The 288,358-nt window shown below is 41.2% G+C and overlaps 1 long non-coding RNA gene across 1 annotated transcript; it reads right to left on the bottom strand.

The window, feature by feature from the left end:
- Positions 1–242,471: 242,471 nt before the first annotated feature.
- LOC309367599 lies at positions 242,472–249,678 on the bottom strand. The gene is made up of 4 exons (XR_014167249.1): positions 249,594–249,678; positions 249,116–249,204; positions 245,523–245,639; positions 242,472–242,605 (listed from the first exon to the last, which is right to left on the bottom strand). It is a non-coding gene; the product is annotated as an uncharacterized lncRNA (long non-coding RNA).
- Between the last annotated feature and the right edge of the window lie 38,680 nt (positions 249,679–288,358).

Genomic DNA, 288,358 nt, shown 5'->3' on the forward strand with positions numbered 1-288,358 from the left:
AGCACTGAAACATGGCTTCCTCTCTCTCTAGCATCAGACAGCAAAGAGGAAAAAAACAAAGGACAATAGTCCCACTTCAAGAACACAGTAACACAAACATCCTGTCTCCGTCACATCCCACTCTGTGGAGTCAAATCATACACCGTCGTGATAGACAAGAATCCCATGACTGCAATCATAGATCAGGAATTCTAACAGGTAGCAGCGGGGACAGCTCTCTTGTTGTGCGGAGCATGAGTAAATGAGGGTAGAAAAAGGATCTTCCTTAGCATGCCCCTGCAAAGGTTGTTTGGGCCTACACCTGTAAAGAAGACTCAGGAGATGAAACATGGGGAGTGGGGAGGTTATATTCATGAAAATGCAACCATTTGGAGGAACTGCAAATAAATGAAACAAATTAATCTAAGTACGGGGCCAGTGAAAAGTTCATCTAACTCTGAATTTCTATTACAGGTGACTTAATACCACTACTCCCTCTAATAAGTTGGATGTTGACCACTCAGGGGTCAGATAGCACACTGGTTAATTTCATTGTGTTGTTTGCGTGTTTCTGCCCTGGGATCATCGGATGAAGGGCAGACTGCTTTTAAGAAGTAAATAAACCAAGCTTCTTAAAGAAATGTATGCAAAGCGGCAGATGTAGAGATATTAATGTTTAAATGCAAAGAGCTTTTGGCGAGGCTATACCTGGTTTCTACACAATGCAGTCTTTGTATAATTGAAGTTCTATCATTGTCCTTGAGAAATAACATTACCTGTCACTCTGTTCCAAAACTTCTCCCTCTCTCAAAACCGTCCTATCTTTTAAGGATGCTTAAGGATCATGTTCATGTACATTCTTCTGCATTCTAATACTTTATTATGGGCTGAGAAATGCTTACTTCACTCATCTCTATTCAACCTAGTTTCTTGCTCACATTTCAGTTAAAATCTTCATTGCACAAGATTTATTTTTTTTAAGTGTCTTATTTGATAACAGTTTCACTTCGAAGGGGGGAAAAACATAACAACAACCAAAAGTCCTAGTAGCTGTTTGATGTTTTTGAAGGTTCCCTCCCACTTCATCTTTTTGTACCTTAAAATTTATTCAAGTTACATTGTAATTTCAAATGTGTACCTGGAGTTACGATGCTCCTTGACATTGCTGAGCTAGCTTTTCTGCTGCAGAAAATATAGAGATTGTACAACATTTGGGGGACAGGAGGGGAGTGTTACAAACTTATTTTTATTTATATTTTACATTACTTACTTGAAATTGAAACACATCACTTGCTGTAGCATTTTACCAAAATGTTTTATACTGATTTCTCTGCCTTGTATGTTTTGGCTGCAAAATAGCTGATGCATTTAATTTCCTAATCTGTAGAATTTAGGGGAAAGTATATACAAATTTCTAAGCAATGAGAATGGTTTTTGCAACTGTATCTGGGAATAGAAAGAACCAAAACACAACTACAGGTAGTTGATTTCACCCTATGGCACTGAGTTCTAGTATTATGGGAGATAAAGAGAAGGGTATAGACATCTACCACAGCCCCCTGTCATTGATTTACAGCCCTGATAGTAAACATTTAACTGTACTATCATTAAGATGCCAGATTCAAACAAGCCTTTGATAATTTGTAATGTTTGGCTTGTGTTTTTGGCTGATCTGCATCATCTGATGGTTTTTCTCAATTTTATTTATTGTAAATGTACTCTGCTTTCATGTGTTTGTATTGGGACCTGCTCAGAGATCTCAGGATGCAGGACAGCCTATGAATAATTTTTAACAAATAAGCTAACATGAAATGCTAACTGCAGACACTTCTCTTTATTATTCAAAAATGTCACCGCAAATGTTTGCCTCCTTTTCCAAAGTTTTGATGATGCGGCACTGAAATCGGTATGAAATTATATGTGAAACTGCCCAATTTTGAGTTCTTTCTGGGGTGAAGACTAAGTAACCATTTACCTAGTGCTGGAAATTGTATGTATCATTTACATAGCATAATGTCCAGATCAAGGGAAAGAACAGTACTACTCTATTCTGCCTTGGTCAGAGCTATCTGGAGTACAGTCGCCAGTTCTGAGCACCGCAACTTAAGAAGGATGTTGACAAGATGGAACGTGTGCAGAGGAGGGCAACCAAGATGATCACGGGTCTGGAAACCAAGCCTTATGAGGAGCAGTTGTGGGAGTTGGGTATGTCTAGCCTGGATAAGAGGAGACTGAGAGGAGATATGATAGCCATGCTCAAATATCCTAAGTGCTCTCACATGGAGGAAGGAGCAAGCTTGTTTTCTGCTGCTCCGGAGGGTAGGATCCAAACCAGTGGATTTTATTTGCAAGAATCAAATGTCCTGACCAAACATTAGGAAGAACTTTCTGATGGTAAGAGCTGTTTGACAGTGGAATGGACTTTCCCAGAAGGTGGTGGACTCTCTTTCATTGGAGGTTTTTAAGCAGAAGTTGGATTCTTTAGCTGCGATTCCTGCATTGCAGGCAGTTGGACTAGATTACTTTTTGGGTCCCTTGCAACTCTATAATTCTATGGTTTTATTTTCTATTGAATTATATCTGCATCACTTGGAAATAGCTGCTGACAAGACCTATGGATGTGTTGCATGGTGCATCCAGAATCTGAAGCTTCAGCTTTAGAAAGAGAAGATCTTGCCTTCCAAAGAAGAGACTAATTATCTACGTTTCTTGTTCCTTTTCAAACTGGCTGCATAGCAACATTATTCTGTTAGCAGCATTCTCCTTTATCCCATTTGAAATAGCAGCAGCTCTCAAATCATGGGTTTACTTCATTCTTCAAGTAAATTAGTTTGTGTGAGGTTGAAAGTATTATAGATTTAAATTGTCGTCCACACATTTCCAGCGGAAGATAGCAGATATTGTTTGTTTTGATTAATATATATGTCCAGGTATATTCTATATTCCCTTCATTCTTGATAGGACCTCTGAGCCTAGCCATCATCAGAGTGTTTCAATATCATGGTCTACAATATCATTTTCAACAAATACAGTGGTACCTCGGGTTACCGTAAGTACTTAATTCGTTCTGGAGGTCCGTTCTTAACCTGAAACTGTTCTTAACCTGAAGCACCACTTTAGCTAATGGGGCCTCCTGCTGCCGCCACACCGCTGGAGCACAATTTCTGTTCTCATCCTGAAGCAAAGTTCTTAACCCGAGGTACTATTTCTGGGTTAGCGGAGTCTGTAACCTGAAGCGTATGTAACCCGAGGTACCACAGTAGTTTTCCCCACAACTTTTTTTCCAATTCAGTTGCCCCATGTCTCATACATTTCACTTTATCAACACCCCCCACACACCCAGTAACCTTGTTCTAACATATATGTAGTTAGGGTCAAGCTCTAAAGGCAGTCTTACAAACCTTTGGCTCCTTTGCCTTACACATGACTGCCATAACAGAAATTTCAGAGAAAAAGACAGTAATAATTGACAGCCCATATATGCTATGGGATGGAAGGTTATATTTTTGTGTGAGAGAATATTTTCCCCTTCAGAACTAAGAGCTGCTGGATCCATGGTTATTTTCTTGATATATATCACTTATATGCAGTAAAGTGCATCTAGGAACTCAGCTATACAGCTGCAAATAAAATGTTTTAAGCGTGCTGTAAGTGCAATATACAAATGTGACACTAGATGGTGACAGTGAGCTATAGCAAATTCAATAAATTTTTCAAAATGTTTTTTAACAAAAACATTTCCACAGCATTTTTTAATATGTGTGTAGATTCTACTTAGGATGGTTGTGTACACAATGTGGCAAATGCATGTCTTTTTCAGCATATGAACACACAACTAGAAGGCACATTTAGTAGCTGATTCCTATCACATGTGCACAAAGTGAATAATAATAATAATTTATTATTTATACCCCGCCCATCTGGCTGAGTTTCCCCAGCCACTCTGGGCGGCTCCCAATCAGTGTTAAAAACAGTACAGCATTACATATTAAAAACTTCCCTGAACAGGGCTGCCTTAAGATGACTTCTGAATGTCAGGTAATTCTTTATCTCTTTGACATCTGATGGGAGGGCCTTTCACAGGGCGGGCGCCACTACCGAGAAGGCCCTCTGTCTGGTTCCCTGTAGCCTCACTTCTCGCAATGAGGGAACCGCCAGAAGGCCCTCGGCGCTGGATCTCAGTGTCCGGGCTGAACGATGGGGGTGGAGACGCTCCTTCAGGTATACAGGACCGAGGACGTTTAGGGCTTTAAAGGTCAGCACCAACACTTTGAATCGTGCTCGGAAATGTACTGGGAGCCAGTGCAGATCTCTCAGAACCGGTGTTATGTGGTCCTGGCGGCCACTCCCAGTCACCAGTCTAGCTGCCGCATTCTGGATTAATTGCAGTTTCCGGGTCACCTCCAAAGGTAGCCCCACGTAGAGCGCGTTGCAGTAGTCCAAGCGTGAGATAACTAGAGCATGCACCACTCTGGCGAGACAGTCCGCGGGGAGGTAGGGTCTTAGCCTGCGTACCAGGTGGAGCTGGTAGACAGCTGCCCTGGACACAGAGTTAACCTGCGCCTCCATGGACAGCTGTGAGTCCAAAATGACTCCCAGGCTGCGCACCTGGTCCTTCAGGGGCACAGTTACCCCATTCAGGACCAGGGAGTCCTCCACACCTGCCCGCCTCCTGTCCCCCCAAAACAGTACTTCTGTCTTGTCAGGATTCAACCTCAATCTGTTAGCCGCCATCCAACCTCCAACCGCCTCCAGGCACTCACACAGGACCTTCACCGCCTTCACTGGTTCTGATTTAAAGGAGAGGTAGAGCTGGGTGTCATCTGCATACTGATGAACACCCAGTCCAAAGCCCCTGATGATCTCTCCCAGCGGCTTCATATAGATATTAAAAAGCATGGGGGAGAGGACAGAACCCTGAGGCACCCCACAAGTGAGAGCCCAGGGGTCTGAACACTCACCCCACCACCACCACTTTCTGGACACGGCCCAGGAGGAAGGAGCGGAACCACTGTATGACAGTGCCCCCAGCTCCCAGCCCCTCTAGACGGTTCAGAAGGATGTTATGGTCGACGGTGTCAAAGGCCACTGAGAGATCCAGCAGAACTAGGAAACAGCTCTCACCTTTGTCCCTAGCCCGCCAGAGATCATCAACCAGCGCGACCAAGGCAGTTTCAGTCCCATGGTGAGGCCTGAATCCTGATTGGAAGGGATCCAAATGGTCCGTTTCCTCCAGGCGTGCTTGGAGTTGTTCAGCAACCACCCGCTCAATCACCTTGCCCAAGAATGGCAGATTTGAGACTGGGCGATAGTTGGCCAAATTGGCCAGGTCTAAAGATGTTTTTTTAAGAAGCGGTTTAATGACCGCCTCTTTCAGCGGGTCTGGGAAGGCTCCCTCACAGAGGGAAGCATTCACCACCCCGCAAAGCCCATCGCCCAGCCCTTCCCGGCTCGCTTTTATCAACCAGGATGGGCAAGGATCAAGGAGACAGGTGGTCGGTTTCACTCGTCCAAGCAGCCTGTCCACATCCTCGGAGGTAACAGATTGGCATTGATCCCATATAACAGGACCAGACAGAACTCTAGCACTCTCCTGCCCTGGCCCTGCTCCCATGGTGGAGTCTACCTCCTTCTGAATCTGAGCGATTTTATCTGCAAAAAACTTTGCAAAAGCATTGCAGGAGATCTTGGGGTCCCTACCAGGCCCCGGTGGTACAGGTGGTTCCGATAAACTGCGAACCACCTGAAAAAGTCTCCTGATGCTGTTTTCTGCAGATGCAATGGAGGCGGTGAGGAAGGCCCTCTTCACCCTCGCCATTGCCACTTGGTAGGCTCAACGTTGAGCTCTAACCCGTGTCCGGTCTGATTCAGAATGAGTTTTCCGCCACCGGCGCTCTAGCCGTCTCAACGATTGTTTCATCACCCTCAGCTCCGGGGAAAACCACGGGGCTGTCCGGGCTCCATGCAATCGGAGAGGGCGCTTCGGAGCCAGACAGTCAATAGCCCTGGTTAACTCCGCATTCCAGCGTGCCACCAGGGTGAAATTGGATGAGTCCATGGATTTGTCACATATGATGGCTATGTCAGAAGCTTATCGTGGATAAAGTGAATCTAAGTGGTCTGAGTTTTTCTTATCCCTTCCTTCCAAAGAATATACCTCATATCAGAATATAATGAAAAAGTACAGCCCCCACAAAAACCTCAAACCACTCTGCTTTGGCTAGTTTGACTTATTATAGCATTAATAATACCTGTCACCACCACACTGCTTCCTTGGGTTTGAATTTATTCCAGCATGTAATAAATGATTGCCAACTTTGTAATAATATTGCAGCCAGATTTACAACTCACATTTATTTGAATGCTATTTTATTCAGGGTGCTTCCAGGCAGTTGTTCACTGTGGGATCGGTGCACCTCATGCATGCAAGGTGATGGTGCGGTTAGGAGGGGATGGGTTGGCAACACACATATCAAAATGCAGCCTGTTTCCTCCATCCCTGCCTTTAATCTGTTCCTGATCAGGCTAAACAAAAAACAAAACAAAAAACCACCCTGTAGCCAAGAACTAATATGTGAAATTTCAATGCCCCATTTGCAATATGGAGTCCTCTTCTGGAAATACTGTCATTAATATTATAGGCCTGACTTTCCTAAATCCATCCTCCACTTTTACTCCTCCCGCCATATTAAGCATACATCATCTTAGCTATAGTCAATGGATTTGCCACTCGTTTATATGTTTCTTTCTAATGTGGCCTCTGATATCATTAAACAAATGTACAGCACGAATGGAGGTTGGAATCCTATTATCTCTTTAATTATAGCAAGCTTCTTTTTCCAATACTTTAAATTACTTAACAATGCCTCTTTTGCTTGACACTTCCAGCTCTTCCCTAATGCACTTCTAAACCGTTTTAAATCTTAGCTGGCATATCAGACCATTCAAATAAAATATTCAAGAAATGTTCTTTAATAGCTACATCAGATGGGTATATTAGAACTATTTTTTTCTTTTAAAAATGTTAATTTCACTGTTTTTCCAGAGATGCCTTCATTTCCTCCTATTTTATTTTTATTTTTCTTCGAAGGAAAAGGTTTCCATGAGGATGCTGTAAATTTCGGAAAGAGGCCTTTTGCACAAGACCTTAGCTGAAATTAATTGCTTGAAGTCATTCAAGTTTTTCTAGAGCTAGTTTGTACTAGAAAATGAAGAATTACCGGAATTCCACTTTTCATTTCAGTGTAACTTGGAACTGTACCCTGACCACCTCACTTTCATAGGTCCCAGGACATGGACTCTAAGAGGAAGTTACACAAATTTGGGCCTGTGGCCAGGCCCTGGTTGGAAGACCCCTAGGAAACTTGCGTATACAGTGGTACCTCGGGTTAAGAACTTAATTTGTTCTGGAGGTGCATTCTTAACCTGAAACTGTTCTTAAGCTGAGGTACCACTTTAGCTAATGGGGCCTCCTGCTGCTGCAGTGCCGCCGCCCCACAATTTCTGTTCTCATCCTGAAGCAAAGTTCTTAACCTGACGTACTATTTCTGGGTTAGCAGAGTCTGTAACCTGAAGCGTCTGTAACCTGAGGTACCACTTTATATGCCACCTTGGGTTCCATTGTGGAATAAAAGCAGGTTATACATATAGTAAAACTAGGTTAGTGTATGTGTTTTTGCCTTTTACACCTCTAGATTTCTCCCTCCCCTTCTATATTTCTCAGGGAATAACATTTAACATTTATCTTTGTGTCCTGCACTCTGTTTCTATATTTTCCCTATCCCTAGCCTTCTTCATCCCATTGTCTTCAAGGGTCCAGCTGAAAAATGAAAAACCCTACATGCAATATTCATACTATCTCCAGTAGTTTAATCCAGTGACCTGTCTGGGCAGTACAAATCTTTATATTAGGCAAAATTGCAAATAATTTTGGGCACTAAATGCTGACAGGTTTTCATTAGGACAAACTGGTGCAGAAGTGTGGTAAATGAATTTAAGATTGGAAATATGAGATCCTAAGAGAAACAAATTTTTCACCCCAATCTGTATCTCAGTTGATATTTCCCATTAAATATGTAAATCATATTCTCTCACAGATCCTGTTTGTGTGGAGCTCTGAGTCATCCATGTCCAACTTCCTTGTCTCAGGTAGTTTGTTCAAGTTTTTGGCCTATGAAGGTTGATACCTTCATTTTTAAGGCTGCATAGAAGGAAGAGGTTGTATGGCTTATCCTGGATTCGTGACCTGTAGAACGACAATGTGGTGGGAAGCAAGTAGGATGCTCTCTAGTTCTTTGATGCCTGCATATGAAATCTGATCCAATGATGTCATTTGCTGGGGTTTTTTAATGAAAAAGAAAGAATGCCAGAAGTAATACATATAAACGTGAGTCAATCTGGAAAGTTATAATGTGAATGAGGTTATCAAAAGGCAACAGGGCTGGATTAATCATTAGGCCAAACATTACAACTGGTTTGAAACCAAAGCTGGGACCCTGCCAAAAGTCTCACCTTAAGTGAGACCCCCAGATTCTTAGTGTGAGATTCTTCGACTGTCCCTACTCGCACCTGCTTTTCCCACCAACAAAAAGGTGGCCTAGGTTTATTTGGACAAGCAAGTTAACAGAATTCGCCTTTGCTTTTTATTGGTGTGTGTTTCCCACACTAGTAACAATCCTGAGGCTGAAAGACAGGGTGGGCTGAAAATAAAGGATTGTTTCCATATTTCATTTCATTTCTTTTTTTTTTAAGAGAGAGAGAGAACGGGAGAGAAAGAGAGACTACTGCTGATGTCTGCCCTGGTACCTTGACTAAGTACTTGCTGTTTACATTTTCCACAAAGCCCTAGACTAGAAAGGCTACGCAAAGCCCTAGAGAGAGGCTACGTTAGGGGCATTGTGAGGAAACTAAAATGGTTATCTGGCACCAGTCAGACAAACACTGGCATCACAGTGCCACCATAAGGAGTGGCAGAAGTGTGTTTGATGGGTCAGAGGTAGAAGCCCACAGGTAAGGGAAAAGAGGGGGAGAAAAGAAATCGGGGAAGTGGGGAAGCACCAATATAGCAAAGGACTCCCCTCAGCAATCAAGAGTCAATCAAGAATCCATGCCTAGGGCCAGTTCAAATCTGGAGAGGGTGGCCAGTTTGCACAATCCATCTCAATAAGCCTCCTGAGCATGTGAGCTGACCATTTTGTTTCCTGGGAAGAAATAGCTGGAAGACTTTACCAATAGCCATGATAGGTGAATCTGTCAGTTTCGGTTTCTCCCACTTTCTCATATTTCCACTGTTATGCTCAGTCATCCACATTTCCGCACTAACTTGTGGTTTAGGGAAAAAAAGAATAAGTGCTGGTGAGGATTCATCAGCATTTTAGTGCAAATTTCTGCTACTATGCACATGTTAATATGCAATTTTGCCTAATATATATATTTTTGCTAAACAATGCTCCCTAGTATTTTGCCACCAATATATGCATTTATATATGCACAATTCATCCTAGTAAATGCATTTGCTACACATTACGTGGCTGTAAAACTGCTTTCCCAAATTCGGAGAAGTGCGAATTTTGAAACCTAGCTGTGTTTCAGAAAGTGTGGATTAGGTAGGTTCAACTTTAATTGAGAACTGAATTGAATTCCCCTGCCATCCCTAATCGAAGCTGATACTCTTCTGAAAATGACAAGGAATGCTGATATGAAATATATAATTGAGGTGATGATTGCCTCATTTGGCAGAACCACAAACAGCAGTTTTAATCCTGCTGAACGTTTTATGCAGTTTTTCTTCTGTTCTGGCTCAAAGGTTATATCGGCCGTGTATGTTCATTCCTCTTCCTAGTTTCTTTACTTTGTTTCAATCTCCCAGTACAGGATGTTGGGGGGTGGGGTGAGCTCAGTTGCTTATATACCTGCTTTTAAAAGTTTTCTGGTTTGGTCCTGTAGATCAATGTGCTTTGCAAAGGGATAGAAAAATCAGGCTTGAACGTGCTCCCAGGCATATTGACTATGTGTATATCGTGTAACAGTTTGAAAAATCCTACACTGTGTAGCCAGGGCCCAAGAGACTCTTACATCACAGAGCTCCGTGTCTCAAATACTTTGTGCCTCCTTAAGAATTAGATTTATAATGCCGTCTGCCTCCCAGAGGTGACTGTAACAACCTCTCTCACCTTGCCAAAAGGGCAGCCTTGTCAACCTCACAGTAGTCAATATCCTATAGTGCATCATTTAGCACAGGAACGTGGCCCTAACAGGGACTCTGCAGTTCTGGGACTCAGTTGCACGGGTGTGACAGAGATAAATAGCTTCGGGCTGCAGGAACTAAGCAAGGACAAAGGGACACTTTGCCAATGCCATGCGAGACTTGGAAGCCCACATAGGTTTACCCTACATATGTTTAAGTGATGTGAGTAGAGATTTTAATTCTTTGAAGTCTTAGAATTCAGGAGTTGAAGGAGGGGGGAAACCGAAGAAAACAGTTTTCTTGATCCTAATTTTTGTTTTTCAAAGACGAACAAAGATAATAAAAAAAAGAACACCACTTTGTGGTGGTTGTTGTTGTCTTTAAATAGGTGGGTCAATGTATTTCATGGTTTATATTAATTTATATGGCAGATCCCTGCCAGAATAGTATTGCTTGGTTTTATTACAGGATGTATTGGCCAGCCTCTGATTTACATAGTTTTAAATATTCCTTTAGTGCAGAATCACTTGCTGTCTGATTTGAGATATTCTACTTTTCATTTTAGAACGATGTAAAAACTTTATGGGAGTTTGACTTCCTGTCATGCAGATGTATGGCTAATTATTTTGACGCACGTAGCTGCAATGTCTGTATTGCAAATGCCTCAGGGGCAATTCTAAAAAGTCAGATTTTTCAGATTAGCAGGAAGAGTCTTTTGGCACTTTAAAGACTAACAACTTTATTTATGGCATAAACTTTCATGGACTGCAATCCACTTCGTCAAGATGCATCAAATGATATCTTGAATTAGAGGGGTATAGGTGGGGTTCTTTTTTATAGGGGCCAGGGGCCAGGCCAGAGGGAAATGAAGCACAAAAAGCTACAGACCTTGACACTTCTGTAATTAACAGTGGTCAGTCACTAAACAGTTGTTGATAGCAGAGGCATCATGACATTGGTAAGTGAATTAACTTATATAATGTGCTAAAAACCTGTTGTCTTGGTTCAGTCTACTATGTGATAGTATTGAACCTGTTGACGTACTGCATTTCAGTTTCACATTGCAATCTCCCTTTGAAGGTTATTTGCTTGACCACTCCACTATCACTTACGAAGCATCCTGAAACTGTTAAAGGTTCCCAGTTGACTTTTGATCTATTGCCATTTCTGATGTCAAATTTGTGTCCATTTATTCTTTTGCATAGAGACTGGTCTGCTTCTCCAATGTAGAATGCAGAAGCGCATTTGTCAGGGTTTCTGGGAGAGAGGAGGAGATGACAGAGGAGACGGAGAGCGAGTGGGAGGAGGGGCAGAAGGATGAGGAAGAAGATGACGGAATTTTGAGGGAATCCACGAGTCTGAGCAGCGAGTCAGAGGATTCTCAAAAGGGGGTTACCTTAATCAAGCAAAAGGGAGGAGAAGGGAGAAGCGGAGAGGAGCCCAGTGGAAGACAGACGCAGCAAGAGGCGTCTCAGCCGGAACGGAGTAAAGGGGGTGGAGTCGTCAGCCTCTCGGAGGGAGCAGGATTAGGAGAGAACAGAGAAAGGGGGTTGGAGCAAGGTGTTCAGCCGGAAAGGGTGGAGAGCAGAACAAGGGGTGGTGTAGCGGTCGAAAGAAAGGTCAGCAGCAACGTACGCGCGCCAAGTTCAAACGTAGAGGCGCGCGGAAGGGGAGAGAGCTCAGGGGAGGAGCCCGGCCCTAAAGCCAGAAGGAGGGGGGAAGAGGCGGCAGAGGATTCAGCCTCAGGCGAGTCACGGAGAGAGGGAACCCAGGGGGGCAGGAAGACCCTGCGGAAAAGAAAGGAGAGGAAGAGGTGGTCTAGAGCCAGGCTATTAAGTTGGTGTGGAAGAGGGGAGGAGTCAGAGGGGACTTCAGCGGTCTAACGTGACAGACGTACGGCCACGATGCTGAACTGTACGAGAAGCAGAAATCTTCAATAAACTTTTCCTGTAAATAAACTGCAACGGAGTGAGGTCTCTTGTGAGCTGGGACCCGTCCTGGGTGGCCGTGACAGTAAGTCCCCTCTCAGAAAGCAAAAAATTTTTTTTGCGAAGCTCACGAACGGGAGCAGCCATGAGCGCTGAGGAGCAGCTGGTTGCACTGCGGGATCAGGTTACCGCTCTCACATCGGCAGTCATTGCTTCGCAGAAGAAGAATGACGACTTGGAGAAGACGTGCCAGGATTTGCAGGCAAGGTGGGAACACGCGGACAGGGCGGGGGCCCCAGGTTCCAGAGCGGAGGGCATTGCGCTTGGACGGAGGGGGGGTGCCCTGGTTCCGCATTTTAATGGCAACTTGCAAGACTATCCCAATTTCAGAGCGGACGTCGTATATGCACTGCATTTACTCCGTCACGATTTTAAAGATGAGGAGGAGAAAGTGGGGTTCATTGTTTCGCACCTGCATGGGGAGGCCAGGGCTTGGCTACGCAATCTGTGGCGCGAAGATGGACCGGCCCGTCGCAATTCAACTGCGTTCATCAAAGCGATGGATTCTTGTTTTCAATCCTCTGTGGATGTGGACATTGCGCGCCGTCAAATGCACGGGCTGAGGCAGGGGAAAGCGACTGTGCGCCAATACCACTCTAAATTTTTTGCATTGCTCACCGCCTTAGATTGGCCAAAGGACAGTAAGCCGGTCAGAGATCTTTTTTGGGAGGGATTGAGCCCCCCCATCAAGGATGAGATCGCTAGGGGGGACAGACCCCAGACCCTAGAAGACGTGGTGCAACGGGCTTTAGCTATTGGAATTCGACATGAGGGACGTCCGTGGCACGAGGAGGACGGGCCCCAAGCGCGTGCGCAAGCGAGGACTCTCCCTTTTGTGCACAGGGATTTCAGCCGTGCGCACCCCTCGCCAATGGGGAAGGACAGCGAGGAGCCGATGGAGATTGGTGGTGCTAGGGCTCAGAAGCCATCCCAGAGCCCTGTCCCTGGTGCAGCCAAAGCGAAGCCTCCTAGAGGAACCAGGAAGTGTTACATCTGTGACAGTGCGCACCATATGGCGAAAGAGTGCCCCCAGAGGCTCCAGAAGCACACTGCAGCACTGGCAACTGTAACAGCAGAGGTGCAACCAGGGGAGCAGCTTCAGGGAAACGACAGTGCCTGGCTGGAAGCAGAGCTACTGGGGCTCAGCCAGGCGGATCTGTAGACAAGCCCCCAGCATCACTGCAGAGCGTGGACCCTTTGCCTCCCAGACCGGCAGTTCTGCTCACAGCAACACTCCAGTTGCCTGATGGGAGACTCCTCGAGGTTCCAATAACGATCGATTCGGGAAGCAACGCCGACTTCGTGGGACTGCAGTTCGTTAAGCAGCACAACATGGCGCTCCTGCCTGCAACGACGCCTCTAAACGTGGTCACGGTAGACGGCAGGAAGTTGCTGGGGGGGCAAGTGGTGCAGCAAACCCCTCCCATGATGATGCAGATTGGCAACCATCGAGAACTTATTAGTTTCAATGTCACCCACTTATCGGACACACCCATCGTGTTAGGCATGAGTTGGCTGGAGAGGCACAGTCCCGCGGTTGCGTGGTACCAGCGGCAGATCACCTTTTGTTCATCGTATTGCGCTCAGCATTGCTTTCAGACCGATCAGGGAGGAGAAGCCGAGCAGCAGTTGCATCTGGGTATGGTGCAAACAGTGCCTCACAAGTACCAGGACTTCTTGGAGGTTTTCTGTGAGAAGGAAGCTGACAAGTTGCCGCCTCACAGACCTTACGACTGCGCGATTGATTTAGTGCCAGGGGCGCAACTGCCTGCTGCCAAGCTGTACTCCATGTCGGAAGACGAGATGCAAGAGCTTCGGGAGTTCATAGACCATAACCTCAAGCGAGGTTTCATCCAGGAATCTAAAGCAGCGGGTGGCAGCCCTGTGTTCTTTGTGAAGAAGAAAAACACGCCCCAAAAAAGGCTTATAGTGGATTACAGGTTCATAAACAGCTTGACTAAGCCCAAAGCTTTCCCCATGCCCAAGATTGACGACCTTTTAGCGACCGTCAGGAGGGGCAAGATTTTCACCAAGCTGGACCTACGTGGAGCTTACAATCTCATCCGCATCCGGAAAGGAGATGAGTGGAAGACCGCCATGTTCACCCCTCTGGGCACATACGAATACAGAGTCATGCCTTTCGGTCTCCAAAATAGCAGCCCACGCGATGCCGGCCAGGTCATTGGCCAAGAAGAAGTTAGGACACAGGCAGCTAGGGCCATATCAAGTTGAGGCTAAGATCAATCCGGTGGCTTTTCGTCTAGCCCTTCCGGAGGGTTCCAGGGTGCACCCGGTCTTTCATAGGTCGGTGCTCACTCCCTACAAAACCCCACACAGGTTTCAAGAGTCAGGAGCACTCCCAGAGCCACGTAGGAGGGCGCCTGAGGGGGGGGAATCGCCAAGACCAGAACCTCTTAACGAGGTCACAGAGATACTGGACTCGAGATGGGGGGAGGAGGGAGTTGAATATTTTCTAGCCAGGGAAGGCACTCCGGCCTCTGCCAATAGCTGGGTGCCGGGTTACGCGTTGGACGAACCCCTGTTGAAGGAGGAGTTCCATGCACTTTTTCCGCACAAGCCCATGCCCGAGGAGTATTTTGATGATTGGCTTTTCACGCCCACTTTGTCAGACAGCACGTTCGAGGGTTTCTCCTCACCCGAGGGCCATACGCCCGAAACAAGCCCGATCAGGGATCCGAGACTGGGGGGGGAGGAGACAGGCCCTTGTTGGTGGGTGGATCAGCCAAGGGAGGCATGGAGTCAGAGATGGATGGTAGGTCCTTGGCAGGCAGCGCCAGGAGAAGCAGTGATGGAGGAAGAGACTGTGAGGTCTGTGGGTGGGGAACCCGAGTTCGAACACACATATACGGAGATGACAGAGGAGAACGTTGAAGTGGACAACTTGTATCCTGAACCGACCCCGGAAGAACCACGTTTTCCTCAACCTGCACCCGGCGAGCGGGAGGGGGGAAGGGGGGGCTTCGAGGGGGGGATGGATGTCAGGGTTTCTGGGAGAGAGGAGGAGATGACAGAGGAGACGGAGAGCGAGTGGGAGGAGGGGCAGAAGGATGAGGAAGAAGATGACGGAATTTTGAGGGAATCCACGAGTCTGAGCAGCGAGTCAGAGGATTCTCAAAAGGGGGTTACCTTAATCAAGCAAAAGGGAGGAGAAGGGAGAAGCGGAGAGGAGCCCAGTGGAAGACAGACGCAGCAAGAGGCGTCTCAGCCGGAACGGAGTAAAGGGGGTGGAGTCGTCAGCCTCTCGGAGGGAGCAGGATTAGGAGAGAACAGAGAAAGGGGGTTGGAGCAAGGTGTTCAGCCGGAAAGGGTGGAGAGCAGAACAAGGGGTGGTGTAGCGGTCGAAAGAAAGGTCAGCAGCAACGTACGCGCGCCAAGTTCAAACGTAGAGGCGCGCGGAAGGGGAGAGAGCTCAGGGGAGGAGCCCGGCCCTAAAGCCAGAAGGAGGGGGGAAGAGGCGGCAGAGGATTCAGCCTCAGGCGAGTCACGGAGAGAGGGAACCCAGGGGGGCAGGAAGACCCTGCGGAAAAGAAAGGAGAGGAAGAGGTGGTCTAGAGCCAGGCTATTAAGTTGGTGTGGAAGAGGGGAGGAGTCAGAGGGGACTTCAGCGGTCTAACGTGACAGACGTACGGCCACGATGCTGAACTGTACGAGAAGCAGAAATCTTCAATAAACTTTTCCTGTAAATAAACTGCAACGGAGTGAGGTCTCTTGTGAGCTGGGACCCGTCCTGGGTGGCCGTGACAGCATTGCTGACAGATGGTGGCTTATTGCATTGGTAGATGAGCAGGATATTTACATGTGTCCAGCTTTTAATCAGAACATGCCGCGGTATCCGGTATCTATGGCCAAGCCCTATGATACCATCTGTCAGGAATGAGCCAGCTCCTTGTGGAACTTTACAGCCTGCTGCAGAACAGAGAGGCTTAGATTTGACGCAGGCTGAGCGAAGAACACAGCATCTAGTGGTGACTCCTCCAGACATTGGAATGCTGGTTGCAAAGGGAACAACTGAAGGTGGGCTGGGATACAACCAAAGCTCTCAGGAAGCTCAAACAGGTGCGAACAGCCTGCTAGATAGGAAGCAAAACAAGAGACATAAGGGGGATGGTTCAATATATTTTGTAGGAACCGGAAGGGGTCTTCAGAAGGGTCATCTTGAACGATAATGCCAGCAGCTGCCTCAGAGCCGTCTGGAGCTATCTGTTTATTTTTGCAATAAATCCTCCTTTTCAATTACCTATGCTTACTGTGTTATCAAGCTGGGAACGTGGACTCCTGACACAATCACACTTGTTCATACTCATCAAAATAGACTCAGAACTTGAGGTTTTAAATCAGGCATTCCTCAAACTTCACCCAATGAAGTATGTGTGCACATGCAGGGCCGGGGGTGGGGGACAGATCAGCAAGACCACAGTGGTACCTAGGAGTGATCATCCACAGAACAGAGCTAGAAGAGAAAATGTCAGAATGGCACTTGTTGCTACTTACAGTTCCCAGCTGGAACCACCCCAACCGAAGCAACTTCTCACCAGCAACACAGGCCATAAAACAGATATATAGACACAGACCCAGTCTCCACAATAGATTCAGATGCCAACCCAGTCCCCACATGTACTGTGTGTACAGGGTTATAGGAACTAAATTGTTACATCAGGGATTCATTCACCAATTCAATGCATATTTCCATTCCGGATTTAGCATTTCATTGTGGTTGTGGAGCGACACTGATGCGCTTTCTTTCACCATTCATTCTTCAAGGATAGATTTACAGAATCTGTAAAAGATACCACACGTCGTGCTTTGCTGTACCTTTCTTCCAATGGCCACGGGACTGCTAATTTATATGCATGAGCAAGTGCACACTTCACCATCCTATTTATTTCATTTCATTTGCCTTTGAGCATGTGATCGTGTGCCCAGTTGCAGCAATTATTTTCTTTGGCGAATCCCATTTTACCTGGCTCCTCTAATTCCTGACGCCACTAAAAAGCACTAGCAAGGCTTAAGACATCACGCTCCCTCTATGCCCCCCCCACCAACCAGCAGTGTTTTTGAGAATGGGAGCACATGATTGCATCAATATTCATTGGCAACTTCTGCCTAACAGTTTGCTAGCCAAATGAGTTGCTGGCATTTTGAAACAAAATGAGAGTCCAGGAAATTATGCAGTTGTCTTTCTATGCCTTGATTCTCTCCTCCTGAATAACCTATAGCTGATTTAAATGGTGTTGCTTTGTTCCTTCTGTTCTTATCCTTTACTCATTCCTTAATGCAAATCACAAGACTAATAGTGATAGATTGGGAACATGGGGAGCTGCATTAAACTGAGTCAGACCATTGATCCATCCAGTTCAGTACAGTCTACACGGACTGGCAGCAGCTCTCCAGAGTTTCAGAGAGGGAGAATTCCTGTTCCTACATGAAGATGCCAAGGATTGAACCTCCATATGCTAAACAGACACTCTACCATAGAGCTACGCCCCCCCTGTCAATATTCCAGTACAAAATTTAAATGAAACCTATGGGTTGCTCTAAGTTTCACTCCTGCTAACTGCTAAGTCCTGCTCAGCTTGCCATTTTCTTTCCTTCAAAATGTTCCCATTACAAGTGGGATAGGAATGGTGAGGAGGAATGAGAGATGTGAATGCATAGTCAAATCAAACACAAAGATCTATGAAACTCTCTCAAACTAATGTAATTTAGTCTGCAATCCTATACATGCTAACCTAGAGGTAAATCTTATGGAATTCAACGGGGCTTGCTTCTGAGTAGACATGAAAAATATTGTGTTTTGGATCTTGTTATTGTTTACAAGATTGAGTATCTCAGATAATTACAAATAACAAGTTGAACCACTGTTTTTTGGTGGAACTGTTCCCTCTTTTTCTGAACAGCTTAGGTGTTGCAATTTAAATTTCTGTAATTGCCTATCTTGGCTGCTAAAATGAAGCAATGGTAATTTGCTCATCCTCACGTTCAAAAATGTTATTTAAAAAAGAAGAATACAAAATACCTAAAACAGACATGCTTGCAACATCCATTTCTTTTTTGCTAACTCTACACTTTTTCTCTGCGTTGCTCTCCTTTGAAAATGAGCTCTTAAATGAAATGCAGCCACTCGCATCTGAAAATATATATTTGGTACAATTTGAAAACATGACGGAATCGGTCAAGGAGGAATACCAGGAGAGCTGAATTCATAACCTCACCCTTTAAAATAACAAGAGAACTCCGTGAATATTGATGGGTGGCTCATTTTTTAATTAAGGCTAATAACAGTTACTGTAAAGGCAAGAACCACAGAATGACATATTCTAGGCATTACTTTTTCTTTTTTCCTGGATAATAAACATGCTATGGATCAAAGCCAATGCTTGAATATTGCTGGGATGCTTAACTGTGGTGAGACCCTAGGAACCCTTGCCATTTTACAAAAAGGAGGGAAACCAGAATTTTATTGTTTATACCATCAAACCTCCATCATAGGAACATAAGGAGGTGCCTTGTACTTAGGCCAGTGATACATGTATTGTCTGCATTGGCTAGCAGTGGCTTTCCATGATTTCAGGTAGGAATTTTTCCCAGGTCTGCTTGGAGACACCAGGGATTGAACCGCCAGCTTCTCAATGCAAGGCACATCCTCTGGGACTGAGTTATGGACCACCCCAAGTAAGAGCATTTTTGGTCATTCTCTGTCAAAACAGGACAAGGAAGAAGGGAGTGGGGGTTTTCTTACTCTCTGTGGTCCTAAAGCAACTCCAAGCCCTATTGCCCAGGACCCCACTAATTCCCAGGGGCTAAAGGTAAAGGGACCCCTGACCATTAGGTCCAGTCGTGGCCAACTCTGGGGTTGCGGAGCTCATCTTGTTTTATTGGTTGAGGGAGCCGGAGTACAGCTTTCGGGTCATGTGGCCAGCATGACTAATCTGCTTCTGGAGAACCAGAGCAGCGCATGCAAACACTGTTTAGCTTCCCGCCGGAGCGGTACCTTTTTATCTACTTGCACTTTGATGTGCTTTCAAACTGCTAGGTTGGCAAGAGCATTGTGAACATCTGACTGCAGGTGAACATCTCTTCACCTTCAAGCAGCATAAACTTTCAGCAAATGGGGGCTACAGTGGAGGGAAAGGATTAAAGCCCCCCCCCCCATCCTCCACACCAACATCTAAATTAGGCCCTCTACACATGTAGTTTGTTTTGTGGTGAATTAGAAAGGGTTCTTCCAATGCAAATTGCAAGTGTGTAAGGGTGGATGGGTGGTGTGGTGTGGTGTGTGTCTTTTTGTGTGTATTTGAAACATGGTGTTGTGTTCGAATTTACTTTGGGCTCTGGTCTCATCCATATTGGCATGTGGCCAAAGGGTAAAATGTTCCCCATGCCTGGCTTATGAGATAATATGAGCAGTCTATGCACCAATGTGAGTATCACTTTAGGAAACTGCATATGTTGCATATGTTGAGACTTGAAAATAATGAAACTTTTTTCCTTTAGGAAATATGGAAAGTGAGCATACCACTGGAGGTGATTATTTCCATTTGTTTTCGTGGAGCATTATCTTGGCTATACCCCCATGTTGCGCAGGGTGAAGCAAGCATATTAAAGATAGATTTAATAATCAGATCTGGTGTACTTGACTAATTAGCAAAATGGATAGTCTAAATGTGTATTTCATTAGGGCAAGATGCATCAATTTCCTCCTGTGCTGTTTCAGGGTTGATGTATTACACTGCTGTGGTTTATTTCTAGCACATTAGCCCATGTTGATTCACATGGTTATCTCTGGCAACCTGACAAAATGTGACTTCATTTTAATATTTTAAAATTTTTTTAGAAAAAGAGAGAGAAAAGTTTGTGCCACCAAAGACGTATTGGAACCTTAATCCTAAGTAATTTTTTTTAAAGTTCCACTGGCATTTCACAGTGTAAGGTGCTGAAAGTGTCTGAAAAAATGGTTGTTTAAATCAAAACAATAAATATAGAAGACATGTATCATAGCCTAGTTTAGCTTAATTTAGTATCTTGGCCCTAAACAGCATTTGGATGTCTTGAAATAACTCACTATAATTAGCCATTCTTGAAATAATTCACTATAATTAGCCATGTCCGGTTTGCAGTTGGCCAAGGTCCTGGTCATTGTTCACCTTTGTTAGGAACGAATAGCACAAGATGTCTCCTTTTTCATTGGTTGGCTCTGCGCTATATACCACTGAATCTGCCATTAAGAGCAGATGCAGGCACAGTTTGCCACAATCCACATGTTCGCCTCCTTGCTGATTACCATTGTGCCAAGAGTGCATAAGTGCATTGACTTAAAACACTGTACCAAAAGGAATCTTGGTAAATTGATTTAGGCCCCAAATTTTAGGGGGTTAGATTATTTTATATATTCTATGTATCATTTTTATCTTGTTTGATTTTGCTGTAAACCACCCTGTGGCTTGTACAAAAGGTGGTATATACCATATTTTTTGCTCTATAAGACTCACTTTTTCCCTCCTAAAAAGTAAGGGGAAATGTGTGTGCGTCTTATAGAGCAAATGCAGGCTGTGCAGCTATCCCAGAAGCCAGAACAGCTGCTTTCACTTGCTGTTCTGGCTTCTGAGATTCAGAATATTTTTTTCTTGTTTTCCTCCTCCAAAAATTAGGTGCGTCTTGTGGTCTGGTGCATCTTATAGAGCGAAAAATACGGTAGATCATTTAAATGAATAAGTAAATAAAAACACATGAGGGGAGAGTGGGGATGAACTAACTAGCTGATTACAGATAGGTAGCCGTGTTGGTCTGCCATAGTCAAAACAAAAAAATACAGATACACTGTGTATCTGAAGAAGTGTGCATGAACACGAAAGCTCATACCAAGAACTAACTTAGTTGGTCTTTAAGGTGCTACTGGAAGGATTTTTTTTTGTTTTAACTAGCTGATTGTAAGAGGTTCTGACTCCAGATGCAGCAGGTGGGAGACAGAAATGGAATCGTGAGCGGAATTTGTGGATGTGTCCTTTTGTGTCCCATGTGTGGTATGGAAATCAATCCAAAGGACTGGTATTTGCTATTGTTGTTGCTTTCAAATGCACAAACAATACATAATTTTAGCACCAAAAGAAATGTAAAATTTACTTCTCTCAGTTTCACATTCTTCCAATTTTAAATTCAGTTGTCCATATTTTGCAGCTATTTGCATTATTTTAGGGGGAGACTCATGAAAATTCATCAGCATTATAGTGTGAGTTTTTCCTAAGAAACACATTCATATACAGTTTTGACTAATGTACACATTTCTGCAAGTAATTTCACATAATATAATGCATTTTGTACATTATTTTAAATAATATTTAATCTTAATACACACTTCCCCTGAAAATATGCATTTTTATAGACATTATTTGTTTGGAGAACTCGTTGCAAAATTCGAATAAGTGCGAATTTCAAAGGTTAGCTGTGTTTTCATTCACAAGTTGCTTAGGAAAGTGCAAATTTGACAATTTATGTTTAAATGCACACTGAATTAAATTTCTCTCACATTCCCAGCTAATTGGTTATATTTCCCCTCATTTGCATTGCATTTGCTTCCCCTTTATTTTCCATTGAAATGAATGGAATGGAAGAACATAATGATGACATAATTTATGTAATTAATTATGTAAGTTATGCAATTTTTCCACAACAGATAGTAAAACAAATAACATCGTTTGGGGCAGAATAACAGAAACACTGCTGCATGAATACAGGACAGAACGGAAAGCTCCAGATGTTCACCCTCTAATACAGGCATCCCCAACCTTCGGCCCTCCAGATGTTTTGGCCTACAACTCCCATGATCCCCAGCTAACAGGACCAGTGGCCAGGGATGATGGGAATTGTAGTCCAAAACATCTGGAGGGCTGAAGTTTGGGGATGCCTGCTCCAATACACGGAAGGCAGCTTGGCTGGTAATGGTCTCAACATGGTGAAGAGAGCAGAGCTAGCAAGTATGTCCCCATTCGCTCCTTTCATTTTGATAAGAACACTTGAATAGGGCTCTGTCCAACTGGCTTTTAGCTTTTTCTCTGTCTTCACCATAGTAGGATACAAATTATATTTTCTAAACCACAATTGGTTAAATTAGGAAAATGAATTTACTTGTCCTCCAGTACAATGAAGCAATGTGTGCTTTCTTGCTTGTACAGATGAAGCGACAGTCAGTGGCTTATTAAATATAACCACAGATGAAAAATTAGCTCAAATTTCTTACATCAGCACTGAAAAGGGCATAAAGCATTCAAACCTTTTCAGTGGGGAAAAATGTTTTCCCTAACGTGAGCCGTAATAGCAACCAGTGCACCGACCTAATTATGAAATGTGAAGCAAATAAGCCTTCATATTTCGGGAATGAAGATGGCTGAATGAACCTTCATTGCCCAGATGCAGCCGTAAACCAATATGAACTGATGTACCCATTTATCTACAGTTCTTCAGAGACCGCTTTATATTGGCAGTAGGCAACATTAATAGAGCCTGCCTGTTTGGTGTAATGTGATATCATTCAATGACCTGGGATGGCTGAATATTATCAACGTTATAACCGTAATCATTCATAAATTATTCATGACACCCCCCCCAAAAAAAGGATTTTAATTTGTAAAAAGTTTGCGGAGTCCCTCTTTGGAGGGACATACCAAAGAGGACTATGCATTCAGTGATTCATTAGTGCATACATACCTCAATCCTGAGATTTTTAGGTGGAATAAATTGAAACGGAAGGCTTTGATTCTTGGATTAGAGTGCAGAACAGGGGCGGGGTACCTGTGGTTTTCTGGATATTGCTAGACTCCAACTCCCATCAGCCCCCAGCTAGCTTGGTCAGTGAGCAGGAATGATGGGAGCTGTGGTCCAGCAATATCTGGAGCTCCACCCATTTCCCATCCCTAGGTAAAGGTAAAGGGACCCCTGACCATTAGGTCCAGTCATGAGCGATGCTCATCTCGCTTTATTGGCCGAGGGAGCTGGCGTACAGATTCCAGGGCATGTGGCCAGCATGACTAAGCTGCTTCTGGCGAACCAGAGCAGCGCACGGAAATGCTGTTTACCTTTCCGCCGGAGTGGTACCTATTTATCTACTTGTACTTTGACGTGTTTTGAACTGCTAGGTGGGCAGGAGCAGGGACCGAGTAATGGGAGCTCACCCCTTCATGGGGATTTGAACTGCCGACCTTCTGATCGGCAAGTCCTAGGCTCTGTGGTTTAACCCACAGCACCACCCGCGTCCCTCCTCCCATCCCTAGTGTAGAGTTATTACCAAGCATTTACCAAAGGCGTTTTAGCATCTCAGCTCAGCTGAGATGGGTTACCAGAAAAGATTAAAGAGTTCTGGGCTGTGGTCTCAGGCAAGAATAGTGCTTACTAAAAAATTCACCAGCTAGTCAAAGTGTAGGAATCCTGATGACACAAGTTGCATCCCTTCCAGGCAGATATCATGCGATCACAATTGATTTAGACAAGATAAAACAAACCCCGTTGCAGGAACGTTTCCAACAGCTGTCTTAAATGAGCTTGGCAAGCATTTGCACCCCCATCTAGCCCGTAGATCACTCACAGATCATTTGTTAATGATCCCGTAGGGCTCATTATGCAGTAGTTGTGTATAACTCATTAGGTGGCCTTAGGCAAAGTTCTCTCTGGCAACCTCAGACCCACCCACACCATTTGCAATATGGGGATAAAATTGATCTATGGCTTCGATTGAACAGTGAAATCAGGTGAGGGTAGCTGATGGGTCTCAAACCTTTTATGATTTAGGGACTTTCTCTGCACGCAAGACAGGCTGCAGTGCATTGAGCAGACAAGACCAATAGTGGGTCCAACAGTCTAGAAGGCAGCTACTGCACGTGCTGTAAAGGAAAATGAGGGACAGATGGGACATGTCAACCTGGGAAGGTAGAAGGAGAAGGAAGGGAAACTCTGATCCTAAACTTCCACTGACTTGCGGCTATGCTCATTTGTGAGAAAGACTTCGGTAGTAAACCTTTGGGAAAATCCATGCCTGTTGCCTTGCAGAACATCTTTGGATGAAGAAGCTAAGGAGTAAACCCTACACAAACCCTACACAAATCCAGAGTGGAATCCCTGAAACAACCATGGTGCCTTGTACACCTCCATCCACCAACTCCTGCCGCAAAGCTGGTGCCAAATGTTTTGCTCTGCTTTCCTTTGGACCACATCAGCAGTCCAGTCCCAGGTAGTTTCCCATGCAGATACAGACCAGTGCCAGACCTGCTTAGCTTCATTAAAGTAGGTTGCCTTCAGCCCATGATAGAGGTTGGAAAGTGAGGCAAAGGCAACATACATCCAAGCTGGCTATGAATTTCCATTTACTTGGGGCAGGATCTGGGAGTTTTGTCTTCATGGGGCCCTATAATTATGCTGGAATGACTATCACTCATGCACATTGCACATGCCTCTATTAAAAAAATACCAACATGTGACAGTAGCCATGCACATAAAATGTACTTTCATAATGTAGCTCAATGCTTATTAGAGCCCAGCTGAACTGGTTGGATACATCTTTGGAAACTGATGGCGTTGCAAATCATATGTGATGAATCACCCACAACTGGAATTGGATCAAACCAGATTCTTAGGAGCCCGAGCTCTGATTAAGCTCTGAATGGGTTGTTTTGCATTTCATACTGTTCTAGGAATAAACAAACCTGGGGAAGCTATAATTTACCTGTATTGGAGAAAACATTACATGTCATATGTAATCTCCTAGGCAAAGAGGATTAGTAAACTCAGTGTGTGTATAATTTAGAGATACAATTCCAGAGGGAATAACTTTCAGTTATCCGTTTAATTTATAGAGACAGTGCTTTGCCCTGTGCAGCCAACATCCAATGATAAAATCATAAAATATGTGTTTCTTACACACAACCTATTTATCAGTGCCCTTGTCAGATCCCCATTACAGTGGTTTAAGAATGGTAAAGTGCAAGACCACCAAACAGAAGGTCAAAATGCCAGCATCAGCAACATGAGATTGCAAAATCCATGCACAATCTTTTGCTTATGCTGGGCCTTAACCTTTCTGGGCCTCAATTTACTCACCAATAAACACAAAGTCCAGCAGGTCTAGGGCAGTTCGGGCAAAACTATATTGCTCTGCTATCGAGGACTGTCTGGAAAATGCAGGGAAGTGAGGGGTGAAATAGTGCTTTGTACAAGTGCAAGGTATGCCACAATATAGAAGGACATGAACATAAGAACGTAAGAATAGCCTACTGGATCAGGCCAGGAGTCTATCTAGTCCAGAATCCTGCTCTCATAATGCTTAATATGTCATTTCATAATACAGTAGTTTGATCTCCTTTCTTGAAAGTGTCACCTCCATTCCAGTTCCCAGGTGAGGTTTCCATGTTTAACACTGGTCCTCTGAGCTGATATTCCAAGCAGGTTGCAGTATCTTTAATAAAGGTGTTGATGTATACAAAAATATTCTGGCACATCTCATAAATATCTTACTCCTTGAACTCACTGACCACTGACTGATATCGCCAGCATAGCTTCTTGAGGCACAAATTTGCCAAAGGTACCCTAAGGAGACAAACCCTACAGATATTATGAAATCGAGAGGAAAATTTAGGGAAGGGATAATATTCAATGCTAGTGGGCATCACTATCTTAGGTTCATGAATTCCCATTGGTTTACTCCGAGTAGGATTTCATTGATACAACCCATAGTCTGAACTTTTCCAGCCCTGTTCCAAAGAAGGTTCTTGGGGCATTCATGCATCCCAGTCATTAGGACACCATGCAAAATATGGAAAAAATGGAGTGCAAAATATATTGCTAGCATGCTAGCATATTGAGCTAACATGCTTGCCCAACCACACTGGACATGCAAAAGCCAGCTTTTGACCTGGCTGAACACAAAGGAAGTTTACCAACACAAAGGAAGAACATTGCCAACTTCCTTTCTCTCGTGGGAAATGATATAATAGGAACTTGTGCCAGAAAACAGGGATATACTTTATACATTGTCAGCTCTCTTGCATGAAGGGCAATCTGCAATCTGGCCTAAAGCAAGCAAGATGAATGACTTCTGTCACACTCCCCAGTGACAGTGATCGACTGTGGGGAGGAGCAATTATGAGCAAAAGTAGATTCACCATTACCATCACTTACAGTACTCAACCAAGACATCTTAAAATATGCTTTCAACCAATAAAGTTTTGAAGGCTTGACATATTAATGAGTAGTAGAAATTCTCTCACTGAGTTCAGAATGCAGTGAATGCTTTATAGTTTGGGAACCTAATAGAGAAATTCTGTGTTTGTTTATTTGCCCCACTGTTGCTTTCAGCTTACATTGCTAAGAACACTTACTAAGAGATCAGACCCATTGGGATTTACATCCAAGTAAGCTTGCCGCGGTTGGGCTGCTTGGATATACAGACCCATAATCCAAGTTTATGTGCTTAGAGGCATTTCACTGAACTACATGACAAAGATTGTGACAGTAGAAGCCCTCATTAGATATAAAGGCTTAATGTCATAAAGAAGGTCAGAATATTTGAAGAGGCCTCCTGGAATAATTTTATGCATCTATTCTTGCTTAAAACCATTCCTAAATAATGTTCCTTAATGTGACACGTGTGTGTGTGTGTGAGAGAGAGAGAGAGAGAGAGAGAAGCAATATATATTTTTAGAACATTGGCATGGTAAAAATAAAACCTGCACTTTCACTATAATGAGGAGTCACCTCTTTTAGCTGGAAGGAACAAGTCACTGCTATACAGTGGTACCTCGGGTTACATACGCTTCAGGTTACATACACTTCAGGTTACACACTCCGCTAACCCAGAAATAGTGCTTCAGGCTAAGAACTTTGCGTCAGGATAAGAACAGAAATCGGGCTCTGGTGGCGCAGCGGCAGCGGGAGGCCCCATTAGCTAAAGTGATGCTTCAGGTTAAGAATAGTTTCAGGTTAAGAACAGACCTCCGGAACGAATTAAGTACTTAACCCGAGGTACCACTCTAGTTGCTACCTTTCCCTCTTAGGACTCCTGTGCCTTGCTGTATGTTGCTGGTGGAGAAGCTGTGGCCATCCAGATGTTGTTAGACTACAATTCCCATCAGCCCAAGCCAGCATGTCCAGTGCTCAAGAATGATGGGAGCTGTGGTCCAACAAAGGGCCAGGACTTTCCACCCCTCCTGTACAGCAAACAGAAATGATGACGCCCAGCTTTTTCTTGGCAAACTTCTGCCTTCCATTCAGCTGCTAAAGGTGCAGGAGATCATGGATGAAGAAAAAGGGATAATTGTATAGCCAGTTACCCAAGCTCATTGTCTCTTTTACCCCTCAACTAATGATGCCATCTTTTCCCTAACAGCCCTGTCAAGAAAAATAACACATTTTTCTTGTTTATCACTTGTGTGAAGTGATTTTGAGAATTGGCATTTACTGATTCCTGAGGTGGTGGGATTGCTGAGGTAACTGACACACATCCCAGTTACCTACTGACAATGACAGCTTTCTTGTGATGGCGAGGGTGTAGCAGGGATACCATCAGGATAGGGTTGCCTTACCTTTTGGTAGAGTAAGGGAGCTGCCTCAGGCAGCAGCTGGTGGGTGGTTGCGAGTGGTAGCAAAGTGAAGGACAGAACTGTATGTGCCATGATGCATGGCCTTTCCTGCACCCCCTAAGGTAGCCTGCTGCCTTCAGATTAAGTGGAGGGTGTTGACTTGCTGCCACTGTCAAAGTAAGGTTCAGCTGCCAGTATAATGGGTTTCTATATATGGAATTGGGAGGAGACATCATCTTGTCATTTTGCCTCAGGCAACAAAGCACCTTGGACCAGCCCTGGTTGCCATCAGTTTACTAGCCTTGCTGTGTCCTTCGAATAACTTCTTGGCGTACAGAACTTAAAAAAGTGAAGTTCCATCCTGCAGGGCATGGAATTAAAATGATGCTTGATTTCGTGTGCCAGGGTTGCGTTCAAGACCTAGGAATAGAGCCAGTAAAGACTGGCAACCTTACGATAAATATTTATCCCAAATGATTCAGCGTACTGAATATCGGCATCCTTCAAAATCTAACAATAGATTTGCAAAACTAAATATGAAAAGCCACTGTAATATATTTAAACTCTAAGATCACCAAACAGTTTAAAAGATCCAACACACCAACCACACATCATATTTTTGAAACAGTAAGGAATAGCTTTGGGGCAAGGCACAGGGAAAAAATGCAGCTCTCCAATATGGCAATCAAAGTAAGCAGAATTAATTGGAACTTGGCTAGCATAGCAGGGCTGGTAGCAAGTACTCGGAGACTTTTAAAGCACAATTTTATGCCTCATTTAAATGACTTGTTGACTAACCTTTCCCCTCCCTCTGCATCACACGACTACAGATGGTGAAAAATTCTTAGGCACAGAAAGTTTTGAGAAAGAGGCTAATTAACTTTCCCAGTGGAAATTTTCCTTGTGGATATGCTTGCCAGCTTTGAAACAACAACAAAACCCACCATGTTTTGGAAATCCTAAACACCGAACATTACCCAATCATTCGTTAATTATCAGGAAGATTGAATGGAAATCAATACTTCTCTGCATCTCTCCTACTCCCCCCTTACCTTTATTATCAATCAAGATGCTGCACTTGGTGCTGGTGGAATCCCAATAAAGGGGTCCTGGCACAGCTGCCACCCTCGCAAGTTGCATGAGGGGTCCACAAAAGGAGCTCACACCACAAAGGGGTGGTTGTTTTGGTATTGTTTTTAACTATTTATTTTGTGCTTTTACCCTGCGTTTTTATCTTGTGAACCACCATGAGATATTTGGATGAAGGGCGGCATGTAAATTTAATAAGCGAAATAATAACAAGTAAGATGAAGTGCTCAAAAGTTGGTAACTTGTTGCTTTCTTATTTGTCAGATGTCCCGGGTACAATGAAATCAGAATTGTAGTATATGCAGCCTTAATAATAATAATTGTAGTAGTGGATTTCTGTAATATGGGGGGTCATCAGACCATAGGAAGCTGCCTTATACCGAGTCAGATCGTTGATCCATCTGTCTCAGTATTGTCTACACAGACCGGCAGCAGTTCTCCATGATTTCAGATGGGGCTCTCCCAGCCTTGCCTGGAGATGCCAGGAATTGCACACTTCTGTATGCACAGCAGATGCTTAAGCACTGCACTATGGCCTTTACCCATGCCTATACCTGTCCCTCTGCCCTCCCTCTCTATTTCTCTATGTAACCATGAATGTGACACAAGGGTGTCGAAGGGCATGTGTGTTTTGTCACGTTTATATGGCAACGTCAAAAGAGATTGCCTTTTTCAAATATGTAGATGGAGGGAGGGCGGGTGAAGCCTGTCAGTCTTTATGATATGTCATGAAAACAGCATAACCTTTTAAGAATACAGTTACGTGGAGCCTATTTTGTGAAGTGGAACAATAAACCTGTTGTTCTTGCTTTTATGCTTTCCCTTGTGAATCTTCTGATAGCATTTTCACCTCTAGACAAGACTGCTCTGGATTAAAGCCCACACCTGGCTCTGGGATTCATCAACAGTGGCCCGAGGCACTGACCCACATAGCGCCGATGACTTCAGCAGGCCCACACCCAGCTGCTTCCTATTTGGGACCTAGGTTATGTAGTACATTATTAAGTATTACGGGGTAATCTATCCTGCAATGGATTATACATATCCTTCATTTTCTGCACCACAGGGAATCTTATTGAAATCAATGAAACTAAGTATTTGCAGTCCCAGTCGTTAAGCACATGAACAAATCTTTGTAGAAGAGAGGCGCTGGAAATAAAGTCAGTTTCCTTTGGATACCACATTAATATTGTTGCTAGATGTGGCTGCATGCAGGCAGTTTGCCTGACTGATACAGAGTTCTACAGCCATGAGCAGAGGATTGGCAGGTGGAGAAGAAGGTGCTTAACCTTTCCCCCTACCGGTCATTTCCCTGTAAAAATTGCCACTTCCCAAGCTGATTTTTTTTCCCTCACAAGGGAAAACATACAGGTATTTAAATTTCCACAGTGGTTTAACAAGCAATCCTTCATCACAGAGAACCCTGGGAATTGTAGCTCTAGGAGATATAGGGGTTTCCTAACAACTCTCAGTATGCCTAGCAAACTACAACTCCCAGGATGCTTTGGGGAAGAGGTGTGACTGCTTAATGGGGTATCATAGTGCTTTAAAGGTGTGAATGTGGTCATTGTTCCTAAGGTGTATTGGTATTTGTATTTATAAAGTGTTATGTTTGTTAAGTTGGTTGTTGTTGTTTGTTTTTTTTTGGTGCTGCAGTTACATGTATGATAAAAATAATGGCTTTGCCAGTCTCATATAAAAATGGACACCCCCCCGTTAGTCCTGATGCTAAATATTGTACTATTTTTTTGAAAACTTTAACTGAAATAAGAATATGGATGTTAGTCCACCATAATTCAGAACAGTGTCTTGGTTTTAATTCAACCCATTTCCACTTCAGACAGTTTCACTGTGGGTTTAGCCAATCAGGCTAAAAAAAAACTCCATTCAGATTCATGCTAATTGGCTGGCAGTTGAGATGCTTTTAAGAGCCACTTCAGTGCAATGTGGCAGATAATCATCGGTAAATAATCTTACCTGCTTATTTTCACTGGCAAAGAAGAGATTCTTACACTAACCCTGCTATGTTTTGCCAAGAGCAGAGCAGCACAACAGCAGGGCTGCTTCAACGTCTCTATGTCTTCAACATCATCTTAATATGAGAACCAGAATTTCAGGTTTGGGTATGGGTACCTTGCATGTTTCTCTCCCATTAGTTTTTCTCACGATTCCTTGTTGACCAAAAGTGTCCCATAAAATCCAGATTTCCTCATTTTATCAAAAGAGTTATATTCAAGCCATGAAAACTGATCCTGTCAGCCCAAGATGAAGCTATGTCAGCACCAATTTAATGTAGTGAATATTCTAGAACCACAGAATACATCCTAAAGCTGGGATCTTATTTGCTCCATATTCAAACATCTTTGATACTGGTCTCAGCCAGATTTATGAGCCCCATGTGCTCAATAGCAGAATGCATGCTTTGCTTGCATAAGGTCCTAGGTTGGGTTTCTTGACTTTCCATTTAAAATCCATGCATTTATTTATAGAATTTATTAGCCATTTTTCTGCTTCCAGAGTACCCAAAGCAGTGTAGTCAATATCTCAGGTGACTTGGCTGTTGCAACAGAGCAATTGCAGAGTCAGCCCTATCATTAGGCAAAGTGATGTGACTGCCTTGGGATACTTGTGAGGCAGAAACGACACCTCCCTGAGCCATCCCTTCCAAGCCTGCATACCCCCTAGACTAGCCTGCTGCCATCTTGTTGACAGTGTGGAGTACAATTCAGCTACCAGTCCACTTGGCTTCTGCGTGTGAAACAGGGGATGACATATTGTCATCCTTTACCTCAGGCAGGGAAATGTCTTGGTCCCGCCTTGAGAACTGGGCTTGGTGGACCTCGGAACATAGGAAGCTGTCTTATACTAAACCAGACCATTTGGCATTATCTACACTAGCTTGTGTAGTGTAGTGCAGAGCCTGTGGCTCTCTAGATGCTGTTCAACTCGAACTCTCACCAGAGCCAACCAACAGAGGCAATAGTTAGTCATGATCCAACAAGATTTGGCGGGCCATCCCCTTATCTACATTGAGTGGCAGTGGCTCACCAGAGTCTCATATAAGAGTCTTTGTAATCCCTACCTGGAGATGCCAGACACTGAACCTGGTTGAACATATGCTCTACAACTGAATGATATGACCAGGTATATAAAGTACTTCATATGTTCATGAGGTCAGTGTTTTGATACTAAAATTTATCAGTGTTTAGGTTCAAAAGTGGTCTAAATTTATGAACAGGGTAGCTCTGATGACTTCAACAGGAGTTGTGTATGAATGAGTGAGTGAGTGAGTGAGTGAATGAATGAATGAATAACTAGACTGAAGAATCAAAATCCAATTAAGGCAATGGCTTTATTGGTAGTGAGCAAGTTTTCAAGTTCAAGATTGCAACCTTTGTCGCGACCTGAATGACCTTGAGCTCACCTATGGAAAACAGACTCTGCACACAGGAAAAGAGGAGGCCCACTGCTGCAATGCTGCTGTTATTCAAAGCATATGCAGCCCTTGTTTAAACATTTTCTTTAAACAGTGCCTCTTTTAGACGTCACGCTCAATAAAACACTTGCTCTCCAAAACTCAAAATGAATTAAAGAAAAGAAGGCAAAATAAAAGCCACACTTTTAATAGTACCATTTTTTATTGGAATTTAAACACCCAAGTGAAAGGGATTTACATAAAAGACTCTGACCTGGATGATATAGTCTACACAACTGAAAATTGCTTTTTGGCTCTTCATAAAGTTTTGGCTTGACTGGCAGGTACTGTGTAAAAACAATATGCGAGCCCTGCTTTCATTTAAATGTGCACTCTCACATGTCACATTGCATTATGTATTTTCATTTAATATTTTACAACGGCAATAATCACCTCAAGTGTATTAATATTAGACTCTTATATGGAATAAACCAATATGTGTCAAAACAGACTGGCATTTCCTTAACCCTTACCTTGCTCTTGCTTATAGAAGTCTATGAAGAACTTTTCAGTAGGACCCAAGTCATCCTTCAAGAATAGTATTACAGGATGAGGGAAGGAGAGTAAAGGAAGGCCTCTGTGTTCAGAAGCACAGTTAAGTCCAAAGGTCAGGGCAATTTACATGCCAAAATGCAAAAATGCAAATCCTTCAAGCAAGGTAGCCTTGACTGTACTCCAATATGATGTAGGAACAAAAAATGCCTACAGCCAATCTCAGAAATGGATTTCATGACATTTAAAGATTCAACCATTCTCCAAAAGAAGTCATGCCTAAAACACACACACCGTTTCTTTCCTTTTCCTTCCACCACAACACACACAAAATTAATTGCTTGAACTTTCATTGAAGTTTGTACACCTACCTTATTTTCACTTTGCTCCAATTTGTTTAACAGTTACCCGTGGATTTTAGTGCACATCTCTCCTAATATACACATTGTGTGTGCAGTTTTGTATAATAACACACATTTTTGCAAAGCAATTCCTCCTAATACAATGCATCTTTGCATGTTATTTTCAGTAATATGTGTGCCTATACACACAATTGACCCTTGTATATGCATTTTCAGGCTTGAAAACTACATTGCAAAAATCAGAGTTGTCAGGGAACTGCCATCGGTTCAGGAGGGAGAGAGGAAAAGCCGAATGGATTATAGAGAGCCTCCAGGAATCGTGGGAAGCAGCTCCTCTTCAACGGAGGAGAGTAAACACACCTCCAGTGGAGAAGAGCTGCAGGAGTCGGAAGAGGCGAGGCGGTGCCAGGACAGCTTGCCTGGGCAAAGCAGGGAGTAGAGGGGTCCTCCATTATCCACACCTTCCTTGTGCAGAAAGCATCCATGCAGAGAGGGGAGGTGCAGACTAGGCGTCAAGAAGCTGCTTTGCTGGGGAAAGTTTAGGAATCACCCACTCACGGATTCTGCCAGCGATTGAGTTAGCCACGGGAGAGTGGCGCTCTGGACAGATAAGGTTTATTTTGGCAACAAAAGAAAGGTTTCACAGCAAAGCCGGGACATATTTGCCTGCTTGCTCTCAAGCAACCACTTGGAAACATTACAAGAGTAATGCACATTTTGAAGGACAGTTGTGTTTTAGTTTGTGCATTGTTTCACAAAGTGTGAATTAGGTAGGTTTGCTTTTAAATGAGAACTGAATCCAATGTCTTTCCATCCCTAATGGGATGGAATATTTTGCCTAAATATATCCCAAGTTCATTCCTTGGTGGGGCTGGAAGAGAGTCCTGCCTGAAACCCTTGAGAGCTGTCTCCAGTCAGTGTCAACAATACTGAGCTAGATGGACCAATGGTCCGACATGCTATTTGGTAATTTCCTGTGTCCCTATTGTTCATGTTTGAAACCTGCCAAGGAACTAGCCCTTTCAGCCAGAATTTTTTGTTGTTTGTAAACCTTATATGCCTGTTGTTTTTGTCCATGGAGTTTTCTTGGCAGGGATACTGGAATGGCTTGCTGGAGTGCCTGGCGTGCTCTGGCCCATGCAGTTACAAAGAGTCGGACACAACTAAACAACAACGACAAACCTAATATGAGAGCTCTATAGCTCTTGTGGATCTTATCCATCTAAGGTGTTTGGAGTAGTGCTTTTGCGAAGTGCAGTCAGTTTTATTCAGCAAGAAAATGAGGATGGAATTAAATAATCTGCTCAAATAGGGCACCGAATGCATTGCTATTGTAACACAAGAGAATAGGGAGCTGATTATATACCATTAGTGTATGTACCAGGCATAGTGAACTTGCTCTGAGCTTTGATAGTACTTACTTCGTATTTATCTGTCATAAGAATAGGTAGAGAAAACCCAGGCAGTTTTGAAACTCTTTTGTCCCTGAATCCAGGAAGTTTGACTCTAGCCTTACTGAAGCCATCTCTGTCACTCAGTAAAAGAGAAGAAAAGAAGCAAAGAGTACTTTGCAAAATGGCTGTTTAAAGCAGAAGAATTCAAGTTTCCCTTGCATTTCTTGAAAGATGTGGTGCCTGTGGTTAGTTGGAAAGTACAGGTGGCCTTGGATACAAGGAAGAAAAAAGAAACAGGGAGAGAGGGAATCAGGATGGGACATTAATCACAATACCACAGAGGAAAAGGCGATCAAAAAGAGTTTAAAATGAAATGTGGAATTAATGCTTTTAAAATTATTTCCACTGAAATTATTTCAAAAAAAACCCTACATGCTTATTATAGATCAGGCCTGCATAGCTTGTGACCCACCAAGAAAAAAAGATCATTTGTTATTATTGTTAGCTTATTACATTTGCACGCCCTATTTTCTCCAAGGAGCTCAATATCTTTCTTTTTTAATGTGGAAATTTAACAAGAAAAAAACTCAAAATAAAAAGATCAAATAAAATAGAATGAGACATAATAAGGATGATGATAGACAATAATATACAAACAATCCCAGTAATAACAGTGGACTACATCAACACCACAACCCTACAGACACGTCTACTAAGAAGAGAGTCCCATTAACTTCAAGGTATGCATAGGATTTTAGCCTTATAGTGTGAGCCTATGCTGTCTATATGGAAGTAGGTCTCCATAAGTTCTGTGGAGCTTGTTCCTAGGTGTGGGCATAGGATTGAAGCTTTAAAGGCTGTGTGGAATCATAATGCTTACATTACATTCCTGTTCATAGAAACAGACCAGAAATCCCATTCACAGAAATGAATGAATGGTCTTTCCCATTCTTCCCCATTCATATGAGAAGTGGGAGCAGTTTTGTGAGCTCTATGTATGCACTGGTGCATACAGGGGAATTCGCACTGGGCACTCCCACCTCAAACCTCAAAAACAGATCCATTTGCTTTCAGACAAATACAACACACCATCATTCCAAAAGTTTATTGTTTTAGCTTTTGCAAAACACTGTGCACTATATTGCAACACTGCTAACATTTAATAATAAAAAAAAACAACCCCAAACATCTAGGCTACAATTCACTAAAACAAAACACCTTTTTTATATTAAAAAATATATATTCAGGAAATGGATGTATTATACATTTACATTAGAATTCCCCACGTGTTTGGAATACATGGTAGGTATCAGCCTGACATTGATGTAAAGCCTCGGAGAATGTTTTTCGCACACTAAGCACAAATTTACATGACGGCAAGCGCTTTCTCCATTACGGCTGGTATTAAGAGACCATATCCATCTACTTGACAATTTTGTTGCTTCCCCCCTGTTCTTCTGTCTCACAGTTCCCTGGAACTTTGGGGAGTGATGATCCTTCATTTCCCTGTCATCTAGAACCGATGATTTAGTTTGACACCAAAACTCAGTTTAGGGGGCAGGAGATTATTGTGATGTAAAATAATTCAAAGTGCCATAATTAAATTTTGTTGAAGGCTGGGCCATTTCTAGGGGCTGCTGCAGTGTCCACCGTTTCCCCTCCTCTGGTGGATCAAAGCTAACTTTTAAACACATGTTTTAAATTGCATAAACACATATTTTTTTATGATGTGGCACCAAAATTTGGATAGTCTGGGGTACGGAGTTTTCTCAGCAATAAGAAGGATGCCTTGTCTGCGTTATGTTTCTCTATTATGTATATTTGTTGGTGGAGGGCAAGAGAGACAAAGGCCAATACTTTTGTCAAAATGATGAATCATACACCTTTTCGGAGAATTCTGTACTAAAATGAATCATTACTTTTAACCTTTAGGAAGCTGAAAGGATGTGTATGGGTGTGTTGATACATAAAGCAGCAGCTTACTAACGTACAATAGATTCTCGCACCGCTCAGAGATTGGGGTGGCATGCAGCACTACTATAGGCTAGGTACCCATGGTGTAGTGGCCACATGGAGGCTGTTTTGAAGCACTTACCTTGCATTCACATGGCAAGCTGTTCCTGTGTTCGCCGTGCATACTGGCAGCATCCTCCCTCCCAAATAGCACAAGACCAGGACCTAAACAAACAAATATCTCCATGTGCACAGCCGAACATAGTGCAGCAATTTGGTGGGAGAAACCAGTGCCTAAAAGCAGGAAGTGCTTCCTTTTATTTTCCAGAGTACACCTGCTCTCTTCTTGAGTCTGCTGTATTCTAGCTCATATGGGTGGATCTCTTGGGACACAGGCAGGGTGAACAATGTAGGTTTGGCCTTCTTTTTATGGCCAGATTGGCAGAAGGAAAACTGGGGCAGCTTGTGGCACTTCAAGTCGATTTCTATTGCTGGCATGAAGCAAGCCTCTTGTAGTCCTGGCCAGCAACTGGTTCTACCAGAGGCTTACTTTCAAAGGGTGCGTGACCAGCCAGCCCCCTTCCAATTTCCCTAAGTCAGAGATGGGTAAGCTGTGGTCCTCTGGATGTTGTCAGCCCAACTGGCATGGCCAATAGTCAGGTATGATGCGATGGCAACATCTGAAGGCCAAGCAGTTTCGCCATACCTGCTGTAAGCGAATAGTCAGCAAGTTCTGTGGTTACTGTCACCCCTTCTTCTCCGCACGCACAATTCTCTTGCCTATGGATTGTAGCAGCTGGAGGCCTGAATTTGTTGCTGCGGTTTCTAGTTGCTGATCTGTTAGAGGGACTGATTTGACCCTGCAGTTTTTAATTTTTCTCATCCCTATATTAGAGGTGCAAAGCATCAGTACATAAAAGGTGGCCTTGGCAAGCTCATGTGAGATGTTCCTTCCCTTGGGCAGTTGTTTCTTTCAGATTGCCTTTTCGCTCTTTCTGAGAATCAGGAATTCTCAGCCACATTAGATTATTCTATGTGTGGCATACACAGGACAGCTGGATTCCACCCCCACCCCAGCCCCGTCACTCACACCGTAGGCATTTCTTAATTCTTTTCACATACATCTACCCTCACTTTGCAAAATCATATTCAAAAACCTGATAGTGATTAAAGTGGTTGCATTCTGCACATCGCCTTGCGTCTGTTATTCGCTCCACTAGTTCCCAAGCGTAGGTCTGTTTGACATTTTTAGCAGCTTGTTTGGCTATCGAGCGTAATTTTCATTTGCCCTTCATCACACATTGAGCACAAGACTGGCAGTGATGTTCACAACTTAAAATTCGTGCTCTTCAAGGGCATGGTTCAATGGAATTCAAATCTTTTGTCAAACAAGCTCCATTCCCGCTAGGTAAAATCCTTGCACTATAGGAAGGCCAGAAGATGCTGTTAAATGATCAACAGCCTGGCATACTCCCTGTGTTTGCGCTTTTAGGTTCATGGCACATACAGAATGCTGACCTAGTTTAATGTACTGAAAAATAAGAATGCAGCATCAGGTTGCCTTATGATGAGCTACACCATCATGGGCCTATTCTTGCCTATTATCATCTCTCAGACTGACATGGTCCCAGATAGAGGTTTTTTTTCCAAACATTGATACTTGAGCTTCTTTTCATCACTAGAGGTTGAACTACAGCGAAACAGGCAATCTGCTAACCTCCAGATGGTGTTGGATTCCAGCTCCCATCAGCCCCAGCTAGCATGGTCAATGGACAAGGATGATGGGAATTATCATCCAACAAAAACCTGGAGGGCCACAGGTTGCCCATCCCTGAAATAGAAAATTCATATATGCAAAACATGTGCTCTACCCCTGAAGCATGGCACCTTCCCAAAAATATTAGCCGTAACAACAGGTGCTAATGCAGGGGAGATTGAAGTCAGATCATCTGCCACAAGAGGCTATGATCTTGGGTGTTTCTCAGATTGTCACACAGCACTCTTACCTATAAGGCAAAGTTCTGGGGCTGGATTAGACTGCTTTCCACTAATACCACTCATCTTCTACCCAATAACCACTCTTCTGAGGCATTTATTTGTATATTATCATGTTCCCAGGAAAACACATGTTCATATTACAGAACAGGGTACTTAGAGAGAGCATAAAGCAAGTGTGTGAGGCAATTTTTACATGTACCTTAAAATTCACATAGGAGGCAAGCTTTCTCTCCATAGGTCAGGTCGTGAATCAGGTGACTTGAAACCTTCAGATGAAGAGTTAATGAATACATGAGTTAAGGGCTGCCAACTGCAATCATATGTCAGTTATCAAATATTGTTGAAGACTGACTGCTAAATGTCAGATGTTATCAAATATTGGCAGGTCCTGTAAAATTGTGAGCTGTGAAATGCAGGTGAGATGCTGATGTTGAAGATTCACCAAGTGTCCACATAACCAGTGATGGAGCCTATTTTGCACAGGAGAACTCTTAGAGGAGAACTTCTTTTTGGCCCTGGTGTGACTTGGAAGTCCTTAGCAGACAGTTGAAAGGAAAGGAAAAGCAGGAAACAGGTAGAAAAGCAGAAAGGCGTATAGGTAGGAAAAACACCCAAATATTTTTTATAGGAACAGCAGAGTTTCCATGATGCTTAAGGGATTTGATATTAGCAAATTCCAATATAAACTGACCTCAGTTGCATTTCTCATACTAATGTGCAGGTAAGAACTTTGTTATCATTGACTTTTGCATCCAGAATGTTGCTTATTTAATAATTATTGCATTTATATCCCAGCTTTTCTCACATGCTCTTCCTGTCTCCATCTTATCTTCGCAACAAGGATGTGAGATAGGTTAGGCTGAGAGACAGTGACCAGTCCATGGTCATCCAGTGAGCCTCACAGCTGAGTGGGAATTTGAATCTTAGTCTTAGTCCAATACTCTAACCCCTATGTCACGCTGGCTCGCACGTTACATGGACCACATGGGAACATTACACAGACCACAACCAGAAAAAGATTGATTGATTTATCCCTGTAGCACAATAGATTATGTTTGTTTTGCAAGTAGTGTACAGAGAAATGGGAGCAGATGTGGAAGTACAGAAAGACAACAGCAGAGAACAGAGGCAAAGCTGAAGGAATCATTCCTGCTACAATCAAAGATTACATGAGTGACTTACTCCATGATGCTGCATGGTTGGGTTCAATCTGGATGATAGAGGCAGCAAAAACATCTTACTTCTTTCACATTTTGTTTAAACTTTCTGAATTCAAGGGCAGGCAGTTGAAATTCTTGAGAGATTTGCAAGTGGGAGGGGTGGTGGGAGAGGGTTGTCGCGAAAATTGGTGGTTTATAGTGAGATCAGGCACTTGGAAGAGGAGAAGATGGCAGTCACCAGCCCTATGGGGTTGCAAGGAAAGTCAAGTAAGTTTACTACCCCCCCATCAAATGTACAGCATCCCCCCAAATTGGCAAAATATCCCCCATCCCACTTTTCAGCCTATAAATGTAGCTGCAAAAAATGGATGGGAAACCAACTTTCGCTGAGCTTTACCTCTGCCACAACTACACCTTGAAAACCCTTTGAAATGATTTCAGACATATGTTGAAATTAAAATTCACACCTGGGAATTTGAATCTGTGTGGGAAATTGAATCTGGAAGTCTCATCACAGCTGTAAATTCTGAATCTGAGATTTCCAGAGGCCATTGTCAGTTTATTATTTGCTGCCTATTTGCAAATTCAGAGCGCACATGGCTTGTGAAAACAAAGTGTCTGCTGAGATTAGTCTAAACTTGCCAAACAAATTCAATGAAGTCTTAAGTTGTTGAACCGAATTAAATGGAGACTTGTCAAAGTATATTATTCATAGTTGACAATGTTCTCAAATTATGCACATAATGTGCATATGCAGCCATGGAAACAAAAGATTCTAATCTGGGAAATTTGAAAAGCTTGTCTGATGAAGCCTGACGTGGACCTCTGCTTGACTATAAAGAAAACACACAAACAAGAAAAGAAAAGAAAAGGACACTCCAAAGTGTAATAATCTGGAAGTTTTTGATATTCTCCATGATATTCTCACGAGGAAGCTAGTAAAATGTAGGTTGAACGAGGTAACTGTTGGGTGGATTTGTAGCTGGTTGACTGACCAAACCAAACGAGTACTCATTAATGGTTCCTCGTCATCCTGGAAAAAAGTGACAAGTGGAGTTCTTCAGGGTTCTGTCCTGGGCCCATTGTTGTTCAACATCTTTATAAATGACTTGGATGAAGCAATTGAGGGGATACTTATCAAATTTGCACATGACACCAAACTGGGAAGGATAGCTAATGCTGCATAAGACAGAATCAGAATTCAAAAGGAACTAAACAGATTGTAGAACTAGGCACAAGCTAACAAAATGAAGTTCAATAGGGGCAAATGTAATGCTTTGCACTTAGGCAGGAAGAACCAGATGCACAACTATAGAATGGGGGACACCTGGCTTACTAGCAGTACATGTGAAAAGGATCTAGGGGTCTCGGTGAACCACAAGCTTAAGATGAGTCGACATTGTGATGCAGCAGCAAAAAAAAAGCTAATGCTATTCTAGGCTGCATCAACAGAAGTATAGTGTCCAGATCAAGGGAAGTCATTTTGTTGTTGTTTAGTCGTTTAGTCATGTCTGACTCTTCGTGACCTCATGACTCTATTCTGCCCTAGTCAGACCACACTTGGAATACAGTGGTACCTCAGGTAACAGACACTTCAGGTTACAGACACTTCAGGTTACAGACTCCGCTAACCCAGAAATAGTACCTTGGGTTAAGAACTTTCCTTCAGGGTGAGAACAGAAATCGTGCGGTGGCAGCAGCAGCGGGAGGCCCCATTAGCTAAAGTGGTACCTCAGGTTAAGAACAGTTTCAGGTTAAGAACGGACCTCCAGAACGAATTAAGTTCTTAACCCGAGGTACCACTGTACTGTGTCCAATTCTGGGCACCACAATTTAAGAAAGATGTTGACAAGCTGGAACATGTGTAGAAGAGAGCAACTGAGATGATCAAGGGTCTGGAAACTAAGTCTTATGAGAAGCACTTGAAGGAGCTGGGTATGTTTAGCCTGGAAAAGAGACTGAGAGGAGATATGATAGTCATCTTCAAATATCTTAAGGGCTGTCACATGGCGGGAACATGCTTGTTTTCTCCTGCTCTGGAGGGTAGAACTTGAACCAATGGCTTTAAGTTGCAAGAAAGGAGATTCTGACTGAACATTTGGAAAAACTTTCTGACAGTAAAAGCTGTTCAGCAGTGGAACAGACTCCCATGAGAGGTGGTGGATTCTCCTTCACTGGAGGTTTTCAAACAGAGGTTGGATGTCTGTCTGTCATGGATGCTTTAGCTGAGATTCCTGCATTGCAGGGGGTTGGACTAGATGACCCTTGGGGGTCCATTCCAACTCTAAGATTCTATGAAACTGGCTGCTCATAGACAGAAGAGTGACTTGAACCTGAGGGTAGGCATACACTGGGATTGAAACCTGTGGAAGCAAAGTTGTGAGGGGAGTAATTTGGAGCGAAGAATGATGAGCAGGAAAAGGGTTAAATGCCTTATTTCTTCTGTTTCTCTGTTCCAAATCTCTCTGTTTCCTTAAGCTATTTGTTTAAAAAACGGAAAAAAAACACTTCCCTGTATTGAGAGGCTGTTACACATATTAGTGGCTTGCTACTGAGACCCCCAGGGCACCTCCAGGCTGTTGCTATTTTCAGGTAAGATTCGGTCACATACTGACTAATTCAGACTGTGCAATTAAAGATGATTTGGTACTCCTGCGCAACAAACCACCCAGCCAACATTTTTCATCACAATAGCAGTCATGTACCTGGCATGGTTCAAGAATTCCAAGAAACCAATTTGAGATAAGTGGTGAAAATCAGTGCAATTCTGAAACATTCAGTCTGCCATCTTGATTTGAAATGTTGTCCATTTCTATCCAGAGGCGTAGGAAGGTCAGGTGGTACCAGGTCCAGAAAATTTCTTCTCACCCCATCCCCACATTGATTTCTTTTTTGTCTACAAAAATGGTTTTATGTTATTTCATATTTTCATACAAAATAATGTGGATTCTGGGCCTCTGATAACAAGTAGGCGACTATGGACAGATACTTAAATCTACAGGATGGATTGTGTTTTGGCTTGTGTTGTTTTATTTATATTTATTGTTTATTTATTTAATGCAATTTATTTTTAAAAACCTGCAAAGTGGTTTACCAAAACAAAAAACAAAAAAACACCACAGCAGTAAAATCAAGAAAAATTGGCTGCATGCAGGGGGCGGGGCAAAGGCAAGGCGAGGCCTAATCTACTCAGCCTAGTCTCATTTTTTTCCACTTAGGCTGACTTTCCAGGACCCAGGAAGCCCAGCCAAGGGTAGGGCAGTAGGGTAGTTCATAAAAAACTTTTTTTTGTTTGAAAATGCCTGCTCCAAAGGTCTTATCTTACTAAACTAGGGATTATATAGCTATATCTGAAATTTCATGCATATCAGTTAATATCTTGACCCTGCTCCACTGAATTGAAATTTCAGCCTTCACGACATAGGAAAACGGCCAAGTAAACAGCTATTTTCATGGAGGAGGGTCAAGATATTAACTGATACGCATGAAATTTCATATATAATCCCTAGTGTAGTAAGGTAAGACCTTCGGAGCAGGCATTTTTTTAAAAAGAGTTTTTTATGAACCACCCTAGTAGGGCAACAATTGTTCCTTGATAATTTGGCACCCCCTTCATTTTGGCACCTGGGGCAGACCGTCCCTGCCCCCCCCTTCCTATGCCCCTGCTTCTATCAAAACACAGACAAAAATCTGTTCCTTGATCTCAAGAAGTATCATGCAAAATGTGGTTACAATAACTTAGCAGATGTTCAAATGCATAGAGAACAGACAAACTTTCCAAAATACATAGTAGAAAATACAATTTTGCTGGATGAAGCAGAGGAAAATAGGGCTGCTCCACTGGTTTCTCATGAGAGAACTCCATTGGGCTTCTCTTTGCCTCATTTCTCAAGCTGCATCGCGTTCTACCTGGTGGCAGCAGAGGGAAAGATAGTAAGGATAGACCATCTCCCTTTGATTCTGCTTCTCTCTGGTCTGTTTCTATTCCAACTTTGTACACCAGGGCCTGAGTTTACTTGCATTCCTCTTCTTTCTTCCCTTCTCACCCCTGGTCCTCTTCCCTCCTCATCATTTTGTCCTTTTCGCTCATGTTGAAGCCCTGGTAGACCTCTGGAAGAGCCAAATGGCTCTCCCTGAGCTCCCTCTTCCACTGTGTGGAGCCCACTTGGCTCCTTAATATACTCCAGAGCTTAGGATGAGGAGCAAGCTGTGAAATAGCTCAAACTCACTGTGGCAAGATAGTTTGAGCATTTTACACCAATCCTGGCCCAACTGCACTGGCTGCCAATTAGTTTCTGAGCCCAAGTATTGTTTCTGACCTATAAAGCCTTAAATGGCCCACAGGACCACAATCCCTCAAGGACCACCTCTCCCTATATGAACCAACCCAGACCCTACAATCATCATTTAAAGCTTTTCCTCATGTGCCTTTTCCATAAGAGTTCTGGAAGGCAGCAATATGACAACAAGCCTTTTCTGCAGTGGCTCTCCATTTGTGGAATGCTGTCCCTAGGGAGGTTTGCATGGCACTTTCATTACATATCTTTTGGTGCCAGATGAAAACATTTCTCTTTAACCAATGCTCTGGCTAATTAACATTCTATGTCCTTTTAATTGTGTCTGTGGGAAGAGGTTTGTAATTTTATGCTGTGATAAAAACCGTGCCGGACATTTGTGTTCCAAAGAACATTTACAAACCGGAACACTCACTTCTGGGTTTGCGGTGTTCGGGAACCAAAACATACTAGTGCCAAGCCACTCAGCTTCCAAGGTACGACTATAATAAATTAATAAATAGTGTTATGTCTTCTGAATTGTAAGCCTGTGGCAGGAAGGTCTTGTTTTGATTACCAATGGTGCTCTGGGACCCTTTTTTTACCTAAAGAAGAAGATAGAAATGCTTCAAATGAATGAATAAAAGAACGAACGAACGAACAAATGAATAAAACAATGTTCTTAGCTGCATAGAGATTTGATCACAGGTCTTTTTGCTCCAAGTTCAGCACTTTGTGGATGAGTAATATGGGTTCTTTTCATGCTTTGTCTTTAACCCAATTACAGAACCCTGGAAGCACTGTGGAAGGCTTTAGACCTGCTTCTGCAACCTCTTTATTCTTCCCTATGGTATGGGTTGCTCATATACTTGGTGGGGCACAGGCTGAACTCTCAGGTCTCTAGGTGGAAGCAAGAAATATAAAACTTTTAAAACACATTCCAACACTCACATTTTTTGACACTTTTTATTAATATCAGTCAATCACTAATGTTGTTGCATGTTTGTGGTGTTTAGATATGGCTAAGCTACAGAAGCTAAAATATGGAAAATTAAAGATTGCCTTGAGCTTTGCCTGACTTTGAAGAAAAAAGGGAAAAAATAATAACACGCTGGAATAGATTTTCCTTCCAACATATTTTTGAATCTATTAACTTTCCACTGAAATCTATTAACTATTCATTAAAGTATTTTCTTGAATCCAAACCATTTCTATTCCTATGAGGCCTTTTTTTTTTTTTGGCTCAGCCATTATTTTTCACAATGAAATACACTTGTCTAAGCTCAATACACATTTACAGTAACTGCCAAGTTGTCACTCAAAACCACTGAATATTAATGGTTGCCTTTCTTTGAACTAATGCATATTAATTGAGAGTGGCATTTTACAACTACAGAAGGCACTGAAACCCAAAGCAATTATTGTTCATTTTAGAACCGGTGTTTGCTGTCATATTTTTGCACTGAAAAAAGGAGATCTGTAATGCAGTGATAAGAGAACACCTCTCAGGTACTATGCTAATGCTCTCTTATGTGTGGGTCATTATTATGTGTGCAAGGCTAAAAAACAAGTTCTGAAACTCACTACGTCAATCATTTATTAAACAGCAATTCTTTCATCTACTATATATTTTAGAAAGTGGTTTGTTTGTCTGTCTGTTCTCTCTAGGTTTGGCTGCCTCCCAAGATATCACCAAGTTCAGCATAAGGGTTCCTGAGGTTTGGACAGTGTATTTAATTGATATTGGGAAATTGACCACCATTTTGAATCAAGATGGTGAACCAAAATGCCACATTGGCATGACTTTTCTCAATTTGTGGTGTAGGTTTGGCCACCTCTCAAGATACTGTCTCCAAACTCAGCCTAAGGGTTTGAGGGATGGGAGTGGCATACTGTGTCACTGTTTGGCAGCCAGAAATACCAGAAATGCTGTTGTCGCATTTTGAGGAAATTATTGTCTTAAGTTCATGTTCAGGGTGAAAGTCTGTTGTTTTACATATTCTTCCCTTGTTTACAGTTTTGTTATTCTAAAGCAGGCATGTCCAAAGTCCAGCCCGGGGACCCTAGGATGGTTTCAAACGGCCTCCCAGGCAATTTTGAAAAAGCAATCTCTTGCAGCCCCCAAGCACCTGCCCACCAAAGCCATTTCCTTTTTGCAGGCTCATCACAAGCTCTCCCCTCTGCATGAGGGGCGTGGCTAGCTCCCACACCATTAGGGAGTCCTGGCTGCATCACTCCTTGGGTCAACCAATCTGGTCGGCCAGGGTGGCATGGCTAAAAAATAAATACTACAGTACATGTTTGGGACATTGCTGCTAAAGCAATGGCAGTGGCAGAGGGGTGGCTGCCACCTTGACCCAGTGCCATATTTATGTATAGGCTAAGTAGGCTGAAGCCTAGGGCCTCTAAATTAAGTGGGCTTCGCCAGTCTGCCCGCTCCCCGGTGCTGCAGTCTCCCTTCTCCCAAAATTGTAAACCCAAGCCTCCATGCAAGGGCAGGGCAACTCAGGCCCAGCAACTATGTGAATTACCTAAGAGCCACCAATAGAGAGCTCTAGAATCTGACAGCTAACCAATTGGGTACTACCAAACAGCTACCCCTATTGCTAAAAGCAGGTAACCAGCAGGTAACGCTTCAGCTCAGCCTTTGCACTGTTGACTGAGCACCCCCTGCTGTGCAGATAATGGAGAAAGCTCGTGAATTGTATCCCTTCTGGCATCCTGGTTAACTCTATTACGCTGGTGTAAACCCTGTTGCACCAGAAGCCCAGAATAGCAGCAAATAAAATCTGCTCATACGGCAGCAACTGGTAAGACTTGTCAACCAGTTCTTCCAAACTCTTCCTAAATTATAAAGCTCCAAAATACAGGCCAAAAGAGAACAGGTCTGGGAAGAGTGACGCATACAATGGGCACCATCAGTCAAAAGTCCCTGCTCCATGTAGCTCCTGCCCTGTCATTTGATAGGGTGCCCACTTGCCCTCCTTCTTGACATGGAATGCTCTCTATTGGAGTCTCTAGGTCCAGTACAAAGACCATAAGAAGGGAGAGCAGGGACATTGAAGTTCCCAACAGCTGTTAATCAAGCAAGCAAGCACACAGGTCACCTTTGTCACATTCTGGACGTCTATAACATATACACTGTGGCCTAATTTGAATAGTAGAATGCCTGGTATCTGGTGGGCAGACCAAAGCACTCATCAGGAGAGCTATGAGATTCAGGTGAGGGTCAGATGCCTCGTCAATCCCAGCAGGTACATAACAGGAAGACTTGGCCTGCCCATTATTATTTCAATATATTTCATGACCTGTCCTATGTTAGGATAATCATGACTTCATTTGGAATATCTTACAGTAGCTGACCACAGTCAAATAATTTGGTTAACTGACCTGTCAGCTATACTATTTGACTGATCAATTAAGGAACATCCCAACTCAACATTAAAATAACTCAGGGCTTTTTTGTGTGATGGTAGTTAAGGGTATGGAGTACTGTAATCTCTTTTTTGCTGTCATTGGCAGATATTTTGTGCTGGCACCTCCTGCACTTTGAACAAGATATGAGTACAGACACCTCAGTTCTGTTTTGTTTGTTTTTACCAAGGAACAGCTTCAACATAACCCAATAGCCAAATCTAAGCAGCTTAAGTTCTACTGATCACTCACAGTTGCATCCAGCAGAAGGAGCACTGAGGTGAAAAATAGCTAATATAGATACCCCCCCCCCCAGGAATTCTACTCAGGTCCCTTAGACTCAGACCCTTAGACTTAGACTTCCCTTAGACTCAGGGATGGCCACTGTGAGAACAGTATGCTGGACTTGAGAGGTCTTTGGTCTGAAACAGCAGGGCTGTTTTTATGTTTGTGCATTTTTTATGGAAGTCTTGATTGCCTGTGGGTTAGCATGCTTTTTACTTTCTCTGGGCTGTTCTTTCTTTTATGCTGGCCTTTCTTCTTGTATTCAAAAGGAATTTACTAGGCTCTGCTCAAAATACTCCTTCACTCAACTAGGTTGGAGGTGAGTTGCATTACCTTCCTGTTCCAAACGAAGTCTTGTTAAACCTGATCTACGTAAGTGCACGAATCATGTTCAGGTAATTCATCAGGCTCACGTCTATTCAGGCTCCAGCACTTTTTCTCCTCCTCACATACATCTGATACATAGGAATGAAGGTGGCAGTGGTGGTGTCACGGGTATTCAGTCTCACATGTCAGAAATCTCTCTCGTTCTTCCACATATGAGGTTTGCATCAAAGCTCCCCCATGTGGTGAATACTGGCCTACCTCCAGATTTCCACTATTGAAGGTTTCACCATTTGGGAAGCTAATTTGTGCAGACATTAGGCACACAGAAAATATAGGTCTTAACATTTCTACCTAGAAAAATATTTATTTAAAAAATTGCACATGCAAACACAAACTAATTTTTATTTCTTTAACTTACTAACATTCTTATTTTGAAGCTATGAACATTTCCCCTCTCTGTGGCCTGAATAAAATGGTGTTAAAATTTATGGGTAGGCAATGCACAAATCTACAGTTTACTCCCACAAACAGGCATAGTTCTACTCTGGGAACACTCAAGCTGGAGGATGAGGGAAAACAACTTTTGCTAACCCCCCCCCCAGTCTTCTGTGCCTACATCTCATGCCGTTTCAGAGGACATTGCCAAAGGGGGGGTCAGAGAGAGGGGCAAATCAGGAAAGGTTTTCTCCCACCTCAGTGGAGGCCAGCAATATCCCTCCACCAGATCAACAGTGTTCAAGGGACAGAAGAACCCTTTCTATCCACTTAAGACAAAGTCTGGATCCAACCTTTAGACTAGATTTATGTTTTAAGCATTAAAATGGTCACCAATGCAGTTACCTTTTACAGCTGTATTCAAGTGTTCCATGGAGCACCAGCAGGGCTGTGCATGCAACCCTCTCCCCCATGAACCCCACCATTCTTGTGTTCTGTGGGATGTTTGTAGGTGTACTTGATAGAACATGGTTAAAGTTGCCCCTGTGATCAGGAACCCTGTTCGCGTAGGATTTCCAGTTGTCAGAACCTTTGGACTTTACCCAAAGCCTGAAAGGTGTCTTTACACTGTTAACCTTTCTGGATGGCTGCCGAGTACTTGGAGCATGGTTTAGAGCTCTAAGGTCAACTCTAAGAGAGGACTTCTGGTTTACCACGGATCGCTTTCAGACACACATTCGGCTTCTCTCGGAACATGCACTCACCAAAAGGAGGAAAGGGGAGCTGCTGGGCTTTGCAACCCCCCAAAAAGGTTCAGGAGGGTATCCTGAGCCTGGAGATATTGACTGCAGCTTCGGGAAGGACCCCTACACTGGACCGGGAGGTGCAGAGGAGACCCCTCAGGTGCTAAGTTCCAGCGATCCCTCCCCAGGTGAGAAAGCCCGACCTCGGAGCAACCAGGCGGTGGAACCTACACTAAAATTATGACCTGTTAAGACACCCAGTTACCTTACCAAGAATTTTAGGCAGTGGTATCCCAAAAAATATAAGAGAAATCTTTTTATATGCAACAGCCGCTGCCTGGTTATTAAGGGGGGGAAGTACCAACAGTAAGGGAATGGCAGAATAAGTTATTAGACTATGCAGAATTGACAGATAGATTAAGGGGAAATACAAAACAATCATTCATGCAAAAATGGGATATGTTCAAGAAATACTTACAAAAATATAACAACAACATAACATCTATGGCAGCATTTGAATGACCCTTGTGTAAATTAAATACTACTAAGCAAGGTAAAACAGTGCAATATGTTATAAGAAAGCACTAGAAACTATAGTAACAGTAAGGTAAGAAGTATAAATACATTCAGCGTCGTAAATGTAACTTACATCGGAAAATGACAGGAAGTCTGTTTTCATATAATTTAGTTTAATGGATTTTTGTTTAGTTGGTTTATTTTTGTTTAGTTAGAAATTATAAGAAAAGAGCATGTACAAATAACAGTTTAAATCAATATTCAGTGGTATAATTGTTTAATGCTGTACATGTACCTAAGATTGTGTATGGATGTAAATTATTTTTTTTAAAAAAGGATTTCCAGTTGTCGGGAGGACTGTGGTTGCATTTAGCTGACCATGCTTACAGCTCCCAGAGGGTGGGCAGGTATGCAATGCGCATCCCTCATGCTTCTCCACAAATACCCCTTATGAATCATTTTAGTCCTGCAGCACTTGTTAGAGCTCTGGCATTGTATTAAATACAATAATTGCAGCTGGGTATTCACGAGGTATATAAACATACATAGGATCTATATTCCAAAGGGAAAGTAACAGAGAGGGAAGCCATTGCAAACTATTGTTTAAAATATTGCTATGAGTTTGTGGGGTGCCTGGGCTCCCTTTCTAATTCCTGGACCCTACCCTCTTTTCTAATTCCAGGATTTAGCATATTGAAATACAGGCCAGCCTGGTATTGGACTGCTAAATATGAATCATTAGGGGGACAAAGGGAGCGGCTCTGTGCCAGTGGGCAAATGAGAGGGAGCCCTCCCACAACTCAGAATTAGTTAGAAAGGCAAAGGCATTTGAAGTAGTTTTAGAGTTGGAAGGATAACAGTTGGTTTTTTAGGACTGTGTGCTCTAGGGGAAAAGTTTCAGTCTGTTAAAGTCAGCACGCTGAGCAGAGGGACAGAGGGCCATGAATGATTTCTGCTGGCATCTAAAACAGTGGACATGGGAGAAGCAAGAACCTCTCGGAGTGTAATGTTGTGAACCTCTCCATCACAATCTCTGGCTGTATATATCTGTAAATAGACCATATATCCTAAAGACACCACAAGACTCTGCTGTGCCTCATTTCCAGGGAAATCGTAAGCCCTGGCTAAGCGCCTGGACCCTTGAAATCTCACCACACCACTCAGGGGCTAGGGTGGCATGTAACAATATGTACAATCCAGATGCTTGCTTGTAGCGACTGTAGCTGTGACTGCCTGTGTTTTAAGCACTACTAGTCATCGGATTTTAGTGGAACTGAGTTTCAAGTAAGAATGGCTAGGACTGCAGTCTAGTGGTGCTTCCTACTTTCCTATCTGTAATTGTTCAATAATGAATGTAATAACTTTAAGAACTCCGGCACAAAATCTATCTACAGGAAACAGCATATTCTATCAAATTGATGATTCCTTCTCTTCTAATTTAAGACTTTGTAATGTCTGTAATATCTGTAGACCAATCACTAAAATTAAAGTCATTTTGTGCTGATGAGCCTTTGTTGTTATTAAATCTTGATTAGTATTTTTCTCCTGTGGTACATACACAGGAGGTTGCCTCAGTTTTATCCAGTCAGGTATCTTTTAGGAACAATTGGTTCAATTGCTTGGACAGAATCAATTTAGTTCCCTTTTAACACATGAGTTCATTCAATACACAAAGTATTAAATCAACTTTGAATACCTAAAATAGTTACAAACCTAGGACTGCTGATAATGGCCTCTCTCTTACCTCACAAGCCTTTTGTGAGGAATACATGGGGGGGAGACTTAAATATGCCACCCTGGGCTCTTCTAAAGAAAGGTGGGGTGCAGGGCCAGATTTAGATGAAGAGAGGCCCTAGGCTACTCCACTTGTGAGGGCCCTCTGCATCCCCCACCCTCACAACTAGAAGAAAATGGAAGAGTTATAAACAAAATTGAGTGAAGCCAAGGATGATGACAGGTATTTAAAATTCTGCAATTCACAATTTCTCCTCTAAAGGACATAAGATATTCTTGTTAAATACAATGGTGATTTTTAAAAAGGCATAAAATTACTTTTACAACTTTTCTGCTTGTATATGTTAATAATATAATTTTGGTTACTGAGAACAAACAAGAGTGTACAAAAACAAGATTGGATGCAGGTCTGGCCAGGACCTAGGCATCCTGAATGTGACAAAGATGGCCTGTGTGTTTGCTTGCTTGCTTAACAGCTGTTGGGAACTTCAGTGTCCCTGCTCTCCCTTCTTATGGTCTTTGTACTGGACCTGGAGACTCCAATAGAGAGCATTCCATGTCAAGAAGGAGGGCAAGTGGGCACCCTATCAAATGACAGGGCAGGAGCAGGGCCTTTTCACTGGTGGTGCCCATTGTATGCCTCACTCTTCCCAGACCTGTTCTCTTTTGGCCCATATTTTTGAGCTTTATAATTTAGGAAGACTTTGGAAGAACTGGTTGACAAGTCTTATCAGTCGCTGATGTATGAGTGGATTTTATTTGCTGCTGTTCTGGGCTTCTGGTGCACCAGGGTTTACACCAGTATAATAGAGTTGGTCACAATGTCATAAAGAATACTATTTACAAGCTTTCTCCATTATCTGCACAGCAGGGGGTCTTCAGTCAACAGTGCAAAGGCTGAGCTGAAGCATTCCCTCCTGGTTACCTGCTTTCAGCAATAGTGGTCGCTGTTTGGTAGTACCCAATTGGTTATCTGTCAGATTCTAGAGCTCCCTATTGGTGGCTCTTAGGTAATTCACAAAATACAGAGTCCATTCATAAAAACACAGTGTTCATTCATAAAGTAGTAACATAAATCTCCATTGATACATATTGGGTGTATATTTCAGCAGTTGAACCTACAGGTTTATGGCCATGCTTTAGTGTAGTGCTTATGAGATTGTGAATAAAAGGTGGCTGGGCTCATTGTCTTGGAGTTTTGGGGGGTGAAAAAACCGATTTCCTATAAATGCCTCCCCTCTTTATCTCCATAACAAGTCCTTGAGTCTGCACTCTGAATAGTGACATCAGGGACCTAGAAGGTGCAGGGATTGTCACTCCAACCCCTGCACATTCTTATCGAGGCTGACCTTAACGTAATTGGAGCAATTTGGCCAAATTGTGCCCTGCGGCTCTCCTAAGGAGGCCCCCGCACCAGGGCAATCTAGATGGATTTTATTTATATTTATAAGATTTTTGCAGACTTTGGCTGTGAACTGGGGCCCTACAAAAAAAAAATAAAGTTGTGCCACACTGCTTCAAATTGGGCCCCACTGGCTACCCCTGAGTCTCATAGTTGCTGGGCCTGAGTTGTCCTGTGCTTGCATGAAGTCTTTGGTTTGCAATTTTGGGAGAGGAGAGACTGTGCGCTGGGGAGTGGACGGGCTGGTGAGGCCCCCTAGCTTTAGAGGCCCGAGTTGCCCTCCCCTCACATGAAGTCTTGGGTTTGCATTTTTGGGAGAGGGGAGACTGTGGCACTGGGGAGCAGACGGGCTGGCGAGGCTCCCTAGATTTAGAGTCCCTAGGCTTCAGCCTACTTAGCCTATACATAAATCCGGGACTGGTGGGGTGTAAGTCTATTAAATTAATAAATAACAATGTCAATGTCTCAGAAATGTGTGAGGCTACCGGTAGTATCTGGGGGAAGGCCATGCTTATGTGGAGGAACCTTTGTGACCTTCCAATCTGGATACAGACTGCAATAAAATCTCTATTTAAAAGGCTTGCTGGAAAACAAAGGTCTTCAATAGGTACCAAATAGATAAAAGAGATGGCTCCAGCCTGATATGTACCAGGAGGGAGTTCCAAAGGACAGGTGTCATGACACTAAAGGCTTGAATCCTACATTTGTACACAGCAGACCTCCTGATGAGATGGTACCTTCAGGAATGCCTCCCCCCCCCAAGAGTGCAGTGCTTGGTTAGGTATATAAGGGACAAGGCAATCTTTTAGGTATCAAAGCATCACATCATTTAGACATGTTCTGCCAATAAATCTTTTAGGTAGTAGTAACGTTTCCATCCTGCAAAAAGTTATGAATATTATTCAGTGAAAGCCTCTAGCCCAAAATGCAACAAGGTGATTTCATAATCTGGACAAAATGGTTTTATAAGGAAACCCCTTTTCTCTGTACACTTCTTTGTCCCTCACCCAGGCAAACAAGTAGCATTATCAGAGGTGAAGGACACTCCAAAAATGGTGTGAAGCAATTATATGCATAGAGAGGGTGTGGCTAGGGGGAATTCCAAGGGCCTGAGGTTTTGTATTCCTGCTTTATATGTGGAGCGGTATTACTTGACTGACTTCAAAATGTGGTACGCTGGCCCTGCTGGGCTTGGCGGCATCCTGCTCATCTTGCTGAGAGGGAAATCTACACAATTGAGTATGAGATCCATTAAAAGGTAATGGTAAAGGTCCTCCTGACTGTTAGGTCCAGTTGCGGACGACTCTGGGGTTGCGGTGCTCATCTCGCTTTACCTGCTGAGGGAGCTGGCGTTTGTCAGCAGACAGCTTCCAGGTCATGTGCCCAGCATCACTAAGCCGCTTCTGGTGAACGAGAGCAGTACACAGAAACGCCGTTTACCTTCCCGCCGGAGCGGTACCTATTTATCTACTTGCACTTTGACATGTTTTCGAACTACTAAGTTGGCAGGAGAAGGACCGAACAACAGGAGCTCACCCAGTCGCGGGGATTCAAACCGCCAACCTTCTGATCAGCAAGCTCTAGGCTCAGTGATTTGGACCACAGTGCCACCCACGTCCCATGAGATCCATTCGGACATGCCTAATTTAGAACCATTAATTTCAGTGGGTCTGCTCTGATTAAACTTAGGCTGCATTCACTTCCCAGAGTGATTTAACAATCACTCTCTCTTCCCATGAAACAACTCTCAGCATCCTTAACAAACTACAGTTCCCAGAATATTTGCAGGAAGCCATGACTGTTTAAAGTGGTCTCATAGTGCTTTAAATGTATGGTGTGAATGTAGCCTTAGTTGGATACAGCTCCCGCAAAACAATAACAATAACAATAATAATTTGTATCCTGCCCATCTGACTGTGTACCCCAGCCACTCAGGTGGCTTCCAACAGGGTATACAAAAATACAACAACAACAACACCAGCAAAAATAATTAGGAAGAATATGAAGATTTTTGTGTGAGGTGTTAGTGATGGTATGGTGCTAATTCTGTGACTATATAATATTCTAAACAATGACAAGGCTCTAGTTTTTAAAACTTGTTTCATTTAAAAACTAAAACACCCGAATTCCCATACTGTGTTTAGAGTCTTTACTGAATCAATTTAGAGGAAACATTTATGGCCTTTAAATTGTTCCTGGCAATTCTGAGCTCTGTTACATTTTAAACAAATGTAATTTATACAAAACTCCATCACATCTAGTCCCAAGAAATCTAAAAATATCCAATCAAACCGTATTTGGAGATGGCTTTTTATTCTTCAATGTTTCAGTTGTTTTCCCATGCACTGTAAGAGGTGGCTTCAAAATTGACATCTGTGAAATACACATTTCCAGCAACACTAGGCCGCCAATGGAATGACTAAACAATTATACAATCAAATCCAATAAATCTCTCCAAACACCATGTAGATTTCTGTCTCAGCCACTGTACAGGAGAGTACAGCTCTGATATATCTGGCAGAATTGAATATATCCCCCAGAATTGCTCCTATTATTGCTTATGTGTGGGGAAAACGGGAATAAAGAAATGTCAGTGCTTTGTACTTATAGACAATATAGTAGAATCTTATTTGGATTTATTTCTTCAACCCTTTTATTTTTATAGGGTTTTTTATCTGCCCATGTAATATGCTCATTTTTGCTCATTCTCTTGTTAGCTACTATTATCATTATCGTAACAGTGTGATTCAAGAGATATAGCTACGATGAGTTCTCCATTTCACTCTGAATTTTATTTTCTCTGTGGAAGGAATTAGGGAAGTCAGGGGAAGCTGTCATTGCTAGCTTTTTGATAGGATGCCAGTCTTCAGAATTCATTTACATGAAAAATCTTCAAAGGCATTTGAAGGTTATATGAATATTGCAATGTGTAAACCCTCCCTTAGAAATTTTACAGAAGAATCTACTGCACTAAATTTGGTTAAATTCAAGAGGTTATCTGCTTGATTTTGGTTCAAGGCCAAACTAGATGTGAAATCATTAGGCCTGTGGCTTAAACTTGGGTCTGGATCATTCATATATAAAGTTGGGTGAATGAGGTACCAATATTTGGATAAGGGAAGCCAAATGCTCCCTACACTTGCTGCTCATTTCCAGTGCCCAAGATCACCTGAAACTGAACAAAAATAGCCAGGGAGACAAGCAGAGGTAAGCAATGGGCAGTGGAAGATATATTGGGAATCTGAAGTCAGACTTCCATGCATTGGAAGTTGCTCCCAGTTCCACTCACAACACAGAGGCACAGAGTTCACGGCTGCAAAAGGTAAGACACCAATAGTACAGTTCCGGACATTGATATACAGTGATACCTCGGGTTACATACGCTTCAGGTTACATATGCTTCAGGTTACAGACTCCGCTAACCCAGAAATATTACCTCAGGTTAAGAACTTTGCTTCAGGATGAGAACAGAAATCGTGCTCCGGCGACGCAGCGGCAGCAGGAGGCCCCATTAGCTAAAGTGGTGCTTCAGGTTAAGAACAGTTTCAGGTTAAGTACAGACCTCCGTAACGAATTAAGTACTTAACACGAGGTACCACTGTATAGGTCTGCCGATAGAGATACAGATATATAGAAGTGCAAAGTAGCTCAGTTGCTCCAGTAATGTAACACAGCAGACTCATTCACTTCATAAGACTGAGCTGACATTCAATGCTGAAAAAGATGCACCTCCCAAAATCCAACTCAGTCCAAGTGTGACTAGGGTGGGTGGATGGAATGATGGGAAAGGAGGAGAGCTCAGGGAAGGGGTCACCTCTTATAGGCAACCCATTCCCCTTAACCTGTAGGCCATTCTAGGCCACATAGATAGAGTCCCTTCCTCCTGAAAAGACATAACACAAGGCTTTCTCCATCATTGTGGTGCAGCAAAGATGTCCCCAGTTTATGGCTGGGAATGATATTCCTCTGAATTCAGTTTGAACTGTATGTGACATTTTCATCCGGAAAGGAGCAAGACCCTCCTTATATTTTTTACCTTCTTAGTTCACTCTTTGACTAGTTGTAACTTTTGGACTGGTTCTCCCCCCTCCCAAATGCCCACTTGATACATTTCCCACTGTCTAAAAACTATTCCTTGATTTCTAGCCACACAGTTCAGCTGATTGGCAACACCCCCAATTACTGTTACATCCACAAGGTAGGGAAAGAGTTCCAATTTTTCAAACAACAAAAAAGAACTTTTAAAAACTGATTAAAGTGAAACCTGTACATCATTCAACTTTCTAGAAAATTTAAAAGATTTACTCTCACTGTTTGGAGCAAGAACATTTCCCTTGCAGCTGTCAAAACAAGCTGTCAGTTCAATTATCTGGAATGACTATTAGTTATTTTTTTAAAATAAAGTTTTAGCTACTTTTCATTGCCTTTGAATGAATGAACTGTTCCCACACACCTTTTAAATATGCATTTCACAGTGCCCATGAAATTATGGAATTGTATGGAAGTTGCTGTTTCATTTTCTTATAAAATGCATTATATATATATTTTTAATAGGTTGCCTATAGCTGGCATCATTTTCTGCTCAAAGGCTGTGGTGTGTGTTTTAAAGATATATCCCTACAATTAAGAAAAAGAGGGGGAACACATCCCTGCCTGGGGTACATAAAGATTGTTACCGGTATATGTAGTTGGATTACCTTGATAGTTTTTCTTCTTAACAATGGGAAAGTTGCATCTGCATGTTCATCAGTTAGCTTTGTCTAGTAGCACAGATCTTACAGCATTTGAAGGAGTCAGCAATGCTCCTTTCAAATCCCACTTACAGGAGGAAGATAATCTCATCTCCTTATACATTTATTGCAATGAAGGCATCACGGAATGACAAAGGCTGAGGTTGAGGAATTAATTAAGGAATAGATGAACCCCAGGAAAACATAATTAGCATTCTTTCGTGTTTCCTGTACGCAAACACTGGAAACTATTAATGATAACATAATGATGGGTGGATGACTCAATCCTACAAGAAAGCACAACTGTAGTGCATTTGAGGCTTCACATAATGCATGTGCAGTGGTGGACTTGGGTACAATGGTGTCCTGTGTGAAGCCAACATTTGGCACCTCCCCAGCCCTCCCACTGTCTTCTCAAAGGCAGGTAAGGAGGCGGCCAGCTTTGGGAAGGAAATGCAAGGGCTCTGGCAGGGTCCTAGAGCCCTCCCACCCCCTTCCCAAAGTTGGGAAAGTGCAAACTAGGCATTGGGAAGGGGGCGGAAGGACTCTAGGATCCTGTCAGAGCCTCACGCCTCCTACCCAAAGCCCAATGCCTCACTCATTGGGCTTTGAGACAGTGCCCTCTCAGCTCAGTGCCCACTGGATGCGCACCACTTGGGCAGCCCTAAATCTGCCCCTGTGTTTTTGGTTTTTATGGAAGCCGCCCAGAGTGGCTGGGGAGGCCCAGCCAGATGGGTGGGGTATAAATAATAAATTATTATTATTATTATTATTATTATTATTATTATTATTATTAACAACAACAATTTATTATTTATACCTGCCCATCTGGCTTGGATGGGTATGAGCCAGTGCTGGGGAACCTGCGGCCTTCCAGATGTTGTTGGACTTTATTCCTGAATGATAAGTTATTGAAAGATTTTGCTCCTTGCACATAGTGCTCTTAATGTACCTTTATTTATCTTAGGTGATGCTTTAATTAGGAAAATAAATGGGTAGTACCTACCCTGTAGTTACTCAGCTGCTGGATCATTCTTTTTAATTCACATCTGAATTTCCATATCCACAAGATGTCATAAATTCATCCCAAGTTTTAACTAGGGGGAAGACACTAATTTATTTTGGGGTTTGTTTGTTTGTTTACAGATAATTCTTGTCTTCTTTTAAGTGCTATTGGAGGAGGGGAATCATTTTGCTTTTCCTAGCTTGCTTTTCCAAGTGACATCATATTAGATACCATTTCCAAAAGCAAGGCCTCATATCTCTGTGTCACTTGGATACAAGATTAGCATGTATTAAACCCAGAGAACAACATTACCAGATGTGATGCAAATGTTTAAACCCCTGTAACACCTCATGTATCCTCATATGCAGCCTCCCCCACTCCCCTTAGTGCCTCAAAATATTAATTGATTTTTCTTTTCTTTTTGTCTCCCTGAGAGATTTAAGTAGGAGGTATTATTATCACATTTGCAGATGAGGACCAGACATAGGGAGATTAAGTGACTCCTCCAAGGTCACAAAGGAAAGCCGTAACTCTGCAGGAAATTGCACCCCGTTCTGATCCCAGTGCTTAACCACAAACCCATCCTTCCTGACTTGTGAAATATATGAGGTCATATAATTAAAATGAGAATTGTAATGCATATGCACTAAGGGACAGATGTATAGCTCTGTAAGCCACCTGAATTCAGACACCCTCTGGCTTACAAATACTTCTACAATACTGGTAAATTCCAAAGAAAGTACTGTTAAGCTTAACAATATGAGTTGTGTCTGAGACCCATAAAAAAAAGATCTATAGGATTAATTTACACTTCTAATGACCCATCAAGCCAGTCATAGGTCCCTCCAGATCTTCCTGGACTATAGCTCCCTTCGTCTCTGACCATTGTCCCTGCTGTTTGGGGCTGATGAGAGTTGGAGTCCAACAACATCTGAGGTTTTCTCATCTCAGCATTGAAGGAAATCATTTGTCTAGTGGTGGCTGTTAAGATATAACATCTGCTCCTGTTGAAAAGAGCTATCCTTTCAAAAATGCAATACATGCTAGGAGTTTGAAATGATCAGTCTGGGACACAAATATTTTAGTCATCACGGGGGTAGACAGTTGTGCATTGTCAGAAAAGGTATTTGCATCATCATCAAAAAAGAGGGCAATAGAGGGCACTAATTTGCCTAACATTTGCATGTGGCAATTTATATGCATAGGCATCAGTTTAGAAGCAATTGCTTTGCTTGAAGTGGAAATGCTGTGCATCTTGCCATAGTGAGGTGACTTGCATGTCTTCAAATCTGCTGATCAAGTGCTGCTAAGGCAGTGGTGGCACCCTGTGTGATGCCAAAATTTGGCACCCCTGCCTCTTGCTAAGGGCAACTTCAAAGTGCCTGCTCTCTCTCTCTCTCTCTCTCTCTCTCTCTCTCTCTGGAACTTTATCTTTCAACCAAACTTTGGCAGTCCTGTCCTCAAATAAAAGGCACCTTCAAGTAGAGGATAATCCTTTGTAAAGCAAGACACATGGTCACCCTAGCCACTGCATGAGAAAGAGGACCATAGATATTTCCCCCATTGAAAGACTTAGGAATCCACATCACATTTTAGTTTTGCAACTTTTTCTAACTTCCCACTAGGTCCTTTGTGGTGAACTGAATACATGCATGGTAAAATGGCAAACACTAAAAACATTCCAAGAAAATCAGGCTTGCCAAGGTGATAAACTTGAATGGGAAAGTTCCCTAAATGAAAGCACTTCTTTCTGAGTAGCTGGGTTTCTCCAAACTGCAGCTTCTTAAGCAGACATGACTGGCAGGGAAGGGCAGTGGCATTTACTGGGCTTCCTGGAATTGCTTGCCAACCATGTGGCTTACTAGAAACAAGAGGGGAAGGGGCAACGGTTGACATGGCACAGATGCATCAGTAGGTGCACCAATTTGCTAATTTCCCCACCACTTCCCCCCTTCCTGCTGGTAAGCTGCAGCACCAATGATAATAGGAAGTCAGGTAAACATTGCTGCCCCTTCCTGCTGGTGGGATGCTCCCATTCTTAGGACCAGAGATGATGTTAATGGTAAAAGAAACTGGAGGGAGGCAACAACAATCACATCTGCAGCACCCATTTAAAGAATAATTATTAAAGAATAATTACTGTTCAATGGCTTCCACAAAAGAATCATGGGGAGCTAGAGCCACAAGTCCCAGCCCCCTTAGCAAACTACAGTTCCTATGATCTTTTTCGGAAAGCATTCTGCTTTAAATTTAAGATGTGGATGTGAACAGTGTGGATGTTTCTGGGTTGTTTTGTGCTCAGGCTCTTCATTTATTTAGGGCAACATTTATGCTGCACTAAGGCAATTTATAGCTGCATATTTTGGCACATTTTGCAATGTTTATTCAGAAACAATGCTGGAGACACAGGATTTACTGCTCTAGCTTGAAGGAAGTGTGTGTGTGTGTGTGCGCGCGCGTGTGCCCGCGCGCACGCAAAATGCTTCTTTGCAGAGACCCGTGGCTGATTAACGGGAGCAACCTATTTCACCTTCCACCAAGTGTTGCACCAAAGGGTGTTCCAGTCTTCAGGAGTGTCTTTTCAAGGGTAAAAAGGGGCAGGTAGTGGAAGAGAGGAGAGATTCCAGCAAATAATCATTGCAACTGGAGACATTTGAAATTTCACATGAGAAGCTCCCTCCTCACTCACTTCTAACTTTAGGCGAACCACTGCTGGTGAATAAATCACAGCTGAAGTAGTGGAACAATCTTGTTTGTTTAAGCTACACAGTAGCATGGCATTGGCCCTGTGCTATTTAAAACCCAAACGCTTGCAAATGTCATGCTGGCTTTCTGTCTTTTTTCAGCCAGTGGTCCTCTGTGAAGAGCAGATCTTTGCAATTGAGATGGAAAGTAATATCACTGTACTTTCCTCTCCCCCCTCCCTCCCCAAATTTGCATCACAAAGTAATACAAGTGTTCTTTAGGGAGAAGAGGTGGAGCTGTTAGGTAACAGATTACAGACAGCCGAAACAAAAGATGGCACCTGCTGTTCTGCAAGCTGAGGAAATTAGTTGTATATTGCAAATTTACTGGAATAAACAGATGGCTGGGAACCTCTTTTTTCCTTGACTGTAGTTTATCTCCTTATGCCTGAGAAGGTCTGACAATACAAGTCCCTGGATAGCACTTTGTTTAATAGAAGACTGCCATAAGTGTATAGGAAGTGTCAATATAAAGGGTATCATCTCTGTATATATGTATCTATTTTTGTGTGTGTGATTGTGTGAAACAGGTGTTTGATTGTATAAAGATGCACGAAGTTCAGCAAGTTCAGCATAGGCCCAAGCATGTCCAACTCTGCATTGGATTTTGACCATTGTCTGCTGCTGGACATTGACTGCCTGTCAGGCTGCAGGAAATGGAACAGGCAGAAAATGGCCAGATGGAAAGATGCAGTCAAATGTATTCAGGTAGATGCCTGGTAGATGCTCTTTGTCAAAAGAGATCCAGATGTTAGATACCTGCTGGGTCAAGGGAATCCAAGCTGTTACTCTGTTCAATGAGATGCTCAGTCTGAGGAACCCAGCTTGTAGAACCCTTTAGAAGAGGTGGAGGACCTCCTTCAGCCTGGGGGTCACATTTCCTCATGGGCAACATTCCAAGGGCCACATGGCAGTGGTGAGTTGGGCAAAATGGGTGGCTAAACCCATATAGCACTCCATTCTCCATCCAGGCAAACAAGAGTTCAAGGACACATTCCAGCCAATTAAAGTCACTAGAGGAGGGCAGAAAGCAGAGCTAGTGACGTTTATGGCTTGAGGTGTGTGTGTTTTTGTGTGTGTGTGTGTGTGTGTGTGTGTGTGTGTGTGTCCTGGGCAAAGTCCCAAAGTCCTGAAGATAGAGAGGCCTGGAGGTATTTCGACTCAACATCCAAGGTTCCCCATCTCTTGCTTCAAATCACGTGGTATTGGCTGGACTAAACAGCTGCAGTTCCAGCTCTAGCCATCTGTGCATAAATTATAATAACAGTGCATAACAGTGCATAACAGTGCATAACAGTGGTTGAGCTGGTAACCCCTAGTCTAAGAGCTCTCCTAGCGGTCAAGGAATAAGGAATCTATGCTCTGTTGCCTAGGTCTGTGGCTCCCCAGTGCCTCCATCTAGATTTTGCTTCCCCATGACTGGACTGCATTAAGGAAAATAAAATGATCTGATCACAGTTTCCCATGTAAAATTTAAAATATAAAAATTATAATTTATGTTATGACATAAGCGCATAGCAAGTATTGCCTGCTGCAGCATGAAAATATTATGAAAACATTACATTAATAATGAGCACTACAAGGGGGAGAGAGAAGAACAACAGAGTTCGCTGTGCTGCATAACATTTCCTACACCCTCCTACATCCAGCCTCACTGGCGGAGGAAGAGGAGTGCAGAGGGAGTGCACCGCCCCGACAGCGCGATCCCGGGGCAGTGCCATCGCGGCAGCTGGGTGCCATGCCCCCGCAGGTGGTGTGCCACGCCCTCAGGATGCACAGCAGCCCCACCTCACCTGCTCTCCGCCTCCCCGGTGCTGGATCATGAAGCTCCGCCACTGCCCAGCCTTCCACCCTTGGGTGTGGTAGAAGATGCTGACACATTGTGAGTGCTAAAGTAAGAGTCAATGACCAACACAGTGGGCATTGGGTAGAGGGAATGTGAAGGACATAAGGCTCATCACCACACACAGCAAAAATTATTGTGCAACTGTATGACATATAATGTGTACTTTCAGCTATAGTGTGGGAGATTTGTAGTCAAACCTGACAATGCTGATTAGCATGTGAACTGATAAAGGATGGGTAGGCAAACTCAGGCCTGGGGGCCAGATCTGGCCCAATCGCCTTCTAAATCCAGCCCACAGACGGTCCGGGAATCAGCATGCTTTTACATGAGTGGAATGTGTCCTTTTATTTAAAATGCATCTCTGGGTTATTTGTGGGGCCTGCCTGGTGTTTTTACATGAGTAGAATGTGTGCTTTTATTTAAAATGCATCTTTGGGTTATTTGTGGGGCATAGGAATTCCTTCATTTTTCCCCTTCAAAATATAGTCTGGCCTCTTGGGGCAGTGGACCGGCCCCCTGCTGAAAAAGTTTGCTGACCCCTGGACCACAGAGTTCTAAATTGCTAGAGTAGGCTCAGTGATGTCACATCCCCGGAAGTAAGGCTTGTTTCCTATTCCTGTTTCTTTCTCTTGCTCACTTTTCACACTTCAAGCAATGGAGGCAGACATGCCACAACATATCTTTCTGCCTCAGGCATATGCCTGAGACTACTTTTGCTATAATGTTCAACAAAGATAATTTACCTGTATTTTATTGTTGCTGATAACAATGATGTATGACTGTAAGTAAAGTATATTTTAAACTTACTTCAGTGTGTAGTCTGTTTTTCTGTAAAAGGGGTAAAGGAAGCCAGATGCCTCAGGTATCTGGGACATTTTAAAAAAAAGGTTTAAAGGCCTATTTCTGTGCTTCACTAAATCTGCCTAACAATGGGATTTAAACTCTGTTACGAGGGCTATACATGTGCAAGCCCTGAGTTTTTAAAAACAGACACTAGCCATTTTTCTTTTCTGTGCTGACCTACACATGTGGGTCTGTAGAGGATTAAATATAATTAATATATCCTCTTACCAATACCAATCAGATAGTGCTGAATTAGATCCCGCTAGATAAAACACATAGACAAATTTTGCTGGATTATTTCTGTCTATGTATTGGATGTCAATTTCCTCAGGTCACATATAAAGGATATGTTCCTTCTTGAGGGGGAGAATATAACAGCAAAGTGTATGTGTAACTCATAGGTGATGAGAGAGGGAGGGAGGGAGGGAGGGAGAGAGATGTGGAGATATGTTCTGTAATATGTAAAATAAGGTTTTCAGGGAAGCCTTACTGAAAGAAATGTGCCTTATTCTATATGCAAACAGTAACACAAGATTAATTTCTTAAAAGCCAGGGAACAGGTCATAAGTTGCAGAATACCCCTGCAAATCTCAACACAAATTGGCCTTATTTCATATCTAAAGGTCAAACTTTTATATGGATTGGAATTGATGTCTGTCTATGTTTAACCAACACCTAGGCTCTAAACCAAGAATGAAACAATGCATAAATCCCAGTGGCAATTCCTGGGATAATACATCGCCCACCACCTGATTCAACCCGAAGAGAAAAAAATCAAATCACCGACTGGTCTGGACAGCAGTTCTAACAACATTGCAAAAAAAGTATTTGTGCATCCAAAAACCACATTTATCTTGGGGGATGAGCAATACCCATATGTTCACCAGATGAGAATGGGGATGGGTTTATGGAGTCAAAGTTTAAGTTTGTAAAAAGAAAGGGGAACAAAGTTGATTTCTTTATGGCTGTGGTTGATTTGCATGTTGCTTATGAAAAAATTCCTTTAAAACTTAATGTCTCCAAGGTAACTAGAGAGGAACTGAATTCAAGTATTTAATGATTGGCTATAATTCACCAGTTGTTCCAAATGGATACATTAGGTATTTCAGTCAGAAAGTCAGAAATGTACTGAGAGAAGACAAACAAAAATAATTAAGAATGGAAAATGCACAATACCTTTTACTGTAATTTTAGGGGGGGCGGGGCACTTCATTTTTTTTCTTTTATGGGATGTAGATGTGTAAAATTATGAGCAAATAACTTGTTATCTGATAAATCAGATAACAATATCCAAGACAGATATGCAAACTGTTAAACAGAGCCTTACAGTTCACAGATGGGCTTCATATTACCCATTCCATATATTTACAAACATAGAAGGTATTAATTAGAAATGTAATGTGAAAGGTCTAGGTCACCTGACTTAGTCAGCTATATGAAGCTTGAGGCCAACAGTCCACAGTTTTATGTAATTGGAGTAGGTCAGCTTTATAAGAAAGCTCTCAGTTTCCGGGGGTGAACACGCAGGGGAAGTCAACATGGGATTTCTGAGCAGTAGTTTAGTGTGGGGAATGTTGAGGAAGTGTCCAGGGAGATGGTTTTATTTAGAGAAGAGATCTGAGCACTATGGACACTGAGGGGGGCATTCTGTTGACCTGCAAGGTGTGTGCCAGGTTTGTCTTCCTGCCTGAGGATTGCATGCACTACACTGGTAGCAAGTGCAAGTGAGCATCCCTGCCAGAATAGGACTTGAGGCACATATCGTTATGATTCAGCTGATCAGATAGAATGAGAGTTTATAGGTGAGAAGCAAGAAGCATTCCTGCACAGACACCAGACGCAGGAGGTTTCCAAGGAGAAGGAGGACAAACAGGAAGAGGTAAAGTCACAAGGAAGAACATGACACACAGGATGAGAAGAACCAGGAGGCATTCCGAGCTGTTGGGACTACACAGAAGAAGCAGGGCTCTCCCCACAGAGGGGGACCCTGGGTCAGAGGAAGAACTATTGCCACCATCTCAACTCACATAGGATTACGGGGGACACTCAGTCTCAAGGAGGAGGTTAGGTGGTGGTTGGAGACAGGTCTGAAGCAGCTGTGCCAAACATGTCATCTTGGGAAATGTGTTGCCTTCCCAAAACTCATTTTCAAGATGTGATGGAGAGCTTGCCATGCTACCTCTAGATTGCTATTCACTCCTACTGACAATTGTTCCCTGTCACTGAAGGACAGACCTTCAGCTGAGAAATCTGGGTACTGAAAGTGAACAGCTGGCTGTGGAGATAGTTTGGTTTCTTGAACCTTGACTAACACTGCCTACATGAAGGATTCCTGACACAAGATGGGGCTCTGAGAAGATTGTGATTGGCTGAATCCTTGTGAGACTCATCAAGAAGGCTTTAGAATAATTCTGAGGCAGCAAAAGCCCAGAGCTATGTGCCATGCTAAATATTAGGAACAAGAACAGGAATGGCAGTGGAGATAAAGTCTCATAATCTGTCATAAATGCAGCTAAACCGATACTAGTCCTAACCATAACTTACTTAGAATCTCCCTTCAGACATTTATGTTCAATGCATGGAGGGAAGAAGTGGAACTGATAGAGATGGAGCTGTTGGGGTGCAGGCAGCATACAGGGGCCCACTATTCATAAATGTGTCTTTTGAATACAGGTATACCTAACACCGGAAGAGAGCTACTGTTTGCCACATTTATTACTATTCCACACCTAATTAAAATAAAAGGGACCAATCAGGTATTGAAGGGGTGAGACAAACTTTTCAGTATCCCAGTCCAAAGATGTATAGGGTTTTATACACTAACCAACACCTCAGGCTTAGTCTGGTAGTTAATTAGCAGTGACCAATGCATGTGATGTCTGCATGCATACATAAAGATAACCAGTGAAGGGAAGTGACATACCAAATTTGATTAAAACTGATGCTAGGAATTTTTAAGAATTACATTATTTTCTATTTCAAAAATTCAAATGCCCATCATAGATAGGGTACCTGTGTTCCCATCTCCTACAAGTCTCTCTCTCTCTCTCTCTCTCTCTCTCTCTCTCTCTCTCTCTCTCTCTCTCTCTCTCTCTCTCCCTCTCCCCCCCCCCAACCTGTTGCTCCAAACAAATTTGGAGCCCTTCCATGGCTGCTTTAAAATAAACACAAATATAAAAAACATCAGGAGATTTAATTGGGGGTCTCTTGTACAACAGTTAGTTTGGCTTTGAGGTTTAGATTTGTTCTGGCCTAGCTCTTTCAAGGAAGCCGTGGGGATGTTGCTAGACTAAATTCATTGTCCGATAAAATGGTGTAACCATATATTATAATCAACTCTAGGTGGGAATGAAATCAGAATAAATAATGTTGTATATAGTATGAACACATTTTGTATGATGAGCTAACTTAATCAATTCAATTCAATTACTGGTTTTCTTTTGTGTAAAAATGATTTAATTTAGTTGCAGTAATGATTACTGGACAAATTAAAAATGAAATTACAACTAGTTATCTACAGCACAGAAGTCTGCCTCAGACCACTGGCTTACAGAGATCTCTGCAAATGAGATGAGAACATTTCAAAGGCTGGACCATAAAAATCCTTCCTGAGATGCTGACACTCATAGAATGCATAAATTCGTTTTCTAGGCCATGGTGAGTTATGAGATAAGAACCTTTTATCTACTCAGAATGGGAAATCAATCTTGTTCTCATTTTCATTGCCGTGGATATACTGGGGTTGGGAACCCCCCTATATATTTCCATTCCTTATCATAAAAAATGTTATCAAGCGATGGTACCCAAAGCTTGAAAACTGCCCTCATGTGTAGCAACAGATGTAGTGAGGAGGATAATGTGTTTGTCCACTTGCCCACCTCACACATAGGTTCTATGGGAGAAACAATCAACAAAGCCAGGTATTTTCTCACTGTACTATGTCTTTTGCCTCCTGCCTTGTTGTATAATTAGAATTAATATGGATGGCATGTTTCACTTTTCATAAACTGAAGTGTTAATAAGATGAATGTTCAATGTTTATGGTAAACTCTCCACATTTACTTATGCTGCTCATAAATGAAACAGAGTTTTGATGTCTTTATTATTATTCAAGCTATCGCTACAGGTGTGCATTAATTATGATTTACCGAATGGAATGCTTAGGATAATTCCATCAATCGGATTGGATAAGAAATGGGACACTTAATTCTTCCAGAGTATTTGGTGCATACCAATTAGAACTGAAAGAAAATTATACCTGTGTGTGTGTTTGTGTGTGTGTATTCTACTCTTCAGGGTAATAAATGACCTGCTGGAACAAGTTTATTCCCTGGAGTGTTTAGCCACAGGTTATGAGCTGTTTGCAAGCCTACCATTAGTTTGCAAAAATATTCTGTAGCACAAAAACAAGGGCTTAATTTGTATAATGTACTTCAACTAAACCCTTTTAAAAATGTGGTATGCTAGATTTTTATTAAAACAAGCTTTGATTCCATTGTATATCAAGTGGAAAGCAACCTATTTATATGTGCCTCCACTGAACCATTTCCTTTATGGGATTTTTAATATTATTATTTTTTTGGTCTTGCCTTTTGAGTGAATCTGCCCTTCAGCAATCATCCTCAACATCTGTCTGAGGTCTATGAGCAAAAAGATATTTGCATTTCTATGGAAATTTTAAATAGAAACATTAGCATATCCTACTGAACTACAGATGAGGCAACTAAGTTTAACAGGACATGCACATACTTTCTCACCACCTAAGATATTGGCATCTTCAGGGAAAAGATTGACAAGTCAAGTAACAATGTGTATTACAAACACACACATACACAAGCACACTTGTTCTTTTGCTCTAAGTTGCTCACTGTCCTGTTTTTCTATTCTCAATTGCTTCATTCCTCAACTAGAGCCAGGGCTTTTTTGGCTGTGCCTCCGATCTGGTGGAACACTCTGTCACGAGAGACTAGGGCCCTGCGGGACCTGACATCTTTCCGCAGGGCCTGCAAGACAGAGCTGTTCCACCAGGCCTTTGGCCAGGGCACAGCCTGACTCCCTCCTTCGGCAATCTTCGTGGAGCTCTGGCCCAATGGTTACCATTGGTTTAATTTAAATTACTGTAATGTTATAATGAATGATTTTAGAGTGTTGTGTTGTGTCATACTGTTGTACTGTTTTATTGTTGTTAGCCGCCCTGAGCCCGGCTTCGGCTGGGGAGGGCGGGATATACCGTATTTTTCATCCCATAGGACGCTCCATCCCATAGGACGCACCTAGTTTTTTTTTTGGGGGGGGAATAAAGGGAATTTTTTTCCCCTTTATTTCCCCCCCCCCAAACCAGGTCGGGGAAACCGAACCAGGTCAAGGAACAGCGGGATGATGGCGCTGTGCCTCCCTGCTGTCCCCCAAGCTTGTGGGGCTGGCCAATGTCTGCCCGGCGCGAGGGGCGCTCTGCTTCAGGGCGCCCCTCGCGCCGGGCCGCAGGCTACTATCTGCAGTGTCGGGAGCCCTGCAGGGAAACTCCTGCAGGGCTCCTCACGCTATGGATGTTTGTCCGGCGTGCGGGGCGCTCTGCTTCAGGGTGCTCCTCGCGCCGGGCGGCAGGCTGCTATCCGCAGCGAGGGGAGCCCTGTGGGGAACTCCAAGCTTCAGCAAAAGCCTGCATTCGCTCCATAGCACACACCCAGATTTCCCCTTCATTTTTGGAGGGGAAAAAGTGTGTCCTATAGGGCGAAAAATACGGTAAATAAATTATTATTATTATTATTAATCCTTCTCCTTCCACTGCTGCATCCATTCCTGCTGATTTCATTTTTATCTTGCTTTAATAAAAGGTGAACAAGGTGATCTGAAGAGAAATCAGAGTATTTTCATATCCCTCACCTTTCTTCATACTTAATTTTTGTCTTTACATCTTTTCACTCTTGACCTGTCTCAAGCACCCCCTCCTTTCCCTGCAGTCATCTGCATCTCCAAAAAAAAACATTACCAGGCGCACTGGGGGACTTCCTGAACAATGTGGAATGTATCATGGGGAGGTTTTTAGGAGCACAAAAAAAAAATCACCCCAAAAATGGAGTCTTCTAATTTGGAATTGATTCTTCCCATACATTTCAGCCTCCCATAGAAGACCCACCCCCTCCCCGACCCTCTACAGAGGCCTTTGGCTGGACCCAGATGGGTGCAAGGAGGAGGGGATGCCAACTTCTTTAAATTTAGTTGGCTCAGGATCCAAGTCGCTGACTGGAAAGGAAGTCCTGCTGAAAGTGCTAACACTTCCTTTACAGAATGGAATGCTTAAAAACCAAATCAAGAGAAGACAGTATGAACAAGCACAGTAAGCCAAAAGCGTTAATAATATATGGCATTTAAGTACTTCATTATTATCTTGAGCTTCCTTTGTTGACTTTAATTAAACTCTTGCTGAACTTGCAGTCCTGATGAGATTATATGCCTATATATGTGTGTGCACATGTGTGTGTATTTATGAACACAAATATTCCTTGTGTTGCAAATATTCCTTGTGTTGTTAATGTTCTAATCAATGTTTTACAGAGACTGAAATATTATTTGGCCAATGAACTGTGTTATGTTTGAAAATGTGATTGCTAATGTTGTTTACTGCGTGTGCCAGAAGCTCCTACATGCCACCTAGCGGAGGAAGGGGTAGAGGAGGAGCTGTCAAGTTGCTTTGTAGATGCATCTTCCTATGCTTTACTGTTAATCTTGAGGAAAGGTTCAAAGGGGGAGGGGAAGAGGCAACAAGGAAGCTAACTCTGAATGCTCTGGGTGCTACAGTACTCTGGCTGCCTTATACATGCCTCAAGACATGCTGTCCTTAGCTGAGTTCTCTGAGGCTGGGAACCATCACACAATGAGAATAAAAAAGGCCAGCCATGAAAATGGCCTAGCCTACCTTCTCTCAACTTGGTGTACCAAGACATCATTGAACTACAGCTCCCATCATTACTAGACAGCAGAGCCAGTGGTCAGGGATGGTGGGAATTGCAGTCCAACGACATATGGGGGCCCAAAGTTGGGAAACGCTGCTCTACTCCAACCCTCCTGTTCAATGCAAGGTGCCACTCTAGTTATCCTTGACAAAGCATCCAGCTTCTCTTTAAATATCTGTTGTGGTGGAGAGCCCACCCCACCCAGGGCAGTTAGTTATTCTGCTGAACCCATTTCCTGTTAGGATGCTTTTCCTAACATACTTAGATTTAGTATATGGTAGCTTCTCATGTTACATAAATGTCTTTGAAGTTACCAGCTTCCTGGATGTAAGATTAATGAGAATCTGAATTACGAACCAAAAGGTTTTGAGTTCCTCTTTCAAATATATTTGTAATAGTTATATCCTACCTTTCTCACAAGGGATATCATTTTAGGTTCACCTCAAGCATCTGAGCCAGCTTAGGCTGAGACACTTGCCTAAAGCCATGCTCTACCACTCATAGATGAGTGAGTTTTAAGATTACAGCATATATGGTTTAAATATGTAAATTACACATATTTACAAAATATTGCAATTGCAAATAGGCAATAATATTGTAAGAAATAATCTCAAGGTTTTATTATTTTTATTTTTATACATTCAAGGAATTACCGATGTATATCATAATTCACTCTGACATCTAGAAAGTACAGCGAACAATAGAAATCTTTTTTCCTTGCAGGCTTAAAGATAATATAAAACCTTAACCTTTTTTGCAGTTAATTAGTGGAAATACAATTTTAAGCCACTCTTCCCTCCCATCGTGTGATACCTGTCATTCCCTGTCAAAAACTTCTGTAGTCAAGTTATGAGAATGGACGAAACAGCAGATGTCAGAGAGAGAGAGAGTCATATACCTGAGTATATTAACTGTTTAAATGTTCTCAGCTGTGTGTATTTCAGGGAAATAGGCAATTTGGTGCAGAACAATTTTATTTTGCTTTTGTGCCACTTATTATTATTAGTGGTAGTGCTAGAAGTGATGATAGGCTGAATGTCATAGAATCAAATGGAACCCATCCAGTATGTCATGAGTTAGAGAAATTCAGTAATTTAGCTACTTGCATGATGTCCTCTTGAGCCTTGTATGAAGACATTCTTTTCTTTGATCAGTAAGTTATAAATGGGGGGAAATACCACAATGGGACCAAAGAATGTTCAGGGGGAGGAGAAATAATATGTTCCAGTATGTCTTTCAAGCCCTGTTAGCCGGCATTCTTCACCATGTGGTGTGGCTGGGGGCCAAGGGAATAATTTCTGCAATGTTCTAATTTGTAGATGAGTGTAACCTGATGGCCTGTGGTAGCCTTCCCCAACCTGGTGCCTTCTAAATATTTTGGACTACAATTCCCATCAGCCCTAGATTATAGGCCCTGTGCTGGGTGGGTCTGATGGGAGCTGTAGTCCAAAGCATCAAGATGGCATGAGGTTGGGAAAGGGCCTGTGGGATATTGGTGTTCACCTGAAAATAATGATTCACTGAAAGCAATCTCTTTTTCTCTACCAGTACAGCAGTGGTGACAATGTGGTCCTCCCGCTGGTATGCCCAAGCAGCCTTGACATTTCCTCATACCACACCATCCCAGGGTTGGAAGAGTGGATCTGCAGGGATGTCCCAACACAGTGGTCACTCCCAGTGGCTCAGATGATGAATGGAGTATGCAAAGAGAAACATGGAGGAAAGTAATTGTTAGGTCCCAAACTGTTTATGGCTTTAAAGGTTCAAACTAGCACCAGCAATTTCCACTGATATCCTTTGAAAGGGACGGAACATTTCATGTTTGTAAAGACAGTTAAAATGCTAAACTTATTTTGGAATTATTATTATTACTGCTACTGCTACTACTACTACCCCGCCCATCTGACTGGGTTGCCACAGCTATTCTGGGCAGCTGCCAAGAGATATGCAAACAAGTTCCAGGCCTCCACACTTCTTCCTTAAAAGACCATCTATACATGTTCATGTATAGAATTAAAACACTCAAGCTGGGCTGAATAACGGTCCCCTCCCCCTTTTGAGAGATGATTAATCCCTAAAAAAAGCAAAGGGGATATCTGTAACATTCAGGCTGCTAGCAAAACCAAGGAACTTTCAGGTGAGATTCCCTCCTTCATGAGAAGAAAGCTACTGCTTGGCTACCCTCTGCAGCCCAACAGTATTGCCTCTGGAATTTGGGAAAGAATACCTCATGGAGATGATACTACATCATGGCATAGCATCATTCCCATTCTTGCAGGTGGGGGAGGAAGATGGCTGCCCTCATGGGCTGCTTGGAAGATGGCTGCATGCACACTGCCGGATAATTGTCTTGAGGGACTGATATCTTGAAGAAAGTAGCTGAGAAAGAGGAGCACACAAAGAGTGCTTGACAAAGCAATTTAAGAAAACAACCCTTTCAGCAAAATGGCAGAGGAAAAGCTGACTACATAAATTGAAGCTAATGAAGAGAAGCACGAAGCACAGGCAATTTCTAAATGTGAGATGCTGAAGGGATAAAAGAAGAAGAGACCGACCAAGGTAAGGAAGTTCAAAGAGTTCTAAGCCACCGCTCAAACTTTACAGAAACGAGAAACATTTTTGCTGCTCATTTCTCTATGGAAGACAAGCCTTTTTTTATCATCCCTCCTAAAATATGCTTGAACCTGAAGCAGAAGCTGATAGTTTGATCTTTTGAGTGGAAATAAGGAGAAAATTGTATAGTGTTCAATATGTTTTCAAATATAACGGCTGTCCAAATACAACCCACGGCAAATTGGATGGAATTGTTATTATATAATACAAAACCCACATTGGCTGCAATTCAGAGAATGTTGTGATTCACTCCACAAGCCTGGCAGGATGTTGGCCTTGTGTTTGCCATATAGAAGCCCTTCTCTTTTCTGCACCTGAACAGCGTATCACTTTTGAAACCCAACACAGTTTCCAAAGCTGCTTGTAATACCTCTGTCACAAGAAATATAGTTAAAAACGCCAGACTCTGGATCGTGCCTAAGTAGCTCTTGTAGAAAACTGAAAGCAGGAGAATAAAAAAAATATGAATTTCCAGGTGTTCTTCTAAAACTGAAAATAAGTTTTTCTGTGCCATGCTGAACACAAAGGACTGAGGAGAAGCAAGGGGGCTGTAATCTCCCAAGGAGCTTGTGCATTTACACTAAACTATGGTTATAATTTAATAATAATAATTTTATTATTTATACCTTGCCCATCTGGCTGGGTTATCCCAGTCACTCTGGTTTAACTTAGAATTAATTGTGAATCTGGCCAAAGTATCTGAGTAACATTGGGCGGGGATTATGATAAACATACAAATAAAGCTACAGTATCAAGAAATTGCACCACAGTTTTTGTATGCTCTCTTCTGATAACTTGTACCTTGAAACATAGAATTGGAAGCACACCATGAAAGCCCTGCTCACCTCAACATCAGTGTGTTCAGCATAATTATAGTCTACTTTGTATCAGCAAAAGCAAATTCCAAAATCTCTGTTAGTCTGAATAAAGGTATGAATAAAGGTCATTTATAGGGAGATTCAGTGGGCAAAGTCAGTACCTCCTCTCTCTTGAACCTGCTTATTTCCCACTGAAAATTCCCCTTCAGTCTGGATTGCTTTCATTTCTCCCTTAGTTTGGCTCTCTTATTTTCTTGCTGCATCCATTTAGAAATTATTTTAAATGGTTATGGGAGTCTTCCTAAAAATAACTCAGTTGGTTAGAGCATGGTGCTGATAACGCCAAGGTCGTAGGTTCGATCCCCATATGGGACAGCTGCATATTCCTGAATTGAACTACGATCCACAGGGTCCCTTCCCTTGGGAAGCACTTTATTAAAAAAAAGTATTTTCCCCAATTTGATAGGGTTTCCTCTCTATGTACACTGTATAAAGTGTAATGAATCAATCCAACTCTGTTTTAGTGTTAAATCACCACCTGCAAACAGGGGCCATGTAATGGAAACCACTTTTATACTAAATGCAGCACTTTGTGAGGGACTGTACATTTCCACCTGATTCAAGTCCAAGAGATGGGACAGCTGGCAGCAGTTACTATGAGCAGTTTGAAGACATAGCCTAGGCCTAAACATTCATTAAAAGGAATCCTTTTGCTAGATTGAGTATTTTTATTCCCTTTTGTTGCTTTCTCCTTCTGTCATGGTTCTGCTCAAATTTGGTTGAGTGTAGTTGAATTATAAAGGAGGATATGTTGATTGGATTTGGGGATGAGTAATGCTCTATTGTAGAGTACAATGGATTTTGTGGCTTTAAAAGACCAACTACCCTATAGATACTAAATTGACAGACAGCATCAGAACATATTGATTTGGTTATTGATAGTTTTAAAAATAGCTATTGCTTTTAAGTTTAATTTGCCAAACTTATTGTTTACCAAGTTCTCCCAGTTTTGATGATGTTGCATTCTCCCCTGGCTGGCTGCTACCCATAACTAATGAGGTAGGTTACACCAGTGGTGGTGTCACCACTTAAAAAATTGTAGCTTACAGCATCGATGCCCAAATATCCCCCCAGTGTCGGAAAAGATGCCAAAGAATGTCATTCACATTGTGTAAATTGGCTTTCATCTTGGCTGAGATGCAGGAGGAAATAAAAAAAGGAAAATGACGTGTGTGCACAAGACAGAGCTATATGCATATATTAAAGTTGTACCATTTTAATCCCTGACTTCGTTTTGTAGTTTATTTTCCTTACCAAAAGTGTCCACCAGGTCAAACATTATTTATCAATAGACCACCATTATCTTTCACACCCCCTTATAATAAATGTGAGGAGCATCACAAGGGGCCTATTGTAGGAATAAATATTGCACATGAGGTTTTGCAAGGGTAGCTAACATGAAACCCTCCAGATGTTATTGTTCTGCAACCCCTATAATCTGTGAATAACCACTGGACATTCTGGTTGGGGCTCATGGGCTCCAATGCCTGAAGGGAAGGGCATTATGCTGGCTACCACTGGGCTATTTTTAAAAAGCAGCACATTGTTTAGCATTTGTGTGAAGATCTGCTACTGTATCCACAATGTCTTAACAAAAATGTTGTGTCAATATATCAGCATAACTTTAACATTTTTTTGTATTTTTGAAGCCAACTGGTGAAAATGGGCTGTAATATGGTGATTATTGATATTTTGAAAAACTATGAATGCTAGTAATTAATTATGAAAAATTAAATGAAAGTGCACAGTGCCTATAGATTTATTCTTTTTTTCCAACGCTACAAATGACACTGATGGATGGCATATCATTTATAAAACTCCAGCTTAATAATGGCAATTACTCGTATATTATTTTGTTTACAAGTACCTCTTTGCTGCAGCTTCTTGTAATTTTGCCTTATGATTAGTAACAAATCCTGCACAGCAGCGCCTTCTAATAGAACTCAGCATGGACAATTTTCCATGCAGATTGAATCTCTGCCCAAATTCTACTAATCCTTTGATTGTTCTCGGGGAGAAACGCTCTGTTATCGGCAGTGCTCCCACTATACTGACTGTTTGCAAAGATAATAACAATCCTCAGAGCAACCAGGAATACAGGCCTTACACCTGCTCTTTGGCCTAGTTTTAAAAGGGCTACACACTGGATCCAGCTTATCAATCACAAAGCCATACGCAGTGACTGACTCCTTTGCTCCCTGCTGTTGCTTTCACTGACAATCAGATTGAGGAACTGCTCAAGCACAATTCAAAGAACTAAAAGTCATTTTACGAAGAATCCTCGACAAAGGCCTAATTGGGCATTATGGAAGCTACGTAAATCGCCACTAAAAACCATGTTGCTGCTTCCTCTGCTGTTCCTCTGGTTACACCTTTTAAAACATAATTTCAGACATGGGCCGTAAAGCAGTGGCAGAACACATCTACAGTCATGCCTTGGAAGTCGAACGGAATCCATTCCGGAAGTCCATTCGACTTCCAAAACGTTCGAAAACCAAAGCACGGCTTCTGATTGGCTGCAGGAAGCTACTGCAGCCAATCAGAAGCTGTGGAAGCCCTGTCAGACTTCCAAAAGAATGTCCACAAACTGGAATAATCACTTCAGGGTTTACAGCGTTCAGGAGCCAAAATGTCCAAGTTCCAGGGCGTTTGACAACCAAGGTACGACTGTATCCCTAGAGGAATGTTGGGTTCAATCCCTGACATATGTGTACACACACAACTGCCTTAGATAGACCATTGGTCCATCTAACCCATCACTGAGTTGCAGCAGCTCTCCAGTATTTCCAGGGCAGGGGATGTCTTTTCCATCTTCTCCCTGACCATTTAACTTGAGATGCCACCAGTTTGAACTTGGAACCTTTTCCATATTCCACCACTGAGCTATGACCCTTCCAGCCCTACCTGGGGAGGGATTGCTCTACCTGTGTCAGCAGTGGCACATGAGGGGTGGTGGAGGTGGAGCAGCAGCCAGGATGCAGAGCCTCCAAATGTATCAATTTCTCAGAGACAGTCCCAGAATTATAGAAGCTGTTTCCGTTCCTGATTTGATCCTGGAGGATCCCCTTTTGGGTGTCCCTCTTTTCACCAGAGAAATGTTAGAGGGTATATGAGAATGTCTCTCACTGGAACAGGCAAGCAGCAGCCCCACTGCAGCCAGAATGGCGCTGCTCCACTGCCTCACATACTGATGCTGGCCACTGTCCGTCAGTATAGAGAGCATGAGCTCGATGGGACTCTGTTCACACAAAATGGCATCATTTCACTATGAGCTCTCTTCTCCAATTCACAGAGAAATGAAGAATGTGATAATAACTTATAGGCATGTACACAATTGCAAGGAGAGGGATTGTGCCTGTTGTCCACAACACCTTGCCTATGCTTGTTTGACATAGCTTGAGAAATAGCCAAGACATGCAGAAAACATACATGTGTAGACTGGTATCTGTGGAAGAGCTGGGGTGTCCTGCTTTTTGAATGGTTCCAGATCACATGGCCAGAACCTACACACATCATCTCTCAATAGGGAGAGATGTTCCACATATCAGTTTCAGCACTCCTCTGTGTAAAAGGAAGCCCTCTTAGACCTGCTCTCCTTTCCTTCACTGCTGTGTGTGTGTGTGTGTGTGTGTGTGTGTGTGTGTGTGTGTATATATATACACACACACACACACACACACACACACATATATATAGGCCTGGCAGAATAACAGTAGACTAACCTGAGAAGACTAGGTTGTACCAATCTTGATGCCCTTTTTAAACGTTCCCCTATGTAAAAACCTGTGTAAATTAAACAAGAATAATCCAGCACATCTCACTCATTGTGATGCTTGTTCTTTACTTGCAATGAGTTGAGTTATGTGGGTTTTTTAAATTAAAAAATAATCCAAACCCCAGTCTGGAATCATCCAAACCCCAGTCAGAAATGGTGCAATCTATACTACTATCCCAGGACGCCATTATGTAAGCATCTCTTGATCGTTCTGCTACTGCAGAATAAGCTTAAGTAAAAATAGGCTGAAGATATCTGTATATAACTTTGTTTCCCGGACTGCCACTCATTTCCATTTCCATTTCTTTTCTCACTCAGATCATATATGTACCCGAGAACTGTAGACTTTTATCTCTGTTGTTTTTAACATCCCTTTGCCTCTTCAAGCAAGTTCTTTCTCAGTCATATGATGCAAAGCCATAAATAATAATAGGCATATATCCTATATGGCTATGTGTCTGTGATGATTATGGTTTCATTGTTTTGTGAAGTTTCCTGACAGGAGCAATAGCTGCTATTTTCTGTATGCCTGCTGTGTTATCCCATGGTCACAATTGTCGTTTTTTTCTTCTTGTTTTTGTTCTCCTGTTCGTTTTTGTTCTCTTTCTTTCTTTTGTTAGTGTAAAATAAAAGTTAATATCCCTTGCATACCGAATGCATACAGTTACTCAGATTGTTAGCAAAACAGACTGGAAACTGCATACACTCCAAAGGCCTGGTAATTCTCATGCTGTGAAAGTAATATTCACCTTTCTATGCCATGAAATCCACCAATTATGTTTCAGGAACATATTACTATCCTGGTGCGTGACTGTTTCCCCTTGCTCAATTTCTATATTTGTAAAGAAGCAGATATTACATAAACATAAGGCGGTAATCCTATGCACACTTGCTTGGGGAAAGTGACCCCTCAGCGAATTCAGTGTCACTTTACATCTTAATAAAAATACATAGGACTGGGCTCCGTGCCTCTGTTCTTACATGGGAACTAACTAGCCCTGAATCCTCCTTTTACTGTTTGGAGAAACGAAGAAGAAATTATTCTGCCTATTCATGTGTGATACATGACTAAGAGCCTCTGGAAAGAGGCTGAGGTCAAACCCAATGGCTCCACCTCCAGTCGCACACTCATAAGGGAACATATTGCATTTAAGCTCTGTCTGCCAGGAGACTACATCTCTTAGTTGCAGAGGTAACAATTAAAACTACTGTATTCTCTTTGCTCAGGCATTTTCCTTTGGATTTCCCTTGGAGGAATAGTGCTCTTTTATTTCTTCATGGCTATTTCTTATCATCATGTTTACATTTATTCTATGTCCTGGGATGTTTTAATGGATTTTAAAATATTTTTTAAACTTCTTTCCTGTTCCTATATGAAATGTTACATTTCTCTGCATCCTATTCCTTCCTACTCCAAACGACTGCTTTAAAAAAGAGAAAGAGATAGTAGTAAGCTGTCCTAGCTAGCACAAACCTCAAACTACACTGAATTGGTCTATTTTAAAGGGGACATGGCAAGATAAAAAGTAAATCAAAATAGTCTATTAGGTCAACATGAGCAAGTTCACATATTGGGTGGGTGAAACAAGAAGTGTTATCTCTTTGAACTATCTGCTTTAATGTTTCCTAACATTATTGTACTTACTGCCTTGAGTGTGCTTGGAAAGAAAAGTGATTTATAGATATAGATATGATAATGGTCGTGTGTGTGTGTGTGTGTGTGAATGATATAGCGGCCTTACTCACATTTTCCACATAGTAACATGTTTCACATGGAATTCTTCAAAACTAATCTGCACTGAACTTCTATCACTTCATTTGAGTGCCAAACATGGCATTTCCACAGGTCGGCGGTTTGAATCCTCGCAACCGAGTGAGCTCCCGTTGCTCTGTCCCAGCTTCTGCCAACTTAGCAGTTTGAAAGCATGTCAGTGCAAGTAGATGAATAGGTACTGCTGTGGCAGAAATGACCCAGAAAACTGTCTGTGAACAAACACCAGCTCCCTCAGCCTGAAGCAAGATGAGTGCCACAACCCCAAAGTCGCCTTTGACTGGACTTAACAGTCCAGGGTTCCTTTACCTTTTACCTTTACCTATTTATCATCCATTAATAACACTTTAAAAACTATCCTTTGAGGCAAAATTGTTTGGGCCATCTCAAATATAAGCAAAACATATTTTGAAATAAAACCATCCAAAGATGGTCATTTTTAGAATAGGATCTAGCCTGTTTGTAAATATAACCAAAAATCTTTTGTTTTAAAGCATGAATGATCACATGGTCCTGTGATACACAAATGTATTAGGGGGAAACCCCACTAGAAACAGTAAAATGGGTATGTTATTATTCTAGTCATATAAAAATAATTGGAGAAAATATTTTATAATAATTTTGATACCCAGTGATAAACATGTCGATCCTAAAGCATAAAGTATATTAATAAATAATAAAAGCATTTAATTAGCATAGGCTGATTTTAAGATTTAGTAACAGAGCTCCTGGGAAATATGGAAAAATTGGGTTATCATTTTTTTATTTTTGTTATACACAGACAATTATATCAGGAGACATTCACTAGCAAACTATTCTATTACCTTTCTGTAATGGAGCACTTGTAAGTGAGGGAATATTTAGCAAATTATAATATGATTTTAAACACATGAAAGGGGAATCAAAAAGTGGAAGATTATCTAATAACGCTTATAAGTCGGATCTACAAAAGTACCTTTCCTCACAAAAAATATCTCAATGACATGCTGGTGTTTAAAAACACATGCACATTATGGATAAATACATTTGCAAATTGCATCATTTGCATTGCATATTGTTGCTGCTGTCCTGGCAGGGGCCTCGCTGTTTTTCTTTTTTTCTGAAGTGTTGTTTGTTGATTATATGTGTCTATAAGATGTTTGTTCCAAGCTATGGGCACTAAGGCTACAATCCTAATCAGATCTACTCAGACGTAAATCCCATTATGTTTAATGGAGCTTACTCCCAGGTAAGTGGGGTTATCTGTTTCTTACTGTGAATTTTAAAAAACCAGTGGAATGAAGATGGAAAGAAGTACTCTCTTTTGTTACCTTGTGGACTGATGATTTCGAGTTTACTACACATTCAAAGTGCTGGTATTCAAAGCCCAATTCAAAGTGCTGGTTTTGACCTATAAAGCCATTAATGGCTCAGGACCGCAATGCCTCAAGGACCACTTCTTTCCATATGAACCTACCAGGAGCCTGAGATCATCCTCTTGAAGTCCTTGTTTGTGTGTCTCCTCCACAAGAGGTCTGGAGGGTGGCAACACAAGAGCGGGTCTTTTCTGCAATGGCTCCCCATTCATGGAATGCTCTCCCCATGGAGGCTCGGCTAGTGCCTCCATTATAAACCTTTAGGTGCCAGGCACAAACTTTCCTCTTCAAACAGGCCTTTGACTGATTGACATCCAATGCCCTTTAGAATGTGTTGTGGGAGGGGTGAGATTATTGGTTTGTTGTTGCTCTTATTTTTGCTGTGCCTTTTGTGATTCTTATAGTGTAATTTTATGTTGTGAACTGCCCTGAGATATGTGGATGTATAAATGACCACTCTTCCTTCTGCCTGATTCCAGTTTCAATTTCTTCACTGGATGGATCCCTTGCGTGTCGAGGTCCCCAATACACCCCAAAGGAAAACACAATTGGCACTTAATTTTTGTTTAATTTTTTTGGCATAATTTTGGCCACAACTTTATTCAAATACAGCAATGTGAGTGGTTGCTTAGGCATTGGTAGCACTAACTGCCTCCGCACGGGGACAGCTCTGACATTCACACCCCCCCCCCCGCGAAGTTAGGAAGGGTAAGTCACCTGGGGAGAGAGACGGGACTGGGAACCATGCCTCACCTCTCCCCAGCATGCTCCCAGGGGCTTGCATGGCCCTAGCCCCATGCCAGGGGGTTTCGGACAAAAGCATGGGGGAGCCCCTGGGTTCCTTTAATGGTAAAACCCTCCACCACCAGCAGCATTTGGGGGGGCAGCCACAGCCGAATCCATACCCCTCAGCAACCAATTCCAGACCAATGCCTAACCGCAAACCTTACGAGTTGTGACGATTTGCTACGCGGTAGGCGAAAACCAAGTGGCACACACTAATCAGCCAAATGGCAAAATTCCAACCGGGCCCCTGCTCCAAAGCAGACAACCCCATGACAGGCAATAGCAAGATCAAGCAAACAGCCTATCATTAGGGTGATCCGAAGCACGCAGCGAAAGAGGACGTCCGTTGCTGCGTGCCTTGTATTTAACAAATAGGGCTGTCAATCACTAAATGGCAACATCTAAATTTCCCCAGTAACAGCCCACCCCTGCTTACGAGTTGGCCAAACCATCTGCCCAGAAACAGCAAGGTGTCTTGGAATCCCCAACCGGAACACGTGCTCTCCGTGATGGAGAACACGCTTTGTTGCTTAGCATCCTTGCTCTGCCACGCTGGACAGCTGCGTCCCCAGGATTCCCAGCTCAGCCTTTGCGTGAATGGGACAGGATAGAGAACAGTTTCTGCCATCACAAGAAGACCACCAAGTGCAGCAGCACGTTTTCTTTGGAATAAAGAGCAAACATTCAGTTGTTTTGAAAAATACAAATGGCTGAAGCAATGGTAAGACTGGGGTGAAACCTCCTTGCTGGTGATCTCAGTATTTAAAAGTCAAGCATGCTTGTATCTGCACTGACCTACTCTTTCATTTATTGAGTCCTCTGATTCTGGGTTTTTTCTGAAGTTTGCCGGAATGCTGGATATTAGCTTTTTTTCTGGTGTGAGGGAAGAGTTCTCTTTTATAACACCATTACCGTTCACACACAGAGCTATTATTGCTACAGGTAGTTATGTTCCCTCTCGTTGGGAACCAGTTGCTGCATTTTTGCTAGAAAGATCTATTTTAGGCATGGGATCATTCTAATTCCATGTACATGCTGCTTAAATTAAGGTTTCAAAGCCCAATAGAGCCAGGAGCAGAATCCTTGAACTTTGCTCTCAACTCTCAGTTCAGTTCTATGAGTAACTAATCACACAGGAAGTCACCTACCACCCACTCAAGTTAATAGGAGAGTCTCCTTTTTTCAATAGGGCTGAATTTAGTCTATGAACTTTCAGATTGCAAATGCTGTCATATTGTTATAAAGCTGCATCCCAGCTGGCTCCAAAGGCTCAACGAAGTTATGGGGGGAAACAACTACTCTGTATCCTATCATTAATTTCATATTCCAACTCATTCTTCAGAGCTAAAATGTAAAACTGACTGATTCAGGGTAATTTTGTTCAAAAATGCAGATCTTGCGCTATGAAAATCATGGTAAATATAATTACATACAACATGAAAGGATTATATGATTAGATGTTTCATTTTGTGCATTTCAACAAATGCAACTCCCATCCAATTTCTGTTGATATGATTGCAGATGCATTTCCCTTAGTGCCTTTTGAATAATTTGGTTAATCCAAAACGCGACATGGGAATGTATGGTTCCAAGCACCAACCCTGCAGTGGCCCTGATTGCTTCTGTCCTTCTATTGCACTCCATGGAGTTATGTCTTTACAGGTGTATTGCAGTGCAATTCTATATGTGTATAAAGGTAAAGGTAAAGGTACCCCTGCCCGTACGGGCCAATCTTGCCAGACTCTGGGGTTGTGCGCCCATCTCACTCAAGAGGCCAGGGGCCAGCGCTGTCCGAAGACACTTCCGGGTCATGTGGCCAGCGTGACAAAGCTGCATCTGGTGAGCCAGCGCAGCACACGGAACACCGTTTACCTTCCCGCTGGTAAGCGGTCCCTATTTATCTACTTGCACCCGGGGGTGCTTTCGAACTGCTAGGTTGGCAGGTGCTGGGACCGAACGACGGGAGCGCACCCCGCCGCGGGGATTTGAACCGCCGACCTTTCGATCGGCAAGCCCTAGGCGCTGAGGCTTTTACCCACAGTGCCACCCGCGTCCCTCTATATGTGTATACTCAGAAGTAAACTTTATCCTGATGGATATAAAGGAGACAGTGACGGTCACCAACTTGGATGTCTTTAAAATGTAATTCGTTGAGGATGAGGTTATCAGTGACTACTAGCCATGATGGTTCTAGTTATTCCTTGTGACATGGCATTAGATTAGCATGATGCTATGCAAATGGGTTGCATACTTTAGTACTGTTGCTTCTGAGACCACATGAAAATGCAGTCGGGGATGCTCTGCCACTCTGCAGCACCTTCACAGCTTAAGGACATGTTTTGCATTGTAAAGGCACTTCAAAGGAAAACTCCAGTGCCTTTTCATCTTAACTGGTGCTAGTAAAAAGGAACACAATTCATAATATTAGGAAGTGGCATTAAGCAATGCCTGTAGAGTTGCCGACCAGTTTCTGACTGAGGCACATTTTGTAGTGGCTGCTTTGCACTTTCTTCGCTGTTTTCAACACACAATTCACTATTATCAATAAGCACTGCTGCATACTCAGTGATCAGTACAAGTTTGCTTCTCTTCCACCAGATGAGAACAGTCGATGGGTCTCAAACCCTCGGTGTGTTTGGGATATCCTCCTGCATGCGAAGACAAGTTCTGGTGGATTGAGCAGACAAGACCCAATAGTGGGTCCAATTGTAAAGAAAATGGTTTCTGGAATTAATGCATGGATTGGGACCACTATGTAGATATTTCGAAAGGTAACTGCTCAGCCAAAAGCTCACATTGCATTTTCAAAAACTGCTGTTACATTCCAAAATACCCTTGTAATTTATTTTGGTTCCAGCTCTTCAGTGTCTACATTTCCCCTTCTATCAACTTAATTGAAGATTTCTTTCTTTCTTCTTTTTTTACATTATACTGAAAAGACAGCAAAGGTATGAAATAGGCTTGATTTCCCCTACGCTTACTTTATTTCACTTTGATTGATCATAATTTCTTTCCTTCTCTTTTAATTATTCTTATGTTCCAGAATAAATTGTTTCAACGGCATGAAAATAATGGATGTCATGGAAATTTCAGGGAGAGCAGAGGGATGTAGAGCAGTATGCTAAATAAGGATATTGAAAATATTTGATTAAGTCCCGATATTTATTTCCCAGGCTCTGTAGCCTAATATTCACCAAAATTATTTCTATGTGTACCTTTAAAATCCAAATAATTTGTTTTTGGAGAATGAGCCACAAGCACTCCAGTTCCTGATATGTTTGCACTTATGATTTTGACTTAATATCTATGTGGCATGGTTTACATAGCACACCAAGTCAAGCCAAGGCTTAGCAAGACCCCACAAATGTGTGAACTCCTGGACAGGAGCTAGTAGCCACTTTATTTCCCCCACCCCCAGTTCTTTATTTTCTGTTGTGCTGAGTTAAGCTAAGCCACTTTTTGAATTAGCATGCCATTCAAACCGAGAATAGTGTTTAATATAACTCCAAACTCACCATGAGATATAAGCAAGTTTTGCAGATCTCATTGAAATTTATTGCTTATTTAAACCCCAAACTCTGGCTTTCCATGTCTTCATTACGGGCTTTGGGTGCAATGATTCTGAGAAGGTGGAGAAAGGGGTGGAATTAAACATTGCACAAAGATGATCATTCCACCACTGCAAGCATTTCTGCTTGCTAGATGGAACAATGTCTCTTTCCTCTCCCCCTGTGTACTATTCTGGAGGGGTCTCCTGACCCTCCACAGCAGATTTGGGGAAGGTGCTGTCACGAATTCCCCGCAGTGCTTTAGTAGAAATGCTCAGAGTCCCAGGTTCTTCAGTGCAGTATATTTATGGTAAGCTATATATACAAGTCCCATGGACTGCAAGAAAATCAAACCTATCCATTCTTAAGGAAATCAGCCCTGAGTGCTCACTGGAAGGACAGATTTTGAAGCTGAGGCTCCAATACTTTGGCCACCTCATGAGAAGAGAAGACTCCCTGGAAAAGACCCTGATGTTGGGAAAGATGGAGGGCACAAGGAGAAGAGGACGACAGAGGACGAGATGGTTGGACAGTGTCCTCGAAGCTACCAGCATGAGTTTGACCAAACTGCGGGAGGCAGCGGAAGACAGGAGTGCCTGGCGTGCTCTGGTCCATGGGGTCACGAAGAGTCGGACACGACTAAATGACTAAACAACAACAACAATATATACAAATATCTACAGGCTATAATACATGAGCAGTTCATACAGTCACAGTACCTGGCTGCACCTTAAGGCAAATAGGAAGACATGTAACTCTCTCTCTCTGACCACACTCCTCTACACCACACCTTACTGCTGGACAGGTTTCCCTTTTAAACCAATGACAGCCAATCAACTGACAGCACATTACTGCTGAGTCATTCTGACCCAGCACTTCCACAGAAAGTATTGCAGACTGATTGCATCCACCTGTTGCATCAGCTAGCAAACTCAAGCCTGCAGACTTACTATCTCACACAGCATTCTGTGAATCCCGACAGGTGCACGACAGGGGTGCCATCTCGCCCTCAGGATTGTCGGTGCCCGCCGATATAACGTCAACATGCGATGTCACACACCTACCCACCTGCACTTATTGTGCACATCCGCACTGTGTCAGCCAGTGGTAGCTCCTCTTCCTCCTTCTCTCCACAGCCAGCAATGCACCCTTTTCCGCAGGGTGCCTCTTTCATACAAGCCCCCACCCCTGGAAAGCCCCCACCTGGAAAGGGGTGTCTTGCTGACTGGCTGCGGAGGGCAGAGCTGAACTGCTTCTCTCTTGGAGGCACAACTGCTGCCACCTGCCAGCTGTGCTCATTGACTTTGTGGGTGTCCAGCCCCCACAATTATATTATTGTGGATGCCCAAGCACCCATGGCCCCCTAGAGTTGGCTCCTATGGTGCATGATTCACAAAGGGTTGGGGAGAGGGAAATCTGCCATTGTACTGGCTTCTGCTAATGCACTGGGTTAGTTGGAACCGGCCCTTTGTTTTCAGCTGCATTTCCACACACAAAGCATGAATTGTGACCGAGATATACAATAAATATAGGGGGAGCATCTGAACATGCCTTCATGGATAATACAATCAAGTGAGGTTAGCTACACCACGTTAATTAAAAAGAGTCTTCTGCAGACTGATTTAATGCTCTCAGAAAGCATTTGATCTTTAATGAACCTGAAAAGGCTACTTGAATAGATGGTTGAGACACATTTTATCAGAGCAGCTGCTTATGGGTAGGTAAGTAGCCATTTCTTGTTTAGCAAGCAGTACAAGGTTGAAGATCTCACACAATTGCCACAAAGCAGATGCATTTTAAGCAAGGAACGCCTAGCACCGTCTAATTGTGTGATAAACAAAAGCAGCGTTAAATTTTAACAGCCTTTAAATTATGGCCACTTCACACAATGACAACAACATCCCTTCCTCAGCTGCAAGCACAGTGAAAACTCTGTACACAGAGAGCTGCAGTGATTCCAGCTATTGTAGGAGGTGGGGACAAAGTGCTTCTGTGATCGCATAGAATTCTGCCACCTATATTTTTGCATCGTGTAACTCACAGTATGGGATCCATGTAATCATGACACTGCAATGGCTTGTGTAGTACTTTGAAATCTCACAATTAATGAAGTCGCTTCAAAACAAATATATGCCACATGACAATGAATGAAGTTCATTATAGCAATGAATAAAACATCAAAACAATCACAAAACAAATTATCAATGTTATACTCCTTTCCTAATCTGATTACACTAGATTAATAACTGATTACACTACTAGAACTAGAGGCACCATAATAGGTTATTTGAGAAACATACTGAGCAGGTCCCTGCGTTTGGCAGGAGAATCTCTCCTTGAAGTTTCTAAAATATTAGAAGCCTGATATTTCCACCTTGGGCCAAAACAGCATCCCTATTCAGATATAACACAACAGGTCCCAACTATGCATACTTTCAAAAAAACAATCAAAGCCATTTTCTTGTGACAAGCTTTTACAGTTGAATAAAGATTTATTTTTTCTGTCTGCCTTGTGTGTTTAAATGCATTTATCTTAAATTGTTTTTAAAGCTATTTGATTTTTTTAATTGCACCTTGCAACGTGCATGAAACGTGATTAATAAAGTACTACTACTAATGATAATAATAATAATAATGACAACATTTAATAGAAAGTCAGAATTCATCCATCCAAACTAGGAAAAAACCTAAGCAAAATAACAATAAACACACACTGCAAAATAATCTTCTGCATAAATAATTTCCACCCCACAGGTGAACAGCATAAAGGCTTCACATAATTTGCTACATGGAAGTCCATTCTGCACTCAAGTTGTGTGAAGTGGCAGTACTGAGTGGGGGAAAATACTGATTCTCTAAATCCTTCTAGACTGAAATATGGGAGATGAATGACCAAGGTGGTGAGGGAGGCAGGGATTGCATCACACTCCTGAAATGTGTAATAATCCAGCAGTAATGCATGCAGTTCTTTTTAGATGGCATGGTAGAGCCAGCTCACTTTAAAATGTATGTCTCGTAGGTGTCAACTTCAAAAAGGTGGCCTTAGACAAATACCAGTCCTAGTACAATCTGAAGCATTAGCTACAAGGGATGTAATGTACATAGAGGCAAAACTTGTAAAAACAGTATAAAATTTTACCATTTCACCGAGGTGAGGTTGCAAAAATAGTTTTATATGATGGATTTACAATCCACCCATGGAGCTAATGGTTTGAGCGAAATATGACAGATTTCTACAAGTGTAAGAGACACATAGCACATGATAGGCTCAGATAAACTGAGAACTGAGAGAATTATGTATGTTATTGCCTCAAGGGTGGATTTATTTCCAGTATCTCACTCAAATCTGTTATGCATTCCACATGCGCAAATATATGAAGTAGATCAATTGGCTATTTCTGAAAGCTTTTTTATTTCTTCTCAAGGAGATATATCTGCCAGATCCACAGGTATAAAATTTTGGCTCACATATCATAATGAGAATGAATGAATGAGAATGAAATCATCAAAATACAATATTTCAGATGTACATTTCATAAAATACAAGGCAAGTCTTGGGGGAGACACAGGCTCCCTTCTGTCCCCATTTTCAGTCCCTACTTTCTGAGTCGCTATGAATATTTCCTAAATACCTCACTGGGCCATCACCAGCTGCTGCCTGCTTCCCAGAAAAGCTGTTGCTATTTAAGAAAATGCCTTTGTCCCCTTGGAGAAGAGCGAAAAAGATGCCAGACTCTACAGGAGAAGAGACCTAGCAGCACTTGTGCAGGAAAGGATTAAAGGATGAGGTGCAGGAAAAACCAAGAAGGAGAGATAGGTGTCTTGAGGAAAGGAAAGTGGGAGCAAGAGAAACCACCTGGGCTCGGCTGAAGGTTTCGTGTGTAAATGATAGGTGCATGAGAAATGCTATGTGAAGAAATGGCTGAAGGGTTGCTTATGTGGCACAATTACCACATATAGGCTGCTTTAGAACATTCCTTTTGGTGGTTGTTTTTTTTTTTATAAAAGTTTTTTATTGATTTTTCCAACACATAATAAAAGACAAACACATTACAAAACAAAAACATACACCACATTAAACATATACTGACTTCCCCGTACCTCCCTTTCGCTGCATCCTTATTCCAAAGTTCTTTAGCAACCCTTTAATGAGTTTATCTATTGGTTCCCTTTCATTAAATTTCTTTAAACTTAATATTTACAGCTGTATTTCTCTACTTCTTACCACTTGACATCTCATCAATCCTCAATTTTACAACAGTTTTTAAGATATAATTTAAACTTCTTCCAGTCCTCTTCCACTGTCTCTTTCCCCTGATCTCGGATTCTGCCAGTCATCTCTGCTAGTCCCATGAAGTCTGTCACCTTCGTCTGCCATTCTTCCAGAGTAGGTGGTTCTTGCATCTTCCAATACTTTGCCAGAAGAATTCTTGCTGCTGTGGTAGCATACATAAAAAAGGTTCTGTCCTTCTTTAGCACCAATTGGCCAACCATGCCCAGGAGAAAAGCCTCTGGTTTCTTAGGAAAAGTCCATTTAAGGACCTTCTTAATTTCATTATAGATCATTTCCCAGAAGGCTTTAATCTTTGGGCAGGTCCACCAAAGGTGGTAAAAGGTACCTTCAGTCTCATTACATTTCCAACATTTGTTATTGGGCAAATGGTATATTTTTGCTAGTTTGACTGGGGTCATGTACCACCTGTAAATCATTTTCATTATGTTCTCTTTTAAGGCATTGCATGCCGTGAATTTAACACCTTTTGGTGGTTGTTAACACATGGCAGGCATTGGCTCACATGCTATGTGAAGAAATGGCTGAAGGGTTGCTTATGTGGCACAATTACCACATATAGGGTGCTTTAGAACATTCCTTTTGGTGGTTGTTAACACATGGCAGGCATTGGCTCACATGCTATGTGAAGAAATGGCTGAAGGGTTGCTTATGTGGCACAATTACCACATATAGGCTGCTTTAGAACATTCCTTTTGGTGGTTGTTAACACATGGCAGGCATTGGCTCACATGCTGATTCATGTCATATCCATACCATTCAGCTTATGTGTTGCTATGACGTTCAAACCCAAAAGGGGGGGGGGGAGAACTATGGGAAAGCAGCAAGGGAAATTATTTGATAGCAAGTCACCAACCATTCACCACCATCAATAGAGCCAACAAGAAGAAGCTATAATACTACATGAACTCTATAAAATCTTCAAGGTCAAGTTGGCTTATTGGTCAACAAGAGGACTTTCCATTGGCTGTTACCTATGATAGCATCTTTACCTCAGGCAAAATCCTGCTTTCAACTTGCCTTCCCACACCGAACTTTGCAGAAGCCAGCTCTGATGTTAAAGCACACATCACTGTTTCTTAAAAGGTTGAGCGCACTACATCTTCATGCCATGAGTTCTCACTTCTGTCAAAAACCGAAAATGAAACTTCTCTTAATATGTATTCTTTATACTTAACAGAATCTTTTTGAGAATATGAAGTTTTATAGTTCTGTTGCTACTGGGGAAATTTGATGAATGCTCTATTCTTAATGGGGCTTTTTCTGATGGAGCTGGAGAAGCCCTGCTTTAGAACACATACACGGAGAGAAGCTGAAAAATTTCACAGTTTTTATTTCATTGCTGCCATACTTGCAATGTTTTTAACCTCTGACTCAGAAAAATGGCTGATAATGGCAAGTTCAATAAGTGGTTGGCCAGCTTTCACAAAATAGAGCTTCTCAGTTATCTCTGACTGTATCTGACATTTCATCATGGCAGTGATTGCCGTAGATTCAAAATGGCTAAGGAATGACCCTGTGGTGGTTAATGGCTGCTTTCTGATTGGTTCTGTATTAATGGAATGTTCTGCTTCCTAAGAAAATATTTATAAAGACACAGTGATTTGCATGCCTTGATACATCGTATTTTTTGAGAGGCATGCCTAATGTGTGTAATTTCTGTATTTAAAGGCAGAAAATTTTGAAAAGGACTAATTATATCCTACATTATCATTTGATGACACAGTATCAACAATCTATTTTAAGTGACAAGCAATTTGCAGGAGAAGCATTGCCACTTCTAAATGTCAGTTCTAAATGTAATCACTTCTTCCAGAGCATGGGTTTCAGGGAAGCACAAACGATGGGTACTAAAATCTACTGACAGAATAACTGCACAACCCCAGGCATGCATTTGAAAAAGTTCAGCCGCAGTTATGTTTGTGTCACAGGGAGAGATAGACATCTTATATGTGGGGGAGAAGTGTTTCTAAACCGAAAGGCAGGAGAAGGCAGCCAACTGTTCAAACTTCTGGCTTATGGTATTAAGAGTGGCAAATATAAATATATAGTGAACACTATATTTTTAGAGAAGTTGCAAGATGGAAAAATCTTCCTTTTTTCATTTTGCACAGTTTTTAAAAGTAAGATAGGGTAGTAATCATCGAGAAAGGATCTCCCATTTTGATCTGATGAGATTTCACCGGCATTTTGTAGCTTTATAATAAAATATGGTCAGTGCAAAAAGGTGATTATTAGCAGAATATTGCTTCCCACCATCCCACTCTGAAAAGAGCCTGGGTTGGCAGCATGTTTGCGGGTGGAAGTGGAAGAGCAAGAAACCACTTCCATTTCTGCTGGCTGACATTAACCAGTGCTGGATAGGATGCAGCAGGAGGATAAAATGGATGGCACACCCTCTCTGCCTCCTTCCTTTGGATCTTCGAGGCTTGGTAGATGTGATTATGTGCCCTAGCAAGTGCTTGGTTGGCTTCAGAGCAAATTCTACAGCCAATTTCTGGGCAGGGAGATTGTGGGGACCCTTTTACCAAAGGGGAGAAGCAAGTATCCATTAGTTATTCAGGGGGAAGCTTGCAGCAGCACAGTGTGTTTCTTTCCCCCTGAGCCTTGCTGTGTTTTTTTGCAATCAGTACAAGCAGCTGTGTTGACAGATGGGCCAGCACTCTGCATCCTCCACACAGTGTCCTATACCTAGTTTCCACCCCAGTTCAGGGTGGGAATAGTTGCTTCGACACAAAAAAGGGGGGAACAGTATTCCAAGAAAAGTGTGAGAAAATGTCTTTTTTTTTATTAGGGGATCTAAGAAAAAGAAACTTTTTTAAAAAAAACAACAACCGAGAAATGTCTTCTGATAAATTTTTGCTCTAATAAAAAGCTAAGTGATGTTCGTAAATGCTTGAAGTAATCCTCAGATATTTCAGAGGTGGTGAAAGCAGCTTTTAAAGGAGAGGGGGGAATCAATCAACGTGCGTCTTTTAAAAAAGCTTTAAAAGATGTATTATTGAAATAACATTTTATAAAAATTGCACAGCTCATTTCCAAGTAATGTATCAACACTGTTTTTTCTTCAACAATAAGTTTTAGCCTATTCTTGACATTCCATGACACTGTAGCAGTAGTAGTAGTAGTAGTTATTAAAATATTATTTCTTACTAATATTAAGATATAAAAGTCAAAATATGTGTTCTGGAAACTCACCTGCTAAAATATCTTTCAGGCCATATGCATAGTGTTAATATTTCTAAAACAGATGCCCAACTACACCTTGGGGAAGAATTATGCATTATAGACTGTCAATGTAACCTTCATGGTCTGATCGGTTTCCTGGTCCCTCTTGCGATATCTACACTGCTCTTTTGGAGTGCCAATAACACCTGGTTGAAAACTTGAAGTTCTGTTCTACTTTGTAAACATGTGCCACACACTTCAAAACCATTTCTTCCCCCCCGGAAATAATGAAATGTGCCTTAAAGAACTGAAATGCTGAGAAATTGTTTAGAGGCTTGTGATTACAATACAGAGTAGTAATGCTAAAGTAGAATTATTTTCTCAATCTAATGCTAAAAAGAAATGTTTGAGCACACATTATTTCCACAGAACCCATTCTGAACGTAGCAGTGTTAAAATAAGTGAGATGTATTCACAGCAGGATGTTTCAATCCCTTGAACATTGTATTAGAACCACTTTCATTTAACCACTAGCTTTACACTGAACACATATATGAAATAATTAGATATAAACAAAAATGATAATAAAATCTTCAGTGAGCAATTAAGGCAAAGCACAAAGTCATATTTTTATGACTTTGGAACATGTGATTTTAGTTATTCACATCAGTTACAAACAGGAGCCACATTCTCTGTAGTGTTTTATTTTTTGTGAGTTACTCCCTTTTGTGATGGCTGTCATAGCAATTGTCTCACATAAACGGTTTGCTTTCAGGATTGCTTCTTGCTTCGTTTTTAAAACTACAAATGTACTATCATATCTGAAGACAAGTGAAAAAAGTAATGTTGAATTTAATAGAAGCATTTATCATCAAGAGAGCACATGAATTCTGGTGCCACTTCAAGTGTCTTGCAGACACACAAGTCATTAGTAGAACCGAGTGGCAAAGCTTTCCACATTAGACTCCAAGTGGAATATCATGGCTGGCATTTTGAAAACCAAAGCAAAACAAATATTTTTAAAATAGCATGTTTTAATTTTTATTTTTTAAAAATCTATATTAAAACTAGCATGTCATGGTCAAGGATTCAGTTTAGCATTCTTCCAGTAAGCTTCTTTTTTCATCCCAGATCCATCCCCTGCGATTATTCAGAGTCAGGTGCAGGTGACAATAATAAACCAAAATTTTAAATGCTCTTATATACTTGCTTTATTGCCAGATATAAACATATATAGGATTTGTTTGGTGTAATGACTTTTATTATTTGTTCATGACATGCAGTATGCAAACTATGTAGGCACTTAGATGATGCATATATAGCATCTCATGGTCAACTAAACTCAACTAAACTCCAGAAACCCTTGGACTCAGAAACAACTGCTGATGGCATAGCTCCATTGCTTACATGTTATGTACGTTTATTACATAACTATTCTGTAAAAGGTAAAGGGACCCCTGACCATTAGGTCCAGTCGTGGCCGACTCTGGGGTTGAGGCACTCATCTTGCTTTATTGGCTGAGGGAGCCAGCGTACAGCTTCTGGGTCATGTAGCCAGCATGACTAAGCTACTTCTGGTGAAACCAGAGCAGCGCATGGAAACGCCATTTACCTTCCCGCCAGAACAGTACCTATTTATCTACTTGCACTTTGATGTGCATTCAAACTGCTAGGTTGGCAGGAGCAGGGACCGAGCAACGGGAGCTCACCCCGTCGCAGGGATTCGAACCCACAGTGCCACCCGCGTCCCAACTATTCTGTAGTTCAGTCTAAAATAAAACAGTACTGTGCCTGGTTAAGAAAACAATCCTTCTGGAAAAAGGTTTTTCAAACCTCCTTGGCATGATTTGTTCTTCTCTCTCTCTCTCTCTCTCTCTCTCTCTCTCTCTCTCAGCAAGGAATCTCCCAACTCCACCTCATTTGGCTTTGTCAGTAATCCACCCATTGATTTCAATAAAGCTTACTTCCAAGGGAAGGTATAATGGTACAACTATGCATTTTACATGCAGCAAAAGGCATGCAGACCGTCTAAATTAATTGAGTTACAATGCTGGGCAAACATGGGTGATTAAGTTAGTTCAGCACTTTTTTGTAATCACTATTCCCTGTTACAATCTCTTGGATACTTGTTTCAAGGATTTACTTACAAACGGTTTTTTTATTTTATTTTATCAAATCATGCTGTTAACTTTAGAGACCGGACTTCTCCCCTGCCCGGCTCTCCTTAGAGTATTAATCAAAGGCACTTCTGAAGTAATGGACTCTGAAATTAAGACAGACTTTCCTTGCATGATGATGAAGGAACAGACTTTCATCTCTGAGCTCAGCGAGATAAGACATGTGAAGTACTTATTAAGTCAATGAGTAGTTTTCTCCTTGCCAAGGTTATTTATTTATTTATATATTTACTTGTTGGGTTGATTCTCTGTTATCTCTCATGTGGAAAAGAACTTTTCCCCCCTCCGTGGAAAGCATGGAGGAACAGCTTTAAAACAGGATTAGACAAATTCATGGGTGACATGGCTGCTTACTGCTACTAGCCCCAATGTCAGAGGCAGTATGCTCTGGGAATCACAAGCTGGGAGAGTGCTATTGCTTTGGGGCTTGCCTTAGGTATCTGATTGACCGCTGTAAAAACAGGCTACAGTACTAGACTGGATGGACCATTGGTCTGATCCAGCAGACTCTTCTTGTGTTCCTACATTCAAATAAGTGTCGGCAAAGGAGAATGGCAAAGATACAGAACTCCAGAATTGGAGAGGGAGATCCAGTGCTGGATAACCTCCCAGCTGTAGCTTCTGTACTAATGTTCATAGGGCCAAAGATGGAATGTGCTGGGGACGTTTGGGAAGGATTAGAAAATAGCTTGGATCTAAAGGTTCCAAAGTCACCCCAGTGACCTAACAAATCCCCCCAAAGGGAAGAGATTAAGATCAGCTCAAAGGAGGGAGGTCTAGATTTTTCCCTTTCAGTTGCACCCCACTTATTTCAATGGGAGGAGTGCCGTTTCTTTTTTTACAGAGCCAACCCTGCAGAATGGGTGGGTGGGCACAATGTCATTTCAACCCAGATGTTACAAGCCTGGCAGGGTGTTGGATGCATGGTTAAACCACCTCTGAGTTCCTCTTGGGTTGCACCTTAGATATTTCTATCCAGTACTCTACTTGTTTCTTACAGATTTCTCTTAAGGCCTCCCTTTCTCTTAATCTGTGGCTGAAACATACCAGAATAACTTTATGCAGCATGTAATTATGCTTTTCCATTAGATTTGTGGATTAGCCGTCTGGAAACCTACTGGAAAACGAGTGAATTACTATGTACCTTGATTGTCTCATTTCTAAAGCAGTTTATAATTATTCACATAAATCATAAGGCTGATTTGAGAATGAATTCCTCTTAATCTGTTATTTTTGCTCTGCTGTGTTTCCTGTTGATTGGAAATAAAATAATCTTTAATCTGAACCGAGTTAAGTTGTTGTTGCTGTTGCTGTGTTTCTTTTAGGTTAAAGTTGTTGGGAACATCTCCCCCCCCCCCCCCGCCCTTGCCATATGCCCAGGTTCTCCCTGGCATTTTGCCTATTTAGTGAAAATCTGACCGGACGTTATTCTGCTGTCCGATTCCTAGATGTGTACTGGGAAATTCAGACGAGTGGCAGCCCTACTTTAAGGCAAGAAACAATCAGATACTTTTTTTCAATTTTCAGTATTCTCTATGTGCAATCAAATCTAATAAACTAACCACCTTATAGTTTACCATGTTTGTTAAAGGCTTTGCATGTTCAATGAAGTTCCAAAATGGTGGGAATTCACACCTGTTAAGGGGCACATCCTTAACCGAGGTGTTATTTAGACAAGGCATGGTATCCTACATTGTGGATGTTTCCAGCTTCACTACTAGCTTAGAGCTGGATGGTATCTAATGACAGAGTGCAGGACCTAGGCCCCAGATTTGTCTGTTCACTGGAATAGATTGGTGGATCTTTTCTAACTGAAGCTGCCATTCCATCTTGCAGGAACCCACCTGGCAACCAAGACCATCCACATAGAAGAATATGTAAGGGACCTAGAAGGCAATCTAGTCAAACATCTACCACAATAAAGCATCTTTTCTTCATGTTCTGTGAGTATGACTTAATCACATATCACTCATAAAGTTTAAACCTTACTGTTGAAACTTCTGTATATTAAACAGTCAATATGTATTCCTTTCTCTCATGGCTCCTAAAACAAGTAAATCCTATCACTGTCACATCACTACTTTTAAAAAAGCAAATGGCCATACAATTTCGACTTACAATGTTTGTACCTTCCGTATGTCAAAAACCCTATACCATTAAAAGAAGTAATAGAAATGCCATTTTTATACCTTCCCCAATAGCCCCAAATGTCACACAATGAGACCTTAATTGGGCTGAAGTGACTATTTGACATGCAGAACTGAGCTGTGTCATCTAGACTCCCACAGGTAGTGAACACTTAGCAAGTGACGGGTGGAAGATAATGCAGATTTTAATAAAAGGCCAGGGGTTTTCAGGAGTTCTACTGTGTAATTACCTGAAGCAGCCGGTGAGATGGTGCATGTCAAATAGGAAAATTACAGTCTCCAAGTGAGAAAGAAGGCCTTTTAGAGGAAGAAAACATGGAGGAGATAGCTCCAAAAATACCAGATGCATTTCATATCAGCATGGATAGTCCTTTGACCTATATGTAAGCATGGAAGTAAGTCAGTGTGTGACACGACAGAAATGTTTGTCTGCTGATGCCCTACAATATCTGTCTGCAATGCTCTGCAGAGGATATAGTGTTGTATAACAAACAATACATGCAAAGATGCATCTTGGTGTAAAATAAAAAAGAATTAGAGGATAGCTGATATTTTATAGGCCTCACATTCAAAATATTTCAAGTTATTTTAGGATAGATGAAGTTTACTGTTGTCCAAGTCCTTAAAGTTACCCTGATCCAGTGGTTCCTTGCAGAATGGGCTGCTATCCAACACTGTGTTAATTTAAAGTGACATACATACATAATTTTGGAAATATAATGAACAGGATGGAAAGAAACACTATCAGCTCATGTGTAGTTCATATGTCAAAATTGATATCCAAACCAGATTGTTGATTATAAGATATACGTTCAAATATAGAAAGGGCAGTGAGAGCTTCAGTTCATTGAGTGATGGATGGATGGCATTTATCCTACCAGCCTTGAAATCTAAGTCTCATTGCAACCATAAGCACTTCCTGAATCCACTTTGTTGTACATCTGTCACTCCCCACACCATGAACATATAATTTAAAAATGTGTGAACATTTGCAAATATAAATGAATGAGCTAAAAAGAACAAGAATTCCTTACCAGAAAGACTATGCCACAAGACATACCCACATCATATGCCAATTTAAAGTTTAATATCCAAGTGTAATTTATATTCTACCCTTTCGTGGCAGAATGTACCCAATATGGACCGCAATAGATATGAAATATTAAAATGTGATATCATAAACCTATTCATTAGAAAACTTAACCGATGCAAATACGCAAAGTGACATTATCAGTGTTACAATGAAATGGGTCAAAATTAACAGTAGAACATATAGAACTGGTCCCCAGCCAAGTTATCCAACACATACCAGGTTCATCAGAAGCATAAAGACCCTCAACACGCAACCAGGACTCACAGGCACAGCAGCAAACAAAATGGCCAAATTTCATAAAGGCACAAAATCCAGCTGGCACTATAAAAGAGTCACATCCAGAAATTCTTATGTCAGCTCCATTATTCTTCAAGAGCCATGATGCCTCCTGTGACATAGTCCAGATTTCAATGTTCCATTCCCTCTTCTCAAAGGGAAATGCATTGGCCCACTCTCATTTTATCCCCCAAAGTGACTTTAGCTGCATCAGGCCTTTACCCAACACTTCAAATATTTCCACAAGCAGTGGCTTTTGAGCTGCTGGAACAAGCCAGTAATATCATGCTGATGTTTACTTGAGTGTGACTCTTTTCTCCTCTGTGAATAATTGCTTCCTTTCCTGCCCAAGAAGCAACTCTTCCTTTTATCCGAGGAGCCCTTTGAATGCAAATTAGACATTGCAATCCTGACTTCAAATGTTAAACCTGTAGCAGCAATATGTCTGTTTCTCACATCTGTGGTTATTTCTGTCTTAATAAGTCCAGTTTATCAATACTTGCAATCAATATTAAATCATGTTTCCTTGAAAGACAATCTGAGATCCTAGAACAACTCATTTAGGTCATACTAAGCATGTTGATTGCTAACAGTCCAGGGATGCAGAGCAGAGAGTTCATTCCTTTGGGCATTCACTTCTTAGTTCAGATTATTTTTATGTCCCCTTTCAGTGTGTCACTGTGAAGAAAAGAGCCAGTCTGTTACATCACATGGCAAGTGTTAAAACCACTGCCTCCGTTGCATCAAACATCATTGAAATTAAAGAGGCTGAGCAATTCCTCAGAGTATTCCTCAGCCTTTAGTCAATCTCCAAGTAAAATGTGCTGCACTGTTGTGGAGCAACCATTAGCAGCACTTCCCTGTGTGGGTCCTATGTCCTACACTAACACATAGAAGTGACTGAGAATAAGTTGTCTTAGTTTCACTTCACAAGAGCAATGCCATTTCAGTCTGACTTTTTGCAAACCTACAACATTCATTTCTTTGGCGTACATTGGGCACAACCCAGCCAAACTTAGTCACAACTAAGTCTCATTGAAAGCAATGGACTGGCTTAATGGTTTAATCATGACGATGCTGAAAGTAATTGTTTTCATGCAATCCTAAGCGTGTGTAAGAGAGCGGCGGGGAGGTGAAGTGGCAGGTCATTAACCAGGGCAATAGGTTTCCCATCATTACTTCCAATGGTAGGCTTAGGACGGGCCTGATGCTGGTGCTTGTCTGACAAATGAAAGAACCTTAGAGCTAGCAGACTCATTTTTAGAGCCTAACTCCAGCAACTGCTGGTGAGAGAACCATAAACAATAGTTCTATTTCTGGCATTATTCAAGAAGGGGTTGGGAGCCTCTGCAGTGGACATACTCTTCCATTGGCAAAGCTCTTCTCCACCAACATAAAGTCATCTCCACTCCATCTTAAATCCCTGCAGCCAGTGATCTGCGAATTAGAACAGATCGTGAAGCTGAGGTTCCAATAATTTGGCCACCTCATGAGAAGAGAAGACTCCCTGGAAAAGACCCTGAGAAGGGGATGACAGAGGACGAGATGGTTGGACAGTGTTCTCGAAGCTACCAACATGAGTTTGACCAAACTGCGGGCGGCAGTGGAAGACAGGAGGGCCTGGCGTGCTCTGGTCCATGGGGTCACGAAGAGTCGGACACGACTAAACGACTAAACAACAACAACACAGAGTCGGATTTAGAGGAGTGTGACTGCTTCGGTCGGACTGGATGCCGAGCCTTTGGGGCACCACAGGGGACACCACAACTATGATTCAGAATGGAGTGTGAGAAGCAGGTGTGTATGTGTGTGTGTGAATGTTGGCGCCGCACAGGGCACTGCTGAAATTTGAGACCTCAAAGTCTGCAACTGTAGTCTGTTAGTCATGACTAAATTTGCTAAAGGGTTTCTTGGAAAACCCTTATCTCACCGAGTAGATATTATTGTACAGAACACCGAAGTGATCTTTGTTATAATGTGAGTGGCCCAAAGTGGAATTACAGAGAGCTTTATAGTTCTGAACTGCATATCTGTAGGTGTGCCTTCAGGATTGGAGCCTTACTTCCAGCAACTTCTGTAGCATGGCATGGGTGTCCATTTTGTAGCAAAGTTTGTGGACCTTGTGAAATTAAATAGGATCAAAACTTTCTGCTTTAGTTGTGGATTGTGTTGTCTCAGTCTCAGAAGAGAAAAGAGAAGCGTGATTAATGAACATTAATTAATAAAGCAATTAAGAAGTGCATAGAAGCTCCACTCAAAGACAAGGGATTCCATTATACTGTGCACTCTACTGTGAAACAAGAAAACAGGGTGGACGCAACAGATGGCGACAGGATGTGGACAGGATAGGGGAGGTCTCTATGAAAGAATATTTATCTTTGCACCATGGCCTACATTTACCATTCACACCAAGAGCAGAATTGTCTGAGACAAGATGTGTAGATGTTTGGCAGATTTCTTTTGGGAGGAGAGGCAGACTTTCTCTAGCATGCGATAAAATGGGGGAAACGGTATTTTAGCAGTTTTAACCACTTGACAATCAGTATTAAAACAGGGGAGAGGGGATGGCTCCGATAGCAATCACAAGTCATTTGCTGCTGATGAATGAAGAAGAGAAACCAACACAAGATGATAATCACAACTACACTTCCCTTTAATTTCATAAGGTATCATAACATTGATATTATCAGTGCAAACATAGAAAAACTCTAAAGGAATAGATATTCAAATTAGTTCAACAATATTTTTATGTTTGCCCTCTTTTGAACAACATGTTCCAGTGATTTGCTTCATCAGAGTCTTTGGCTTAGTGTGTTCCTGAATTAGGTTAGGGTAGATGCAGGTAATTGTTTTGCCCATTGACAATAACACACAATAATGCAAAGTATGTGCAAGTTTGTTGTTTAGAATTTCTTTACTGTCTTTCAGATAATCATGTTCTTTTATACTTTAAGAATCTTCATTTTGCAATGGAAATCACCATTTGCTAGACTTTAATTTCCTTGTTGAAAAAACCAATATGTGTTCCTATATTCTATAAAGCTATATCTATTATGGGTTTTAATATATCCTTTTAATTGCTCACACTGATAAAGAAGCAACCCATGCTCCTTTAGTGTCATTTAATGAAATTAAACAAATCAATCAGAAGATTTGTTCTTCAGTTTTAAATTAGCTTTGCGAAACGTAAGAGTCTTGTTCTAAACAGCAATGAGGGAAAATGGGGTGTTTATATTTCCTTCAGGGTATAAAGTTGTAGAGTGTGAGGCGTATATCTACAAAGTACAGAGATATAATACAATATTTTATTCACTGTCTTCTTGGACTGAAGATGGAACTGAAATGTTTCCTCTGTGATTATGAGATGAATTACTGAGAATTTCTAAAACAGGGATACCCCGTGTGGCATTTTCCAGATTTTGTTGGACAACTAATCCCTGACCATTAGCCATGCAGGCAGGGCTGATGGAAATTGTAGTCCAACAGCTTCTGGAGGAGACCACATTGGCTACCTTCCTATAGAATATTAACGGTATCACAGCTCATAAGTTAATGTTATATGGTCCATTGCTGGAGCTGTTGCAAAGAGTTGTTTAGTTGCTGCGATAACATAAAACTAATGAGAGAGAACAAGTGATTGGAAAATGGTAACATCTTATTTAAAAGGTGGAAAGGTACAAATATGCTGACCTCCATTCCATTAAATATTGAGTTGCATTCTTTTCGATTAGCAAGTCCTGCTTTCCAGTGTAGATTCTTCTGGTGTCGTACTTTAGAACTAAACTCCTGGAGACTTCACGTGAGATTTAGCAGGCTTTAGATAACATAATCTCTGTCTAATGGGATTTTTTGTAAGCCAGTTGCTAAGTGTATGAATTATAAGAAGAGAAGACAATCAAATTTAATATCAAAGATTGAACTGTAGAAGTTCAAGCAGCGGACAATATACATTTTCCATCAACAGAATTGTTTAATAAGGCTCTATCATCAATGCAGGAAACTCTAGGAACACCAGTAATAAGTGAATCATGATGACTTATTTCTTTTTAATTCTATATTCCCAGCTGGAACAAGGTGTGATTGGAGAATAGTTTAATTGTTCATGGACATCTGTCTTTGGATTCAATTGAAAAATAATATCCTGGGCATAAAATAGCCTACAGAATTTTTGACATTTTTATATCTTGCACAATCAAGGCATTGTCAGAAAGTCAGGTAGTGTGGCTCTTTAAAAAACACATACACATAACCTTATAGACACATTTAAAATGTAAGAGAATAGAGCTCTAGCAATATATCAATAGGCGCAGCTGGAAAGCAGATGTTCAATTGAGTGCTCTCAGTGCTTAGGGAAAACTATTAAAACTGTTACTTACTCAAATGAGAAATTTTGATAATTTATTGTTCTTGGTTCTGTTTTGTTTTTTAAAATTCTCCCCACCCTTTCTCTCCTTTGAAAGTTGACTACAGAAATCTTTTTCTTTCTTTCTTTTTTATTGCTCCAGTCGATTATACCGGAAGTCTTACTGCTGCAGAGTAAATGTTTCGCAGAGGAATGCCCAAGGCTACTGTCAATCAAGTTACCCAATGACTTATGAGTTGTTTACTATACTGTGAAATGAAGTGATAAATGTGTGTCAACCAGTAAAATGTGACATTTAGTATTGGCTATGCCCACTTTACATAGGTTTTGTGTTGGCTTTATTCATTTCTTGCAGAACATTTTTAAAAGGCGCTCTGGTGATTAAAGGAGGCATATAATATTAAGCTTTATAAGGTATTTGCAATCGTGCAATTCAAGTCTCTTAGAGGCTGTGTGGTCACTTTCCCATTCTGTCTTTTAGATGCATGCAAAAGTAGTACTGGCATACCACCTCCTGTGCGTGTTTTTCATCTGCCTTATGAATAGTGACAAAAAATAATTGGTTTCCTTGAGCATTCTCCTGGCTTTGGTTCCAAAACAATAACAGTCATTTGGATGGAACACTACTGGCTCAAATGGTTAGTGAAATGTAAAACCCAGAATTAACAAATGTTGTATGCCTTAAAACAACATTCTGTAAATGGGTTGGTCTGAAAGTGAAACTAGATCACCATATCATGGGGGGTGTATGTGTGTGTGGATGCACACATGTTATTGTAACACATTAATCTGAGCTCTGCTGCTGAGTAGTTGGACCCTACACTGAAATGGGAGGTCCAGCCAGGTTATGCAGATTTAAATTGCACACATTTCAATCTGAGACAAGTAAACAGTCTATTTCATCACATCCCACTGAAGCCATTAGGGTCTTAAATGCTTAATTGTACTGGATCATGCCCACCATTCATTCATTTAGAGCACAATTCAGCCAAAGCAAAAGACTTTGGGAAAGATTTAAAAGCAAGTCCCTGACTCTGCCACTGAATTCAATGGGGCTTAAAAGTGCTTAATTTTCATTGAATTATTTATTTGTTTTTAAAATTCCGAAACCACGCCACTTCTCAGCTATATGCTGTAAAAGGTGACTTATAACTAATTAAGATGCAATACATCCCATAAAGTTATTCATATAAAAATAAATCAAATTAAGAGAGGAACACTTTTTTCAAGACTCGCTGTCATCCAGTTCATTTATGACAGGCAATGTCCCAAACCATCGTTTTAAAGCCTGGACTGTCCTAGATAGCAAACACATCTATTATGAGATCCTTCTTCACAGGGAGAGGTTTCAGTTCAGTGTTTAAGGAAGACTAGCCCTGTTGTGAAGGATATGAATACTGATGGAAGCTGCTTGACCCCAGCTGCTCCTGAATTATGAAATCTAGCAGAGGGGGTTTGAATGGTTGGGCCCACAGTGTGGTTATTGCTTCACTGTGTGAGGGGATGGTGCCCGGTATCTTGGAAGAGACAGTGGGGCTCACCTAAAGAAACAGGCTCTAGCCCCTTTGTGCTGGAAAAAACCGTTGACCAGTTGCAGTTGTTCCCCTTCTGGGAAAGGTGGTGCAGAGAGTTGTGGTGGGGCAGCTGCAAGCCTTTTTGGATGACACAGATTATGTAACCATTCCAATCCAGGTCCAGGCCTGGCCATGGGACTGAGTTGAAAGGTTGTTTGCTCTGATTAAGTGCTAAAGAGCAGCTTCCTCCAGGGGTAAGCAGCAGGACAAGAGCAAGTTTGGATAAACCCTAAGGTAAGCAACCACCCCCAAATAGTGAAATTTAAACCCCACCTTTAGGCACTTTATACTGTTGTTTCTCTAGTTATGAGCAGCTAAACAAAAAACCCAAGCAAACCCCAGACAGCTTTTTTAAATAGTGCTTTTTTCTGGGGGGTATTTCAATATGAGTAGGAAAATATGAGTACCCCCCCCCCAAAAAAAACCCACATTTTTTAAAAGGGGAAGAAACTACTGGTCACCTCAAACAACCCTGGGCATCATGCACTGTGGTGATGGAAGCCTCAGATCCTTCGGGGTGAAAGACCACCTGCAAGACCCACATGGTCAGAGAACACAGCCTCACTGCTGCTCTGTGAATTAGAGGAAATGTCTCCCCAGTCCCACAGGAGTCAAAGACTGCAAAATAAAACGAGGATCCTTTAACTGCTAGTCAGCTTCTCTGGGGAGGTAGAGGTCCTGGTATGTGTTATGTCTTAGGACCCAGGGAGCTATCCAAGGTCTTGTGTATGCCTGACTTGAATTCCTGACTCAGATTACTGATTTATCCTTCTGTGGATTTAAACATGTTTTTCGACACTATTTGATGCTGAGTCACTCAAGGTTCCAAAGCACTTTCATCATGAACTCACAGAACTGCAAAGCACCAAGAAACCTAAGGTGAAGTACAAGGTTGGAACAGCATGGAACTGCTGGAATTCTACAGACTGTACATAGTTGCTGCAAATTTTTCAAACCTGGGGACGCATGCACATCTCTTTTGAACTTCATACTGCTATGAGCAGGTCTTTTCAAAGTTTAAACTTGCAAAGGATTTCCACTGTGAAAGAATAAGAAACGTGAATTTGGAGAACTAGTTGCAAGTAGCAATGTTGTCCATTCCACCAGTTATAATGAAGCTCATTAAGGAAAAGCTTGCATAGGCATGATATTAAAAGAGTTGAATATTGTATATTCCATATGAAACCATAAATCTATTACAAAGTTATACTTGGAACTGTTCTGTTTTTCATGTCAAAAGAGAGGATTTATTCTGGCTCTGTTCTAGCTGCTTTTGGAACTGCCCTAACCCTTATTGACTTGTTCTTATCTGGTGATGCCGTGGCCCCTTCCAAGTTACCCTACACAAAATGTGGCCCTCAGTCCAAACAAAGGGATCCACTAATGGCCCTGTCAATGAACTGAATAAAACTTGCTTCTGAATACATATGTATAAGATTGCTTTGTGAGGATACTCTTCTATGCACACTTACTTGGGAGTAAATCCCGTTGAAATTAATTTGGCTTAATTCTGAGCGAAGATGGATAGGATTGGGCTGCATTCCATCTACCTCGTTAGTCATTTTCATTCCAAGGTGCTAGTCTTTTGTTTATTAGCAATGCTTGGAGTACCAAAGTGTCACTGCTGTTTCGAATGCCATAACACACAGCTTCATTAATCATTATATACCACTGAGCCACTTCACTTTCACTACAGGACTTGATGTTTTATCATGTAACTGCAAGGCTTCCGTTCCTTTAGTGTGAAACTAACCTTACCATCTCGGCAAAGCGGTTGAGTTATTTTAGCAGAGACTCGCACAAAGAGGAAAGTAGAGATTCATGACTCCGGGGAGCATTCATTGTGATGTCATCAAGCCACTCCAACCTGCACACTCAGCAAATCCAGCAATGATTATCATTTTTCAAGAGCACATGAAAAAGATTCTCTTTTCTTTTGAGTTTATGTAGGAAGTTGTTTGCTACTTGTCTTTTATTCCATTCACAAGTTTGGCTTTATTCACCCACATTTGATTCCCTATCCCTGCTACTGTGACAGCCTCATAAAACACACACTCACCTTGCAGACAGCTTCCTAGTAAAGTCAAATGGAAACATCTTAGTATTCCTTTCTTGTTCTGTATAGAAGCTACAGTCCTACTACCCATGGGGTGTCATTGCGTGCTGTGGAATGTCACTTGGCTGTTTTGTGTGGCTATTGCAAAACTGACTGCCATTTACCATCCCTCCTCTCAGTTTTAGACCATGAAATCGGATGGTTTTTTTTGGTTCTGATGCTATCTCCTCTATGTTGCCATAATAACAATTTGTAATTGACAGCATAATTATGCATGTATATTACAGACATTATGTATCTGAAACGTTGATTATGCAAGATTGTGGAGGTTCTCGTGACCTCTAAGTAGTTTCCAACACCACTGGCCAGAATATCTTTCTAGAGCAGCTCAGGGGGATTGGGAGCACTTTCCTTCACTGGTTCCACTTCTACCCACAGGGTCATTTCCACTGTTTTGCACCATGGAACTTTTTCTGCAATGTCCCACAGGGCTCCATCTTGTCCATCATGTTATCCGAAGCTTCTGGAAGCTGTCATCAGGAGATGTGGGGTGGGGTGTCACCAACATGTGGACGACACACAGCTCTGTCTCTACTCCATTTGAACTGGGAAAGGCAGTTGAGGTGCTAGTCCAGTGGTGGAATTGGCAATGGTCTGGCTGTGGGCCAATAAATTGAAGCTGAATACTGAAAAGACAGGGGCGTTATGTGTTTCAAATTCTTGAGTCTGGGAAGATCTTGAGACAAGAGTGCACTTTCATGGAAGGAACAGTTATATAGCCTGGCGCTACTCCTGGACTCTGCGGGTGGCGCTGTGGGTTAAACCACAGAGCCTAGGACTTGCCAATCAGAAGGTCGGCGGTTTGAATCCCCACGACGGGGTGAGCTCCCGTTGCTCGGTCCCTGCTCCTGCGAGCCTAGCAGTTCAAAAGCACGTCAAAGTGCAAGTAGATAAATAGGTACCGCTCCGGCGGGAAGGTAACTAGCATTTTCGTGCACTGCCCTGGTTTGCCAGAAGCAGCTTAGTCATGCTGGCCACATGACCCAGAAGCTGTATGCCAGCTCCCTCAGCCAATAAAGTGAGATGAGCGCCGCAACCCCAGAGTCGGCCATGACTGGACCTAATGGTCAGGGGCCCCTTTACCTTTACCTTACTCCTGGATTCAGCATTGTCACAGGAGGCTCAAGTGGCCTTGATGCCTATTTCCAGCTGTGGCCAGCCACAGCCCACTTTGAACAGAGATGTTCATCAAACTCCATGCTTTGTTAACTTCCAAATGGATTACTGCAATCCACTCTATGTGGTGCTACTCTACTGGCCAGGGTTCTATTTAGAACTCTCATAACCCCTGTGTCATGTAACAAAGGTATTTGAGAGCAGAAGCAGTAAAGGAAGCAGTAAAGGAATCTAGAAATGTTGTGAAATGCTGAAAAGCTGCAGAATCATTTAGCATGCTGAATCACTGTGACTCATCTTGAGGATGACTCATTCTCTGTACAGTGGTACCTCGGGTTACATACGCTTCAGGTTACATACGCTTCAGGTTACTGACTCCGCTAACCCAGAAATAGTACCTCGGGTTAAGAACTTTGCTTCAGGATGAGAACAAAAAATTGTGCTCCGGCGGCACGGCAGCAGCAGGAGGCCCCATTAGCTAAAGTGGTGCTTCAGGTTAAGAACAGTTTCAGGTTAAGAACGGACCTCCGGAACGAATTAAGTACTTAACCCGAGGTACCACTGTATAAGTATTGTATCCGCTTGCAGGCAGACTCAGTCAGTCAGTGTGTGTGGCTGTGTGTGTAAAGGTGGAGCCTGTGCTTAGTGGAGACTGTGTGACTCAGTAACTCTTTGTATGCTCTGAAGCTAGTTTAATCTTCTGTTTACTATGCTGTTATTTGCAAACAAGTTTATTTACGCTGCGGGTCACCCTGTTCTAAATGAGCTGCATTGTTGTCGGTTCCTTTCTTGCCCCAATTGCCAACACATCCAAGAAGACTCGAGACAAAAAGAGAGGTAACAGGTTATATTTATTAAAATATAACAACTATAGACCCTGCAATCAGAATAAGTCAACCGAATTAACCACAACCAATGAGGTCTGGGCAGTGTTCCAAAATGCATAATTAAAGATGTAACATACTTGTGTGTATGTGTTTTATAATAAATGTTTTATAATAAAAAAACACCCACTACTGAAAGATGAGGTGGAATGGTGATGAATGGGCAAATGTGTAATCAACACAGATTGGAAATATTATTATTATCATCACCAATTTATTAACTGCTTTCTATACAATTGTCTCAAAGCAAAAATATCTTAAAAACACAAAGTAGCAGTAGATGCATTAAAAAAATTACTAGAACGATACAAAATAGATATCCATGGCAAAGACCCATTTATCCAGCTGGTAAAGCCAGTCAGAGCAAATATATTCAACCACCCACCCCTAGGATATAATTCCAACCTTCTCAGTGTCCCAAGCCTATGTCTGGTCTGAGAACAGATGTAGCTGGGATCTTTTGCACGGGACTTTCATTTCTATGTAGTTTAAAAATAAATTTGCAATGCAATTACTAAAACTATGTTTCATTGCAGGGTAGCTCACTAAGTTGAAATCAATGGGACCTATGTTTAACTAACTTAGTCTGGCTCTAACCCATTGTAATTATTTTAGATTCCATAGGGTTCATTGGTAGGACAAACAAGGATAGGATGAAGCAGTCCAGCCTAAACATGTTTCAAACGGAACAAAACATAAATTGTAGACTAATATTATAGGGAATTTTCCACTGACCCCTTCTGCTTTCCCTTCAAAGACCATTACCCAGTACAGAAGGCTTTCATCTAAAACCATTAGTAGTTATTTGTTTGCTAAATGAGTTTAGAGATCTACTTAGACATAATTTAAATACCATTTAAAACCCCATTAGCTATGTTTATTACCAAAATTTAAATAGTAACTTTTCTGTTGCTTAAAAAAAAATGTGGGAGAAAAAGGCAGAAATGGCTGGCAGAGTTAATTAACCCACTGGTCTTCAACCTCTTGAGGCAAAGGCTCAATACCAACATGGCTCAATGACCTGCAGCAAAACACATTAGAAAGCCTTCACTGAAGTCACTGCAAGAAGGAATGGAAAGTACAGACGGAATATCAACTTCCTATTTATTTTCACAGTCTGACTCAGTAGTGGGAAACTCAGAAGCAGGCATTTTGAAGACCAGCCATCAAAACAAGAAAATTACTGAATTTTAATCATGTGGAATAAATACATTTCCCTCTGTATTTGAAGATGTATCCGTGAACATGCTGCTGTGTGTTGTATAGAACAATGGGTTATACTGCTGCTATCTTGTGGGTCTATATTTTCACTTATTAAAAAAGCTGCTTCAATGTATGTCCAGTGTTATAGCCATTTCCCAGATGTTTCATTCTTTCTTTCCTCATACATAAATGATAAAATGCAGCAGAGATATTTTAAAACATGGGAGAAATTAGACACCGGATAACCAAATGGAGCCAGAGAACAAATGTCTGTGAACAGTAGGCTGATTCTGATCTGGCTTGTTCCTAATCCTAAAAAATCACTCCCTTCTGCCCCTTTTAAAGCTTTGATACTCAAGTAGCTAACCATTAAAGTTGGGAGGTGCAATTCTTCTTCCAAATAGTTCCTTAACATTTCAAAATGTTGCAACTGCAAGGTTCAATTTGAAGTGCAGGTACTATATTATAGGGCAATTACATTTGTCCAGTGATGGACTTGGGTACTATTTTGTATGATGGCACCCTGTGCAAGGTCAAAATTTGCCATCCCCAAATGGATCTTCTCAATTATGGATCATCTCAATTTTGCACCCCCTTGTCTCAGTGTCCGGGGGGTGGGGGGGAATCAGTGCAGAAGAAGCTATCATAGTAGTAATTCATGCAACAGGCAGAGATGAGATTTCAAAAAGGAAGGTGCTCAAACAAGAGTGAAGGAATAGGGTTTTGCATATAATGTAAATATCCCTGTTTCAGGACATACACCTCCATGTGAGGTGGGAATTTCTACAGATGCCATATTTGGGGGAAAGATAGATGGTGCAGTAGGTGAAGTTTCCATTTGATTCAGTACTGATCCTCCTAAAGTCAGCGTGATTTCCTTCAGATGATGTTGGACTACAGCTTTTATCAGGCTCATGACACGAATAGTGGGAGCTGTAGCTACCCCTGTCTTACATTATATAGGTCTTCACACGACAGATTCTGTGAAGGAAGAATGGATCGTGACCACTGGCCATGCAGCCATTGGAACATGACTTCCTCCTTCACACATCCACGAAATGCAAACGATTGTATGCTGCGTACTAAAGTGACTTTATCTTCTTTCTTCTGATGGTAGCCAAGTCTTTCCTGGGCACAGAGTACATACATACATCCTTTTATTTGTACCCCACATTTCCAGATTTCAAACTAGGCTCAAGCAGGCTCACAACATGAAAATATTACATAATTACAAACATAACAAAAGTAGTTCTAAACAATAAATAAAACAGCAAAAAGTACACAACCAAATTGAACAGTTTCCGCATTCATCATAATAAAGTCTAAAATAAAGATACAAAAATTAATTTCAGTAACAAGTCCCTCATCCTAACAAAACCCACTAAACACTCCTGCCCAAGAATCTGTTCAGCAGTCTCAGGTATTGTAGCTGGAGTCAGTCAGGGCCCCGCCCACCCAGGTCAGGTGGAAAAAGGCCTGCAAGGCAGGAAGCAGGTCTTCCAGCACTCACATCTAAGGTAATAGAAACTGTGTGTTTCCTTGTTTCTTTTGCACACAAAAGTCTAAGCTTATTTAATAGCAGAAAAATATTACATCAACTTAAGAATTCCAGCAAGAAAATAAAATAAATGGGAGAAAATTCTACACCTTTCATTCGGTTTGCAAAAAATAATAATACGATGAATCTGCTTGCCATTCTGTAAATTATAAGATAATGTTTTTATTAAACCTTTTGATGATATTTTCTTCTTTACTTTTTATCAGGATTTTGGTATCAATTACACTATATTTTTACCTATACTTTGTATCTTAAGTTTGCATTATTTAGTTACTTAGGGAGTACATTTTTCTTGTTTATTTTACTAGTTCTTTTATAAGATTGTTTAGTGGTTCTTAGGGTTCCGGTATTTTTTGCCTGCTTTTATATTGCTGTATAAAATTCTCAGTGTGTGTGTGTTTGTGTGTGTCATTTATCAGCAGAATGTGTGAAGGTATGCAAATGTGTGAACCAGTGCTTTTGCATTTTAGATAACACTAGCTGAAATGACACAGATGCTCTGACCCATGATAGCAACACATTTTCAACAAACAGAAAAGAAATATTGTGCTTTGAATACACTGGGAACATATTTATCAAATGTTTCCATTTTATGTACATGAAAAATTACCGGGTCTTGATGTTTTTTCCTGCCAAATATAATGACTTTTTCTGCTTCCTTTAAATTTTGCATTATTGTGCTGCATTTACATTCCACAGACAAACAATACTCAAAAGCATGAAATTCCAAAGTCACCTCAGGATAAAAGAGGTGATTTATAAACACATAATAGTCATTTTTGATACTTTTCATCATTAGTCAAGCTGAGAGAACAAATTGGAATCTGAGCTTCTGGTGGGTTTTGTGAAGGATCTGCAGATAAATGTAACCAACAATGAAGGATAATTCATATTAAAAGATAATGGATATTATATGCAATTATGACTGTAGCTAGACCAAGTGCGCTTAAAATGAATGCCACCATGTGAAAACACATAGGTGGGTGAATTAATCACTAGGATTGTTTTCTCCATTTTCTTCTTCTACATAGACACGTCTACACCCCTAATTTCACAATAAACTTCACAGGCTTTCTAGATCAAAGTCAAATGATTCCAACTCCCAAATGTATCATAAAATACGTAGCATCCTAAATAGCCCTTTAGGACTTTAGGGGATAATCCAGTCCATCACTGCTTCCTTTCCATATATGATGTTCTATTTTCAAGATCCCCTTACTAACCTCAACCCCCCAGTTCCTATCATTCTTTCTGCTCATGGAGAGTTATGCTCACCTGAGTATCATGTGCAAACATTGCCTGCTGTAGAGCATCAACTGGATTGTGACCTTAAAATGCAACCATGTGCATGTATACTCAAAAGTAAATCCCAGTGAGTTCAGGGGAACCTTTACCACACAAGTATTATTATGACTGCAATCTCAGTCTCCCTTACATTTCTCTGAACTGCACCATATATGATTTAGAAGAGATGAAAACATATTGATCTGCAAGTTTGGGTTTTTTTTCTTTGCCTAATAAAATATACAGCAGCACAAAAGTATATACAGTTTAAAACAAACAATTCTGTATTTCAGCGCACACACTTTAAGGTTAAGCCTATACATATTTACATGGCAGTGCACCCTCTTAAACAAAGTGGGACTGAATAAACATTGCTTGTTTGTTTTTATTTAAATATTTATAAGCCACCTTTCTGGACCAAGTTCACCCAGAGTGGTGAACAAAATACAAGCATAAAGCTATCATACTACAGTAGCATGATAAATCTTTGACTTTTACACAAACACGATTATAATTCAGTCAGTATAGAAATACATTTCCAAGGCCACAGCAATGAAGCTGTATATCCATTTACAGTACTTTGTATCAAGTAAACTGTATCAAGCAAAGAACTGAATGCAGAAACCCAGACTCATTTTACTAAACAAAATATTTGGTTCATTTTGAGTAATTTGCTTAATTCTCTTCAAACTGTGTATTCAAAAGCCATAAGGTATTATACACATTGGGCTGCATCAGTTGGTGTATTGCACTACGAGAGAATCCTCCCACATGTGAAAGACAGGGCACACTTGGTCTCCAGGATGAACAAGTGGCACACATGCCATAAATAAATCCTTGGCTATGTGATTATGGGTGGCACCTCCAAGCAGGTCCTGACCATTGTGACTCCAACCTGCCTGCATCCTAGCCCTGCTCCTCAGGACCAAGGGGCCCCTGCTTGCCAAGTTCAGTGTCCATGGGCAGCCATTGCTGCCGCACTACATTATGCAGCATGGCACGGGCTAGCATCACCAATGCCACCTTTGCTGAGGCATGCACAGGTACCCCCCCCCCCCCGTGTGCTGCAGGCAGCAGAAGCATGTTTTGAGGGCTCCAAAAGCATGTTAGAGCACCATCTGTGTTGAAAGATGCATCCAGGCATTTCTGCTGGAAATGGTGTCATCAAGAAGGGACAAAATAACAGGCCATGGTCAGTGGCGGGCAGAAGGAGAGAGCTATTAGGGTCCCCCACTTTGCTCAAAGTCACCTGTTGCCTACTCAGGAGCCAGCTGCAGTCAGGGGGGCCATGTCTCCAGTGTGTTCAGAAGCAGGGAGGCCTAGGCATCATGCACACTCTCCACATGGGTTCACATGGGTAAAGATGACCTGGGCATCACAGATAGCCAAAATGTTGATCAAATGGTACTGTCTGCTTCGATAAAGACCAGGTGTGGAAAGTAAAAACCAAGAGCATTTAAGGCTGAGAACAATGATGCTTATTTGTGAGTGAACAACATAGTACAAAACTAGCCTTGTTTTAGAGTAACAGTGTATGGTATCAAGTTTTCAAGGCTGTACTCTTATCCACATCTGCCATTGATCTAAATGGCCTCGGTCCTGTATATCTGAAGGAGCGTCTCCACCCCCATCGTTCAGCCCGGACACTGAGATCCAGCTCCGAGGGCCTTCTGGCAGTTCCCTCATTGCAAGGGCCTTCTTGGTACTGGTGCCTGCCCTGTGGAATGCCCTTCCATCAGATGTCAAGGAAATAAGCAGCTGTCCTATTTTTAAAAGACATCTGAAGGCAGCCCTGTTTAGGGAAGTTTTTAATATTTAATGCTCTATTGTTTTTAACACTTGATTGGGAGCCTCCCAGAGTGGCCGGGGAAACTGAGCCAGATGGGCGGGGTATAAATTATTATTATTATTATTATTATTATTATTATTATTATTATTATTATTATTATTATTATTTTGGTAGGGCTTACTTTTGAGTAAATATGCACAGGATCTGCTGCATGATGTGGTTCGGAGAGAAAAAAGAGATGAGATTGCAATTATGCTTGCAAAGGAAAGGGCTAAAGAGGAAAAGGGGAGATACGAACAGGTTTTAAGGGGTTTTTTTATAGATAACTGAGATCACGACTTTGAGTACGAGTCTTTTTGGCATTTCCCCACCCCTTAAACAAGCGATTTTTGTAATCAATCCCACCTTCACACACAAATCCTCCCATTTCTGTTCCATGTGCACATCCATTGCCTTGATTATCCATGTTGCTTTTTCATTGTATTTTATTGCTTCTCTGATATATTGTATTTCAATTTGAATTACTAAGAATTTAAATTGCATAATGCAATATAAATACAAGAAGCACTAAAATACAACTGAAAAGTATGCAGCATCTAGCACAGTGCGCAGTGCAATTACTACAACATTCAGAAAAATCATTAAGAGGTCCTCCAAGACCCTCTGCAATTTTCCAGTGGTCCGTTTTTTAAAAAAAAGCTGAGGAACCACTGTTCTACATATTCATGAATTTAAGTCTCAAAAATCAAACAGGCACTTGGCTTTATTGCTGTGCCTAATGCGAAAGAATTAAAATCCAGCAGGGACATGACCCAGAACCTTTCTCTTCCTCTTATGTGTCAGCCAGACTCTCTATAGTTCTGTGATCAACTGCATTCTAAGTGGAAGTTGACACTGGCTCAACTTTCTGCAAATGCAGGTAAAATGGAATGCGAGCGGCCTGAAACTCAATGCTGATGTAACCTGGTTCTGCACCATTACCCATAATTGGTGTCTTCAGCTTTGTATAGCTCCAATTTCATTTCTTTAATAGCATGGACTTTGATGAGAATCGTGTTGGGATTTTTTTTTTTACCCCCTCCTCCTTCCTTCCCTCCTGGTGTCACTGTTGAATTCTCGCATGGCATAAGTTCATTTCTGAAAAAAATCCCCGCCATTGGTCTTTAATAGCAGCTTAATGGGCTGTAAAATCTCAGATTTTCCCCAACTGATTTTATTACCAGAAGGAGTGTTCTTCATCGCTTTGAGTTTGGACAATAAAGACCTCTTTCTTCAGTAATAACAGCAAAAACAAAAACACACACACACACAAAAACCCATAATGCTCCACAAACTAGAGAAATTGTAGCCTAAATCAGATCGAGAAATGGGATTCTTTTTTATTCCCTTATGGTAGCTACAATATTTTGGAAGAAGTGCAGCCTCAGGTATTATTTGTTATTCCTATGTGAATCAATAAGGCTCACTGCAAAATGCTCTTGGCTGTGCCTGCTGTGAGCTTACAAATATTAGATGAAAGGATTCAGGGAGAACACATCATCTGTAGGTTCTCTAACCCATTTTGTCAACTACTTTGTGGCTTCTTCTACTGCGTGCCAGGGGTCTTTTCTTCTTCTTCCCCCTCCGCGCAACCTCCTGCCCACCCTGGTTGATTCCTAAGTACCAACTTTTATTATTATTTAGAATAGACTAGTAAGGGAGAAGAGTCAGAAGGATTGACATCACTGGTTTTATCATTATTCCAAACTCTGAATTCATAGAGAGGTTAACAATAAACAATGATTACAAATGTATTATTTATTTTATCTACAGCATACTCCAGTCAACATTAAACACAGCTTGGAATGGATCTAAATCATCTGTGTTATCAAAGAAAGGTTGCAGCTGCCCTACAACAACCCTTTCCACCACCTTCGCTGTAAAGAAATATATTAGTTTCATTTAGTTATTCATTAAATTGGTATACCATCCTTCATCTGAAAATCACAAGGCGCTTCACAATATAAAAATACAAAACAAGAACAAAAAATATGTAATAAAAGCAGGAATAAGAACAAAAGCAAACCAAAAAAAAACCCCTCCCATAAATACATTTAAAAGGAACATAGAATGTTAATCAGTCAAAGGCTGATTTTCGCCTGGTGCCTAAATATATGTTATGAAGGCGGCAAGCGAGCTTTCCTGGGAAGCACATTCCTCAAAAGGGGAGCCACTGAAGGAAAAGGCCATTCTCGTGTGGCCACCCTGTAGACCTCTTGTGGAGGAGGCACACAAAGAAGGGCCTCAGATGATGATTGCAGAGTCCCAGTTGGTTCATATGGAGAGAGGCAATCTTTGAAGTACTGGTGTCCTGAGCCATTTAAGGCTCTAAGGGTCAAAACCAGCACTTTGAACTGTGGCCCGGTCAGTGTAATATGCACAAACCATTTTGCCCTGGTGAGCAACCTGACTGCCAAATTCTGCACCAGCTGAAGTTTCTGAACTGTCTTCAGAGGCAGCCCTACATATAATCTAACCTAGAGGTACCCAGAGCATAAACAACAGAAGTTAGGCTATGCCTGTTCTAGGCCACCAGCCAAAGCTGATGGAAAACACTCCGTGCCACTGAGACCCCTGAGGTTCAAGTGACAGCAAAAGATTCCAAAGTACCCACAAGCTACCTATCCCCTCCTTCAGAGGGACAGTAACCCCAAGAGCTGCCAACCTCCCATCCATCTGGTCTAGGGAACCACCCACTCACACTGACTCCATCTTAACTGGATTAAGCTTCAGTTGCTATCAGCAGCATTGTGCTTAAGCTGTTGCAGTGGTGCAAGTCACTACTTAGTTCACTGCCATCTAAGCTGTATCATAGGATTACTACAAATGTACAAGCTTGTGTCTCTCTTCTCTCTGAGCATTTGTGCATGCTGAGCTTTTGCTGAGCTTGTTGGAGTTATTTATAAAAGAGATTAAAAGGGTCATACACAAAATGGCATGGGGCTATCTAGTGTACAATGGATGCAGATATAGGTATGCTTGCTTTTAAATTAGTTCATTATACAGTGATAATATTATAGCATAGCAAACTGTTTACTAATTCAGAACTGGATGCTTATTTATTGTTGGTATCCATCTTCAGCTCCCTTATTACCAGTACCATTAAAACATCATAAAACTGGGAAGAATTGCTATTCTTTAATATACCCCCTTCATTAGTGAACATTATCCATCTGACACATTTTGTAAGCACTAGAGCTCCATTGAACTGTTCATACAAGATGAGTCAGCCCCACTAGGTGAAGAAGAAGAAGAAGAAGAGGAAGAAGAAAAAGAAATGAATTCACTGCACCATTCACCTTGTGGAGCTGAGAAGCAGAGGGAGGGGGGTTGGAAGAGAAAGGCAAAAAACCTGCCAATATTTATATCATGTAATTCTGACATTTTTATGTGAGAGCTAGATCGATTGGAGAGTTGAGCGTGCGCGAGAGAAATGTAAGTGTTGACATTTTTCTCTTGGAAAGTTCTTGCCTGAATTTTAATTAAGATCCCTTAAACTCATGAACTTATTAAAATAACAAATATTTGTTTTGATTAGTGTGCATAAAATACTTTGTGGTCTTTGCATGAATCTGCTTATTTTCAATGAGAAAATATAGGGAATTCATATGTTACTTATATATTTTCAGCTACAAGATCCAGAATGTCACATAGTTAACAAACAAGTCTTGAACAAAATAGGGATAGTCCAGGGGGAAACTTACCTATGAGGTTGAGATGTGCATACAAGGAGGCATAAAACACACAGTCACTCAGCTATTACAGACACCAAAGATTTGGGGGCAGGAGGATGTCATAGTAAGGAAAGGAAAAATGATATTTTATACAGGAACCATTTCTCTCATAATGAATGGGTATCTTTGCCCCTGAAGATAACAGGTTGTTGCTATGGATAATTCAGTCATGAGATTATGACTTATTCAGGAAAATGCCTCACAGCTTTTGTCAACACATGAAGGGGGAGTGGTGCCATGCTGAGTAGTACCACCCCATCATATCCACACATACAGCTGTATGGGGCCTTCATGCAAAGGCCTTCTGAATGAGGCCATAGAAAAACTGGTATCCTCTTCTGGAAAGATACAGATTTTGGGTTGCACCTTGGGCCAGTTTCTGACTCTCAGCCTAACCTACCTCATAGGGTTATTGAGGGGGTTAAATGTTGAGGAGGAGAACCATGTATGCCACATGGAGCACCTTGGAGACAAAGGTGGGATATAAACACCATAAATACAAATAAATACATTAAAAACATTGGGTCTGAATTTCTTCCTGGCCAACATCTAAATTACCTTCCTAAGCTTTTGGCAATGAGGCAAGTAACAAAATAGTATGTGCAGCTCTTGGAGATAGGCTACTATAGGATGTGAACATCTTGAAACATTCTAAATCAGAAATACCAATGGCTATGTTTGCCTTTCTCCACCATTTACGAAAATATATGCAGTGGAAGAAGTTGCCCCAAAATATTTGTTGAAATGCTCCGTATGTGTCTTTCCATATAGACTGAGGAGAAAGCAGAGCCTCTGACTCAGAAGCACATGAGTTCCCACATTGTGGTTCAGCACATAGCCCTGGTCTCATTGCATCTGTCCCCATCCTCCATTTTTTCTTCCTCTCACAAAGCTGAAGTCTTGGGACATTCCAGGATTTTTTATTTATTAGCATAGGTTTCTTTTCACCTGCTTCCAATTTGACACTCACCACTCCTCTGCTGCCCTGATCCTCCTCTGCTTTTCCCAGACATCATATAAATATGTGGAGATCTCACATTTCTTTTCCCTTTGGTGTCAGCTTCTTTGTTGTGGTTCCCCTGTATCAAGCTGTCAGATCGAGGACTGCAGAGACACTCGGAGCATTGCTTGATAACACTGGGTGTCTGAACCACTCATCACTAAAGCAGACAGCCGAGCGGAGACACCTTTAGGGAACAATATGTGGAACAGGGGAGAGACCGAGGAAGGAAGGGAGAGAGAATTTATTCTTTGCAACTACATGGCTGAAGTGGGATGGAAAACCTGGACACTTCTAATGCATCAGGAAGTATTGAAACAGTGTTCATTTTTGCACACAACTCATTTTTTTATTTTTTAGCTGTCAATTAAAACATTTATAGACTGCCTTTTGCATAAAATAACAAGGTGGTTTACAAGATAAAATCAATACAACAAGATACTTAAATACTTAAAATAACTTGCACACAAATTCCACAGAGAATGAGAAATCTAATACAGCTGGTATGAAACATCAGTTTTCAGGAATGCCCTGCTTATGATTACAGCAAACGGTGGAACACCTTTGCCAAAGGGAAAGGCTATTCAAGAGTTTTGGGGTCACTGCACAGAAGGGAAGCCCTAGAGTAGGGCTGCCATACGTCCAGATTTCCCTGGATATTACAGGGATTTCTAAGATGGAATTGATGTGGCGGGGAGGGGCTTTGTCCTGGATCTTAGGCATATCACTTTCGGGGTGTCCTGGTTTTAGCAACCCTACCCTTCAGTCACTGCCAGACAGGCCTCTGCTGGGTACAGCAAGTCTAGGAGGGACTTCTCCAGTGATTTCAATGAATGGACTGAATTGTACAGAAGGAAGCATGTAGCCTGGCTCTCAGCTGTTTGGGGTCTTAGGAAATAGGCAGCATACCTGTAATTCCTTTAGAATAGGTGTCATATGTTGCATGGTAGGCTACACCACTGAGCATCCCAGCCACTGCATTTTGTCCTAGCAGCAGCTTCCAAACCAACTTTAAGCACATTCCCACACGGAGTACATTGCAACAAATCTGCTCTTTCTAGGGGAGTGGAATCCTATTAAGGACGAAGTAGACTCACAAACTCCTGCCAACCTAGCAGTTTGACTCCTGCCAACCTAGCAGTTCGAAAGCACGACAAAGTGCAAGTAGATAAACAGGTACCGCTCCGGCAGGAAGGTAAACAGCATTTCCATGCGCTGCTCTGGTTCACCAGAAGCAGCTTAGTCACGCTGGCCACATGACCCGGAAGCTGTACGCCGGCTCCCTCGGCCAATAAAGCAAGATGAGCGCCGCAACCCCAGAGTCGGTCACGACTGGACCTAATGGTCAGGGGTCCCTTTACCTTTACCTTAAACTCACAAAACCTAATGCCACAATACATCTAATAAGCTTTAAGGTGCCACTAACAAACATCATTGTTTTGGCTACAGTAGGCAACATTGCTACCCCTCCATCCCCGGACCAAGTTATTTTGGAATCGTAAATTCAGTCCTTGTCAGAGGACCTTTCTACATGTCTCATTTATAGTGGTATAGCTGCTGATTTTTTTAAAAAGGCATTTAAGTCTGCACAGCTTTCTGTGCTTTTATGCACTGCGGATCATAGGGGAAGAGATAAGAATTTAGATGTCCATTCCTGCTGGGAGAAGCAAAGTGAGCTCGCAGGTATGGTTCTCTTTCTCTCCATATCTACAGCTGTTCAGGAAAAGAATACGAAGAACATTCACATACACAATGGACACAAATGCCGAATATTGTTTAGGCAATTATTGAACATATAAGCAGAGAAATTTTTTTCTTGCGTCAAACCTAAGAAATACTGATACTTCAAGGAAATATCCTGAAAGATTGTAAGTTTTGAATATTTTGTTTCTTGCACTGCAGTGATGATGTTTTGATCTATTCCTATAGATTGTTCAGTAATGAGCTTCTGTGGCAGAAAACCCTTTTGGGACTATTTCCTTCCCTCTCTCTTTTTTAATTCGCCTACATATTCTTTGAATTTCCCTGCTAAATTCTGATACATCATTCCTTTCGTTAATAGCACACCCCCCCCCCATGTCCCTTGCCAGTGGAATAGTAATGCCTATTATTAAAACATGTAATACTGCTTTCTTAACAAGAATAATGGTCAGCCTATTAAAGACATTTTTTCCTGAATGTAATTACAGGTTATTCTAGCAACAAGACCATTCATATCATTATCTAGAAAATTCTGGTAAATACGTCCTATGAAGGACTAGAACACATAGACAATTGCTATTTAATACAACATACTTATCATCATTTTTACTACTGATTAATATCCTACTTTAATGGGTAAAACTCTGATTATCTGCTGATCTGACACATCTCTGCAATAGCCAGCGTGTCCATTTTACAGATGGGGAAAACTGAAGCTTGAAGGGAAAGTGACTTGCTCAGAAGCAGACAGGATGAGGCTCAGCAAGTATTACTATTCCAAGCACTTAATGTTTGCTTCCAAATTCAGTGAGATTCATGAAAAGCAGTTGATACATTACAGCAACTTGAAGGTCATTTTTTCCAGAGAGTGGCTGCCATCTCACCATAAGATAAGCTGTTCACATGCAACAACAACGAAGTTATATGGTGTTGTGCAGAAAATGTCCTGATTTGCATGATGAACCACTGCATACTCTATCATCTATCTATCTATCTATCTATCTATCTATCTATCTATCTATCTATCATCTATCTATCTATCTATCTATCTATCTATCTATCATCTATCTATCATCTATCATCATCTATCTATCTATCATCTATCATCTATCATCTATCTATCATCTATCTATCATCTATCTATCTATCATCTATCTATCTATATATCATCTATCTATCTATCTATCTATCTATCTATCTATGTATATATATATATATATATATATATGCAGGTTTTGGTGTCCTCGGGTGTCTTCCCGTGTAAAAGTTGGGGTGTCTAGGCGACGTTTCGACGAGGTCCCCCCCCCCCAACTTTTACACGGGAAGACACCCGAGGACACCAAAACCTGCATTCCTGTACCCGTGAAAATCTACGAAAGCATATATATATATATATATATATATATATATATATATATATATATATACAATTTTGGTAGTTTTAAAACTAAGGGTGGCACATAAATATTGAAAACTGATAAATAAAGCTATCCTTGCTTTTTCCAAAGATAAAAGTCAAAAGCTCCAACTATTGAAAGCACAAGTTCCTATATTTTTACATGGCAGTTTTAAAATACTTGGAGCCTGACTTGATGTGCTTTTGGTATATAAGAGCTTCCATTCAGTTTGCATTGATTCTTTGCATGGCTAGATTTTTGAACGAAATTTTTAATGTAAAATCTCAAAACTGCAGTTGCCAAATATTTCAGTCTACCACTATGCCTGATATTTATGAAACAAAACACCAGCCAATGTGTAATTAAAAAAAAAAGTGGTAAAAAATTATAATCATGAGCCAAATAAAGATAAGTTATTGTCTTTTTTCATAACAAAATCTCTGATTCTGTTAAAAATGCTTCTTAAAAAATGTATAAACTAAAAGATGATGTAGCTTTTCAGTTAGTGATCTAGTTAGCCTGGTCATCTTGTAGGTAAAAGTATTTGCTAAATCACTCAAGTCATTGTGAAATGCCCCTGCCTTAAGAATAAATTGCTGACTCTGACTCGGAATAGATTTTTCCCTACCAAAGGGCAAACTGAACTCCAAACCACATGTGTGGAAAACTAACACCATCTACCTGGCTAGGCTTTCTGAAAACAGGGAGCTAAACCTAGCAGTTTTCTAGCTCCATAATATTCAGAGGGGTTCCGTATTCCTTCATATTAAAGACTGTGAATCTTCTGAACACATAACATTCTTCATCTTTGCTAACATTGTATAAGTTATTTATAGATGAAAGGTAGAAGATGGGATATTGGCACCAGACCACAGTAGAATTCTTTGGGATTAGAAAAAAATCTTTGGCTCCTCAGATGTTGCTGTTATTCTTCATCTGCACCGTTACAAAGAAGATAGCAGGATTTTTGGAACGAATTTTTCTTTTATTCTAGACTTGCCTCCAAGGTTATCTTCGAGCATCACAGTTTCAAGACAATTTGAATGCTCTTGCTTTGGGGAGGGCAAATAATGTTTGCTAATGTCGTTAACTGCAATCAATCCATTTATTTTATTTGGGGCTTCATGTATTTATGTGACTAGTAATAAGCCTCAAGTCACTAGTTACTTAAGAGAAATCCCACCGGCTTTAATAAAAAGAAGAAGTTGGGAATGAGGGTCTTTGAAGCATGCAGCCACTGAAGAATGGACACGAATGTGCAAGTCAATCTGTTTAAAATGCATGAAAATGGTGAAAGCTGTTGCACTTTAATGTACCTGCAACACATATTCAACGGAGTATTTCAGAGGCTCAGCTCAAATTACTTGGACGAGATTGAAGCTCAATTGCCCTTGTAACATAAGACAAACACAGGGCCCTTTCTTCTTATCACCCTAAAAAGACCGCATGTGAATAGCAAATCAGCTACACAAAGGCAATGAGAGAAAAGGGAAAATAAATAAGCTGCAACAGAAATTTTGGGCGGTGAAAAACTTATTCTTAGATGGGCAGTAGAGATGCCAAAGCATCATTGTTGCTCCTATGGGAGGGAAAATGGGAAAGGATGGCATATTGATTCAGGAAATTGATTGCTTTATGACAGTGCTGAAGATGTCTGTTCTCATCTGGAAAACTGCAGTGGGGTAAGCAAGGGCATTCCTGCTAATAATTAGCTGTTCTTTTGTTGAACTTACAAATAGACTACAGTGCTGAAATATATTTTTAAAAACCACCTTTTAAAACACAGCATTATGATATTGGCAGTTTCATTTTAAATTGCTTTCCTAATGATCCCTAACATGAGATTTGCCTTTTTCACAGCTGCCGCACACTGGGTCAACATCTTCATTGAGCTATCTATTGCGACCTTAACATTTCATTCCTGATCAGTCACAACCAGTTCAGAGCCCATTAGCGAATGTGTGAAATTAGGAATCTTTGCCCCAGTGTGCATCACTTACGTTGACTCACATTTGCTATTTTACTGCCCATTCGCCAAGTTTGATGATCTCTTTCAGTTTTAACCACTCCGAATAAGTTGGTATCATGAGGAAACTTGGCTGAACAACTTTTCATATGCATTCTTCCTAAAATTTTCATATTGTGAGTATTATGCTACAGGTGCCTTTGTTTTTACTTCTACTTAGCAAATAGCAGACTTGGGAGTATTTTAGATTGGGAAGTCGACATAGGGCTTCCTCAATTAAATTGGCAGGTCTTTACAACAGCACTGAGGGTTCTGTTTGTTTTTTTAAGGTTGGGAGATCACCCATGAATTTCCCAGCACAATGTGTAATTTGGCTCTATAATTTTGTAACCCTGACAATTAAGAAATAAGTCCTACTGAATTCAATGGGATGTATTTCAAGTGAGTGGGGCTAGGGCTGCAGTCTAAACCTCTTAGTTAATGCACTGTACCTGCATTTGCTCATAGGATATATCACCATCTTTACAAAGAATGAGAAGGCAGTTCCTTGGCCTGAAGGGTTTACAATCTAGAAAATACTTCAGTTCCACTTTTTTTAGTGGCTGTCAACTTATTGCCTATATCTCTTTTTCATTCGAAGCACGTGTTCCCCTTAGGCCCCTGCTGCTCAAGAAGCAAAAGAGTTGCAGGAACACACACATTTCTTGTATCCAAAAAGAAGAAGCCCAAACCACAGAAGAAATTATGTCCTGCCCAGTGCTTAATTTGTGCTTTGATGGTCATCAGGGATGGAGGACTCAAGATCTGCTTTAAAAAAAAAATCAACACAAAGTGGTGGGATATGTGAGGAAAAGGTGATTTCTTTTAGACTGTGCATTATGAGTTTTAGCTACTGAACAGCTAAGGCTTATTGAAACTATTAGAAATATATGCTTACAGAGTCTATGCTACAATTGTTACAGCAGCTGTACCACCAACTATATTTGTATTTGTGTGTAGAAAAAAGAAATGTCCCTCTTCTATTGCCAGTATAATATTTAAGAATAAAACACAGGTTGTTGTGAAAATAAATTGGGGGAGTGTGGGCTGTATACTATTTTGAACTTGAAAGAAAGGTTTTTTCTAATCTCTCCTTCCCTCATTAATTTCTGCGTTCTTTGCATGAAACACAGGGGTGTATTCTGATATAGACCAGCCTAGGCTGCTCTTTCCAGTACCAGAAGTAGAAGGAAATTCTTTCATTCCGATCACAAAGATGTCCACATCCAAGTTTTCCCCTCCCATCACTAACTTCCAGCCACAGCTGAGAATTTCCCCCCAAAATAATGCCAATCTGCTGGGAAAAGGTTCTGCCTGATAGGAGGCTTGGTTGTCTGAATAATGAACAAATGAACAAACTAAATAACCAACAAGAGTCATATATCTGTACAGTTCATTGCAAGGCTTCATCACCACAATCACAATACAAGATAATGAAAGACCATGAATATTCCTAAAAGGGTGGGAAATGGGACATATTTACAGATGAAAGCAATTCACATCTAACCCACTTGTTAAAGGTGGTCCATATTTATTTATAAGTTCATTGCAGATGCATTTGAGATAATCAAGGTTCTAATTTGGTGGATTGTTCAACTTCCTGATTGGTTGCCCCAAATATAGAAACAAGAATCAGAACTGTTGTTGAAACCTATAATAAATGGTTTGTTACCCCAAGGGCCTATAGTGGGGACAGGAATAATGTTTTTTTTTTTAACAAACTTTAACTAGTTTGGAGATTATTTTGTTTGTAGTGGAGTTGTCCATAGTGTAGTGCTTTGGAGCTAGTGGTGATATGAGAAACTGAGAATATTATTGGCATTGTTGTCCCTTAAGATCCAGAATTGATTTTCTTCAATAAGTTCACTAATTTTCTTTTGCTTTCATTGCATAAAGAATTGATCAGGATGTTACTCATTGCTACAAGAATTAGTTTAGATTTAATATGGAAATTTCCCCTGTACTCAAACCAAATAGTATCGGTAGCACTATATTTCCATAGGGACGTGGGTAGCACTGTGGTGTAAACCAGAGCCTAGGGCTTGCCGATTGGAAGGTTGGCAGTTTGAATCCCCGCGATGGGGTGAGCTCCTGTTATTCAGTCCCAGCTCCTGCCCACCTAGCAGTTCGAAAGCACGTCAAAGTGTAAGTAGATAAACAGATACCACTCTGGTAGGAAGGTAAACGGCGTTTCCATGCGCTGCTCTAGTTCGCTAGAAGCGGCTTAGTCATGCTGGCCACATGACCCGGAAGCTGTTTGTGGACAAACACCAGCTGCCTTGGCCAATAAAGCGAGGTGAGCACTGCAACCCCAGAGTCATCCACGACTGGACCTAACGGTCAGGGGTACATTTACCTTTACCTTTTACTATTTCCAGAGCTGGTTGAATTACATAACCAACTTTATCCAACCAGCTGTATTTGTTTGTGCATTTATTTATTTATTTATTTCAATATGTGTCCCATTTATAGAATTTGCATATTGCTTATTACCCCTGCTCGATATGTATACTTTTGCTTGCACTCAATATTGATTATGTGCATCTGAACTAATTTTGCATGAGAATACTAACCTTTGGTTTTTAACGGTAACTGTAATTCAGTCAGTGTTAAAGTGAGTTTAAAAATGAATATTACAGCACAGGAATTTATTATTAGCAACTGATAGGTGACTTAGTGACACACTGAGTTTTATATGCAGAGCAAGATAAATTAACAGTACAGATAAAATTCTTATCTAGGATATGAACAACGGGACCTTTGCAGGGACACACAAAAATAATTCTTAATTCATCTGTTAAGATTGAAGATAAAGTCTGTTCATATTTCAGACCATTTGTATTCTCTTTAGTTGTCAATATTTTTAAATCCTAATTTCTGTAAAACTGGGTTGCAATGGGATTTTTAAAAGGCACGGGATTGGATCCAAAGTTTCCATTAAATGAGAGGAAAGGATTTCTGCTTGCACAGAATAGGAGGCAATCCTTCCATTTATCCATGGACATCAAAAAATAGCTCACCCCACCCTAACAGAAGAGTCTTCCATTTGTACAACAGGCTCTTTGGATCCAAAATCTAATAATGATGTAGTCTTAAAGCAATTCTTGGGTTATCAGTCTATCATTTTCTTCAAATCAAGTATCTCTTAACCAGCAATGATCATAAGAGAATTCACATCATTTAAAAAGCTCTGCTATGGCTATCTGTTCTCAAAGGAATGCCTAAGAAAAATCTATTTGTTGTTATTGGAAAGCATGCCAAACAACACATTAATTAAGCTCAAACAAAAATGGGCCCAAGGCTGAACGAGTCAAATAAAAGAATCACTATAGAATCTCTATGGAATCTGGATCCTGGTTAACAATTGCTATAAATATGATTTAAAACAACAACAACAATTTGGCTCAAGTGATACTTAACCCCTGCTAGCTTGTCACTTTAATGAAACAGTTATGAGGCCTTGGAAACATGGTGCAAAAATTGCCAGCCATTTTTCATTTATGTTGGTTGTGTTAAAAAAATACTCCTGGGGGAGAGTACATAACTTATATAATTTTCCATATAATAGCCATGTATTTCCAATGATCCCACCAGGTCTTAGAATATATAAATCGTGTCCTCCCTAAAAGAGGGCATGTGTTGCGGTGATACCTGGAGACTGACCTCCTGGTTGTGGGTGGGTCTATTGGATAGCCACAACACCCAACTGGTAGGTTCCTCGTTGCTGGGTGTAATCTGGCCAATGGGTGCAGTCTAAATGGATTGAGGGACCTATATAATCCCTTTCACGTGTCCAGAGCTTTCTGTTTCAGCTCATGCAAATGGAACACCCGCCCAACTCTTCCTATATTTAGGGCAATTTTGCAATTGACCTTGCTATGCCGTCGTGTGTCATTGGGACAGGGGCATGGCAGGAATTCCCCCGACTTGGCTGATTGGCTGTTGCCATTTGGGTTTCACCTGCTGCGTAGCAATTCAACACAACTTGTAAGGTTGCGGAAAGGCACTGGTTCATGTGATAGGGATGGGAGAATGGTCTCGCCATCCGTGTGTGAAAGGTATTCCGTTAAACTTGGTTTGGTCAACCCCTGAAAGGGGGTTGTGCCCATGCCTGAGTCCAGGGGAGCATCTGGGAGAGTGAACAGAGTTTGTTCCTGGGCTTTTCACCTACCTGAGGTGTTCACCCTTGGCTGACCTATGATAGAGCTCTGGGTCAGCGCTACCTGCAAGGGTGTAGGGAGCTAGTCGAACCAGAGCCTATGCAACCACTCACTTTTCTGTAATCAATAAAGTTGTGGTCTAAATTCTGCCAAAAAACAAAATTAAAATTTGACTCAAATGTACTGTATCTTTATTTTTTTTTGGGGGGGGGGGTCTCTGGTTCTGAACATGCAAAATGTCTCTCTTCTCTATCAAGTGATCTAGAAATGGTTTTGAATGCTCTGTTTGCTTGATCTGAACTGGCAAACCCATGGAAATAACACCTAATACCTAAAAGAAGAGAGTTATTTTGAATTTGGGTTATTGCTGTAAATTTTTATTTTCTTCCAAATTGGTTTTATTTTATGTCTGCCATTTGAATTCTTGTTAGTTTTTGTTTTAATGAATGTTTTATATTCTATTTCTGAACTTCACTTACATGCTAGCTTATTGCTTAGCTGTCCTGTATATTTTTCTGTTTTATGGTCAGGTGGAGTTGGCTTTTTACTGGTTTGTGGAAGAAGGTGCTTTGTGAAGGAAGCTAGTAGAAATTCAGCCCCTCCCATACACAAAAAATAACTATTGGTAAGTGCAATAGGTTTTCTATCTAGTTATCATTTTTGAAAATGAATCTGATAAACTTGGTGTGACTGGCAGAGAACAAATCTCTTATCTCTTGAAATATAGGAAATATAATGTGTTGTTGTTCATTTTCTTTATTTTATCTTCGGGAAGTTTGCACAGTAGATTTCAAATGAATGCTAGACTCCAGGTGCTGATTTACAAAACTGAAACTGTTATAGATTTATTATATACCCAAAATGGCCTGAATAAGTTTAATCATGTGGAACATATCAGGTCCTCATGCCCCAACAGACCTCACAAATGGTCAGGAATAATGAGAGCGCCATAGATTCCCTATCCCTAGTATATGCATTTATTAATCACCTTTCTGTAGAGCAGTATTATAAGAAACAGAACAATAAGACACATATACCTTAATAAAATAGTATAAAGCTGTGATGAGGAAAGGTTAAAAATGAAAACAAACAACCAGAGTAATTTCTTAAAATATCACCTGTCGCAAATCCCTAGCTTGCATTGGGAAATATATTCCCTGTTTTGTTATCATCAAAAAAATGTCATAATAACTGCAAGCACAAAATCCGGTACAAGAGGGCAAAGTGGTCCTCTGGCTCTTAAATGGATAAATGTGCCCCCATAGCAGCATCCCATATGTCACACCACCTGTCCTGCGTATCTGAACTCTGAAGCTTCCTTGATAAAGACGGAGGTTGTACTTGGGTTAATTTTTGGCGTTCTCAAGTCACCTCATTTTCATGACTCAGAGCTTCTGTGTAGAGATTATCAAATGTCAAATGCAAATATAAAATGGATCTGCACAGCGTAAAAGCCTCTTAACTGGCATTGAGCAGAATATTCCTTTTAAATGTTAATGAAACTGTTGTAATTACTCAAGCTACCAAAACAACTCAGGAGCCAGAGTTCACAGCTGTAGCCCATTACTTGTAAATTACTGGCACAGGCATTGTGTCAGTGGAGAGGCAGAGTTGTCTGAGGAAATTTCCTGAATATGCTTTGCTTTTAACCAAGTTGTAGAGGATATTAAAGAAAATGAATTAATTCGTTGGCATGTCACTGGATGGAAAGCTCCCCCACCCTTCAAAATAAGCCACTTTTTCCTCAGCAAAGCCAACACAAAATTGTTGAATATGACAGGGCACTATGCAATTGATGGAGCATTTTAAGGCATACCTTTCTCATTGAGAGAGCACTCCTATGCGTGGTTGCTTGGAATTAAGTACCGTCGAACTATGTGGGACACTTTGGAATAAACATGCAAAATGTGCTCAGGGTTGCACTGTCATGCATTAGCCATTGAGCATTCTTGAATCTATTTTTCCCCTAGTTGATGCTGTTCGAAATCAAGTGGATAGGACTTCAGGAGAAACTGCATAGTGTATTTTTCATTAGGTTTGCTCTTGCCCTTTGATGAACCGCCCCTGCGACACAGAAAAGAAAAATAGGTCACCGCATAAACTGGTTTATCAAGTCTGAGTCAGGAAGAAACATCTAAGCGCCATGTGAAAATACATGGGCAGTAAAGAAGACGTGATGTCTACATTAAGAAAACATGTTGGCACCTTGATTCTTTGATCTGCGGACTGTGACAGGCTTGCAGACAACCAGAGTTGCCCCCCCCCCCCACACACACACACCGCTCCAGTATTTTACTACGAAAAAAGAAAACAGCACAGAAAGCTCTCGGAATGAAATTCTATAATTTTGCGGAGCACTTCACAGGGTTAATGAATATAATGCTGTCACTCACATGTTTGCCACAGGCTGCCTATGGGAGGAGTTAAAGTCAGCATATAGGAAGATTGCGCATGAACATATGCATGCGTTCCTCAGACATTTTAGACAGCTGGACGCAGCGGCTACATCTCAGAAGATCAGTCTTGGAGCTGAACATGGAATTGGCAAATCCTCTTATTTCACTTTCAGTTGACGTTGAAGGTAGCCAAGCCAAACTAGGACCTTTCTTTCATTTTCACAGAGGGAAGCTATTCTTCCAATCTATTCAACGTCAGGAATAAGCTTTCTCGAGCGGCCATGCTCCATTGCATTGGAAGTGTGCAAGCAGCAAGGTCTCAAGGAGACAGAATTTCTGCGCAGGGAAGAACTGCAGATGTCATCAAGGGACTTTGCTTTTTTGTGCTTTTTTCTTTAAGCAAATCTACCTTGAAGGAACTGGTGCAACATTTCTGTCAGCCTTAGATGATCCCCAACATGTTTATTTGTATAAGCAGCTCACATAGGTAATTTTGTCTGTTGTTCCTTTTGCTGTTTTGTTATTGCTTGAGTCACTCAGACAGTGTCAGAGAACATCTGTCTTTATGTTGCTTGATGCTGTATCGGCTTAGTCATCATAGCCCAATGTACCTTGTCTTTGAAAGCGGCTTATACCTTACATTAGGTATTTGAAAGGGCACTCTCTTCAGCACTAAGACTTTAAAATTTGCTCTGCATGGTGTACTAGTCTTGTCATTCCTATGACAGTCTACCTTTTCCAGAGGGACTTCCCTCTGTTAGAATTAAGTGAATATGAAACCACTGAGTGTGCAGGACAGAAAAGTCCCTGAAAAAAAAACAAGGAAACATTTGTTTTCATTCTAATGCAGATATGGACTTTTGATACAAAAATCACTCGGTGCACATTTACTTTGACCACCACACAATGACATTAAAGCTGTACACCAAAATAAATCTGAATCCAAGCTATAAAAAAGTGGGAAAATAATTGTTCCATAGTTAAGATACCAAATTAGATTTAGGAGATTCTGGTTCAGTTCCTTTGTCCAGCAGTTGTAGTAGTAGATTACAATTCTACAGCACTCCAGTGCACTGAAATTAGTAGCAGAATTCCCATTGCTTGCAGTGGGTGAAAACTGAGGCAATATTGAAAGGAAGGTTACAAGGAAGCTCCGTTGCAAGCAATAGCAGACTCCTTGTTGGGTTCAATAAATTAGAATTTCAGAGCAATGAACATTTGTAAGACAATCATGCTAAAATAATGGAGTCCATATTGGGGCTGTAGAAAGGGAAGTTAATAGAAATTGTTGTTGGGAAAATTGCACATTTATTTATTCTACCATGACCAAGTGTCTAAGAGTATCCAAGCATCCACTTTCTATTCCAAATTACAAAGCTCAAAGGATAATGTTTGGGAAGAGAGAATTCATTGAAGCATACCACTCATATTCATAGAACACTGAGATACCTTGCCAGACAGGGAAAGAAATGGTTGCTCTAAGGGGAAGGTGATTTTCCATCTGATTTATAGGAAAGTAAAACTGTAAAGCAATACAATTAAAAAAAATCATTTAAAAATATGCTATAAGGAAAACAATTCAACTCTCCCTGATTTGCATGATGAGTTCCATATTGATAAACTTGTGCAGTTCATTCTAGGTATATAGCAAATTTGCAACAGTTTCAGTATTGTGAATCATCACCATAAATCAGACATTCATTTGAAATATGTGATGATAACGAAGATAATGGAGAACAACATATTATAGTTCCTATATTTCAGGAAATAAAAGGATTGCTCTGCGCTAGCCATCCCAGTTTGCCACATTCTGTTCTTAAAACAATCAGATTAAAAATACCCACTGGATTTACCAATAATTTCATGTTATCATAGAGGAATGGCTGAGTTTTTGCTGTATACAATATTCATAGCAAGATCTTCACATCATTCTAAGTAACAAGTCTTTAAGTCACCCTTCTCATTCCCCAAGCTGCTCTAGAATAAAAGTTGGCATCAGACAAGCCATTCCTTCTTGATTCTCTTAATACAAACACACTTAATAACTAGTGCAATGCAGTAGTTCGAGTGATGCACATGGATATGGGAAACCCAGGAAACACACTGCATTGTCCTGTGCACATCGGTGCTGTCTGAACCTCTCTACTCCACAGCATTGTAGTTGGACCAGCCCTGACGGAAATACGGAAGAGATTCAACTCATATCAGAAGGAAGAACTGTCTTGCAACACTTAACTGAAGTTGTCACAAGGGTAACCCATGCTTTTGAGAAAAAGGTATAAGGCTTCTTTTCTTTAGCAGCCCCATCTTAGTGTTACAGACTAATGTGGTAAAGGTGCTTTTAAAAAAGCCAACAACTGTACCATGTTTCAGAGCTTTTGAAAGGTCAGAATCCCTGAACCTATTTAAAATGTAGACACCGTAGGCATGTTCAGGCACTTGCTTGAAAACATAAATGCTCAAATTGTGGATGGGGGCATTAGCATGCATCCAAGCCCTTCTCCCAACATGCTCATGAGTGCTGTCCCCCACCCCCAGTTCGTGATCTCTCCCATATTGCATGAAGAATATCTGCAGGGATTTCTACTTGCCTTCACTTGACACAAGTAGTCTTCTCCATGCCACTGGGGACCTTGTTTTATCACATGGATGTTCTGCTTAGAAGCCTTCACCATACAACATGAGGAAGGTCAAGACTGAGTGTGGGAAGAACATATGGTATTATGTTGGGGGCACAGCTCTTCCTCATCTCTACTCTTTGAGTGTCTGAATACCCCTTATGAATCTAGAAATTCTTTTGACCAATATTTCTGTTTCAAGGGAGTTATAAATAATACCAGCAACTCTTCATTTGCATGCCTCTTATTCCATGCCAAATGAAGATATCTTGTGATCCTTAAGGCCTACTTATTATGTTGACCTTTAAGCCTGGGAGCTAGTTCCAGTGCTATTTTTCTAGAAAAAGAGGTGCCGGAACTCACCACGAACACCTCCCTTGTTCTCTTATTATGGCAATGGCACCCACGCAAGAGGTGCTGGAACTGAGTTCCGGTGAGTTCACGCTAGGGGGAAAAACCCCGGGCTAATTCTTCCATTTATATCCTTCTTCTTTTTATTACAGTCAATTGGTGTATATAAATTGTTAAACAAACAAACAAACATCCATGAATCTCAATGTAACAACTTCCCCTAATATTATCCTTGTTACAACCCCAGTCTGAGAGATAATGACCAGCCCAAGGTTACTGAGTGAGCTTCACTGTTTAGTGGAGATTTCAGTCTGGGTCTCCCCTATTCTTGTTTCACACTCTAGCCATTACACAACTGTGGGACACTGCATATCTATTTGGCTGGAGTTTCCACATTAATGTTGTCCCTCCCAGTTGGAGTGGGTAAGCACTGGTAGGAAATGCATACTCATTTCTGTTTTTCAGTGGTTTTCCTGCTGTTCTTTCCTCTTCTAATGAGCAACTGCAGTTTCGAACAGCCTTAGCCATTATTTTGTACCCTCCACAAAAACAATTTATATTTAAAATGTTATAATTAGATTAGAGCTGTCTTTATTGCAGCATCTGTAGGAAAATGAGAGTATGTTTCTTTGGACAAGTGATCAGGCTATTTAGCTTTATTTAATCTGGAGCAGTCCACAGGGATACTCAAATTTAATTTTATCTTTCAATGCACTATGAATTCATATTCTACATCTTTAGGTCAAAAAATTCATGGCTCTGTCATTGAAAACATTGTAATCTCACTTCTAGCATTGTGAATAAACCACTATATGCATAAAAGTGTCCCCTGTGTATAGGGACATGCTTATGCAGGTTATGTATGCATGGCTATGAATATCAATGGGCTTCTGTTGGGGGTATGAGACTGTGTGATTCATTTATAGATTTATATATGCACATTAGTTTGTACCTGTCTGTTTTCATGTGTGGCAACGTCAAAACTGGGTAGCTCTAATACATTGCTTTACATGATTCAACTGGCTTTGCACAATATTTTACATTGCATTTCATACAGCTTCCCTTCGAAACAACTGCTATTTTATTGGGGGAGGGTGTTTAGAAACTATAGTTTTGCTATTTTATGGTTAAAGCTTTCTCATAGTTTCCCCAACTGCTACAAAGAAGTGGTGCATTATAGGTGCTCCAAGAAAAAATATTTGCTTTATATCTGTGTGGTTTTAAAATTCTGATACGTTTCAGGTTTGCCCTTCACTCTCTGTACTTGATTCTTTAATTCAGGTTCTGAGCCACTCCATACAAAATGAAGTTCTGTTTTTCCCCATTCATAATACTGGGGAATCTAAAAAGCATCTATAACTCCCCCCCCCTTTGGCAAAGTGGATGAAATCTGCAGGCAGAGAACCAACATCCAAATGGATGCCTGTCAAATCGAAGGCAAATAGGTCCAGGGGCTTTTGAAGAGAGGAACTGCTTTCCGCCATAGTTCCTTATGGTGGTGATGTACCTGGGGTTAGTCTCTTCTACTGCTTTACCTTAGAATAAGTAAGAGATGGCCAATAGTATGTACTTTTCTTTGTACATTTTTTTAAAAAAATGTTGGCACCTTACACTAGCCTTTCTTTTCTAGAGCTTATGTATGTCTTCTGACAGGCATTACAGGCATCTGAAAGACCTCACAACATGAAGCTGACTTGAGCACGGCCTACAGAGTGCTGGGTTGGTTGGTTAAATCAGAGCAATTGGATGTTGGTTAAATCAGAGCAATGTAGGATTCTTTAATAACTTTAATGAAGCATTTAAGTTTGCTTCTTTGTTTGTTTTTAACTCCTCTTCTACTGTGGTTAATTTTTTAATGCTAGAGCTATTAATACTTTCTAGGCAATAGTCTTACTTCTTCAGAAGCCAATGGACCTAGTGAAGCATAGAGATATATAGGAATTATAGAGCTATACATTATAGAAAAGGACACAACCAGGGGGTAGGTATTGATATTTCACTTCAACTCAGGAGGGGGGAATTGCCCTGAATCACCCTGATTTGCTTCATGATCTATCCCCACAGAGAGCCATTGCACACCCACAAAAATAACAGTCTTGGTTGAGCTGCCACTTATAATAATAATGTTTTAAATGTGTTTTGTGGCACCTTGATTAGTTAACTTCTGAATAGTTCAAGGAAGGGCTATGGCTCATTGCTACAGCATCTGCCTTGTTTAATCCCTCTTATCTCCAGATAAGGCTTGGAAAGACTCCCTGTTTGAAACCCTGGAGAGCCAGTGCCAGGCATTGTACATATTGTGGAGCTAGATAGACCAACGACCCAACCTGGTCTAAGGCATCTAGCTCCCTTTGTTCCTAGTTTTTTTTTATCACAAAATGCCACAAGTAGGAGGCAACCTGCTTTTTCATATGTTGTGTTGGAAATGGGAAAAGCAAGGTGGAAAAATCAGATAAAAGCTGAACAGGAGAAAAGGCACAAGACCTTGTAACGGTCCTATAGTAAATATCATCTAATCTCATGCTGTACTGAAACCTGTCTTCCAATTCCTCAGAAGTATTGTTCTCAATAAAAGAGTCTCCCATTTTCCTGCTTCGTTTGAAGTGCGCTTTTAGGATTTCTTTAGAATTCCTAAGCACTGTTTATTTTCCTAATCAGCAACGAAAGAAGCAGGTTGTTGTCTGCAAAATGTTATGCCATTTTGCAATAAAAGCTGAACAAAAGTTCATCTTAAAGTTCCAGCGCATTTCTCTTTATCCTAGAAGACTAACACCGTTTTCAATACACACACACATATAGAGAGAGAGAGGGAATACTTGCTATAATACTGTGATTTCATTCTTTTACAGATTGTTTAAATAGAATTTTATAGGTCCTTTTCCTGATGAAGAGCACCATCTTGAAACACGTTATAGTCACTTTTAAGTCATTTGCATTACATGCAGATTTGGGGTATCTGATATTAGCCCTTTAAACCATCCCAGCTTTTCCATCCATTTGGATGGAAATAAAAAATAGAATCATGGTATGAAAAAAGGCACCTGTTGAAGATCCATTTGTTTGCTGCCAGGCTGTTAGAAATGGAACATCCAACTGCAGGCTCATGTAGAGCTTGTCTGAGGCCCAGGGCAGGAGTCTTGTTAGAATAAAGTTATAAACTCAAACAAAAAAAGCAGCTGATCCCTGGCAGGACTCCCAGACCAGCTTAGCCCTTCAAGATTCGGGGCAAATGCACACAGCTGCCACCCCCTCTCTGCGCAGGACTGTCCCAGTGACAAGCTGGGACATTTGACTTTCTGAAACCCTGGCAAGCTACACCCAATCAGCTTAGCAGGGGCAGACTTTGGTAATATGGCTCCCTGAATGAGGACAAAATTTGGTGCCCCCCCCCAAACTTGAGTGTTGTTGTTGTTTAGTCGTTTAGTCGTGTCCGACTCTTCGTGACCCCATGGACCAGAGCACGCCAGGCACTCCTGTCTTCCACTGTCTCCCGCAGTTTGGTCAAACTCATGCTGGTAGCTTCGAGAACACTGTCCAACCATCTCATCCTCTGCCGTCCCCTTCTCCTTGTGCCCTCCATCTTTCCCAACATCAGGGTCTTTTCCAGGGAGTTTTCTCTTCTCATGGGGTGGCCAAAGTATTGGAGTCTCAGCTTCAGGATCTGTCCTTCCAGTGAGCACTCAGGGCTGATTTCCTTAAGAATGGATAGGTTTGATCTTCTTGCAGTCCATGGTACTCTCAAGAGTCTCCTCCAGCACCATAACCTTGAGTAGATGCCCATATAAATATAGGTGGTATCATCATTATTTTCACCCCCTCGGCTCAGCACCCTGTGAAAGGGAACCACCCACACCACCCTAAATCCAGCACTGAGCTTAGTCTAGATGTACCAATGATCAGACTTAGACTTTCTTGTGCCCTGTTGCTGCTTTTTTAAAAGTTTAAAAACATTTCAATTGCCCATCATTTCCCTTGGTTAAGAACTCCCTGTTGAAAACTGAAATTTGGCTTCCAAATGGGTCTCGGTGAACACCCTTAAATAATCATGCAAATGTGATAGCAAAAAGTGTAGCAGAAGAGTTGAAATATTTAGCATGCTTACATTGACATTCCAAATGCATTTTTGCTGCCTTTGCAGCACTGCAAACAGTTGCTCGGGAACAGTTGTTTATGCGCAATAAAAACAAAATAATTCTTGAAATGACTCCTTCTCACAAAACAGTTTTAAAACAGGTGATAATGACTTGCAACTCATGCCCTAAATAAAAAATGTGGATGTATAATAATTCCTTGTGGAAGTCCTTTCTTTTTTTAAGGAGAAGTTAGGTAAAGAGAGATTTCAGTGGTTCTTTTCTCATCCAAACTGGTCCCATGCTCCAGTGAACTGCTGCAGAAATAAATATTAGTCAGCTTAAAGATCCCAATATTGAAACAACCCTAATCGAAATGTGGCAGTGGTGCAGTCAAGGTTGTTGCCAGTGAAGCAAGGATCATGAAAAGTTGGTGCACCCCTCAGGAGCTGAGGTTTCCTTAGCAAACGACAGAGATGACTGACAGTGCTGTGTTAGCTTCAGAGGAGCAACTGCAAACACACTTGGATGAATTTCACCCAAGTTTTATTCAGAGCAGACTCACTGAAATTAATGGACTTAATGTAATCAAATTAATTAATTTCAGTGGGTCTCTTCCAAGTACAACTTTTACAAGTGCCACATAATGTTGGTTTCACATTTGCAAGAAGTATGTCCTTTAGCATGGTAGCACCTACATGGTAGCTCCCTACCCCTTTGTTATTATGCAGGTGTTTTCACTGTGTTGTTTTCTGTGCCTGGTTTTGTTCCAGCAAGCCTACTCAAGTGTAGTCATGATATGTGGTTTTCATAAGTATATGTCTTTTAGAATTACTGATTGTATATATATTAATTTATGAAACTCATGTTTAATATTTGTTTTTATTTTAATCACTTTTTAGACGTTTTAGTAAGTAGTGTATAAGTAAGCATAATTACTGGCGTCCCTAACAAACCGAGTGTTCTTCACCAGAATTTGTAGAATATGGGTGTTTCAATATGTTCACTGCCTGTACCCCTACCTGTGGTAGCCAACACTTGCAAATGGTCTCAACTTGGCATGTCTTCTGCTCAACAGTTGGCCACACACAGTCAGGTGTAGCAAGAGAAGTAGCTGTGCCCTCATCTGGCTTAGGTGCAATGTTTGGGGGAACATATCCTTGGATGGCAAGTGACGTGCAGAAGATGACATGTTCCTTTGTGACCTTTGACATTAGCCATGAAGGATGAGGGGAAAATATATACAAGGATGATGTTATGTAAGAATATGACCAAAAGAATAGGAGTGAATAAAGTGCCGCAGTGTGAGCATAGCTGGGACAACCTGATGTCTGTGTTCACTTTTTGTATGTTGATACATGATATAAACTACTTTGAGAAGACTTGTCTTGAAAAACAGTATAGCTGTGTATTGAATAAATAAATGCCCTGCATAAGCGCAATGCAGTGCAATGATATGTAGGCATTTCAGCTTTCTTCCCTGCACTGCCAGCAAAAGTTCAGAGGTTAATCTGGCAAATTGAAGAGAGCAGACTGGGTGGGGCTCAAGACAGGTAATAGATTTGGGACTTCTGGCGAAAGAAATGTCATTTTCAGAAGCTACACAATTAACAATCTCTGCCTTAGAAGTAAAGGATGGGGCTGTGTTTGCTGGCCCAGTCTCACCACCACCATGTGTTTGAGAGAAACTCTGTTGTAAATGCCCCACTTTCCCCCCTCCACAATTGTTGATGGCATGGAGTAAATGTCTGGTTCTGAGAGCCTAATTTCCATTCGGCTCAAAGAACACTCAGAAGACTTGCTTATGGTTATCATATAAAAGTCTGCAATTTTCTGTAGTTTTAAAACATACTATTTAGAACTGGACCTCTGCCGCTTATTATTGTTATTTTTCTCCTAATGTATTATGTTTTATTGCATGGTTACCCTTTCCTTCCTGTTCTTTGCCCAGTTTCCTATCCATCACCCAATTTTAGCTGTGCCCTTGCTAGTAATCGAGGATATGGAAGTTTGCCAAGTGCCTCTTGAAAAAAATATGAAGGTTATTATAGCCACCGAATTCCACTTATCTGTCATTTCATGGATATATCTTCAAAAGATTCCAGAGAGTTGTTAAAGCTTGACCTCCCTTGGCTGGAAGAGATTGTCGTTTACCTGATATGCTTCTACAGCCCTTCCTCAGGGACTGTGTCTCCCATTTGTGTTAAATGCACTGGCCTCCAGCACCTTTGTTTACCTCTTGAGCCTCCTATACAAAGCAACACAGCCACATTTTCTCATTGTATGTGTGCGTGCTTTCAGAACAATCTTCAGGAATCAAGAGAATTTAATGCCACTTACCTATTAATTGGATCCATTCAGCTACAATAGCAGAAGTGAAAACTACCTGGGTTGTTGTTTTTTTAAGTCTTCGATGCTATTATGGTAGAGCTTTGCAGGTGCAAAAGCATGACCTGCTGCTTTTTGCCTGTCACCAGACACCTCAAGATGGCAATCAGTGCCGCAAAGGATACATCGACGCCACTATGCTGATAACAGCCACCCTTGGCAGATGTATTGTTGCACTGTCACACAAAGCTGTCTCATGACATCGAAAGGAAAGTGCATTGGGAAGGTGGTAGGCTAGAACTGCCTAAAAGGCCCTTGTTTATCCTGAGAGATAAATATTTGACTGCTAAGATTTGCGAGAAATGAGGGGAAAGGGGTGAGGGGGAGGGAGGGAGGGAGGGAGGGAGGGAGAGAGAGAGAGAGAGAGAGAGAGAGAGAGAGAGAGAGAGAGAGAGAGAGACATTGACTGAGAACTGTACAATTCAAACCTCTCTGAGGCCACATGCCCAATGCTTACCACTAAAAGAGTTTAGCTTTTAACAGCCTACACCAAGTAGTTTATGTCTTCCAGTCCCTTTTCAACCCATTTCAAAGTGTTTCTTTTGACCTTTAAAGTTTCCTCCAGAAGACCACTTTATTGAGTGTTTGTCTCGATTTCCTTGTGCAAAGCTTAAGTGGAGACAAGGAAGAAGATGGCCGACATAGCAAGCTGTGTCATGAATAAGAGGGAGTGAGCAATGGGACTGTCAGATGGGGAGTAGAAAAGTGTGTAAAGGCAAAGCAGTGGTGGTGCTACTCCTAGTGGTTTGTGTGTTTGCTGTCCCATCCACCCACAGGTTCTACTGAAGTGGGCATTTGAGTAGCATCTGTCCCAGACTGAATTGAAGGTGGGGGTGGGAAGAGAATCAAGAGAGAAGAACAATTCCCACAACATTTCCTTTGAGATTCCATTCTGGGTATCTGCATAGGGAGGAGGAGTAAGAAGGATTCTTTCACCCTAAGTGAACCATAAAGATAGGAGAGAGCAAGAGGCAAAGCAGAATAGAGAGCAGTGTAGCACACTCAGGAGCACCAATTGACAGGAGAGATGCGTGGCTTGGGAGCACTGCAGGCCAGGCTCAGTGATGACACCCAGGATGGTCCGCACCCACCGCACCACCCTTCCTACGTCACCACACTGCTCGCTCCCACAGTTGGAGTCAGCTGCTCGCTCCCACAGTTGGAGTCAGCAATGTTTCTGAATACCAGCTGCTGGAAACCATAGTAGTGGAGAGAGCCCTTGAGCTCAAATCCTTGTTGTGAGTTTTTCACAGGCATCTGGTTGGCCACTGTGATCCAGCAGCCTCTTCTTATGTTTTTACATTCCCACTTGTCTTTTGTATTGTCCCTTCTATATCTGTCCTATTGATATAGTGTGTGTTTTTTGTGATTGACTACCTAGAACAACGCTATACTTTCTACTGAAAAATGAAGTCAATGCTCATTTTGTGATGCTGAGTGTAGTTTATTGCAATAATATTTATATATTATATGAATAGCATTTCAATTTCTTTTTTGGATTGTGTTGTCGAGCTATGCTTTCCCTTGCTCACTGAGTCTTCTGCTTTGATGTGGCCTATGATATAAAACAAAATAACTCTGAAGGTGAACTCAAATTTAATGACCTTTGGAATATTGGCTAATGGAAGAAGAGAGAAGGGTTTGGGACAATGGAGGACAGTTGGACAAATGCATTGCTTACAATTGTTTAAGCCCATAACTTCCAAACAAAGAGATGAAAAGCTGCACAGACTTGTGTTCCATTCTTTTGCCAGCTCAATATATTTGATGCAATTGCAACCAAGGTCATGAAGATAATTTTGCTCTGATTGCTATGAGTGAATGTGAACTATTTACCACCAACTGAACATAGTCACCTGGGGAAGAAATTAATGTGGGTTGGAGGCTGAAAGGGAAATTGTTGGTCAATCAAAAAGGCTGCTGTGAAGAGTGTATCACTAAATGCCTGATGCTTGGTCTTATCAGCAAAGATGCAGTGATCTGCCTTTTAGAAGACATTGAGCACTGGGAAGTTTACTAATTAGGTGTGTGTGATGCCTGAAAAGTGGACAAAATAGAGACCATTGTTCTAATACATATATATGATCCCCCCCCCCTCTTTTAGATCCCTGGAGTTCCAGGCAGTTTGCAGCATACAATTTTATCTTCAAAAGAGCTTTATAGGTTTTGTTCAGTTCACTGATGGTGATTTGCCAAAGGCAATCAAGTTTGTGGCTGAGCAAGAATGTAAATATGGACAGGGGGAGCAGAAGACTTGTCCCTGCGGTGGCACAGTGGATTAAGACATTTAAAGAAGTCAGAGCTACCTCAGAGCAATTTTATAGACATCTACTCAGAAGGAGTGATTTTCAGAGGGATAGCCCTTAGGGATGGGAGAGAAATTATATTACTTAATTTGCATTCTTGAACCAATGCACAAACCATAACACATCTACCCTTGAAAATTCACTAACCTGTGTGTACAAAATGCATATACAGTGGTACCTCAGGTTAAGAACTTAATTCGTTCCGGAGGTCCATTCTTAACCTGAAACTGTTCTTAATCTGAGGTACCACTTTAGCAAATGGGGCCTCCTGCTGCCGCTGCGCCGCCATCTGATTCCTGTTCTCATCCTGAAGCAAAGTTCTTAACCCGAGGTATTATTTCTGGGTTAACAAACAGTCTGTAACCTGAAGCATCTGTAACCTGAAGCGTTTGTAGGTACCACTGTAGTTAAAAAAAGTGTACATAAAAATTATGCATTAGTGAAAATGGCATTGCAGATGCATTATATTAGAGGAAATTAATTGCAAAAGTGTGGATGTTAGTCAAAACTGCACACAAAAAATATGTTTAATGGGGGGAGAGAGAGAGAGAGAGAGAGAGAGAGAGAGAGAGAGAGAGAGAGAGAGAGAGAGAGAGAGATTCACAGATTGCTGCAAAAATGTGGAGACCTCTGGAAAAATGAGAAACCAAGAGAAACTGAAATGGGAAATTTTGTCCATCTCAAGTAGCCATGTCAATTAATTGTAGGAAAGATGTCACAAGACTCTTTCTTGAGAAGTCCCACTTATTTCAATTGGACTTAGTGCCAGGTAAGTGAGTTTGGAACTGCAGCCACCATTAGTTATTAGAAATTAGAGCCTACATATTTTGAGCATGACCTTTTTTAAGGGCAGAATCAATAACAACATGTGTCTATGTGTTTCCTGAGCAAGTGCTGGTACCTATAATTCTTAGTCAATGCCAGCATACTATTCAGACAGATTCTAAAACAAGATGTCTCATGTTTGACCTTTAAATTAATGAATAAGTCCATGACTGCTTAAAGTGGTATAATTGTGTTTAAATGTGTGGTGTGAATGTGGCCCTACAGTTATGCTGGGCCTTTCCCCCCTTATTCCTTTCCTTTATTCCTTCTACTTTATTTCATTTATCTCTGCTGGCTATTGACTATATGAACTGATGTGAGGATTTTTCTTTAGATGTTAGCAGGACTGTAAATGCCATTGACACTGTGCGTCCTGAGTCTGTTTATTTTCGCTTAAGACTGCTCATCGTTCAGTATTTGACATTGCGGGTTCCTGTGGCAGGCGGTGTGGAGACTTTTGAAATAGCTTGCATTAGGCTATCCTACTGTTTTTGTAAAGCTCTGGAAATAATTTCAGAGAAATCACACACGAAAGTGATCTTATTGCTCTTTCTTATGCTTGTTTTGCCTCTGTGCATGTGTGTGTTTTAAGGCATTGTCTGTGATGGGTTTAAATGGTCCCAAACTGTTTTCTCTGAAAGCTTGGTCAATGAGACCCATTACCAAACATTTTCAGAGGATGAATCATTCACAACTGTAAATGGAATTCAATGAGATAAAATTCTTCCCTGCAAAATAGCCTTCCTTACAAATACGCCCTTACCCGTGAAAACATAAGAGTTGTCGTGCTGGGTCAGATCATTAATCCATCCATCTCAGTCTTTTGTCTGCCTGTAATGGCCTGGTGGATGCTCCAGAAAAATCCCCTAGTAAAACATGACAATATCCATTAACTGTCCCAGTGTCCAGAAGCCATCAATGAGGTGCAACCAGTTTCTCAACATGAAGATGGATCCTGTAGCAATCATTTAACTTTTATTGATTAGTTATTGAATAGTTAGTTAATCACATCAATGTGGGCTGAAAGAGAATTGTGATAACCATTTCCCAGCCACCCTGGGTCTTTACTGCTTGGGGAAGGAATCTATGGTCCATGAAAAAAGTGAACTCCTCTCGTGCACCCTCCCTTTCCTCACTTAAATAACTTACTACCACCAGATAAAGGGGAGATCATTTCTACAAGGCTTTTATCAACTGGTGTAAATCACCTTCACTCAGTGACCTGAAACCCCCCCCCCCAAAGTAGTGTGTTTTTATGGCTCTAAGCATGTGTTCAGATAAGTAGAGACCACAACAAGCTTATGAAATCAGAACAAAAGTTTACAAAAACAAATATACACACTTTTAAGAAAAAGATATGCAAACCTTACAGCAAACCAGTACATTTGCCAATGGAGAAAAATGAGAAAATTAAGTAATATTTATTTATTCATTCATTCATTCATTCCCTACCCATCTGGCTGGGTTTTGCCCAGCCACTCTGGGTGGCTCCCAACAGAATTAAAAGCACACTAAAACATCAAACATTAAAAACCTCCCTAAACAGAGCTGCCTCCAGATGTCTTCTAAAAGTCAGATAGTTGTTAATTTGCTTGATATATGATGGGAGGGCATTCCACAGGACAGGTGCCACTACTGAGAAGGCCCTCTGTAAATTAAATTAAATTAACTTTCCCTAAACTTAGACAAGTCCGTCATTTTACCAGATTCTCAGAAGTATCTTACTCTAAAGTAGCAACCTTTTTTATTTTGTTTGCCTCTGTCAGGAGCGAGCCAGCAGTAAATCACACGAGATAAGTGGAGTTAATTCTTTATTAGAAGAAACAGGGTCTGTTCAGGAGTGCCATGTCTAATGAGCATAGCAACTCTTCATCGGTAGGTCTTGCCACTTATGAGGCAGTTGCAGAGACTGAAGATCCCCTCCTTCCCACAGCTGCTTAAGTCTCCTCTTCTCCTGGATATTTCCAAAGCAATTTGAGACTACACAGGTGTGTCTGACTTTGCTCCTCCTGCTCCATACCTCTCCTTGTCTTGGGAGATTTTCACAGCAGGAGGCTTCTTCACCACATTTCTGACACATCTCTGCTTCTTGGCCTCCCTCCTCTTCTGCTTCCACTTCTGATTCTGGACATTTCTCTGTCACAGGCTCTCCCTTCACACTAAGCCCTGTTACCCCTTCAGCTTCTGGAACCTTCTCCTCTCAATCTTCTCCCTCTGACCACTCATTATCAACCCACCACCAATCTTCACACTCTGAGCCTTCTTCCCTTGGAGATTCCCAAGTGGGTGCCTCCAACCATTCCTCTGTGTCCAGCCAGTCCATGACATCCTCTCCCTTGGGTGTACAGAGCTTTTCCTTATTGCATTGAGATCCACCTTGTTCTATCCACATACATGCTCCACCTCTCGGGGTACAGACTTTGGAGGAAGTTTGGAGTCTTCCATTTTCATGCCTCAGACAAGAGATACCCATTCCTCACATCTACAGTGGAGCACATCTGAACTCCAGGGCAAATCAGGCTTCATAAGTCAACTCTGTATGCCGCAAGAACTGACAAGGAAGATAGGCAGAAGGCAAGAAAAATATGCTTTCCCATATAATTCACAACAATCCATAAAACAAAACTGTCCTGGACAGTAAAGTCCAATTCCTCTACACACACACACACACACACACACACACACACCAGCATTCCTATTTAAAGATCAGGCAAAATAAAACTTGTGTATCAATGATGGCTATTGCCTGCTGAAGGACTTTTCTTTTACAGATCTGATTCACTTTTGTATGTAAGAGCAAGCTGCACTGCCATTGCATGGGAAGATATTCCATTTCAACAGATTGTCACTGCTCTCCACGTTAATAGTACTGGCAGTTGCTTCAAGTAACCCAGAAGAATTGATAAAAATGAGAAACTGTCTACAGCTCAGCTGAACAGCAGGGCTAGCCATTCCATGGCACAAGGTGAAGCAGGCACACCATGATGAGAGGACAGATGAATGTAGCAATTGGTTCTGAATGGCACAGCAAAACGTTTTGAATTGTTGGCCCTGGCTTTGGCGGGGGAGGGAGTCATATGCATTGGTTTCTTTGGAGCAACATGTGGAGAAGTGTCAATTTCTAAGAATGCTTTGGTTCATGTATTGGTTCAAGAGGTATGAATTAGGTAGGGCTACATTAAAATGCAAACTGATACCTGCACTGGTCTTCTAAGAGGTTCGCAGTTTGGATGAGTGCTAAAGACCAAAGGCATTTCCAGTTGGGCGGGTCAAGTTGCTTTCCAGAATTTTAGAGACCCAAGTGTTGCGACAAACAAGTGTGAAGTGTTCACATAGTTTGTATGAGCAATGCCTTCTTCGTATGGTGAAGGTAAAAGGTCACAATCCCCCTTCTACAATGCATCAATGCTAATGTGCATATAGGTCTCATTCATAAAATCTTCCTTTTTTCCTGAGGATTTTCAGTCTCTATTTCAAGCGTGCCTCCAAGACATCTAGGGTTGACAGGCATAAGACAGATGTCAAAGAAAAGAGAGAGTGAGAATGAGAGAGACAACATTCCAAAATTCAGGTCTAGTGTCTCCACTGCAGTGCTGTTGGTTGTGCTATTATGTTTCAATAATTTCATTCTTCAGTTTTGCAGGAATTACATATTACTCAGGAGACTAACTCACAGGCTGAGAAACCTCAGGCTATAGGGAAAGTGGGGAAATGGATTCATGAATCATTCCCTTTGACTGGCCTTCTTATGGATCAGTAGCTGATTAGAGAACAGGAAGAAAAGGAGATGGAATAAATGACAGTCCTTGCAGTGGAGGGAAGTAAAAAGTGGGATCTCTTAAGGATTTGTACTGCATCTAGTGCTATTTAATTTAGTCATAAATGACCTAGTCAGGAGTGAGCAGTGAGTAAGCCAAATTTGTGGGTTGTAGCAAATCAGAATAGTAAAACTCATAGTGACTTCAAAGAGCTTCGCAAGAATCTCTCCAAATTGGTATGCACATTACCTGACAGTAAATCCCATTTAATCCAATGTCTGAGTAAACGTTCACAGAACTCTGCTGTAAGTGAAAAGGACTACACAATGGGACATTTTGTTTATTATTTATTTGTTTGTTTGTTTAAAAATGCAGCTTTACATACATTTATGGTGCCTGAACGGACTGTATGTAACCTGGAAAGATATCTTGGAACTAAGAACTTCAACAAGAGCATACAGCTGGTTTGGTTTTGTTTTGTTTTGGGGAAGTAAGCAAATTCCATGGGAACAAGATTGAACATAAAATGGCCAGGATCCTTAACATCTGTATATAATTCTATTCTGCAGCCTCATTTGGAATAAAGTATATATAGTAAAGATACAGAAGGGCATTAAAATGGATACTAAGTTGGACTCTGACTCCCATCAGTCCCAGCCAACATGTCCAATAGTCAGGAATTTTGGGAAGTGGATTTCCTTTTCTATAAAGAAAGACTAGAGTGACTGGCCCTTTTTTTAAAGTTTTGAGAAATGGCTAGGTCTGTCAGTGGCAATGAGTGCATTATGCCCTGAGGCATTCTGTCAGGCTGGGCAAACTGTGGCTTACCAGATATTGGTAGACTACACCTCCCATCATCCCTAATCATCAACCATCCTGGCTGGGCCTGAAGGTAGTTGGGAGTCCACCAATACCTGGGGACATGCAGATTTCCCAATTCCACATTATGCCTCTGTCTACTAGAGGTTAAACAACAAGAGGAAGCTTTGATAATTCCATGCATTTTTGCATTTTCCAGAAGTATCTGGAGAGCCATGTTGTGAAGAGGATGTTGGACATACAGAAGCAAGCCACACTGTAAAAACAACTGACAATATCATTGAACAAGATGGCCAGAGGGTGACTTGGAACAAGGCAGCTTCCTATGTCCCCCTCACAGCCCGGCATAAGGGGTTTTTGGACTGCAGTTTTTGGACTGTGCCCAGTTTTTAGAGGGGCTATAGCTCAGAGGTAAAGCATCTGCTCTGCACACAGAAGGCCCCTGGTTCAATTCCCAACAACTCCAGGTAGGACTAGGAGAAATACTTTTGCCTGAAACCTGAGAGATCCACTGCCAACCAGTGTTGAATATATGGAGCCAGATGGACCAGTGGTTTGACTCGGCGTAAGGCAGCTTCCTGCATTCCTATATGATGGTGTCTCCACCATGGATCTTCCGCACATGCCCACTTACACTAGTGGCCAAAATTGTGGAAACCTTTTGGGAAAACTGTATTTCTGAGGTTTAATGGCTCATAACACCACTTATTTTGGGGAGTAATACCATAAAATTATATATCAATGGAAAGATAATTTAATGAAGAATGTAGCGCAATGAAGTTTGTTCCATTATATGTATTCTATCAAAAGTTATAGCCAAACAACCAGAAAAAGGAAGCACAACTTGCTTAGGTTGATATGCAGTAGCTTTCCTTCATTTGAATGTAGCCAATGAGCATGCTTATTTAACTTATATGCAGAATTCATCATGCAGAATTCATCAAAAACGAAGATCATGGCCACTGGGCCCATCACCTCCTGGCAAATAGAAGGGGAAGAAATGGAGGCAGTGAGAGATTTTACTTTCTTGGGCTCCATGAACACTGCAGATGGTGACAGCAGCCACAAAATTAAAAGGCGCCTGCTTCTTGGGAGAAAAGCAATAACAAACCTAGACAGCATCTTAGAAAGCAGAGACATCACCTTGCCAACAAAGGTCCGTATAGTTAAAGCTATGGTTTTCCAAGTAGTGATGTACGGAAGTGAGAGCTGGACCATAAAGAAGGCTGATCACCGAAGAATTGATGCTTTTGAAATATGGTACTGGAGGAGACTCTTGAGAGTCCCATGAACTGCAAGAAGATCAATCCTATCCATTCTTAAGGAATTCAGCCCTGAGTGCTCACTGGAAGGACAGATCCTGAAGCTGAGACTCCGAAACTTTGGCCACCTCATAAGAAGAGAAGACTCCCTGGAAAAGACCCTGATGTTGGGAAAGATGGAGGGCACAAGGAGAAGGGGATGACAGAGGACGAGATGGTTGGATAGTGTTCTCGAAGCTACCAGCATGAGTTTGACCAAACTGCGGGAGGCAGTGGAAGACAGGAGTGCCTGGCGTGCTCTGGTCCATGGGGTCACAAAGAGTCGGACACGACTGAATGACTAAACAACAACAACAATGAGCACGAGTGTTTAGAGAGCCAGTCAGGTGTTATGAGCCATCAAACTTTGGAAACACACTTTTCCTAAAAGGTTTCCACAGTTTTGGCCACTAGTGTAGGATTTTTCAGTAAGCACATGTCCCACCTTCTAATAATGTAATGAAGGTGCCTTTTCTCTCTCCCCCCCCCCCCATGTCTTTTTTTGGCAGAGCACACACACTACAGGAATATACTTCGAGTGTTCTTCATTTGGTAGAGATAATTAGTTTCAGTTACTTTAACAGAGCAACTCCTTGCCTTCAAAGAGGATATTATATTTGCCTAATTGCATTTGAGTGCTAAACATTGTAAAGGATAATGTTTCCTGAGAATGGCTTTTCTCTTGTCTCTTTACCTAGTAGGTAGCTCCCTGCCTACAAGAAGGGTCGATCGAAATTGGCTATTAATTTGAATAAATCATCAAAAACGCACATGCCATGGAGCGCAGAGAGCTCCTTCATCCAGTTGATATCCTTATCACAGGTCTTAAATGAGCACAGAAGGAAAGCTGCTGACTCCTCAATTATTTTATAAACCAGTCTAGATTGAACTGAGCTGTTGCAGACATAGGAGAATAGGAAGCTTTCTTATACCGAATCAAGAGTCTTGGTACATCTAGCTCAGTATTTTGTACACTGACCAGCTCTCCAGGGATGCAAATGTGGAGTCCCTCCTAGCCCTATCTGGGGATAACTGGGGATTGAACCAGGCCCAGGTTCCCCACTGCTAACTTTGGTGAACAGACATCTTTTACACTGGGTGCCAGCCCCTTGACTCACTCTAGGCTCCACCCCCTCTCCTGATGTCAGCTCCCTTTTTTTCCTTGGAAGAACTGACATCTCTTCTTTTTAAAGAAGTGTGATCCATGTCCACAAGAAGATCCACATTTGATCTACTGCTGAAATTATCAACAAAAATTTCTCCTTGTGATTCTGGCCTGTGACTGCAGAAACTCTTAATTTCTTCTCCCTTTCTGAGCAGAATGTGACTTAGAGAATGCCCTAGCGTGCCTCACTTTTTGTCTGTGTATCTCTCTTTGAAGGAGTCAATGGTGTGCCAGTGTGGCGTTTGCCTCCTAGGTGGGTCATTAGGAAAGGGTTAAATGAGTGAGAATGTGATTGGCCAGTAGGAATGCAAGGGGGGGAGTAAAAGTTAGAGTGGGAGGTTTTGAAAGTCAGTTGAGGTTTGGGAGTTGAAGAAGGAAGAGGGAGGATTAGGTGTGGGTTAGTAGAGTTGTATTGTGAGAGAGTGAGAGGAATTGTCAGGTGGAGTCAGATAGATAGTTGGGAATAATCAGTTTGAAGTTGTTAGGAACTAAGATTAAGAAACTGCCAAGAAAAATTAACTGCAACCATAAGCTTGTTCCTGCATTTAAAAATAAACTTGATTATTTGTTAATGTTAACAACTAACTGGACTCCGTGTGTCCCCGTGAGATACGGGGTGGTGGCAGCGGAAAAAGCAATCACAGTGGCGGCACAGGGTCAATAGACCGTCAAACATCCAGGGGCCCTCTGTGATTGCCACAGCCAGCAACTAGCCCTTCGCTTACAGCAAAGAAACCCAGGGACAAAAGCAGGCATAACCATTTATTTTTTTGAGAGAATTGCATGTGGGTAACAGTTAGAACATAAGTAGAAAACGGAAGGGTTCAATCCCTGATATCGTCAGGAAGTGCTGGGAATGACCCCTGTCTGAAACTTTGAAGAGTCACTGCCATCCATTGCAGACAATGCTGAGCTTTTGTAGACAATATTGAGGACCATGGTGTAAGCCAGCTTCCTAACAGCTTGTGCAATCCAAATATGTGAAATGCCTGAAAAAGAAAGCATACTGCTGTGTCTATTGCCTTTTCAACGATTACTGAATACCTTCCTTGTTTCCCAACAAGCCTTTTAAGTGGAGATCTTGATCCGAGTTCTGTATATGCATTGAATTTGTAATTATTTCTACATATGGAATTGTTTTCAATTGTTTGTATAGATGGAAGTGGGGTTTTTTTATAAACAGAATTGTTTCTAATTGATTTTATTGTTGATGTGTGCTTTTCTGGGAAATTGTTTAGAGGTATTTTATGGGAAGTGATTCATTGATGGAGCAAAATAAATAAATAAATGCATCCTGAATAAATTAGAGAGCCAAGCTTTCTGCCTTCTACGGGGCATTTACTGGAAGAGCAGCACCATTGCTATCTCACCCCCACTCCCTTTTAACTTTGTATCAGACTTAATTACAGAAGACTTCTCATTGGCTTTGCTTAGACACTTGCATTTAGGCTGATTCCTTCTCCTGGAGCCAGACTACCAATACAGTGTAGAGCCTTCCGTTTAATTTTTTAGCTAAGCAAACATGAAAACAGTAGATGAAACTGATGGAGAGCTTAATTGTATCAATCCATCAAGTTCTAAATTTGCTTCCTTTCAAAATTTGTCTTAAAATCCAAGTGCCGTGATGGCAAGACACCAAGTTTAAAATTCTCCAACTGTCAAATGCTGTTTTACTAATTATCTGGCTTCCAAGGCAATCATACAACCGTAATCATTCACCTCATGCCTGGAAACATAAGTCTTGTTCTTTTGATGAATATTTATAAGACAGTGTAAAGCAGTCTACTTTCTTTTCCCTTTAGGCAAGACAATTTGGAGTTCATCAATATGTATTACCAAGGACTTTTATAAAAGGCACTTCAAAGGAAATTCATCAGGCATTCCTTTTGTCTTGATTTCTGTTAGACTGATACTTCCTTTTGACAAGTATCAATAAATTATCCTCTGATGGCCAGAAACTTGATGTCTTATTCAGAAACTTCCTCACACAGCATGATTTGGTGTTAAGTTTCCCAAGGAATTATTAGCATCTGTCCAATAATTTAAAGGCAGAGAAGGCAATGCAGAAATTATGAAACAGTAGAACTACTATTTCTGCTGTCTGTGGGTGCTGTGCATTGTTTTCAGAGAATTAAGTCATTGCCCTCCCCCCCAATGATTATGTATTTCCATGCCCTATAAACCTTGCTACATTTTTGCAATTGAGAATAATTGGGATTCCAGAGGAAAAATAAATATAACCTGGAGGCTGCCAAACCCAAAATGAACACTAAGCAAATTAAAAGTAGATTAATGCAGGTACACATTGTGTGGAATGATAAACTGCTTTTGTTCAAAAGGGTCTTGTCTACCTTCAGTCTATGGCACTTGAAAGGACTTCTATCTTCTGGTATAAAAGGATGTAGGCTTTAAAGGGTTATAGAAGAAATTTCTCCTGCAGAGAGAGAAGGAGGGGAGAGAGAGAAACTAACACATATATATGTGTGTGTATCTTACCATATTCTTTTTTTTAACTGCATTTGCCAGATATGCATGCTCAAATGATCTTTTAAAGAGACGAATGAGAAAGAAGACAGGTGTCACAATCAATATTGGCTACCATACCTCTAAAAACAAAGAACTGCCCGGAGAAAAAGAAGAAAATAAATGCCTGGTCCACGTCATACTGTGAACAACCTGGCAAACGGTACACCATGTCACTCCCACCCTAGTTAGGATTCCTCTACAAGTTAATTTTGAATGGGATAGATGGGTTTGTCTGTATCCTGCCTTTCCAAGGAAGCTAAAGATAGGAAGTTGACCAGTGCTTCAGCAGAAAAAATGGGGGGGGGGGATGAAGTAAAATCCAATAGAAAACCACACACATGCAAGGAATGATAAAACTAAGATTGAAGGGATTTTTTTTTTCCACTGAAAAAATTCAGCTCAGATTGTAGGAGTGAAACATAGAGGTAGAGGTGGAACTACACTCTTTCTTTTGCTGGCCTCCCCCACCCCACCCCGGCCATGTGCAAACTTTGCACAGATGCTCCAGCTTAGTGTGGGTCAGTGACTGCATCCATGATCCTGCCAGAATACCCTCTCAGAATGTAATGCTGTTACATTCACAGCAGGCACTGCAGAGCAAAGCTGTGGTCTATTTCTTTCTTTCTTTCTTTCTTTCTTGCATTATTGTTAGTATTATATTATTTTTGTTTATGTTATTATCTTACATATTTTATCATTTTAATATGGCTCTCCAAGAGGAATATGTGCTTCTCCCAACCCAACCCAACCCAAACCCCCACCACCACCCACGATTATCAAAATGTGTTCCTAATTCACCTCTGAATAGGGCAGCAAATTTGGGGTGACATTTTGTTTCAGCCTTATAAACAATAGCAAAAGGGACCTATGAGTAATCAAGTTGGCAACTTCCCAAAGAAAATACCGTACTTTTCTGTGTATAAGAAAGGTTTCTTTTACTAAAAAATAATGTTAAAAGGGGAGAATAGTCTTATACAATAGGGACGCGGGTGGCGCTGTGGGTTAAACCACAGAGCCTAGGGCTTGCCAATCAGAAGGTCGGCGGTTTGAATCCCCACGACGGGGTGAGCTCCCGTTGCTCGGTCCCTGCTCCTGCCAACCTAGCAGTTTGAAAGCACGTCAAAAGTGCAAGTAGATAAATAGGTACAGCTCCAGCAGGAAGGTAAACGGCATTTCCGTGTGCTGTTCTGGTTCGCCAGAAGTGGCTTAGTCATGCTGGCCACATGACCTGGAAGCTGTACGCCGGCTCCCTCCACCAATAAAGCGAGATGAGCGCCGCAACCCCAGAGTCGGTCACGACTGGACCTAATGGTCAGGGGTCCCTTTACCTTTACCTAGTCTTATACACGGGGGAAATCTCCCCCCATTTTCTCAATTTTGAGTCCCCCAAAATAGGGGGGTGTTATACACAGAAAAATACGGTATATATCAGGATCCACTTACATTACAACAGTGGTAGTTGCTATGGTGTTGCTGGACTGCAACTCCCATAATCCTGGGGCTGATACTAACTGTAGTCCAACAAGATCTAGAGGGCACCACTCTGGCTACCACGTTTGTGACAGAAGTCAATCATTATGTATGTATTTCTTTGTAATCTGGTTTCTTAATGGAAACTGTACCGTAGGGGATGGCTTCACTATGAAAAATGATATCTAGGATAGAAGAACCCATATGTGTATAGTAGGAAGCAAAATATGTGTTAACCGAGATAGATAATTGAAACGCTGCGGGTTGATGCCTATCAATTACATGGTTCTTAAACAGAAAAAAATAGTATGCTTGAACACATTAACAAGGTGTATCATCCTGAATTGCCAAACTGCTGTGCTTTGATCTCAGTTAAGCTGGCCATTAGCCAATTGAAATTGAGGCCAACTAATTTTCTCAGTTGCCCTATGAACAAAAATATTATTTTCTTCAAGAACCCTGCCATTGCTTCTGCAAGGTGAGAAATGCATAATACCTAAGACTTCTGAAGTTAGTTATCATCAGCATTTATTAGGAAACCTTAATTGGCTGGCTAAGGTACTTAATGTATTATTCAAAAAAAAGTTTGATACCTTATATGCCATAAAATGTCATTTTCTATTTCTTATTGTAGCTGTACAAGCTGAGCTTCATGCACTGTTACAAAGCTAAAACCGGCAAAGTGACCGATAAGATTTGTATGTGCTCGGAAGGAAGTCAAGTTAAGTAATAGGACCTCCTCATTTCTATTATATATATACATTTTTATTGGTTTATATATATATATTCCAAACAGAACATCTCATCTCATCTCATCTTATACATAATTTGGCTATTTTAGGCTAAGACTTCCATCAACCATGTCTAATGATTTTCAAACTTCCTCTTTTAATCTTATATTTATTGCCCTAACTATTACTTTTAATAGTCAATAACTTATAATCCCTTCTCATGTCTTTTCTGTAATATTTCATATAGTTCTCCTTACAAAGCATCTTGTAGTCCTACAAGTGTAGTAAGTTGAGTACAATTGTCTTTCAAATAACTCACATATTTACTCCAATCTTTCAAGAATTTCTGGTCCTGCTGGTTTCGAATTCTTCCTGTCATCTTTTCCAATTCTGCATAGTCTATTAATTTCATCTGCCATTCCTCTTTCATTGGTAATTCTTCTTGCTTCCATTTCTGTGCCAATAATACTCTTGCTGCAGTTGTCGCATATAAAAACAATTTTTTATCCTGTCTATTAATATCAGTACCTACAATACCAAGTAGAAATGCTTCTGGGTTTTTTTTTTTTACAAATGTCTATTTCAACATCTTTTTCATCTCGTTATAAATCATTTCCCAGAAACATTTCACTTTCTTACATTCCCACCACAAATGATAGAAGGTACCTTCCCAGGACCTCCTCATTTCTGTCTCTCCTGACACACAGCAAGCTAAACCAAGCTTTTAACTGATTTACACAAAGGGAGAATGATAATTTGATAACCCTTTTCATAAGTCCCTTCAAAGCTCAGTTTGTGGTCATTCCACAAAGTACACAAAGAAGGTGGACAAAGGGCTGCTTTAGATCTAGGGGAAAGTTACCAGGATCCCTCACACGTTAAACTTTGCTCACTTGGCTTTTATTCAAGCCAGTGAGGGGGGAAAAATCCCCTATTGCTTATGTATTTATTTCCACTTCCCACAAAAACTTCTCTAAAGAACTTACATGGATAAAAATCCAATACACAATACAAAATATTGACACTGATCAGAAATATGTTCTTGCAAGGATGACTGGAGTCAGGTTGTCCCCATCTAAGTGGGGGGTTCCACCAAAGCAGGTAGTCCCTCCTCCAGTGACAGTAATGGATCCAGTAGGAGCCCCAAGCTGTGCACCTGCTCATTCAGAGGGAGTATGATCCCCCCAATCTTTCAGCATGTCCTAAGAATTCTTTCATTAAAAAAAAAATTGAAACATGTTGGTTGCAATACTGGTAGGAGCAGAGGAATGAAGCTTACCCATTAAAATTACATTCAAGATCATAATTGAATTACAAATTTGCACAACAGCCTCGATCCATGCACCAGCGATGAGAGTTGCACATATTATTTATTTAGTTATTTGAGACAATCTCTCTCTCACCTTTCCATTTTAGAGGCAGTGACAATAACAACAGATACAGCAGGTAAAACTGCCTAAAAGCAAGGGGTCTGACCACAAAACCCCTCAACACATCTACTGGAATAGAAATACCTTAGATTGTGGGAGAGAGGGAACTTCCAGACGTCAAGGATTTCATAACCTAGCCACGGCCACAGAAATGGACCTATCCTGTATCTCTTTCAAGCAGTTCAAAGTGGTATACATGGTCCCCTCCACATGTTATCCTTATAACACCCTGTGAGATAAGTTGGGCTGAGAGAAGATGACTGGCCCAAAGTCACCCAGTAAGCTTCATTGTTGAGTAGGGATCTAAATTTGGGTTTCTGGCATTCTGTCCACCACAACAGGATAGGTCTCTTTCGTAAACTTTAAAGAAAGCTTAAACCCGACTACTTTGGCACAGACAATTTGGAGCCCTTCTAAATTGTGACTGGCAGGATTTTTTGTTTATAGAAACCTATGCTCATAAACGAGTCCTGTATATGAATGGATAACCATGTACACATCATGCATTTACACATGCCATTCACCATAACACTAGGAATCTCTGTGCATGCATTCTCTACCTAAATCAGGGTGTATATATTTTCAGAGGTATATATACAAGTTGATAGATTGTGTGGATTCAGATATTAAAATTATAGGTTTTGTTGCTAGCAGATTAAGTTTTCAGAACATTTCCTTATTTTTCTTTCATCTTAATATACTTCTAAGAAATTTATAGGTATTCTGAACATGTCCACAAAGACGTAATGCAGATTTATGCTGTTCACTGAGAAAATTCACAATGTTCAATGGACCCCATTTTTAAAAAGGTCTTTGATTCAAACAGTTTCAAACAGCTTTTTATAGTTTTGCTCAAAGTTGTTCAGCTTTTACCTGGACATTTGGCATATTTTCACCTGGACATTGCTAGAAACAGCAGTATTCTGTTTACGTCCAGGAAATTCCGGACATATGGGATTCCTATCTTGCTTAGTCTTGGTCTTCTGTTTACTTAGGTACATGCTTAAATACGTGTGCCTTTTCTTTTGCATATATATTCAACTCCCAGGAATGCAATTAGGTGTGTGTGTGTGTGTGTGTGTGTGTGTGTGTGTCTGTATTGGGTGGGGAAAACACATTTAAAAGATGCTTGAGTATAATGGTCACTTTATTCAGGATCTGCATATACACTGAATGAGCAAAAGAGATTTTGAAATCTGATATTTGGTGTAATTAAACGTACAGTTAAAAAACCACAGATGTGCCAGAGTTACACCAGAAGGGTAAGTTAATATCTATTATTCACCAACCTTAATGGTCATTTGTCTCTTTCATCTTCTGGCATATTCATCATCACTCACTTTAGATTATGAGCTCCTGCATTAAGAAGACCATTAAAAAGTGTAAATGTTGAAACTACTCCTAAATCACCCTGAGAAAGTTTTAACGAATCCATCATTTGGGGGCTTTAAGCAGCTGTCAAAATATTAGCAAGCTTTCCAAAATTTGCTCAGATTTGGTCAAAACCCAAAGGGATGGTCCACATCTAACATCTTTTATCCTGACTATACTTCAATCTGTGTGAGAGAGAAATAGATTCACCTCATCAAGGTGAACTTCACAGAAAGTTACTATTGAAATCACATTCCATTGATTGCTTGTTTCAGTTCTTCCATTTTACATGCCTAAATTTTAATTGTAGCAGATGATGGTCAGATTTCCCTCTGAGATTTATGACAAAAACAAAGTAAAGAAGCACGGGGGGGGGGGATGATGGGCAGAAATGACTATCAACAAACACTGAGATTGTTGAACTACTTTCAAATAGGGGCAAACTTTATACTAATGATCATTGCTGTGCCATGCTCATTCATTAATTAACCCCCAGAGAAGATGCTCAAAGATGGATTACATTGTACAAAGGTTGAGATGATTCCACCTTCCTTATCTGTAAGACCTACCCACAGTAGTTTCGAAATGACATCCTTATCCTTCTAAACATGAACCATGTGTGATACCACCATCACTTTTACTCTAAAACTATTTTGGGGATTTCCCCGGGTGCCTTGCACTAAGTGAGAGAAGGGCATTCTCACCTATTTTCTTGTTCTCAGCAAATGCTGTAAGTTAAAATTAAGGTGACACCCTTTAATCATACAGGCATTAGTATTTGTACTTAAAGCCACTTATGGGAGAACATCTGCCGTGTATACAGCACGTTCTGCTAGCAACATGGTCCAAAGTTCATCCGTAAGTGAGAGGCTACGGAGTGAGCTTTTTAAAACTCGTGTAGTAAATAAATCTTAATGATGTTTCTGTTAGAAAACGCAAACAGAATGCCAGATACTTTGTGTGCTTCTTTTTAACACTGTCACTGTAATAGCTGAACCTGTGGCTAATGCGGTGAAATAGACAGGTATAAGGAAAAGAGGTTGTACTGCTGAATTTTTCATTAGAAGTCAATAGACCCTGTAAACCTGCCAAATATTAACTACTTTACCTTGTGCTCTTTGCTAAAAGGTTAATGGATACACAACATTTGTCACCATAGCTATGGGGGTGGGAGTGTGCATGACAAATGGTAAATGCTTGCATTTGTTTTGGACATAGCTATTGTTCTGAAGTTAATGGCATTTAAAAACTGCTAGAAATTCAAGCAAAATGCAAATTATCTGGAGGAAGAAAATAGCTGTTTTAATACAGTACATCCTTACCAACATCCTCCATAAGTTTCGGACTACAACTGACTGGTACTGTAGTCTAAAACACCTGGATATTACCTGGTTGGGGAAAGATGGTTTAATACAGAAGTATTATAGACATCACACAGCATTAAGTACTGAACAACAGACCTTCAACCCTACTCATTGGTTGAGTAGCATAAGTAAAGAAGATTTCCATCTGATCAAACTAAGGGTCTCTATAATCCAGCTCAGCTGTGGCCACAAATGATCCTGTGTCCCACTTGTTGTTCTTTACCTGTCCTTCATCCTTTCCCCATCCTTTTCCCATTGTCTCTGGCCACTTAAGGAACTTTTCCAGCTATAATGACCATTCACTTTCCTGACAAATAGACTGTTTGCCTAATGCTTCACTCACATGGAAAATTGGTGGGACTTCCTTCTGAGTAAACAAGCATCAGATTGTACTGAGTGGCTTTGAGCACTGCACTGGTGAATAGGCCCATAGCTGCTGGAAGGTTGCATGAGGCCTCTGGTGGACTTTGTGTGATCTCACAGGGATTTTGCTGGAACCCGGAAGCCACAGCTCTGCAACCCCAGTCAGTGAGGCTTTGGCGGGGTTGACAATGCGGGTGGGTGGAACATGCAGTACATGCACATGGGGATCAGCTTCCTGTTTACCTCAGGCAGTGAAACGGGATGGGCTGCCCCTACTGAAAAGGGTTGGCCAGGAGAACCTCTCTGGGAATGTTTTTCATAACCAATGCATTACTTTATGGTGCATAGCTATCACCATCGCTATCACCACTACAATCATCATAATTTTTTTAAAGCAGGACAGTGGCACATGTGCGCATGAAATCTGCTTCTTACTTCTTTCAGTTTGGAAAGCCCTAAAGCACCATCCTAGAGATATCAGCACCTAGCAATCTTTTTAGGGGGGGCTGGGGAAAAGGTAAACTAGACAACAAGGAAAAATTACTAACAGGATTCAACACATGGCACAATGAAGTAAGAGGTCAAGATTAACATAAGGCCTTTTAACTCTTCCGCCTTAAGTAAAAAATTTCAGCAACTAATTCAGAGAGAAATTGCCTTTGCCTCACAGACAATGCAGGCATAGTTCACCTCCCCTGGCAGTGTCTTCTAACAGCCAAAAGGCTATTATGTCAGATCTTATTTTCTTTAAAGGTCTCTTTCTACAATGCTAATCAAGTAGGAATATGTTGCTGTTGGTTCTGTGGAGTTGTGCCAAAGAAAGGAGATTTTTAAAAATTGTTGAAGTGCCTTTTGAACCAGAACAAAGATGCAGCTACCCCAGCACCTTGCCTCCAGTGGTGCACAGTTGATTAAAAATCAGACATGGGGGTGCCTTCATCCTGATTATACTTACCCAGATAACAAGTAAGGGGAGCAGAGGGCTGTTATTATGATGCTTTTATTTACTTTGATTCATTTGCTGCCCAATACTGAATATCTCTAGCCAACTTCCAGCCTCAGTTTAGGAGTTGGGCATATTTTTTGCTCTCACATTCCAAACTTTTCTTTGCAACCTTGAAGGCTGTAAACTGATTGTTCATGCCATAGTAAGTCCAAAGAAATATACTAGCAGTGCTTTTAATTCATAATGAATTATTATTCATGAGCACACGTACCTCAAGATTTCATGTTTCTAGAGTAAGCTTGAAGAAATCTGTTGTTGTTGTTGTTTTACCCACTGAAGGTTGCTGGGGGTTTTCCCCCCTGTGCATGAATATTATTTTTCATGCTCTCAAATGCAACCCATTGTAGGGTAAGGCAGAACAGATGAGCGGGAAAGTGATTCTTCAGAAATTGGCATTATTCCAGGGGCTGGTTTGGGGCAGAGTAATAAAAAAGATGAAACAGAAAGGTTATGCCCTTTGCTATTCATCACCCTACAATTTGGTTTGTTTATTTTGAAGTCAAATCCTTCTGGCTAATATGACAATACACTCTTTTTAAAATTCCGCCCGCAGACCAGATACACAGTTACAAGAATATCAGGCCTTCCTTTAGAAGTAAGTCATATTTTCTTTGACTTTCTCTCAGAACCCGTTCAGCTTGCATCAACTCACCGTGGCTAGTTCATCAGCCAATTCCAAACAGATTGGGATCAGCAGCAAAAGGGCAAGACGATAGAATAGGATCACAAGGACTTTGTTAGCTATTCATGTCTGCAGCAGATATTGCCACATACTTCAAACAAAAGTTGCAATCTTAAGTGCAAGGGCAGAGATGGGTAGATAATTTTGTTTCTAAGAGATAGGTAATATGGTTGCTTGTAAATATCAGGAACTTACTTCAAACATGAATATAACTTTACTTAACAACCTCAGAGACACCATAGGGTGAGACAACTTCCCTCATAGGTACATGGAAGCAGCTGTTTTTGTTTTTTTTTCTTTGTTTGTCCAAACAATTACCCAGGAACTGGTGGCTTACCACTACACACCACAGGTAATGACCTCTTGCCGATACAATCTTATCAAGAGATCCATTCTGCGCAATATAGGAATCAGATATTTAGTGCTGTGGTGCCTTCCTTTGTTCTGCCCTCCCCTTGAATATTAGACAGGCTCCATGTCTGTAGCCTTTTCAATACCTACTGAAGATTGTCCTCTTTCAACAAGCCTTTTAAAAGTTGAGATCTTTCCCAGTCTCATTCTGAAAAAGAATTGTTTTAAATATGTTTTTATTGCTTTACCCCATGTTGTTTGACACCTTGGGCCCCTTTGGGAAGATAGGCACGATACTGATTTAATTAATAAATAAATGCTGTTATTTATTTTATTTAGAGCATTTGTACTCTACTGTTCAGCCAACAGAGCGGCTTACACACAATCAATTAAGAAAGTCCCATTCTGAAGGTTTACCAAACGCAGGCATCAGTTCTTAAACAGTTCTTAAAGTGACAAGCTGGCACTGTCCTGGGGTAGGAGGTGGCCCTTCAGCAAAGATGATGGAATGAGTCCTGCTTCTCATCTCTCCCACTGAGTCAGTCTAAAGGAATCGCTGTCCCCAGTTGTTGGCATCCATCTGTCTCAAGAGACAATGGAGTGAGCCTACAGGAGTGAAGTCAAACCCTGGAGAATCACTGTGCCTGCTGTGGCTGTAGAGACCGGTAACTCATAACTGCTGCCTCCCACATTGTTTTTGCTGCAGTAGCAGCAATGAAGTGACATCTTTGGGGCACAAGCCTGGGTAGTGTGTATGGAGGTCCTGGGTTGCCCAGACAACAAGACAGCCTCACTGCTGATTTGATGTTTCCACGTGGTTTCATTTGCATGCCAGTCTATGACTGCAAGAAATCACTGAGCTGAGATTAGGACTGCAAACTAAAAACTGTGTTTGCTAACTCTTCATATGCAAAATGTACATTCCGTCCTGTTTGTATTTCCCTTCAATTTTATTTTGTGCCCATTGGAATAAATATATTGAGGTAGAACAGCAGTCCATCATTCTCATGAGTTGTATCTCAAAAATTATCAGTGATAGTTTGCATGCTCACACAGTGCACATATACACACAGAGAGAGATTTGTCTGTTTACTTACTTACTTACTTACTTACTTACTTACTTACTTACTTACTTACTTACTTGCTCCTGAGGGATATCGTCTGCCGTTTACCCAGAATTGAATTGATATGAATATTCCCATTTTGAACAGCTGCTCAATCTATAAAAAGAAGAAGAACACAACAGGCCTGCCTTGCCGTGCAGCCTCATTTCGCAGACATGGGCACAGCATGAGAAAACCTCTTTCTCTATCACAGTCTCATTGTGAAAAGGCTTTAAACTTGGCCATCATTTGAGTTAATTGGGTAAAAGTACCAGACATCATTGGAGACTCTGTCATTTTTCTGCAGCTTTACCTACTCTTTTTTTCCCTTCCTACGAACTTTTGCCCTTATTCATAATAGCTATATTGGTTTGAAAGAAAATGTTATGAGGGTTTTTGGGGTTTTTTTGCTTCTTATTCAAGACAGAAATGACTATTTTTTACTTCAATCTTACTCTCACATTGTTCTATTTACTGCTTCAACAATCTTTATTTTACCATGGTGTCAGTGGGGAGGCAGAATAGGGAAATCTCATTTTCTTGTCTAAAATTCAAATATATATTTATTAGGGTCTTCTTTTGTTACCACTTCAGATCCTTTGGGCTTATGTATTAAAGAGGAATAAAAAATATTCCTTCGTTATTTAAATATAGGATCAATCTGCATTGCTTTTAGAAACTGCTCAAGCGTTTCAGCAAATATTTTCTAGGAGTCTTAAATGATTTGCAAAGATGCAAAGAAGTTATCTCTCTCTCCACTATTACTAATCCTCATCTGCCCCAATGATGGCTGGAGGTAATTGGGGTGATCCACTGCTGCCTCTCCCCAGGCCTCTAATGGCAAACGTGCGTATTCTTGGCATGGTGGCTCTGCCGCAGTAGGGGCCCCAGATGTGGTCAAGGGGTGGTAGAAATCTACTGCCACTTGTTCTTTTGGCAGCATCACATGGGAGGTTTTGGGGCAGGGCACTGGTATAGTGGAAAAGTAAGAAAAATATCCTCCTTCTGCCCTGTCAGGGTAGATCTGCTGCTCCATTCCTCCCTGACTCCACATAGGATTGCTATGTTATTTTCTCCACCATCATGCAAAATTCAAACACATCTCTTTGACCACAGCATGTTAAAAGGGTATGATCAGGCACTCCTCTGTGTGTATGCAGAGCCTTCCATCTACAGGCAGTGACCATTTTGTGTGAAGGTTACTTTCCTGGCCCCCGCACACATCGGTGGAGTGTGTATAAGTGTGGCCCACCCCATTATGCCATGTTCCGCCCCATTATGCCATGTTCCGCCCCACCCTGCCCCCTTTCTGCCCTGCCCCACCCCTGTTCCACGCCATTACACCCCCGTTCTGCCTTTGTCCTGGTCCAAAAGTACCCCCGTGTCAGCGATCACACATCAATTGGAAAAGTCACCACCTGTATGTAATTTACATTGCACTTTGTTTAAGCAGGGATTGCTCCATTGATTTCAATGAGTAAAAGAGTTTCACATGCCAATGGGGGTTCGCCTGCAATTTCCCTCTCTACTCAAACTTAGACTACAGTTTTCTTATATGTACTGTATTAATAGGCTAAAAAAATGCACAGTCATCTGCAAGCTCCAGTTTCTCTGTGGGAAATTAAATATATGAATCCCCGTGGACCTATGTGTATGGGCAAACAACAGGAGAATCAGCTGGGTCTCTGGATTCAAAATGGTGGGTTGGCACACAGAGAGCCCTAGTTGCAGAGTATTTTACTCATAAAAGTTGAGGAACAGTATGGCATTAGGAATATAGCTTGTTAGACCTTCTTATCCCTTTTACAAAGTTCCCTGGTTTCCAACAATTTTGCAAGGAACAGACCACACGTGGCAAATTAAGTTTAAAATTCTGTACTTACAGATTCAGAGTCTCATGTTCAGAATAGCATTAACCCTCTGTGCAAATATATAGATTTAGATGTCACAAGTTTTTGTTTGTTTGTTTTGAACTACAAAGTAGCCTTCTTTAGGGAAAATGCTGCACAATATAACAAAACTGTAAATTTGATATTTCTGTTCTGAAATGTTACATTTATATTTACTATATATGAAATGTTACATATCTATTTTCTATATATATTTACTGTTGATCACACGAGTTCACACTATTCATTAAGGTTTAAGGAGTGGTATCTTGTACCTTTGATTTAAATTTATCCTTCATATGTGATTTGCTAACTAACATGCTCAGTGCTGGTTATATAAAGACTGCTTAGCTTTCAGTCTTGGAAGCAAACATTTTCAACCAAACAACTAGCATGATACATCATTAAATCTACCATTTGGAATTTGGGACCACTTATTATTATTTCCTCATCAGCTTTTATAGTTAGTATAAATGATTTAAAATGAAGAATTTTGTGTTGGCTGAATGATGGAAGCCCTCCCTGCCTCTGCTTCCCATACAGCCATTACTTAGGGGCCTTGTCACAAATTACTTTCTTATTTTCCATAAAGCAATGCTAATTAGCTTTGATTAATATATGACTAAAAGCAATTGTTCTGTCACATAGGAAAATGATTGCTTTAATTCACATTTGACGCATAGGCACTACTCGCTCAGAAGCGGAGAGTGTGTGCGTGTGTTTGTGTGCGTATGAGAAATGTGATAGACTGCAGAATACTCATTTAAATGTACAGATTGACACTGGATTGCATCTTTTAGTCCTCATTCAGTCCTTGCTTATGCATTACTTCCGAGCACTGCAGCATTTGATTCGTAGCTATCAGCATTCATTTAGCAATTTGATTTAAAAAATACAGGCTGTAAATAGCTTGCATTTCACATGTATTACCCTCTGACTGCTGCTGTGATTGCTCAGTCAGGGGCCAGCTGTGAAAATGTTAAAAGTATTCAGAATATGCATGAATATTCATCATGCTGACATTCTTATTCCCCACCCCCTGCAATGTGGGTATGGAGTCACAGAGTCTCAAAAGTGGAAGAGGTCTGTAGATCACCTATGTCAACCTCCTGCCCTGAGGCAGAGCACCCTATATTTAAATCTTCCATGACAGATGTCTGTCAAATTAGTTCTTTAAAATCATTTCAGGAGGAAAGGTTTTCTCACAACAGTCCTAGGCATCTTGTTCTACTTACAGAATACTTTCGGCATAATAGAAAATCTACGGCAAAGTACTTAGGTACCCTTCTCAGGTTTAGCAAAGTTTTATTTCTATAATATTCTGCCTTTTGTGTTTCCAGTGCCCACAATACACCAGTGTAAAATAGTGAAGCTCATACAGATCTCTGACTGTCTTCATGGGTGATGAAGAAATATGTGGGGTCAATGGAGACTGTGTAGGCTTTTTGGTGGGCTTCCCGCAGTGAGCAAGATGTGATCTACCTTTAATGAAGCCCCAACCAGGATCAGGGCCTTTTCTGCTGCAGACACTGCAGCCAAATGCCATCACCCCATCTGTCTTTCCAACGGCACATGAATATTTTTATTTTTATTTTGGAAGTTGTTTCAGTTGACCTTTGGGAACTATTTACCGCTTCATCCTGTTCATCCTATGTGACGTGTTTAAATACGCATCCTATCATTTATTTATTTTTATTGTACAGTTACTGTCCCTCATTCTTACAAAGTGCTAAATATTCTTTATCAAGTGGTTAAAAGCCAGTTTGGTGCAGCAGTTAGAGCTTTAGACTAGGACTATGGAAACCAGAGTTCAAATCCCCTCTCAGCCATGAAGTACACTGGGTGACCTTGAACCAGCCCATGTCCCTCAGCATTATCTACCTCACAGAACTCCCCACTCCCAAAAGCTCCACTTCAAGGCTTACTGCATACTAGGCCAAAGCTGGTCCTCTGCCACAGCAAGTCCTGCCCACCAGCAGTGTTCCTCTCCGCCAGCAGAGACTGGCGAAGAGCAACGTAAGCAGAATCTTCACCTTCTACCCCTAGCCAGCCATCAACAAGGAAGTTGAGACAGCCCTTTATAACTAATTGTTACTGTTTGCATTTATTTGTTCAATTATTGTTATTTCATTATTATGTTGGGTTATATTTGATCTTGTTAATCTGTTGTCTTTAGACTTTTTTCATTCAACATTTTTCACAGGCAACCCCCCCCCCCAATTTATGTGGGGGTTATGTTCCGAGGCACTGCATGGGTCAGTGAAATCATGTGTATTTGAAACACCCTTGACAAAGCCTGCAAACACCATGTTCTGCACACATCAGCACACTCTCACAACACAATCCAGCCGCATTTTGTGATGTTTGGTGGTTCACTTCCAGGTTCGGCGCAATGCGCATATGCACAGTCACACACATCAAATGCATGTAAATGGGTGGGGTTTGCATGTATTCACTATCATTTTAGCAAAGAACACAATTAATTGAAGTACAGTGGTACCTCAGGTTAAGTACTTAATTCATTCCGGAGGTCCGTACTTAATCTGAAACTGTTCTTAACCTGAAGCACCACTTTAGCTAATGGGGCCTCCCGCTGCTGCTGCGCCACCAGAGCACGATTTCTGTTCTCATCCTGAAGCAAAGTTCTTAACCTGAAGCACTATTTCTGGGTTAGCAGAGTCTGTAACCTGAAGCGTATGTAACCTGAGGTACCACTGTATTGCAAAAACACTGAATCTGCATTTATAAACCACCATACAACTTTTGTAATTTGTAATCAGTTGGTGATCACGATATAGAATAAATACAATAAGTACAAAAGGGACAGATATACTACAACAAATGTAATGAAAAATGAAACAAAATGTAATGTAATAATAAAAAAGCTGTTTACTAAGACTGCTAGCTATTTAATAAGCCTGCTAGCCAACCCCTTCAAATGTAATAATTACCAGTGATTTGCCTAAGCTTTTGGTTTCCATTCTACCTGCTTCTAATTTTAGCTCGTTGTCAATGTGTAAAATATCTTCAGCTGAAGGTAACATTACTTTGGCTGGATAAGAAAGCCATTATTTTTAATATAAAAAGTCCTTTGGCCAACTTCATTTGACTTTCATTTTTGTGAAGAATAATTAAATAAATTTAATGAATTAAAGCAAATTACATGAATCTAGCTCAAGTGATGTAAGGGGAATTAAGCTACAATAAAACACCTGTTTTGCAGACATCTCGGAGGAGAGGAAATACAGAAGCATGGGGGGGCATAAGGCATGCCCATTATGAAGATGCTTAAGTCATATTTTAGTAGGTTTTAGCATCAGAGCTTATAGTAGGATGCACTGATCGTGTTTTGAAAACAGAATATAGTTTTCATAAAGATTGCCTTCCACCAAGTCTGTGCTTCTGTTGAGGAATGACTAATTTACACCTCCCGTTAACAGATTGAATGCAAGTACTTACTGGCCTCTTTTGTAGGCAAGTACATAATTTATAGAAAAGTTTCATGTACTTTTTGCCTTCAAATAGTACCTTTGTGTGGACCTCAAAACCACTTGTAGAAAAGATCATGATGGCTGGGAAATGTATTGTATGCTCTGGTCTTCAATTTGGAGAAGGATGTCCATATACTATTCAAAAATCCTGTATGCCAAGGGTGAGGAACCTGTGGCCCCCAGGATGTTGTTGGACTCCAAGTCCCATCTGCCCAAGCAGGATAGGGGATGTAAGGGCATCTGCCTGAGCTCTGAACAGGAGCACTTCACACTGCTACAGTGTGTTTCATTTCCACTTGTTTGATAGTATTAGTGATAAGTAAACCCTCTCTGTTTAAGGATTCCCAGTGAGAGTTTACCCGTGGCCTCTCCTGCAAGTTATGCACATGCTGGGCTGTGGGATGTACTCCCAGAGTGCACCTGTCAGTCTGCACATCTTTTGATTCCACAGCATTGAAATTTTGTATATGTTAGAATAGAAACCAGGAAGAGGAAGGTCAGCTACACACTCTAAACAACCACCCGACTATAATTTGATTTACCAGCACAACCAGCAATTTATTTATTGGTTGGCCATATGGTTTAATGTTTTCATATTGTAAACCGCTGTGATATATTTCTGTGATGCAATGCTTTATAAATATTTCAATGAATAAATATGAGATTACAAGCATCATTGTATTGTTCAGTTTCTCGAGGTTCATAATGCTTGATGTTATATTCCCCCAGAATCTTCCCAGCTGTAGAGTGCTGTGGAATAGAATGATGGCAAAAGCTGTGAGAGAAAGGGGGATTGGTGTATCGACTCATGATGCATTGAAGACTGTTGCCTTTCACTATGCAGTTCCTAGAAGGATGGGGCACTGAGAAGTTTGCCGGTCACATTGTTTTCTAAGTCAAACCTACTACTGTCTTCTTCTTCTAGCTTTTTATCAACACCTTTACCTTTCTGTCACCTGGTGAAGCAGCTCAAGAGAAGGCAGGCAAGCAGATATAAAGAGACATTGAGCATTTATTGCATAAGATAATTCAAATGCCCAATGCAAGATTTGCAGCTGACAGTTTCAAAGTGTAAAATCAGCTCTAAGAATTATAACCAATTATGAAGATGTTTTCAGATGTCTTACCCCTCCCCGCAGTTCTGAAATTGCCCTCCCTCTCCCCATTGTTTTAAATAAGATTTTTGAAGAATATTTTACTATTCCCTTGATTTCTTTTAGAATGTAATAGTTTGATTGAACTGAACATTTTATATGACATTTCATCTTATGCTTTTAAAAATCAATATTTTTCACAGTGTCATGAATATATATTTTTTTTTTCTGCAAGCCCTGGCATCTATTTCCTCCCTGTTGTAATCGTGCCTATGGGTGAAGATAAAGTACTTCTCTTTTGTTATTAAGAGCTTAGTAGCCTTGAGCTAAAGGCTGCAATTCTTCATGTCACCGCTGTGGTGGCAAATAAGATTTTCCATTTAGTTCCTCGTAACCTCATTTGTCAAGGGGACTTATTTCAAGTTTATATAGATTTAAAGCAAACAAAACCGGACAGTTAAAAGCTTCTATTGTCATAAATTGAATTCATCCATTAGAGAGGGAGAGAGGGAGAAAAAAGAAAAGTTAAAGTAATGGGTTATTAACACTGCTGTAACACGGACTTGTTTCAGCTTTATGTAAAGATTTGTGAAGTTAATTTGATTGCTAAATCATCATTCCTGTAACAATGGTTCCAGTGCACTGCTAATGCAAGCCCAACATATTAGTTTGAGTTACATCTCAAGCTAGTAGGATATTTGTCTTCTTCCCGGGAGTTCTGTTCTTTCTAAACCCATCAGAAATTTGGGTGCTGTTTCATGCACCATCGGCCAATGTAAGAGCACTCTACAGAATATGGAGGGTGGATTTGTTCTCAGGTGTTTCATCCTTATGGCTTCATTTTGTGATTATCAGGATCAAAAGTGTGTGTTCTCTCTCACACACACATACACACTTGCCTGGGTCTCCGCAATGATGTGCCTGTTTATCCCAATGGCAAACTTCACAAAAGGAAGTGTGTGACACTTCCCCCCCAAGCCTTCTGCTAATCAATGTAGCTGTTTCACAATTCGACTTCCCCTATTTCCTATGTTCTATTTCATGGGTAGGCAAACTAAGGTCCGGGGGCCAGATCCAGCCCAATTGCCTTCTAAATCCAGCCCATGGACAGTCCGGGAATCAGTGTCTTTTTACATGAGTAGAATGTGTGCTTTTGGGTTATTTGTGGGACATATGAATTCGTTCATTTATTTATTTATTTATTTATTCAAAATATAGTCTGCCCCCCCACAAGGTCTGAGGGACAGTGGACCAGTTCCCTGCTGAAATAGTTTGCTTACTCATGTATCTATTTGATCCCAACCTACATTTCAGCTGTTTTGCACTGCCTTGCCTGAGACCACTAAGAGGCTCAGTTTTGAGCTGCAGATTTATGATTTGATACCATCAGAAATTCAGCAAAAAAGAAGAAGCAGCGAAATTGCAAATGACAAAATGAAGTCAATGTTCAGGCTCTGTATTGTGCAGTACAGTAGGTGGGGGGTGGGGAGAGTTTGCTGCTTTCCTGAACTCTGACAGGTTTTTGAGAAGCGGCTCGAAATGTGGGGATAGTGCATAAAAGATGCACCTGGAGAAGAATTGACAATGAAATAATGTGAACCCAAGGAAATAATACAGAGTAATTTGATGAGTATAAACACACACACGCCAAGAATATGGCCAGGAGTGCCCAAACTTTTTTCGAAGAAGGCCAGATTTGATAAAGTGAGCATGTGTGTGAGGGCAGACTAAAGTTGTTGACTTTTTTTAGGATTGTTAGGATTGAAGTTGATGACCTTTTTTTACAATTAAGCCTCCAAAACGGAAGTCCAAAATCATGCTTGATATATGGCCCATTTGCTTCATAAGTGCAATTTTGGGAATCTATGTTTTAAAATCTCAAGTGGTTTTTTTAATTTATAAATGGTAATTTTAATTTATAAATGGTAATTAATTGCTATGTAGTGGCTCTAAAATGATTGAATACAAAGGTAGATATATATATAAGACAATAAGGAGGAAGTGGTATCAGAACATTTAGGAACAGGACAAAGAAGGTAGGCACCATCAGTGATCTACTAAATCATGGAAGATTTATCATTCCTTTTCTGAGCAGGCTGAACATGGTTCATTCCTTTCATTTGGCTTGGTGGATTACAAATTGTGCAGATCTGAAATAAATCAAGGGCCAATTCGCACAAGATGAATGCCCCACGTGGATATCATTTCTATGATAATAAAAACAATAATAATTAAAAATCCATGCACCATCATGTATGCAAATAGCAATTTCACCATACTCCAGGAAATCCTAGCTGCCGGTGGGCTCTCCCACAGTCTCTGCATGCTGCAAATGGGATTTTGATGGTGGTGTACCTGAAGGAAGATGGAATCTCCTACAGTGATACTGGAGCACATGGCAGGTGTTCCCATAAATTGCTTCTCTCCAGCACCGCAATTTCACAATTCTGTGAGTCAGCTGGAACACTCATAACTTCCTTCTGTGCCACAGTATTAAATTGTCAGGCAGTCTACTTCATTATTTTGAATTTCCTTCAGAATTCTGAATAGTCATTAGGATGAAACTTATGGCACATTTAGCTGCATATCCTAACTAGGAAATTTAAGTAGTGTTTTCATTCATTTTGAGCAGTAGTATTATATTCTGTATCTCCTAATTGTCTCTTTATGTGCACGGTATATTAGCACCCTGCTGGTTTTTGTTGCTTTTTGATAGGTTCACTCATGGAAGATTCCATTAAACAAAGAAAGGTTGTTCCTTCCACAAATGAATCAAGGATTCTATTTTATATATCTAGGGAGGGGGGATTTATAATTGAAATATAGCTTTTGAGACAAAAAATATCCATGTTATCTCATCTGAATGCTGAATAATTTAAAGAAGTGTTCTATATTAAATATTTAATCTAGTCTAAATTATATCTTACTAATGCCAATCAATTAAATCCACACATTTTGCAGGACCACTTTTATTAAACCAAATTAAATATTGAACCAGATTTAATAATTAAACTAGATAGCTTATTGGATCAATTTAACACGTAAGAAATTCAATTTGTATACAAATACTTGAGGAACAAACTTCATACTGCTTAGCAAAATAAAAACAAAAAACCTATTGCAGTTGATTAGAATTATTTTAATTTGAGCATTAAAATAAAATAAAATGCACAGGTAGAAATCTATTTGCAAACATCCACCCCGTTCCTGAAGCTAAATGCAAATTCTCTAATGCGTTTGTGAGGTTCTCTAACTCACAAAAGTTTGCAATTGTTTTCTGTGGAAAGCCAATCCATGCAATTACAAAGGAATATTTTTACGAGTTGTGCTTGTACCTGGTGTAGCCCCTGCAGCAAGACCCATGTGGATCTCTGGATAAAGCCAAATAATTTTTTGAAATGCTTTATTAACTTTTTCCAGCACAAAATATTAATAGAACCATAATAACAGAAACTGCAATGGGATGAAGTAAATTTGTTTCACTATACAAAATAACGATAATCAAGATTATTTTATGGTGGTGGTGATTAACTGAGAATTAAGCAGAATAAGCATAAAACTAATTTCAGACCAATTTGTTTATATTTCCATGTTGATTAGGTATCTCCTAATGTAGCTCTGGATTTTTATATCTTTTCAGGGTTGATTGCAGACATTTCAGTCCAAGTTCTTTTCTCGGCCACTATATACCATGTTATGTAAGATATGTGTAACTGACTAAACACCCAACAAAGGTTATTGGTATTTCTTTGTTCAGTTATTAAAATATTTCTAAACCCATTTCCCCCCAATGATTCAAAGTAGTTTATATTTCAGAAATAAAATGCAATATTAAATACAAACTAACATCCACAAAAGTAACATCAGAAATACAAAATTTGAACAGCCATAAAAAAATCCCAGCCTAACAGAAGAAGTCTGTTTAACATACACAGAGAGACATCTGCATTTCAAAATGATTGAGTAGCCAGAATGATTGATGGTCCACTCTCTATTTAGTTAAAACCCCTTCTTGTTACCACACAAATTTGCACGAAACATAACCCAAATACATTCTATTTCAGGAAGACAGAAGAAACCTACCTCTGTGCACTTATCAGAGCAAAAGTATAAAAAAATAGGGTGATGTTGTTAACTGTCTATTCCATGTATAAATTAAAGCAACATCAGTAATGCAAACCAAATAATGATTCTAATTCTAAGCAATGACTTTGGGGAGGTGGGGGAATCTAATAATGCTTTCACCTTCGTTAACATATCCCAAATATTAAGAACAGGATTCCTTTTTTTTAAAAAAAAAAGGTTTAAACACTTTAGATGCCACAATTTTGTCCATTATAACTATGTTCTGGGAAACCTGCCAGAAAGCATAATTTTTCTCAAATTATATATTATGGTTGGCCATAATTTAATTATTGATTCATCCTTCTTTTAAACTCTCCTCCAGATTTCTTTCTCTAAGCCCTAGCAGACTGTGATTATGACTCCTTTCATTCTTTGCAAATGCAACTTTAATATGTTTTGGGTCATGCAGCCCACTTTTAAATATGATTAGCTTTACCCCAGTGGTTTTTCCTTACAATTTGAATCCCACGCAACTGAAGGACACATCTGTGATTTGGTGCGGAGACCCAGTTCTAGTCCCTTTAATCAAATGGTCAAAACTAATCAGTGGTATTAGGAAACACATCTCCACAGACTTCCAGCTCCCCCTCTTTAAGCAGACTGCATAAGGCACCTTCATAGGAGATAGTAATAATAGCCACATTTGGATTCACAAGAATAATGCACCATCACTACTGACATTTTTCACTGAGCAGAGAGCCTAAAAACCTCTGCATATTTTATTAGAAATATAGCAAGGAAAGAAAGTACTTTGCAAAGGCATGAAGTGTGGATGGCTGCCCATTTTGAAAAGTTACAGACAGAGGTGCAGGGTTTGCCAGTTTGCTTGTTTTAAAAAACAATAGCCAAGCCCCTAAATCTGCACGATTCTCAATTATATATACAAATTATATACGAATATATAATTACTTCCCTATTCCCATTCATAGGAACATGGGGAACTGTTTTATACAGTATTGTGTCAGACCAGTGGTCCATATAGTATCACCCGCATGGGCTCTCAGTAGCTTTCCAGGGTTTCAAGCATAGGATGTTCCCAGTCCCACCAGGAAATGTCAGGGGTTGAACCTGCAAAAGCAGATGACATAATGGTCAACTAACCCAATTTGAGCAGGACATCCCAGAATTACAAAAGCCATCCCAGTTTCTGATTGTATCCAGGGATGTCCCGTTCTGGCTTCCATGAGAGTGCAGCCCCAAAATTTGCCTGCTTTGGGGGGGAATGCTCTCGTACAAATCATGTGGCTCCCACAAACACACAGCCCCAAAATATGCATTGGGGGGGGCAGTGCTCTCATGGGAACCCCAATTTTCCTCTGCAGCATAATGGAGGCTATAATATGATCCCCCCACTGAGCTACAGCCATTCCCTTCTCTTGCTGCCGGGAAGCTGCAGCCCTATACCTATTTTCCCCACAGAACCCAATACATACATGCAAAGGACTGCAATTAAAATATTTCCGTTTTCAAATTAACAGACCTTCCCAGTGTCACTCACTGCTGAGCAGAGAGATTGCAGTGAGACATAGGAATTGCAGGACTCTCTAACATATGAAAGGCCCAGGACATTTGAAATACTAAATATTAAAAGCTGATCTTAAATTCTGTTCAGACTGCCAGTGTACACCAATGCAGACTCTGGAGAGCTTGTATCAAGTGCTGTCAGATATTGCCCCTCCTGCAAAAGACCACATTTGGCCTCGTCTCTGAAACACTATTAGGTGCAGAGCTACAGAAGACTCCCTAAGAAAGCAGTTTGTGTTGTCAATCACATTATATGCCACTGCTGCTGTCACTTAACTGCTACACAGTTACTAGAATTTGAATTAAATATTTGTTCCATCAGAATAGGGAAGATGAACAAGGAGAATAACCTTTGGTTTTCCATCTAGTGGCTTTTTACCACTTTTATCACTTTGGGGGGTTCAGGAGGAACAACAGCAACTGATGTTTTATATAAAACCAAATGGAGCTTTCCAACAAAAATATTGCTGTGTGAAGTGCTTTTGCAGGATTCCATGCCATTCCCCAGTCTGTCAACATTCCTACTAGAATCATAGAATAGAATCATAGAATCATAGAGTTGGAAGAGACCACAAGGGCCATCGAGTCCAACCCCCTGCCAAGCAGGAAACACCATCAGAGCACTCCTGACATATGGTTGTCAAGCCTCTGCTTAAAGACCTCCAAAGAAGGAGACTCCACCACACTCCTTCGCAGCAAATTCCACTGTCGAACAGCTCTTACTGTCAGGAAGTTCTTCCTAATGTTTAGGTGGAATCTTCTTTCTTGTAGTTTGGATCCATTGCTCCATGTCTGCTTCTCTAGAGCAGCAGAAAACAACCTTTCTCCCTCCTCTATGTGACATCCTTTTATATATTTGAACATGGCTATCATATCACCCCTTAACCTCCTCTTCCCCAGGCTAAACATGCCCAGCTCCCTTAGCCGTTCCTCATAAGGCATCGTTTCCAGGCCTTTGACCATTTTGGTTGCCCTCCTCTGGACACGTTCCAGTTTGTCAGTGTCCTTCTTGAACTGTGGTGCCCAGAACTGGACACAGTACTCCAGGTGAGGTCTGACCAGAGCAGAATACAGTGGCACTATTACTTCCCTTGATCTATATGCTATACTCCTATTGGTGCTATACTCCTATTGATGCAGAGAACAGACTTCGCATGTTCTCCAGGAATTCTCAAAGATGATTGCCAGTGGTTCTGAGATCATATCTGCCAGTTCTTTTAATACTCTTGGATGCACTTCATCTGGCCCTGGAGACTTGAATACATCTAAACTAGCCAAGTATTCTTGTACTATCTCCTTAGTTATTCTGAGCTGTGTTTCCTCTGCTGAATCATTTGCTCCAAATTCTTCAGGTCGGGCATTGTTTTCTTTATCGGAGAAGACTGAGGCAAAGAAGGCGCTGAGGAGTTCAGCCCTTTCTGTGTCCCCTGTTTGCATTTCACCATCTTCTCCTCTGAGTGACCCCACTGTTTCTTTGTTCTTCCTTTTGCTACGAACATACCTATAAAAGCCTTTTTTGTTGCTTTTAAGCTCTCTAGCAAGCCTAAGTTCATTCTGTGCTTTAGCTTTTCTGACTTTGTGTCTACACATGCTGGCTATTTGTTTGAATTCCTCTTTGGTGGTTTCCCCCCTTTTCCATTTTTTGTACACGTCCTTTTTTAATCTTAACTCAGTTATAAGTTCTTTAGCTAGCCACCCTGGCTTCTTTAGGCACCTTCCATGTTTCCGTCTCATTGGTATTGCCTGAAGTTGTGCTTTTACTATCTCCCTCTTAACAAACTCCCAGCCATCATGAACTCCCTTTCCTTTTAGTATTACTGTCCATGGAATCTCACCCAGCACTTCCCTAAGTTTTATGAAGTCGGCTTTCTTAAAGTCAAGAAATTGAGTCCTAGTATGCTTGGCTGCTCCTTTCCTCTGTATAGTAAACTTCAGAAGAGCATGATCACTCACGCCTACTGAGCATGTTCAGGCCATACTGGGCTGGTTTGGGTTGCCCTCCCATTCCTTTTGGTATTCTTTGGAAGGGAAGGTGTAGGCACACTTGTGCCCGGTCCCTGCCTCATTAACTTCTTTAATTTATCCATTGATGTCTAATGGACAGCAGTTTCTTCCGCCCTGGGAGCATTGTAAAATAGCTTGTCAGTGAGAACCAGGATGTAACCTATCCAGAAAATGAGAGGAAGCTTTCTAACATATATTTTAGCAATTAGGAGCCTTGTGTGGGTCGGTATGATGATTTGTGTTGCTAACATGTACACATGTGTAAACCTTTCTTATTTTCTGTTATTTTTTATTTATTTAAAAAAATTTAAAAAAAGATTTTACAGGTGGTTTTATGGGTGCTTCATCAGTACTTTATTGTTATTGTTCTCCCTGAATTGCAACCCACCTTCAGATCCTATGATGTAGAGCGTGATAAAAAATATGTATATAATGTTCTTCTGGCCTGCTGTTACAGCTGCTCCATTCAACTTCAGCTTCCAACTTCAGTTGACAGAGGGTCGTCCTCCCCCTCAAGGCACGTTCTGGCATCTCCACACATACACACATGCTCCCAGGCTCTCTTGAACACAGGGAGACTCCTTCATATGATCAGAGAGCCCACCATATTATAGTACCTGGTGACATTGACACTCTCACATTGACACCCTTCCATTAATCTCATTAATTTTTGCTGGATTGTGCCCTATACAGTGGGAAATTAAAAGAAAGCTAAAAAGAGAATTATATTACACAAAAACAACACTATCAGTAGGGAAGCTGAATTGTCTATAACTACGACCCACTAAGCTCTTTTAATTGAAAGGTGAAACTGCCTCATTACTGACATTCATCCAAAGTAAGGCCAACAGCCAATAGGTTTGTGCTTACAGATAAGACAACCTTGCATATATTTGTCTTGCCTACCCCTTTCTTATGTTTATTGTCCATTTCTATTTGTCATAGAGTTATATTAATCTACTTTATTTTTATTCAGTCAGCTTTATCTCCAAAACCCCTTGGAACGACTTGGCATTTGAATAGTGTTTATTAACAGGCATATGGTCATAAAAGAAAACTCACTCCAGTTGGTAAAGCCTGAAGGTAAGCCCAAAATAATTTGATTGTTTGTAAATCATTGTCACTTGAATATTTTCTCAATATAGCTTAATTATAATTCAACACACTGTCAAGTGTTGTTTGGGGGAGACTCCATTGTAATGTGCTTCCTGGGAAAAAGGAAACTGAGATCTCTTAGCTAGAGCTGCTCTTTATTGTTTATGTATAATTCTTCTGCACTACTGAACATCTGCTAATAAATTTGATTCAAATTTCCATTATAGCTTTCACCTTCATCATTCAATCCCTGCATGTGTTCTTGCATCAGATGAGAATTCATGTTATTTACTTATCGCTGACGATTCCTGATCCCATTAACAATTTAGCCCTGATAGTTTTCTGCTATGTTTAAAAATGTTTAGGGCAAACAAATCCCAGTTTAACTTGTAAGAAGGGCTTCGAGAGCAGTCCTGGGAGCTAATTGACAGGTGGTCACCTTGGAATTATGCTGCAACCATACCACGAAACGTTTATTAGGAGCTATGGATACAGAAGGTGATCAAGAGCATCAAAAAGCTATTACTTTCACTTCTGGGTTTTGTCAGTCTTCTGTTCCTTTGTGCTTCCGCATTTGTAGATAAGCTTAAAAATCCAGATCAAATGTAAAACTTCCTTTGAACACTCTCAGATCTGTTGTATTGATTTGGTATTCTGCTTTATTCCCACATGATGCAGTTGTTCCACAAATGTTCGGAACACAAGACCAGGGGGCAAACTACCAAGTCATGCCTAGAATTTTTCATTTAGTGCAACCACTGATAATGATAACTTAACTCTCTGTGCATATAGCGTAAAGTTAGAGGGCAACTGAAAACAGACAGGGGGAGTAAGTGAGTGAGTGAGTGAGTGAGACAGCTTGCAAAGGTGGTTTATTATAGACGAATAGCAATAGCTGGTCCGTAGGCAACAAAAATGGTGGGATCTTCAAGCATCAGGGACATACTAGCAGGCAGAGATTTGCAGAAGTATTTTTAAGGGTGAAAAAACCCTGATTGGGGCAAATTCTAATATTATCCAGTGAATTTCTATATATGCATTAGAAACTAATAAAATTGCATGATTGTGACTACACTTAAATAGCAATAGGTCCCATTGAACTCAACTGGAAAGTGATGGGAAAACAATGGAAATATTAAATTAGAGATATGATGTGCATTTCATTGTTCCTTATTCTTTGGAATATTCAGAAAATCCCATCTCCTTATAATAAATTTGTTATAAATACACATAACATGCACAAAAGAAAAATGGACAAATCTAGCAATATGGGGTATACATACAAGATAAGGAACAAATATTGAAATGTTGGCTTGTTGACTCGTATGCATCACTTCCGATGTCTATCCCCTGAATCTGCTTTACACATTGCCATTTTAAACATTTTTGCTTTAGAATCCTAGGGTTGGAAGGGACCTGAAAGTCATCTAGTCCCATCTCCTTCTATTCAGGAATCCGTTATGCCCAGCACCCGTTTGTTTGGAACTATCCCCCAACTCTCATTTTCACAAACATTGTTATTTAGTATTTCTCCTACCGTATGAGAATCCTCAACAACAACAAATGTGGAACAATCTCCCTTTTTTGTCTGGATGGGCCTTTGGTCTGATCCAGCAATACACTTCTTAACGTTTTCATGTTCTTAAAAAGGATTCATGCCCAAGCAGTTGAGTGTCCAGATTTCATTATCAACGGTCAGATTAACAGAATGCAATTAGCCCACACTGTCGATCTCCAAGTGAAGACTCGTATCAAGAGTAAAACATGAGATGGATGCATGAAAGCAATTCTAGCTATCAGAAAGTTGAGATTGGCTGCCGCGTCCTGTTTCATTCATATTTGTTAACAAATCTGGGGCACTATGTAATGTGTGAAATAGCCCATAAAGACATAATGCTCTATTTCTTCTCAACCCCCATTTCTCCCATAGCCAGAAAAGCCAGTGTCATAGCAAGGTTCTACCATCTAGAAACAGCCATTATTAACACTATGTTATCCCGGTGGCAGGCAGCAAAGAAGTATTAATGACATGGCATCTTCCTGTAGTTAATTGCTTGCTTAGCTCCATCAATAAGCAGAGAATATGTGATCTTGTCTGCTTAGTATGACTCTTTGCTGAAGGGGAATATAAGTTCACACATGCAAACATTTATTGCATATTTATTCTCCACATGAACTATCACTTTCCTACAGAAGTGGTATTAAACTTATTTTCATGGGATGACTTGATCCCTAAACTCTTTAAATCTTCAAAAAATAACTTGTTTTAAAGTCTAAAATAATTCAAGATTAGACTCAGTACCCCTGGTTTTCCTTTACATAATAGTTATATAATGTCAAAGTACCTTCTTTAATAACAGCAATCCTAATCGGAAATTAGAATAACAGGAGTTTGGCTATTTAAATTGGAATCTGTTTAGACCTCACATGGAGTCCCTGGAACTCCTGCCAATATGAGTGTGGATTGTACACCTTGGGCAACATATGGCTGTCGGTGTTCTGTTAATATCGCTGGCACCATTACATGGGAAGACTGAATTGTGAGGGGTTTTTTCTAGAGCATTTTCCATAATGTGTAATTTAAACAAAGGATTTCTCTCCTTTTTATATCATGCTGTGCCTTTCTAGTGTTTAAACACTTCCCACTGTTAGGAAAACCTGCAAATTAGGAATTAACAAAATTAACCAGTGCAATTTAGACATCAGCTTAATCAGCCTTGATGTGCTTCCTGAGATGGCTGCAGAACAGCGATTGCCCGAAAATGCATTCTAATAGGTTTGGTTGAACATTTGGACCACGTTACAGAAAATAACAACTCACTAACATGCACAGCTGAGACCACATCACACAAATATATAGCTTTTTCCATTTAGCTTGGATCCCACCCCCCTCTGGGGTTTTGCAATATGGGCGATTAGCTGTACTTTTGCAAAGTTAAGGTAGTGTGAACATGGCTTAAAAAAGAGCTGGTATGAGAGCTTTCTAGATATGGAAGGTAATATTTTATGTCTCATCCCTTGTTAGACAAGGCAACGAATAACAAGCCTCTGAACAACTCATTACTTTCTGTGCATCTCGTCTTCTCTGGTATTTCTCTTGACTGATAGTAACTTTTCATTCACGAGTCAGATCTAACTATGGTTGATGAATTAATGTTGACCGTATGTACAGACTAAGGGCCAAAATATAACTTTGCTAGGTATGAGCATGCAGCGACCATATCTAGTGTTCCCTTACTTAATTACAGGCCTGGAGTGTGCGATTTTTATTGGGAAGACAGAGCACAGGGAAAGGGAGTCCTATCTTTTCCACCCCCAGTGTGATTGGAATGAATACCCTGCCACTAGGAGCCTGGGGGAGGTGGAATCCCAATTATCAACACCTGGGGCGTGTGTGTTCTGACTGCACTGGAGGGGGAAGAGATAATCCTGTGTTATTTTCCCCAAAAGGATCACACAGACACACACACACACACACACACACACACACACGTGCTTGCAGTCAAATAAGAAAAAAATAACAGATATGTAGCTGTATGCTATGCATTATTTGTGTGTTTCATTTTTTAAACATTTTAAACAATGTGTTTTTTTATTGGAAAGTTCATGAACAGCTGATATAAGTTAATATTAAAATCCTGCTATTATTTTTCTACCACTGAAGACAGATTAATCAAGCTAAGTCTTCTTGGTTATTGATTTTTATTGATTCATAGGCTGATATTCAGGTTCTAGAGAGCTGACCCTCGTGTTGCCTCCTGTTTAGTCCTGAGAGAAACTGAAAGCAGAGCTGGGTACCAACCAGGATGGGTTTAAAACTAGATGAAACAAATCCATAGCGTACAAGGTTGCTAGCCATGATCACTATGTTTTACCTCCTCTGTTGGACACAGCATCTCTGAATGCCCATTCCTGGGAATCGCATGTGGGATGAATGCTACTCAGGTCGTGCTTTGGGGCTCCGAAAGGCATCTGGTTGGCGCCATGAGAACAGGATGCTGGACTAAATGGGCCAATGGTCTGATCCAGCAGACTGTTCCAATGTTCTTAAACCTTATTCCCAACAAACGTTCCTGCTCTGAAGTGGGGATGAATGAGGATTGAAGAATTTCCTTATCCCTGTCACGTACACACAGGTAAAGGCAGAAATGAGGTGATGGAAGTTCTACTGCCAGTTTTCTTAACGGTGAACAAGAATGGTCAACATCATGTTCATCAGTGACACTAACAAAAAAGAATTGTGGGAAACAATGATTTACATGTGAATGTGCTTAAGAATGTGACTACTAGACTAGAATGATCCAGTAGGCATGCACTGCCACATTCTTGTAAACACAACCACAGCAAGATGTGCATCACTGCTGATCATCTTCTTTATCCTAGCACAAACATGGTACTCAGGATTGCCTCCTGGCCTCTCCCAGGCTAGAAATCTATAATGGGTACACTATAAGGCTGAAGAATACAAGCGCTTGAAGACACTTGTTGATAGTCAACATATTTTGTAAAAGGTTCAAAAAAGCAATTTTACACATGAAACAGTGAAAAAGGCTGCTGGTCGCCTTGGACAAATGATAATATTTGCTTTCCTTGTGTTGGGAGAGTATTGCAAACACACAGGAAACTTGAGTGTCTTTGATGTGCTTCTCTAGAGTAAGGGAGATGGGAGTTGGCCCTATCTCTTTTACCTTTCCCACATCTCACAGAAAACTTTTTACAAGCAGCCTGCCTGAACACTTCTTCCAGCATTTGCCCATAAAACTTCATTACATTTATTAAATATGCAATGGAACATTTACAACAGCTATACTCTGCGAAGCATTTCTGTGAATAATTAAAATTAAACTCCTCTTGTCAAGCACGTGATCAACGTGTATGTATGATACATTGTCCATCTATTCTCCTTGCTCTCTTATCCGCTGGTTTCTGAAACCAAGACTGTGCTGTACAAATATAGCACATTTGTGCAACTTCAACACAACAGTTTACTACCGTTTTCCTCATTAGTGATACTTTAGCTTTTTTTAGCTCATACGTTGAACAGTTTCTGATCATGTTTAATCATATTAGAGGGACCCATTACTGTGTAATGGTTTCCTTTCTTCTTCTTCTTCTTCTTCTTCTTCTTCTTCTTCTTCTTCTTCTCTGCACTGAACTCTCTTGTTTGTTCCCTTATGTGTTTCATTTAAGTTTGCAAGAGCTTACATTAAACACTTTTGAGATTTAAGTAGGTTGTGAAATTCTGAAAGCTGGCAAAGAAAGGCACAGGGTTGCGGTCCATGTTGCACTCGTGCAAGGATGCTTGGGCAATAAAACTTCTACATCCCTTCCTTCCCATTCAGACCCTAGCTCCTCTTAAAAGCATCACCTGAGGGTTGGCAGACCCTCAGGAAAGGTCTGGGATGCAGGACAAGGAGTTACAGTGCGGGGGGGTGGTTTAGGAATGATCAGGTGGGAAACAGCTTGTGGGCACAGCAGCCCTATAAACACAAGCTGCCCGAGAGAGAGAGAGAGAGAGAGAGAGAGAGAGAGAGAGAGAGAGAGAGATTATCTAGCACACAAAAAGTATAGTTAAGACAGGGCTGAGGAATCAGTGGTTGCTGTTGGACTGCAACTGTCATCATACCTGACCATTGGCCATGCCTGCAGGGGCTAATGGTTGTTGAAGGCTAATGACACCTCGCCCCTTCATGGAGCACTGCCTTGCCATGGCGAAGGGGCTTGAATAACTCAGAGAAGCTATGAACTATGCCGAGCAGGGCACCCAAGATGAACAGGTCATAGTGGAGAGTTTTGACCAAACGTGATCCACCTGGAGGAGGAACCGGCAAGCCACTCCAGTATCCCTGCCAAGAAAACTCCATGGACAAAGACAACAGGCATATAAAAGTTATGATGCCGGAAAATGAGCCCCTCAGGTCAGAAGGTGTCCAACAACACAAGAGACGACTCTACACATGGACATCACCAGATGGGCAATATCGGAATCAGATTGATTATATTCTCTGCAGCCAAAGATGGAGAAGCTCTATACAGTCAGCAAAAACAAGACCTGGAGCTGACTGTGGCTCAGATCATCAGCTTCTTATAGTAAAATTCAAGCTTAAACTGAAGAAAGTAGGAAAAATCACTGGGCCGGTAAGATACAATCTAAACCAAATCCCTTATGAATACACAGTGGAAGTGAGGAACAGGTTTAAGGATTTACATTTGCTGGACAGAGTGCCTGAAGAACTATGGGTGGAGGCTCTCAACATTATACAGGAGGCAGCAATGAAAACCATCCCAATGAAAAAGAAATGCAAGAAAGCAAAGTGGCTGTCCAACGAGGCCTTACAAATAGCGGGGGAGAGAAGGCAAGCAAAATGCGAGGGAGATAGTGAAAGATACAGGAAATTGAATGCAGATTTCCAAAGAATAGCAAGGAGAGACAAGAAGGCCTTCTTAAACGAGCAATGCAAAGAAATAGAGGAAAACAATAGAATGGCAAGAACCAGAGATCTGTTCAAGAAAATCGGAGATATGAAAGGAACATTTCATACAAAGATTACCATAATAAAGGACAAAAGTTGTAAGGACCTAACAGAAGAAGAAGACATCAAGAAGAGGTGGCAAGAATACACAGAGGAATTATACCAGAAAGATATGGATGTCTCGTACACCCCAGGTGGTGTGGTTGCTGACCTTGAGCCAGATATCCTGAAGAGTGAAGTCAAATAGGCTTTAGAAAGCACTGCAAATAACAAGGCCAGTGGAAGTGATGGTATTCCAGCTGAGCTATTTAAAAATTTTAAAAGATGATACTGTTAAGGTGCTACACTCAATATGCAAGCAAGTTTGGAAAACTCAGCAGTGGCCAGAGGATTGGAGAAGATCAGTCTACATCCCAATCCCAAAGAAGGGCAGTGCCAAAGAATGCTCCAACTACCGCACAATTGCACTCATTTCACATGCTAGCAAGGTTATGCTTAAAATTCTACAAGGAAGGCTCAAGCAGTATGTGGACCGAGAACTCCCAGAAGTACAAGCTGGATTTAGAAGAGGCAGAGGAACCAAAGACCAAATTGCAAACATGCGCTGGATTATGGAGAAGGCTAGAGAGTTCCAGAAAGACATCTACTTCTGCTTCATTGACTATGCAAAAGCCTTTGACTGTGTCGACCACAGCAAACTATGGCAAGTTCTTAAAGAAATGGGAGTGCCTGATCACCTCATCTGTCTCTTGAGAAATCTCTGTGTGGGACAAGAAGCTACAGTTAGAACTGAATATGGAACAACTGATTGGTTCAAAATTGGGAAAGGAGTACGACAAGGCTGTATATTGTCTCCCTGCTTATTTAACTTATATGCAGAATTCATCATGCAAAAGGCTGGGCTGGATGAATCCGAAGCCGGAATTAAGATTGCCGGAAGAAATATCAACAGCCTCAGATATGCAGATGACACAACCTTGATGGCAGAAAGTGAGGAGGAATTAAAGAACCTTTTATTGAGGGTGAAAGAGGAGAGCGCAAAATATGGTCTGAAGCTCAACACCAAAAAAACGAAGATCATGGCCACTGGGCCCATCACCTCCTGGCAAATAGAAGGGGAAGAAATGGAGGCAGTAAGAGATTTTACTTTCTTGGGCTCCATGATCACTGCAGATGGTGACAGCAGCCACAAAATTAAAAGACGCCTGCTTCTTGGGAGAAAAGCAATGACAAACCTAGACAGCATCTTAAAAAGTAGAGACATCACCTTGCCAACAAAGGTCCATATAGTAAAAGCTATGGTTTTCCCAGTAATCATGTATGGAAGTGAGAGCTGGACCATTTGAAATATGGTACTGGAGGAGACTCTTGAGAGTCCCATGGACTGCAAGAAGATCAATCCTATCCATTCTTAAGGAATTCAGCCCTGAGTGCTCACTGGAAGGACAGATCCTGAAGCTGAGACTCCGAAACTTTGGCCACCTCATGAGAAGAGAAGACTCCCTGGAAAAGACCCTGATGTTGAGAAAGATGGAGGGCACAAGGAGAAGGGGGCGACAGAGGATGAGATGGTTGGATAGTGTTCTCGAAGCTACCAGCATGAGTTTGACCAAACTGCGGAAGGCAGTGGAGGACAGAAGTGCCTGGCGTGCTCTGGTCCATGGGGTCACGAAGAGTCAGACACGACTAAACGACTAAACAACAACAACAATAACAAATGACACCTGGAAAACCACAGGTCCCTGGTCCCTGATATAAGGAACAGGCACAGAGACTTCCCTTCTTCCCAAACTCCAGATCCTAAGGAGATCAGTGCAACCCATTCAAGTGATGTAAAAGCTTGGGCTCAGGGTTTAGATAGGATGGACTCATATTCAGTAGTGTTCAGTGGGGCTCCTGAGGCAAGTAGACATGTAGCATGTTTTCAGTACACTTCCAGATATCAAGACAGTTCCCTTGCTTCTGATTTGACATTTTGTGTAACCATAGGTAAAAACTCATTCTCCCATCATGATTCCTGGAGGAAAAACATTTGCAAGATGCCATTATATTCACAGGGTCTTCTTTAGAGCAAAGCCTGGGAGGTGGTGAAAGGAGAGCTTCGCTTTCACGCACGCTCCCAACACACACACACCAGATAAGAAGAAATCTGTCCAATGTGAACTTTTCCCTTTTCAGTACCAGGACTGCACTGTATGTGTGAGAGAACTCCCTAAGGCCAGCTGTACTAGCTGCCCTGCATCTGTTCAGAGAAATCAAGTGGCGGTTCACCCATTGAAGCACCACATTTCAATTTCTCACTGTATCATTACCCCAACTATTCAATCACCCTTGACTTATTTTCTTTTTGATGTGTGCTAGAAGATGCATGTACACAGGAAGGCCCTTAAGGCACTATATAGAATTAAAAATGCACATTCCCTCAAAATTAATGAGTAAGCAATACAGAAATACTACAACATGTTTATCATGACTAAAACAAACTGCTATTTTCCTTTTTCTGCCTTATAGACACTTAACTCTACCAGTCCAATAAGTCAATCATTTTCAGAGCACAATAAAATTAACTCCAAAGTAAGAATCCTGGTGATCTTTATAGCTTTCTAAAATCATTTTCTACTACTTATGCTTTCAACCCTGCTCCCGGTTTTTCTGCCTCTTTCTAATTTTTCTTTACTTATTCCATTTTGTTTCATCCATTGCAGGTCCAGCATTAAGTTTCTTTTACAGCTGTCAGGAAGTTCAAATTGCTTCTGTGAAATTATTACTCCCACACTCAAGATGCTTCCGGATACATCATTGTGATTCAAGACGGTAGCATCTTAAAGAACTCTAGGAGACTGGCAGATTCATAGGATAATCAGACTCCCTGGCCTTGTTTTCTTCCCCACTGCCTTCTATTTCCTTCGGATTTCATCGATTTAAGTTGAAAACTCTAATGCATTCTGTTTTTTTTAAAAAATATATCAGAAATTACAGGAGTCCTAGAAAAGTCGGGCATGTGTAAGAGACATTGCTAACGCCAATTCAGTGATTATAGGAAGTGAACAATAAACGAGAGAAAACAGTATGCACTGAACTTCTTATTTTACTATGCAAAGCACCAATAAGCATATATATATAAGTTCCTAGTGGTGTTGAGGAATTACAGAGTTTGAAAGGTCTGAATATGAATAGTTGGTATGTGTGTGAACTAATTAAGAAAAAAAATGTAGGAAAGAAATAGATGTAAGGAAAGGGGTGTCAGGGAGGAGGAGAGCCAGCAGGACTGGGACTATCCAGCTGCTGGAAAGTAGGGGCAACCTCTGACTCCTCTATGTCTGAGTCTGTGCTCACACTGAGATTCTCAGCACCCAGCCCTGTCCTGGAAATGGCCTGCTTCTTCTGAACTCCCCTTGATCACCCAACCCTCCTGCACCGAGAATCTCCCAGCTTGTCCCTTCCACAGACTGGTCCCTTGTGTCACACCACCACTGTCCTGGATCCAAGTCATCATCATCTGTGTCTTCCCTGGGGGGCTCTTGGGGGGGCAGTGCCCACCACTCTTCCTGATCCAGCCAGTCTCTGACACAAAGTGGCATCATCTACACCCTTTCTATAAATGGGAAACCCGGGTGACAAATACTGGGAAATTATCATAAAACTTTCTTGATATGCAGTGTGGGCCCTGTTCTTCCCAACTGATGCTTCACATCAACCAATTGTGAATGTTAATAGGAACACGGCAGTCTCAGCCATCACATTCAGATGTGCATATCTGCTATTCGCTGAAAAACATCTTTGGTGCCTGGTGAGTGGAGCTCAGATTCTTCTCTTGCTTTCTGTTAAGATTCTGTCATGCTGCTGCTTCTGATCAAGAATGGCATAGCAAATTTCCATTGTCAGTTGACTCTCTTTTTAATTTCAAGCTTTAATTTACTGTCCCACCCATATTTCTTCAAAGGTCGTTGCATCAATTGCTTTGAAAGCTTCACATTGCACCAGGCAAACTTCTTCCTAATGGTCTTGGGCTCAGTTGCCAAGTTAAGATTTCACAATGTCTAGACCTTCTTAGATTTTCACATTTGTAATATTTCAAAGATACACTGCTGAAATCATGCTATTCTTCCACTTTTTCAATGGCTTGCAGTGTTTTGAAACTCTCTTTCTCTGATATCTAGTTAAATGTATTTCATAATGATTTTCTATTATGGGTTTTCCCCATATCTGTCGGACGACACAACAGGAGAAGACAGTATTGAAGAAAGTGGGAGAGATAAGAAACTTGTTCTCCAAGGAGATTCAAGAGGCGGTGTGTGTGTGTGTGTGTGTGTGTGTGTGTAAGAAGCTTTGTTTCACACTTCATGTTTGAGATGTAATATTTCTGGAATATTATAGACTTTTGTGGGGATTGACTGTTCTACCATTAGGCAGCATGAGCAGTAGCAGAAAGGTCTAGGGGATTGAGCTGTGTGTGTCTCTGGACCTGTCCTGTGGCCCCTGCTCTCAGCAGCAGTGGAGGAGGATTTCGTATAATCAGTGCTGAAGTAAGATTCAACCTCAGACACCATACCTCAGTTGGTAGAGCAGGAGACTCTTAATCTCTGGGTCATAGCTTTAAGCCCCACATTAGGCAAAAGACTCCTGCTATTGCAGGACATTTGGACTAGATGGCCACCATGGTTCCTTCCAACTCTACAATTCTATGAGCTAGTTCAGTAGGCTTTTGTACATGGTATGGAAAGTGGGGGGGCCCCCACCCAGCCTGTTGCCTCAGGCATCAAAATGTCCTTGGCTGACCCTGTAGAGAGTGGGTTGGTTCACTTTGCTGTTTCTTCCAAGCTTATCCATAGGAAGTTGACATGCAGAGAAACTGTTCATGGCATAAATTGAAGGAATTCATAACTTCTGGTCTCTCATGATTGAATGATTTTATTTCATTTCTCCCAGGTTCATTTGAGATATCTATCTATCTAGGCCCCATCTGCATTATACATTTAAAGCAGTATCATTTTAAACCGTCTTGGCTTCCTACAAAGAAGGGCCATAGCTTTGCAAGGAGGGGAGAAGCCGGGTTGTTGTTTTTTTCTCTGGGTGAAGCCTCCAGAAGGGCGCCATTGAGGCCCCAAGCCTGTGTGTGTGTGTGTGTGTGTGTGTGTGTGTACGCAAATGGGAGGGAGGGCACCAAACTGGGTCTTTGACCCGGGTGAAATAAAGCCTAGTTTTGCCCCTTTCAAAAGCATCCAAGGAACTTTCGTCCATAAAGGGTTTTGAGAGTTGTTAAAAATGCCTATGCCTCTACAATTCCAGAGTTCCCTGGAAGAGTGGATAGCAAACCACTTCGAGAACTGTAGCTCTGAACAACACTCAGCAAGAATAACAAACTATAGTTCCCAGGATTCTTTGGGGAAGCCATGACAGTTCAAAGCGGCACAATAATGCTTTAAATGTATAGCACAGAGAGTGTATAACTTTTCAGAGTTGAAGTATACCTTTTGAAAGAGGGTTTGAATACCTATTCTTGGAACCACGTTTCTTGAATCCAAAGGATTGCAAATGTTAAATTTGTTTTAACTCCATTTCTCTCTAAATAGCACTGCTATAATTTTACTTTTTCATTTTAAATACTTTCACAACTGCAGGGATACCGAGTGAAGGCCCAACTAAACACAAGAATGAAATGTCATTTCTTTAGCTACTTCCCCCAATTTCTTTCCGGTACATGGGAGTTTATAAACTGTGTTGTTAAAAGCCCAAATGATTTACTCTAATCCTGTGGCAACTTCCATCCATGCAATCATCAGTAATGATGTGTTTTGAATAATGCAGCTGTAAATTGATTTGGGGCATTTCCTTACATACCTATATAGTGTGCTTCCTTGCAAAGAGAGTGTGCATTGTCATGTAGATGTCTTTGATTTATTCTAAAATAGTCTCATTCAGGACAAGGCTATTCAGTGATCTCCACTACTTTGAATGATTGCAAGTCTCAATTTTTTTTTTTATTCACTCCCTGTAACGATAAAGCTATTTTCAGCCTCAAATAAGGGATCAAATTTATTATAGCAATTGAGATGGAGACAGCCACAAAATATTTGTCTTGGCTGTGGTGGTGCGTGGTGCTTAATAGGAGAGGAACTTTTTTTAATAGATCAGATTTTGAAATGGAGTGAATAGTGCATGGTGCGATTCTTGCATCGGCAGCCTTTGTTTGAACTGACTGTCAAACAGACTCATCAGCCAGGCACTCTGAGGAAGAATTTACAGACATGAGTTGCTGCAGTCATCTTCTCTGCAGATGTCTTTGTGACGTGCACCGATAAGGGGACATTTGAGAAGAAATCATCTATTTCGCAGGGAAACTAGGTAAGCCGTGCAAATGAGAGTTCAATTATAGCAAAGCTGTCTCCAGGAAGAGAAAGACACGCTCTTTAACAGTTCAAACATTTTTTTTTGGGGGGGGGGGGAATGATGACTTATTGGGGGGGGGATGCTGCCTTCAAGGTCATGAGGAATTTCTTCTGCATTGAGCCATAGTGACTTCTGTTCAGTTTATTTATCAGTATATAAACCATGGGCCAGAGTGTAAGTCAGGTATAAATATCACTTGCAGCAGGTCATGATACTAACACCTGCAGTACAACATCTTCAAAGGACAATGTGAAAAATCAAATTATGTAATTGCAAACTCTCAAATCAACACTTCAAGAACTCTCAAAGACTTATGGTCTTTAACCTGTCTGTCCCACTCATCTTGTGATGGTCGCAGCGTTTATTCCATAAAGGCAGAGCTTTTTTCAGCTGGAACTCACTGGAACTTAGTTCTGGCACCTTTCAGGTGGGCACCATTGCTATTATAAGAGAACAAGGGAGGCATTCATGGTGAGTTACGGCACCTCTTTTTGTAGAAAAATAGCACTGCATAAAGGATATGCAATTCTATTTACAATAGGCAATGCATCCATATTTTCTGGAAGACAGTAATAGCTATATAGATCTTACATCTACTTCACAGGGGACAGGGTAGCAAATAATAGAGCAATGACCCCAAAGTTCATAAGTAAACTCTTGTTGTCAACCACAAAAGTGCACTGATGGAAATCTTAACGTTTTTCGAAAGCTTGCCCCAGTGAGCAATAGGTTCAATTAGTTACAGAATGCTCTATCATTAAGGTTATATGAAAGAAACTAAACCACAAAGAGCTTTACACACACACAAACACATATATATTACACATACAGCAGCCATATTTTATAGCTTAGCAATACCCTATACTTTGAATCTACACATTTCATTTTATTTGCAGCTGCAGAAGCCAGAGAACACACTTAGTACTACAGTGTGTGGGATTGTGTAGGGAGAACAAATGCTTAGTTCAATCGCACTTCATATTCTGCATGCTAAATTTCAGTTGTCATGATGGCATGTTTATCTGATGCTGTCACCATGGACTTCTTGTCAAAGATCAGTCTGCGATCAGATCTTATCTATTGTATCAGAGACCATAAAAAGAAGATGCAGCTCATTGTATGATAGCAAATTCATGAAAGCTGATTGTATACATTACAAAAAGTCATGACATAGTGCCTTTAGAGAGTATTTTCATAATTTAGATATATTCCTCTACATGGGATGCTAGTAAACAGTATTAAAGAGATTGTAATTTAATTATTTGCTTTAAGGTCAGTGAAAAATTGAGATTGCTTTACAGTACTCAGTGGTTGGGGTTGGGATCTCTTTAGATTACTTTTCATTCTCATTGTCAGCACTTTGGAGCCAGGAATATTGCATACCCAGATTTTGTGACAATGTGCCTCACATGATGGGGGATGGATGTAGACTTCTTCCACCATGCACAAAACATTTATTGTGAGCAAGGCAGCCACATATGAATATGCATGTATGATTCACAATACTTTTGTGACACACACACTGAGCAAATCACATTTACATTCCACATGGATAGGTACAGTATACATTTCCTAGGCACTTTGCTTCCACTAAACATCACACGCATGGTGCCAGATGTGCAAACTCACACGGTCTGCTCTCAGTTCCCATCATTCAAAGGATATGACTGGCCTTCATTTCAAGTTCTCATCTGAAGAACTGCAGGATCAATAGAATATCACTCTGAATCTTCTGCCCTCTCATAGTTGCTACACATCTGGAAGTGAAGTCAAATTGCTGTGTTAGCAGCACCGGTAACCTCCATGGGGCACAAAGCCTGGGCACTATGGATGGAGGTCCTGGGCTGCCCAGATGAAAAGATTTCCCCCCCCCCCTCAGCCTTGCTGATGTGGTCCAAAGGAAAGCAGAGCAATGTGTTTGGCACCAGCTTAGCTGCAAGAGTTGCCGGAAGGAGAAGAAGAAGAAGAAGAGTTTGGATTTGATATCCCGCTTTATCACTACCCGAAGGAGTCTCAAAGCGGCTAACATTCTCCTTTCCCTTCCTCCCCCACAACAAACACTCTGTGAGGTGAGTGGGGCTGAGAGACTTCAATGAAGTGTGACTGGCCCAAGGTCACCCAGCAGCTGCATGTGGAGGAGCGGAGACGCGAACCCGGTTCCCCAGATAACGAGTCCACCGCTCTTAACCACTACACCACACTGGCGTACAAGGTGCCATCCAACCGTTTTAGAGACTCCACTCCAGATTTGTGTAGGATTTATTCTTTAGCTTTTTCTTCTCCCAAAGATATCCCACAAGGCAGTGGAGGTTTAGGATCAGAATTTTCCTTCTTGTAGATTCGCTACATTCCCAGACTGGTGAACTCCATCTGCTGCTCACTTCACACACTGGTGTCCAAACCTTTTTCAAAGAGGGCCAGATTTGATGAAGTGAAGGGTCAACCAAAGCTAATGAGCTTTTTTTAGGGTTGGAGTTGCTGAGTTTCTTTTATGGCTGGGGTTGTTGAGTTTCTTTTAGGATTGAAGTTGTTGAGCTCTTTTAAGGATTTTACCCCAGGAAATAAACTGCCGCAGGGGCTTAAACCGACCGACAGGGTCAAATTAGGCCCGCCCAAATGGACTTTGGACATGCCTGCTCCATGGCATGTGCAGAAACCGCCTTCTTGATTATAAGACCCACTATTGGTCTTGTCCTCTCAATCCACTGGAGCCTGTCTTCACATGCAGTCCCTAACTTACTGAGCGTTGAGGCCCATTGACTCTCTTCATCTGATTTAGCCAGCTAGTTGAAGCCGTTCCCAGTATTTGGCCACTGTCACATCTTCTAGGAGCCATAGTTGAGAATTGAATGCAGGGTGGGGGCCAAAGGTTGACTATGACGTACCCCCCCACCAGAAGTACTATCTCTCCCCATACACCCCAATGCAGACATAAGAGAGGAATTAATAGCAGCTCTTGGCGGCTTGCTCAGGCTGCCTTTGCATCGTTTGCTTGGCCACAATACAGCCTTATCTGTTGCTGCTCAGGAACAGAAATGAATAGGAACAGCAGATCATGCCCTAGTTAGAATCAGGCTGTGCTGGAGACAAATGTTAATAAGGGAAATTGTGGCACCTACATGATAGTGTGCAACTAATGTACAAATCAGTCAATGACATACTTTCCAATAAATGTAGCATTCGTGAGCAAAATGTTTATTTTGGAAAGCGTTTCGTACCTTCCTTGGCAGGTATATTCTTTTTTAAGCCTTTTCTATAGCACAAGTGTTGACCAGCTTTAGAGGCAGGAATCATAGATTGCTCTATTCAGAGTACTGAGTACTGGACCATTAATCCCATTAATGACTAATTTGTCCATTAAAATCAATGGGGTTTCTTGTGAAACTCCTCACCAATGAGAATGTAAATTTTACAGTTAGGCCTGCTTAATGTTTGGAAAAACAGGAGATGCTTAATCTTACAGAGTATGGACACTCTGTAGACCTTTTTTAATCATTTTGAGAAGAAGCATGCTATTTATTTTTCTGAAATCAGTGCAGACTAAAGGTGTTCAGTGCTGTACACTTATCCCATTTCCAATAATTATGAGAAGGTTCTGGGGACAAGTAAGAATGAGAAGGTTACAACTGGGTGTAAGGAAATGTAACCCACACAGAAAATAACTGATAGTGTCCTCACCTCAATTTGGGGTTTTTTGAACAGGAATATTTTTTTAAAAAGCTTTAACTTCCAACTGCATAGCATTTGTTAATTTGTGTCACAACCCTAATATTACTTAAACATAGATTTTCATACTTAATGTTAATGGAAGGCAGCATGAGCTGTCTAAATTGTGCATTAGAAAGGAGTGATAGATTACAGGTCTTCACATTCTTTAACTAATAAAAATTATCTGAATTCTCCAATTTTATCCCCATATGAAAAGCACAGAAGTTTCAGATTGTGCAGATCTGTTAAATTACAATTACATCAAACATCCTAGATGAGCAAGTTAAATTAGTTGGATTTAACAGTTTTTGTCTGCCATGCATGTAACTGAGTGCTTTCCTGGATATGAAGGTCAGAGGATACATATTCTGAAAGGCCTGACATCAGATTACTTCTAATCATAGAAATAATAGACAAAGATGATATGTTTCTTTTTATTGGGCCAACGGAGGACTAAGAAATTGTTCAGTTTTTAAACATGTTTTTAACTGGGTTTTTCTTTAAAAAACAACAAAAAAAGTTTTTCATTGTAGCTTGCTTTTAATGTTTCCTTATTGCTGTGCCTGCCATCCTGGGCTCCTTCATGAAGAAGGGCAGGAGATGAATTAACTAAATAATAATAAAATGACTAAATTATAACAAGCTACATAGAAACTCCCAAATGGAAAGTTATGGGTTTGGACATAGTCAAAGTGTTTGTGCAGGATTGTAATTTCCCTATATGACTTGAAAGAACTCCATTCACACCTCCCCCTACCCAAGTAACAGTGCAATCCTATACATGTATACTCAGTACAGTGGTACCTCAGGTTACATACGCTTCAGGTTACAGACTCCGCTAACCCAGAAATAGTACCTCGGGTTAAGAACTTTGCTTCAAGATAAGAACAGAAATCGTGCAGTGGCGGCGCGGCAGCAGCAGGAGGCCCCATTATCTAAAGTGGTACCTCAGGTTAAGAACAGTTTCAGGTTAAGAACGGACCTCCGGAACAAATTAAGTACATAACCAGAGGTACCACTGTAGAAGGAATTCCACTGAAGTTCAATGAGGTTTTTGATTGCTGCATTAAACTAAGAATTGTTTAGTATCCACAAGGGCAGAAGTCTACAGCTGTACCTTGGAAACTGAACAGAATCTGTTCCGGAAGTCTGTTCAACTTCCAAAACCAAATTGCGGCTTCTGATTGGCTGCAGGGAGCTCCTGCAGCCTATCAGAAGCCTTGGAAAGCCACAACGGGCTTTCGGGTTCAAAAGAACGTTCGCAAACCAGAACAATCACTTCCGGGTTTGCAGCATTTGGGAGCCAAAATGTTTGAGTTCCAGGGTGTTCGGGATCCCAGGTATGACTGTAATGTGTTGCCTGTGTTTGCCAGTATGCCTGCCAGGACCTCCTACATAACCACAAAAGATCTTAGTAAATAATCCCTCCAAAAATCGCACACTGTATAAGGGTAAGTGTCACATCCATAACTCCGCCCACTTTTGCTTCTGACCCCACCCACCCCTAGAGATACTATATGACTTGATTAGATTGGAACTGAGGGTACTTACATCTTCCAGAAGTCTCGGGTCTTCTAAATAGAGAGTGGGAATGTTCATAGCGGAAAATCACTATATACTTACAAGCTTTTCTCCACTTGGTGATATGTAACATCACCTTCCCAGGGAAAACTGAGCCCTTTTGAAACAAGGTGCTGGGGAAACATTCAAGATGCTTTCTTGGCAGTTCTCAAAGTCATGAAGTTCTTTCGGCAATATAAGTATTTCAGGAAGAGCTTGATGGTGCAGGTCTCTCCTCAGAGACAATGGACTGGTTCTGATTTCCATTCCCGCCATTTAAATGACAATGACGATGAATCTATTAAAAGACAACACAGGCAAACTCAGCCTACACATGCCTACCAGTAAGACTTTCTTCTGAGTTGGCATGCAGGGGAATGCACTGTTAAGCACTTTTAAGTCCACTGATTTCAATTGATGGATCAGGCAAGTTTCTCTCATTGAGGGGGGAAAAACTGTCTGTGGTGTCACTAGATTTTGCCAGTAGGTGACTGAATTGTGTGTGTTTTTACCACTTACAGAAACATCATTCTATAAAATAGACAGCAAGGATCATGATCTAAACATGCTCTGGGTTTGTTTAGAAGGCAGCGTAAAAACATGATTAAATTCAGCTAAGCCCAACCACCGACAATGAGATTTATATCCGGTTGCTAGGTATTTTGCATTGAGACCCCACAGCCTTGGCACTTCTGTTCCTAACCTAGAAATGAAAAATAAATGGCACAAGACCTACAGCTAGAGATGCTCGTTTTATTGTTTCTATTCAGAGAAATTATTCCTGTAGGGTCTCTTGGTGAAATCTTCCCAACATCTGCCTCCACAGTTCGGTTTTTTAAATTTTATTTCCCCATCTGTGGGGAAAAAGCACATTAAAAATACAATAAAACACATTTGTTCTGCCACTCTGCACTAAATAATGGACTAAATGGCTTTAATTTAAGTGACAAATTGGTACAATAATGCAACGTATGACCTCAGAGACTCTGTCAACTGCTGACCCTTTGGAAAGGGAAAGTTATAAGAATAACCAACTTTTTTCCTCTTTTCTTTGTAGTGCACTTTGCAATTTAACACTGAACTTTTTTCAGATTCATTTTTTCCTTTGAGCTCTTGCAGAAGTCACTTTAGGCAAAAAGTCACCGCTGCATCCGCCTTATACCTCGGAGATTGTGCCATCGACTTCAGCGGATGCAGGATCAAATGTTACATCTTTGGCCACTCATAAATGACAGACAGAATATATAACAGGAGAATGGCTATAGACACAGCGAATTTTTTAGAGATCTAATCCTCCCAATAGAATAACGGCTGCTTCCCCTGTATAGTGCTGTCAGTACTGCTTTAAGAAATAATTTGGGATTGCAGGGGGAGGGGAGAGACGAGTGGGGAACCTAAAGTGCCTGGCTGGGACTTTTGTGTTTATTTCACATCTGGCCTTTCGGTGAGAAAATTGCATTAAACAATCTGGGCTTAATAGGATGAATCTGTCTTCTGTGACATCTTTAAAAAGATAATATTTCCATTTATATAGACTGTAAAAACACACACACAAACCCAAAATAACATTTCATTATACGCATCGAGGTGCCATAAAAGTACCACCCATCTTCGTCAGCCAAACCTCTCTTCCTCTATCTGCCAAGGAAATAGAGTGTGCCAAGGCCAAGTTTTATAAGAGCCCCCCCCCCCCAAATATTAAACAATCTGTGCCCTCCTGAGTTCCATCTGAGTCTCCCCACTTGGTCTGGATTGGAGATTATTCATACAAGTTAATTATGGGATAATTTCATTGGGAGAAATCATATTTTTATGCTATACATTTCCTTTTTCATCTGGGTTCTTCTTAGGCCACACTCAATGGTAATGAGTGTAGGCATAAGGAGACAAAATTTCAGAGGTGATTGACTTGAGGGTGTTCATAGAATGAAAGTATCTTTACTCTGCAGTCACTAGTAATTCCCCCCCCCCCCCAGAAAAAGCCTCTTTTGAGCACCAGGGACCACTCCTTATCAATGTTGGGCTGAATGTGCAGTGCTCTGCTTGGCTCTTTTTCATCCCATGCTTATATATGAAGTGGGGATTCTAACCTACAGTAATGAATGGGAGTTCAGGAGGAGGAGGAGGGCTTTTGATTTTAACTGTTTATGGAACAATACCATTGCAAATACGTTTTGCTATGTTGCGCATCTGTTTGTCCATTTTGTTCATTTGACAACCTGGTCAAAGAAATGGGAGAAGGCAGGGGACAAATTTCCCCAAATTGAAGCTCTTCTAGACATCTTCCTGGTGAACGGGATGGACTTGTCTTCTTTAACAGCATACAGTCATCTCTCTAGCCTAAATAAATCACTAGTTTAGGTGAAAGGAAGGAAGGATTAGTTTACCTTTAATGTTGATACTAGAAAAAGAAATGCAAGGGGCAAGTCAAGATTACTATATTTAATATGTTTTCCCTTTGGTGTCAATTATTTCAAATCCAGGTTTCAGTTATTTCTATTAAAGTGTGGTAGTTATTGAGACCATGAATACCCTTACGGAGATCAAAGACTGCTGTAAGATTGCTCAAGAAATAAATTCTTTTCATTTATTCTTTGCTGGCCCTTGAAGTAAAAGTCAGCAGAGCCCAGTGCTGGAATAAAATGTGATTTGCCCCTTCCTCAACTCTCCATGGTTCTTTCCCTATTTTAAAGAGCTAACTCTTGGCATGATAAAATAAACTCCACAAAGAATCTGCAACTATGTGATGTACCATAAGCAAGGAGTCACTTGATGTAAGAATCAGTCCTTTCCTTTCTTTTTTTAGAACAAGCAATCTCATTGCAAAGAGAAAATACCTATGGTGAAAACAAAGATAAAAGAAGCCATTTAATACTGTGAACCCAAACATGTGTACTTAGGAATATGCCCCATTGATTTCAGTAAAATATGCTTCAATTCATGATGGGTCATATGCTGCAGAAAAAATGGGGGGACACAAATGTGCAAACAAATAATACTTTGGAATTGCCACTAATGGGATTTCTGAAGTGCAGATGCACAAATACTACCAGCAACAATTATATTATGAGCAAGAACCAGCACCTCCACAAATTCCCCATGTAGCATGTGAATTGGTTCTTTGTGTGCTGAGACTGGAGTTTCTTATGGAAGTTTAAGAGTATATCTGACTCAGCTACATTTGTAATGATAAAGCACATTATATGTGTTATAACACTGTGACACCACTTCAGCCTGGAATTCTCTACCTTCCCCCTAATATTAATAAATAATAATTGTTTTTGTTGTTCTATGCCTGTGAATGAGACATTAGAAATCCTTTCTTCTATCTTAATTTGTTTTGCATCAAGACATATCAAGTTGGTGTGCCAAAAGATCTTCTATTCATTTGTAAACACTCGGGCTGGCATGCCTTAAGGGACACCTCTTGAGCTTCATAGTGTACAAAGTTATAGAGACAGAAACTCTAACCTCAATATGAGAATCCAATGTGAACAGATATAAAGCCGTTATAGGCATAAAATGTTCCAGAAGGCAATTCATCATGACATTGTGCTGGTGTTTTCTGAGAGGTCACAGTTGAAAAGTGTCACAGAAGAAGTGTGTGGTCTGCAGGGATTTGAAAGACAGCCAAGAGGTCACTTGAGAACAGGAAAAATGGAGCAAATTCACCTTGCCTCATACATACTAAACATGACTCAAGAAGTGTTGAGGTGCCAGGAAGATTTTAGATAATTCATTTTAAAATTGCTGCATCTTAAGCAATGTTCTCCAGGGATTATGACTGTTTCAGACTCTTAAAAACATTCATGCTTAGCTTTTCGATAACAGAAATATGGATGAAATAAAAAAAAATAACAGCATTAGCTTTGTTATTTTTAATTTTTTAAAAATTATTATAGAGTTTACTGCATAATCTGAAAGTGTGGTCTTGTACTATGTACGAGTCACAGCCCTTTGAGAATGGACTAATTCAGGGGTAGCCAACATGGTGCCCCCAGATGCTGTGGAACTCCAACTCTCACCAACCCTGACCATGCTGGCTAGGGCTGATGAGACAGGGAATCCAACAAGATCTAGAGGGTCTAGTTCAGGGATTGCCAACCTTCCTGAATGTGTGAATGGGCACCAGTCACAAAATAGCACCCCCAGGGGCATGGGAACAATGACTACCATAACTTAAAGAGCAGAAAAGGAGGACCCCAAAATGGTACAGTAGATGAACATCAGTATAATGATTGAGGCTGCAATCCTACATCTGCAGTTCTAGGATGAGGCTGCGCTCCAACATCAACTTGCTTGTAACTACGCCTTGTTGAATTTAGAAAGATTTACTTATGAGTAAACCTGCATAGAGTTGTACTATAAAAGAGTGGTGCCTGAAAGGATATTATCATAAGCATTGGGATGTGCAGGCAGAAGCCTATTTTTGCATGTGGATCTTCCTTTCTGGATCAAGCCATATTAGTATGTTTTCAGATATAGCCATTAGTGTAAATGCCTTTTGTGAGTGAACTAGGTGGTAACAGCTGGGCTATGTACCTTGTAATTAAATACATCAGACATGCAAAAATGTGCACAGGAGTAGGCAAAATTAATTAGTTGAAAGAGCCCTGTAACACTCTGTGGTTAGACATCTCATTAATTAACTAAAGGGCATTTTTTTACAAAAACCCTCACACAACACTCAGAAGTTGAGTCTTCTTTCTGTTTCATTCAATCACAGGAGCATTTGTTTTACACACATGCACATTCTAGTCTTCTTCCTTTTAAGGCAAAGCAGGATTTTTATGGATGCCAAAAAGATATCCGAAAAAGTTCTGGGTGCTTGGGCTGTTTGTTAAAATGGGATAGAGGCAGAAGAAGAAGAAGAAGAAGAAGAAGAAGAAGAAGAAGAAGAAGAAGAAGAAGAAGAAGAAGAAGAAGAAGAAGAAGAAGAAGAAGAAGAGTTTGGATTTGATATCCCGCCTTTCATTCCCTTTAAGGAGTCTCAAAGCGGCTAACATTCTCCTTTCCCTTCCTCCCCCACAACAAACACTCTGTGAGGTGAGTGGGGCAGAGCAGTTTGTGTGGGAAACAGCATTTGGTGTGTGGACTGTGTATGATATAGTCAGGCCATTCCAGGCTGCTGCCTGTGGGGGAATGGAATACATATGAAACCGCTTGCAGCATCAGCTTCTGATCTCAATACAGCAACAGCCTTGCATGATCAGTGGCATGCCCAGCTGTAGCAAAGATGGAGATTTCTTCTTGGCCTCAGTAGATTGGGGAGCAGGGGTGTTAAAACAAGGGGTGGTTCTAATGTAACCTTAGTAGCAAGGCTGTCACATCCACATGACGGCTCCATGTGCTGTATCTGTTAGGTAAAGGTAAAGGTACCCCTGCCCGTACAGGCCAGTCATGACCGACTCTGGGGTTGCATGCTCATCTCGCTTAAGAGGCCGGGAGCCAGTGCTGTCCGAAGACACTTCCAGGTCACGTGGCCAGCGTGACGAAGCTGCTCTGGTGAGCCAGCACCAGCTCAGCGCACGGAAATGCCGTTTACCTTCCCGCTATAAAGCGGTACCTATTTATCTGCTTGCACCCAGGGGTGCTTTCGAACTGCTAGGTGGGCAGGAGCTGGGACCGAATGACGGGAGCTCACCCCGCTGAGGGGATTCAAACCGCCGACCATGCGATCGGCAAGCCCTAGGCGCTGAGGTTTTACCCACAGCGCCACCCGCGTCCCTATCTGTTACTTGAGGCTTATTTTGAGAGGCACACTAAGGTTGCTCATCATGCCAATAGCATCCCTCTCTGAAGAATAACTCTACCGCACACTTCTCTGGGGAGTAGGGATGGGGAAGATACGCATCTCAGTTCACATTTAATGTGAACCTATCTAGCCAATGTAGTATAGTGGTTAGAGTGTTGGACTAGGACCTGGAAGACCAGGATTGCTTTCTATACCCATTTATTTTCCCAGGGAACTCATGGGTTCACACGGACCTGCCATACACAGATAACCTTTCCATTCATTTTAATGCATGCTTCTTTGCACATGAGGAAGCTCCTTTGATGATTGACAGCACTTGCAGTGATTTGGATCAAGGACCAAAGCCATGGAGCTCTACCTAAATGCGCTCTCTCTCTCTCTCTCTCTCTCTCTCTCTCTCTCCCTCTCTCCCTCTCTCCCTCTCTCTCTCTCTCACACACACACACACACACACACCGGCCTTTCAGATTCAGCAGCAGTGTTGAAACAAACTTTCCCCTTCCACAATGTTTTCTCTGACTCTGAGGAATAAGAATATGACCCACAGCAGGCAGGCAATTATTTTATAAATCTTTTATTCCAGTGAGAAGCAACCGTAAACCTGTCAGTCTCAGATCTGCCAATCTTTGCTGGCTTTATTAAATGAGAAGCAAGCAGTAATCAAAATGTGAAAAGCTTAGACAATATTCACTCAAGTGGCCAAGAAACAAGATGTTCCATTTGGCTTCACCTCTAGTCAAAATGACCAATCCATCAACAAATGTTAAGTCCTCTAGTTGTCAGCAAAGTGTAGGACCTGCTTCACAACTGACTGAATTTTTACAGCACCTAATCCCTTAGCTTAAATTTGCAGTCATGGCCTGAGAAATGTAGATGGAAGGAGTGGCATAAGCTCCAAGTGCCCAGATATACAATGACCTCAGGCTAGTCTAGTTACCGTCGAGAGTAGAGACCTCTTAACTGGCTTGAGTAGGCCCAGCATCAGCTTTGGAGAAACATGCACTGACACTTCCTCAGTTCTGCTTTATAATCTCCTTGCTTCTTCTTTCCTCTGGATGAAGAGAGCATATACACTTAGTTTCCAAATCCAAACCTACAGAGAGAAACAGTCCTGAAATTCCTTTCTCGCTTCCCCAGGCTACACTATCTGAAACCTAAAGCAGCTTAAAATTGTTTGCCTGAGATGAGAGTCGGGATGGTGTTGATGATTTCTGTCTTGGAAAGCTTTTTGAGATAACAGTCAAGTTCAACTTTTGCTAAGCCCCTCTGTGAACTTTTGGGATATAATCTTTTTAAAGCTTAGGCTAAATCTCAGCTGTGTGTTAAGCAGAAGGTATCTTTAAGCAAGCTTTGCCTGTGAGGCCTCCTACTCCCTCCCCAGCCCTTCACAATGCTTTATATTTTAAACATTTCAAGAACCTCTCTGAGTGGTTTTTGAAACAGTCCATCTACATAAAACATAACAACACAGACCAAAGACATCCATTTTAAAAAAAAATAATGAAGAAGCAAGTTGATCCAGAATAAGGATTACAATAGCACCTGAAGATTTTACAATAAAAAACAAAAATGAATATAGCTGAATATTGGCATTATATTAGACGGTCTAGTATTGAATAAATAAAACCCAATGTTACAATAACAGAGTGATCCTAACCTCTGGGTGGGGAGTAGCATTTTGGAAACAGATACAAAGCAGCCAGTGCCCCACCCTTCCCCAAAATGCCCCATTTCCAACCAGCTATCCAACCGCTATACTGATTCAGAATGATAGGAAGAGCTGGCACTAAAGCATCAGAAAGTAGCAGTGCTAGGAAGGCTTGGCCTCCACAATTCAGTTGTCCCTGTGACACCTTCTGGACCCCAAAAGTCAGAAACGTTCATGAGGATTAATGCGTGAGCAATCCTTCTGTTTTATCCTGAGCCAGACCATTGGTCCTGCTGACCTTGAATAGTCTGTTCCAACCGGCAGACATTTCCAGTTGCAGACATTGCTATCTTTGCTCTCAAGATGCTGGGAAGTGAATCAGGTACCCTCTGCATGCAAAGCATTTATTCTACCACTGATCACTGGGCAAGAATTCCTGTCTAGCTAGCTACCAGCACTGAAATGCTTGCTCCCATATTTCGTATTATATAGCCTGGTAATAGCAAGTTAACACAGCAATGAATTCAATATACAAAGGTTACGTTTCCAGCAACCCTGAAATTACACTGAAATCAAGAATTTAATTGACTTTTCAAACCTATCCAGGAAGAAGCTCATATGGGCTCTCCTATAATTTTCATCCTGCTTGTCTCCCACACTTTTTATAACCTTGCTTTAATGCACTTTTGAAAGCAATGAAGCTCAAAGAATCCCAGCAAAAGAATGTTTTATATCCCTGAAGAACTTCTGAGCAAAAAGTACGCCACCAGCTGTATTCCTGGCAATACTCGCTGAAGAGATAAACTAGCTGTAGCAGATTCCAGTCCAGGACACTTGGCATATCAATAGGTTGCGGCAGATAATATGCAGTTCAATGGGCCCAAGTGATCTATAGAGCAATGGTATTTCTCTTCCCTGAGAAACTTCATTATTTCTATATATGGTACTAATTTGCTTACAAACCGTCTGGATATATCCAGGGAGAGTGTTCAATTGTTTATAGCCTGTGTAATCCATAATGAGGCTAGGTTCTGTATACATTTTAAGCCAATTTAGACTCATTTACTCTACAGAGTTTACAAATAATAAAACTTGCCCCCTCCCATATCATTATGCATAAGGTACGACAAAAATTAATAGACCTCTCCACAAGATTCATATGCTATCAATACCGTAAATTATGTGTTTTCTTTTTAAAAAGGCAATAATAGGAGGAAAAAACCTGGAGCGATAACAATATGTTAATATTTTCTCTACTGAGTTCCTTTCTTCTGCATTCATCTTCACTATAAAATGGCTTTAAGAATTTGATTTCACTTTCCATATAGAATTATTACTCCTTTAGTCATGTAATCAATTCCATGTGCACTGTATTTCTGCTTCAGCCAAATTAGGCATTTTTAAAAGAAAATGTTCTCTTTACATTAGGCCTCCCAAACTGAAAACAGTTCACCAGACATTGTGACTTACCTGACATTTGATAATTTCCCTGCTTTTGTTGACCAAAATAGTCAGCAAAGGATCACGAGGTCTAGAAAGCTCCTGGTGGAGACTCCACACATAGCAGGACACACATTGTATAGGGTGTTTTTTTCTCTGTGTCATTAAAGTATTGATGATTTCTAGTCATGACCAAAACAAATATGTAACACAAACTTAAAATTCATAAAATCAGAGATGATGGACTTCTCCCCCACCAACTTGGATGTCTTTAAAAGAGGGCTGGGTGTGTTCTATGTTCTATGCTCTGCATCCAGGGTTGAAGGCAGTAATGCTTCTGAACAGCAGTTGCAGGAAAACCTAGGAGGGGAGAGGGCTCTTGTGTTTGGGTCCTATGCTTGAAAGTTTTCCACAGTCATATGGGTGGTCACTGTGCGGACAGGATACTGGAACAGATGGGCCATCTGCCTGATCCAGCAGGCTGTTCTTGATAGAGACTACATTCTAAAGATTTTAGTGAGGTGGGTTTTCCTGCACCAGTACTGCAGTCCAAGCAGAGATCCAAAACATGGAGGCCACTGAACTTCAGAAATTATTTACCACGACATCAGGGTTTGAATACTGCTCGAGCATATGCAAGTGTCTCATTATGTAGATTGGACACAGAGTACAAAACAGGATCGTGAATGAATGGAAACAATCCTCAATGGTCTCCACACAAGTGTTGTCATTTGCAAAGGCACGCAAGGTACACAAACGGGAAGAAGCAAAAGGGGGGGGGAGTTGATTCATGAAAGGAAATGGAAGTTTCATGACCCTTGGGGATCCAGGAGATCCTGGAAGTTAAAAAGAGGTTGTATTCAAGGCTATTGAAGCTGGAGTTGGGGGGTGGGGTGGAGAAATTCAGCCTATATGAATGACAATGATTGCAAAATATTGAGAAATACAAGGTCAAAGGAACTAATGCTGAGGTGCTGATGAGGATATTGATAGAGGTGATATTGCTCTGGAAGTATATTGCGAATTCTGTTCCTTTGATGTCCCTGCTCTAAAGTAATGCCAGATGTACCTATTTGGGAGAACAATCTCAAGGTTGTATCTCCTTTTAAGAGTGCTTCATTTTCTTCGGTTAGGTGTCTATTTGGTGGTGGATAACTCTGAGGTCTACCTGGGCATAAACAGAGACACAAACACAGAGAGACAAGATTTACACCACAAAGATCTTTCATGATCTTGGTTATATTAAAAACTTCAGTGAAATAAAAATGAATGGGATGTCTGAATAGATTAGTACCTTGTGGGAACTGAGTAAAGTTCCAGGTTTCCAAGTAGGCTGCAGGTAGTTTTTGCCACCCGCCCACCTCACCCCCCCCAAACACCCCATGAACATAAAAACAGCAGGTTCACACAGACAAAGGAGCGTAAGCAGAAGAAACAATTCCAAGGCTGCAAATGAAAACCTTAAGTGAAGTAGACAAAAGTGGTGGGAGATGTATTCTCACTATCACACTTCACTTTTCTCAACAGTGCAAATCAGCAGCTAAAGATGTATCAAAATTTAAGAGGGCATTGCGGGCAAGCAATTTGCTCAGCCCAAACAGCCATAGCAAAAGAACATACAAGGTCAAAGCGAAGAGGAAGAGTGGTCCTATTAACACAACAAAAGGGTCCGTATCAAAGCAATCTCTGGATCAATTACATCAGTGGAGGTGATTTTCAGAGAGAGAGAGAGAGAGAGAGAGAGAGAGAGAGAGAGAGAGAGAGAGAGATATGGAGGGGAGTTACGGCCTGGAAATAGCCCATATCAATTTGCAGGTGAGTAAGGCAGCTGATAAATACTCAACTCCTGGGCAGAACTGGAAACGGTGGTCCTATTAATACCAAATACATAGTAAAAGGAAAGGAAAGGGAAAAGAGCAGCCTTCCATGGACCAAACACGGAGTAAAACTAAAAGGGGGAAATGTGCTTGATACAGGGAAGGTGAAATCGAATTTACCATTTTACAAGTGACTGTAGCAACAGATAGTAGTGCAATTGGACACCCATGGAATTAAATTGTAACAATTCCCAAGATTTCAATGTCACATTGACCCCTTCCTCTTTGTATACAGAAGGTTATTGAGGAGAAAGGAAAATATTATGATGGATCCTCACTCATTACATTAAGCATTTTAAATCTCAGTCCCTTCCACAGAGCTCCAATATATTTGGGTAAGGTTTCACGGCACTGATCATTTAGCACTGACCTGTTTCCCCCACTGGTTCTGAATGTCACTCCTGGAGAGATGATCGCATATTTCACAGTAGAAGTTGAGTGGGCGAATCAATCATTCACAGTGTGGCTGGCATCACTTGGTCCCGTAACAACGTTGCCCAAGTTTTATGTGGGAACAGAGTTCACACCAGGGTTTGCTACAGGGTCCGGCCCCTGTGTTTTATGTCTCTGTTATATGGCTTGTTCTTGCTTGTGAGTAGCTGTTTTAGGTTGGGAGGCTGCTTGTGAACAAGAATAGGACTACCACCTATGGTCTGTGAGAGTGGGAAGGAAGGAAGAGGAGGGAGAGGTCCAGAATGGGCAGCGATATTACAAATTATCTCACATTTTTAAAGCTTTTAAAATATGTCCACAGACTTTGTCCCATACCTGACCTTTCAATCGATGTCTGGTAGCCCCTCAACACCTTCTGTTGCCCAGAGTCCCATCATTTGCCAGTGTCTCATAAGCAAATGAAGGAGTCATGCCCTCTCTTTCTACCTTTGCAAATGGGCTCCTTCTACCTCTGTCATTGCCAGAAGTACTCAGAGAAGCTTAGGAAAAAGAAAGAAGCACGCTTTCCTGTTTCCTCTCTAAGAGCTCCTAACAATAGCACCACATGGGAGAAAGGAGCCCTTTTGCAACAACAACAACTGGGACAGCACAGGGGCAGCAGAAGACCTTTATATGACAGCACTGCCATAAGGAGCGAAAAGACTCCTGAGTGAGTGTATGTGTGCACTGCTGAGTCTGCCCTCTCCTCTACGGTGTACATGTGTAGATGTGTGCAAGCTGCTGGTATGCATCTCTGCTGAGTGTGTATTTGTGTGTGTGTTGTATGCATGTGTGCACACACATGTGACTATACTCACGTGCTGCCATCAGTGTGACCCTTGAGCCAGAAAAGCCTTTAACGTTTTTGGTTTTTTTAAATAAAAAATATAAACCATTGATGTGCTAGGTGCAATTTTTAAAAGAATGGATACTTTTCAATTTTATTTCAAGTGAAATAAAAAGAGCAGAGGTTAAATTAAAAAGGTCATGATTACTGTATTTAAGCAGTTTGCCTTTTGAGTACAAAAATATTAAAGCTGCAGAGCAATGGAAATTGAGTAAAAGGACTCAAGTATTTTCTTCCAGCCTCTGTCACTGATTGCAGCTGGAATCATCTCAGCAAGTCAGTGATAATGTGCAAAAAGGGTCACACAATGCCACTACTTTTTATATCCAAAAATGCCTCAGGGTGTCGGAGAATGGTCAGTCAGAGGAAAAGACTACATAATAATCTAAAGTTCCCTCTAATTATTTTTTTCCTTTTAATTTAGGGTTTATTAAATATATATTGGAAGGAATGATGAAACTTCCTGTGGCCATTGCTCTGCTTGCAGTCTCAAGCACTGAATATTAATAGCACAGGATATATTATTGGATTAATTTCCTATTCATAATGTATAATATATGAACAGAATAATTTTCCATTTGCACTTATCTTGTTAAAAAGTATTGGAGTTGCTTGTTACTACCTAGTATAGTGGTTAGAAGAATGAGCAACGACATCTCCGGTTCAAATTTCACTGTTCTCACAAATCCTTTCATAGCCTTTTGAACATCATTGTTTCTTGGCCTCAGAATCCCCTCCCCCCCCCCGTACAAATCTGTAAAATGGGAATGAGGAAACTGGCCTGTGCTGCAGGGCTGTTATTAGGATTCCTCTGATAATATAATTATGAATCTCCCCACCTTCAAGTGTGTCTCTCACTTCACCCACCTCAATGAAACCCTCTCCCTAATCAGTAAGCTGTATGCATCAGAATGCTCTGCTGTTATTATTTTTTTAAGTGTCTCAACGTTGGGACTTCAAGGCTCTTTACACCTGATTGGCAGGTTGGCAGCCTTGACTGCATGTCAAACTGGGTCTGCAAGAGTAATCTTGATAAAGATCTGACCCATGGAGCCAAAAGTATTCTCATCCCTGTTGTAGGTGATCAACAGAACCACTACCTGGAATAACCCATACAGGGAACTGTTGGGATACGCCCCCCCCAAACCCCTCCTTTCTCTGTGACAAGAGTGAAAAGTGCAATCCAGCAGGTTCGCATTTAGTTTGCACTGAATTAATTTTGCATTTGGCTCGAAGTGCCAAATCTGAAATTCTTTGGCAACGAAAAGGGTGTCAGAAGAGAAAAGGCAGATCTGATTTCATATTTGTGTGGACTCTGGACAACAGATCTGCACTGGGACTCATCACTGTAATGTCTCCCAATGTTTTTGCTGCAACCTTTTACTGCTGTGTCAACTGCCCGCTCTTTAAAATGCCTGATTTCAGTGGGATTTCAGCAGTAACCTGTGGAGTGGGGTTGGGGGTTGGGGAGAGGGAGAGAATGTGAAGCCGGCAAATTTCATTTTAATGAATAAAGATAACATTTCCTCTGATGCTTTCTTATCTCATTACATCCTTTAGATCCTTTCAAGCCTGATTTAGAAAAATGTTAAATGCAACCCCGGGCTCAGGCCTCCCCCTTCTCCTGCACCAATTATAGCTGACAGGTTCAGGGACGAGTGGTTCAGAGCAGTGCTGAATTACTGGGGTGGTCTCTGGACTGCAAGCTGAATACAGCACCGGGAGCAGAAGGCACAGCAGGCGAGGCCAGAAGGAGGGGAGAGATTTATTCCTTTGAATGTCTCCTTAAAGCAGGGCTGGAAACAGGGTTCTGCTGAGGAGCCAAATCATTGCCTTATAAAATCTACCATCTGTCCCGCTATCCTTCCAATGGCAGCATGAACTTAACTTACTAGTACTTTAATTCTAGCCTAACCAAGCATGTCAGTGCAAACTGCAAATAGCCAAAAGGGGAGGGGAGAGAACAGCTCAGCACATTGCCTTCAGACACGCTTTGCTGTTGGCCACGAAATGCAGAAGGCTTTCCGTTTGACAGAAAAGGGGCAACCTGCAGGATCAACAGGGAATTAGGGGTAATGAGTGGATAATAAAGAGATCAGAGTTTGGCTGCAGCATTGGATAAAGTATGCAAAGAATTGGCTGCTGATGCAAAGTTCCTCCAGTTTTCTTGAGTCGGTGTAGGTTTGGCTGAAAGCTGACAAAGGAGAGAGCCCGCGGGACCCGGTGTTCTAAATTTATGGTTGTCAAGGAGATGCAAGTCTGAAATGACTTCGAAACCATTCATATATGTGCTCTTGACTAGAAGTGAAAAGAAACAGCAAGAGCAGCATGAAGCGAATGCCTTTGACTCTTCCTTTATTGTGCCCTTTCATTTAACTTGACCAGGAAGATGGGGTTGGGGGGCGGGGAGGTGAAGGCAAAAGAAAACACACAGAGCCCTCACCAGGAGGCCGCCCTCCTCAGTGCACATTAAAGGCAATCTGTTTACTTGGCTGAGTAAGGTGAACAGGATTAACCCGAAACAGACCCAAGCTATTTGAGAGTTCACTGGTGTGAAAACTGCAAAGGAAAATACTAAAGAGGAAAGCTTGGATGGTTTTCAAGAAAGGTTAGTGAGGGTTGTTGTCTTCTGTGCATGTGCGTGCGTGTGTGTGTGTGTGTGTGCGCACACACATTGCAAGCTTATTCTTCCCTAATTAAGATAAATTTACTAATGTCAGGTTTTAATAGAAACCTCCCATACCAGTTGAATTAAGGGAACTGATATTGCAACAAGTTCCTCCTCCATCAACTAGCTCCCCCCCCCCCTACAAGTCAGTGTTTTACATTCTCCACCTCCCCATGTGAAATGAAGTTCTACCACAGCCTTTAATTTACTGAAACAGACAAGGTCAACAGGAGAGTGAGGAGACACCCAAACAGAGAGGGCTGGACTTTCAACCATCATCAGTTCACATCAAAGCAAGCAATATTGATGACTACGGATAGCTGGTGGCTACTAGTTACTGCACAAGCTCTGCTGTAGCTAGAGAGAGGTGCTGGAGAGAAACTGTAGGGTGGCTGAGTAAAGCTAACAAAGCAGGGATGGGGAACCTTTTTCAGCCTTTCAAGGGCCATATGCCAGCGGTAGGCAGGGCCAGAGGCAAAAGTAGGCAGAGGAACAAATGTTGCTAGTTTCTTCCACACCAGCCTCTCCATTCTATATTCAGCCAAGCATGAGGCATTATGAGCCAGTGTGGTGTAGTGGTTAAGAGCGGTAGTCTTGTAATCTGGTGAGCTGGGTTCGCGTCTCCGCTCCTCCACGTGCAGCTGCTGGGTGACCTTGGGCCAGTCACACTTCTCTGAAGTCTCTCAGCCTCACTCACCTCACAGAGTGTTTGTTGTGGGGGAGGAAGGGAAAGGAGATTGTTAGCTGCTTTGAGACTCCTTCGGGTAGTGATAAAGCGGGATATCAAATCCAAACGCTTCTCCTTCTCTTCTATCAGAGTCCAAGGATAAAGGGCACAAGTTCACCCAGGCAGAAACATTTGGGATTTGGATGGAAATACAAGGCCCCAGGGATGGGTATGACCTGGAGAGAATTCCAATGACCAGACAGGTGTCTAGAGGGCCACATTCATTACGCAGGTTTGAGATTCCCCATTGCTTTTGTGAAGGATTCAGACACCTCCATTTTGACTCAATGGTCAAGAAAAGCATGTGGAATGAGCTTGCATCAATTCACCCCAAAGCAAAATGATTGCTCTTGGAGGCCCTTTCCACACACTTGTTTTTCTTTTCTTTTTTTGGCTGTTGACTCAAAATTCAGGTGTCTATATCCTTTACCAGCTCTATATCAATTGCCCTACAGTCTCTCTCCAGCTTCAGTGAGGCTTGTCTAGTAACTTGTAGCCACCAGCTATCCAAAGTCATCAATATTCATTTAAGCAGTCGTCTTCTGGTTATCAGTGTGCATTAAAGAAACATGAATTATGCAGAAGACTAGAGAAAAGTCACATTGTGGCCAAAACACTTGCAAGCTGCTCAGGATTTCTGCATTACAGATCTTGCTGCATAGCAAGAGATCTTTCCCCAGTTTGCATGTGTATTGGAAATGTTTTTCTCTTTCTTTCTTTCTTTCTTTCTTTCTTTCTTTCTTTCTTTCTTTCTTTCTTTCTTTCTTTCTTTTTCTTTTGTTCTACCACTTGTCATTTGCTGCCCTGTATTCCCTTGGGAGGCAGGGGAAGCTGGAGAAGACACCAAACAAAACTAAATACACCAATCCAATTACCAAATAGGACTACAGTAAAAATGTATGTTATGACCCTTATGAAAATTGACCATTCAAAGGCTTGTAAGGGTTGTGCTGTCTGTCTTTCCAATGCATGAGAAGTCTGGGAGAGAACAGTGGCTTCTATATGCCCTGATTCTGCATCTCAATTCAACTCTCACAAGATACTGGGACAAAATCTTAGGTCAATGTGATTCGGTCAGCTGTAGACACCAAAGGTTGCTATCAAGATGCACAAACTTTCTGCCTCTTCAACTCCCTCATACTCCCTACCACCAATGTGACGAGGGCACTACTTTCCCTCAGTTAAGGATCTTTACAGCCATTTCTCCCCCCACCTCCCAAAAGTCTAATACTTAGTTGAAAAAAGAAACTAAAACTGTGTGTGTGTGTAGTTTCACTGCTGCACATATCCATTTATTGATATATGTATCCAGAGTGAATGCAAAGCAAAACCCAAAAAAATATGGCCACTCACTCATTACATTGGGTATGGTTTTGCCAACCAAAATATTATCATTCATGCTGGGAAATGAATATACTAAATGGCCCTAAAATGAATTAGAATCCCATTCTGCATATGAATAGGTACGTCTCAACATCTTGCATCAGTTCTTGAGTATACACACTGTTCAAACTAACAGAATACTCTTGTGTTTTGCTTCAATAGTCCTATATGAATCATTGTTCTAAAGCACAAAGCAATGCACTCATACAATCTGCTCGACAATACACTGAACACCACTTGCCAGGATATAGACTACATTCAGACATGTAGTTATTGTGCTAGTTTTCTTTACAATCTTGGTACTTCTGTCACAATTTCTAACGTTCTTTTTGCACTACAGTATCTGTGGTGTTATGGGACTGCAGCTTTTTTGTTATAGTGCCATTGTCATGTTAAATTTTAAATCGATAGAAAACAACTGTATGCCGGGATTCCACCCCAAATTTCATCACATGACCAGCAATGGCATGATTATGAAAATTGCAGTGCAATGCTCCCCGTGATTTTCAAAGTTAATGGAGTTGCAGATCCCCCCCCCCTGCCCCTGGAAGCTTTTAACAGAAATGTGTGCCAAATTTCCACTAGAATCCACCAGATTTCCAGAAGTGGCCATTATGTGTATGGATGATTCAAAAATTATGAAGTAGGGAAACACTGGGAAAATGAAATGAAGTGTTGTCTGAATGCAACCATAGGATTGGTTACTACAGAAAAAGTTACTTCTTGCTACAAGTAAAGCAACTCTGTATTATCAGATAATTAAGGAGAATGAAATATTAAACAGATTCAGGACATTTTCTAAGAATTGTTTTCCTGTTCTGTGCTCCACTCCTTTCGGCACCCCGCTCGCTTCCTCTACAAGCCAGCTCCTTTTATATTTGCCATCTGAGAGCTAGTTGACCAAAAGAACCTCCTGGGCATATTACTATTCCTTGCTGCATTGTCTGGAAACAAGAAAGCAAGAAGCCTGTCGTCAATTAGAAAGGTGATGATGAGCCATCCAAAAAATAGGCCAGCAACCGTAGTAAGTACCCCTGCGGTTTGCCAATTACCGAAATTATTTTCAGTGCTTTTATAGAACAGATACAGTGAATACAAATGGGAAGCACATGCTGTCCAGAATGAAAGGAGGTGGTGAAAATCATATTTTGTATCAGCAGAAGGAATCGAAGGAGCATATGCTGCATCTCCTCACCCACTCTGCCTACATCTTCCAATTTAAGGAGACATTTGAAGTTTGATCCTTACTCCCATTTCCCAATCCTGATTCCAGTCTTCTTTGTGACAGTGATATCCTACATGTGCTTGACTTCAGGATATTTATCTAATAGGCAGGAGGGCTGTTTTGTCAATGGCCAATTAAGGTCTTTTGTGTTAGTTTCACATAGGGTTGCTAAAGAGTTGGACAGGGTTGGCATAACATGCCTGCAGTGTCAGCTCAAGATTTTATATTTTATTTTTGAGGGAGAAGGATTTACACAAAATTAGGTGGGCCTTATCCCTGGGTACATTCACCTCCTTGCCTCTACCCATTTACTTGTCTTGTCCCTCTCAATAAGTAACACTTCCTAGAGGGTGAAGCAAACAGAGGCTGTTGGTCATTCTCCTTGCTCTTGTCATTAATCACTCCCTTTCAGAGGGTAGGTAAGCAGGTAGGAAGAGCACGGAGGGAAAGTGGCAGGATCAGGGCATTTTGGAATGAGAAATGGGCCCCATACCAGGCCAAGGGCCTTGGCTGATGCCCAACAAGGCTGGCTGGCCCCTGTGCAATACTTTGTACTGAATACTGAGTTAGCAACAAGCATTTACACATTATAGCCTTCTGAAGTGGACTGTGACCCTTCCTCAGAATTCTCTAGTGTGGGAAATGAGTTGCTTTAACCTGAGTCTTCTGGAACAGCCAGCCCACTAGTATTTATTCTGATTCACCAGGTTTATCCACAGCCTGGAGGAGATCTCTTTATGAGGACTGTTCCCGGGATGCTTTAACTCAGGGTTGGGGAACCATTCTGGAATGAACTTTCTGGATCCTCTTTCCGAACCTGTCAGATCAAAGCTGACAGGTTATTTCCCATGGTCATACACTTCAGCCAAACGGATATTTGGATCATTCCAGAACACAAAATGGAGGCTAACAGCAAAAAGCCACATACCATGGCTTTTGTTTAACTAGAAGTGCCAGGAATTGGATATGGGGTCTTCCAGATTATATGCTCTGCCTCTGAGGTGGGAAAGGGCTTCGCCAAAGTTCAGTCATGTGAAGGTAGCTCCACACAGAAGATGGAGACAATGAGGTCGTGCCACCTTCAATGTCATTTGTGCCTGCCCGCCAACATCTACAAGTTGTGCATTGAAGCTTGCTTAGGGGAAATGCTTGTTTCACGGGTGATGCATGTAGGCTTCCATGTCTTCTACAACCTGTTGCGACCAGTCAGTGGTGAGTAAGCTGGGGAACTATGTCATATCAAGGAACAAGAAAGGAGATTCTGACTAAACATTCAGAAAAACTCTCTGACAGTAAGAGTGGTTCGGCAGTGGAACAGAGGCTGTGCTTGAGAAGCAGCAGCAACTGGAGGGTTTAGAGTTCTGACAAGTAACACCAATGACAAATATGTATTTTTGTATGCATTCCTGAAGCGTAAGGGCTCCAGCCAGCCCCCTTATAGAATATCCAGTAGACTTACTAAATTCTGCAGTGTTTTATTATGCTAATTGATAATCTAGTGTGCTCCAAAGATTAAAGAAAAATGAAATTAAAGCTACCAAATCAAAGGGTAACAACTTTATAATGCCTCTTTAATTTAGGAAAATACAATTAGAGTCACACAGAGGCAGAATTGACTATGAATACCAAGAGGAATGTAATTGACAAAGTAAATGTTACAGACAAAAGCATAAAAGCAAAGAAAATGTCAATAAACTTCAGTGCCACTGATTTGCGTGAGTGGCCCCATTCAGCGTAAGAAGTTGACAAGTCCTTAGGGATATACAATAGCCTAGCATGCTATCACGACTTCATGAAATTCATAGCATACTTTACAAGCATATTCTTGAGTTTGATCAGTGAAACGGTCCTACTTTTGCAGAGTTTGCCAACTGCACACTTACACAAGCCATTGCAAAAACTTCCAAACCTTGCTCTTGCTAAATATCAGCAGCAGATGTGTATTTTTCAGCCAAATTACTTCCATTTCTCAAATGCAGGTGACTGCCACTCTCATCTAGAAAACCTTTTTTCACTCGCATGCTCAGAAGCAATTCATAGGAGCAGAGCAGGTGGCCTCCTTCCTGATTAAGAGAGATCTGACACATGCCATTACCATACTCAGCTCTCATCTTCCACTGGTGGCAGCTATCGTCCTTCGCTGATGGCGGCTCGCTTCCTTTGCATGTCATCAGTCAATCAAACCATTTTTAGAAGCTTTGTTTCATTTCTGCTTCTGCTCATGACCGAATGAAAGAAAGAAGCCCCTTACAATGTTATCGGATATAGGAAGCTGCCTTATTCCGGACTATTTCTCTATCTAGCATAGTGCTGCCTTTCCAGGCAGGCAGCAGCTCTCGTTGGGTGGGGTCTTCTATCTGATCTTCTATCTATTTTGAATGTGAGGTGTCAGAGTTCTGCCTGGGGCCTGTTTCATGCAAAACACTCAGCCATTAAGCTCACCTTTGGGCTAGCCACTGTCTCTTGGCCTAACGTTGTTGTTGCGATGATATGATGATGAGTCAGTGAATCATGTATGCCACTATGTGCCCCTTGCTAAAAAGGTAGATTTAGTTACTGCTGCTACTACTATTGCTACCAACATAAATAGTAATGTCATAATTGTGGGGTTGCTGCTGTTGTGCAGCTCCTTCCCATAATTCTCTGGTAATATATGTGTTAGAGGTGTTAAGGAAGCAACAGTGGAAGCGTCTGTGTTAATGCTGTCATTTTAAAATATATTTTAGTGCCACTTAAAACCAAACAAAAAACTTTTCACCCAAGCTTTTGGGGGCAAATTGATTTGGTATTTATTTATTTATTTAAATGCTTTATTTATTAATTTAAGCATATAAATATTTAAGCCTATAAATATATATTTGAAGTATTTAATGAAGCATTTATTTATTTATTTACTTCAATATTGATAAACTGCACTTTCATATAAAATATCAAAAGGCAGTAAAGAACCCCCAACACAGCATTGTGTGTTGTTCTATTTTAGAGTCCACTCAATTAAACAGAATCTTTAGATAAGATGTTTAATAATGATGTACCTGTTACTAAAAACAGGTGGTAAATTCAGGCCGCTCCATTTTAAAACACTGCTGTGAAAAGCTAAGCCAGGTTTCACCTAATTCTCTCCAGTACTTGAAATCCTTTAATAAAAATGTATTATATATTAACACTAGTCTGTTTGCCAGTACAGAAATAATATATCTTCATGCAAATGAAAAGCTCACAGAATTTTGTTATGATTTCTCGAAATTTACAGCTGGCACATTTATGCAGTGTTCCTAAGGAAGCCTTCATAAGGCTAATGGGTCCTTGGAGGGGCCATAAATTAAACCAAATAGGTGGTTCACGCAGTAGGTGATCATTTCTTCTCCAGCCTCTATTTTTTTAAAAGAAAAAAAATCTGATTTCTCGTGTCTCTAGTCTATTATATCATCTGTTCCAATTTATTTTAATTATCATGTTTCAATCCTTGATTATATGCTAGATTAAATGCTAGAGTGAATATATCCTGAAGTATTTATTGACATCAAATGAAATATTTCAATTCATGAGACTGTTATAACAACGATTCCTTTAAATGCTTGAAAGTTCAAGTACTGAATTCATTGGCACTTAAATACATTTATTCATAAAAATGAAGTTATAAAAAAATACAGCTGGCTTTGTAATATGCCTCAACTTTTTAATTCATTCCAGAAACTGGATATTATATGCCAACTTATCTGCCTAAGCTGCCACTGCAATACATAATGCAGCCATTTATATTTTGTTATTAGCAATTTATTCATCATTGTGATCTACGTGTATACAGGAAATGTCATACCACTCTCTGCAGTGGAGGCCTGATCATGAAGCATGGCAGAGTGAAGTTCAGGAGCTCCCTTCTCTGACATGCTGCCATGGGATCACATGGAGTAAAGTGGATGGGTACTGCTTACTGAATCTCTCACAACCCTACCCTGCCCCAGCTTACTTCAGTTCAATAGGTCTTCCTATTGAAAGTGAGTGAGAATGGGATTGCATCTTTGATGCCTTGCAATGAAGCTGGCAAATGAATAGAAATATGTTCATTTTACAAGACATTGCCACCCTTTGCCTGGTTTTCCCCACACTGTTTAGTAGTGACTCTGTTAAATTCATGGGCCTTATTCACATGCCACTATGTGGCAGTGATCTAAAAGTGGTTCCCTCCATCTTCTAACCCTACTTTGTGTGGAGGGAGTGACAAAGCATCAGCCTGAGAACAGTGAAGTCTCACTCTGTAAAGCCAACATCTGACTGTATTTCAGCCACCTCTGATAACTGTTAATGAATGTTGGGAGTCAACCAAATATGTCACTAAGAACTAGTGCTGCTGAGTTTGATTTTTTCATCCCATCTTTCTCTGGTCATGTCTTTTAGATTGTAAATTTGGAGGTAGAAACTGTCTTGTTTTGTATTGATTTGTAAGCCACACTGAGAGCATTTTTGGCTGAAAAGCAAGGCAAAAAATGCTTAAAATAAATACATAACATTCCTTCATTGGCCATGACATATGTAACTAGATGGTCAAAGCTAATTCAGTTGTCTCAATAGGTAAAAAAGAAGATGTTTAGACTGAGGACATTCAGGAATGATCATGTTCCTGGCCTGGGTCATCTCCCTTGTCCAAGCAGAGACCGCAGCATCTTAAAAAGGGCTTCTTTCCTTTCTTTAACTTCTTTTGGCCCATGCCTACATGCATGTTCCAGTCAAAGATGGGTAAAAAACCCAAGGAAAATAGTGACTCATGTATAATCTTCAATGTTGGCTTTAGAATCTTAAAGCATTTAGCTAAGCGCCCAAACCAGATACACTTTAGTCGTAATGAAAAAGGAAATAACTCCCCTTCCCCCGAACTTTAGAATTTTTAGTATTCAGTTGCTCCCTGGAATCTCAAGTCTAGGAAGAAGAAAATGGTTAATATGATATCAAGATTTCACAGAGAACAAGATAGCATCAAAGATTAATGCGAAGTCTGTGGGGATGAATAAAATAGCACACAGCAGAAAGCTGAAATGATACCATTTCTTATTCAAGCAGACTTCCGTTGCCTTTTTAGTAGGTAAACATGTATCTGGCTCTACAAGATCAGGAACGCCTACTGCCTGGGAAAAGCAGCCTGAATTTTATTACTGAATTTTATTGTTGATCTCGGGTGCTATATATCCTGATCTCTGATCTTCAAGAGACAGAATATCCTGCTCTCATTAATTTTAATTTTTTTAATGCATAGCATCTTGATGAAAGCATTGACTTGCCTTTCTGACTCACCTATACACAGTCCCTATGTACAAAATTAGATTATACACTTTCCACTGGTGGAGGGCGGCGGGGGTGGGGGTAAGCCATCTTTTCACTATTCTGGCAGAACAATTTTGCAAATGTCCCAATTAAATAAAAGCTGGAGTAACCCTAGGGCTCTCTATTGACAGTTATCTCTGTGGAACTTCAGTGTGGCATAGCCAAAGATCATGAATTCTCTAATGCTAATTTACACACCGGGAGTCAAATAAGGTGCTTCTTAGGTATCAGTTGGTACAGCGCATCAGGTATCAGACACTTGTCATGAAATAAATTATTCATTTCACATAGACACTTGCTATGTAAATGATAGCCCATGTATATTAAAACCATTTAGCTTTTAGAATAAAATGGGCAGCTGAGGCCATATGAATATCACTCAGGCCACATTACCATTCCTGTTCCTCAATGGTGCTTTAACACTTTTCTATGGCTTGCACTGATGACCTTAATCAAGAAAGGCATAGGGTGTCCAAAACTGTTGTTTTAAAACACTCACCCACACCACACTTCTTATGTTATAAATGTAAATAAGGGAATGACTGAACAGAGATAGGTTTGAGGCTTTTTAGATCATTTGGCTTCAAAACATTATAAAACAGTTGGAATTTGAAGATAAATTTAAACTGAAATGTTTAAGTAAAGGCAGCTTAAACTTATATCTTTTGGTAATGCACTTATTTACATACATTGTTGTTGTTGTTTAGTCGTTTAGTCGTGTCCGACTCTTTGTGACCCCCTGGACCAGAGCACCCCAGGCAATTCTCAGTATCTTTCTAGGATCCAGTACCAATGTGTTTACTGTGCTGTTTAGCTGCTTTCACTACCTATATATTTACCTAAATGAAGCTACATCTGTATCAAGCACATCAGATACACACAAACATATTCCAGTCATGATATTGCAGTGAATATTTTGTGGTTAAGAATCAGTAAAAATTCCATGTCAGATATATGACCAACACTTCTTTTGAAAAGGATGTCTACCAATGACCAGTGGCCCTGATGTCACTTCCCAGTATCCTCCCTTTCAAACCGGGCTACCTGGTTTGTTATTTTGAAGACTGAACTTTCTCAGAAAAGTGCTAGAATTCCCTAGCATGCACCAATAATCAGCTAGACCAAAAGGGCCCTCCACCTTCCCCATTTTTCACACTGATTATTGTTGAATTACATTTTGATATTTTCCCTAATGTATTACTTTTATTATTTGCTAGTCATTGCTCTGTTTGCTCACAATATTTGCCTCACTTCTTTGCAATTCAGTTATTTGTTTACACATTCCGCCTCAGCTGATAAAGTGCTGTTTATTCTTCTTCATTAGTTTCAGTAGAAATTTTGTCTATGTGTATCATGCATCTTGCTGGTCGCTTTCTTTTAATTGCATTATTTCCAGTGTTTGTGTTCCCTTGACGCCACAGCTAAGCTTTCCAATGTCTTCTAAGGACAGCTCTTATCAATACAGGTCTGTTGAACAGTACTGATAATGCTTATTAAATGTTACATTGAAGCTGAAATCTCACACAGCAGGTACCATAAAATCATTACCAGTATGAATATTTTTGCTACCAAGATGATAATGATAAGGGCAATGTCCCAATAGGGGACTTGACACTTATTATTTAATCCTCAAGCCCCCTACAGGTGTCCCTTTTTGGTATCTTTGAATGGCCAATCACACATGATATAAAAGCTCTAAAATGAACATACATAATAGTCTTAGAAAGGTCTCATGGCACAAGCTGTTCAGTTTTGAGAAGCTTTATGTTATTAATGTAGGAAAAAGTGCAAATTCTCCTTGTATTTCACAAAGATAACACAAACCTTTTGCATGCTCGGTGATTTCTTGCCATTTCTATAGTTTTCACTGGTATAATTTGTTAGAAGGAGAACCACAGTCTTCTTCAATGGCCAAAACTCACGAACACTATCAAAGGGAGCTATGAGGGTTAGAATTGCTTAATTGGGGATGGCATGCACATGACTTTTAAGAAATCAAAGGTTGCTTCTACCATTCTTCTCCCTTCACTGGTGAATTTTTCAGTTGGGCTGGAACACACCAAATTCCTAGGCCTCAGCCCTGTGATCTTTGGGTGAAAGATCAAGTAAGGCAGAGAAATTTAGTTATATACATGCTCTACAGAAGATGTGTGGTTGCTTCATTTCTGCCTCTTCCCTTTCTACAATTTCCAGTGATGCAAAATTTGTGACTCCAATTTGAACTTAAGGCATGCCATAACTAATCCTCCCCTCAGGCCCCAGGGAGAAGAAGGCTTCACTATGTCAATCCTGCCCAATGCTGTTTCTGCCCGTATACAAAACAAAAGTTATCAACACCGAATAAAGTTGTAATTTCATTGAGGGAAATGTGAAAAGAAAACCCAACCAAGGGCCAATTAAGGTTAAAAGAGAGAAAACCCCTTTCCAGCCCTGTGAACCAGTGACCCAAATAGCTCATTGAAGGCTCTCACCCAAGGGTGAGTGGGAAGCTTGTGGGACAAAATAGCCCTGAATTTTCTGGGGTGAGGCCTTTTAAAAGGGCTTTGCCCCCTCCCCTTGCAAGACCTCATAGAATGATTCCCTCCCACAGGATCCCACGAGAGCTCTGATGTGGAGGTGGAATTCTGTTCCCCTCATTGTGAACTGTGTTATGTGCTGCTGAGCAAAGTCTCTTTGCATGGAGTGTGCCCGGAATGAGGCTAATTACTACACTGATGTTGCAGTTCGAAGTGGACTTGCTAGCAGTAAACTCCATCAAACACAACTGGACTTCTAAATAAACATGAATAATGTTGGGCTACAAAAAATCCTCCTCCTGAAAATCATATGTCATTTTATAGCACCATTCTGCCTAGGATAAAGGGTAGCATAATTGCCTCAGCATGCAGGTTCTTTTCAAGTTTTCTTCTTAATATTTCTTTGAAGTGGTCAGTTGCATCCATTCAAATGTGAATGACACAAATTCAAAAAGTATTATAGGATCTCTCAGCTAAAACTCAAATAAGATAATTGGCATGCAGTGGGTGTCAAGAAGGATGTATAAAATCTGCAGCCTGTTTCCAGTAGCATGAAATAAATTGCACAATAAATCAATTTTTATGGATGCCAATGACTTGCAACATTTCCAGTTTTAAAAATTAATTGCTGAAATAATGAACATTCTCCCCAAAAAACCTCTCTTTGAACAGTTAGCTTGATTAATTCCTTGAAATGAAATGTTGTTGACATATACAATATTCTCAACTTGATGTTTTGGTATTCTGATTGGAGAACACCTACATTATATATAGCCAAGGTTTTTCCCCCTCTCATGCACACTTCACAAATCTTTTTCCTTTTGCAAAAAGTTTCCAGGGTGTGGTCAGAAAGCAGGTGATGTATATGGAAGCTAAGTAGAACTGGGCTTAGTTAGTACCTAGATAGTACCTTATCCTATGAGCAAGCAGATGCCTGCTCACAAGATTGCATTCCTTCCTCTCCTCCCCCCAGAACCCAGTCAGAGGCCCCTGCATCTCTCCAAATCTGCTTCAGATGGTCCCCAAACCTTCCTGAGCAGATTTGGGGGGTATGCAAGTGACTTCAGGGATAGGGTAGGTGAGATACAATATAAAAATGTCAGCTAAGATACCTAGCACCAGAAATTGAATCCTGTTTCTAATAACAGACTACTTTGCAAGCAAGATTTTTTAATATTTGTCTAGTTCTGTCCATGATTTGCCCAGGCACACAAATATATGCTGTGACTGCACGTCTTGATTACACAAAGACGATTTGCCAGCATATCAAACAGATAGGTTACGGATAATCACCAGAACTGCATAGCTTGTGCATTACAACCCTGCAATCCTTATCCTTACAAATGAAATGGTCTTTCAGAAATTGTAATGCTACTTGCTGTGTAAACTCTTTTCAAGATCAGACAGTTTAAAAGTGTGTGCATATGAAAATCATGGGATTAGTAGTGTTGATTTGCATTTCCTTTAAGAAGCTCACAGCTTAATACATTCAGTGTCTAACTCACTCTTTATTGGTTTTGAGGAACATCTAAAGCAACAAACATGGTGTTTAGATTGGAGCATGACTCCCTGTGAAATATTCATGTCATTTTCAAAGTTAGAGACTTTGAATGAGCCATAATGGTTCACATAGAACAGCTAGGTGGGTTAACTTAAGTTACATGCAACATTCTAAAGCACCTTCTATCTGGACCTTGTTCTGCTGAATTAACCTCTGAATACACTTTAGTTCTGAATAGTAGTATGGCCAAAGCTATACTAGGTCATTTGCTTGATATGCTGAGTTAGAATAAACCAGTCCCCTGAATTCATAGGGGAGGAAAGTGAATGCAAAAGTACTGACTTGTGTTTTGACTATACACAATTTTGCCTTTAGACATGATACTTGCATAAATCGAGGGCTTACCATATACATTTTTTGCAAAACAAATTACCCTAATATAATGCATCCTTGTGTGCTATTTTCACAAATATATGCTTTCCCCACACACATTATGTGGCTGATGCAAAATTCAGAGAAAGGCAAATTTTGAAGGATGGCCGATTCGGTGTGCGTATTGTTTCAGACAGAGCGAATTAGGAGGTTCATCTTTAAATGCAAACTTACTTGAATTTCTCCCTTCTTCCTACGTAGAACTTAACCACTGTGGCTAGTAGCCACTGATAAATGTATGTTTCATGAATTCGTGTAATGCTCTTCTAAAACCATCCAACTTTGACCTCTGGCTGCATTCATTCCCAAAGAAAAGTGCAGAGAAATGAAGTTGTGAGTAGGATTCTGTCTTCAGTATATAGAGAAAGCTAACAAGTGGAGTACATGGTGAGGTCAACTTAAGGGAACCTGACTTAAGGAAAGCTGCCTTTGCCTAGTGGTGTTAGCGCTAATGAAACTGGAATGTGGAACTCATTCTTTAGACTAATGATAACTTGTTGAAAGATGGGGGTAAGGTTAATACTGAATAGCGGAGGAAAAATAGAAAATGAGGTGAAGAAAGAGAAATGGCTAAGTAGAGAAGTTTCAGTTATTATGATTTCACTAATTTGCTGGAGTGAAAAATATTTGAACTGTCAGTGCTGACGGCAGGGAAGCACCATGATCACTTCGGAAATCCCATTTTGTTCAGTGTAATTACATACTGAAGACAACAGAATAAGATTTCCGGTGCATGATATTTTTGTGTGTAACATTTACTCTCCAATCTTAAGATTTGCTGCTCCAATAAACAAGCGCTTAGAGTGTCATGCTATGCCAGCACAGCGATAAAAACCAGGATGTTGGTTGGCATTTTTTCAATAATATAATTTTTGCATGGGAGGCTAACATAGCAACACAGATGTTTGGGACTGGGGAAGCACTGATAATATAGGGCCGGTGTGTGTACATATACACTTGCTTTATATGTAATGAGACAGAAAGGCAAGGGTTAAACAATTCTTTCCCATGAAAAAACATGCACTGCACCACTCTTATAGTGACCATATGGCGACCATAGTGCTTCTGGATTGTAGCCAACTATGTTGTACTCAGAGTAGATTCCATGGACATTATTTTCAATGGGTCTACTCAGAGCATGACTAATGTTGGCTCCAACCCTTTGTTTCTTGATGGTTCCTGAGGAAGTCAAAAGCTGAAGAGGGGTACTAACCAGTGATGTTGCAATGATGAGGAAGAAAACTGCAACTACTGTATATTGAGGCTCACTTATGAATAAAATTGCACTGGATTGTTCTATTAAATTTTTAAAGACCTTCCCCATTCTGGAAGATGTTATAGCAGAACTTTCAGCAGACTCATGGGGGGGGGGGACTTGGCTAAATGTGATGATTCTAATGTGCTGCTGCTGCTGTAACTGGGGCTTTTGAGTTTTTAAACTGTTTGGGGGTTTAAAGGCAGGTTAAATATATAAAGAGAAATGCATACATAAATAAACATACTGCAGCCTATGTTAATCTTGTGTACTAAGGAGCTTATACAAATGAGGTAAGCTAATTCAATTGTCAATCACCTATTGCAAACATCAGTTAAATTAATTTAATTGAAAGTAAGTCCTATTCATTTCAGAGGACTTTAGTTTATTTCCAAGTTAAATCTATTTAGGATTGCCACTAGCTACTTGCTTAAACAGCCCAGAGTAAGTTGCCTTTGTTAATTATGTTGCAGGTTATAAATCCTTCAATCAGTTTTCCTGCTACATTTTGATGAACCACAACTAGTGGAAACACATAGTCTTAAAGGGATTTAAGGCCTGATTCCATGAGCTGGCACTGCAGGAAATGACTATTTAAACTGGATGTCCACTGCACTGGAGTAATGGCATGATGACTTTGCACCAATGTCACAAAAAGACATATAGCACAATGGCATTCCCAACATGGCAGCCAACATGAAACTTGCTGTTGCACCCTTGGGAAACATTGTGCCGGGGCTCTGAAAGGTGGAAAGGACACACCAAAGGGCACATATGTGCATGCCTCATATTTGATGCTTAATTTCTGTGAAATGTTTGCGCCACTCAGCGCAGAGGAGAAGTTTGTTCCTCTAGTTGAATTAACAACAAACGCACTGAATCTTCTTCAGTTGCCAGATCACCATGCAAGTCTTTTAAAACCAAGAACAAAGCATGCATTTGTTGGTTCCTTGTTGCATGCTGCAATATTGCTTCTCAGTCCCATTACTCTACAGTATTGTAATATTGACAGTTCTATGCCCCATCTGACACCTAATGGGCCAGGTGGAATTGCAAGGTAGCCAAGCTGCTTCAAGACCAGAGACCAAGGAAATCACATTTTCAGGTGTTGTGACAGCAGCATTTATCTTTTAGGAACTTTTATGCCAAAGTTTTAAAATAAAAGAATAGCTGTTGTTCTGTCTCTTTCCTACACAGAGCTCTTTCAGTCATATGACAACATTCCAGTCTCACCAGGTGACCCAGATTACCAGACAGAGTCCTGGTAGCCTGGGCTTTGTTCAGTGATGGCATAACTAGCAAGACCGGAGCTGAATGAGGTCCAGATAGCCTGAGATTTTATAACAATGAGCTGTTGCAAACACTGAGGATGGTGGATGGAGTCTGCCACCTGACTGAAAGCCAAACATTGAGCTGTTAGCACTTCTGTGGAAAACATGGCTGCTATTCAGTTGTGAACCCTGAAAATGCAATTTTCAACATCATTATTGTATCTGAGACACAATTTCTCATTTGAAATAAGATTTGAACAGGATCTGGACAACAAAAGTGGAAAACATTCAACGGAATGTGGCTATGACTAGAATGAAGAATAATAAAATTACCTTTCAAGTAACAATTTGCAAAATTCACCTCCTAGCTGAGCCATGGTACTGGGGCAAGGGGTATTCAAGCACATATTGGTAAAGTTAATGGAATTTAGTGCTTTACCTTTGCAAGCCATCTTTAATTTATCACTCCCACATCAAATCTGTTAGGAGCACCAATCATTAACCTCCTCCTCCTTAAGTGCATCCATCAGCTCCTCAATACATTTATCATTATTCTCAGTGAAGCCACCATCACCCTTCAGATCACTGCAGCTATTAAATTGCTACATATTAGGACATAAGAACCCAAATTATTACATAAAAATATGAAAGTACAGCAACACCTAGAGGTCTGTTTGAATTATAAAAGAAAATAAATCACCTATGACCTAGATTCTGTCTTTAAATGTCCATAGTAGTATGAGATTATTAGTGGAGACATAAGAACTCTTCACTAGGTGCGTGCCCAGCATTGTTTAATGAAACACTGATAGTCCTTAGGTGACCTTAGCATTGCAGTTTAAGGAACCTTTTAATGACGTTTCAGGTACTTCAAATCATTGTGAATAACATGCTCAGCAAGCACAGGTTCTGTTAAATACCTAAGTTATGAACATGCTGAATGCTGTTAATATACCCAATGACATACTGATTCACTCTTAAGACAATACTTTATGGACACATGACTATTCCAGGAAGCTATGCCAAGATGGAATGTGTGCTCTACTACTAGCTAACGTGGGGTTTCTCTGAAGATGGAATCGTGTTTTTCTTTTTTGCTCCACAAATAGTAAGAAAGGTTCCCATGCTCACTTTCAGTGGGGCTCTTTACTGACAAGATTCCAGCCTGGCAGAGCTTTTTGGAATGTCACATGGCCACTTCAGGAAGTGCTGGCAAGTATGGAACATACCACAAAGGCTCCCACTGTGTGTACAGGCAGCTCCCTGTTTACATGGGGGTTATATTCCAAGACACAGCACACATCAGTGAAATCACGTATCATTGAAACCCATTGAAAAAGCCTGCAAACACCCCATTCTGCCCCTGCCCCACCCCCTAAAATTCCGCCATTTAAGTGACATTTCAGTGACATCTTTATGGTGTTTCTGGGTCATTTCTGGGTTCAGCATGATGCGCATACACACAGTCGCACACAGATTGAACACACATAAACTGCCTGTATTATATGTTTTATGTTATACGTATATGTATTGTATGCATAGTATACACTAGAGATTTCATAAAGTAACTAGATACCTACACAACAAAGCGTATAAGTATATAATCATAATTATGTTTTACAACTTGTAAAATTATGCTGCAGAAATATAATACCACAGGGGGCTTGACTCAGTTAAATGAAACAATATACAGGAGGAGGAGGTCTGCATATAATTTTGTGTATAATTTGTGTTTAATTAATTAGGTTAAAAAATAGATATAAGTGGATATTTAAAATGGACTTGTCCTCCAGTCCTAACTATGAGGACTCGGATTTGTCATAAACCAGAAGGCATGCAGGAAAAATACGAACAAAGCACCCCAGGGTAAGAGTGCCACCTATTTAAAAGATAGACATCTGACAAATCCTTGCCTAAGATTTCTTTGTCAAATAAAAGGCAAAAAAGCTGAACACATGAATATATGCTGTTGTGAGCTAGGTGGTGGCAGGGGTACTGCAGTTGTTCACTTTTCCTAGCTTCTTTGCCCTTGATAAACATGAATCAAACAGCCTAAGGCAAGAGGAAGACACTATGTGTGATAATCCTCATTTCCTCTTCTCTCCGCCACAAAGTCCGAACTTGTTCAGATTCAGCAAAGTATTGTCTTGATCAGATCCCCAGTTAGATGTATACACAAACACACAGCAAATACTGCCTCCAGCAACACATCGTTTTCTCACTGCTTGCTCCTTCCCTGATTCATTCCTCAAAACTCAAGCCACCCCCTTTCTTCCAAATGTGAAATTAAATACACTTACCAGTTTCTGCTACGTAACTTAAATGCTGGTAGCAACATTTTCAACCAAGGAGTAACCCACTAGAGGACACCTGTGTCAGACAATGAAAGAGTGAAAGAAGGTTTGTTTTCTTAACGAAAGTCATAATAGTGTTATGAATCTGAGGGTGCAAGACACCCTAAATTCCGGATTGCATAATATTAAAGCTAGGAAATAGCCAGACATGCGTATTTAGGAGAGACAAGGCATAGGCAAACTCGGCCCTTCAGATGTTTTGAGACTACAACTCCCATCATCCCTAGCTAACAGGACCAGTGGTCAGGGATGATGGGAATTGTAGAACCAAAATATCTGGAGGGCCAAGTTTGCCTGTGCCTGGAATAGACCCAAGAGGTATCTGAACCTTTTTATACCTTGCTAATATTTTAATTAAGCTGAGCATTAGAGGCAGATGGGGCTTGTTAACCCTGAGAAGGTAGACCATGTAGGAGAAGGAAAGCTGATCTCAAGTCTTTGCTGCTTTGTGGCTATACTCATTCATGAAAAAGGCTTCAGGAGTAAACCCTAAGGAAAAATTCATACCCGCTCCCTTGCAGAAGACCATCAGGAGAAGAAATGGCTAAGGAGTAAACCCTACACAAATCTGGAGTCCCTAAGATGGTTGGATGGCGTATTGTATGCCTCCTTCCAGCAACTTGTGCAGCCAAACTGGGCCTAAATATATTGCGCTGCTTTCCTGTGGACCACATCAGCGAGGCTGACAGGGGTGTCCTGTCATCTGGGCAGCCAGGGACCTCCATACACACTGCCCAGGCTTTTGCCCTGGAAAAGTCACTTCAGTTTGACTTCACCCCTGGAGGTGCACCCCCGAAAGAGTTAATTAAGTCAGGACTGACCTCCTGTGTGAGGTGTTAGCCTGGGATAATGGGGATAATGGGTCATTAGCACTACAGGGATCAAGAAACTCACCATAGAAGACAAAGAGGTCTTTTGACTCAGAGATAAAAGCCAAAAGCTTATAGAAGGGAAGGGGAAGCAATGCGGGGAGATGTTTAGTGCAGAGTGTTAGGAGTAGGAAGCAGTGGACTTGAGAAACAGAGGCAAAGAGCAACGTTTGATAACGATAGTTGAGGTCTGCTTAAGTCTAAGGCTGCTATGGCAATGGAAGAAGCCCAAACTTCTTGAGATATGAATGTTGTTGGCCCCTCTGACATAGGTTCAGGTTGTATATATGTGTACTTAAACCATATATCATAAAGACACCACAGTCTCCGCTGTGCCTCATGTTCCCAAGGAAACTCTGATACCGGAGCATAAAGTGTGCCAAGAACTCCTGGAGATTTGGGGGTGGTGCAGAACAACAGTATATCACGAGAATGAAATATGCAATTGATATAGGTTCTAATTTCTGGTGGGAAGGTTAGGTTTGAAACTATAAGCCATAATTTCTCAAGTACTGTAGATCTAGAATAATTCACATTAATATATGAAAACAGGATGGTTTCCGACGAGTCTTTGTCATGGATTCCTCTGATATTGAAAAGAGAAGATACTATATAGACCCCAGCACTGCTTACCTTTAGATCTCATGTGCTTGTACCAAAAGAGTATACTGCTTAACAGGGTGCCAGGTTTTAAAACAGGAGTGGGAACCCAGGAGCCCTTCAGATGCTGTTAGATACAACTGCCATCATTCCTGACCATTGGCCATGTGGGCTGGGGCTGACAGGAGTTGGAGTCCAACAACATCTGGATGTCCAGAGGTTCCCATATATGCAAAGGTGCTTCATTTAGCTTATAGGGCTTAAGAAGCCAACTTCTGCCACAGTATAAGAGGTTGGGAGCAGAGATTGGTTGAAAGCAGTCTTTTGCTTGTCCTGAAACAAAAACACATTATGGGGAAGGGATAGCAAGAAATTGCTTTCCATTCTTTCACTACAGTTTTGGATCCACACACACACCCCTGCTTGTATGATGAATCTTTTGGGACTAATCTGATTATACTGACAAATCTATCAGACAAAACAAAGTAAGGAAAAGTACTTGAATCCTTCTTACCATAGAGATAGCGACAGAAAAAAATTTAATTTGAAAAATCCACTCTAGAAATGAGTTTGTCCTGTACAAATCAAGGAGTGAAAATTGTATGCCAGCCAGAATTGTTCAGGGACTGTGGTTATTTTCATCATTTTCATTTAAGACTAAGAGTTAAATGAAAATTATGTCTAGATGCATGATCAGTTTGATGCAATTATAAAGGTACCACTTATACTGTTAACATTTCATGAATATTATTGAAGGAGGTTTTTGTTTTGTTTTTCAAATGCAAACAAACCAAAGCCATTATACATGGAGGCCTTAAAAAGGATCTTGGTGATTTATAAATTACACAACTGAAATAACTACAAAAAAACCCAGCCTACCCAACTCAGGTATTCCTATCAATCATGTGACCTAAAATACAGTCTTAAAAATACTTTTAAAAAACAAGTGTTTCAGGTCATTAGTCAATAATGTGCACAGCTGCCTTCAGGGGTTTGGAGAGAAAATTAAATCAGCTGAGTTATTTCATTTACAAAAGCACCTGCTGTGCAAAAATAATTTTCATCAAAAATTTAATATTGCAGTAGGCTTGCTTAGCAGTCTCATTGTTATAATACACCGTGATGACTTCAAAGGTCCATTATTTGCTATTGTCCATTATGCTTACAATTGCCATGCTAAGAAGTGCCGAAGAGGATTTTGGCATGCAAGATGGGAAAGGGTAACTCAGGAGAATGGCATGGCCAAGACCCATAGTTGTAATTCTGTGTACGCAAGGGAGCTTTCAAATGTTTCAGGTTCCAAAATAGCACCCTCCCCTTCCCAACCACATGGCAAACTGGTTTGAAACTGAGGAAACTTTTAAAAGCAGTTTTTCAGCAGGCATGTTGCTCAGTTGTTGTTGTTTTTTGCGGGGACGGGAGGCTGCCCAGTCTAAAAATCCTTGAGGTTTCTTGAGAAGAGCTCAATCCAGAGACCTACACCTCACTATTCTCCTGTCCCCAGCTGAATAAACATAATTTTCCAAAAATTATGTATTTCCCCCCCCCCCCCAAAAAAAGCTCAACAAGCTTTGGGTCTGGACTTTCACTTTTTGAAACCCTACCATTACAACACCCGGCCATGTCCCTGTTTATATGTGTGCTTTGCAACACAATGTTTTAGAATGGCATGATACTTCTGTATTGCAAGATAAAACACTGATTACCAACTTAGCTTGTTTCCATTTGAGAGAAAGAAACAGATGGAGGTGGAGAGTCTAGTGGCTTCTGTGTAAGGAGTGGGAAGGCATGCTATGGATTGGAATAGACATCTAAGCACACCAGGAGGTGGAATACAAAAAAGCCCTGGTAAAGCCATTTCCTGGTTGGAAGCTACAGCTGTCAGTCACAAAACTGTGACTGTTTCCCTCCCTCTTGCCAATGGTTTTCCTTTCAAGGAATAGTTTGCCTCTCCAAATGTCCAAAGTACCGTATTTTTCGCTCTATAACACGCACCTGACCATAACACGCATGTAGTTTTTAGAGGAGGAAAATCCGTAGGCATGCCACCCGTAGGCATTCCCTCCATAACACGCACAGACATTTCCCCTTACTTTTTAGGAGGAAAAAAGTGAGTGTTATGGTGCAAAAAATACGGTAAGTCCAAAGCATTAAGAGAACCTCAGTTTGCTTTGGACTCTGAAGTGGGTTGCTTGTTTTATTGATTTCTATTTTTATTTGGAAAATGTATAGGCTGCTAAACATTGGTAAATATCACCGTGATGTACATCAATAATACAAAAATAAACAAGACAGGCAAAAATAGTTTCCCAAAAGAAATCTGATACTGCCTATGAGTAAATGCATCCTTCTGGGAACCTCCATAGAAATAAACACCAAACCATTTAACTACAAAGGGCAGTGTGCTCCACAAGGCAGGTGCCAACTGTTTGGGATTCAGGATTCAACCAAAGTGAAAACACACCCCTAATACACAGTCCAAACCTGAAGTTTGTTTCTTGCATTATTACAGATTCCTTCTGTATAGCCTCTCCTCCTTACAGAGGGGAGGAGTTGTGAATGGGAGCCGTTTCTCGCATTGGCAGGGGGTGTTCCGGCCCCTGCCCAGCTGTCCCGGCTGCCACGCCGTGCCCCCAGGTAGCCAACCAATCAGGTGGAGGCTTGGGGCGGGGTTTAGCCACTCAAACACGGCCGTGACAGCGCTTCCCTTTCATTGCGCTGCTGGTTTTCGTCGGATCACCCACCCACCCTCCCTTTAGTTCATTGCTTGGTTCTTGACATTGCTATGGACCTGTGGTTGGTCACCTTGGTTGTCTAGGGGGCCTGGTAGGGATTTTTATCCAACTGGCAAATTGGCACCGGCCACTTGGTTTTTTGCCTACTTCGTAGCAAATCTTCACAACTTTTTTAGGTATTGGCAGTTAGGCATTGGAATATGTTTGTGTATTGGAGGGCAGGGTGTGGCCATCGCCTACCCCTCCACTTTATTCCGGTAAAGGAATCCAGCAGTCGTGAATCCTGTCTGACAGCCTTGCTGGTGGCTAGGGCCATGGCACGACCCCTGGTGACAGCAGGGAGAGCTTTCAGTTGTATTTGCATCAACAGGCTCCTCCCACTGGTGGTTAACCCTTGGTAGACTCACCCCTCCCTGAGGGGGTGGAGTCACACTCTGTTGTTTTATCCAATGCCTAAGCCAATACCTCTCCCATGCTGTAATCAATAAAGTTGTGGGCTTTTTTTATCCCATTAACCTATTATACTGTGTCCATGTGTCTTTCTCATCCTCAAGAATCGGGTGGCAGGTCCTTGAATCACAACTGCATCTTCTCTTCTTAGGACCATTAGGAATGTTGTTGGTAGGTATGTTTTTGAGCTTCCAGTTTGAAAACCACATTTGGTCTGAGTTGCATAAGCATGCTGAACAGGCCTGAGAATATTACTTTCAAGCCTGCAACACAAGCAGTGGCTGGAAGCTCAGCTGAACCAGTCGAAGATAATAATATGTGTGTGATGCGGAACAATTATTCAGATTTGCAGTACAAGAAGATGTGATTGTATATAATCAACTGTGTGACAGACTTTTATTTTCAATCCCTTTCCTAATAATTCTTCCCATTGAGCTGGCCCTTTTTATTGTCTCAGGATACAGAGCTGACATTACATGTCTACTTTTTATTATATAGGCATAATGCTTCCCTCAGGTAAACTAAAACCAAACCAAACATTCACCCTTAAGGTATATATCTTGTGTACATTTTGTAAATGCCTCACCTTTGGACCAGCTGAACACCAATGTTTATGGTATACCATATGCCACTAAAAAGTCTTGCTGCAAAGGATTGAGAAAGAGAAATCCTGGGAATCAAGCCAGAGCTGGTTCAGCGTGAACTCTGTATCTTGCTACAGAAGATTTGGAATTATACTTCTGCTCCTTGACATCAACAAACGACTACATTACAGGCAAAAATGACAGGCCTGTGAGGTTTGTTTTTCGTGAGTAGCCAGTCATTTTAACGATTGTCCTGTGCTGCTTTTAGTGTGTTTTTAAAAATATATTTTTACATTTGCTATACACCATCCAGGCATTTTATTAAATATATAAATAAATACATAAATAAAACCCTGTCCAGATTCATAACATCACAAAACTAACTTGTCCTTTAAGATACTCAGATAAGGCCCTTCTTCATCTGCAGAAGAGGTGCATTATGCATCTATAAAGGAGAGCCTTTTAAGTATTGATGCCTTGACTTTAGAATACTCTTCCAGGGTGACATTGTGCTCTTTTGGTTGCCAGCTTAAGATTTATTTTATTTGCCCAGGTTTATACAATACTGTATTGTTTTAGCTGGTTGAATACTTTAAGTTTGTTACTCTGCAGACTTTATGTTGTTTCTGTTCATCACAATCAGGTCATCAGGGTGTAATCTCTAAACAAGCCCAAAGCCTGATGAGGGACTGCTTCATGTGCCGTAATTACTGCTCCACCAACCAACAGAGAAGCACCAGTATGCTCTCAGAAAGCTCTGTTGCTGTAGGGGGACAAATCAAAGTGTTAGGGCACGTCAAAGTGACCAGGAATTCACAGGATTCCAAGGATCTCATTTTCTCATTCCCCCCCCCATAAAAAGGACCCCTAAGCAATGCCAGACCTGACATATTTAATTATTTCCCATTGATCACAATGGAAAAGAAAATAGAACAAAAGTTGTGGCTGCAAAATAGGTTTACTTGGCAGGTACTTACCTGCTATTAAATTCAAAGTCAATTCACATGGGTTATCTCCATTGTATACAAACGGAGAAAACAGGTATGGCATCTTAAATAGGTTCAGTTGGGAAACGTTGTAGCCTGCACCCTTCAGCACCCAAACTGTATGACTGGTAGTCATTGCAGTGAGACACTCTCTCTCTCCCTCCCTCCCTCCCTCTGTGTGTGTGTTGAAAGGATCTATAAGCTATGCAGAATTTGATGAAAAGTTAAGATGGGGAATATTAGTACAGCTGTCCTTTCTCTTCTAAATTGTCTGTGAATAGATTACACATTGATGGCTCATTAGGCACAGGGTGTAAGCTTGTTTTTAATGAGTAACAAATCCCCCTGCTACTTCCTACTCTGTGCACCATAAAAATGTAAACAAGTATGCATTAAAATATATGGAACACTCAATGACATTCGTAGTTGATTTTGTTCATCTTTATACAAAATTTCTGTACAGATGGCACCCAAATCCACCACAACTAGAATCCAGGATTTAGCTGAGGTAGAACAATTTCCTGATGAGAAATGGAACCTGACATATTCCATTAACTTCTAGGCATAGTCCAGCAATACCATCTTTGCACAATCCTAGCCTCAACAGCCTTCAATTTACATGCCCAGAAGCCTAAGAACCTATCAGTAACAAAATCCTCTTGGAGCCGTACTTTCTAGACATGGGACAAGTGGAAGTAGGGAAGTCTTTTGAAAGCAGCTGTCCACCCTTCCGCACCTTAAATAATAATGGTGGAAAGCAGCAGATGTCCAGATTGCTAGCAAATGCTCTTGTATTACAGTTTACATTTGCCAATACACTTCCACTGACACGAGCAGTGTCATTTTCTGGTAATGTTTGGAATTAGTCCCTTGGGTCACCAATTCCCAGGCATTATCAGATGATAAGTCAGAAACTGTGATTACTTAAATATTTTTCAAATCCTAGGACACAAAAGGATACAATTTGCAGCCATGGGAGTCTTATTATGGTGTTATCCATACAGATACTGCCAAGGGTGAGTTATTTGGAGGAAGCTTAGAGATGGCCAGATCAGTCTTATTTCTCATCTGTGTCAGTACTGTGTGTATTCATTCATAATTTGTTCTAGCCTATTTCTGCATCAAACTGTAATTGAAAAGAAAAAAAAACTACATGAAAATTCACATTCATTAGAATGTGGGTTTTTTGCACACATATTAACCTTAAATGGGCGTTTTTATACACATTTTGATTCATTGTTTTAACCAAGAATTGTAGGGCAAGATTCAGAGAAGTGTGAAAGTGTGAGAGAGGGTGATAATTACATTCTGATCCATGAAGGGTGACACATGTCAATTCACTTAAAAATGTGAACCAAATGAAATCATTAAGCAGCACTAGAAAAATGGCAACACCATTACTGGAGACCTTTTTCTGCTCGTGTCTATGGTCAGACAGCTATATGGTCACACTCTTAGAAAACCAGGCACCCTCCCATCCCCAAACCCCACCTAGCTTTACTAGCACCTGCTTGGTGGGTTAAAAGTTGTCATGATCACTACCCCAACACCTTTTACATGTGTTTCAAGGCCATTTACCAGATAAAGACAGATTTAGAACAGTACAGAAACCAAATGAACACCTAAGGCAGAACTTGGTTCATCTAGCTGTAAATGTTTGGGGTGAGGGTACAGAATCCAGAAGGCTTATTTTAAAAAATCAGATTATATTCAGACATTAGTGGACTATGCATGTTTGACAACTAACCTACTGCGAATCACAATTCTATGCTACTTTTCTGGTCGAATGTGCAGGAAAACAGAAATGATGGCTGCTAGTACCTGGAATTATCCCAGGCAACCGCTGCAACAGTGGTCTAGATGCAGGGTTATGTCTTGGCTAAAGCCTGCAGCAAAAGTGTAAATAATAGGACCAATATTTCCTAATGATGTTATTGGCCAACACTAATGATTTCAGTCCCAATTTGCCTTTCCACAATTGTCAATGCCATTAAATTTAAGATGGGATCTTGAAAAGGGTATGGGGAATTAGATATCTAAGCTTGCATTCAATTACTTGCATTCAAACCCCATTGAAACCAAGTAGACTGGGTATATGAGCTTTGCAGGGAATGTATTATATTCATGTCATGAAAATCAAAGCCATAGTTAGTTTGACCCAACCGCTTGAGAGAACTGCTGGCAGCTAAATCTAGGATATTTACATTGGAAATGCAAGCCCTGGCAATCAGCTTATCAGAAGAGAAAATCCCATCTCATTGTCTGCTTTGTAACTCCAAGATGCCGCAGTCTCTCTGTTTGTGTAACTTGATGGGGAACCTGTGCCTAACTACTTTGATCAACTACAATTCCCATTGTCCATGATCATTGGCTATGCCAGCTGATGAGATCTGGAGCACAATACCATCTGGTACCAAACCCATTTTACATTGGCAATTCAATGCTGAGGGAGGCATTTGATTACCCTTTCCTGCTGCCGGTCTGTTCCTACCCCCATGTGTTCCAGGCATCTGCTGCCTGTACAGTCACTGGACATAGACCTGGCAATAAATATCTCCAAAGAGATGCATACTTCCACATTTGGCTCATGCTACCACTTTTGGTGAGAATATCCAACAGTGTAGGAGTTTTGGGACATGAATGCTGATTACCACTAGGAACATTTCTACATTAGACCATACATATCTCTTAAAGGTATGTTTCTTCATGATGCTGAACCCAGAGGTGCTTGGTTGCTGCATAAAGACCTCTCAAGCAATTGTGGACAGCACTGAAGTCATGTAAAAGCAGACGTCTCCAAAGAAGTCCTCCAAACAACAGTGGACTGATATAAAATATTCATTGTATTTTCTTGTCATGTATAGATGCTGCAATCAACAACTGGCAGGTTGGCTGTCAGTTGAATGCAAGTGGTTTTTCCTACCCTCCAGAATCTCAAACATATGCCACAAGATTGCCAATTTGCTACATTAGTACCTCCATGCACATCATAAATCTGTCTAAAAAGTGTTATGTAGAACTGCTTTAGGACCTGTTTTATCTACATGGAAGTGTGCTTCTTTTCCTCAGCTACTAATGCTTCAAAGCTAAGAGAAGAAAATCAGGAAGAGAAACCAAAGAAAAAATGGATCCCATATCCAGATTGTATTAAGCAACATGATGATCATAAACATAACCATAACATAATATTCAAAAATGCTTTGGGCACTGCAGGAGCGGAATATAATAAAGACCCACATATAAATGGGTATTAAAATTTAATAAAACATACAATGTTTATAAAATAACAAGCACGGCACCAAATAGCCAGACAGAATGCCATCACTCAAAAGACATTTTGAAACAATTCTTAACTTCCTGCTACAAAATTGTGGTTATGTTGCCAAAAGCAACACTCAGTATTAATAATTGGTACTAGTATATGAAGCAGCATGTCAGCACTTAGCTTCATAATTCACAAATCTATTAAATCTCTGCCTATTTTATTACTTTTTCACCCAATTTGTTCTTATTTGCCTTTCTTAGAATATAGTCTTGCTGAATGGATTTAGGTTCACCCCCATTAACATTAAAGGTGAAATGAGATTATCTAACTTTTTTTACAAATGAGGCAGATAGTTTATTGGGAGTTCCTACTGACTTTGGGCACCATTTAACAGGAACTTCTTCCACACACAACCCCCTCGAAAGGAACGGAAGCTGTGCAAGAGCATCCCCATGTGCAGGAGAACTTCCTGGTCAATTATGCCACATCTGCTGTCTTCAACAGGTATGGAGCAGGTATGCAAAGTGAGGCGGAATTTTAAAAACATCAAGCAAGCTACTGAAAGAAGTCTCTGGAGTAAGAAAATGAATGATGCCTCCCTGTCTACATGTCTTTGCTTCACAGCAACTATCAAAGTAAGCATTAGTTTTCTTTGGGGGAATTTATCCAAATCTCACTTCAATATCATGCTTAAATGTTGAAGTAAAATCACCTCTTCCCCTCCCTCTTCTTCTCTCATGATACTGTATTACTGATGAGTCTTGGCAGTGACAAATGACAAACTGTGTATTCCTCTCTTGGCAGTTCCCATTTGCATTCTGCTGCTGCCGTGCCTCTCTCATTGGGACGGAGGGGAAATAAAATTAAAAAGGCAGAAGTTCTGAGGAGAACATGAAAGCACCCAAAACTGCAGCTGGTCAGCAGTTCTGCAAGGCAATACTCTATGGTACAGAGGGCATGCTGATAAGTAAGAAATCTGAGTTTAGAGGTGATTAGGGGGGGAAATTAAGAAAAGTATTTCTGAAAACTTCCCACTTTAAAAAAAAACCCTTTAGAGAGACTTTAAAAATCACTCAGATAAATGTGAGAGCCCTTCAGAATGAAAATGACTCAGAACAGTTCAGCTAATAAGTTTCATTATGAGTATGAGTTTCGTATGAGGAGAAGGTGGACCAATAAGATTTCAAAAGGAACAAAATACTTATCAAACAGGGACTAGGACAGCAGTTTTAACTTCTGGCAAAGGCCAGCTGAGGCAGGGTCAAAGCAGCTCCACTGGTGGGGTAGCACATCCACTCCCAGAGTACCTCTGTGAGCTTCATGGACATAAATCAGAAGGTGTCAGATTAATGGCACAGGATTATCTATTCTGGCTACCAGTGGTTCTCCATGGTTTTCAGTAAGAGAGCATTTCCAGCCCTGGAGATGGCAGCAATTGAACCCGGGACCTTCTGCATGCAAAGCAGATACACCCTTTCCCTTTTCTGCATCCAGCAATCTCCCTGTCAGTGGTAGAAACCAAAGCAGCAGCCTGAATCCACCACATCCAAAGCTCCTAACATGCCCATGGAATGGGGTCAGGGGTAGATTTAGGGCCGTGTGAGGGGGAGGCACATGCACTAGGCACTGAGCTGAGATGGCACCACCTGAAAGCCTGGTAAGTGAGGCACTGAGCTTTGGGAAGGGGGCACGAGGCTCGGACAGGGTTCTAGAGTCCACCCACCTTCTTCTCAAAGCCTAGTTAGAACTTCACCAGGTTTGGGAAGGAGGTAGGAGGGTCCCAGGAGCTGGCCAGATCATTCACGCTTCCCTTCCAAAGCCGGGCACCTCCTTACCTGCGTTTGGGAAGGCAGTGCAAGGGCATAGGGCCAAACACAGGGTGCACCCAAGTGCACCACTGACTGGGGCTCCTACCTACACCAGCCTGAAGCTTTTGCAGGTATTTCCCCACTCACTGATGTCAGTGGGGCGAGGGATGAAAAGACCACTCCTCCTTACTCTAGTCTAGCCCTTCATGGAGAAAGCCAGCAGAGCTTTCTCTTACACACACACACACACACAGAGAGAGAGAGAGAGAGAGAGAGAGAGAGAGAGAGAGAGAATACAAAATGTGCCTCTTTGTTACTTGAGATCCTCTGAATTAGAACAGAGAAGACCAGGCAGCAAAACTGCCACAATCCCTGATCCTGAAACCACTGAGTATTTCCATTCAAGCCCTTCTAGATTTCACTGTAATCTTTTTCCACCTTTTGCTTTCAGGGAAGCAAACAAACAAACAAAAAAAGCAAAAGAGCTAATGAAAGCCAGAAAAAAGAACCTCCCGCTAGACATGAATCTGGCAGCTCTAACACATATCTCAGCAGCACTGATTTCCCATGTGGCCACCTCAGATCGCTAGGCCTCAGCAGCCAAACCAGAGTGGATGGCAATAATAATTAGAGACTGATGAGAGAGGGGCCCAGAGGAGGGCCAATTTTTTAAAAAAGAAGAGTTAATGAAAGGAGGGTGGAGTATCCAAAATTTCACAAAGGGTATGAAGCAAAATTAGATAATCAAAGAGCCTTTAAACAGCAGAAGCCACCCAGTTCATCTAAGAGCACAGTGAAAAGTACCTGGCACATCAAAAATTGATCACAACTAAGGAATGTTAATGTGTGCTCCCTATCAGGCCAGTAAGATTCAGGGTGACCCACAGCTATTATTTAACGTCAGTATCAGGCCATTTAATTTTCTGCTTCAGTTCCTTTCCCACTCTTCTTCCTCAACCTCTGCCTAATGGCTATTCACTTTCTCTACATCTGATGTTCCTGCTCCTCGAACACTGTGCTCTTACTGGCATTTGATGACAGACTAAACTCTTCCAATAATGGCACCCATGCTCTATAATCAACTGCCATTTTCAATGTGCTAATAGTTCACAATGTGTTCCATCCCTTTAGAATGTGTGTCGGAAAGGAGGAGGGAATGACTCTCATTTGAATACATTTACTCTTCATCTCCACCGCCTGAATTATGAGGAAGATGAGTGTTCTGGTGCTAATTTTGTTGATTTCTAGAATGTGAGTTATTTTTAATGTCCCACTTTAACAACAGTTTGCCAGATATTCTAAACCTTTTTTTTTAATGCAAAGAACATACCTGATATTTATGAGAAGGCAATGTCAGGTTTTTATTTTAAAGTTGTAATTCATATGATACACATGACAGAAAATGGCTCATCTGAAGATTATTGCCTCACTCTAGAGATCTGCTTGCAATCAGATATTCATATAGATCTCTGGGGGAGCTGATCCACATCAGCAAAGGAATATGGGCAAGCACTGACTTTCTTGATTGAAATTAATGAGGTAGACAGTCTAAATGAAGGTTCTGCATGATCCATGGATTAGTAGAAACCAGAAGGGGAGAGTAGAGAAAGTAAAATTATGGTACTGTGCTATTTAAAGGAGTAGTTCATCTATATCTTGGAAACAGCATTATAGTAATCCTGTTTCAGAAAAGATATAGCAGAAGTGTGTCCAGGGTGGGTCACAGGGAAGAGTAATAACAACAACTAGCAGTATGAAACGCCTTACATTATAATACAGTGGTACCTCGGGTTAAGTACTTAATTTGTTCCGTAGGGTCCGTTCTTAACCTGAAACTGTTCTTAACCTGAAGCACTACTTTAGCTAATGGGGCCTCCACCGCGCCGCCGGAGCACAATTTCTGTTCTCATCCTGAAGCAAAGTTCTTAACCTGAAGCACTATTTCTGGGTTAGCAGAGTCTGTAACCTGAAGCGTATGTAACCTGAAGCATATGTAACCTGAGGTACCACTGTACCTGCTTCTCACAAGTTACATAATACTTTGGTATGAATACTTACAGAACATAACTGCTCTTCATCAGCTGTGAAAGGCACATCAGTGTTGCAAGCATAGACCTTCCCTTTTGAAACGCATGGAAAGAGATATGTAGCCCTTTCCCTATTCTTTTAATGCTTCAGCATATTGTAGCAGGGGTGGAAGCCTATTTCAAATGTGCGTAAACCTTTCATAGGTAATACAGTACACAAGGGCTTTGCACAAAAAAATCCATATTGTAGTGAATATTGTAGTGAAAAGTGACCCTAAGATTTATTAGGCTAAGAAATGAGGGGGTTTTAATTTAAGAACAGAATAGATAATTAGAAGGATGATTGAATCACATAAACTCATCTTAGGCTGCAATCCTATGCAATAAGTCCCACTGAACACAATGGGACTCACATCTGAGTAAAGATGCATGGGATTGAACTATAAGGTTCCAACAAAGGAGGGGCGGGAATAATGACATTTGTCAATTAACGTACCTAGAAGTCATCTGGTGAAATTAGCATTCAAAATCCAACAAACATAATTTATACATACATCTGATTAGTTTGTTTGTTTGTTTGCTTGCTTGCTTGTTTACTCTTCAAATCACCCAGTGGCTTGATTTTAATATTGGGGTGTTTGCCTGAAGTGGTAAGAAGGAAACATAGAAATTCCCACTGGTCCCTGTTGATCCTCCCAGATTTTAATCAGTATGTCATAAAACAAAACAGGACCTAGCCATGTGCACAGGAGGGGAAAATGTTTGTGTTGGAAGAGAAGAGAATGCCAATGCACACTACCTTTTGATAGAGCCAGTGTGGTGTAGTGGTTAAGAGCGATAGACTCGTAATCTGGGGAACTGGGTTCGCGTCCCCGCTCCTCCACATGCAGCTGCTGGGTGACCTTGGGCCAGTCACACTTCTTTGAAGTCTCTCAGCCCCACTCACCTCACAGAGTGTTTGTTGTGGGGGAGGAAGGGAAAGGAGAATGTTAGCCGCTTTGAGACTCCTTCGGGTAGTGATAAAGCAGGATATCAAATCCAAACTCTCCTTCTTCTTCTTTGATAGACTCTGAGCTGAGCACACACAAAAACTTTAATAGGTTTCTTAGCTCCACACTGTGAAATGCTTACTGAGATGGAGCAAATTTTATTAAAATTTTATTAAAATTTTATTAAAGAGCTACAGAAGTTCAACCATGAAGAGGCCATTCTATGTGTAGTTCTGTGCCTTGGAGGACTATATGGTTAATGAAGTTCCCCCTAGGCTATAAAGAAGGTGGCCATAGCAGCTGTAGTGTTTCATTGAGGGGGACCGTGGCATGCAGAAGCTCCCAGGTTTAATCCCTGGCATCTCCTAGTGGAGCTGGGAATGTGGGGTCTGAAATCTTGGAGACCCAGTTCCAGTCCATGGAGTCAATGCTGAGCTAGATGAAACATGGGCCTGGCTCATTATAAGGCAGCTTCCTATTTGAGATGTCTTGGATAGTTGACACACATCCATCAGGTGGGGTGCTAAAAACTGTTCCTGGACTGTACCCCCTCAGATGGGGTGCGGCATTGTATGGTCTAATGCTTCTTCGTGAAAACAAAACTGCATGCATATAGAATCCCAAAATAATCCCGGGAACTGTAGCTTGTTAACTGTAGGTGCTGAGACTTGTTAGGAGACCCCTCTTATCCTCACATATATTTCCCAGAGTTCACTGAGAAGAGGAATTGACCGTTAAAATACTCTAGAAGCGAATAGGGGTCTCCAAACAATTCTCAACACCTACAGTTAACAAGCTGCGGTTTGCAGGATTCTTTGAGGGGAAGCAATGGCTGTTAAAATGGTATCATAGTGCTTTAAATGCTGGGTACGAATGTGACCTTAGATAGCAGGGGAAAGAGTTTAAGCATAGCCCTTTCATATACTAGTTATTCATTTGCAGGGAATGCTTCCTTTTTTTATATAACCCCCCACATGCAGTCTGAAGTAGTGAGCTATCCAGGAGCAGTTTTATTGCCTCAGCTGCTGTTTGTGTGAAAAACCAATCCATTTCTATTGGAACCAGCTTGGAATTTATGACTATTTTGTGAGTGTTTAGCCAAAAAAAAAAAAAGCTCATCTGTTTCTAAGAGCTCTGGTGAGGCTGTACACACACAACAGTGCCCCAGGGAACTGTTACTGCTAGTATTAGCCATGGCTAAGAGCCACTCTGAAATTCAACCTGTCCCCATCGCCACCCCAAGCAGGAGAGGATTTTAGGTCTGGATGGGGGGCAACAACCACATAAAACATTTGCAAGGAGCAGTTGAGACACCAGAGCCAAATAGAAGGAACACTCATTAAACAAAGGGCTGCTTTGTTGGGTGGTCTGGTTATGTAATTTCGCAGTAATAAACAGAAGTTTCATTGAGAGGGAAGGACCTAACAGTACATAACTTTCTGGTTTTATCTACAAAGGAGGCTGGTCCATCTGAATGCAGCCTGCACATGTGAAGAACCTCATGAAATATTTCGAGATGGCAAAGAGCTTCTGGAGAAATGATGTTCAACTCATAATACATGGAAGCATTGTGAGTCAAACCAATGCCTATTCTGAACTAAGGTAATTACAACATGGCATCTACAGTGAGAATTAGTCCTGTGTTATTTAAAGCTGCTTCTATATGAAAGAATCCAGTTTGGATGATTTACTGTAATTCTAAGTTGGAAATGGCAGCAGTGCCTAAAGTAAGGACACAGAAGTTTCCCACAATTCTGTTTTCAGGGCTGTGGGGTTCATACTGAGCGTGCTAGATCTTGGTCATCAGTTTAGACTAAGGAAGATTAATAAGAGCATAGCCACAGTTAGCAAAAGCTGGTAATAGCAGCAATGTTTAAAAACCTGTGAATATAGAAAGGTCTTCGTATTGTACCAAAATGATAGCAATGTGAGCACCAGTGACCGTTCCTGAGGAAGGCCTTCCACTGGCAAGATGCCACCACTGAAAGGACCCTCTTCCTGGTCTCTCCCCACCTTCTGCTGCTGGGAGTGCCTGAAGAAGAGCCCCAGGTGTAGATCTCATTGTATGAATGGATGGTTATGAGTTACTGCAGTGCTGTTACCTTGCACAATAGGCCCAGTATAAATTGCTTGTCTGAAAGGGTCCAAAGATTGATGGCCTTCATAACTGACTGATGACTTCACAAGATTTCAGATATATCTGCCCCCCGCCCAAGCATCTGCAAGAGGCAGTGAATGCACTTTAAGACTGTGCGTGTACACATCTATAGACTGCAATTACATAACACGCTTAAATGGTAGCAAGACACATTGAACTCAGTAGGGCATATATGTGGATAAACATGTATACGACCCTAGAAAAGAGCTCCAACTGGCATATTCCCTGGGTGAGATTGCACAGTAAGACCTAAACATAAAGCATGCCAAGATTTCCACTATAATCATAAATATAGAGTATAATAGGAACTGAAAATTACTCAATTTTGCTTCTATAAGGGAATTGTGGAAAGGGATTACAGGTGGTGAGGATGTCATAAATGAATGCTATGCTAGAAATATCATAATTAATTCAATAATTGTTTTTTACTAAGTGCTTTCTGGAGCAATTGCTAAATTAAATAAGTCCCAAAGGAGCAGTAAGAGTTAGGAATGGCATTTATAAGAGAGACATGGAATGTAAATCTTGCAGGAGTTAAGAAATGTTTATATTTAATACAATTAATTCAAAAGTTTTCACAAGAAGCAACCACCCAGGAGTTTTCTAATATCAAGTCCTCCAGGGTTTCAATTGTTTTGCAACAAGTAGCAAGCTCTTATTAATTCCTTCAGCGGTTGTTTTATTAACTTGAACCAGAATGAACTCTACATGGCACTAATGCAGATATCATTAATACATATAATATCTGGAGTTATTATCTAGGGTAAAAAGCTATCGGGGACCAGACTAGTCACATTATTTTATCACCATTTTAAATTAGCTAATCAATAGTTCATGTGCATGTGTTTATACAGATTTGCTTTGGTACAGACTAGGGGGCTGACTACTTTCATAGTGTTTTCATGTCAATAATAACAGCAATAACCATACAAATGAACCATAACTCCCATTACACTGGTATCACAACTAGAAGCCCTTTACAAAAAAATCGAATACAAAAGCAGATGGCAATGACCAGACCCTCCCTGCTCCTCCCTCTTGCATCCAATTCTAAATTGATGTTTTAAAAATGTCTGCTGGGTGCCTGAAAATTAATCTCATTTAAAAATTAATTTTGAGACAGTGAAGGCCTCTAGGCTCTGTAACATTTCTAATGGCATCATCTAGTGTACCCGCATGCCCTTCTTCCTGGAATTGGAATAGCACTGAGAAGCACAATTTCTAACACTTCTGACTTGTGCTGCTTCCTGGAAATGGTGGCAGTAAGGATCTGGTTCAAGCCAGGTTGCCTACAGAGTACACATGACAGGTATCAGATATCCCCATTCAATTTATACTATATTCAAGGCTAATATACATAATGAGAAGTATAGTTTCCATTATGCTACCCAAGAGCGGACCGCAAGAAGGGGCTTGGGCATTTAGTTTTCATTTACCCATTTCAACTATTTGTACTGTATACCGCTTATTCAGCCATCTCTAAGCAGGGCACAAGAGACAGAAAACCATAAAATCAGAGTTCAATTAAGAAGCCCAGTAGAATTTTTTATTACTAACTACAGAAGTTCAACAGGGAAGGGGCTACCTGACCTCAACTGGAAAGGAATTCCACAAAATTGGGGCCACAGTAACGAAGACACAGCTCCTCGCAGATACAAGCCCTGTGTCCAAGCCACAGGGGACCACTAACAGTGACTCCCCAAAGACCTCAGGCATAAAGCAGGGATCAAAGGGATCAGGTGCTCCCTGAAGTATCCTGGACACAATCTGTGATTTTTTTAAATTAATAGAAGAACCATGAACCTGGTCTGATAGCATATGGGCATCTAGTGCAAGCCTGCTGTCACTAGGGCCAGTGTAGCTTACTGGATGGAGGGACCAGGAAATGGGGAGGTCAGTGGGGAGGGTGTGGTGTTCCCACTTATGTTCCCATTCTGAGCAACCTCCCTACTATCTCCCCTTCCTGGTAACCCACAGTGATGGCAGTGCCAGGAGGCCTGGTAAATGGCAGGGCACCTCCACCCTAGGGGCTCCTAAATCTAACCCACCAACACTGCAAATTCATAAGAAAATCTTAGGCACTCCTGCAGCCTTTCTATTACAAATGAAACCATCTCTTCCATGACTTCCCATCACCAAGTACAGAGCAAGGACATAGAAAGTGGGACATAGGAAGGCCCCTTAGAATCACAGAATTGTAGAGTTGGAAGAGATCCTGAGGGTCATCTATTCCAACCCTTTGCAATGCTGGAATTTCAGCTAAAGGTCTGGCTTCATAAAGACTCGATCAGTCCCATTTCAGAGTTTGCATGCTGGACCCAGGCTTTGCAAAGGAGGGAGGAAAAGTGACATGCACAATATGATAAGCAATTTGCTTTGCATATGATGTGTCAGACATGTGATGAAAACTACAAACGATTTCAAAGTACTATGCTGTCCAGCAAAACACTATAGATTGCTAATCTCCTCTTTTTTCACACATACATTTTTTAGGAATTCAAATGTAACAAATACATCCAATTTTAGCCCGCTTAGTCAATCTTTGTGGTATACTAACAGCCTGTTATGAAAGTACAGTGTTTTCATTACCGATACTGTAATGGAACACTGAGTTCCTGATCAAGAATGACAACAAAATGGCTGAGTAAAATTTAATTTGTACATTTCTAGAATTGTGAAGGTTGTTTGGTGTGTTTTTTTACTTACATGGAGTTAATTTGCTCTTCTGCATCAAATACTTTATTTTTTTGTCTCTAATCCTACTCCCCGCAAAACATTTAGTCCAAGGAAAATTATAGACGTGGACTGAAATCCTGCACAGTGTTAAACTGCTTCAAAATCCCATTGAAATAAGTGAGATAAGTGGAATAAGTCATGGAACGTTTTGAAGGATTGTGGCAGAATCATGAAATGATTCATCAGGGAGGGTTTGGGGGGTAGGAAACAAAATCTCTTGTTTCCTTTTCTTCTCACTTGGGTGGTGTGGGGGGAAACCAATCCTTGTGTGCATATACCAGCCTCTGTGTGCACTGGTGTAGTGGGTATACTGCTGTGCCTCCACAGAACGAAGTCACTCCATCATTTTCAGTGGCAGTGTCAGCTACGGAGGTGGATGAGGCAAAAAGCCGAGAGAAGGATACAGAGGAAAACAAAGAGAAAGAGCTGAGATCCAAGTGAGGGGTTTGTCAAGTTGACAGCAGGAAGGGAAGGAAATGTTAGAAAGGGCAGGCAAAAGGAGCTCAGGATAAATAAACTAGAGGAAGGAAGAGAAGACAGTTTGGCAGGAGATGCTGGAAATGAATTTCTGAGGACAGAAAGTCAAGGCCAAAGACTGTCAAAGAAATGAGCCCATCTAAGGAGACTCGGAGTCTGAGAGCTTGCCCCCCCCCTTACTGCCCAAAGTACTGTTGTATTTAATTAGGAAAGGCCTTCCTTTGTTGCATTCTGAGTAATCTCCCCGGAGAAAATGATGCATCCTTTAAAAATGTATCTTGAAATATCCCACACCATGATTCAACCCACTTCTGCCCAGTTCACCCTGAAGGTCCTGTGCTTTAAAAACCCTTCTTTTGCGCCTGCCACAGATGTCGGTCCACAGGGGAGGGACTCCAGGACAACCAGGCTATCTGCAGAGATAAGGACATCGTTTATTATATTATGTCACACTCTTCCCGTTAAGAAAAGAATTCATTATACAATTGTTATGAAAGTGCCCACTTTTAAATAGGTTCCATTGGTTTTCATGGATTTGATCCTATGTTGAACATGAGTTCAAAAAGCAATTTGGCTTCATAGCAAGGGGCCTGGTGCTTAGTGTTTGAGCTCAGTAAAGTGTTGCAGTAAGGCTGGTTATAAAATTAAGTGGGGGATTGGTGAGGTCAAAACTGTTGCCCCTTTTGCCTTCTACCTTCTTTGAGATTGTTGCCCAAAAGCTCTCACATGAGTTCTGGTTAATGCATCATACGTCATACATAGGGATCGGGGGTGGGGGGCGGATATGATTCAGTTCACTCACACTTTATGAAACACTATGAGAGCCAAAATTCAGCCATCCTCTGAAATCTGCATGGATCCAAAGTTCACCATGTAGTTCTCTAAGTAAGAAATGTTTACAAAATGCATTATGTTAGGAGAAAGTGTGCATAAAAATGAATATATTAGTGAAAGTAATATGCAAAAATGCATTATATTAGGAGCAATCATTTGCAAAAAACATGTACAATAGTCAAAACTGGACACAAATGTGTGTTTATTAGGAGAAATTGACACTAAAATGCTGAAGTATTTTCATGAGGATTTCTCTTTTTAAAAATGCAAATTGCTGTAGAAATATAGAGAACTGAATTTTAGATTGAAAAAATGAGAAATGGAGCAAACCAAAATTGACAGAAGTTTCCATCCCTAGTCATACTGCAAGGGAGCATTGCTGAATGATGCCATCTTTCTTGACTTTTGATCAGTTCATGATGGATATTTTTATTCTGATGTGGGTAAGATCAACAGCTATGGGCAAGGGGCTTCACTGGCTATATGAAATCTGCTTGCTTACCTGAGTTTCTATTATTATTTGCTTTGTTTTCCACTTCAAGACAAGTTTTACTTTAATAAGGCAGTGCCAATGGATTGTTCCATATTTTGTGCAACTAAGAGTTTAGTCCATTCCCAGATTAGGCACCAAGGAAATGAGTAGGACCTGATTTATTTTACCATTATTTGGGTCATTTCCTTTTTGTAGAAAAGGCAGCCCTGGGCAACATTGATGAATCATGTCTGCCTTTATTTATTTAGCATCTGAATTGGATGTCTCTTTGTCTTCTGATGTGACGAAGGAGCCTGCCACTTCATTAACTTTTGGGGGAATTCAATTAAATACACAGTAATTCTTGTTTCTAACCTGCTTGATGACAGGCTACAGGAGTTTAAGGATGGGGTTAGGATATTTTGGATTTTTTAAAAAAAAACCATGCATTTGGATCTTCTTAGCTTGGCTTGTCACATGATGGTTCCACATAAAAATTCCCCCATTCTTCTCCAGGTGTGCATGTTCTCATCTTTTTTTATTAGTATGTTGATAGCTCATCACCTGATACAAATAGAATTCAATGATTGCTAGGAGACTGGCAAAAAGGATCTGGTGATACCTGCAACAGTAATTTCCGAAATCTGACCACCTTTATCCAGTTATTATTAAAGGATACAAAACCTATTTCTCCATCACTGGAGTGTTGAATAATAGGGAACTTTTTTGATTTCTGAAATATACCAGCTCTTTGCTACCCATCCTCTCTGAGCAGTTATAGTATTCAACTCCAATGTCTTTCAAAAATGATTTGAGCTTTCCCTAACTGACTTGCTATGAACTCCCAATCTTTTGTCCTTATTTCATGTAAATACGCTACTATTGTAGATTCCCATCATTTGGTTAGGCTGCCTGCTGAAGCATCATATGACCTACACATTTGATCCCAATTTTTGAGGGATTATGACAGGGTTTCATTGTGGAGGGAGGTTAAGTTTATGAAAGCTTCTCTGATCTCTAGGAGCACCTTCTCACAAAAGAGACAAATTGCTTACTAAATGAGCATGATGAGAGATTGCCACATAGATACGTTCAGGACCTAATAATGTGATCAAAATTTCAAATCCAAAATGAAAGAAAGAACTAATGCTGGAAGGATTGCAACCTTCAATTAACTGCTTAGATTAACTGTTCACAAATAAGTCCCTGAAAACACTTTTGATCAGCTGACTCAGGCAGCAGATTTATATACATATATATATATATATATATATATATATATATATATATATATATATGCAGGTTTTGGTGTCCTCGGGTGTCTTCCCGTGTAAAAGTTGGGGTGTCTAGGCGACGTTTCGACGAGGTCTCACTCGTCATCTTCAGGCTGGTGCTTTCGGCTTCTTGTTACTGGAACATATATATATATGCTTTCGTAGATTTTCACGGGTACAGGAATGCAGGTTTTGGTGTCCTCGGGTGTCTTCCCGTGTAAAAGTTGGGGTGTCTAGGCGACGTTTCGACGAGGTCTCACTCGTCATCTTCAGGCTGGTGCTTTCGGCTTCTTGTTACTGGAACAGAGCAGGATCTCAGTGTTTGAGTTCCTATAAATACTGTTGAGGGGGTGTGGTGTATAGCCTCCAATGTTCTGGGCAGAGAGGAAGTTCCCAGGCTAGTGTGCCTTTTCTTCTTTTGTTCCTTAATTACTTGAGGGATATCTTGAGTGATTTCTTGAGTGATATCCTGAGTACCACTTAGGTGGGTCATTAGGTGTGGATTAGTTGCTAAAGTCTTTGTGTCTTGACCTCTTGAACTTTGTGAAGAGTTTTTCTGAGAAGATGGCTGTACTGCACTTAGTTGTGCTCTGGCTTGGCTTCGTGTATAGGGGCGAGCTGTGGTTTTGTGGCCTGTGTCAGCCAGATCTGTGTAGGGATTGCAGGGGGGTGCAGCATCCGGAGGTGCCACCATGGTTTGGCTACACCCGAGGACACCAAAACCTGCACATATATATATATATATATATATATATATATATATATATATATATATATATATATATATATATATATTAATACAAGTACTTAACAGATAACTTCAGGCAGCAATCACCATCTTTTTTTAAAAAAAACATTCTGTCTCCTCTCTTCCATAGGAGGTAAATCTTTCTTCTAAGGCAACCTTTCTCGACCTGTGGGTCCCCAGATGTTGTTGAACAACAACTCCCATCACCCCTAGCTAGCAAGGCCAGAGCTCAGGGATGATGGGAGTTGTAGTCCAACAACATCTGGGGCCCCACAGGTTGAGAACCACTGTCAGCTGTAACCAGTGGCGTAGAGTGGGGGACTACAAGGGTGGTTGCCTTGGGTGCATAATGTTAAGGGTGCAAAATTTCAACAGCCAGTGCTGCCTCAATACAGCTGCCCCCTTCCGTTGCTGGGCTCTGTTGAAAATGGCTTCTCCTTGCGAACCAGGAAGTGACCTCTCCGGACAATAGAACAACTCTTCTTTTCTGATCTCTATGGCTGCAGTCTCTTGGGAGACACGTATGCCTTTAGGCAGTTGAAAGTGCATATATACTACGTCCATTTCCCTCTCTCCCACCCATCACCTTCTGTGCAGACTCAGGTGCTGGCAGCCCATGCTGCACCACTGGCTATAACTGTTATATGCACCAGGCAAACACATAACAAAGCCTTTTCTTTCAGAAACTTATTTTATCAACATGCATATTAAAAAATATATTTAAAACTAAAACATGTATATTCACAGAAATATAGGAAGCTGTCTTACCCTGAGTCAGAACAATTGTTCCATCTAGCTCAGTACTCTCTACACAATTGGCAGCAGCTCTCCAGGATTTCAGACTAGCCCAGTTTGGAGATGTTGGGGATTAAACCTTGGGACTTCTGAATGCTAAAGAGCTGCTCTACCACTCAGCCATGACCCTTTCCAGGAACCCAACTCAAGACGGAAATAAAATAATGATTAAAAATTCACATGAATGTGATTTCTACTGCATTTTGAAGAAATCCAAAGATGGCATCGCAAAGACTGGGTTGGAAATGATAATAATAGTAATAATAAACCATTTATTTTGCACATCCTATCATTGCCACTGCCAACCTAGAAGTTTGAAAGCACGTCAAAGTGCAAGTAGATAACTAGGTACCGCTCCGGCGGGAAGGTAAACGGTGTTTCCGTGCGCTGCTCTGGTTCGCCAGAAGCAGCTTCGTCATGCTGGCCACATGACCCGGAAGCTGTACGACGGCTCCCTTGGCCAATAAAGCGAGATGAGCGCCGCAACCCCAGAGTCGTTCACGACTGGACCTAACAGTCAGGGGTCCCTTTACCTTTACCATTGCCACAAGTGAGCCATTTTTTCTTAGCTTCAGCCTCTCTTCTGGTTTGTGCAAATAATGGTACTGTCCTATTATGGAGATAACAATACTGTCCTATTTGAGTGCCTTAGGCGATAAGAGGCTGAGATCTGGCCTCTACCCTTTTGAGAGTATGAAGTCCTTCACATAGATTATCTCAAAAATATATGTACATAGAAACGAAGGTTAGGTAGACAGCAAATTGCTGAACTTTTAACCCATCTTTGCATTTTGCCTCCATCCTCTTTTGACAGGCATCAAAGGCAGTGATGCTAGAAAAACATTCTGTCTAAAACTTATCACCAGTCATACTTGGAGACATGATTAATTTGCTTTAAGTGGTTGCTTAATAGCTCCATAATTATTAAGGACCCTCAATTTTTCTATTATGCATGTAGACAATTTTGACATTTTCTCAGCTTTGAGTGAGCTGTTTACAATGGTACATTAAACAAATACCTTTGCTGTGCAATTTAGGCTTCAATCCAAAGTTTGCTTACTGGGTAGCGCCATTGAAATCAATAGGATTTTCATCTGTTTGAGATACAGTGCCACTGACATAATTAAAACTGAAAAGCAGACAACTTTCAGACATTGCATCATACTTCAGAAAATTGCCAAGTAATTAATGCTTGATCTGGTTGGAATTGTTTGGGGGGAAATTCTGAATGTTGTCATGTCTAAGCTACAAATCAGTACAGATGGTAGTTTACATTTTTCTTATATGTTATTAAGAAATTTGAATGGCAAACCTTAGGGAGGAATAATCCAGTGAGTCTGGAATTTTGTTCTGTTCTCTCGAACATGCAGTGTATCTGGCTAGCCCACAGAGATCTTTATTATAAGCCATGGCAATCAAGCAACACTACAGCATAGTAAAATATAAGTATTTTTTATTTAAAGAACATGAATTTATTTTGGGAAAATGCTGGCTGATATTATTAACTCTCCTAGACAGAGATCTGTAGCCATACAGATAAACTAATCTGACCCCAAGTCATTATGATATAATGCACGAAGCTACCTACTTATTTTCATCTCAAATCTATGTCATTGCCCTTTGGAACCCTAAGCAGATTAAGTCCAACTTCCCATGCAGTCAAACCTTTGGACAAGCTTAACCTGAAGCAGGGAAAGTGGTGATAGGCTGCCTCTGGCCTGCTTCCCAGCAAATCCAATGTTCCTCTTCATTATTCGTTTTGACTGCTGTGGATGTGAGCTGCCCTCTGTTACTCCTATGGGAAGAAATCAAATGCAACAGGAATGGGCAGGGAGAAATGTCTGCTTATAATAGTGCTAGCCTCCTAACACCTGATCTGATAAAGAAGTGGAAGCTATTACAGCATTGTCTTAGTTCCTTGTATTTCAACAAAATTGTTATCTCAATACATTATAATTAATTTTTCATTCTGCTCTGCGTACTCGTTGAGATGCTTCATGCAGCCCTGAGGTGCATGGTGAACACTGTTTCCTATCCAGGCCAGTGGTTTGGATTCAAGTATAAAGCTGCTTGACTGAGTTGATAACAAACTGCAATTTAGCACATCAGCACTCAATTGACTTTAGGGAGGTTTGCAGTGGACCACTGAACTTAGGTTTGTGCTTATGTCAATGAGTGAATAGCTTTGCTCTCAACATGTGTTAGGGGAAGAGGGCTATTGAAAGGCAACTTTCCTGACCCCTCTCTTCTGCTAGCCCCCTGAGTCCTCAGAAATTTTATCCTAAGTAGAATGGGTTGTGGAGTTTTGCTTCCCCTTTCCCCCAAGCTTCTTGAGCCACAGCCTACCCAATTCAGAGAGCTCTCCCAAGCCTCGAAATATGACTCTCCTGGGCTTGGGGATTTCCAGGGTAGGAGGGTTAGAAAAGTCATCAGTCTTCAATCCCCTTCCACCAGCAGTTCTCAGGATCCAAGCCCATATGTCCAATTTCTGTGATCATATTTTAAGATGCACCAGTATAGAGAAGCTGCTTGGTTCCACCCAAAAACATGTTGATGGAGAATGGAATGGGTCCATTTCACTTTGACAGAGCTCTGAAAGAGATTTTAGGATCCACAATGGATTTCACACTCTACCCCAGCCGTGTGCAAAGAGGCCTACCCTTGCCACTTTCTTCACATGCATGGTAGGGGCACAATCAGGTTTCAGAAACCATGGGATCACAGATTATAGGAAGCTGTGGTGTGGTCTGCATTCTTGTTAGGTTCCATCCTGGGTGGTCTTAGCCTCTGGAACAAAATGGTGGTTTCACTGGAACAAATCAACTGCATAACTTCATAGCCCATGCATGGGCTACTGATGTTTCATTGGGAGATGCTTCATCGGGAGACTTGTGGAAATTTCATCCATTATGTGGGAGGGAAGGATAGATTCCCGTGTTGTCTAGGTTATGTGGAAATGCACCTCTCCCTCCCTGTATACCTTCCTTCCAGAACTGTATAGGGAGTAGACAATGTCTAGGGGTTACCTAGGCATCAGAATCTGAAGATTGTTTACAATGGCAAAAAGTAGCATTGCCAGTTGCCAAGACCATATAATGGGGCAGGAAACCTCCAGATTATTGGACTACAATTTCCAGCATCCCTGAACATTGACCATGCAGGTTGGGACTAACAGGAGTCAGATTCCAACAACAACATCTGGAGAACACTAGATTTCCTGCCCCAGTTATATGAGAAGTTTGCTTGTCTTCCACACAATGCAGTAAGTCTGCAGCAGCACAGTGCTAGAAGCTAGACAAGCCTCCCTATTCTTGGGAAAGGACCTTGCCTCTCTCCCAAGTCTGGGGAGAGTCAGCAGCAACAGTGTCCACAAATTTTGGTGGGCTGATAGCCAGAGATTTTTTTGAGAGCCCTAGAGATAGTGTGTGTGTGTGTGTGTGTGTGTGTGCGTGCGCGCGCGCGTGCGTGCATGGTGGGGACGAAACACACCTCTCGTATAGCTCATTACTGACCAAAAAGTTTGGCAAGGGTTCCAGTAAACTTGAGTGCCCATAGCATGGAACAAGAGACCCTTTATGCTTTGTCTGATTTTGGTGTCTGTTTTGCCTCTAGCCTCCATGTTGCAACATGGAGCAACAAAGAAGAGCGGGGGGGGGGGGAATATGCAGGTCTGACTATAGCAGAGCTGAGCCTGTAAGTTCCCAAGTTTCTATTCAGGTGCCACAAGCCGGACTTGTCATGCCTCATGCTGAGCACCTTTGGCATAGATAACATCTGCTGAATAAGTTTATTGCTGGTTTCCCTCCTCCTCCATTTGACAATACTTATATGTCACTGAGGACTTATGATCATTGACACTTGTCCTCCCTTAATTAAACTAGATCGTCCCACTAATCCCCCATGAGCTGCATAGACTGGGATTCAACAGCTTTCTGTTAAACTTTCTCCTGGCTAAATTAAACTAATCTAGCATATCCTAAAAGCCTATTAGCAACATCCACACAGAGACTTAATCCAGTTTTAATAAACTAGATTCAATGCACAGCTTTAGTTCATTTTGATTAATTTTTTCATTAGACAATGCCTAACTTCCCAGAGGCCTTTCTGGAACGTCCTCCGGAGTGATCTGAAAGCTACCCAAGTTTGCTCCAGACTGTTTGAATACTGTACGTGTGTTTAATCAACGCTTAATCAAAATTCAAGAAGCAGTAGCAGTAGTTAGGAACTCAAGTATACTGATCTTTGGGCTGACTGCCAGCTGAAATGATCTATATTGTAGGTCATTCTGCCACCACATCATGGATATAAGTGTTTGGCAAGATCATAATTTAAGAATGAACGGAGGAGAATAAGTGCAGAGTACGGGCCTTCCTGGGATGCTGTACCTGCTCTGGAGCAGTGTGTAGTTAAGTTTCAGTTCTGCATTCTAAACAACCACCTGCTGCATGGTTTGTTCCTTCCATAAACTGTTTTATATTTAAAGAGCTGTTGTTATACATCCTCAGTGTGGCCTCCTCTTCAAGATACATTTCAAGAAGGCAGTTCATTAATGTTGTTTGTCTTTGGGAATTGGCCATCTCTTCTAACCTGATCAAATAGAGACTCTGGAGAGTGGGAAATGCATATGGAGAAAAGGCAGGTTTATTTTGAGGTGTGAAGAATTTCATGTGATGCCAGCTAAGAGATATGGCAATTTTCACCTGCGTAAGACAGTTCAACTATAGTTGTGAAGATGAGATAGAAGATGGGGGACTGTAAATCAATTGCTGTAAGTTTAAGTCACACAAACAAAGGCATCTCTTGTTTGATCACATAATCTTAGTATGAAATACTCCATTGTGTGTCTGATGTATGGATTTTCTGAAATGCCATGGCCATTTCCTGTTCCAGTAATAAATCGTATGTTTATTCTAATTGCAGTGCTTTAGAAACACCAGTATATTCCAGCCAATTACTACGTAAAAGTTATGCTGCCATCCGCTGCCTGAGGCATCTGCTTCATTTTGGTTAATGGTAGGGCAGGTTCTGGTGCATGCACAGGTGCAAAATGTCCCTTTGCCAGTGTACTTATAACTAACCAGTATGTGCTCTAAGTTCTTCAGCCTTTATTCCCTGATGTAGCATATCAGAGTTTCTTAGCTTAGGACCTAGAGTAGACATGAACTAATATGTAAAGTTCAGTTTCTCTCAACTTCTCTTTTTTCCAATCTTAAATTCAGTTCTCCACATTTCCATATCAGTTTGTGAATTATTATTGTTATTGTTATTGTTATTGTTATCCTTTTAACATCCTCATGAAAATTCACCAGCGTTTTAGTGTGAATTTCCCAACCACATTTTTGTACGCAATTTTGCCCAATATATACATTTTTGCAATGGAGTCTTTGATTGTTACTTTTGGGTGCTGTTTTCACCAATACATGCATTTATCTGCATACTTTATCCTTATATATGCAGCTCATATTACTTGATTGTAGAACTACATCACGAAATTGGGAGAAGCTTGAATTTCAATGAATGACTGTGTTTCAGTTCGTGTACTATTTCAGCAAATGGAAATTGGTTAAGTTCATCTTTAAATGCAGATTGAATCAAATCCCTCACCATCACTAACCCCATCACATTGCTATGACTGGCTGCAGGGCTAGTCAGAATTCTGTCATTTCTTGCAGCTATGGGGATCTCCCTTGACTGCAGTGGAAACATTTTAACTTATACCATTGCTTTTGCTTGTGTAAAGCTGTGCCATAGCAACGGGTGGGGCTGCCAACAAGCCCTGAGTGTATATAGGATTCCCTCACAATTCCACTCCATATCCATACACCCTTTCTCCACATACTTTTCTTCCCTCGCCCTGACAGTACTCCAGTGCTTTAAAACAGGAAACTTTGGCCCTCTAAGTGTTACTGAACTATATATCTGGCCGCTGGGTGGGCTTGCTAGGGCTGATGGAAGCTTCTGCTCAGCAACAGCTGGAGTGTCAAAGATTCCTTGGCCTTGGTGCAAGGTTTATTCTAGTGGTGGGATCCCACCAAGAGTATAACTGCATTGGCAGAAATTTAGGCCCCTGGCACAGTACAGTTTTCTACCTGTGCAGGAATTTAGGGATTCTGCCCAGCAGACTTGACTCAACATGGGTGGGCCCCCCCCAAGAAAAATGAGACCATTTACCAAATGGAAAGTGACTTCAGAAAACTCTTCTTCATTAAAATGTGTTTAATACATGAGGACACGTATTACCTGCTGTGTACAGAGGGTCTTGAGCAGCTGGAGATTCCTGCTGGGGGCGTCACCTCTGCAGTGCCTCGGGTTGAAGAACTGAGCCTGGCTTGCACGTCAAAGCCCTCTATCAAACGAAGTCACCTCTTCATTAGCAGTCGGATTTTTAAAAGTCTGTTCAGGTTATTCATGAATATGCTTCTCCCCATAGTGCTGGAAGCGGGATTTGTATGCAGTATTAATCCAGTATCAGTTTGCTTTGCCCTAGATCCCTTATCTAATGTTTTGTTGTTATTGTTGCTTTCAGGAGAAACAGATTGCCGTAGCAGAGAGGGGAGCCATTGTGTCACGAAATTGCAAAACGGTGGCTGCGGAAAGCAGCATCGAGAGAATGCGTAGCAGAGGCCAAATCATAACCTCATGGTGAGAGCTGACTTTTCCTCCCTTTAAGGAAGGGTTTTAGAGGGTGGGGAAAGCAGCTTTGTACTAACAAAACAATAGAGCAGCAACTGCTTTATCTGTTCTTTATTATTTCTGTAACTATATCCAAACGCAGACAGAAACTGTAAGGGCCAGCTGAAATGACAGCTGCATTTTGCCAGAGCCCTTGTTCTAGCTGATGCCTGAAAAAATTTAGGGATGTATGCCAGGGGTGAACAGACTTTGCCTTGCAGGATCTACTTCATTTTTTACTGGAACCCTATGAAACACCTGCATGCCCTTCACAGAGAATTGGCTATGCTGCTTGTTACTCACACAAGAATAGCTGCCACCGGGCCTAACTCTGAGGCCGGCCTACTGCAAGGTGACTCATAAGTGCACTTCTTTAAAGCTCACCAGTCACCACCAGCTACTTGGCTCTGACATTTTCTCATAAGAATTTTGAGCAGATTGGCTCAGCGGTTTAGGTGAGTGAGTGGGAAAGAATCTGTGGTACTATTCACCAGGCACTTCCAACAACGCCTCTGGAAATAGATTTACTAAGTGGTAAAACTGGGAGAAGTGCAGAAGTGAGGGCTTTTTAAAGAAGAAAACAAAACAAAAACTTAACCGACTAGTACCTTGCACAACTCTGAGGCAGTGGTGGAAAATAACCAATCTGGGGGAAGGGGATGCAACCCTGCTTGGGACAATGCTTGCAATCCACTACATACACAAGTGATCAGCCATTAGCACAGGTGTGGAGAACCTGTAGCCCTCCAGATGTTGCTGAACTGCAACTCCCATCATACTTGGCCATTGGCTGTGCTTGCTGGGGCTGATGGGAGTTGTAGTGTGGTAACATCTGGAGAGTCAAAGGTTTCTGACACCTGTATTAGCCTGCCAATTGACCTATTGAGAGCCAAGACAATATCCATCTCTGAGTTCCATGCTGGACAGGAGGAACCATTTCTTTGAATACTTTGCGAGAGAGGCATGCAGTGGCTGTGTGATTTTAGGTGATTGTGTCTACAGAGGGTATTTTTGCAGCCTTGGACTTATTACAGTGTCTTTTAAAATCAGTAAAGTCACCAGCTCCTTGGAGAAGCTCTAATATGCATATTGAACTTTCTAAGCCACAAAGGGACACGCCAGAAGCACTTCTTTACCTTCCAATATTAAAGTGAGTTTCTCTTTAGACTTAGCTTCATTTCCCTAGCCCAGAAACATTGTGACTTTATTGGCAAATCACTTACTAGAATCAGAAAAGCATCTGCCCTGGGCTCATGAGAAAACACAAATAACAGAAATGCCCAGGTTTTATATGATGTTTCCTGAGTGTTTAAAATGCTATGAGTTTATTATCTAAGCAATTCTTATAACAACCCTCTGAAGTAATCTGTATAAGTACCTGTATACATTCAAGATGGAAGGTCAAAGCTTCAAAATTAAAGCATCTCAAAGACTGCCTAATAAGAGTACTATTTGAATGAATAAGTTCTCAGTGGACATCCTTGCAGTACAATCGTCTGCAAAAGTTATTTTCCATTAAATTCACTGGGATCTACTCCTAGGTAAGTGTTATAGGATTGCAGCCTTAGACACTACATTGCACAACACAGCTGAATGTTTTGGCAGAGCTAGTTCTTTGTTCCTTATTTTTATTAGGAATAATTGGTGAAGTCAAGAATTATCTTGTTCGAAATATACATTTATTCAGCTTGTAATGCTCATTATGAATTGAGTATCTTTCCTCTGAGAAATTCTTCTCCAGCTTGAAGTGTAAAAATTTAGTTATTCGTGTGCATGGTCAGCATCTAGGCTGCTCTGCAGGCATAAGTGCAAAAGTTCTTTAACACGCTTACTTGCTATGAAACTCTCATTGATCACTGTGAAACTATATGAACTATAAAGCCAACTCATGATTAGCCAACCTCATTAGGCAAATGCACAAAAGCTCTTTCTGTAATATTAGCCCATTACTGTTGATGAAACTCTCATTGATCATTGTGAAACTCACCAAAGGAGCCTCCTATTTGCTGCGTATCTTCTCTGCTTGGGTCCAGTCTCATGATAGTTGATTTCTTTATATAAGCATTTATATTCTACTTCTTCTATCCAAGTAGAGTGCTCACATGGGATTACAGAAACAATGGAAAGACTTTCCAGTGGGACAGCTATGTTAATCTGTTGAAGCAAAAACCAAGACTCTTGTGGCACCCTTCTGTCCATACCTTTTTATAATGGCGCAAGCTATCATAGACCAGGATGCATGGTTGTTCAGATTTGTGACGATTGTCAACAGTGAGGTATGGGAGGTATGGGATGAGCATCGAGCCCTCTTTTCACAATGGTGATAGGTAAAGGTAAAGGGACCCCTGACCATTAGGTCCAGTCGCGAACGACTCGGGTTGCTCAGAGCGCTCATCTCGCTTAACTGGCCAAGGGAGCTGGTGTACAGCTTCTGGGTCATGTGGCCAGCATGACTAAGCCGCTTATGGCAAACCAGAGCAGTGCACGGAAACGTTGTTTACCTTCCCACCAGAGGGGTACCTATTTATCTACTTTGACGTGCTTTCAAACTGCTAGGTTGGCAGGAGCTGGGACCAAGCAATGGGTGCTCAACTCGTTGCAGGGATTCAAACCGCCAACCTTCTGATTAGCAAGCCCTAGGCTCTGTGGTTTAGACCACAGCGCCACCCGTGTTCACAATGGTGATAGATGGGTATAAATAACCAGTGACCCTCAAGTTGTTGTTCTCTAGCCTATGATCAACATCAATTGAAAGTACTGTAAGAAAACTTTTAAAAAGAAATCTGTTAACCATGTAATGCAGTAGTATGCAGAGAAAATCTATTCCCCTGTTACTATTTATCAATTCCCTCAGTTCACAAGCCATCCCACATACAAGGTGTTAGAAAGGGCAAGGAGATAAAGGAAAACAGGGAAAGTTGTTAGATCATCAGTGGCAACATGCCCAGGACTTCAAAGGCATCCTAATCACAACCCCTTGCAGTTCAATATAATGGAATCTCTCAAGACGGTATCTGCAGCTGGTCTGGAGAGCAATTCATCCTATCACCTTTGAATAAACAAAGACGGGAGAAAGGTTACACAAATGAGGACCTTTTTTCCCCTGTTAGGAAGATACAAAACACCCAGAACATCCCTTGTTTATGTGTGTGCTGGCAGATAGCCAGGCAACATGTCTCTAACCGTAACAGGTCCTGTGAAATGTGCTATAATGTTAATTTAATGTGCCATAGAAGCATAATATATATATTTTTGTTTTATTTCCTTGGGGGCAATAGTCTGTGTATCTCTAGCACAATTATTCTTTCTCTCTCGCTCCCTTTCCTTCTCTCTTTCTCTCTGTCTCTGTCTGTCTCTCACACACGTACACTCATGCACAAATAGTGCCCTTCAAACTGAAGGTAATCATGTATGCCCACTGAGTATTCCACTTCATTTCACTGGTGATAAATAGTTCTTGAATATTGCTACTGCATTGGGTTCTGTATCTCAAAATCCAACACTGCTAGCCTTTTGTTGGTAATTCTGAAACAGCAATCCTGAATTATCTGTGAGAGTATCACAGCATACTTATGTCTAAACACACTCCTACACTGAGCAGCGCGCACACAAATAACCTGACAGAACTATTACACCTCAATATGGCAGACACTATTTTTTTAATAGCCTAAGATGGAAAAAGTCAAAACAAATTGCAACAATGAGAGTCACAGTCTGATTGGCAAACTATAAAAGAATACTCTGATAAATCCCCTGGAAGTATATCCTTGAATTCAGCTTCTCTGGGGAGAGGGTTGGCCATATTCCTCTCTGACATATAATGATCCTTTCAGAATCAAAACTCATTTGGGAGATTTGAAAATAAATAGATTTATTCTTGACATGCTACCTTTTTGCTTTTCTTTTTTCCTTCCTTCTAAGATGGAGTGGTTGTCTCTTTCACTTCTGCCTTTTAAAAGAGATATCTCTGTAATGATTATCATGCAATGACATATAAATCAAGCAAGGGTCAGTCTAATTTCTACAAGGTCATCTTACCAGCTTGTACAAAATGAGTAAGACACTGAAATAACAACTAGAATCTTAACAGGAGAGACTAGGACTGGGTGCTTCCATCAGATCTGCATATGTCTTTCACTAGAATAGGCAATACCGCTTTCTGTTCTCCAGGACAAAATTCATCCATTCCTTTACAAGTTTCTTCTATGGATTGTTAACAGGAGGAGATAGCTGCAGCAAAAAGCGAGTTTGCAGTGGATCACACAAGGATGCTGGTTTCCATTTGTTTACAGGCATGGCCGGTGAGGTTGGGCAATGCCATGGAACCATCCTCCCAACACTGGCATCACTTAGCACTTACTGGGATGAGGCGGGCAGGGCATCAGTGATGTCAAGACTGCAGAAGGAAATCCAACTGAACACTGGGATGAGTACATCTTCAGCAGGCTGCTCTTATAAAAGCTGCTGGTGTTTACATAGGAGAAGGAGGGAGAGGAACCTCCAAATTTCCTAGACTGCCTAATCTGCGCATTCTCTCTCCAAAAGTTCTAGGCTGATATTCTTAGGGTTCCTGTTTCCCCCTTCATCACACCCTTACTTCTGAAGCAGAGAGAAGGAGTCAGCTTTCCTTTTGTCTTCCTTTTCTGCAGAGATCAAAGAGCAAGGATGGCTCCTTTGGCTATCCAGCTTAGCTAGAATAGGAACTCTTCAATTTCCAGCAATATCCAACAACAACAATATGTATTTCCTATAATATACTGTACTTAGCTTTATTGTTTTCACCTCACAGTGTGATTGCTTTAGGGTTAAAGAGAGCCCAACAGCAAGTATTCAGTATGCAGGTAGCTTCCAAACTCTGGGTGTTAACTCTGCAAGCTAATTCAACACTACTGACCCAGAATCTCTTCATCAATTTCTAAGCCAAGCTCTTGAGAAACATAGACGTGGTTAAGTTCTACAGATTCCAGTGAGCTTTAAAACACTATGAGCTTAAGTGGCAGATTTCAATGGCTCTCAACCATTTTTTTAAAAAAATTGCATCTAGTATCTTCTTATCCTCCCATCCTTGTCCACCATGCAGCCAAATATGCTATTAAATCTCATGGGTCCTTTCCTTTCGTTTTGTGCTTGTTAAGTTTCTAAACACTAAATCTATTGTCAAATAAATCAAAGTGACAAGTTTGATGAAATGGACACCAGTGGTGGCTTCAGACTAAGGAATACTTAGGTTCAAATGCCTGCTCCGCCACAAAACTCTCTTGATATATTTTAGCCAGTTAACTCACTGTCGGCTTAACTTCCCTCACTAAGTTGTACTGAGGATACAATAAAGAGACCATATGTACCGTCCAGAGCTGGTTCAATACATTTTTTTTCTGCTAAGGGAGAGTATCCAAGGCTGGTTAAGTAATTTTTAGCACCAGAGGCAGAAAATCTTCCAAGCACTTCTCTGTATCACTGGTGGTAAATATTTAATAATACATTTAAATAACATTTAGTGCCCTTTCATGACACACAAAAATTATGGTCATATCCATACCATTTGTGGAACATATTGCTCCCACCAGAGAATCTTAGGAACTATAGTTTGCTCCACACAGAGCTGTAATTCCCAGGATTCTTTGGGGGAAGGCATGTGCTTTAAATGTATTGTGCGGATGTGACCCAGTTGCTTGAGGTGGCCAGTCACCTAACTCTGACTCATGGTAGGGCCAGCCCTGAGAGAAAAACAGAAGAAAAATGTAATAACAAAAATAATTTTTGAGACCTTAAGGTATCACAAATCCCCACAGCCTCAAACATTGTTGGGAACTACCTCTTCAAGTTGAGATTGGCTTGCTCCACTTCAGCGATGCAGACTTGGTAAGCATGGATCTCTTTTATAATCACCACACTGGCTTCCTGTTTTCCCACACATTTATAAAGTACAATATCATAACCACATCGGAAAATGCAATTTGTGGGTTAAAATCTGTCAAGTCTGCTCTAGATAAACAGACATTGTTATTCTCTATGGGATTTTTTGAGGAAAAGTTAAAAGGAACAATAATACCATTCAATTCTGAGGGGGAGGAACACCCCAGAAGTAAAGAGTCCAGATGACAAAGAAATCAAACCATACATTCCCTCATAGGAAATAGCTCAAGACTAGTTTACTTTATGCTCTTTTGTTTTCAGTGACATGCCATGCAAGAGAATGGGAGCATCTGGCTAAGGGCAGATGGCTAAACTGTCAGATAATGACATTTCACAAAATTTCAGCAATCTAAGTGCAATATGGTTCCAATTGCAAAAGTAAACAATGGCACCGAAGTTACATCCCCTGCAAAAGACGATTGATTATAATTATTGCAGAAGAAGATTTCTTCCCTTGCAACTCAAATGTGACAGGAAGATTGAGGAGCTCTCTCAATGAAGGAATTCTGTGGCTGAGTGTTTGGCACTGCTCGGAGATCTGTTCCTGCCATGATAATCAAGGATATTCAAGTCCGTCATTAAGAAAGTTCCTTCTCTGTAAATCTTTCATTGTAAATTGCAATCTACCTTGCATTTCCCACAGCACCAGCCCCCATGGTTGCTAAGAGAAAGTGCCAGCCCAATCCTGGGAATGTGAACGGACTTGGAATCTAAACAAATTTATTCATCTGCCAACTTCAAAGAAGGGGAAACCAGTTTTGCTTGAATATGGCCAAACTAATTCAATGGAACAATTATATCCTTGCTGTCAAATGCATCCCAGAGAAGGTGGGGGGAAACTGGGAGCACTGAACGGTCACTAGATAAATCTAAATAAAAACAATCTGTGGCAAAGAGTCCTTGTCAGGATAGTGGAAGAGATTTCTGGAGACAAAAGATACTGTTTTGGAGCAAACCAGCACTAGATGATTCCCTCACTATCCTCTTTACAGTGAAAAAGGCTATTATGTTGCAATGCTGCCCTACACAGTGTGAGGGATTTGGTGTTTTGCTATTGTTTTCTTCTGAAGGAAAGAAGAAGGAGAATTGACCAAGAAGGCTTGACTCATTATGGGGAAAGCAATTGTGTGAGTTACATACAGAGAGAGAGAGAGAGAGAATTCTGACACTGCAATTTATTGAATTGAATATGGGGAGGCATTAGATATGGACTTAGACATCACATTTCTTGTGACTTGTCCCCCTCCCCTTCATCACTTCTTTAGCATTTTTGTTTTGTTATATTTTATGAGGCGGTTGTATAGAAATAATCTCTACTAGACGCTTCACTAAATAAAATAAACCAAAGTTTTTCACAAGATACAAGGAGTTAACAGAAGTAAAAAACAGTGATGTTAACTGTTCTTGCAATGATTCATGCTGCTGCTATTACCTCCAATTTTTGAATATCTGAGTCTACTCGAATATTCCATCTCTCTCAATCTTACTTTATGTCTGTTTCTTTTCTCTGTTTGTTTCCGTCTTCTTAAACCTGCACAGTGCACTTTGGCCTAGTGTTTAGCACTGCCACTTCAGAAAGGAAAGGGTGACAGGTTTAACTTATAGCTGGTATTTTGGTACTTCATACCCAAGCCCAGTTTAAATGTTCTGAGCCTCTTCTGCTTTCTGCCATTATTCATGGAAAATAGCACGTTACTTCATAAAGGCTCCATTGATTTTAATGGCACTCCTTCAGTAAGAATGTTGGAATCCTGGACCACATAATAGTTATAGGCTACACAGTTTTGCAGTAATGGCAAGGTGACTTGAGTAATGGTGGTCTGGACATGTTCAAAAGGTGCTTGTTCACATAAGGTGATATTGAGTTATTGATTACACAGGTTCTGCTGAACAGACTGCGGTCAAGGCTCATATCAGAAAATGCCTCTGAGCCGAGGACTGGCTGTTGAACTGTGTATTGTGCAATTAGACTAGGAGCCTCTGTACCTCTATATAAAAAACTGATCCTGATGTGTAAAATGTCTCTTCTTGCTGCCCTGATCTGATTCCTGCAGCGGCTGGAGCATGCTCCACATGTGTAAGGAGACCATAGGATGTTTAAATAGAAATATTCTTCCCAATAAGATTTTCCTGTTCCTTGTTCTCCAGAAGTGTCATGCTAATTGAAAATATAAAGTCACTAAAATTTGTGTCATTCATTCAATAAGCCTGGAATTAAGAACTATGAGAAACTCTGAAACATGTCTGTAATGCGCAAATATTTTTCCTATGCAAGCAACGCAGGGTGGAGTTTTGCAGCCTCATAGGCATTAGCCATAATCAAAAGCTGAATACTTTTATCATTCCAGAAGGCAACAGGCAGCAGCAGGAGTGTGGAGGGTGGAATGCTGTGCTTGGACCAGGACTTTGGTCCATGTCCAAACAGGAAGTCCATCCAATCATGAAGCTTGCTGACTAATCATGGGGCACCCAAACCCTCTCAACCTAACCTACTTCACAGGATTGTTGTGATGATAGAATGAAATAATGCCACTTTTGTCATGTCATGCTATTTGGAGCAAGGATAAGCTAAATATATAATCGTGGGGGGGGGGGGTTCCTGGAAGTTTATTGAGCCTACCAATCCCTTGAGTCCACAAGGGATTTGCCATAACCAACACAATAACCAAAGACCCCCCCTTTTTATCCTATATCAAAACAAGAGTATCAGCTACTTCAGCTAATACCTAGTAAATGCATGAGTTGACCTCTCCTCCTTCCAGAGGGGAGGGGTTGTGAGCAGGAGCCGGCTCCCACGTCAGCAGGGGGGTGTATTCGGCCCCCTGCGTCAGCCTTCTCCCAGCTGCTGCACCAAGCCCTTCAGCCAGCCAATAGGGATAACTTGGGGGCGGGGTTTAGCTGCTTTTAAGCGGCCGCGCCGGTGCTGAGGCCCCATTCGGCTTCCTGTTTTGGGCCTTATTTAGCCCAATAACCTAAAATACATGAAACCTTGTGTCTTATTTATCTCTATGTGGGTGGCGGGTCCTCAAATCACAACAAAACTGAATAGTACATCTTGCAGCTTATAGCTGTCTATGATTTACAGCAGTTGAAAGATGCCTCAAAGGTATTGTAGAGGGATTTATTTATTTTTAATGATGGTGTAATTTTAAGATGAGTGATCATTTTTGCCATGATAAAGGATATAATCAGATCTCATTCTCCAGGCTCTTCTCAAACTATCTGCAGCCCACTCAGAGTTTTCTTCTCAGTGCACTGGATTGCCTAATTGCCTTGTGCTCCAATCGCATTATGGCATTTCCCCCAAGGCACAAATTATTGACTATTGTTGCAAGCAAGTCGCTAGTTTGGATAGACTAAAAGGTTAGACTTTTAAAAGAAGGCAAACACTACTTTGTATCCCAGTGGGGGAAAACATTATCATTTTGGTATGTTCCATTTAAAGAAATTGCAGAATAGACTGTTTGAAGAACTAAATTAGTCCAGATCAGAGCCGTTAGCAAATTTAAGGTCCAGTAGATATACACTGAAATTTTCAGTCCCCTTCTAATAACACACTTAAACATCTACATGTAATTCCAACAGTTTGTCTTTCATTTGTTCTGCTTAGTATTCTGTACATTTTGTGTGGCAAACTAGCCACAGTACCTTGCAATGTCTGAATTAAGTTTCAGCTTGTTCACCTGATACATCCTAAAACTGCTTCCAGGTACCAGTTCAAAGGTTCCACAGTCACCTTGGGGAAAGGAGGTGGAAATGAGAGGTAGAATTTTGTGTCATCCACATATGGTGGCACTTTAGCACAAACTCTCAGTGACTTCTCCCAGAAGTTTCAGATGGAGGTTAAAAAGCTTGGGGGAGAAAATAGAGCCATAGGAAATAGAGCCAAAGTTATGGGATGGAACAAAAGGTCCACCACCTTCTGGTCAGGCAGCCCAGAAAGATACCATGGTATTGAAAGCCACTGAGAGGTCCAGGAGAAATATACAACTGAGTTAATGATGTTCAAAAGCAATCAGATTGCTGGCTCTAGTCACCCCCTTATTCTAAGCAAAGACCCAGGACTTGTCTGAAATGGCAGCTAAACCAGCAGGAAAATTTCCTAACAATGCCAGAAAGCCACCTGGATTCATCAGTCTTCAGAGCAAACCAGCAAAACCCAGCCAATCAATAACAGTAAACCTATTCTTACTTTTCAAATTATCAAGGCTGGTGTTCAGCTCCTTTTCTAATCATGGATATAAACAACACCTCATGAAAGCACCCACACGAGCTTGATTTGGCTGAACATGCTTGCTGGCCTCACCACAATCAGGTTGCTATCCTCATGATATACTGTAAGCTCCCTTCGGACCTTTTGAGAATCTCAGGGATGGAACAGGTACACCTGGTGCATTCAGGGAAATTTGGGATAGGCTTGGCATGTGTGCACCATTCTAAGCCCTCATGCATTCTTATGAGGAGCTGACTGTGTATTTCCTTTCATCAGAACTAAGGAAGGATATGTCCTTTCATGAGAACAAATGGAGTTTTAATAAACTGCATTTGTGTTTTGAATAAACAGTGCTGAACTAACATGAAAGGAATACCTCCTGCGCTGATTTTTTAAAATAAAAAACCCACAACCTTGCTCTCATATCACTTTCACCCCCTACAGTGTTTGGTGGAAACTGTGTCCATTAGACTTGGGAAGTCACAAATATGTATTTATATGTATATGTGCATGTGAGATAATACACCGATGGTGAATGGAGCAGCCTTTGCAGAAAAACACTGCTGATAAGATAAACAGCTTCTGATGTACTTAATTACAATATTTCATACTCATTTAGCCATCTCCACATCACAGTGCTAACAAAGTGGGTTTCAAACAGGAAATACGGCTCCTTCCCTCAAGCCCAGAGGGCTAATTATAAAATAGCAACCTACTTTTTTTGTAGTAAGTGTATTTTTTTTCCAGCAGAATTTATTGAGCTCATTACCAAGCTGCTTATGAAGTGATTTGAAATGAAGCAACATTAAAGCATTTTGAAAATCCCTTGTACTTAGTCATCTTGACACTTTGTTTGAACTCGGAGCATTAATATGAAATAACTGCCGCAGCCCCATATTTTTGACTCTATTGTTTGACAGCGCATTTAAAAGTTAAAAGATGATACGATAACATTTTAGGTTTGGTGTATTATTATTTTTTAAAAAAAATAATCAGTGCAGTAATTTGTAGGAATGTCGCTGGCATTCATAACTGCAAAAAGACCAAGCGGGCATAACTATGAGAAACAAGACAGGTACAATTGTCAGTTTCGAGCAACATGGCTGTGTTAATAAGATGGTAAAAGTGCTGCTGGCACAAATCTTTATTTTTTGTTAAAGGCAAGATAGAAAATTGAAAGATGTACTTCAAAGCTCCTAGAGAGTTCCATACACTGTACCTTATTAGCCTGGCTGTACCTTCTATAATCACATTATTCAATATGCATCACCAGAGCTGACCTATTTGGGGTCATCAGGAGGCCAACGTGAATATATTTGATGTGAAGTCTGAGACAGATTCAAAGTAAAAAAAAAAAAATCTATACAGAACAACTGTAAAATCCATGGAACTTTGTATTGCACTAAAGAAAAATGTGCAAGTTCTATTTCTGTTTTCACCGGGCTTCTGTCTTCCATTTTTGAGCTAATAATTGGGGGCAATGAAAAACATCCCCTTTTGTAAAAGGGTAAACACAGTTAGTCACTTATCCATGCAAGGTGGAACTTGAATTAGAAAGGGTGAAGCGGCTGATTTAGACATAAGATTTTCAAGAAATGGCAAATCATATTCCCCTATTCATTGTTGTGTTTTTACTGCATACTGTAATGTGGTTTTGTGTTGTTTAGCACAAAAGATTATGGATGAAAATGTTTTACTTGTCAATAAAATAAAGAGTTTTTATTTTTAAAAATGAAGATGGGTAGAAGAGTGCACATTTTTAAGAGAACTTACTTGTGCATAAAAAAAAGAAGCTGGTATGGAAATGTGCTTGTTTCCCCTAAAAAATAGACGCCTGTTTAATTCTTTCATAGCAAAAGGGCAACAAGGAACATCAATAATGTGAGGTGATTTTCCTCTTAAGAAGAATCCCTGCCCTTGATGGGTGCATTCCATTGAGACTGTGGAATATTCTGGTGGAATCAGATTATCCCTTTAACAACCCATTTGTGTTCTGATGATTTTATCAATGATGAACTTTTATTACACTGATGACTACCATCTGCATGAAATGAAAAGTTAATCACTGGGAGAACCACGCATCAGGCAAGTGTCAGGAAAATAAGTGTACTGCCTGATTATAATAATTATGTGAACAGCATGGTTATGTGAATGTTCACCTTTCTGGATTCTGGTACCTATTTTTAAATCAAGGTCACTCTCAAATTCCATGCCACATAAGCTATTGCCTGAGCAGGTTGGTCCTCTGTATATCATACTAAATTTTTTTTTTAGAATATCCTCATGTCCCTCCTGAAAAAGAAGCAAAATGTGCTTCTTGAGCATCCCACATGTTTTCTGTTGGTTGTCTCACTATACTTTGAGGGTCACCTTTGCAGGGTTTATAGGATTAGGTATAGGTGTGATGTTGTAGCAGCTGCTGCTTCCCAGAAGAACTTCTGCATGTGTGTACAAAGTTGCGGGCCACACTGACTGCTTTGTGTTTTTTAAATGAAAAGCAGCACAATAATATTTAAAATACATACACACATACATACATACATAATGTCACAAAAGAGCACAAGATATAATAAAAACACAATAAATGCAAACAGACACTAAATAAAAATATTCAAAAGTCACAAAGCAATGACATTAACTATTATTAAAGAGACCAGTTAAAAACAGATTAGAAAGATCCTTATTTAAGAAAAGTGCTCATTTTTAGAGCTCATTTGGTTTTATTGTCCTTTCAGTGTTGTTAGTGTGCTGTTGAATGAGAATGGGACACTGATTAGTTTTGAGCAGTAAAGTCATGCTTTTCAGGGACCACAGATTCAGGGACCACAGATTTGGACCATCACAAACCAACTGGTCTGGCGTTTCTTTCTTTAAACTCCAAGGACAAAGTGCTAGTAATGACAACAATTGCTGTAGCAGCATGTTTCACTTTCAGGTGGTCCTCACTAAAACTTGCTTCAGAATCATCAGAGCTGAGCAAAAGAATCCTGAAGGAATTTTAAAAGGCAACACATAATGTTCTCGCTCAAAATCAGCAGATCTTTTTCCTAGCTAAACATTCGGGGGGGGCAATTTTCCCCCAACCACTTCAGAAAAATGACTTGGGAGAATAACTCTCAAGCTGTTTTTTGCTGATAAGTAGAGGCACAAGGAGAAAGCTGTAGCTGTTTTTGCCAGGAATTCTGGCCTACCAACCCAAATCAGTATATTACACTTAAGGGTGTGTGTAATAAGCCTGTTCATAACGGTACTCTGATTCACGCATGAGGACATATTTCACACATTCCTGGAAGCACAATAATTTACTGAGAAATTTTACAGGTATTTGATATAAGTAGGCATAATAAACATTTACCCAGCTGCAATCCTATGGCCATTTACCTGCGAGCAAGCAGTATAAAATGCATTAGGACTTACTTCTGAATATATATATATATATATATATATATATATATATATATATATATGCAGTACTTTTTTTTTTAAGAGACACAGGGGTTCGCATACCCCTAAACATTTTGTGAATCTTTGTACTTTTGTCCATTTACTGCCTTTATTTTTCCCAATTTGAACTATAAAATTGTGATTTTCTTCAATCAAAATGAGAGTACCCCTAAACATTTTTTTAGAAAAAAAGCACTGGATATATGCATGGCTCACATGCTTAAATGGGGGGGGGGGACTCCAAAATCACTGCAGGTGTTTTGGATTATTTTAAAAATGGTATAATGTATTTACATTTCTTAATGTGTTGTAAGTCACTTGGAGACTAAGAAATCTAATAAATAATGTAGGCACAATGGTTATGACGACGACGATGATGATACAGAGATTCATCAATCTGTGCTAGCAGCTGTGACCACCTAAATAAAATATCAGGGATTACTGTAGTGAGATTTTCTAGAAACTTACAGAGGGTAATTACTATTATAGTCTGTTCTGGGTGTCTCCAACACCAAAGATTTGCCTTACTTTACAGAAAGAGATTCACTTGTTCTCTATACTGTACTCTGATATAACACTCTTTAGGGTCACGTGATATTTGATTTGGAGGTCAGGCAAAACAGCTATAGGAACTGAGAAGGTGGAGGCTAACAGAATTTCAGCAAGATTAGTAAAATTTCTTCAAGCAAACCTTTGCTTGTTTTCAGCCTTGATGTTTCTAAAACTTGTCACCAAAGTGATCATCAGAGGAAGGGAGAAAGTCCCATCAAACTCATTGAGACATTCTTCTGAGTAGAGATGTACATAAGATTTGATCTTATTTTAAGTATTTAAAATATTTCTAGGCTGCTTTTCTAAAGCAACCAAAGCAGCTTACGTAAAGCAAAAATATAATTGGGTTGCTAAATGCAAATAAAAAAATAATCCAGGACTCATTTCCCTCCTGAGAAGCTTAGTTAAGGCACCTGAGGTTTGGAAGCAACTTTGAGACAGTTGAACTGCTTAGCTATAATCCTACAGATACCACCAGAAAACATCAATGCAAGTATGTTAGGGATACAACAAATTAGCAGCCGGGGGCAGAGGGAGTGTCTGGCTCTATGATCAGAAGGTTTGGGAAAATAACAGAAGTGGTGCTCACATGCCAAATGTTGGTCACAGTGACAACAGGCTGGTGGACTAGATGGACATTCTTAGCCGGATCACTTTCTAACTGTAAAAGGTAAAGGGACCCCTGACCATTAGGTCCAGTCGTGGCTGACTCTGGGGTTGCGGCGCTCATTTCGCTTTATTGGCTGAGGGAACCGGCGTACAGCTTCTGGGTCATGTGGCCAGCATGACGAAGCCGCTTCTGGCAAACCAGAGCAGTGCACGGAAACACCGTTTACCTTCCCGCCGGAGCGGTACCTATTTATCTACTTGCACTTTGACGTGCTTTCAAACTGCTAGGTTGGCAGGAGCAGGGACCAAGCAATGGGAGCTCACCCCGTCGCGGGGATTCGAACCACCAACCTTCTGATCGGCAAGTCCTAGGCTATGTGGTTTAACCCACAGTGCCACCCGTGTCCCCACATCTAACTGTAGCCAATGGTATTTTCCTAGAAAAAGTGGTGACAGAACTCACCATGAACACCTCACTCATTCTCTTAGAATGGCAAAGACACACGCCTGAGAGGTGCTGGATCTAAGTTTCTGTGAGTTCCCCCTGTAGCTAAGATGTTTACTCAGTAGACATAAACTAATTTGCTTTTTAAGAAAGATCACCTTGTGTAGGTTGCCTATAGACTGTATGCATTCTGTTCAGCTATCCACCATTCTTTTGGACTTCTGCACATGCAGTTCATGTCTTGTCTGTACATTGATTATATCACAGCACAAAATTCAGCCAATACAGATGGCAACCATTCCCTCTATGGAAGTGAATGAAAGACCTCTATATGGGAAGGAGATCTCTGGATGCATATCTCAGCACACATTTCTCTAGGTCAGCATGTAAGTGTTCTTAGCACTGGGTTATTGTAAATAGCCATGCACTTTCATTTTTATTCATAAGAGTATGAAAAGTGTTTTATCACTACATTGACTATACACAATGAACAAGTCTAAAGTTCTGGACAGAATGTTTAAAAGTAGCTCGCATTTCAGCCTCTGAATGTAGCCATCATTAATGCACTAAAAGGGACTTTGGCACCTAGAAAGAACACGCTGCCTAGTCTATAATGTATACATTAATGTATACCACATCAATGGATTTTTGCAATCCTTTCTTTATCATTTTTGATATTCAGCTGATTACCCTTCTATTGGATCTGCCAGCATTTCCATTATAAAAGCCATTTTTCAACACTGCTGCCTTTTCAACAGTGGAACCATTTCACTCTGCATCTCATTGCCAACCAGGGTGTAGCAGGAATTTGTCAAGTAAATTCATAAATAAATAAATATTGACAGTGTGTTCTCTACATTGCTATAACATATGCATCAGAAATCTTCTAACATGGCAAAAACAAACCACCCCCCCCTATTTTTTACTCCCCTAGAAAAAAAATGCTTCAGGACTTTCCCCACCTCCCCCAAGCAAGTTTGTATGTATCATGGATGCATCAAAAACCTTCTATAACATCAAAACTGAACACACACACATATTAATTATAATTATATAATCATAATTAAGAGACGTGGGTGGCGCTGTGGGTTAAACCACAGAGCCTAGGACTTGCCGATCAGAAGGTCGGCGGTTCGAATAACCGAGACGGGGTGAGCTCCCATTGCTCGGTCCCTGCTCCTGCCAACCTAGCAGTTTGAAAGCACGTCAAAGTGCAAGTAGATAAATAGGTACCCCTCTGGTGGGAAGGTAAACAATGTTTCCGTGCACTGCTCTGGTTTGCCATAAGTGGCTTAGTCATGCTGGCCACATGACCCGGAAGCTGTACGCCAGCTCCCTCGGCCAATAAAATGAGATGAGCGCCGCAACCCTAGAGTCAGTCACGACTAAACCTAATGGTCAGGGGTCCCTTTACCTTTACCTATAATTATACTTATATAATTATAATTAGTGTGTGTGTGTGTGTGTGTGTTCAGTTTTGGTGTTATAGTACAAACATAATTTTAATTATGTTGACTGTCAGAATGAGAAACATCTCTCTTTTTCAATGAAAGGCTAGTGTGTATATTCTCCTATTTGTATATTCTCCTATTGCATACAAACTGCAAATAGCAGAAATACAACAGGAATAATGGATCTGTAATGCAATCATTTTAGTCAGAACATTGAATGTACTAAGATGAGATTGGCCCTTACACCCTAGTGGCTGGTAATTTTCCACAGGCAACCATTTAGGCAGGAAGAAGCTCTAAGAAGGAATCGCACAGATCTCCACAAAGGTTGCTAAAACCAGTAGGCTCTAAGCCTACTGACACAGAGCTAAAACTGCTGGGAAATATTTCACCTGTTTAATTTCTCTGGATTAGGCTGCAGTTAGAGGTGCAGGAGAGCCAGCAAGATAGTAGTAACCGTAGTTGTTCCTCTTCAATATGCAGGTTGCATATGGAAAAGCTGAATACTTTTGATGTTACCAGTATGTATACTACACAATAAAGATTGCATGGTACAGAGAAGGCTAATTTTGTATTTTCAGGACAGGAAGTGAACCACCCTGAGAATGTTGTGAACCACCCTGAGATCAATAGGTATAAGTCAGGATACAAATAATAATAATAAGTTCTTTAGTAGAGGTGGGGAACATCAGGCCAGGAGCCAAATGCAGCCCCCCAGTCCTCTCACTAGCTGACCCTCGGAACTCTCCACAGGCCACACCCCTTTCCCCCAGGCTACATCCCCCACTGGCCAGCTGGGATGTGTCCTTGATAATGCATCTTGCTAGTCTGGGTAGCAGTCACAGAGGCATGTGTGGGTGTATGTAGGAACTAGCCTACTGTACAAAGGTAAAATTCACATTCATTGCTCTGCTCACTCTTGCCTCTGGCCACAGCCCTCAGGCTGAAAGCACCTGTCATATAGGGAAAGTTGTTTGTAACACTTTTGAATACTGTTTGTAATACTTTTTTTGGTAAGGTTTTTGGGGTTTTTTGGACCAAGAACTGTGCTGGATGACTTTAAGACTGTGAAATCAGGTGGATATCTAACTTCCAAAGCACACATTAGCTAAAAGAAGTACAGATCTGGACCACTCCTATGTTGTATCTTTAGATACAGGCATGGACGGTGTTGTATGGGGTGTTATTATTATGCTGTACAGAGTTGTGGGTACATTTAATAATTGGGAATATAGAATTCTTCTTAGTGTCATCAGTATGTTCGAAGCTCTGGTTTAGAGGCTCTGGCTGTGCTCAGAAACATGACAGGGGGATTTTTGAAGCCTTTTTTCTTTTACAAATATATTATAAAGACAAAACAGCTCTATTTCTTTCTACCAAGGAAGACATGCTTTATCCCATTTGTTGATACTCCAGCTTCATAGAAATATCTTATATCAAAGCTTCAATACACTAGAGATCAATGTACTAAATTTTGGTCCTCTCCTCCTCCAATTTATTTATAAATTCCATTGATTTCATTACACCTTACAATCAACTTTTATTTTTGAGTAACTAGTGCCAGTAACATTTCCGTAGCTTCAGCTCAAGGGAAGAAGAAAAGGAAAACTGATCCAGGCTTAGATTTGTAAAAAAACGATAAACTCACATTTCCACCACGGGGGGTGATAATAGATGTTCTTTGACGCAAGGAAGTGCTGAAAGGCATCAGATCCAGAATGGAAGCTCTACAATAACTTTGCCAAAGATAGAGTAGTCAGCAATCACAAATTTATACTTGCCAGTAGCTTGTACATGTCAGAGAAAGAAAAAAAAGTTGTTTATAATTAGTAAGATCAGCATATTATTAAAGTTAGTTTTAAATTAGGGCTCAGAAACCTTTTTCACCCTGAGGGTTACATACTGCTCTGGGCCGGGGTGTCCAGAACTTGAATGAAATATTGGGAGACCCAGGTAAGCCCTGCCCCACATAAACATCCACAAGACACAGCACACACACACACACCATTTTAAATGTGTGACTATTGCTTTGTTTTTGTTTTATTATGTATTTTGTCTTACCTTTTTGCATAGCTGCACTGTGATCTTCGGCTGAAGTGTGGTATGCAAATTTTATGAAATAATAATAATAACGCACTCAGTTGCCATACTTAAAACCAAACTGCACGAAGTGCCCAAACCAAGATCTGAAAGCCAGGTGCCAGGGGCAACCAGGGAGGGTGGGAGAGGCTGCTACTTTCCTTCCCTGCTTTTGAGGGCATCTGCTTGGCCACAGTTGGAAGCAAACTGCTTGACAAGATGGATTCTTGGTTTGATTCAGCAGGGCTCCTCTCCTTACAAATGTTTTTCCTTAATGAGCCAATAATTCCGATAGCTTCTGAACTTCCTTCCGTTGCACTGAACCCAGGCTGAACCCTCTCAATGGGTACACAGCCTGTTTAATTGTATTTATACCTGTTTCAGCTTCTTATTTTCTGCCTGAAGAACAGTTATGTGGAAACCTCCAAGCATAGTGCTCAGATAATTAGTTTTTCTATGCTTCAATCTGCTATGGCATGTACCGGCGCTCACACTGCATGAGAGATCATTAACCCAACTTACTCACCATTTAAAACTGGATGTGATAGAGAGGCACTGCCTCAGGCAACCAGAGGCAAGAGGGATAGGGCTCCTGAACATTTAATGGTTGGCAGAGAAAAGGGGGATTTATTGCAGGTGCAACACACTGAAGCACCGTGTATACCCTGTAAAAATTAGTTTAACAAGAAACCACAGCTGGACAGAAAATTAATCTCTTTATCCCAAGCAAAGTTGACTCCATCATTACCTGGAATATAGATAATATATTCACTAACGGCAATAATTTGACTCCATCATACTGCCTTTGAGTTCTCAGAAGCCATTATTACTACACAGCCTCAGAAGAGCATGTCCGCTTTTTTTATGTGAGAAGCAGTGTGGCTAATGGTTTTATTTAGTATTGTTTATAGAATATTGACCTTTGAAACAAATCCAGCTTGGCCCCAAAGCTTACTGAGTGACCTTAGGCTGGTCACAACTTCTCAACCTATCCTACCTATCTTGGCCTATTTTGTAAGCATAAAAGGGGGTGAAAACTATGTACATTACCTTCCTTTGTTTGGAGGAATGGTGGAATAAAAATGGAATAAGCATACAATGGAACATGCTCAGATTTTTGTAGCTCTCTTTGGCCCTCCAGGTGTTGCTGAGCCACAATTCCCATAATTCTTTGCCATTGGTCCTGCTTGCTGGAGCAGATGGGAGGTGAGGTTCAACAGTACCTGGAAGGCCAAAGGTTCTCCTCACTTGCCTTAAAGGTCACAAAAGGTTAGCCACCCCTGAGCTAGCTTAATCTGAGTACTTCTCTGTACAAAGTGTTTTGGATCTCTGGTGAGTTGAGACAGTTTTGTTTTCTCCTTAGCAGCAAATTACTGCACTGCAAATCAAGGAATGATTTTTAAAACATAAAAGTCAACTAGTTATAGAGACTTAAATACATTATGGGAATCACCAACTCAAGGTCTCTCTATCCCTTATGACTATAAAAGCCATGAAATTAAAGAGAAACAACTATTTGGTTTGTAAAGAACAAAAGAATACACCATTAGAGCATTTTTCTTTATGTCTTAAAAAGTTTTATAAATTGCCCACAGAGGCCTGTAAACCAAGGTTATTCTGTGTATTTCACTATTTTAATGATCAGGTTCAAGTCTGCTACACAAACCCTATTAATTGACTATAGAGAATTCCCTTATCAGTAAACTTAAGAAACGACCTGTTTCCTTCCAAACCAAAGGGAACTGAACAGAAGGAATGAGGTAAGGAAGCTAATAAGCTGGAACTTTCCAAATGATAATTTCCAAACAAAATGTAGCTATTTATATGAGTGAATAAGATCAGCAGATTGTTTCTTTTTCAAAACAAAAACTAGGATGCTGCGGGAACTGAAAATCAATAAAAAGTTGCGACCTTTCAGTTATATAACTGAACACAAGTCGCAGACAAGAATTGACACAGGATACAAGAGAATGTTATACTTTATGCACACTTCCATCCTTTGTAACCTGAGTTTTAATCAGCATTTAAAAAACTCATTAAAACTAGGGTGTCCTGGGATCTGATAGATATATCCAGGCCTGAGGCCAATTGTTATCCTGCTAAGGCATTGGCTGATAGTCGCAGGGGCTCAGAAGGGTCTCTCATCAGTCGGGTTCAGCCATACCACCACACCCTGCCCTCCCCAAAGGACTCCTGGACAGCAATGTTGCCATGTGCCACTTCTGAATAGAAGCAAAACTTGGTTCCTATCCACAGTACTCAAAATGCAATGTCCTGCCCTTCTTGTTGGCATCTGTCTGCTTCAAAAGACAATGGCGAATGCCTATGAGGGTGAAGTCAAACCGCTGTGTTAGCAGCACCAAAGTGACCTGCTCAGAACACCAGCCCAGGCAGGGTGTATGGAGATTCTGGGCTGCCTCTCGGCCTCACTGATGTGGTCCAAAGGAAAGCAGAGCAATATGTTTGGCACCAGCTTGGCTGCAGGAGTTGCCAGAAGGAGGTGTGCAAGGTACCATTCAGCCGTCTTAGGGACTCCACTACAAATTTGTGTAGGGTTTATTCCTTAGCCTTTTCTTCTCCAGAAGATACCCCCAAGGCAGTAGAGGATTAGGATCATAGTTTTCCTTCTAGACAGGCTACCTTCCCAGGTTGATGAGCCCCATCTACCCCTCACTTCCCTCTATAGCACATGAAGAAACTTCCTTCTTGACTGTTGAACCCGCTGTTGGTATTGTCTGCTCAATCTGCTGGAACCAATCTTTGCACGAAAGGGAAGTTCCTAACACACTGAGGGTTTGAGAACCATCAGCTACCCTCACATGGTTTAGCTGGTCAGTCAAAGCCATTCCCGGTGAGTCCAACTCTCCAACTCTATGATTCTTAATGCTTGCTTGCCTCTATTTTTAAAATATTGAGTAGGTGGGTTCCCCCACTTTTTAAAAAACTACTTGCTGCTTTATTTCTCCCTCAAAATATTGCAACAAGTTATGTTCCAATCATACAGAGAGAGCAAAGTGCAAAAGAGCTGGCCTGCATTAGCGCTCGCTTCTTTTTGCCATGGCACTAGACTCGCAATATTACAATGCAACAGAAATACAAGGACATCTCACACTTCACCTTGAATTAGCCAGAGCCTCATTTCTCTCCAGCATCCCAGTGCACAAACCACTTACAGCAGGAGAGGTACTATGCAGAAGAAACTACAAGAAGAAGAAACTGTAGAAGAAACTGCACAAAACTGCAAAGGAAGAAGGGCCTTGGTTCTCCATGAGTGGCCCATTGTGCTGTAGTGCTCTGATGTCTAGTCCTTTTCATTAAAGTAGGGGAATAAGAGACAAGCCTGACTGGCCCTAGATATTTTGCTGTCTGAAGCAAAGAACAACACTGAACCTCCCCCACACCAGTTCCATGTACAGAAACTGACTGGTCAGGGAATTAAATCTTACTTCAACACTGGGAAAAGGTCAGCATCTGCCCCTGCCCTGATATGAATGAAGCTCAGGAGGCGAGAACAGGCTTTGTGGAACACATAGCTTTGATCTCCATTGAATGGGAATGTTCTGACTGAGGAGGAATGGCTGGGAGAAAGGTTGCTGCTGCAATCCTCTGAGTATCTGCTACTTGAGGCAATAGTATAGTTTGCCAAATGGTAGAGCTGGCCCAGCAGAAGAGCTTAAATCATATGTTGATAACCTAGTTTGGGATAGTTCATTTGGCTTCCCAGAATGCTTCCTTGTCCTTTTTGACTCACTTTGTTTTGTTATAATACAAGTTGTAGCTTAATTGTACTTTTCACAAATTACATTGAATTTTTTCCTCGTCCTTCTATTACCTTAGTTTGTACACAGATAATATGGCATTCCCCACCCCATCATCCTTCTTTGTATTTTATGGCTTCGTGCTTACAGAGTCAGAAAGAGATTTTTCTCCTCCCCCTCTCCCCAATCACACACACAATCTTTCAAATCCAAAAGAGGAGAGATTTTCAACTGTAATAGAGCAACCACAGACTGAACAGAAGCTTTCGGTGATAAACTCATATACACAAACTCCAGGTTTCCATTCTTTCCTCAGAGGCTATCAGGAAAATTTAATCAGCCCTTTCTCTTCTCGTCAATCATAGAAACCATTTCTGTACTTGAATACTCTGCATTGAAATTTTGTCCTCCCTATCACTATAGACACTTGATGTCTGTGTGCAGCCATTGCTGAACAATGTGAAGTGTTTTATTTTTAGAGAGAGCTGCACACTTGCGATCATACAGTAACACCAGTTTTTCAGAGGTCACGAGGAAAAGAGCATACTTACGATGAGGTGGGAGAAAATGAATAGCAGAGAGTACCATCTGATTTTAAGACACTCCCTGCCAACTCCGCATCCATGCAAAAAGCTCTCCCATCAGATTTCTATCTATATCAAGCCGAGTGCAGTGTTTTCTTACATATACTAAATTATGTAGTGCCTTTAAACAAAGCATGTACAAGAGCAGAATATAAATAAGACTGAAAAGGGCTGCAAGAAGCTTTTCAGAAAGGCATGGGGATCCAGCAATCATGATCACATACTCAAACTATTAACAAATGATTTTTGCATGAGGGCTGAGGTGAAACAACACTTGGGTTTTTGCAAACCTTTTCGCGGTGTTTTTAAGAAGTCCTCTATTTATGAGTGCCATCATCCCAATGAAAATACCCAGTGAAGATACTTCTTGTAAAAATGCCCACATATTTGTTGAAAACTCTCCCTAGGTGCCCACAATGATGCCCCAGACCTACTGAGTGAAAACTTATCAGCATGCAATCATCCAACTCTCTTGATGATCCCTGATTGGGTGGAATCATCAAGTGACAAATGCAGGAGGAAGGAAATAGCAGCCAAGAGGAAGAAAAAAGGTGCCATAGACACTACACCTGGGGAAGATAATGGCCTCCAATGGAATAAAAAGAGGATTCCTTAAATATGAGTATTCACACTGCCTGTTTCAGGGGGGAAATGTGCCATGTCAAAACAATGAGTTTTGAATATTTTATCAAAAGTGTAAAGCAGGCATGTCCAACAGGTAGATCACGATCCACCAGTAGATCACTGGACGTCTGTGGTAAATCACTGGCAGATCACTGGCTCCCCCCAAAGAAGCTCAACAAGATTGCCTCCGCTAAAAAAAACTCAACATGTTTGCCCTGCACCCCTAAAAAAAGCTCGACTTTGACCTGAACCCCCCAAAAGGGGGTAGATCACTGCCAGTCTTTGTGAGTAATTGCAGTCTCTGTGAGTAATCGCAGTTCGCCACCACTGGCGTAAAGTATACAAACATACATCTAGTTCAAGACAGAACTGGCTATGGCCACTAAGTGGCAACATGTGCACTTTCTCTTTAATCTGATACCACCACCCAGTGTAATGGGACACTGAGCTGAGTGGTTCCTCCCTTCTATTCCTCTCCTGGTCCTTCACTGACTATCCTCACATGCTGTGACAAGCAGGAATAGAGGCATGCGACATAACAAGCTGGAAAGGGACAACCCCAAAAGGCAAATGGGTGGATTAAACCATGTTGCCAATTCCTAATGAGCCAGGTCATGTAAAGGTACATAATCAATCTAAGCAGCCTGGGTGCCCTCTAGATGTTTTGAACTACAGCTCCCATAATAATTGCCGATTGGCCATTCTGGCTGCAGCTTAAGGGTGCAGTAGTCCTATAGATGTGGAGAGCACCAGGTTGAAGAAGATTGATCTACTGGTTCTATCCTAGCAACCTTAGGGATGGTGCTAGTCCACGATCATTTTTAAATCATAATGGATGTCTGATCATATAAAGTCATATAAAAAGTCTTTCCCCAGAAGTAGGCACTGCACTTAAAGAGATCCCATGAAAGTTTCTGTAGGGCAGGGGTGTTTCAAAAACGTTCTTGCGTGCTAATGAAACAGAGACTTGATCTGCTACATTGATTATGTGGCTATTATAAAAATGTGATCAATTTACTCTCTCAGACTGCTTACAAACAAAGGCTAATTGCTTTCTGTGAAATGTAATGGCATCTTTGATGAGACGTTTAGTTAAAATCAGCTTTTCTCTTTTCCTTGGGGCAGAATTTTTTCCTCCTCTCTCCAGTGTAGGTTATTTTCTTTTGGATTTCATGTGTAACAGTGATAATCATTGGCAAAAGGAACTTGTAGTGAAATATTTAAAAGAAAACTTGCTGATACCTAAAAAGATCCATGAATCAGCCTTTCATAGCTCATATTGGATTACATGTGCTCAAGAGAGCAAAATTCTCATCTGCTGGTCATTCTTGGGCATTTCTGCTTATGTAACTAGAATAATGCATGGAATAGAAAAGGAATTTTTCTAGTGGGATTAGGGGGAGCGAGAGAAAGAGAGAGAGGTCAAGAAAAGTTGGAGCATGTTTTTCTGGCATGTGTACTTGTTCTTGGGTCTCAAAAGTGTTTTCAAAAATGTTTCGACAGGTAAGAAGACCAAAAAAATTATTAGAGGGCTCGAGTAAGCTTTACAGGCATTTGAGTGGAAAAGTCTTGCACTGCCTTGCCAATTTCCATTGGGAAGTTTTCAGTTGTAATTCACAGAACCCGTAATCTGTAGCAAAGTCATTAGAATGGGGCCAGGCTTTTGGAATCAGCAACAGATTTTGTCAGGAAGGTGAGAAAGATCTACATGGAGTTGGTACGCAGCTCAGTGGTAACACAAGAACATAAAGCCATCCTACTAGATCAGGCCAATGACTCATCAAGCCCACCATCCTGTTCTCACAGTGGCCAACCAGAAGCTTGTGGGAAATCCACAAGCAGGACCCGAGCCCAAGAGCACACTCCCCTCCTATGGTTTCCAGCAATAGGTATTTTCAGAAGCATTACTGCTGCCAATGCAGCTAGCAGCCATCAGCCTTGTTCTCCAATAATTTGCCCAGTCCTTTTGTAAATCCATCCCCATTGGTTGCTCTCACTGCCTCCTGTGGTAGTCAGCTCCATAGTTAGGTGTAGAAGCTCTTTGACTCCATGGGCCAGATCATTATATGGATCAGTCTCACAGGTCAAATTTGAGCGGTGGTGAGTAGGACTGTATTGACAGGATAGTTGTCACACCAGCCCCCAAACCTGTTGCATGGGGTTCCCAAGCACCTGTCAGCCAGCTGGCTGTTGGATGCTTGGGAACCACAAAGCACAGGGGATGTGGCCAGCCCCACACTGCATTTCTGAAACTGTCTGCTGGGAATGGGCCCACACAACCAAACTAAGCAGCATTTTAAAAAGGTAAAGGTACCCCTGCCCATACGGGCCAGTTGTGTCCGACTCTAGGGTTGTGCGCCCATCTCACTTAAGAGGCCGGGGGCCAGCGCTGTCCGGAGACACTTTCAGGTCACGTGGCCAGCGTGACGAAGCTGCTATGGCGAACCAGCACCAGCGCAGCACACGGAAACGCCGTTTACCTTCCCGCTATAAAGCGGTACCTATTTATCTACTTGCACTTAGGGGTGCTTTTGAACTGCTAGGTGGGCAGGAGCTGGGACCGAAAGACAGGAGCTCACCCCGCCGCAGGGATTCGAACCACCGACCATACGATCGGCAAGTCCTAGGCGCTGAGGTTTTACCCACAGCGCCACCCACGTCCCTAAGCAGCATTTTACCCCTCAGTTATGATGAACCTTTTAAATGCAGTCTAGCAGATTTTTAAAAAACCTAACTAGTGTTGCAAAATAACCCATAAAAACATAAGAATGGCCCTGCTGAATCACAGCAATGGCCCATTTAGTCCAATATCCTGTCCTCACAGTGGCTAACCAGATGCCTGCCCAGCAGTTCTCTCTCCAATATTTATTGCAATGGAGCAATAAAAAAGAGCAATAATCATTGTGATGTAGCAGTAAACTCATGTGCAAAGGGCTAGTTCAATGCAACTTGTTTCCAGATGGGTGTTGGAGTTGTTGGGATCATTTCCTTATAGCCACCATGTCTTCAAAATAAGGACTGCTTGAAATCCTAACGTAGTTTGCTTACAAGCAGTTCCAAGAAGTCAGAGCCAACCTAGCACTGTTACTTGTGTGTGGGGGGGGGGTACAATTAGTGTCATAGTTTTTGCTAGGTAAATAGCTGCTGCATGGAAGCCCAAACAATGTCTGGACTGTGGCGAGCAGGAATGGGAATGTCACTTTTTCTCCCCCTGCCATAGTCCTGGCAAAAAAATAAATAAATGACATTTCCAAAGCTGCTATTTGCATTTCAATGAGGAGAGTGATTTCAAGAGAATCAGACCCCAAATAATGGATAAGCTAAAAATAAAGGCACTTAAAACATATTGTTTTGTGCATGAAAGAAAACTTTATCTCCCGAGATATGGATGTATGAGGGAAAGAGGGAGAGAGGGAGGGAGGAAGAGTGAGCTCCAGGGGTGTCTGATATTCTTCAGCAGAAGCAGTGATCCATGTAACTAATTACTCCTGAATCTTTATTGACACTGAGAGATTCATGTTAAGTTTTTCTTTGGAAGATTATTTCCTCATTCTTTTTCCGCTGTGACTTCTTCCCGTTGTTTGTTTTTTTTAACTGAACTTTTTCTGACATAAGAGATCATTAAGGCCAGGCAATGAAGAGTGGAGATTCCGACTTTTAAAGGAGAATTAAGAGAGTATTGCCTGTATGTGACAATAGCAATTCCATCTGTTTTACTCCATCCCCAAATGTTTGCAATTAAGAGTGATGCAATTAGACTAGCTACAAGATCTTCGATTACGTTTGTTCAAAAAACGCATTGCAAAAGAAAAAAGGAATATCAGGCTGTGATCGTGAAAATGCAAATGCCCAACATTGAACACTTTTGTTGCATGGTTGTGCCAAGCTTGTAACTTGGGGAGAAGATGGGAAGGAAGGCACTGGTTTCAGGGACAGCTTGCTCAGGAAGGTGGAGTAGGTTGGCTCAGTTCAAGGGGTGTCCACTGTGCTGAACAATATTGTCATTAGGTGTCTGTATTGCTGGACCCACAGCCCCTGCCCAGGGGCTCACTACTGATTCCCAGGACCTCCTCAGCCTCCTGACTGTCCTCTTTGTTGTCAGTGATTGTTGAACTGAGCAGACAAACAGTGAACTTGTGAAGGAGATGCAACAGCATCCTCCACTTCCCTTGCACTCTCCTTTTGGGTGCTGGGGAAGAGGGCAGGCAAATAGATGGCATTATGAGGACCCGAACCCATTCAGAGAGGTGAGACCATGCTGCTCAAGGATCCCTCAGAACCTGGAGCCAGCACTAGTGCCAGCAGCAACAGTGAGGCAGCAATGACAGAGGGAGTGTCCCTTCAACAGCTTCTAACCCATCTGCTTCTCCATATCTGCTGCCATTTTCCCAGCAAACTGTACTGAATTGCAGCCAGATTAGGCCTGGCTAGAAGCCTTGGCCTGATCAGACCATCTTCCACGTGGAGCACACAAGAGGCAACCCAGCTATGGGATCAGGCCATGGCTGACTGACCTTAGCAGGGCAGCACCAAAAGCATCCAAGGGCCTTTCTCTTTGGGGAACATATATGGGAGTTCCAAGGTGAGTTTTTTCGTTTCAGTCCCAAGACGGGCTGTCCTTCACTCTCTTTCAGACACAGACACCTTATCCAGCCAAGGGAGGTGGCGTAAGGCTTAACCTCTTCCATTCACATTCCAGAAGGGCCTACAACTATTATTCATTGTACAAAGCAGATACTTAACATAGGTGGCAAGGCTATTTACTTAGCAAATAAACTGGTTTGACCATTTTAGCAGTCACTTTTTCTGCAGAATCCATCCTTACAGTTATAAAATCATAAGATTGAAGGAGAGTCCCAAAACCCATTTCGTCTAACTTCAAATGCATTGCAATCTTCTCAGTAGACCATTCTACCCAAAGGAGGCCATATAAATCAGGAAAATGTACATGTAATCCACTTTGGTCTTTGTATTAATTGAATTGCGCTATTAGCTATATATATTAATTATCTCTGACTTTTACAGACCAAAACATATAGTTTTAGCTTGCTGTTATTAATTTAAATTAAATGTCTTTTCTTAATCTCTTATTTACAA

This window comes from Podarcis melisellensis (genome assembly GCF_964234715.1).
Source record: "Podarcis melisellensis genome assembly, chromosome: 3".
NCBI lineage: Eukaryota > Metazoa > Chordata > Lepidosauria > Squamata > Lacertidae > Podarcis > Podarcis melisellensis.